The sequence below is a fragment of the Schistocerca americana genome, chromosome 9 (assembly GCF_021461395.2).
Source record: "Schistocerca americana isolate TAMUIC-IGC-003095 chromosome 9, iqSchAmer2.1, whole genome shotgun sequence".
Lineage (NCBI taxonomy): Eukaryota > Metazoa > Arthropoda > Insecta > Orthoptera > Acrididae > Schistocerca > Schistocerca americana.
The window spans coordinates 10,153,856-10,369,166 of record NC_060127.1 but is presented as its reverse complement, the minus strand read 5'-3'; the positions used below and the strand labels follow the sequence as shown (position 1 = coordinate 10,369,166).

General features: G+C 44.4%; 1 protein-coding gene across 1 annotated transcript; it reads right to left on the bottom strand.

Annotated features, from left to right (window-relative positions):
* Positions 1-100,447: 100,447 nt before the first annotated feature.
* LOC124551133 (4-coumarate--CoA ligase 3-like) lies at positions 100,448-204,798 on the bottom strand. Its single transcript, XM_047126095.1, has 10 exons — positions 204,662-204,798; positions 166,812-167,057; positions 164,917-165,124; positions 158,570-158,956; positions 146,578-146,741; positions 140,217-140,391; positions 129,570-129,742; positions 122,256-122,411; positions 112,243-112,419; positions 100,448-100,778 (listed from the first exon to the last, which is right to left on the bottom strand). Exons 2-10 carry the CDS (start codon positions 167,052-167,054, stop codon positions 100,671-100,673), a joined length of 1,791 nt encoding a protein of 596 aa, XP_046982051.1. The 5' UTR covers positions 167,055-167,057; positions 204,662-204,798; the 3' UTR covers positions 100,448-100,670.
* Between the last annotated feature and the right edge of the window lie 10,513 nt (positions 204,799-215,311).

Genomic DNA, 215,311 nt, shown 5'->3' with positions numbered 1-215,311 from the left:
AATTTATGTTTCAGAAAACCAGATGGTAAATTAGCCCTAACAAACCAGGAAAACTGTCAAGTATTGGCTCAATATTTTTCTAACCTACTAAATTGCCCAGAACCTAGTTTAAGGTTTCTCAAAGAAATCAGTGCCAACGCTCAACCGGATTCATTACCACCAACACAGGAAGAAATCAAATGTCACATTAAAAACTTAAAAAATAATAGAACATCTGGCGAAGATGGCATTGTTGCAGAGCTATTAAAAAACCTAGGACCAAAGACGTTGCAAGAGCTCACAAAAATAATAACAAAAATATGGGAAACAGAAAAATTACCAGAGGATTGGAAATGTGCCCTTATTCACCCGTTACATAAAAAAGGAGACAGAACAAATGTCAATAACTACAGGGGAATCTCACTTTTACAAGTCACCTACAAAATTCTCTCAACATGCCTGCTGAAAAGAACACAAGAGCAGCTGGAACGCCAAATTGGTGATTATCAAGCAGGCTTCCGCCCCGGTCGCTCATGCATAGAACAAATACTTAATTTAAAGACAATATTAAAACACAAAGCAATTAGAAATGCCCCCATAATTTGTACATTTGTAGATTTTAAGAAAGCCTATGACTCAATTGACCGGCAATCTTTGTTTAACATTTTAGAGGAACTTGGACTTGACTCCAAAACACTAAGGCTTATCAAAGAATCACTGACAGACACTGTATCTAAAGTTAAATTCAGGGGAGAAATCTCTGAACCTTTTCTCATAAAAACTGGAGTACGTCAAGGTGACGGGCTATCTCCACTTCTGTTTAATATAGTCCTGGATAAAGTCATGAATGAATGGGAAAAAGAATTAAAAAATCAATCCTACTGGAAACCAATCCATCTTGGTAGAACCAAAGACAACGTGGAGATATCTTGTTTAGCATTCGCGGACGACTTGGCCATACTTGCAGATGATGAAGAAATCGCCACCAAACAAATAGAGATCCTTAAGGAATGCGCGGATAAAGTAGGTTTACAAATTTCGTTTCAAAAGACAGAATTTTTCTGTACGAAATTCCATATACACAGTTTGAACACAAAATATGGAAAAATAAATAGAGTAAAACATTTTAAATACCTAGGTGAAATTTTGGAGCCAACCGGAGGAGAGAAAGTTGCACAGAAGATCAGACAACAGAAAATGAAGAGAACATATGGTATGACACATGAAATATACAATAAAAAATGCATCTCCTCGAACACAAAAATCAGACACTACTGCGCAGTAATTAAGCCAGCAGCACTATATGCTAGTGAAACGCTCACACTCCACACAAAATGTGATTTAGAAAAAATACTAAAAGAAGAACGCAAAATTATGAGAAAGATTTTAGGTTCAAAATTAACAGAAGAAGGATACCGGATACAATCAAGAAGAACCACAGAAACTATATCAAACGTGGCAGCAGACATAAGAAGGCGAAGATTAAAATTTTATGGACATGTCACTAGACTTCCCCCCACACGACTCACCAACAGAATTCTCACTTACATAGAAAAAGTCAAATCAACAACACCATGGATTAGCCAAGTAAAATTAGATTTACAAAAAGCAAATATTGAACTTAAAGATGTCAAAGATAGAAAAACTTTTAGAAATAAGGTGGAAAAGTGGATTGTATTGTCGGAGAAGGAAGCACTAAAGAGACCAGGAACAAAATGGACAGAAGAAAGAAAAAGAAAACATGGAGAACGAATGAAAGAAGTATGGAAGAAACGACGTTAGAAAGCTTTGCGTGATCCTTCTGGGTTCATTCGCGATAAGTAAGTGTATATATATATATATATATATATATATATATATATATATATATATATATATCCAGTCTTACAAATTTCAAAACTCCGCCATTTCTCTGCCCACATCCACCACTGCTGGCGGCTCACCTCCAACTGCGCAACGCTACGCGCTGTTCACATCCAACTGCCGCTGCCCAACACTACAATGGCAGACAACAATGCAAACTACCCACAGACTGCGCACAGCACAGCCAGTGATTTTTCATACAGAGCGTTACGTGGCGTTACCAATAAGAAAACCTAAACAGCCTACTTACATAGCCCCCATGCTCCCCACAAAAAATTTTACAAATTGTTTTGGGAAGTGGCCAATGTGTTGGATGTGGGGAGAGAAATGACTGAGTTTTGAAATTTGTAAGACTGGATGTCATGAACTGCTATATATATTATGACTTTTGATGACTATTAAGGTAAATACATTGTTTGTTCTCTATTAAAATCTTTCATTTGCTAACTATGCCTATCAGTAGTTAGTGCCTTCCGTAGTTTGAATCTTTTATTTAGCTGGCAGTAGTGGCGCTCGCTGTATTGCAGTAGTTCGAGTAACGAAGATTTTTGGTGAGGTAAGTGATTTGTGAAAGGTATAGGTTAATGTTAGTCAGGGCCATTCTTTTGTAGGGATTTTTGAAAGTCAGATTGCGTTGTGCTAAAAATATTGTGTGTCAGTTTAAGCACAGTCATGTATAATTTTTCTAAGGGGACGTTTCACCTATTGTCTGAGGGGCATAGAAAACCTTCAAAATGTTACTTATCCTGTTGGATGTTTTCTCTATAAAAGGTAATCTGAACAATTTCTTTTCCAGTTTTTCTGTGTTTTTCATTGGGGACAGTAGGGACTTGCGCTTGCTTCTTCATCTTTTTACCTAGAATTTTGCCAATGATGTTAGGGCCAAATACATTATTTATCACTATTGTTTTTACTGTATTAAGTTCCTTGTCAAAGTCTTCTTGGGACATAGGGATAGAAAGGATGACTATATTTGCCTTATCATCATCTTTATCTTTGCATTATCATCTCTCGAGTCAGTACTGTACTTGAAAATGCGTTTATAATCCGAATTCTAGGCTGCGCAGTAACCGTAAGAAAATGTCTGAAACACGGCCAAAAATCAGTGTTTGTTTAGTTAATTTATGAAATTGCTAGTATTTTTCCAGGCTTTCACAGGCGTATTACCGTAAAATGTTGAAGGGCTGTCGATTACTTTTTGCTCATTTTTTACGCAGGTGGAATTAAAAGTTTACTCAGGAATTGAGATGAAACTGCAGGGCGAAGTTCGTCACTGATACGGATGAAACGTGTGTAGAAATATGTGTAGAAATGTGTATGAAGTACACGTGAAGTATACTGAAGCTCCAAAGAAACCGATATAGGCATGCGTAGTCAAATACAGAGATGTGTAAACAGGCCGAATACGGCGCTTATGTCAGCAACACCTATAGAAGACGACAAGTTCAGATGGTTCTGATGGCTCTAAGCACTATGGGACTTAACATCTGACTGGACTCGCATTCAGGAGGACGACGGTTCAATCCCGTCTCCGGCCATCCTGATTTAGGTTTTCCGTGATTTCCCTAAATCGCTTCAGGCAAATGCCGGGATGGTTCCTTTGAAAGGGCACGGCCGATTTCCTTCCCACTCCTTCCCTAACCCGAGCTTGCGCTCCGTCTCTAATGACCTCGTTGTCGACGGCACGTTAAACACTAACCACCACCACCACCACTTAACATCTGAGGTCATCAGTCCCCTAGACTTAGAACTACTTAAACCTAACTAACCTAAGGACATCACACACATCCATGCCCGAGGCAGGATTCGAACCTGCGACCGTAGCAGCAGCGCGGTTCCAGAGTGAAGCGCCTAGAATCGCTCGGCCACAGCAGTCGGCAGACGACAAGTGTGTGGCGCAGTTTTCAGATCGGTTACTGCTGCTACAACGGCAAGTTATCAAGATTCAAGTGAGTTTGAACGTGATGTTACAGTCGGCGCACGAGCGATAGGACACAGCATCTCCGAGGTGGCAATCATGTGGGGATTTTCACGTACGACCATTTCACGAGTGTACCGTGAATATTGGAAATCCGGTAAAACATCAAATCTCCGAAATCGCTGCAGCGGGAAAAGATCCTGCAATAATGTCACCAACGACGACTGAAGAGAATCGTTCAACGTGACAGATTGCTACAGATTTCAATGCTGGGCTTTCAACAAGTGTCTCCGTGCGAATCACTCAATGAAACGTCATCGATATTGTCTTTCGGAGCCGAAGACCCACCCGTGTACCCTTGATGACTGCACGACACAAAGCCTTACCCCTCGCCTTTGTCGACATTGGACTGTTGATGAATGGGAACATGTTAACTGATCGGATGCGACTCTTTCAAATTGGAGTCAACCTCATGGAGCAATGGACCCTGCATGTCAGCAGGGGACTGTTCAAGCTGGTAATGGTGTGGGGTGTGTGTAGTTGGGGTGATATGGGACCCCTGATACGTCTAGATACGACTCTGACAGGTGACACGTTCGTGAGCATCCTGTCTGATCACCTGGAACTATACGTGTCCAAAGTGTATTCCGACGGACTAGGGCAATTCCAGCAGAACAATGCGACACCCCCCACGTCCAGAGTTTCTAGATAGTGGCTCCAGAATTCTGTTGTGAGTTTAAACACTTCCGCTAGCCATCGAACTCAGCAAACATGAATATTATTGAGAATATCTGGGATGTCTTGCAACGTGCTGTTCAGACGAGATCTCCATCCCCTCGTACTCTTACGGATTTAAGGACAGACCGGCAGGATTCAGTTCCCTCCAGCACTACTTCAGACATTAGTCGAGTCCATGCCACGCTGTGTATCGGCACTTCTGCGTGCTCTCGGGGGCCCTACACCATATCAGGCAAGTGTATCAGTTTCTTTGGCTCTTCAGTGCATATGAATGTGGGCGAAGTCGCGGGTAAAGAGTTAGTAGCTATTAAGCCTCGTGTTTCCTTCCTCAGGCCGAGAAGTATACCAAAAGCCACACTGTGTGCTGCAACGGAGCCAGCAGCTGGTCTGGGACTGGCGCTCAGCTGTGACGTGACTCCGTGAAGTGGGAACCGGACGCTGCAGGTGGGTGTTTCCTGTGGAGGAGAAGGAGCAACTGGTTTTGTCAGTACCGCGCCGTCAGGCGCCGTTTCCGACGGGAAAAACTCTTTAGCGGCCTGCAGCCAGCACCGCAATGCTTACGTAACCCTGAGGGCGGACATGGCTGTATACCACCCACCGGTCCCACACCTGAAGTGTGCTGCGGACGGATAACTCCCCAGCTCCTCTTAGCGGCGGCCAGCGCGTGCGCATTCCGCGTTTCCTTCTTTTATTTGTTCCTTGCGTGAGACGTACGGTGAGGACGTCCTCGTCTCGTACACTGCTCTCAGCACCGGAGTGCAGTAGCACACGGGCACCGTCCTATACTGGAAGTGGTATGTGCGTCACTCCGTTTGTCCTTTGAGCTGATTGACCCAGCCAGCTGTAGGGGGAGCCACGGTGTAGCCCTTTCCCATTCCTAACGTTTTACCCACCGTCTTTTCCACAGGTATGCAGCGTTTAGAATTGCAGTTTCAAAACGTTGTAGAAAGAGAACCAATGATCAGAATGACGTCATATTTGAACAGCATACACTGAAGAGCCACAGAAACTGGTACGCCTGCCTAATATCGTTTGGGGCCCCCGTGAGCACGCAGAAGTGACGCAACGCGACGTGGCATTGACTCGACTAATATCTTAAATAGTGCCGGAAGGAACAGACATCATGAATCCTGCAGGGCTGTCCATAGCTCCATGAGAGTATGTGGGGTGGAGATGTCTTCTGAAAAGCGCGTTGCAACGCATCCCAGCTATGCTCAACATTCTTCATGTCTGGTGAGTTTGGTGGCCAGAGGAAATGTTTAAAGTCAGAAGAGTGTTCCTGAAGCCACTCTGTAGCAACTCTGGACCTGTGGGGTGTCGCATTGTCCTGCTGGAGTTGCCCAAGTCCGCCGGAATGCAAATTGGACATAACTGGATGCAGATGATCAGATATACCTACGTACGTCTCATCTGTCAGAGCCGTATCTAGACGTATCAGGGGTCCCATATCACTCCAACTGCACACGCCCCACACCATTGCATGTTGTACCACCATACAGCGAGACCTTCAGAGGTGGTGGTCCAGATTGCTGTACACACTGGAACCTCTAATACCCAGTAAACGTCCTCTTACATTGACGCTTGCCTCTATTTGTCGTGGCATAGTATCCACAAGTTCATTAAGGCCCTAGTGGTCCAGGTTGATCCACTCCTCAACGGCGATTCCCTCAGAGCGGTTGGTGGGTCACGTCGTCCATAAACAGCCCTTTTCAATCTATCCCAGGCGTGTTCGATAGGGTTCATGTCTGGAGAACACGCTGACCACTCTAGTAAAGCGATGTCGTTATACTGAAAGAACTCATTTACAAGACGTGCACCATGGTGACGCGAATTGTCGTCCATGAATGCGAATGCTTCGCCAATTTGCTGCCGATATGGCTGCACTATCTGTCGGAGAAAGGCATTCACGTATCGTACAGTCGTTACGGCTCCTTCCATGACCACCAGCGGCGTTCGTCGGCCCCACATATTGCCACCCCAAAACAGCGCTGAACTTCCAGCTTGCTGCTCTCGCGGAGCAGTGTGTCTAAGGCGTTCAGCCTGACAGGGTTGCCTCCAAACATGTCTCCGACGATTATCTGGTTGAAGGCATATGCGACACACATCGGTGAAGAGAACGTGATGCCAATCCTGAGCGGTCCATTTGGCATGTTGTTGGCCCCATCTGTACCGCGCTGCATGGTGTCGTGGTTGCAAAGATGGACCTCGCCATAGATGTCGGGAGTGAAGTTGTGCATCATGCAGCCTATTGTGGACAGTTTGAGTCGTAACACGACGTCCTGTGGGTGCACGAAAAGCATCATTCAACATGGTGGCTTTGCTGTGAGAGTTCCCCCGAGCCATAGTCCGTAGGTAGCGGTCATCCACTGCAGTAGTAGCCCTTGGGCGGCCTGAGCGAGGCATGTCATCGACAGTTCCTGTCTCTCTGTATTTCCCCATGTCTGAAAACATCGCTTCGGTTCACTCCGATACGCCTGGACGCTTCCCTTCTTGAGAGTGCTTCCTGGCACGAAGCAACAATGCGGACGCGATCGAACCGCGGTATTGACCGTGTAGGCATGGTTGAACTACTGACAACACGAGCCGTGTACCTCCTTCCTGGTGGAATGACTCGAACTGATTGGCTGTCGGACGCTGTCCGTCTAATAGGCGCTGCTCATGCACGGTTGTTTCCATCTTTGGGCGGGTTGAGAGAGATCTCTCAACTGTCAAACGGACTGTGTCTTTGAAACAATATCCACAGTCAACGTCTATCTTCAGGAGTTCTGGGAACCGGAGTGATGCAAAACTTTTTTTGATGTGTGTATATTCCGACATAATTGTCATAAAGGACTGTGACTATAATATAAATTAAATGAAGTTTAATATTTCCTTCACACTACAAGAGTCGCAGTACGTAAAATATTTCATTCTTTCCTTTTTTTTTTAAAAAAAAAGCTGTTACATTACCTGTTTAAACGAACTACGTCTTCATTTTCAAATGAAACCGGTAATGTAAGAAAAATTTTCAAATGATGACGTAGTTTCTTGAAACCAGTAATGTTACCCCATTTTTTTTTTAAAAAATAACATAATATGTACTGTGACTATGGCTTCACTATTGTAGTGTCGAACATTTAACAGTCCGATCTGTTGTGGAGCATCCCGTTTTTAGATTTTAGTTTCTGGCTGGAAACGGTTGACATTGTATTGAACATGTCTTTCATAGTCTCACGACAATTAGAAACCTTCGTTATTTCGCTTTTTATGCGGTTTCTGGCCTCAGGACAATTAAAAAGCGATTTTTCCCATTCAGTGTGGTACGACCTTGCCGTGGTGTATGGGGTTACCAAAGTAACAGTGGTGGAACTGCTAACTGCCGAACTTGTGTCGTCTTGTACCTCCAACAATACGGATGGTGTAATAGTCACTGTATTGCGATTCATCTGTCATCTGTAGCCGACACCATTTACGTTAAGACGCCTACAACGCCATTTATTGGTGACATTTTCAGTTTGTTTCTTTCTTGTTCCACGACGTTTCTCCATGCGTGATTAATATACAGTTCAAATTTTCTGCCATTCTCTTTGTCAAACGCTCTTTCTACAGCGTTTTGAAACTGGAACTTTAATTATGCACACGTTGCACAAAAGCTGCGTCTGTACAAGAATCTGAGAAATATGCGACCAGTATTTGTGTAAACAAACTGCCTACTAAGTGTGTTGTGCATACTGTAAGACCTTCCGTACACACACCATCAGATTATTTGACTTGTCGCTAGCTAACGAAGTAGGCGGGCGAGTGTCAGCAATATGTCTCGTGGTCTTATCGTGGCGTGTTTATCTTCTGCCGTTAGGTCAGACGATAGAAATGCCACTTGCACGCTTAGAGTAGCAGATTGACGGTGACCAACTTTAAACAGAACTTGATTAATTTTCACACACATTTATTAAAATAATAAAAATCATAGACATTACTTAACTTGATTCTGAAGTTCCTTTGGTCTTGGTACGTTAATATTATTCTCACATGTCTCTGATACTTGACAAAGTGTCTATACATTTATCTTCATGGCTGTGTACAGGAATATGATAATCTTATTAGGCGCAGACTGAAACTTGACTATAGACTGGTACAGACTAACGCAGACTGGTACAGACTAAAGCAGATTAATGCAGACTGACTAATCGGAGGTCTGTACACTCGTTATAATACCTCGAGCGTTCAGGAATCACTGCGCGGTGTTTAAGTAGTTCCAAGTACTAGGGGACTGATGACGTCGGATGTTAAGTCCCATAGAGCTCAGAGCCATTTGAACCATTTGTTCCCCTATCATGCTGTAAACACACTTCCATACGACTCCACTTCTTCTTGACGTATTTTTGATCATGTAAGGCGTCACAGTGGGAAGTGCATGCTCAACAGCAGTGCGCAGGGCTTCGTTCGTAGCGTAACGACGTGACCAGTACACGCGTCTTTACGGCTGACTCCCCTCACCGAGTTGCCAAGTGCTAGCTAGCCTCACTTCATGGTGGGCGTTTCAAGGGAGCTGTCGTTGCTGACGAACCATGACCTTTCCACCGTCCTGGAGAGCGTCTATTTAGTAACTCGCGCAGTGTAAGAGGGTCCGGGGGCATTCCGTCTTCCTGCAACCGTATGCGTCCTGTGGGTCCCCTTTCCTCAAGCTGAGGTATTAACCACATTTTCAACACTTGTAAAAAATTTGTTAGATGACTATCAGTTTGGCTTTAGCAAAGCTGAAGTACCAGAGAGGCAATACTGACGTTGGGGTTGCTAATGGAAGCAATACTAAATAGAAATCAAGACACGTTAGTAGGATTTGTCGACCTCGAAAAAGCGTTCGACAATATAAAATGGTGCAAGATGTTAGAAATTCTGAGAAAAGTAGAGGTAAGCTGTAGGGAAAGACGGGTATAAGAGCCAAGGGGGAATAATAATAGTGTACGATCAAGAACGAAGTGCTCGCATTAAAAAGAGTGTAAGACAGGGATGTAGTCTTTCGCCACTGCTGCTCAAAATGTACATCAAAGAAGCAATGATGGAAATAAAAGAAAGGTTCAAGAGCGGAAATAAAATTCAAGGTCAAGGGATATCAATGATACGATTCGCTGATGACATTGCTATCGTGAGTGAAAGTGAAGAAGAATTACGGGATCGAATGAGTGGAATGAGTACATAATATGGATTGAGAGTAAATCGAAGAAATGCAAAGTAATGAGAAGTAGCATAAATAAGAACAGTGAGAAAGTCAACATCTGGGTTGCTGGTCACGAAGTAGATGAAGTTAAGGAATTCTGCTACCTAGGCAGCAAAACAATCAATGACGGGTGGAACAAGCAGACTAGCACTGGCAGAAAGGGCATTCCTGGACAAGAGGAGTCTGCTGGTATCAAACACAGGCTTTAATTTGAGGAAGACGTTTCTGAGAACGTACGTTTGGAACACAGCATTGTATGGTAGTGAAACATGGACTGTGGGAAAACCGGAAGGGAAGAGAATCGAAGCATTTGAGAGGTGGTGTTGCAGACGGCTGTTGAAAATTAGTTGGACTGATAAGGTAAGTAATGAGGAAGTTCGGCGCAGAATCGGAGAGGAAAGGAATATGTGGAAAACATTCACAAGGAGAAGGGACATCTGTTAAGATGGTTGGTTGGTTTGGGGAAGGAGACCAGACAGCGTGGTCATCGGTCTCATCGGATTAGGGAAGGATTGGGAAGGAAGTCGGCCGTGCCCTTTCAGAGGAACCATCCCGGCATTTGCCTGGAGTGATTTAGAGAAATCACGGAAAACCTAAATCAGGATGGCCGGACGCGGGATTGAACCGTCGTCCTCCCGAATGCGAGTCCAGTATCTAACCACTGCGCCATCCCGCTCGGTATCTGTTAAGACATCAGGGAATAAATTCCATGGTACTAGACGGAGCTGCAGAGGGCAAAAACTGTAGAGGAAGACAGAAATTGGAATACAGTCAGCAAGTAATTGAAAACGTAGGTCGCAAGTGCTACTCTGAGATGAAGAGGTTGGCACAGGAGAGGAATTCGTGGCGGGACGCATTAGACGAGTCAGAAGACTGATGAACCAAATAAATAAATAAATAAATAAGTGCTCTACTCATAGTCCCATGAAAAAGAGTACGGTCCAGAGGTTGTGTCAACGCTGCCCATATCATTCCGTGAGGCGGGTTCTTTCCTAACTCGACTGTGTATTGAGGATTCTCTTTGACCTAAACAACAATAAATGGCAGATTCATCTGAGAACATAACCTTGGCTCGCCTAACTGCATTTCGAAATCGAGTTAACAAAGTACGAAACGCTAAAACGCCCCCATTCTGGTCTGTATCCTAAAACTAGTTTACAAACATCGGTCGAAAATGTCGGACCTTAAGTTCTTTTTTCGTGTGATCCGGCACTCCGTGTACCGAAGCACGCTCACGTGTCGACATCATAAGAGAGAGTGCGGCACGTATTTCTCCTCGTGTCTGCTTTTTTCCACTCCGTGGCCTGCAGCAGCAAAGGCACGTCTTTCCGAATCCAGAAGTGTTGCCTTTCGCGGTCGAGCGTTATTAAATCTTTCCTGGAAATGTTCAATAATCTGTCTCACTGCCTGCCCTGCGTGTTTCGTGCTCTGAAACACTTGTCACTAAGCGCGCAAATAGCGTAACTGTGACCGCTCATGTCTACCATGGCTCCAAATTAAACTCCTGCGACCGCGAAAACATGTAATAATGAATTACAACAATTGATTCCGAGACCCGATAAGAAGTAAGATAGCTACAATTCTGCTAAACGTGTTTCACCTCATATAGAACGCTGGTGCAACCTATTCTCGAGTAATGCTCGAGTGTTTGGGATCCGTAGCAGGTCGGATTGATCAAAGACATCGAAGCAATTCAGAGCCCGGCTGGCAGATTTGTTACCGGTATGTTCGGTCAGCATGCAAGTGTTGCGGATGTGCTTCTGGAGCTCCAATGGGTATCCCTGCAGAGAAGGCGACGTTCTTTTAGAGGAAGGCTTATGACAAAATTTAGAGAACCGGCTTTTAAAGCTGAGCGCAGTACATTACGCGTAAGGACAACGAAGAAAAGATACGATAGATTAGGGATGATACAGAGGCGTACAGACGTTTTTCCCTCGCTGTGTTTGCGAGTGGAACAGGAAGGGGAATGGCAAGTAATGGTTTAGGGTACCCTCCGCCACGCATCATATGGTGGCTTGTAGAGTATCTGTGTGGATGCAGATGTAGATGTAGAATGGGTGCGGGAACTTCTCGCCCACCATGTACATCACGTGCGCCATATGCTCATCACCAGGTGTGGACCATATTTTATTTTGTATTTATTTTAAAGTACCGGTATGGTTTGTCAAACAGTGGAAAGTTCAGGATGGAATACCAACAACACGGAAAGGACAGATTGCTGCTCATTAGATAGAGGAGGTGTTGAATAACAGACGATGTGGAACTTCCTGCCACATTAAAACTGCGTGTCGGATCGGCACTCGAACCTGGGACTTAAGTTTGGAAGGTAGGAGATTAGGTACTAGCGCAAGTAAAGCTGCGAGAACGGGTAGAGATCTTGCCTGCAAAAGGCAGGGGTCCTGGCTACGAATCCCAGTCCGGCACACAGTTTTAATCTGCCAAGAAGTTTCAGTGCTAGAGATGTTCCAGTTCTTAAGTTTCAATGCTATAGATGTTCCAGTTCTTCAGAATTGGAAAACACACACAAATGCGTAAAAGCACAACACACACACACACAAATGGCCGCCGTCACCAAGCAGTAGGGCCCTTAGCCCATTGAGACAGTGGCGATGCGTATGTGAGTTGTGCTTGTACGAATTTGTGTAACGTAAGTAGTAATGTATCCATTCCATATTGTTTGAAGAAGAGATACGATTTTTAAATTTCTTGTTTGCAAGTTGGTTTTCATGTTTTCCATTGGAGTTTCTGAAGATCCGGTCCTAAGCAAAAATTTGTGCAATTGCGTCCGACAGAACGTAAAATAAATTACGATGCCTTTTTGACTAAAAAATTACATTTATTGCTATTTTGTCGAAAACCGACATTCTTAGCCCGTGGCTGTGTACAAAATACAGATTGACTCTTACAGAGAAGACAGCAACAACCAGCCACTTTTTTGCAATGTTATTTATTTAAATAGCGCCGTTACCGGTTTCGAACCGCGAGGTTCATCTTCAGACGGCTAGTTTACGTTAACATACATTTTACATTAGTTTTCACTTTTTGCTTTCCCAAATAATGAAATTTCGTTTGGTGGTGGTGGTGTCCTGCAACGAAAACAAGATGTGAGACAATGTCTTTTCGACTGTGATTGTTGCTCAGAACGATTTTAAATTATGTAAACGAATTATTCTAGTGGAGATATCCACTTCCTTACGTCACCAAAACATCTCCACTAGAATAATTCGTTTACATCATTTAAAATCGTTCTGAGCAACAATCACAGTCGAAAAGACATTGTCTCATATCTTATTTTGGTTGTAGGACACCGCCACCAAAAGAAATTTCATCATTTGGGAAGACAAAAAGTGAAAGCTAATGTAAAATGTATCTTAGCGTGAGCTAACCGGTAGCAGCGCTGTTGAAATAAATAAACAGCATTGTAAGAAGTGGGTGATTGACGTTCTTCTCTGTAAGAGTCAGCCTGTATTATGTTACATTTACTGTTCGAGCATCTGCTGTCCTGTCCATCAGTACACAACTTAAGTGCCCTCGGCTCCTCTAGCTGTCGGGCAAGTTGGAGTGTTCGAACACGGGATTAGCGGAGCTTGTCTCGACGTTCGGAGGGCTCAAATTCCACTGGGCGCAGTTGACGAGGCACCCTTCCAATGCCGCGTATCGCCGCGTCCATCCCGATAATGGCCCAAATTTAGGGCGGAATAGAGGCTACAAGTTTCTTCAGGTCTACCAAAGCCAGCTCAGGCCACTCACTGGTAACTGGACACCCCTGAGCTGCCAAAATGCGCTGACCTTGGCTGGTACGCTTCACCAGCCGTCCAAAATTGTCACCCATATTTTGGATGGGATTTAGATCGGTTGATTTCGCAGTCCAGTCGATGTGCAGACAGGGTGCCCGAGAATCCGTCAAACCGGCAACGTACGCTTGCAGGCTGGTGGACGCGGCTGTCATCATCCTGGAAGACGAGACTCTCCAGAGCAAACTCACCTCGGAGACAACGAAGCAACAGCAACACTCGGACACCGAAAATACTGGAATAAACAGATCGGTTCACGTTCGCGGTAAGCTAAATGAGAGGGCCAAAGTCTCAGTACGAAAAATATGAACTGCATTCGCAGTTACGAATATGGACAACCGTCAGCTGCCTAATGGAATGACGACAATGGAAGTTTGTGCCGGACCGGGACTGGAACCCGGATTTCCTGCTACCACCAGGCTACCCGAGCACCACTCACCGCCACACCCAGACTCCCGTATGTCGTCAGCCGTGTTTCTTCACCCTGTATTATGTATATTCCCGTACAGAGGAGACGTTTTAATTGTCCTTTTGTTTCAGAAACCACTGTAACAATGGACGTCATAATTTTATAGAACATTACATGTTAATTGTTAGTGTGTTAGATTGAGATCATTACATTTCGGCCAGAGTTTTGTATAATATTTATACTTTTTCCAAAGTAGTTTTAACTATACCAAACATTTTTGTATTGTAGTTCGGTAGGCTCAGTATATGTACTCGCATGTTGTAACTTTCTGAGAGAGCACTGAAAGACCTAAGTAGAAACAAGGCCATGGCAGAACCTTCCGTTAGAACTACTGATAGCCTTGGGAGAGCCAGCTATGGCCAAACTCGTCCATCTGTTGAACAAGATGTATGAGACAGGCGAAATACTCCCACACTTGAAGAAGAATATAATAATCCCGATTCCAAAGAAGACAGCTGCTGACAGGTGTGAAAATTACTGAACTATCAGTTTAATGAGTCATGGCTGCAAAATACTAACACAAATTATTTACAGAAGAATGGAAAAACTAGTGGAAGCCGACTTCGGGGAAGATCAGTTTGCATTCCGTAGGAACACGCGAGGAAATACTGATCTTATGACTTATCTTAGAAGCTAGGTTAACAAAAGGCAAACCTACGTTTATAGCATTTGTAGACGTAGCCGCGCGGGATTAGCCGAGCGGTCTCTGAGGCTGCAATCATGGACTGTGCGGCTAGTCCCGACGGAGGTTCGAGTCCTCTCTCGGGCATGGGTGTGTGTGTTTGTACTTAGGATAATTTAGGTTAAGTAGTGTGTAACCTTAGGAACTGATGACCTTAGCAGTTAAGTCCCGTAAGATTTCACACACATTTGACCATTTTTTGTAGACGTAGAGAAAGCTTTTGACAATGTTGAGTGGAATACTCTCTTTCAAATTCTGAAGGTGGCAGGGGTAAAATACAGGGAGCGAAAGGCTATTTACAATTTGTACAGAAACCAGATGGCAGTTATAAGAGTCGAGGGGCAAGAAAGGGAAGCAGTGGTTGGGAAGGGAATGAGACAGGGTTGTAGCCTCTCCCCGATGTTATTCAATCTGTATATTGAGCCACCAGTAAAGGAAACAAAAGAAAAATTTGGAGTAGGAATTAAAATCCAGGGAGAACAAACAAAAACCTTGAGGTTTGCCAATGACATTGTAATTCTGTCAGAGACAGCAAAGGATTTGGAAGAACAGTTGTACGGAATGGACAGCGTCTTGAAAGGAGGATATGAGATGAACATCAACAAAAGCAAAACGAGGATAATGGAATGTAGTCGATTTAAATCAGGTGATACTCATCGAGTTACTGTAGGAAATGAGACACTTAAAGTAGTAGATGAGTTTTGCTATTTGGGCAGCAAAATAACTGAGGATGCCCGAAGTAGAGAGAATATAAACTGTCGACTGGCAATGGCAAGGAAAGCATTTTTGAAGAAGAGAAATTTGTTAACATCGAGTATAGATTTAAGTGTCAGGAAGTCGTTTCTGAAAGTATTTGCATGGAGCGTAGCCATGTATGAAAGTGAAAAATGGACGATAGATAGTTTGGACAAGAAGAGAATAGAAGCTTTCGAAATGTGGTGCTACGGAAGAATGCTGAAGATTAGATGGGTAGATCACATAACTAATGAGGAGGTACTGGACAGAATTGAGGAGAACAGACATTTGTGGCATAATTTGACTATAAGAAGGGATCGGTTGGTAGGACATGTTCTGAGGCATCAAGGGATCACCAATTTTGTATTGGAGGAAAGCGTCGAGGGTAAAAGGCGTAGAGGGACACCAAGAAATGAATACACTACGCAGATTCAGAAGGATGCAGGTTGCAGTAGGTACTCGGAGATGAAGAGGCTTGCAGAGCATAGAGTAGCATTGAGAGCTGCGTCAAACCAATATTTGGACTGTAGACCACAGCAACAACAACAACTCTCTGAAAGTATGAATATTCTACTCTAAGTGATTCCTCAGATTCAGAAAAATGGAACTGACAATGTAAGTTTTGAGAAACATGTTTCATTTTGTTACTCACTCAGAAACATCACACTCTGTATCGTCTTGATCATTTTCTATGGATCTCTTTCTTTTCTCCCTTGAGGACTCCATAGTGGCCATTTCTGCCGCATACACTGCTGCTGGTCCATCCCTTGAAGCTCTCTGAAGGATTAATTCCCATACCAGTGTTGCCACCACTGAAAGCAATAACAACATGACCACCCCCCCCCCCCCCCCCCCATTTTATTGTCTTGCTTTCAGTAAATACAGTTTTGGTACGCGAGTTCATATGATTGCCGAAGAACTCATTTGGGTTCTGAGTCTGCCCATGTAGCCATGTAGACACTTCCTCAGTAACGAAGGATGCGTAAAGTGTCCGTAAACGGGCATTACGTCTTCCATGGCTGCTGCTGGGATCGAGTGTTCGAGTACTGGGAGTTGCGACAATTGTACCGTAAATCTGGTCCGGAAGGACTAGGTTGGCGTATTGGCTTACGAGCTGTTGACAGTTTGTTGGCGAAGGTATGTGGCCCATTTCTCCTCGCTTCAATCTGAACAAATTATGTGTTATTTCTAATGGCCATTCCATAGTATTGTTATAGTTCATCACTAACTTCGTCTGTCAGCCTTTTCCGTTATCGTTTTACCATCTGAAAAATTCCTGTTTCTGAAACTTGGTTTCAACTTCATGGTGCCAGTCCTCTTCTGGACATAACCGACACATTCCAGTTTTGTGATAATATTGTCACCGTAAGGCTCAGCTGCTACTATACTGTTGTCTGCTTTTAAGACCTCATCAGGACGAACACACGTTTCGTTCACGGATCGACTGAAGATTTCAGTAGCTGCAGAGGCATCCATTCCACCAGTTGTTTCTTTATGGTTCCTGTCGCAGGTGTGTTCTGCTTCGTGCCCTGATTTACATTCATAGCGATCTTTCGTTAGAATCTCGAAGTCCATTACCATTCCAGTATTCACACTTAGTTAACACTTCTACAGACAACATGTGTTTATATTACGAAAGGGTACGATATTATTTTCGACAGTACTACCAATAGAAACAAAGTAATTTCGCCTTTGTAATGGTGCAATGCACTGTCTTCTATACAAATACTTAACGAATTTATTTGATCTTGAAGCAATGCATGTAAGGTTTTTAACATTTTAAACTGGCGCAGACGATATTTTTTTTAAAGAAAAAAATATTTCCAAGGTGAGTTTATAAGTGATTTATATACCATATTAATTAGAAAATTGAAAATTTTGTGATGAGGTAAAGTTCAAATCAATCGGTTTTCCTTTCCAACTACCGTTAAGACAAAATTTCAAATCAGTTGTGGCAGAGCATCAACAAAATGTAACCAAGTTCTAGATTTTAAGAACACACACGTGATATACAGAGAAACTGATATTTATGAAACGATCGTCCGTGAAACAGTCAAAACATCAAAGAATAACTGCAATTTCAATAGAGAAGACGTCTACAGACTTCCGTCTTCACGGTTACTCACTATAACGGAAGTAAACATCCAGCCACAGTGAGCGAGGATCATAAAGAGCGACCAGGAAGCAACCGTGGTGGCACAACAACAACAACAACATTTTGGATTCCCCACATCCCCCCCCCCCCCCCGTTACACCGTTTGACGATGCCACTATGACTCCAGTATATTAGTATATGTTTTTATAAAACACATCTGAAGATGGTCATTATAGACGGAAACCGGTAGTCTGATGATAAAAAAATCTGTGACCATAGAAGTAAAGGAAATTTGTCCAGTTGAGTACTTTCCGTTGGTCTAGAATTGTGAAATTTGTCAATAAGAATGGCTTCACAGTACAAGTAAAGGAAAACAAATCTGAAAATTGATGATTTATAATTATATCACATGACAAAAATATTTCTTTTATCGTTTGTTATCGCCGGCCGGAGTGGCCGTGCGGTTCTAAACGCTACAGTCTAGAACTGAGCGACCGTTCCGGTCGCAGGTACGAAATCTGCCTCGGGCATGGATCTGTGGGATGTCCTTCGGTTAGTTAGGTTTAATTAGTTCTAAGTTCTAGGCGACTCATGACCTCAGAAGTTAAGTCGCATAGTGCTCAGAGCCATCGTTTGTTATCCGACTTCTCGAAAGTCTTGGAATCCGAGGGACCGATTATGTCGATAACAGGCAGGGATTGTCGAGATCATAGATGGCGGTATAATGAAGGTTAACTCCTACGTCGATGAAATCAAAAGATACGGCCATTTACGTCACATATTTTGATGCTCGCAAACTTACTCGTTGAAACGTATTAGCGGTCCAGAATCATAAAATTTGGCAAGAAGATCAGAGTACAAATAAAGGGAGAAAAGTCAGGAAATTGCGTAGCTTATTATTTTGTCACGCGAAAAAAATATTTCTTTCATCCGTATTTACCCGACTACCAACTTGAAATTTAAACATTCTCGAAACCCTTGGGAACCCGGGGACCGATGTATTGCCAGTCTCAGCATTGACAACGGGGAAACATCGTCGAGGTCCTCATTTCGGGGATGTATGAAATGTCTGTGTACGTAATTATGTCTGTACGGAACCTTCAGTAAGAGAGTCCTATTCGCACCTGGACAACAATTTTTCTTTTTTTTTATTTCACTAGGGGCAAGATAGATACTGCCTACAGGAAATTAAAGAGACCTTTGGAGACAAGAGAGCCACTTGTATGAATATCAAAAGCTCAGATGGAATCCCAGTTCTAAGCAAAGAAGGGAAAGCAGAAAGGTGCAAGGAGTATATAGAGGGTCTATACAAGGGCGATGTACTTGAGGACAGTATTATAGAAATGGAAGAGGATGTAGATGAAGATGAAATGGGAGATACGATACCGCGTGAAGAGTTTGACAGAGCACTGAAAGACCTGAGCCGAAACAAGGCCCCGGGAGTAGACAACATTCCATTAGAACTACTGACGGCCTGGGAGAGCCAGTCCTGACAAAACTCTACCATCTGGTGAGGAAGATGTGTGAGACAGGCGAAATACCCTCAGACTTCAAGAAGAATTTAATAATTCCAATCCCAAAGAAAGTAGGTGTTGACAGATGTGAAAATTACCGAACAACCAGTTTAATAAGTCACAGCTGCAAAATACTAACGCGAATTCTTTACAGACGAATGGAAAAACTGGAAAAAGTCGACCTCGGGGAAGATCAGTTTGAATTCCGTAGAAATGTTGGAACACGTGAGGCAATACTGACCCTACGACTTATCTTGGAAGAAAAGGAAAGGCAAACCTACGTTTCTAGCATTTGTAGACTTAGAGGAAGCTTTTGACAATGTTGCCTGAAATACTCTCTTTCAAATTCTGAAGGTGGCAGGGGTAAAATACAGGGAGCGAAAGGTTATTTACAATTTGTACAAAAACCAGATGGCAGTTATAAGAGTGGAGGGGCACGAAAGGGAAGCAGTGGTTGAGAAGGGAGTGAGACAGGGTTGTAGCCTCTCCCCGATGTTATTCAATCTGTATATTGAACAGGCAGTGAAGGAAACAAAAGAAAAATTGGGAGCAGGTATTAAAATACATGGAGAAGAAATAAAAACTTTGAGGTTTGCCGATGACATTGTAATTCTGTCAGAGACAGCAAAGGACTAGGGAGAGCAGCTGAACGGAATGGACAGTGTCTTGAAAGGAGGGTGTAATATGAGCATCAACATAAGCGAAACGAGGATAATGGAATGTAGTCGAATTAAGTCAGGTGATGCTGAGGGAATTAGATTAGGAAATGAGACACTTAAAGTAGTAAAGGAGTTTTGCTATTTGGGGAGCAAAATAACTGATGATGGTCGAAGTAGAGAGGATATAAAATGTAGACTGGCAATGGCAAGGAAAGGGTTTCTGAAGAAGAGAAATTTGTTAATATCGAGTATAGATTTAAATGTCAGGAATTCGTTTCTGAAAGTATTTGTATGGAGTTGTAGCCATGTATGGAAGTGAAATGGGAAGATAAATAGTTTGTACAAGAAGAGAATAGAAGCTTTCGAAACGTGGTGCTACAGAAGAATGCTGAAGATTAGATGGGTAGATCACATAACTAATGAGGAGGTATTGAATGGAATTGGAGAGAAGGGGAGTCTGTGGCGCACTTGACAAGAAGAAGGTACCGGTTGGTAGGACATGTTCTGAGGCATCAGGGCATGACAAATTTAGCACTGGAGGGCAGCGTGGAGGGTAAAAATAGTAGAGGGAGACCAAGAGATGAATACACTAAGCAGATTCAGAAGGATGCAGGCTGCAGTAGGTACTGGGAGATGAAGAAGCTTGCACAGGGTAGAGCAGCATGGAGAGCTGCATCAAACCAGTCTCGGGACTGAAGACCACAACAACAACAACATCCTCGAAGAGAGTTTCCGTAGTTATAAAACTCATTAGACAGTGAGGTAAATAGAACTCCGCTAAACACGCGAGGCGAACATAGATACAAACGACGCCAACCCTCTTGCCAAAACTGACGTCAAACAATATTTCTCTCAAACTCGCCCCGCGTTTGACAAGCGCGCCAAGCAGCAGTGAAATATTGGACAGCCCCGATTGTTTGCGCGGCCGGACCACGCACCTGTGTGGCGTCACTGCAGTCCCGCCGCGGCTGCTATCCAGTGAGCGCGCTGCCTCCGCATCCTCTGTCATCCGCCGACTGCCGGCTCTCGCCGCTGCAGCGCGGCTAACCCGCTCCTTCCCCCACCACCGCGGGCGGCGGCCTCTGACGCACGGTGGGGCCTCCAGGCGTTGACCAAGGCAGCGGTGCTTCACCGGCCCTCTCACTTCTCGGACTAACCGCTCCCCAGTGCGTCACTGAAAACCCGCAACGCATCGGCATCACCAACCGACTTCGGAAGAGCAGATAGCTCTTCATAAACACTGGCAAGATGTTCCACGAGGAGTAGTAAATACACTGAAGAGCGAAACAAACCGGTACAGCTGCCTAATGTCGGTAGATGTTGCGGCACTTGCGAAACCCTACATTTCAGCAGGATAATGCACGACCGCATGTTGCAGGTCGCGGGCCTTTCTGGATACAGAAAATGTTCGACTGCTGCCCTAGTCAGCACATTCTCCAGATCTCTCACCAATTGAAAACGCCTGGTCAATGGTGGCCGAGCAACTGGCTCGTCACATTTCGCTTGCCACTACTCTTGATGAACTATGGTATCGTGTTGAAGCTGCATGGGCAGCTGTACCTGTACACGCCATTCAAGCTCTGTTTGACTCAATGCGCAGGCGTATCAAGGCCGTTATTACGGCCAGAGGTGGTTGTTCTGGGAACTGATTTCTCAGGATCTATGCACCCAAACTGCGTGAAAATGTGCCGCAACATCTTGGGGCATGGACTCGACTAATGTCTGAAGTAGTGCTGGAGGGAACTGACACCATGAATCCTGCAGTGCTGTCCAGAAATTCGTAGGAGTACGAGGGGGTGGAGATCTCTTCTGAACAGCATGTTGGAAGGCATCCCCGATATGCTCAATAATGTTGATGTCTGGGGAGTTTGGTGGCCAGCGGAAGTGTTTAAACTCAGAATAGTGTTCCTGGAGCCACTCTGTAGCAAATTCTGGACGTGTGGGGTGTCGCACTGTCCTGCTCGAAGTGCCCAAGTCCGTCGGAATGCACAATGGACACGAATGGATGCAGGTGATCAGACAGGATGCTTACGTACGTGTCACCTGTCAGAGTCGTATCTAGACGTATCAGGGCTCCCATATCACTCCAACTGCACACGCCCCACATCATTACAGAGCCTCCATCAGTTTGAACAGCCCCCTGCTGATAAGTAGGATCCACGGATTCGTGAGGTTGTCTCAATACCCGTACACATCCATCCGCTCGATACAATTTGAAACGAGACTCGTCCTACCAGGCAACATACCGGGTTATCAAAAATTCAGTATAAATTTGAAAACTGAATAAATCACGGAATAATGTAGATAGAGAGGTACAAATTGACACACATGCTTGGAATGGCATGGGGTTTTATTAGAACCAAAAAAATGCAAAAGTTCAAAAATGTCCGACAGATGGCGCTTCATCTGGTCGGAATAGCAATAATTGGCATAACAAAGTGAGACAAAGCAAAGATGATGTTCTTTACAGGAAATGCTCAATATGTCCACCATCATTCCTCAACAATACCTGTAGTCGAGGAATTATGTTGTGAACAGCACTGTTTATGGTGAGGCATTGGCGTCGGATGTGGTCTTTCAGCATCCCTAGAGATGTTGGTCTACCACGATACACTTGCGACTTCAGGTAACCCCAAAGCCAATAATCGCACGGACTGAGGTCTGGGACCTGGGAGGCCAAGCATGACGAAAGTGGCGGCTGAGCACACGATCATCACCAAACGACGCGCGCAAGAGGTCTTTCACGCGTCTAGAAATATCAGGTGGGGCGCCATCCTGCATAAACATCGTACGTTCCAGCAGGTGTTTATCCGCCAGGCTGGGGATGATGCGGTTCTGTAACATATCGGCGTACCTCTCACTCGTCATGGTAGCAGTTACTGATGTTTTGCTGTCCAGCGCCATCTGTAGGACATTTTGTGAACTTTGTTGCTCTAAAAAAATCCCATGTCATTCCAAGCATGTGTGTCAATTTTTACCTCTCTATCTACATTATTCCGTGGTTTATTAAGTTTTCAAATCTATACTGACTTTTTGATCACCCGGTATTTCCCATCAGCAGTCCAATGTCGGTGTTGACGGGCCCAGGTGAGGTGTAATGCTTTGTGACGTGTAATCATGAAGGGTATACGAGTGGTTCTTCGGTTCCAAAAGCCCACATCGATTATATTTCGTTGAACGGTTCACACGCTGAAATTTGTTGATGGCCCGTCATTGAAATCTGCTGCAATTCGCGGAAGGTTGCACTTCTGTCGCGTTGAACGATCTTTAGTCGTCGTTGGTCCCGTTCTTGCAGGATCCTTCTCCGGCCGCAGCGATGTCCGAGATTTGATATTTTACCGGACTCATAACACTCACGATACACTCGTGAAATGGTCGTGCGGAAAATCCGCACTTCATCGCTACATCGGAGATGCTGTGTGCCGTCGCACGTGTGCCGACTGTAACACCACATTCAATCTCACATTGTAGCAGCAGTGACCGATCTAAGAACTGCGCCAGACACTTATATAGGCATTGCCGACCGTAGCGTCGTGTTCTGCCTCTTTACATATGTATGTACACTACTGGCCATTAAAATTGCTACACCACGAAGATGACGTGCTACAGAAGAGAAATTTAACCAACAGGAAGAAGATACTGTGATATGCAAATGATTAGCTTTGCAGGACATTCACACAAGGTTGGCGCCGGTGGCGACACCTACAACGTGCTGACATGAGGAAAGTTTCCAACCGATCTCTCACACACAAACAGCAGCTGACCGGCGTTGCCTGGTGAAACGTTGTTGTGAAGCCTCGCGTAAGGAGGAGAAATGCGTACCATCACGTTTCCGACTTTGAAAAAGGTCGGATTGTAGCCTATCGCGATTGCGATTTATCGTATCGCGATTGCGATTTATCGTATCGCGACATTGCTGTTCGCGTTGGTCGATATCCAATGACTGTTAGCAGAATATGGAATCGGTGGGTTCAGGAGGGTAATGCGGAACGCCGTGCTGGATCCCAACGACCTCATATCACTAGCAGTCGAGATGACAGGCATCTTATCCGCATGGCTGTAACGGATCGTGCGGCCACGTCTCGATCCCTGAGTCAACAGATGGGGAAGTTTGCAAGACAACAACCTTCTGCACGAACAGTTCGACGACGTTTGCAGCAGCATGGGCTATCATCTCGGAGACCGTGGCTGCGGTTATTCTTGACGGTGCATCACAGACAGGAGCGCCTGCGATGGTGTACTCGACGACGAACCTGGGTGCACGAATGGCAAAACGTCATTTTTTTCGGATGAATCCAGATTATGTTTACAGCATCACGATGGACGCATCTGTGTTTGGCGACATCGCGGAGAATGCACATTGGAAGCGTGTATTCGTCATCGCCATACTGGCGTATGACCCGGCGTGATGATATGGGGTGCCATTGGTTACACGTCTCAGCCACCTCTTGTTCGCACTGACGGCACTTTGAACAGTGGACGTTACATTTCAGATGTGTTACGACCCGTGGCTCTACCCTTCATTCGATCCCTGCGTAACCCTACATTTCAGCAGGATAATGCACGACCGCGTATTGCAGGTCCCTTACGGGCCTTTCTGGGTACAGAAAATGTTCGACTGCTGCCCTGGCCAGCATATTCTCCAGATCTCTCACCAATCGAAAACGTCTGATCAATGGTGGCCGAGCAACTGGCTCGTCACAATACGCCAGTCACTACTCTTGAAGAACTGTGGTATCGTGTTGAAGCTGCATGGGGAGCTGCACCTGTACACGCCATCCAAGGTCTGTTTGACTCAATGCCCAGGAGTATCAAGGCCGTTATTAAGGCCAGAGGTGGTTGTTCTGGGTACTGATTTCTCAGGATTTATGCACCCAAATTGCGCGAAAATGTAATCAATGTCAGTTCTAGTATAATATATTTGTGCAATGAATACCCGTTTATCATCTGCATTTCTTCTTGGTGTAGCAATTTTAATGGCCAGTAGTGTATTTGAGTACGCATGCCTGTACCAGTTTCTCTGGCGCTTCAGTGTATCTTCGTTGCATCTAGGAGGAATGTCAAAGGAAGTGGAATTTCGAACTGGGGTACGACGACATGGCGCGTTGACACCCATATCATTCAACCTTGTCCTCGAAACAGTGGTACGCTGTAAGTTTTGTAGATTATTTTCGGTTTTCCTGAAAAATGATGTCCGCTCTATTTTCATGGGATGTGTTATATTCCACATGTGTACAGGATGTTAGTTTTTGGATAGTCGTTTGTTACGCCACAGCGGTTCTGAGTAGAATTACTTTGGTTGCTGCTAGCATTGTCGTTGCAAATGTCAGATATTCACATCGGTACCAAATGTTCTGTGTCGATAGAGTATGAACCTAAACACCGGTTTAATTAAAAAAAATGGTTCAAATGGCTCTGAGCACTATGGGACTTAACATCTATGGTCATCCGTCCCCTAGAACTTAGAACTACTTAAACCTAACTAACCTAAGGACAGCACACAACACCCAGTCATCACGAGGCAGAGAAAATCCCTGACCCCACCGATTTAATCGTACTGCGTGCTGTCGTCCAGTAGAACATGCTTAAACGGTTACTAAAAAGTAACGCCAGAGCTACTTATACAGGAACAGTGTATCTGTGAGTAACTACATTATTGATCGCCCGTGGGTGGCAATGTAGAGCCAATGGTCCAGCATTCAAATCTCTCGGACTGCAATTTTTTCAGCTGTTTAAGGCTTGAAACTGTTATATGGGAGAACAAAAATATGGAAATGAGGCTATGGCATCGTTGGCCGGGAGCCCCCATCCGAGGAGCGAGAGCAGACTGGCAAGAGAACATTGCTGTAAATTCCAAACGGCTGTATTACATGTCATAAACACGTTGCCCCATATGTGGGTGGCAATGTAGAGCCAATGGTCCAGCATTCAAATCTCTCGGACTGCAATTTTTTCAACTGTTTAAGGCTTGAAACTGTTATATGGGAGAACAAAAATATGGAAATGAGGCTATGGCATCGTTGGCCGGGAGCCCCCATCCGAGGAGCGAGAGCAGACTGGCAAGAGAACATTGCTGTAAATTCCAAACGGCTGTATTACATGTCATAAACACGTTGCCCCATATACCGCTTTCACGCATAACACAGTAAAAAAATGGTTGTCATTGTGTTTTGCCCCCAGGCCCCTCGATACAGAAGATCTAATGCTCTACCAACTACCGCACGGAAGTAACATACGGTAGTTACTGTTTTGCTTTTGATGTGCTCCGTATTTCTAGTTTTGTTACTTTTAATTGCCGTTTACGCATGTTCTGCAGGACTACAGCACATAGAACGAGCTAAATCGGACTTTTGGCTGATGCTCTATCGACACACGATATCTGGCATCTGAAGGTTTGGGGTCAGAGCAGCTAATTAGAAAGTGGTGTGTTGTCCATGCTACTGAGCGGATTGGCACCACAGAGATAAGCAATGGGTTATGAATTATGATTTTGGCGAGAGTAATTGGACAAGTGAAGATTTTGAGATAAAGTGTTTGCTTGCGCATAACAATGCAGTTTATGACTAACGGATGGTTTTAGTGGAATCTCTCTTTATTGGTTTGGGCTAGTTGGTTTCATTGTTCAGATTAGAATAAGTTAAGTTTATTATTCACATGGCTTTCACTCAGAGGCTATAGACATTGTTTCACCTTTACCATTTTTAATAATCAATCTTGGCAGAGTAAAATTTGTTATAAGGTACAAGTTTTGTTAAGACGATTGTTATAGATAGACAACGACTTTGTTTTACAATACAGTTTCTTACAGGTCACTTTCCCTTCAACCATGTAACGAGTTCAAATTCCGGCACCGTCTCCTCACGAAAGAATTTTGTTTTCTGACTGCGTGTGTTGCCGCATTGCAGTCTGCGGAATGCAGGGACTAAGAGCAAAGCGCGATCTGTTCAGAACAGCTGCACTGCCCAAGGCCTTCTCTTATTTAGCCTACTTGCTCCTGCGCTGCATATTTTATGTTCATCTCTTGAAGAAGTACCGTATTTTCGTTGCCAGAGATAAACTATACGAAATTTGTTGGGGCCAGTTTTACAGCACAATTAAATTACAGTAAGACCATTCAGTTAGCTTGTTTCCAAAATGAATTATCAACCAGTTTAGGCAAAATTCAGCTCACATTACATTTCACATGCAAACAGTTTTTATTTCCACAGTGAAATGTTACATTTGCGTGTGCATTATTCAGTGTTTGGAATTTTGATTATTCGGATTGTATACGTAAATTCACAGGGAAACATTTTGGCGATTCATTCTTTCAAAATTGAATGAGTAATTTTATGTAGCATTTTCATTCTGTTAGCTTCGTTTTTTTGGAATTGCAAATGACGTATTGTGACGTCACGCATTGTAGCACTGCTCACTCCCGCAGAATACGTAGTTTCACAAGATAGCTCATTTAGTTTACAATTTTGGCCTTCTAATAACTTCGGTAAACTTAATTAAAAATGCAATTATACGGTTTCAGTTCTGGCGACTCGTTTTTACCAGATAGCATTTCTGTAATTACTGCAAAGACAGGAACACGAATATGAAGTATAAACAGTTCAGTTTACCCCAGATTCAGTTCAGGAAAATTGACGCCGTAGAGAATCTAGAATATGAGGCGAGAAGAGTAGGAAAGGGCATCGACTTGTGCAGATACTAGCATACGCAGACGATACTACAGCTGTATCAGAGTTGACAGAAGAAATGATAAAAACAGTGGAGGACTGGAGAAGTAGAACAGGAAATGTGGGCTTGAGAATAAACCCACAAAAGGCAGAAATGACAGGACTAACAAGGGACCTAGTAGATAGTGTCGGAAGTTCCATGCGGCTTTTCGCGGATGATGCTGTAGTATACAGAGAAGTTGCAGCATTACAGAATTGCAGCAAAATGCAGGAAAATCTGTAGAGGAAAGGCACTTGGTGCAGGGAGTGGCAACTGACCCTTAATATAGACAATTGTATTGTATTGCGAATACATAGAAAGAAGGATCCTTTATTGTATGATTATTTGATAGCGGAACAAACACTGGTAGCAGTTACTTCTGTAAAATATCTGGGAGTATGCGTGCGGAACGATCTGAAGTGGAATGACCATATAAAATTAATTGTTGGTAAGGCGGGTGCCAGGTTGAAATTCATTGGGAGAGTTCTTAGAAAATGTAGTCCATCAACAAAGGAGGTGGCTTACAAAACACTCGTTCGACCTATACTTGAGTATTGCTCATCAGTGTGGGATCCGTACCAGGTCGGGTTGACAGAGGAGATGGAGAAGTTCCAAAGAAGAGCGGCGCGTTTCGTCACAGGGTTATTTGATAAGCTTGATAGCGTTACGGAGATGTTTAGCAAACTCAGGTGGCAGACTCTGCAAGAGAGGCGCTCTGCATCGCGGTGTAGCTTGCTGTCCAGGTTTCGAGATGGTGCGTTTCTGGATGAGGTATCGAATATATTGCTTCCCCGTACTTATACCTCCCGAGGAGATCGCGAATGTAAAATTAGAGAGATTCGAGCGCGCACGGAGGCTTTCCGGCAGTCGTTCGTCCCGCTGACCATAAGCGACCGGAACAGGAAAGGGAGGTAATGACAGTGGCACGTAAAGTGTCCTCCGCCGCGTTGGGTGGCTTGCGGAGTATAAACGTAGATGTAGATGTAGGAAACTCACCATCACAACCCCTCCCCCCCCCCCCCCCCTCGAATTTAGTGGGAAGAGGACCCAGTAGCACTCCGTTAAAAACTGAACACAGGTCAAGCGTGAAAACAGGGAGAATGTATACTGGACTGTGAAAGAAAAAGCAAAATAGAAGCAGTGAACGGTCCAAGCTTAGGAAGTGCAACATTGGCTGATGTAGAAAAAACAAGACGTCACGGTGTTGGATTGTGAAGCGTGCGATCTATGTTCAAAGCTCCCTCCTTCGGATTTTTCTTTTACGCTGTTCGCTTTATTGAAATTTGTGTTTGTGTCGCGGTGTAACATCGGTTTGCAGCAGCGAGGTGTAAGGAACCAACCTATAATGAAAGTTGATTCTGCAAAACTACTCTATTAGCAACCGGAAGGAAGTGGTTTTCGAATGAGACCCGCAAATGTTTGACGGCGAGCCGACTTGTCAACCGAATCCTCCACGTCTGGTATGTCATACACGGCATTAGTGACGGTACGTGTGTCATATAATAGGAATCCCTTACCGATGCACCTAATTTGTACGCCTGGTGAGTGAGTGAGATATGCCCCCTTGCGCGATCTAGGTGTTCGTATGAATGTGAATGTGATCACTACCAAGCAAATGATGAAAACATAATAAGTTTGTCATAAGCTGCAGCAAATGAATGCAACAGTTTCACAGCCACACAGTTTCTCTGTGCTCTTTCAAAACATATGTTTTTACAGAGCGAGGTGGCGCAGTGGTTAACACACTGGACTCGCATTCGGGAGGACGACGGTTCAATCCCGTCTCCGGCCATCCTGATTTAGGTTTTCCGTGATTTCCCTAAATCGCTTCAGGCAAATGCCGGGATGGTTCCTTTGAAAGGGCACGGCCGATTTCCTTTCCAATCCTTCCCTAACCCGAGCTTGCGCTCCGTCTCTAATGACCTCGTTGTCGACGGGACGTTAAACACTAACCACCACCACCACCATATGTTTTTAACACTTTTGAAGTTGCGTTCCGTTTTGGAAGTCTTGACTCTTGAATTTCTTTGTTGTAACATAGTTCACACCCGTTTATTTGTTGTTTTCATTTCTGTTAGAGGCCTATGTGGTATATCGCCTTCTCTCGAAAATCATCACATTTACTTTCGACGGTAACGTATTCTTACCACATGATGTATGTTCTGTAACCAATTCATACTATGACAGCTGCCATGACTACAGAAAGAGAACAGGCATTTCAATGACCGGACGGAAAGTCCATAACGTTGTGAAAAAAAAAAAAAAAAAAAATAGCACGAGGGAGTTCTGAACACGAATCGCCCGCACCATAACCACTTACTCACGTCGCCATGGCTGTTTCAGGCTGCTCTTTATTGCACTTATTGTTCTTAGACAGTTCACTGTTTCAATTTAGCTTCGTTTTTCACACTCCGGTACAGCTTCTTCCTGTTTTCATGCTTGATTTCAGTTTTTGACGAGTTATCCAGTGGGCCATGTTACCACTAAATCGGTGTGGAGGGGGGGAGGGGAGGGGAGGGGGGTGCCATGCGATAGGGAGTTTCCCGTGTAGTAAGAGAATAATGTACTTGGGGATATACACGTGGGATGGATGAAGCTGAAGGTAGCTCACAACTTAAAATGCTGGGACCATGCTTACAAAAGAACAGAAAAACTGGCAGAAGGCGACCCTGCACAAATGTAGGTACACACGGGGATGTACTAGCCCTACGAGTTGTCTTAGAAGATACGTTAAGAAAAGACAACACTATGTTTATAGGCCTTTTATATTATAGCCCTCTTAGATTTTAGATGTCGGTGGGAATACACCCGTTGAAATTCTGAAGCTACAGGGGCAAATACAGGGTTCGGTGGTTATATACATCCTGTTCAGAATCCAGACGGCAGTTGTAAGAGTGTAAGGGCATGAAAGGAAAGCAGCGGTTGAGAAGGGAGTGAGACATGGTTGTAGCCGGTCACCGATTTCATTCAATCTGTACAGTGAGCAAGTAATAAAGGAAGCCAAAGAAATATTAGGGGAAGGAATTAAAGTTCAGGGAGATGAAATAAAATCCTTGAGGTCTCCCGATGATATTGTTGTCTTGAAAGGAGGATGAACATCAAGGAAAGCGAGACGAAGATTATCGAATGTAGTCCAATCAAACCAGGTAATGTTCAGGGAAAAACATTACGAAATGAGAGACTAAAAGTAGTAGGTGGGTTTCGGGCATCAAAATGAGTTATGTTGGCCGAAGTAGAGAATATGGAAAACTGGATAAGAAAAATGCTTAAACACCGAATATAAATTTAATTGTTAGAATTTATTTTATGAATTTTTGATTTCTAAAAGCATTTGACTCAGTACCGCACCTACGCTTACTGTCAAAAGTACGGTCATATGAGGTATCAAGTGAAATTTGTGACTGGACTGAGAAGTTTTTGGTAGGGAGGACACAGCTTGTCATCTTGGACTGAGAGTCATCGTCAGATGTAGAAGTAACTGCAGGTGTGCGACAGGGAAGTGTGTTGCGTCCGTTGCTGTTCGTGTTGTATATTAATGATCTTGCACACTATATTAACTGTAAAACCACGATTTTCGGACATGATGTATTTATCTATAACGAAGTACTATCTGAGAAAAGCTGCATAAATATTCAGTCAGATCTTGATAAGATTTCAACATGGTGCAGAGATTGGAAACTTACTCGATATGCTGAGAAATGTAAAATCGTGCACTTCACAAAACGAAAAAACATGGTATCCTATGACTATAATATCAATGAGTCACTGTTTGAATCGGCCAACTAGTACAAATACCTGGGTGTAACACTTTGTAGGGATATGAAATACAGTGATCACATAGATTCAGTCGTGGGTAAAGCGGGTGGTAGACTTCGGTTTGTTGGTAGAATACTGGGGAAGTACCGTCAGTCTACAAAAGAGATCGCTTACAAATCACTCGTGTGACCCATCCTAGCATATTGCTCGAATATGTGGGACCCGTTCCAGAAAGGACTAACAGGGGATATTGAAGGCATACAAAAAAAAGCAGGACGAATGGTCACAGGTTTGTTTAATCCATGCCAGAGTGTCACAGAGATACTGAAGGAACTTAAAAGGCAGTCTCTTGAAGGCAAACGTAAACTATCCCGAGAAAGTCTATTAGCAAAGTTTTAAGAACCGGGTTTAAATGATTACTCTAGATATATACTACAACCCACTACGTATCGCTCGCACAGGGATCTTGAGGATAGGATTAGAATAATGACTGTGCGGGCAGAGTCATTGTAAAAGTCATTCTTCTCATGCTCCATACGTGAATGGAACAGGAAGAAACCCTAATGACTGGTACAAAGGGACGTACCCTCTGCCATGCACCTCACGGTGCTTTGCATAATGTAGACGAAGATGTATGTGTATTTATGTGGAGTGTAGGCCTGTGTGGAAGTGAAGCGTGGATGATAGATAATGCAAACGACGCGAGACAGAAACAACTGTTGGAATGTGGTGCTACGGAAGAGTACTGGAGATGGATGGCTTCACCAATGAGAAGATAGCGAACAGACTACAGTAAGCAGGTTCAAATGTACGCAGGTTGCGGTAGTTGCAGCGGAATGAAGAAGTTCGCACACAACAGAGTAGCATGGAGATTTGCATCAGAGAGGCCTTCGGACTGAGGAACGCAGCAACGGTGACTGTTCTCAGCTCATCGTTCTGAGGTGCGTGGCTCAGGGTGCTTGTCGTGGCCGACCTCCGACTGCTGCGTAGGTGTTGGAGACGCAGCGTGTGCTGCAGCCGTCTCAACGTTCCAGGCTGCCTTTCCTACAACACCGCCTTGATTACAGTGTGTAGCTGGCTGGGGTTTGTCTACGTCATCTACATCATACTCGGCAAACCACCTAATGTCTGTAGGTGTGTGAACTCGCGCTACCTGCTCCCTTCTGAGTGCAGCGTCTACATCCCTACTCTGATAGCCGCTGTCAAGTGCATGGCAGAGGGTACGTAACTTTGTACCTAGATTGCATTTGTCGCGAATCTGCGGCCAACGCAAGCTACCAAGCGACTGGAAAAAGAGCGTAGGAGGCTCCTGTGTATATGGAGGACAAACCAACGGACACTCAAACTTACAGACCGATGTCCCTAACATGTATTTTCATTTCGAATATAATAAACTTTCTCGCTATGGCAAAAAGGGCATTTCTGGCCAAGAGAAGTCTACTAATATCAAATACCGGCCTTAATTTGAGGAAGAAATTTCTGAGGATGTACGTCTGGAGTACAGCATTGTATGGTAGTGAAACATGGACTGTGGGAAAACCGGAACAGAAGAGAATCGAAGCATTTGAGATGTGGTGCTATAAACGAGTGTTGAAAATTAGGTGGACTGATAAGGTAAGGAATGAGGAGGTTCTGCGCAGAATCGGAGAGGAAAGGAATATGTGGAAAACACTGATAAGGAGAAGGGACAGGATGATAGGACATCTGCTAAGACATGAGGGAAGGGAATGACTTTCATGGCACTAGAGGGAGCTGTAGAGGGCAAAAACTGTAGAGGAAGACAGAGATTGGAATACGTCAAGCAAATAATTGGTTGCAAGTGCTACTCTGAGATGAAGAGGAATTCGTGGAGGGTCGCATCAAACCAGTCGGTAGACTGACGACAAAAAAAAAAAAAAAAAAAAAAAAAAAAAAAAAAAAAAAAAAAAAAAAAACAGAGAAGCTCATGTTCACGACTGAGCTGAGCGTGCTTTTAGAAAGCATTACTTGCCATTTTCTCATTCATACGATACAACGCGAACTGTGGAGGAAGTAACAGGCAGACTGCGTATTTCTAGATTTCCAGAAAGCATTTGACATGGTGCTCCATCACAGATTGTTAACGAAGATACGAGATTGTGGAATGGCTTCCAAGGAATGCGAGTGGCTCAAGGACTTGTTAAGTATCAGAACCCAGTATGTTACTCTCCACGTCAACTGTTCATCAGCGACAGGGATATCGTCAGGAGCGCCCCAGAGAAGTGTGACAGGACCGCCGTTACTTTCTGTATACATAAACGATCTCGCGGACGGAAAGGGTAGCTGATGATGTTGCGGCGTACGGGAAGACATCGAAGATAAGTTGAGCGTAGGTCAACACAAGATGACCTAGGCAAAATTTCTACTTGCTATGATGAATGGCATCTAGCTTTAAATGTAGAAAAATGTAAATTAAAGCGGATGAGTAGGAAAACAAAACCCCTAATGTTCTGATAGATCGTCAGTAGCGTCCTGCTTCACAAGGTCACGTCGTTTAAATATCCGGGCGTAATACTGCAAAGACATATGAAATGGGACGACCATGTAAGGATTGTCGTAGGGATGGCGAATGATCGACTCCGGTTTATCGGGAAAATTTTGGGACTGTGTGGCTCATACAGGGTGATAAATTAGTTACAAACACTTTATTCAACATGTATACGTTACTACAGATAACAAGTTTCCAAAAAAATATCGCGAAGTGGACTGTTTAATAGTCTAAAACTAACAAAAACGATATCGTTATAGATCCCACTGAAGATGCCTTAGAACAGGAGAAGGCGGAACGCGTGTGGGATAAATAAAGTAACCAGCAGCAGGAAAAGACAGTTTTATTTACAAAACAGTTACTACAGACATTCGGAGGTAGGTTACGACATGTGCGATATGACTGCCACCATGTGGCGCAGACGAATGGTAAAATTCTACCCGACCCGCTGAAGTGTCGGATCATCGATGCTGTCGATGACCTACTGAATGTCTGTTTTCAGCTCAGCAATGGTTTTGGGGTTATTGCTGCACACCTTGTCTTTAATATAGCCGCACAAAAAGGAGTCGCATGTGTTCAGATCCGGAGAATATGGCGGCCAATCGAGGCCCAAGGCAGTGGCCTCTGGGTACCCCAGAGCCAGAATGCGCTCCCGAAAGTGCTCCTCCATGACGCCAAACACTCGCCTGCTTCGATGGGGTTGAACTCCGTCGTAAGTCGGGTCACGTTGGATAATGGGGATGAAGTCACCTTCCAAAACCTTCTTATACCGTTCGATAGCTACCGTGCCATCGAGAAATACCGCACCGATTATTCCGTGATTGGACGTTGCACACCGCACAGTCACCCGTCGAGGGTGAAGAGACTTCTCGGTTGCGAAATGCGGGTTCTCAGTCCCCCGAAATGTGCCAGTTTTGCTCATTGACGAACGCACACAAATGAATGTGGGCTTTGTCGCTAAAACAAACCATGCGTGTGGATACTAATTCCTAACATGCGCCCCGGCCAACCGTGCAGTTTGAAAGTCCTAATGCAAACCGTTCAGAAGTCATGACGATTTTATTTCATGTAGTTCAATAACTGTGACTCTGGTCGTAACGAAGACAGCACACAGGACGCTGGTGCGACCTGATCTTGAGTACTGCGTCAGTGTTTGCGATTCGTACCAAGTCGTATTAAAGGAAGACATTGAAGCAATTCAGAGGCGTGCTGCTACATTTGTCACCGGTAGATTCTAACAACACGCAAGTGTTACGGAGATGCTTCGGGAACTCAAGTGGGAATCCCTGAACGGAATGCGAGGTTCTTTTCGAGAAACACTACTGGGAAAAATTGGGGAACTGGAATTTGAAGCTGACCGCTGAACGATTCTACTGCCGACAACATATATTTCGCACCACGAAGAGAAGATACGAGTAACTCGATCTCATACGGTGGCATATAGATAGTCGCTTTACCCTCGCTCTGTTTGAAAGTGGAACACGAAAGGAAATGTCTAATTGTGGTACAGGGCACCCTCCGCCACGCAAGGCGGCTTGCGGGGTATGTATGTAGAAGTAGATGTAGGTGCATTTGGGCTTTTCCCAGCTCTATTGACTGTGGTGTCATAAGGAGAATGACTACTTAACACGTTGGTGCCGGGTCCCGGAGATCTTGGTCACTATGCGATCATGACAGCTGGGAAATCTGCACGTATACGCGAGCCAGGAGTCAACGCAGAAGATGGCTCGCCATTGGCAAAGTGCTTTACGCGACGATGAAATGTTTCATGATTTATACGCAGATTCATTATCGGACGTACCAAGTGTGATAGACAATGACTTGGGAAACAGTACTAGCGATGGAGTCAGTGAGTTTGGGCCCCCTACGTCAACTAAACGACGGAAACAGCCGCGTGTGTCTGTGAGTGGCAGTGATGCTATTAGTGATAACGAGGCAGACTTTTGCCACCGTGGAACAGACACGAGCAATGGCGATACTAAAGACAATTCAGTCACACATTTCGAACCTTTTCAACTTCAGCCAGGCCGTACATCTGTTCCCGATGATCCATGTTGTATTTCATAGGTTGTAACTCGCTTTTTTTGGTGAGGAGTTATTTGGTATTTCCGTAACACAATCTAACTTGTATTGCAATCACAATTTACATAAGTATAAAGCACCAGCCAAGACACTAAACCGGACTGACATTTAAGGTTTTGAAATTAGATGATTTTTAGCGATCATAATTGCGATGGGACAAGTTAGAAAGGACAGTATCTGGAGCACAGACCCGTAGACTGAAACTCCCATCGTCAGAAAGCTGATGAGTCGCAATCGACGAGAACTAGTATGGAATGCTTGGCACTTTAACGACAGTTCACTACAGGATGATCCAGCAGATAGGCTCTATAAGGTCTTACCGGTGCTACAGATTTTTGTGGACAGTTTTCAGACCATATATAAATCAACAAAACAGATATCACTTGATGAGGTCACGATACATTGGAGAGGCCGCCTATCGTTTGGGACCTACAATCCCGGAACTCCGGTGAAATATGGCCTGCTTGTACAAATGGTTTATGAGGCCACAATAGTTACATAAGTAACATGGAAATATCTACTGTGAAAGGGGAAAGACTAGGACGAAACCATTTCTTCTGTATTGGCACCGCAATTAGGTATCTGGCATCATGTCTATCGGGAAAACTACTATAAAAATCTGACAGCTGCAGATAACCTGATAGCACGGAAGACTATATGATCAGTAGGGACAGTAAGGGCCAATAGGAGACTCCAGCTGCTGTTGAAAAGTCTCGAGAAAGGGAAAAGCTTATACTGGCAAAAGGGAGACGTCGTTTTACGAGGTTGGAAGGACAAACAGGTGGTGCGAATGGTTAGCACTATACGTCCAGCTACGATAAAGAGTGTAGAAAGCAAGAGAGATGTTTGAAGACGCCTGACTATATCTTTCAGTACTGTACATACATGAAGGGTCGGGACAGAGCAGACCAGTATTTGTCGAACCACTCAATCGTGAGAAAGACTGTCAAATGGAGCAAGAAGGTAGTCCTTTGGTTGACCAACTGTGCCCCATTCGATGCCTTCATAGTGTATAGAACACAACCGTGAAAAGATGATGTAGTACAAGTCAGTCCTGTTGGAGACAACCAGATACTGGATAACTCAGCAGCCAGAAGTGACTGATCTAGGGGACAATGGAGGAGAAGACGAAGACCCCAGGAAAATACCCACATTTTGAACACTTAAAGAGCACCATCCTCACAGACTATCAGGGGATATGTGGAAACACAAACTGGGGGAAACTGTCCGATCGGGGACCAAGAAATACCCTTCCAAGCTCTGCAAAGTTAGCAGCGCACGCAAGTTGAGGGAGGAAACCTGCAACATCTGCTCGTTCTGCGAGGCACCTCTTCACAAGAGTGCTTCGAGAAGTACCACACACTATAGACCCACTAGACTGTGTGAACTGCAATTCCATTTTTGAACGTAATATGATCAATAGAATAGTAATTACACTCTAAATTCGTCCGTTCCACAGACTGGGTGACTAATACATCTGACTGGGGAATTATGATGGTTATAAGTGCTTGAAATTAACAATTAAATCAAAGTTGTAGTTTATAAAAGCTGGTAATTTTCTACACGCATTAAAAATTGTTTCATAATGCGCCGAAACGATTTCTATTCAAATACTAACAGAGTAAAATAAAAACACGCGAAGTTGATGAAATGTAAACTGGTCTACGGGTGGGTGCAAAAAACAACTAGCAGAAAAAATGCTGCTATAATTATGTAGACAACTGACGGTAACGAAAGGTGATTAGAGGACCTGCAAGACAGGTATGTTGTGCGGGCTGCGTGCAAGACAGGCGCGATACATATCTGGCCACTGTGCTAAGTTGGAAGAAAACTGATTCTTAATGTGTTATACGCCTCTGCAAGCGTTGCAATTGGTCTTCACGATTCGTACCGGAGCGATAGGTAGGGGGCTGTAGTATGTCCGTACGTTGCTCACTCAGTTCTCATACTGCAAACTTTCGAAGTAGACTTTCAGATGACAGTTTGCGTCTGTGTTCAAGAGTTCTTCATCATCTTCGTGACAAACCTTTGACCATTCGCACTTGCCTTCTTTGTGTACGTTCAGTGTTACTGTTAGTTCTATTCACAATGGGCCGGACAAACATGGGAAATATTCTGGGATGAGTCGCACGAGTACCTTACAGGCAGTCTCGGTTGTAGACTGACTGCATTTTTCCAGTACCCCGCCAACAAACGGCATTCTGTCGCCTGCTTTACCTACGACTTAGCCTATGTGATCTCTCCGTTTCATATTACAGTAAAATGTTACTCCTAGGTATTTGTATGAGTCGAGTGATTCCATCTCAGACTCATTGATATTGTAGTCAAAGGACACTACGTTTTTTTTTTTATTTTATGAAGTGCACAAGTTAACGTTTCTGAACATTAAAAGTATGTAACCTGTTCCTGCGCCACCTTGAACTCCTATCAAAATATGACTGAATATTGGTGAACCTTTGTTCAGACAGCATCTCGTTGTAGATAACTGCATCACATAAGTACATATGAGGTAAGTATTACTACTGTGGGCCATGTCATTAATACACAGGTTGATTCTCAGTAGCGTTTCAAAACCTCCGGAGCGACGTAGATGGCCCTGGAAGAAGCAATTTAATACAAGAGACAGGGGCCTGCAGATGTCGGTAGATACCCCAAAAGCGGATGAGGAATGTTGAACACGTGACGTCACCAGATGACGCACCTCACCGCACTTAGAGCAACTGGGCCTAACGGTGTGCCACACCTGGTCATCCCATCTCTGGTCAAGTACTGACGCCGGCGCGGTTCCGAGCGCGTGGGGACTGGGGTTCGAGTCTTGATTCTGCCAGGCAGTACTTTTTTTCTTGTATCAGACAATTATGTGTTTACACTGAGATAAGATTTATTATTCTACTTACCAGTCTGGTAGTCTCTGCTGCTTTACAGCAAACTACAGTACAAGACTTACCTTATTGCGTCCCAAGTAAAATGAGTATAAGCTTTCGAACTGCGTTGTTACCATTAAATGAGCTAAGTTTTCTTTACTAAATAATGTCTATATAACAAAAGAAGGATCAAAAGGAAAGAAACCCAAAATAAGAACAGCTTTTCCTCGGTTACAGCGAGGACAATAATATTGTAACTTCTATGTTTACAACAGATCACGTTTACAAAAGGTATTCGAAATCTGCACCGTTTGTCCGAATGCAAGTATTGCTTTGCTCAATCATACCTTCACGCCCAAGCCCAGCCGCAGCACGAGAAAGTGCGTCATCTGCTGATGCTCAACATTTCTCGTGCACTTTTGGGTTATTTCCCGACTATTACGGCCCCATGCATCTTGCTACTAAATTACTTCTCTGAGAGACCTCTTTGTTGCTTCGGAGGATTTTAAACGTTAATGAGGAACACCCTGCACAACACGATTAGCAAAGGTGGCGACGCACTTCCTCTGGAGACACCCAAAGGTACTTCTTCATCTGTCAATAAATCTTCACCCAAGATAACATGCCGCGTCCTCCCTACCAACAAATCCTCAATCCTCACACAGATTTACTCTGAATACTTTCAATGATAAGCATTAGTGTGCGGCTGAGTCAATTGCTCATGGTATATCAAGAAATGCAACATCCACCTCAATGCCTTCATCCATGGCTTTCAGTACATCATGTGAGAAAAGCAACAATTGGATTTCGCAAGACCAGTCTTTCCGGAATCATCCATATTGCTTGGCATGGAGGAAGCGGTTCTGCTGCAGATACCTCATTACGTCTGAACGCAGAATATGTCTTGCGATTCTGCGAGGGCTATTCGAAAAATAAGGTGCGATCGACAGCGGAATGGAAGCCAGAGTGACATCCTGATGAAGCTCTCGGTAGATATGTTGGACGATGCCTCTAGTATGGCTGTCGATCACGTCACGTCACTTTTTTCAGTCATCAGCGGACAGCGACCACGTAAAGATGCCTAGAACAATAGTGTCTCCCGCCAAGTACAGTACGCGTTCCTGTGAAAGATTTCGCCTGATGTCATACAGCCCACACAACGTAACTGTCACGCGTTTCCCCCTTGATGACCTTGGTCGCACTCTGCAGCGGCAGTGCGGGCATTGCTGCAGCGTTTTCGATGGGAAGTGTTTGGTCACGCACCGTAACTGGCTCCCTCTGATGTCCAGGTCTGCTCACATGAACCGCTGGCTGTGAAGACAACATTATGCCCCAGACAATGACCTGTAGACGAGCGTATAGAATTGGCAGAGAACACAGGCGGCTGCATTCTATGACGAGGGTATTGGAAAGTTGGTACAAAGCTACGACAAACGTCGCAGTCGGATCAGCGACTGTGTAGGGAAGTGTCTGGAAGGTGTAGCTAACTGCTGCAAATAAAAGCGGTTTGATTTTCACTGGGACCGATCGGATCTTACTTTCCGAAGAGGCCTCGTGCGTCAGAAGTATGCGTCTGTACTGTAGACGTACTAACATTCACAGCCGTGTTTCCGACCTGTTCACGCATTAAATCTTCCCCATTTAAGTTATTCAGAGAAGCGTTTATGGACTTTACTGCTGCTGTCTGCTGTCGATGTTTTGTAGTTCTCTTTATGTGTGTGATGTGTCCTACACTATTGTCACCGGTATATTGATTTCTTCATTGCGTGCTAACTACATTTTATCTACATAATAGTGTATATTCCGCGAGCCATTTTACTGTGTGTGTGGCAGAAGGTACAGGGTGGCAGTCATTGAACAATATCGAATAAAATGGTTATAGCTGCTGAACGGTTTGCGTTAGGACTATCAAACTGCATGGTTGGCCATGGGGCATGATGGGAATTAGTATGTGCTGGACGGTGTGGTTTAGGGACGAAGCCCACTTTCATTTGTACGGTTTCGTCAATAAGCAAAATGGGCGCATTTGGGGGACTGAGAGATAGAAACGTCTCTTGAACCACAAGGGTAGCCGCGGGCGCTAACGCGCTGCTTCCTGGACTCCGGTAGGCGCGCCGGCCCCGGATCGAATCCGCCCGGCAGATTAACGGCGAGGGCTGGTGTGCTGGCCAGCCTGGATGTGGTTTTTATGCGGTTTTCCACATCCCGCTAGGTGAATACCGGGCTGGTCCCCACGTTCCGCCTCAGTTACACGCGTCGCAGACATTTGCAACACGTCTGCACTATTTCACGATTTACACTAGACACAGACAATTGGGGTACACTGATTCTGTCCTTGGGGGGTGACGGCAGGAAGGGCATCCGGCCACCCCTCCAACTAACACTGCCAATTCCGTTGTAACCACGCCGACCCTGCGGTCGCTGCGGGACTATGGCGTAAGCGAAAGAAAGAAGGAAAGAGCTCGAGAAGTCTCTCCACCCTCAACGGGTGACTTGTGGTGTGCAGTGCCCAGTCGTGGAATAATCGGTGCGGCATTCCTTGACGGCACAGTGACTACCGAATGGTACGTGAAGGTTTTGGAAGATGATTACATCCCTACTACCCAACGTGACCCTGATTTCGACAAGATGTTGTTTATGAGAGACGGAGCTTGAACCCATCGAAGCAGGAGAGTGTTTGAAGCCCTGGATGAGCACTTTCCGGACCGCATTCTGGCTCTGGGGTATGCAGAGGCTACTGGCATGCGCCTCGACTGGCCGCCGTGTTCTACGGATCTGAAAACATGCAACTGGTTTTTATGAGGCTATATTAAGGTCATCGATGTACCGACATTTGAGTGGGTCATGCATAATTCCGCTATTTGTCTGCGCCACATCATCGCCAATGATGGCAGGCATGTCGAAGACATCATAACATAAATCCGAATATCTGTAGTGACTTTCGAGCTGGCAGCTGTGGTCAAGTGGTTCTAGGCGCTTCAGTCCAGAACCACGCGGCTGCTACGGTCACAGGTTTGAATCCAGCCTCGGGCATGGATGTGTGTGATGTCCTTAGATTAGTCAGGCTTAAGTAGTTCTAAGTCTAGGGGACTGATAACCTCAGATGTTAAGTCCTATAGCGCTTAGAGCCATCTGAACCTCAGGGTACCACAGAGCCAGAATACGGTCCCCAGAGTGCTCCTCCAGGACATTAAACACTCTCCAACTTCGATGGGTTCGAGTTCCGTCTTGCTTGAACCACATCTTATCGAAATCAGGGTAACTTCGGATAGTGAGGATGAAATCAACTTCCAAAATCTTCATTCACTGAAACTTCCAGGCAGATTAAAACTGTGTGCCGGACCGAGTCTCGAACTCGGGACCTTTGCCTTTCGCGGGCAAGTGCTTCGGCGACTGAGCTACCCAAGCACGACTCACGCCCCGTCCTCACAGCTTTACTTCTGCCAGTACCTCGGTCTCCTTCATGCACTGTTCGCTAGTCACCGTGCCATCAAGGAAAATCGCACCAATTATTCCGTGACTGGACACTGCACACCACACAGTCACCCGTTAAGGGTGAAGAGACTTCTCCATCGCGAAATGTGGATTCTCAGTCCCTTAAAAGTGCTTATTGACGGGCCCATCCAAATGAAAGTGGGCTTCGTCGCCAAAGCAAACTATGCATCCGCATTGTAATTACCGCCATGCCCCACGGCCAACCGAGCAGTTTGAACGTCCTAACGCAAACCGTTCGGAAGTTACGACGATTTTATTTCATATAGTTCAATAATTGTCACTCTGTGATGGGTTCGGCGGCTACAAATGATAGATGAATCGCACGCCGGCTGTGGTCTGAATTGCACTTTACACCGTCCGTACTGTTCAACGCACATCAGTGCACCAGTTCGGCATTCAACAGTTGGGGCACAGTTAGTTGCGTAAGCCTACACACCATATAAAAATCGCACCAAATCGGATGGGAAAAAGCGGTTTTTAATTGTCTTGGGCTCAAAAACCGCATAACAAGCAAAACGATATGGTGTTTAATTATCCTGGGGCACAAGAAGCGGATAAAAAGCAAACCGACATCGATTTCTAATAGTCGTGAGACTGGCGCAAGACGCGTTCAATATGCTGTTTACCGTTTCTGCCACAAGTTGAAATCGAGAAACATCATGTTCCACAAGAGATCGGAGTAACGTTCACAATGCATTGTACAATGCGTGCCTTCAATACAGCTACGTTCGTAACTGGAGCACTGAACACATGTTTCAGGTAACGTGTCAGCCAGAAGCCACACAGATTAAGATCAGGACGGAGGCTGCAGGGAAATGGTGACATAATTTCTAGCATTTGCGAATGCCTCTGCGACAGCCACTTCTCTGGCTGTGCTGTGTGCAGGGGAACGCCATGTTGCTTAAAAATGTTCCTAGCCATATGTACACGCTGTTATAGGGTTGGAATGACGTTGGTGTGTAAAAGAGACTGGTGGCGTTTACCAGTGACGGTACAGGTAACAGAACCAGCAGGACCCATCTCCTCAAATGAACGCGGCTGTACGATAAATGATGTCGTAAACCCGCACCATACAGGCACCTTTGCAGAAGGAAGTGGTACCGGTTGATGTGTGAGCCGTGCTGCGGCTCGCGCTGGTGCTGTTTGTAGGTTTCCGCCCTCTGTTGGAGGCCAGATGGTATCGTTTAGTTGGCATGGTTGCGGTCGTGTTGACTGGGGCCACTCGGTTTCGCTAGCGCTGCCTGTCCGCTAGTGGCAGCAGCGGCGGTTATCGATATGTAGTAACTATTGCTCTATCTATGGGGCGACGTCGTTGTTTTTCCGGGTCGTGTGAGTGGGCCAGTTCGGTTGCGGACTCAGGAGGAGCCAGGAACACGCAGTGCGTGAACACGCCGGGACCGCAGGTGGCACGCATGGACTGCCGGGTGGAAGGGCAGTGGTCACGAGGGTGGGCGACCTCGTCGTAAGCCGGATCCAGCAAGCCTTATGGTGAGTGCATTTCAATCCGAGTAGAGAAACCTCCACCGTTGTCACATCTCGCGATTCTCCAGTGACTTGGGTTCGTGTTGCTGCTTGTAGTGTCGCCGAGGCGAAGAGCAGCGAGTGGAGTGGTTTCGGGCACTCTAAACACAGTATTCTGTGGACGTAGTGCACACCGCCGGTTCCGGCTATGGCGTATTGTTCCATCTTTGCATTTAGTTTATCGGACGCCAGGTAGCTTCAGCAAGATTATCATTAGTCATTCGTTAGGCTGCCACTGGTCTGAGTTACCATCTTGTTAAGTTAATGCAACTCTTGGCTGCCTATCTCATCGCTCGCGAATGTGTTACCAGACCTTCTCAGAGGTCGATTCCTGGAGCACTTTCTGGATCAGTTGCTTGCTTTTTTAATTATCTCTTGCTGTTGTATTCGCTTTTTTACAGCAGGTTTCTAAATTTTTTTATCTGTAATTGCCATTCCTGGCGTGTAAGGCCTTCAGCCGTGATTGTGGTCAATTGCTTTAAAATTCTAATTGGTATTTGTATTTTAGCAGTAAGCCTTAAAACCTTATTTACTGCCATTCCTGGCGTCTGATGCCTTCTGCTGTGTTTGTGGCGACTTACCTTGAGAGGCACCCACTTGCCTTGCTCATACTGTGGCATCAAGCAGTCAGGCCTGCAAGATGAGTGGTCTGCCAAGCGAGTGGACTCATTCTTATTTATCGAGTAACATGAACTCTCGTACTCACACTTAAGTTACAAGTTATCCTCCTATATGATTAATACGCAACGGAAACACGCATCTGACTTTCAGTAATTTACAGAACTCTGACTGTACACTACGCTCTGGCAATACCACATTTTCTTTCTGTCTTTTATTTAACGGCTTTTATCGACACGTGACCACCGCACTGAATATGAATGGCGCACACATTATAAATTCAGGACATTATGACAACATACAATTCGAAGGAAAAGTCCACCAATCTTTTTCTTTTCACTATCTTATTTATTCCGATAAATTCTCTAACCTAAACACACAAATTCTATAACCTACAACAATAACACATGAGAAATTCCGCCCAGTGGGCATGGCTTTACATTGGTGAATCTCTATATTATGGTCTCGTAATTATCTAACGCTACAGTGCACTTTCTGGATAGGATGGTGGATCTTTTATTATTTCTCACACTTCGACTCTCACAATCATCATCACGAAACTATCCTCCAGACCGAGCAGTACAAAAGGAACAAGCATAACCCACTAATCTTTTGAAACTACCTTGCTACTTTCCCATGCAAACCACACATACCCAAATTACATGACATACACCACACTACAATATGAAGTACTACACAGGGAATAGTCACAACATTATCACTTTCAGCTTTCCCACTTCAATTAGTATTTATCCCAGTTTCACACGACACTGCCCCACTCTGTAATTCTACTTTCCTACTATAAACTCTGGAGATATATGCACGCCTTCCTGTGCAATGCAAGCCAAGTGGCGTTGCTGGATAGACGGCCGACTCACCTTGATTCTCTCTCAGAGTCTGAATCTAGCGTCACACGGAATCATATCACGCAAAGTAATATTAAGAACGTATTCATCACACACGCGAGTCCTCAACTGATACCATGGACGAGTACTTCTCTTTATCCTTTGTCTCATACACAGATTGAGACTCACACACTACTCACCACGTGGAAGTACTCGTCTCTAATTTCAAGTCCTGCACACGCCATATCTTAAATATTTCAACTTATGGTACACACGCTGTTTCTTAAATATTTCAACTTATAGTACACACGCTAGTAATTCAGCTTAACTTAAGCACACGGAAGTACAGTATTTCAACTTATTGCTACACATGGTTTCATTGTGACCGTTGGTCACTTCCGAAGATTACTGCAATCCCATTAATATTACCTGCCTGACATTTAATTCTCCCCACAAAAGTTCCTGAAATAGAGAAATTATTATTTCAAACTACTCTTAAATATCCCACATGCATACCATGTCTCCACTCTTTCGTCATTACGGAGCACAACTAAAACAGGTCTTAACAGCACAAGATCCAGCGGCAGAGTGCTGAAACATGGCCGTTCTTGAGGTCCTCTCGCACCTCTGCTGAAGTGGGGGAGCACCTTGCTACCGCATTGGTCAGCCACATTTCAGGCGCTCAAAGCTCAGGTAAATTTCATCTGTTTGGTCCCACCAAAGGTGGCCAAAGGATCGTCTCAAACATGATCATATATTCACATTCACTATCTGAGGTTAGCAGACGACCATGCATTCATTCATTTCACAGATCTCACCAAACTGGATGTAGGGATTTACTTTGTGGGAGTGCACATGTTATCAATTAAATAAATAAATTGTCATTCTTTCCCACACTGGTATCCAGCTTCGCTGTATTAATTGAAATTGAGTTATTTTACAGAAAAAAAAGTGTTGTTCTGACAAAAATAATGAAGTATGTTGTACCTATTTTCAATGTCGGGCGGTACTATACCCTCTCAACCTTAATATTTCAATACCTGTGAGGCGCGCGCGGCTCGTTTTTCATGCCGTTTATTGCTTGTCATCTTGTCTTTACGGAACTGTCGCCTCGTGTCTTATTCGATTTACTGGCTTAACCAAGTTGCTGGCTTGCCTGCCCGTGAGTGGCAGCCGCAGCGTGTATCGATAAGAGCACTGTACTATTATCTTTGAAGCGACCGCTAGTAGGGTAGGATTCATTTCACGCTAGGTGAGGAGAGCTCTACGTCATAGTGACGTAACGCTACGTCATCATGGCGTAAATAAACCTAAATTGACTTCATGCGTACGTATACCGATCTTTGCAGTTGTACCACAGAGGTTGCACGGTAACGTGAAAGCTAAATGTAAATACACGTGTACAAACGAAATGACAACCGTTGTGTAGTATGCTCATCCCAGTAGAATTACTTATTAAGCTGCAATCTCAAACAGTTTTCCATGTTATTGTGTGTTTCTTGATGTAATGAATGTCTGAACGAAGGAACCAAAACAATAACAAAAGTGAAAAATAGCATCTAGTCATTTAAAAAAAGTCCGATTAATTGTGCATAAATCATGCGGATAGAAACGTGAAATAGAGAGAAATTAAAGTGTTTCGTATTTTTATAAAAGCCAATACATTGTACATAATTCTTCTGGGCAGAAACGATAAACTGAGAAATTAATGTGGTTCCAAAGATAATTCCGAATGTTGCTGGAATTTTAATTTTACCTTCATGCCGTAGATCAGCACAGACGCTTTTGCTCTTCAGAAATAAGTTATTGCTGATGAATATAATGTACTGACCTGTTATAACACGTCATTATTTTTCTTCATATGTTGTAAGCTGTGAAAAAACAATGACATGCAAGTCACATTTACCAGAATTTTAAGCAACTGAAAGCAGTGAGTGCTGTTGCCATTTTCAGCTACTTTTTGTATGAGTCTTAGGCAATATGGAAATAGCTACAGTAATCATGCCAAACGCCCCCAAAGTTAATACCATGTCTATTGAGAGAATAAACGAACATAGAATTCCACCATCGCATATGAAACATCGCTTAGTGCTGCTAAAACTGTGGGCTGTTGTGGCTATTTTGTCAAGTAGCTCACCCATTGTGACAGCCAGTGTTCCAACAGCATTTGGCAACTACTAGGAGACTTATGTTTATTATAGTTGACACTGCTTACATATTAAAATGTGAGTAACAATTATAGACGAAATATCATTGTTTTTTCACAGTATACAGCATATAAAGAATGAAGGCAAAATTAAAACTCCAGCAAGATTCCAAATTATTTTTGGAACCACATTAATTTTTCGATTTAACGTTTCTGCCCAGAAGAATTATGTGCAATCCATTGGCTTATATAAAAATACGAAACAATTTAATTTCTCCCTATTTCACGTGTCTGTCCACATGATTTATGCAGAATTAATCGGATTTTTTTTTAATGACTACTCGCTTTTTTTAATTTTCGTTGTGGTTATGGTTCCTTCGTTCAGATATTCGCTATATTGATGTAACACACAATAACATCACACAGTCTTGGGATTAGAGCTTAATAATTAATAATTTCACGTTTCTGTCGACACAATCATGCACGATTCATGGGATTTTCCAAAAATGACTACAAGCTTTTTTTGACTTTCGTTATATTCATGAATATATTCAATAACATCCAAAATTCTTTGGATTACAGCTTAATAATTAATTATTTCGCGTTTCTTCCACACGATTTCACGGACGATTCACGGATTTAAAAAAATGACTGCAAGCGTTTCTTTTTTTCTTTCGTTGTGGTTCCTTCGTTCAGACATTCATTATGTTCAAGAAACACACAATAACATCCAAAACTGTTGGGATTCCAGCTTCATAAGTAATTCAACTGTGCTGAACATACCACATTTAGCTTTCACGTTGCCGTGCAACCTCTCGGTCGGTCGCCTCATCGGACGACGTGTACTTGGTCGCCGACCGCTTGTGGAAGCTCTGCGTGTGTCCACTTGTGATTCGTCCTTGCTTATATTTTTGAGTGGTTATTGTTCCTTGGCTGTATTTAGACGCCAATTTTGAAGACGTAGTATCTTCGTCCTCGGCTCATAATTTCCGTTGTCGTGCCGTTGGTCGGCGGAAGGGAATTGATTAGGTTGTGGGTGGGGTTGTCATCCGATTATTTTATCTTACTTTTGGCTGCCGTCTCACCTAGCTACCTCCTCAGGCCGACCCTCGCAACACTTCTGAGCACCACAGTTCTGCTGGTTTTAGACTGTGATTTTCTTTTAGTCTGAAGTACTGTGCGAGGCCTTCAGCCGTCTATTAGTTTTGTTGTTGCTGTGGTCTTCAGTCCTGAGAGTGGTTTTATGCAGCTCTCCATGCTACTCTATCCTGTGCAAGCTTCTTCATCTCCCAGTACCTACTGCAACCTACATCTTTCTGAATCTGCTTAGTGTGTTCATCTCTTGGTCTCCCCCTATGATTTTTACCCTCCACGCTGCCCTCCAATACTAAATTGGTGATCCCTTGATGCCTCAGAACATGTCCTACCAACCGATCCCTTCTTCTGGTCAAGTTGTGCCACAAACTTCTCTTCTCCCCAATCCTATTCAACACTTCCTCATTAGTTATGTGATCTACCCATCTAATCTTCAGCATTCTTCTGTAGCACCACATTTCGAAAGCTTCTATTCTCTTCTTGTCCAAACTATTTACCGTCCATGTTTCACTTCCATACATGGCTACACTCCATACAAATACTTTCAGAAATGACTTCCTGACACTTAAATCTATACTCGATGTTAACAAATTTCTCTTCTTCAGAAACGCTTTCCTTGCCATTGCCAGTCTACATTTTATATCTTCTCTACTTCGACCATCATCAGTTATTTTGCTCCCCAAATAGCAAAACTCCTTTACTACTTTAAGTGTCTCATTTCCTAATCTGATACCCTCAACATCACCCGACTTAATTCGACTACATTCCATTATCCTCGTTTTGCTTTTGTTGATGTTCATCTTATATCCTCCCTTCAAGACACTATCCATTCCGTTCAACTGCTCTTCCAAGTCCTTTGCTGTCTCTGACAGAACTACAATGTCATCGGCGAACCTCAACGTTTTTATTTTTTCTCCATGGATTTTAATATCTACTCCGAATTTTTCTTTTGTTTCCTTTACTGCTTGCTCAATATACAGATTGAATAGCATCGGGGGGAGGCTACAACCCTGTCTCACTCCCTTCCCAACCACCGCTTCTCTTTCATGCCCCTCGACTCTTATAACTGCCATCTGGTTTCTATACAAATTGTAAATAGCCTTTCGCTCCCTGTATTTTACCCCTGCCACCTTTACAATTTAAAAGAGAGTATTCCAGTCAACATTGTCAAAAGCTTTCTCTAAGTCTACAAATGCTAGAAACGTAGCTTTGCCTTTCCTTAATCTTTCTTCTAAGATAAGTCGTAAGGTCAGTGTTGCCTCACGTGATCCAGTATTTCTACGGAATCCAAACTGATCTTCCCCGAGGTCGGCTTCTACTAGTTTTTCCATTCGTCTGTAAAGAATTCGTGTTAGTATTTCGCAGCTGTGGCTTATTAAACTGATTGTTCGGTAATTTTCACATCTGTCCACACCTGCTTTCTTTGGGATTGGAATTATTATATTCTTCTTGAAGTCTGAGGGTATTTCGCCTGTTTCATACATCTTGCTCACCAGATGGTAGAGTTTTGTCAGGACTGGCTCTCCCAAGGCCGTCAGTAGTTCCAATGGAATGTTGTCTACTCCGGGGGCCTTGTTTCGACTCAGGTCTTTCAGTGCTCTGTCAAACTCTTCACGCAGTATCGTATCTCCCATTTCATCTCCATCTACATCCTCTTCCATTTCCATAATATTGTCCTCAAGTGCATCGCCCTTGTATAGACCCTCTATATACTCCTTCCACCTTTCTGCTTTCCCTTCTTTGCTTGGAACTGGGCTTTCATCTGAGCTCTTGATGTTCATACAAGTCGTTCTCTTATCTCCAAAGGCCTCTTTAATTTTCCTGTAAGCAGTATCTATCTTACCCCTAGTGAGATAAGCCTCCACATCCTTACATTTGTCCTCTAGCCATGCCTGCTTAGCCATTTTGCACTTCCTGTCGATCTCATTTTTGAGACCTTTGTATTCCTTTTGGCCTGCTTCACTTACTGCATTTTTATATTCTCTCCTTTCATCAATTAAATTCAATATTTCTTCTGTTACCCAAGGATTTCTACTAGCCCTCTTCTTTTTACCTACTTGATCCTCTGCTGCCTTCACTACTTCATCCCTCAAAGCTACCCATTCTTCTTCTACTGTATTTCTTTCCCCCATTCCTGTCAATTGTTCCCTTATGCTCTCCCTGAAACTCTGTACAACCTCTGGTTCTTTCAGTTTATCCAGGTCCCATCTCCTTAAATTCCCACCTTTTTGCAGTTTCTTCAGTTTTAATCTACAGGTCATAACCAATAAATTGTGGTCAGAGTCCACATCTGCCCCTGGAAATGTCTTACAATTTAAAACCTGGTTCCTAAATCTCTGTCTTACCATTATATAATCTATCTGATACCTTTTAGTATCTCCAGGGTTCTTCCATGTATACAACCTTCTATCATGCTTCTTAAACCAAGTGTTAGCTATGATTAAGTTGTGCTCTGTGCAAAATTCTACCAGGCGGCTTCCTCTTTCATTTCTGTCCCCCAATCCATATTCACCTACTATGTTTCCTTCTCTCCCTTTTCCTACACTCGAATTCCAGTCACCCATCACTATTAAATTTTCGTCTCCCTTCACTATCTGAATAATTTCTGTTATTTCATCATACATTTCTTCAATTTCTTCGTCATCTGCAGAGCTAGTTGGCATATAAACTTGTACTACTGTAGTAGGTGTGGGCTTCGTATCTATCTTGGCCACAATGAGACGTTCACTATCCTGTTTGTAGTAGCTTACCCGCATTCCTATTTTCCTATTCATTATTAAACCTACTCCTTCATTACCCCTATTTGACTTTGTGTTTATAACCCTGTAGTCACCTGACCAGAAGTCTTGTTCCTCCTGCCACCGAACTTCACTAATTCCCACTATATCTAACTTTAACCTATCCATTTCCCTTTTTAAATTTTCTAACCTACCTGCCCGATTAAGGGATCTGACATTCCACGCTCTGATCCGTAGAACGCCAGTTTTCTTTCTCCTGATAACGACATCCTCTTGAGTAGTCCCCGCCCGGAGATCCGAATGGGGGACTATTTTACCTCCAGAATATTTTACCCAAGAGGACGGCATCATCATTTAATCATACAGTAAAGCTGCATGCCCTCGGGAAAAATTACGGCCGTAGTTTCCCCTTACTTTCAGCCATTCGCAGTACCAGCACAGCAAGGCCGTTTTGGTTATTGTTACAAGGCCAGATCAGTCAATCATCCAGACTGTTGCCCTTGCAACTACTGAAAAGCCTGCTGCCCCTCTTCAGGAACCACACGTTTGTCTGGCCTCTCAACAGATACCCCTCCGTTGTGGTTGCACCTATGCTACGGCTATCTGTATCGCTGAGGCACACAAGCCTCCCCACCAACGACAAGGTCCATGGTTCATGGGGTGGGGGATATTAGTTTAGTTTGTTTTAATTAGTTTAGTTTGTTTTAATTTTAAAATAACGCCTTCAGCCGACTTAAACTAAGCTTTCACGTTTCATTTGTTTAAAACAATTTAAAAAAGATATTTGGCTCCATTTGAAATCTTTGTTATCCAGGCCTTAAGCCTTGATTTGTTCATTGTTCAGTATGTGGCCTTTAGCCGAGCTTTTACGTGAAATATTTTTAAGTAAAGCCTTCAGGCGTGTGTATTCCTTAAAGCAATTTTAATAACTTGTGTTCGTGCTTGCAGGTGACTACCGCAGTAGCGAATAGGAGAACAGCGTTCTAGGGGGGGAGGGGGGGGGGTACGTCATGAAGGACCGCAGCGCCCCTAGTGGGAAAATGTGAAATTTGTCAGTTTTCCATTGAATATCGAAGTGGTAGATTAAAATTGAAATGGAATTAAGTACTTGGGTAATTCATACGTTAGATGTGCGACATGGGTGTTAGAATATTTACGATATATTATGTCCAGAGCGTGTATGGAGGGAGCGTTCGGCCGCTCGCGGGTCTGTGACGTCTGGCGATGACTCAAGATCGCCAGCTTTCTCTCTCGCGCTGCGTCACGGTGGCAACCTCTTATGGCACGGATATGAACTAAGTCAGTTGCAGTTCAGACTCAGAGGCGAACACACATGCTTGAAACTGGTTAAATAATAAAGACAAGTCCATTTTTCACGTCATTTTCCTATATGTGACACATTATCATCTTGGAATTTGAACTTCCCACCATTTTTCTGGGCGAGGGGGGCGTGACACTTTCCCGCCGAAATCGGCCATCTTGAATGACGTCACGGCCGCCATTTTTGGATGACGTCATCGCCGCCATCTTGGATAACGGTACTTTGCGCTAGAACGCAGGTTGTTCCAATACTAGTGTTGTCCAAGTTGAGTGCGCCGCTGAAGCTGTTGCCCCGAATTATTGCTAAGCTGATGTATGCGTAACGCACAGCACAAAACATACCCTTATCATCGTACTTGACAATACTCGAGACAGCTTGGCTGCAGTCCCACATGAAACGGCAATCCCATGAGGTTCCAGCAAATGCGGAGGAATACGTAGTGCAATATGTATATCAGGTTTATTATTATTATGAACCGATTATAGCTTTTCCTCATGTTGTTGTTGTCATCAGTCCTGAGACTGGTTTGATGCAGCTCTCCGTGCTACTCTATCCTGTGCAAGCTTCTTCATCTCCCAGTACCTACTGCAACCTACATCCTTCTGAATCTACTTAGTGTATTCATCTCTGGGTCTCCGATTTTTACCCTCCACGCTGCCCTCCAATACTAAATTGATGATCCCTCAATGTCTCACAATATGTCCTACTAACCGATCCCTTCTAGTGAAGTTGTGCCACAAGCTCCTCTTCTCCCCAGTTCTATTCAATACCTTCACATTAATAGTTACGTGATCTACCCATCTAATCCTCAGCATTCTTCTATAGCACCACTGTTTCAAAGCACCACATTTCGTAGCACCACGTAGCATTGATATTTATGTGTAACCGCGCAAGTGATTTATGTGGCTCAAAGACTTTTTAAGACTGCGAGAGGCATATTATCTTTGACTCGTGATATACAAGGGTTGGAACTTAAACAGTGGCAACTATTTATTCACAACAGTTACAAAAGAGTTACATGTTTGCACCTGTTACTGTCCTTCAAAGTAGTCACCAGGGATGTGTAGAACCCTTTGCCAGCGATGTGGAAGGCGTAGTATACCGTTAGCAGAGCCTGTTCTGTTGATGGTGCACATGGAGTGGTCTATTGGTGATTCTCGTGTACGTCTGTGATGGTGTTATCCTAACGCATTACGTTCCTCCACGGCAGACCGTCAATGCGCAATATTACTGTTCTTTTTCGGAGCATCACCTGCGACCAGCTTTGCGAAAGAAGCGGCGACACTTCCTGCGCAACTCACCCATGATTTTGCACGACAATACGCGGGCGCATATAGTGTAAGCTGTGGCTGATCTGTTCGGTCGATGGGGCTGGAAAGTACTGTACCATTCACCATACTCCCCGGACAAGTCCTTGTGACTTTGCTTTGATTCCGAAGATGAAGGAACCAGTTCGTGGCATTCGCTTCAGAACTGCTCCAGACATTCGACAGGCAGTAGACCGCTCCATTTGCACCATCAACAGAACAGGCTCTGCTAAGGGTATACTACTCCTTCTACATGGCTGGCAATGGGTTCTACACAACGCTGGTGACAACTTTGAAGGACAGTAACAGGTGCAAACATGTAATTCTTTTGTAACTGTTGTGAATAAATAGTTGCCACTGTTTAAGTTCCAACCCTTGTATATCACGAGTCAAAGATAATATGCCTCTCGCAGTCTTAAGAAGTCTTTGAGCCATATAAATCACTTGCGCGGTTATACATGAATACCTGTATTACGTGGGTGTTGGGGTGGCCGAGCAGTTTCAGGCGCTACAGTCTGGAACCGGCGACCGCCACGGCCGCAGGCTCAAATCCTGCCTCGGGCATGGATGTCTGTGATGTCCTTGGGTTTGTCGAAGTTATGTAGTTTTAAGTTCTAGGGGACTGATGACTTCAGAAGTTGAAGCCCCATAGTGCTCAGAGCCATTTGAACCACTACTTTGATGGACAGTAACAGGTGCAAACATGTAACTCTTTTGTATCGGGTGTGAATACATAGTTGCAACTATTTAACGTCCAACCCTCGTAAAAGCTCTTTGGATAGAATGAGGAATGGACCTACTTAGGTCCGATTTAGAGATACGGACAGTAGGGTCGCAGTGGAACTGTAATTATTTGGAATACTGAATGTAACTGGAGTAATTATGCTAACGTTTCATCTCATACAAGAGGATGATGTATCCTGAGATATAGCTAAAAAGATCATTTATGGAAAAATATAATTTCATGAATAGAAAAGGTGCGTTCAATTGTTTGGTTACTTTAACTCCTCCCCTTGTCTGTGGCTCGGGCCATTATTTGGTGTATCGCTACTCGTAGGGAACTTAGTATCCTGGGGAATTAGTAGAGCCTGCACCAAGGTTGTTTATGCTCTATTTTCATAGATTAAATTCTAGAGTTTTATCGAAATTAATAGACAACTTTGACACTGATTCCCATGCTGCCGAGTGAGAACGTCGTTGCACCTAAAAAAGGCTTCCCCACGGCGTACGATTGTGCCTCCGGTTATTTTAAAAATTTTCAGAGTCGAAGATCGCCGGAATTCTGCAGAGCCACAGACATTTCATTCCAGGCGCTGACTCAGACAGGGAGAGGCAGACAGAGTATGATTATGAACCGTAACTACCTAATCATTTTGTTTCACACACTTGAGAATTCAATTAATAATTAAATTTATACTTGGGAGTCTGAGAGATAACTGTGTTAAAACACTGGGCAAGCAACTTCTCTCGGCAGCAAGTTTCAATTCAAGTAACTACAATGAAGCGCCAAAGAAACTGGTGTAAGCTTGCGTATTCAAATACAGAGATATGTAAACAGGCAGAACGTGGTAGTACAGTTGGCGCAACAGCGATGGGACACAGCATCCCCGAGGTAACGATGAAGTGCAGACTTTCCCGTACGACCATTTCCCAAGTGCACTTTCAATATCAGGAATCCGGTAAAACATCAAATCTGCGACATCGCTGCGGCCGGGAAAAGATCCTTGCAAGAACGGGACCAACGACGACTGAAGAGAACCGTTCAACGTGACAGAAGTGCAACCCTTAGCGTGCGAAACATTCGCCATAACATCTTCGATAAGGTCTTTCGGAGCCGAAGGGCCACTCGTGTACCGTCGATGACTGCACAACACAAAGCTTTATGCCTCACCTGGGCCTGTCAACACCGACATCGAACTGTTGATGACTGTAAACATGTTGCCTGGTCGGACGAGTCTCGTTTCAAACTGTATCGAGCGGACGGACGTGTACGGGTATGGAGACAACTCGTGAATCCATGGACCCTGCATGTCAGCAGGGGACTGTTCAAGCTGGTGGAGGCTCTGTAATGGTGCGGGGCGTGTGCAGTTGGAGTTATATGGGACCCCTGATACGTCTAGATACGACTCTGACAGGTGACAGGTACGTAAGCGTCCTGTCTGATCACCTGCATCCATCATGTCCGTTGTGCATTCCGGTGGACTTTTTTTTTTTTGGCAATTCCAGCAAGACAATGCGACACGCCACACGTCCAAAACTGCTACATTGTGGCCCCAGGAACACTATTCTGCGTTTAAACACTTCCGCTGGCCACCAGACTCCCAAGACGTAAACCTTATTGTGCATATCTGGGATGATTTGCAACGTGTTGTTCAGAAGATATCTGCAGCCCCTCGTACTCTTACGGATTTATCGGCAACCCTGCAAGATTCACGGTGTCTGTTCCCTCCAGCACTACTTGAGATATTAGTCGAGGCCATGCCACGTCGTGTTGCGGCACTTCTCCGTGCGCGCGGGGGCTCTACACGAGATTAGCCATGTGAACCAGTTTCTTTGGCTCTTCGGTGTAGATGTTATTCAGTCGTAATAATTTAACTTCATATTAATGGGAAGGGAAGTTAAATCACGGTATGGTCTACTGTTAAAGTTGAAAGAACGTACGTCCGTAGAAGATGAGTCAACCAGTATATAGCCTTCTCCTACGTACATCTCGCGAAAAGACCGTGAAGGAAAAAACAGGGAGATTTGAACCCACATCGTGGCTTACGAACAATGTCTCTTCCCGTGAATCATTAGATACCGGAATGGGGGTGAGGGGGAGGGGCGAGGGAGTGGAACTCACGGTGGAAGACAAAGACACACACTACCTTTGCCGCTCACCGTAAGATGGCTTGCGGAGTATAGCTGAAGATCTAGAGCAATGAGGTGCTGAATAGCTGCAGCATATTTAGGGGCGTTCGGTCGTAAGATGTAGAACTTTGTGAGCCAATTGGAAGTGCATACCTTGTTCGGACTAGAGCCGGGTTGGTTTCGTAGGCTTAGGGCCGAGAGGTGATGCTGTACAAACGTAAGTTTTTCGTTTATAAACCTTTAAGTCCGTAAAGCAGCTAGGAAGGAAACACGTCGTAGACAGCCGGTTGCCGGGACAAAAGAGTGTTTGCGGTTTTGGACGGCGCTCGTGCGCTGCGGTCAGCAGTCAGCGGTCAGCACGTGACTGCCCTCCCATGATCCCTACTCACGACATTCGACGGGGAATCACAGAAGGGATGGCGGTCATCGCTGAAACGATCTGTTTTCGGTTATATCGTTTTTTTTATGTCAGTTTAACCTGACTCTTATAACCGCTCAAAATGATCGGTTTCTGCAATAACCGGTTTTGGTTCTTTTTATTCTTATTATTTCATGTAATAAACGTAGAAATCGGACGAAGATTAAAGAATTTAAAGATTGAAAATATTGACCCCCACAGTTTCAAGATACGTATAAACAATATATTAAATTGAATAGGCAAATACCAGGTGATGAGAAAGTCAGTATAATTTTGAAAACTGAATAAATCACGGAATAATGTAGATAGAGAGGTACAAATTGACACACATGCTTGGAATGACATGGGGTTTTATTAGAACCAAAAAAATACAAAAGTTAAAAAAATGTCCGACAGATGGCGCTTCATCTGATCAGAATGGCAATAATTAGCATAACAAAGTAAGACAAAGCAAAGATGATGTTCTTTACAGGAAATGCTCAATATGTCCACCATCATTCCTCAACAGTAGCTGTAGTCGAGGAATAATGTTGTGAACCGCACTGTAAAGCATGTCCGGAGTTATGGCGAGGCATTCAGCATCCCTAGAGATGTCGGTCGATCACGATACACTTGCGACTTCAGGTAACCCCAAAGCCAATAATCGCACGGACTGATGTCTGCGGACCAGGGGGGCCAAGCATGACGAAAGTGGCGGCTGAACACACGATCATCACCAAATGACGCGCGCAAGAGATCTTTCACGCGTCTAGCAGTATGCGGTGGAGCTCCAGGTTCTAATAAAACGCCATGTCATTCCAAGCATGTGTGTCAATTTTTACCTCTCTATCTACATTATTTTACTGATTACATGATGATGGCGTCCTCTTGGGTAAAATATTCCGGAGGTAAAATAGTCCCCCATTCGGATCTCCGGGCGGGGACTACTCAAGAGGATGTCGTTATCAGGAGAAAGAAAACTGGCGTTCTACGGATCGGAGCGTGGAATGTCAGATCCCTTAATCGGGCAGGTAGGTTAGAAAATTTAAAAAGGGAAATCGATAGGTTGAAGTTAGATATAGTGGGAATTAGTGAAGTTCGGTGGCAGGAGGAACAAGACTTCTGGTCAGGTGACTACAGGGTTATAAACACAAAATCAAATAGGGGTAATGCTGGAGTAGGTTTAATAATGAATAGGAAAATAGGAATGCGGGTAAGCTACTACAAACAGCATAGTGAACGCATTATTGTGGCCAAGATAGATACGAAGCCCACGCCTACTACAGTAGTACAAGTTTATATGCCAACTAGCTCTGCAGATGACGAAGAAATTGAAGAAATGTATGATGAAATAAAAGAAATTATTCAGATTGTGAAGGGAGACGAAAATTTAATAGTCATGGGTGACTGGAATTCGAGTGTAGGAAAAGGGAGAGAAGGAAACATAGTAGGTGAATATGGATTGGGGGACAGAAATGAAAGAGGAAGCCGCCTGGTCGAATTTTGCACAGAGCACAACATAATCATAACTAACACTTGGTTTAAGAATCATGAAAGAAGGTTGTATACATGGAAGAACCCTGGAGATACTAAAAGGTATCAGATAGATTATATAATTGTAAGACAGAGATTTAGGAACCAGGTTTTAAATTGTAAGACATTTCCAGGGGCAGATGTGGACTCTGACCACAATCTATTGGTTATGACTTGTAGATTAAAACTGAAGAAACTGCAAAAAGGTGGGAATTTAAGGAGATGGGACCTGGATAAACTAAAAGAACCAGAGGTTGTACAGAGATTCAGGGAGAGCATAAGGGAACAATTGACAGGAATGGGGGAAAGAAATACAGTAGAAGAAGAATGGGTAGCTTTGAGGGATGAAGTAGTGAAGGCAGCATAGGATCAAGTAGGTAAAAAGACGAGGGCTAGTAGAAATCCTTGGGTAACAGAAGAAATATTGAATTTAATTGATGAAAGGAGAAAATATAAAAATGCAGTAAGTGAAACAGGCAAAAAGGAATACAAACGTCTCAAAAATGAGATCGACAGGAAGTGCAAAATGGCTAAGCAGGGATGGCTAGAGGACAAATGTAAGGATGTAGAGGCCTATCTCACTAGGGGTAAGATAGATACCGCCTACAGGAAAATTAAAGAGACCTTTGGAGAAAAGAGAACGACTTGTATGAATATCAAGAGCTCAGATGGAAACCCAGTTCTAAGCAAAGAAGGGAAAGCAGAAAGGTGGAAGGAGTATATAGAGGGTCTATATAAGGGCGATGTACTTGAGGACAATATTATGGAAATGGAAGAGGATGTAGATGAAGATGAAATGGGAGATATGATACTGCGTGAAGAGTTTGACAGAGCACTGAAAGACCTGAGTCGAAACAAGGCCCCCGGAGTAGACAATATTCCATTGGAACTACTGACGGCCGTGGGAGAGCCAGTCCTGACAAAACTGTACCATCTGGTGAGCAAGATATATGAAACAGGCGAAATACCCTCAGACTTCAAGAAGAATATAATAATTCCAATCCCAAAGAAAGCAGGTGTTGACAGATGTGAAAATTACCGAACTATCAGCTTAATAAGTCACAGCTGCAAAATACTAACACGAATTCTTTACAGACGAGTGGAAAAACTAGTAGAAGCCAACCTCGGGGAAGATCAGTTTGGTTTCCGTAGAAACACTGGAACACGTGAGGCAATACTGACCTTACGACTTATCTTAGAAGAAAGATTAAAGAAAGGCAAACCTACGTTTCTAGCATTTGTGGACTTAGAGAAAGCTTTTGACAATGTTGACTGGAATACTCTCTTTCAAATTCTAAAGGTGGCAGGGGTAAAATACAGGGAGCGAAAGGCTATTTACAATTTGTACAGAAACCAGATGGCAGTTATAAGAGTCGAGGGACATGAAAGGGAAGCAGTGGTTGGGAAGGGAGTAAGACAGGGTTGTAGCCTCTCCCCGATGTTGTTCAGTCTGTATATTGAGCAAGCAGTAAAGGAAACAAAAGAAAAATTCGGAGTAGGTATTAAAATTCATGGAGAAGAAATAAAAACTTTGAGGTTCGCCGATGACATTGTAATTCTGTCAGAGACAGCAAAGGACTTGGAAGAGCAGTTGAATGGAATGGACAGTGTCTTGAAAGAAGGATATAAGATGAACATCAACAAAAGCAAAACAAGGATAATGGAATGTAGTCTAATTAAGTCGGGTGATGCTGATTGAATTAGATTAGGAAATGAGGCACTTAAAGTAGTAAAGGAGTTTTGCTATTTGGGGAGCAAAATAACTGATGATGGTCGAAGTAGACAGGATATAAAATGTAGACTGGCAATGGCAAGGAAAGCGTTTCTGAAGAAGAGAAATTTGTTAACATCCAGTATAGATTTAAGTGTCAGGAAGTCATTTCTGAAAGTATTCGTATGGAGTGTAGCCATGTATGGAAGTGAAACATGGACGATAAATAGTTTGGACAAGAAGAGAATAGAAGCTTTCGAAATGTGGTGCTACAGAAGAATGCTGAAGATTAGATGGGTAGATCACATAACTAATGAGGAAGTATTGAATAGGATTGGGGAGAAGAGAAGTTTGTGGCACAACTTGACCAGAAGAAGGGATCGGTTGGTAGGACATGTTCTGAGGCATCAAGGGATCACCAATTTAGTATTGGAGGGCAGCGTGGAGGGTAAAAATCGTAGAGGGAGAGCAAGAGATGAATACACTAAGCAGATTCAGAAGGATGTAGGTTGCAGTAGGTACTGGGAGATGAAGAAGCTTGCACAGGATAGAGTAGCATGGAGAGCTGCATCAAACCAGTCTCAGGACTGAAGACCACAACAACAACAACAACATCTACATTATTCCGTGGTTTAGTAAGTTTTCAAATTTATACTGACTTTTTGATCACCCGGTACACTGGTGTCCAAAATTAAAGCAACAAACCGCTATTTGCCCGTTCTGTGTCTAATTCATGAGACAATCATACAAACCGTCAACAAATGTCCGTATTATCGTGTTCTGCGCGAAAACTGACGTTTCTTTCAAAGGTATACCACGCCAACGATGACGTCAGGTCACCTGTGAAACGGGGTAGTGTTTGCTGGGTAGTCCCACATCCACAGTCGCTGTGTGCACAGACGATGCCTACCGGGCTCTCCGCGGTGGAGGACCATGGGAAGAATGGAAACAGGACAGTGGCAGACTGATGTGGCCCGATGGCTTAACGTGAGTCGATCTGTTGTTTCTCGGATGTGGAGACGGTTTGTAGAGATCGAAACTGTACCCCGGAGACCATGGCAGGGCCGACCACGTGTGACATCAGAGAGATAAGACCGTTGTTTGGCCGTGAGGACACGACAGCCAGCGCAGCAACTGGCATCTAACCTTGGAGGATCCACTGGACGTGTTGTGTCTGGATGGAAGGCTTCGGCAGAGTGGCCTTTACTGTCGGAGACCTGCAGTGTGTGTGTGTACGTCTGCCGCGCCTTTACAAAAGGAAACGGCTAGAGTGGAGTGGTCAACGTGCCACCTGGACAGTCGAAGAATGGGCCATTGTTCACAGATGAATCCCAATTTGGTGCAGAGAGTGATTCTCGACGGATTCGCATCTGAAGGCGATGGGGAACACGATTTAGAGACCAGAACACTGTGGGAAAAGACCGATATCGAGGATGATTGCCAATGGTGTGAGCAGGGATTACGTTGAGCACTCGAACACCTCTTCATGAAATTGTACGGGTGAATCGGAAAGATGAAAAAATGTTCCTATGGGACCATCTGCTGAGGTCATCGGTCCCTAGGCTTATACACTCCTTAATATAACTTAAACTAACTTACACTAAGGACAACACACACACACACACACACACACACAGTCATGCCCGAGGGAGGACTCGATCCTCCGGCGGAGGGAGCCACGCGAACCGTGACAAGGCGCCCCACACCGCGCGGCTGACTACCCCGCGCGTCTTCGGAAAGTTTTAATTGAGGGGAGACCTTGGGAACTCATGTGCGGTGATCTGTGCAACCAGACTTCGTACTGATAGACGATAAGGCTTACCTCACACCGCATGAGTGGTTGATATTTTCTTGGAAGATATTGCACGCACGGCCTGGCCTGCTCGCTCTCCCTATTTGAATCTCATTGAGCATATGTGGGATGCACTGGGGAGACGGGTTGCTTCAGTCAGCGTCCACCAACCACTGCCCAAGACTCGCGAGCAGTGCTGCAGCAAGAATGGGCTTTACTGCCTCAACCGCAGAGGGCAGACGATGCACATTTCGCCATTCACGGGAACAAACAACTGCTGCTCAAGCGGCCATCTTACGCGGCCCATGGCCTCTATGAACAACACTTGAACGACACAAGAGAGTCTTATCTTAACGGAACATTCGAGATAGGTTGCTATGTAAAAACTAATACGGATGTAGAACAGAATTATCAACATAATTTTGTATTTAATTGTCCTGATAGCGAAGTTCTTGAAACAGAATAACCGACTTCGACTATACAGTAACTATTTTTATCAAAATTTAGAACACAAGCAAAAGAAAAAGTAAAGAATGGACATGCGCGAATGCGACTCGCGCAGTGGATTCGGTACAAACTTAATTATGTGTATATGTTACAGTCAAAACCCGTTTTTAGTTAGAACGCATTCTTACTAGTTAAAACTAGTTTTTATTGAGCCACTTCGTTAAAAAGCTTTTTGCCAAGTTACTTTCGCTTTTGACCAGCAGTAAATTCTAGTTGTAACTAAGGCTATCACTATCAACTAGTTTCAACTAGTAGGAACGCGTTCTAACTAAACTAGGCAGAACTAGTTTTCACTAAATGTATTTAGGGGCGAATATTAAAATTAAGAGCAACTACGTATTGATTGAAATAAAAAACAGCATTTTTATATTGTGCAGTGCAATATTTATTGGAATATTGATCATACATCCAAACACATTCTTACTAGTTGAAACTAGTTGATACTGATAGCCTTAGTTACAACTAGAATTTACTGCTGGTCAAAAGCGAAAGTCAGTTAAAACTAGTTTTAAGTAGGCAAAACACGTTTTGATGAAGTGGCTCAGTATAAAGTAGTTTTAACTAGTAAGAACGCGTTCTAACTAAAAACGGGTTTTGACTGTAACATATATATATAGCTGATCCAATCCGGGAATCGACGTTATCGAACGATTTTTGCTTCTTGTTGGCATCGATACCAAGATATCGGTGCCAGGGATTCCAAGACTTTTGACAATGTTTTAATTCCAAGTGTGAAGACGGATAACAAATGACAAAAGAAATATTTTTCTTGTGATAGAATTACAAATTAACAATTTTCTGATCCTTTTGTACCGCGATTCCTTTCTTCTTGCCAAATGTAATGTTTACAAACAACGGGGAGTACTGTACGTTTTGATGAGTAAGTTTGCTAGTAAAAAAAATGTGACATAAATCCAAGTATCTTTTAATTGCGCTGCCTTAGAAACTAACGTTTATTATACCGCCAAGGGACCACAGACCTCGGTATGCGACACACATTTCAACTTGACACGTCTATTCATTCCTGACGAAAAATGATTTTGAACAACCGGACGGACAAACAGACACGGGTTCTGTTGTTACATACTGAGGGGCAGAAGCCTAAAAGACATTAGTAGCCACTAAATTACAAACATATGACAGAAATTGTAGTACAAACACGATAAACGTCTCATTCTGCTGCATTGAAACACACCAGAACCACATAAAATAACGTAAGACGAAACATGTCATGCATGCTTCAAACGATTATACACGGGATTTTTCCGTAAGAGCGTGCAAGAGTTTAACAGGACTTAGAGGATGCTCCATTGAACGATTTGAGGTAAAGAACCTGTGGTCGGAGAAGCCAACTTAAGGAGATAATAGGAATAAAATCACATTACTGTGTACTCTGTTATATACATTAGTACAAGTTAACAGCAGATACCTTCATAGATACAATGAACGTACCATTTGTACTGTATCTTACAAAATGTGCTGAAACTGACGACCATCAACGTCAATGAAAGCATGACATGGGCGAACAAGATTCTGACGCACCCTGACAAATATCCATAGTGTGTTTCGAATCACATCGCAGACAGCTACAATTCTGAAACAAATCCCACCTCCGTATTCACTGTGGTCTCACACACAAGTGACTTTAGATATACCTGCAGGAAATAATCAGGGGATTCAGGCCAGATCACCTCGCGGCCATGGAATAGGACCTCCTCTTCCAACCCAGCGACCAGGAGACACAGCACTGGGGTGGTTGCGAACATCCACACTGAAGTGAGACAGTGCTTCTGACACGCCCTGCTAAATCCGCACGACAGGACAGGTAGTTTAAGTTGTGGAAAAGCGCCAAAATAAGCGGCTGTCTGTTACACTCGAACATACATGACTGGCCATTAAAATTCCTAACCAAGAAGAAATGCAGATGATAAACGGGTATTCATTGGACAAATATATTATACTAGAACTGACATGTCATTACCTTTTCAGGCAATTTGGGTGCATAGATCCTGAGAAATCAGTACTCAAAACAACCACCTCTGGCCGTAATAACGGCCTTCATACGCCTGGGCATTGTCAAATAGAGCTTGGATGGCGTGTACAGGTACACCTGCCCATGCAACTTCAACACGATACCACAGTTCACCAAGAGTAATGACTGGCCTATTGTGACAAGACAGTTGCTCGGCCACCATTGACCAGACGTTTTCAAGTGGTGAGAGATCTGGAGAATGTGCTGGCCAGGGCAGCAGTCGAACATTTTCTGTATCCAGAAAGACCCGTACAGGATCTGCAACATGCGGTCGTGCATTATCCTGCTGAAATGTAGGGTTTCGCAGGGATCGAATGAAGGGTAGAGCCACGGGTCGTAACACATCTGAAATGTGACGTCCACTGTTCAAAGTGCCGTCAATGCGAACAAGACGTGACCGAGAGGTGTAACCAATGGCACCCCATACCATCACGCCGGGTGATACGCCAGTTTGGCAAAGACGAATACACACTTCCAATGTGCGTTCACCGCGATGTCGCCAAACACAGATGCGACCATCATGATGCTGTAAACAGAACCCGGATTCATCCGAAAACATGACGTTTTGCCATTCGTGCACCCAGGTTCGTCGTTGAGTACACCATCGCAAGCGCTCCTGTCTGTGATGCAGTGTCGAGGGTAACCGCAGCCATGGTCTCCGAGCTGATAGTCCGTGCTGCTGCAAATGTCGTCGAACTGTTCGTGCAGATGGTTGTTGTCTTGCAAACGTCCCCATCTGTTGACTCAGGGATCGAGGCGTGGCTGCACGATCCGTTACAGCCATGCGGATAAGATGCCTGTAATCTCGACTGCTAGTGATACGAGGCCGTTGGGATACAGCACGGCGTTGCGTGTTACCCTCCTGAACCCAGCGATTCCATATTCTGCTAACAGTCATTGGATCTCGACCAACGCGAGCAGCAATGTCGCGATACGATAAACCGCAATCGCGATAGGCTACCATACGACCTTTATCAAAGTCGGAAACGTGATGGTACGCAATTCTCCTCCTTACACGAGGCATGACAACAACGTTTCACCAGGCAACGCCGGTCAACTCCTGTTTGTGTATGAGAAATCGGTTGGGAACTTCCCTCATGTCAGCACGTTGTAGGTGTCGCCACCGGCGCCAACCTTGTTTGAATGCTCTGAAAAGCTGATAATTTGCATATCACTGCATCTTCTTCCTGTCGGTTAACTTTTGCGTCTGTAGCACGTGACTTTCATGGTGCAGCAATTTTAATGACCAGTAGTGTACAACCTTTTATTTGATCAAACATTACAAGAGGTGAGAAAAATTAAAAAAAGCACAGCTTTAGTTTTGGAACTTAATTAGCGGCTGAATGCGCCGTAGAATCTCATGCCTTAAGGGCAAGCCCACTTTAATTTAAAAACGGCTGAAAGCCAATAACTTAAAGCTCAACCAAAATCAGAAATTTAAAAGGCAAAGCCTTATTTTAAAACAGTTCCTTAATTAGTCTGAAGGCCCAAAGAATCTGACCCTTTAAGAGCAAACAACTTAAATTCAAAACCGGTTGAAGGCCCACCACTTAAGACTCAATAACATTAACTTTAAAAATGCCAAAGGCTTTACATAAAACAGTTCTTAAATTAGGCTGAAGGCTCAAACCATCTGACGCCTTAAGGGCAAACAACCTTAATCTAAAAATCGGCTAGGAGCCATACAAGTACAAAGAACAAGAACAAACAGAATAAGGCAGTACACCCAACGGCGTTCAGAAGTTCCGAGAGTCGGTCTGGAATTCAAACACTAACTCTCGCTTAGGTGAGACAGGCAGTCAGCCCAACCATTCTCCATTCGGCAACAACCCAAACGACAGACAGTCAACGGGCCCACCGACAAGATAACCTCCGCTTCACCCGACCAGCACACAACAGGGAGTTCAATGGATCAACGTAGAAGGTATTGGCGCCCACAACCAATTATACATTGAGTTGTCAAACTACGCACCGTGCTGGACAGCGACAACACGATGAGGAAAATACACTGCCTGAATTTACGTCAACGGCCAGGGCAGGTAACCGGAACATTAACGGCCACAAGGCAGAAGAGTCCGCTGGTGCACTACAGTTCAAATAACCAAGTACAGTTAAACTCCAACGGAGGGTGGCTAAAATTTGCCAACTTGAAAACACACGTTGTTGGTCGTGCGAATATCGCAACAGCCGACAACGACCTCCAAACAACACAGTGTGAACAGTCGTGACTTGCTGGTAGATTAAGTCAAAACTCAACTTTCGATGTCCAGGATCGGTGAGCCACGAACCACGTAGCAATGGGACCAGCACCACACACTCTGACACTGCATAGACGCCGTCAGCGGGCCCGGCCAAACATCGCGCCGCCGAGATTTCCTCGCTGCTCCACGCCAACCGACCAACTGCCCGCACACAGCCCAGCCGCAAACTATAAGCGCCAGGCCAAAGATAGTCCAAGGTGCGAATATCGATGCACACCGCTGCTGCCACGCGCGGAAGAGAGGCTAAGAGCATAATCGCAATAACTGCGGGAGACTAAACACAGGATAGCAACCGAGGTTTAATCCAACGCATAGCATGAGCCAGCCACGGCTCAGCACCATCATGTTATATCCAAATCCCCTCTCGAACAGTCAGGGGTATGTTCTCCAACAACTCAGGTATAATTCTTTGCATGAACCTCAAGTAAACGAAACGTGCATCATGATTTCCTTGTAATCAGGCTCGTCCTCCTTGTTTCCTTGCAGAAAATAAAGTATGTGCATGTAAATAAACGGCACAGTACGCATAAACTTGTACGCATGTTAGCTGTAAATGAGCTGGAAAACAGTAAGGCTGGACAAAGCTGTAGACAAGTTTACGTCCATATGTCCTTACATGGCTTCTCTGACCCCAAGTACCCTATCTCAAACTGTTCGGTGGAACACTCTGTGTCGTGTTAAATTTTTGCACACTCTTACGAAACACCTTGTACACGGAGTAAAGCTATCCCAGAGAGCAATTAAAAGAAGGTTCATTTAAAGCACAGTTCTTTCAGTTATTTTCAATGTTATGTAAGTAAGCAAAAAATTTTTATTTAATCGCTTGAAAAATGTCTTTGTCTGCTGACAGTTTAAGCTGATAAGAATTTAACGAAATTTTCAAGAAATGAAGAGAACATGTGTCTAGGCCTGTTTCTCATATTTCAATTTTTATAGCGATTATAACCATAAGGAATAAAAATGTAATACAAAGGCAACGGTTATGAAGTAAGAGAAAAGAAGCAAACTAATACCGAATTTCAATAAATAAAATATATTGAAGTAGCATAATATGTAATCGGAAGTTTGCGAAGTGCAGCGGTCTTTGCTATCTGGCATCAGCTACTCGAAGTTCCGTGTTACTTTTGTTGGCTGCAGTTATTGTTGAGGTGTTCATCGAGATACTCGTAGGTGTTCTCGAAGTTTATTCTATCTTTTTCCTTTATAGCACTAATTCTAGAGCCATCAAAGCATATTCATTCTTAGAACTATTTCTGCAATCAATTTTTATTTCATGAACATTTCGTTAGATTCAGATCTGCCTTAAACAGTCAGAAGACAAACAGATTTATCATACGGTCCAGTAAAAGATTTTTGCTCTCTTACATTCAGTTGAGAGTACCTCGAAGATCTGCGTTTTAAATGATTGTACTTGATGCATGCACCAACGACCTATACGATAGCTTTACATCCCATATGCATTCGGGTGAAGCATGCACAGCAGTTTTTTGTCTTACGTTATTTTGTGTGGTTATATTACGATCAGAGTGTAAAATTCATCTGTCGTAGCACAAAAAAGGCGAATACGGCAAAGCTAGGGATGCAAATGATAGGGACTATCTTCGCGAATTATCTCGCACCTTCAAAGACACTTATAATCGCGCTTTTTTACTTCCAATTCATGTAAAATAAAGCATCGTGTCAAGTAAAGTAACATGATACATGACGTCGCATCGTGTAACATGACATACACCATTATGCCACCCAGCATGGCATTTGTCATGTTGTACGTGTCATTGAGGTTTGGGATGCGTGCATCCCCACTCTGGAGTACTTCCTATTGTAGATGCACCCCCACTCTCCGATTGTTGCTATCGTAGACGCATCCCTCTCTCTAGAAGCAGACAAATTTGTGTCTACTGATCTTACGGCCCTCACCATACAGGTAACAGGGGGTGGGGCTGTGGCAGCAGTGGTCACCTCGGGGAAAAAAATCAACTCCCCGTCCCCTCCAAAGAACTCAAAAAATTATTTTAACATCCCCTCAGGAACAAATTCAACGGCATAAATTCCTTCCCCACAGAAAAATGTTTCTAGCTATTACATGTATGATCTTCAGCTATATGATATCATATTGTTGTTGTTGTTGTGGTCTTCAGTCCTGAGACTGGTTTGATGCAGCTCTCCACGCTATTCTATCCTGTGCAAGCTTCTTCATCTCCCAGTACGTACTGCAGCCTACATCCCTCTGAATCTGCTTAGTGTATTCATCTCTTGGTCTCCCTCTACGATTTTTACCCTCCACGCTGCCCTCCAATACTAAATTGGTGATCCCTTGATGCCTCAGAACATGTCCTACCAACCGATCCCTTTTTCTAGTCAAGTTGTGCCACAAACTCCTCTTCTCCCCAATTCTATTCAATACCTCCTCATTAGTTATGTGATCTACCCATCTAATCTTCAGCATTCTTCTGTAGCTTCGAAAGCTTCTATTCTCTTCTTGTCCAAACTATTTATCGTCCATGTTTCACTTCCATACATGGCTATACTCCATACAAATACTTTCAGAAACGACTTCCTGACAATTAAACCTATACTCGATGTTAACAAATTTCTCTTCTTCAGAAACGCTTTTCTTACCATTGCCAGTCTACATTTTGTACCCTCCCTACTTCGACCATCATCACTTATTTTGCTCCCCAAATAGCAAAAGTCCATTACTATTTTAAGTGTGTCATTTCCTAATCTAATTTCCTCCGCATCAACCGACTACATTCCATTATCCTCGTTTTGCTTTTGTTGATGTTCATCTTATATCCTCCTTTCAAGACACTGTCCGTTCAACTGCTCTTCCAAGTCCTTTGCTGTCTCTGACAGAATTACAATGTCATCGGCGAACCTCAAAGTTTTTATTTGTTCTCCATGGAATTTAATACCCACTCCGAATTTTTCTTTTGTTTCCTTTATTGTTTGCTCAGTGTACAGATCGAATAACATCGGGGAGAGGCTACAACACTGTATCACTCCCTTCCCAACCGCTGATTCCCTTTCATGCCCCTCGACTCTTATAACTGCCATCTGGTTTCTGTAGAAATTGTAAATAGCCTTTCTCTCCCTGTGTTTTACCCCTGCCGCCTTCAGAATTATCAAAAGCTTTCTCTAAGTCTACAAATGCTAGAAACGTAGGTTTGCCTTTTCATAATCTAGCTTCTAAAATAATATTGCTGGCGAATCTTCTAGGTTTTGGGTACAGTATCAGGGACTGTAGTCTATAAATTGCAAGATGCAGGTGTGCCAACGCCATTTAGCTAAGATAGCTCATTGTGCTGGGAGAGTAATTCAGTCGTACAAAGAGCTCGAACATGTGAAGATGTTTTGGTTTAAATGTTTTCGAATCTGCCAGATAAGCCGAAAAGTGGTGAGGTGACAAAAGTAGTGGGATAGTGATGTGCTCATACACAGATTGCAGTAGTATCGCGCACAAAAGGCATGAAAGGGCAGCGCAATGGAGAAGCAAGCTGTCATGTGTATTCAGTCGATTCATTTGAAAAGGTGTATGACGTTGTTTTTAAAACGCCATGGTAACTGGTTAGAGATCCTTAGGCAGTTCAATATTCGGAGATCTGCAGTGTCAAGAGTGTGCCGAGAATACCAAATTTCAGGTGGCTCGTTGCCTGCGGTGTTGGGCGACAATCCCTCAACAGTAGATTTAGTTTTCCGTTTCATTCCTGACGGTTTTTTTTATCGTATCATCTAAGGGTGGGCGTCTGGCCTTCTCTCGAGGCCTCCATCTTCCGTCCGATTTAACTCATTCTTTCTTTGCATTTTGTTTTCCTTGTTGTTCGTCTTTTCCCTTTGTGTTCATCTCGCCTTGTCTTTTTAGACTGGACAATTCAGTGTGTTGCAAAATGGTTCAAATGGGTCTGAGCACTATGGGACTTAACATCTGTGGTCATCAGTCCCCTAGAACTTAGAACTACTTAAACCTAACTAACCTAAGGACATCACACACATCCATGCCCGAGGCAGGATTCGAACCTGCGACCCTAGAGGTCTCGCGGTTCCAGACTGAAGCGCTTAGAACCGCTCGGCCACAACGGTTGGCAGTGTGTTGCACAATGGCTAGCTCACCCTCTTTTATCCTTGTGGTCAGCCAGCCCAGACCGTCTGCTCTATGGTTTTAATACGTTCCTCTACTTTTCCTTGTGGTGTGCGTGCCCCCCTCCCCCCCCCCCCCCCCCCCCCCCCCCCCCCCCACTGAGCCGGCCGGTGTAGCCGAGCGGTTCTAGGCGCTTCAGTCTGGAACCGCGCGACCGCTACGGTCGCAGGTTCGAATCCTGCCTCGGGCATGGATGTGTGTGGTGTCCTTAGGTTAGTTAGGTTTAAGTAGTTCTAAGTTCTAGGGGACTGATGACCTAAGATGTTAAGTCCCATAGTGCTCAGAGCCATTTGAACCATTTTTTGATAGATCAGTTCGTGCACAAAATATTGCACCGGCAACACTTTCGCAGTTATAGATGTGTGTACAAGCAGCGTGTCTCAGTATTTGTGCACGGGACTTGCAGCGGCTTGTTGAGTCCATGCTGCGTCGAGTAGCTGCACTACAACGGGAAAAGGAGGTCCGACGTGATATTAGGCCGTATTCCGTGACTTTTATCATCTCAATGTATACCCTTAAAGACAAGGTAAGGAAAGCATTTTAAATTCAGTCTGTAAATGTACGAAATACTGAAAATCAAAAATTTTGTTGCTGTTATATCAGCAACACGTAACTGCGACCAGGTACCATGAACTGGGTTTGCCACTTCTGAATATAGATGTGTGCTGTCTGAATCGAACTGCGTAGTTCCAGTCCGTCTGGCCAGCATGAAATGTAATACAAAAATGGTTCAAATGGCTCTGAGCAGTATCGGACTCAACTTCTGAGGTCATCAGTCCCCTAGAACTTAGAACTACTTAAACCTAACTAACCTAAGGACATCACACACATCCATGCCCGAGGCAGCATTCGAACCTACGACCGTAGCGGTCTCGCGATTCCAGACTGTAGCGCCTAGAACCGCTCGACCACTCCAGCCGGCAAAATGTATTACAGACTTGACAGTTTGTTTTACAAACTCGCGTATCCATGAATTTACTACGTTTACCGCCGTTTTTATGGTATAGTCTAGCTCCCAAACTTCCTCTAGTGGGAGCGCTTAGTTCAGCTGTCGCGTATTGACAACTATGAGTGATTCGCTACGAATGAGCACCACTGTAAGTCACTGCTACACTTTTTTTTCTTATCGCGAACACCCTTTCTACAGTCGTCATTTTCCTGTTTTCCCCTCAGTATGCTAGCTAATTTTCTTCACATTGTTCTCCTTATATCCGTGTTCCCCCGCCACTTGCATGCTTATGCTGACTTCTTTCTCGATTTTGGTATTTTTTAGTGGAAGTTTTGGGTCACTAAGAATCGCTGATCTAAAACACACTACCACGAAGATGACGTGCTACAGACTCGAAATTTAACCGACAGGAAGAAGATGCTGTGATATGCAAATGATTAGCTTTTCAGAGCATTCACACAACGTTGGCGCCGGTGGCGACACCTACAACGTGTTGACACGAGGAAAGTTTCCAACCGATCTCTCATACACAAACAGCAATTGACCGACGTTGCCTGGTGACACGTTGTTGTGATGCCTCGTGTAAGGAGGAGAAATGCGTACCATCATGTTTCCGACTTTGATAAAGGTCGGATTGTAGCCTATCGCGATTGCGGTTAATCGTATCGCGACATTGCTGCTCGCGTTGGTCGCGATCCAATGAATGTTAGCAGAATATGGAATCGGTGGTTTCAGGAGGGTAATACGGAATGCCGTGCTGGATCCCAACGGCATCGTATCACTAGTAGACGACAGGCATCTTATCCGCATGACTGTAACGGATCGTGCAGCCACGCCTCGATCCCTACGTCAACAGATGGGAACGTTTGCAAGACAACAACCATTTGCACGAACAGTGCGACGACGTTTGCAGCAGTATGGACTATCAGCTCGGAGTTCATGGCTGCGGTTACCCTTGACGCTGCATCACAGACAGGAGCGCCTGCGATGGTGTAGTCAACGACGAACCTGGGTGCACGAATGGCAAAACGTCATTTTTTCGGATGAATCCAGGTTCTGTTTACAGCACACGATGGTCGGATCCGTGTTTGGCGATATCACGGTGAACGCACATTGGAAGCGTGTATTCGATATCGCCATACTGGCCTATCACCCGGCGTGATGGTATGGGGTGCCATTGGTTACACGTCTCGGACACCTCTTGTTCGCATTGACGGCACTTTGAACAGTGGACGTTACATTTCAGATGTGTTACGATCCGTGGCTCTACCCTTCATTCGATCCCTGCGAAACCCTACATTTCAGCACGATAATGCACGACCGCATGTTGCAGGTCCTGTACGGGCCTTTCTGGATACAGAAGATGTTCGACTGCTGCCCTGGCCAGCACATTCTCCAGATCTCTCACCAATTGAAAACGTCTGGTAAATGGTGGCCGAGCAACTGGCTTGTCAGAATACGCCAGTCACTACTCTTGATGAACTGTGGTATCGTGTTGAAGCTGCATGGGCAGCTGTACCTGTAGACGCCATCCAAGCTCTGTTTGATTCAATGCCCAGGCGTATCAAGGCCGTTATTACCGCCAGAGGTGGTTGTTTTGAGTACTGATTTCTCAGGATGTATGCACCCAAATTGCGTGAGAATGTAATCACAGGTCAGTTCTAGTATAATATATTTGTGCAATGAATACCCGTTTATCATCTGCATTTCTTCTTGGTGTAGCAGTTTTAATCGCCAGTAGTGTAGGTTTCCTCGCACCTAGTTGGACGGCTAAAGTAGACTTCTATTGTGGTACCTGTGTCCGTCGGTTTTTTTGAACACTTGAGGTAAATAGTTGCAATCGTTTTTGATCACTGTTGGGTCGAGGAAATCTATGATTTCCTCTTTTTCGAGCTCTACCGTAAATTTAATCTCTGTTTGAACTGTGCACTTTTTTTCAGCTGTACAGCGAACTTCGTATTTATGACCTTTGGAGATCAGTATGACATTGTCGAAATGTGTGTTATAGTAAATAGCTGTTTGTCCAGTAGCGTGTCGCCTCGACACAACTGCGCCAGTGTTGTGTGCGAAACAGTTCCGCAAATAAATAATCCAAGTACCGTAACTGTATTCCTTGTAACACTCAAACATAGCACAGGACCCTGGTGGGACTGAACGCAAATGTCCACTGTCCGAGGTATCAGAAAGATTGTCGAATATAACTTTGGGCCCACTCGTGCCCATACCAGGGTCAGTTTCCTGATACATTTACCCTTCTCCACTATCCCTGAACGTCAGTCATATCATCACGAAATCACCATTTATATCGTTTCCTCCGGGGCATTTCAATTACACGTATATACAGGGTGGCGCACGAAATGTGTTACCAAGTGTTTCTTTCACAATTTACGACGCACATTAAATATCCCGCTGGGCTTTCTATAGCAGTACAAGCAGAGCTTGGAAAAACAAATGAGTTACGAAATGACGTGTAATTCACGATACTGCCACTAGGAGACTAGTAAGCAGCAATGGCTGACAATGGAAGACTGACGACACAGCAACGATCGGCAATTGTGTTACTTTTTCATGAAGCGAAAAGCCTTGTTGTGACTCAGAGGCGTTTTGGACAACAGTTTAACACACGATGTGTCCCTTGCAAGAAGACCATCCACAGGATTTAAGATAAATTTGTACAGGAAGGAACAGTATTGGAAACGAAGCGACCTCGGCCTAAGCCTGTTCGTTCGCCGGAGAATATTGAAGCGGTACGAGTTGCTGTACAGAGAAGTCCCGGGAAATCGTGTAGAAAGGCAGCAGTGCAACTGGGAATATCCAGACGCTCCGTTCAACGCAGTCTTAAAAGTGACCTCCATATGTACCGATACATGATGACCTGTTCACAGAAGCTCTCTGAAGAACACAAGCAGCAGAGACTACTGTTTGCTCAGTGGGCGGAGGATAGGAAAGAAACTCTCAACAACGTTTGGTTTTCAGACGAGGCGCATTTTCATTTAGACGGCGTGGTTAACAAACAAAATGTACGCTTTTGGGCCACTGAAAACCCACAAGCGCTTCATGAACGACAACATTATGCTCCGAGGATTACAGCGTAGGCAGCAATTTCCAGTCACGGACTTATTGGACCCTTTTCCTTTGAAGAAACTGTGAACAGCGAGCGTTATTTGAGCATGCTTCGCAATAGTTTCATTCCACAGCTTCTTGCTACTGCCTTGGCCTTCAACACGCAGTGGTTCATGCAAGATGGAGCAAGGCCACATACTGCAAACACTGTGTTGGAGTTTCTGCACGAGCATTTCGACATGCGGATCATTTCACTCAGGTTTCCAGGTCGCTTCAATGACGGACAAAATTGGCCCCCCAATAGTCCAGACCTCAATCCGTGTGACTTTTTTCTTTGGGGGTACCTAAAGGAAAAAATTTTCCCGAAACGTCCACGTGATTTAATGGAGCTCAGAAGACTGATTCTTCAAGCTTGCAGTGAAATTACGGAAGACATGAGCCGTAGGGTAATCACTAACTTCAGTGTTTGTTTGAAGAAAGTTAAGAAACGAAATGGTGGACATATTGAGCATGTGCTGAGTTAGAACAAATCTCCATGGACGGCTCTTCATTGTAGTATATGTTCCTTTCAGATTGTTTTGACTATAAAATTTATATTCAAAAACAAAATGGTAACACATTTCGTGCGCCACCCTGTATTTGATACACATTCTGTATGACATTTGCACTGAGTTTAATGACGTGCCTTGTAACGAGGATGGCTCTCTGCTGTACAAAACACCAAACAAAAAGTGAAGAAAAGAATATACACAAAGTCGACTTCAGATCTCAAGACGTCATAATCGAAAAACGTAGGTCTTAAATTTTTTTCTTGTTTTTGAAAAGAGGAAAATAATCTTGCAACTCAACTTCATGTCGATCTGTTACTTTTTCGTTTTTGTATTTGGGAAAAATGCAGTACCTGTAACGTGTCGGTTACCGGTCTTGTGAGGGGAACCACAGCTTAAGGGCGAGGCGAAAGAAAACCGGCTGCCTTTGTCGACTATACTTGGTTTCCCCATGACGTCAGCGGAAGGCTTCTGGCATGTAAGCGGTTAATAATGAATCCCGTGACAATGGAAGGCGAAGAGGGAAGTGAGTACGTAATTCAAAGATCTTCTCTCTCTCTCTCTCTCTCTCTCCTCTCCTCTCCTCTCCTACTATTCAACCTACGTATCGAAAAAAGCAATGAAAGGTACAAAAGAAAGTTTTAGAAACGGGATTAAACTCCCGGGTGAAGCGCTATCAGTAATAAGATTAATGGATGAAAGTGCTCATCCTCACTCAAAGTGAAATAGCACTGTAGGAGCTGTATCGTCTGCGCTGCTTACCGTCCAGGTTTGACTTCCATACGTGGCTACATTCCAGACAAGTACCTTCAGAAAAGACTTCTTAACACTTGAATCTGTGCTCGATGTTTACAATTTTCTCCTCTTCAGAGACGCTTTTCTTCTCATTGTCAGTCTACATTTTATATTCTCTCTGCTTCGCCAATCATCTTTCACTGCCCAAATAGCAAAATCCTTATACCCTTTTTTATGTTCATCTTATCTTCTGTTCTGAGGTATCAAGGGATCACATATTTAGCATTGGAGGGCAGCGTGGAGGGTAAAAATCGTAGAGGGAGACCAAGAGATGAATACACTAAGCAGATTCAGAAGGATGTAGGTTGCAGTAAGTACTGGGAGATGAAGAAGCTTGCACAGGATAGAGTAGCATGGAGAGCTGCATCAAACCAGTCTCAGGACTGAAGACCACAACAACAACAACACCTTCTCCTTTGAAGACACAGTCCATTTCCTTCAACTGCTCTTCCGAGTCCTTTGTTGTTGTCATCGGCAAACCTCAAAGTTTTTATTTCTCCTCCCTAAACGAGACTGAATAACGTCGGGGATAGGCTAAAGTCCTTTATAACTCCCTTCTGAACCACTGCTTCACTGTCATGCCCCTCGACTCTTGTAACTGCCGTCTGACTTCTGTATTGTAAACAACCTTCGCTCCCTATATTTTACCCCTGCTACGTTGAGAATTCAATGTATTCCAGTCAACATTGTCGAAAGCTTTCACTAAGTCTAGAAATGCTATAAAATTAGGTTTGTCTTTCATTAACTTATGTTCTAAGAGATGTGGCAGTGTCGCATGTCCCTACACTTCTCCAGAACCCCAACTGATTTTCCCCAAGGTCGTCTCCAACTAGTTTTTTCCATTCTTCTGTAAATAATTCGTGTTAGTACTTTGCAACCATGACTTATTAAACTGATAGCTCGGTAGTATTCGTACCTGTCAGCAAGTGCATTTTTGGAAGTTGGTATTATTACACTGTTCTTGAAGGCTGAGGGTATTTCGCCAGTCACATAAATCCTGCATACCAGACGGAAAATTTTAATATGGCTGCCTCTCCCAAAGCCGTCACCAGTTCTGGCGGAATGCCGTCTACTTTGCTGGCCTTGTTTCGACTTAGGTCTTTCAGTGCCCTGTCAAATTCTTTTCAACTCCAGTAATCTCCACTCTAACTAATTCAATCTATCCATGTCCATTTTTAAATTTTCTAACTTATCTATCCGATGAAGGCACCGAACATTGAACGCTTTGACCGTAGAACGCCAGTATTGTTCTTTGACTGTAGAATGCCAGTGTTGTTTCTCCTGATAACGACATCCTCTTAAGGGGCCCGGAGAAGCGAATGAGGACTATTTTACCTCCAGAATATTTTACCCAAGAGGACGCCATCATCATTTAATCATACAGTAAAGCTGCATGTCCTCGGGAAAAATTACGGCTGTAGTTTCCCCATGCTTTCAGCCGTTCGCAGTACCAGCACAGCAAGGCCGTTTTGGTTAATGTTACAAGGCCAGATCAGTCAATCATCCAGACTGTTGCCCCTGCAACTACTGGAATGGCTGCAGCCCCTCTTCAGGAGCCACACGTTTGTCTGGCCTCTCAACAGATACCCCTCCTTTGTGGGTTGCACCTACAGTATGGCTGTCTGTATCTTTGAGGCACATAAACCATCCCACCGACGGCAGGGTCAAGGGTTCGGGATTGTGTGGAGGTGGGGGGGGGGGGGGGGAGGAGGGAGGGGGAGATGCTCAAGTTGACTGATAGGATGAGGAGCAGTGCAGAGTAAAGACTGTACGGTATGACACGGATTGGAAAATATCCAACAAAAATTCCTTACGAGAATAAATTTTCGCTCTGAAGTGGACTGTGAGTTCCACAAGTTGCGACATTATCGCGAATAAAACAGTGTCCCGTATACACAATAAGTTTCCTTTAATTTACGTCTATGGTCACAAACTTTTTGTTAACAGATTACCGGTTTCGGTCTATAATGACCATCATCAGATCTGTTTTATAAAAACAAAGTACATTAGGACTTTGTTTTTATAAAACAGATCTGATGATGGTAATTATAGACCGAAACCGGTAATCTGTTAACAAAAAGTTTGTGACCATAGACGTAAATTAAAGGAAACGGACTGTGAGTTGATGTGAAAAATCCTGGCAGATTAAAACCCTATACCGAACTGGGATTCGAACCTGGAACCAATACTTTCGTGGACCATTGCTCTACCGACATTTCTTTCTGTCTTCTCTGTTTAGCCAACCAAACACTAGCAAAGAGCCCTCCACAGGACCAAATTACTAAAAAACCAGGAACCTTCAGTCTTTCTTAGCCTAGTAAACAAAGAGCGAATTAGCCGAGCTAAAAGTCATTGTTAGTCAAAATTTTCTTTAATTAATACTACTTACGTGCTTTTAATCCAGGAAACCCATGCGTGGGACGAAGACGATCTTCGTGAATGAGGAAAGGTATACCGCTATCAGCATATTGGCGCAGCTTACCGCAACGTTTATGGTGTTGCTTCTTACTTACTTTTAGCAAATACAGCTGATGAAAATGGTAATGTTTTAATAAATCTCGAAGAGCTCACGATCCATTATATAAGGTGCGTTCAAAAAGAAACGAGCCGGAATCTGGAATGCACAAACCGGTGACAGGAGGGAAATATCGTGGCGTGTGGTTCCGAGCAGAGCGTCGACGTTCACAGCCCTTCGCTAGAAGGTACGCGTGCACGTCACGTGACTATAAAGAGCCCGTAGCAGCATGCATCAATCGTCCAACGTTGCCAGTCGCATTGCAAAAAGTGACACGGAGGCGTCAACAGAAGAGCAAAGATGTTATTGTTGTTGTGGTCTTCAGTCCTGAGACTGGTTTGATGCAGCTCTCCATGCTACTCTATCCTGTGCAAGCTTCTTCATCTCCCAGTACCTACTGCAGCCTACATCCTTCTGAGTCTGCTTAGTGTATTCATCTCTTGGTCTCCCTCTATGATTTTACCCTCCACGCTGCCCTCCAATACTAAATTGGTGATCCCTCGATGCCTCAGAACATGTCCTACCAACTGATCCCTTCTTCTAGTCAAGTTGTGCCACAAACTCCTCTTCTCCCCAATTCTATTCAATACCTCCTCACTAGTTATGTGATCTACCCATCTAATCTTCAGAATTCTTCTGTAGCAAAGAGGTGTTGTTCGTTTTCTGACCGCAAAAGGAGCAGCAGGAACTGACATTCATCGACGAATGTCACAAGTGTACGGCGAACACTGCAAGGGTCAAGGGGTGGCACAAGTGTTTCAGGGATGGACGGGTGTCGTTAGCCGATGATGCACGGTCTGGAGTATCACGTTGCATTACCGGTGACATCGTCCAGCTAGTGGATGCCCTCATTACCCAGGACCGCCAAGGGACAGTGAAAGCCATTGCCGCCTTGGTCGGATTGAGCGTCGGGAGTGTTCACACCATCATGAAGGAACGACTGCACAAAGTGTGTGCCCAGTGGGTGCCCCACAGTCTCCAACCACACCAGGAAGCATGTCGAATGGCCCACTGTCTCACTCACCTGCAGCGCTATGCTCGGGAAGGGAATGCCTTCCTGGCGCGAGTGGTGGCTGCAGATGAGTCACAGTGTCATCCCTTCGAACCAGAATCAAAACGAACTTTAGAATACTGCTAATGTTATTTATATGTTTTTTAGGAGGGCCTACCTTGGTAGAGTAAATACTTGTTATATGGCTTGAAGTGTAGTTGGCCAGCTCCGCCAGTAAAACTTTACTCGATGATTACCACTGCCCGCCAAGCGTGTCTTCGTTACGTTCTTATTTTATTTATTTTTATATTTTACAGACATATTTGTGTGTGAAGCCAGAACGCTTGTGTTTTTTGGTATCATAGTAACATGGTTTGTCATTATTCCCCTTTCGGTGAGGTCCATGTGCCATGCCGATGGGAGCGTACGTGGAGTCACTCTGCATCTTCGTCCGAGTGTCATTTTCCCCCCTGTTCCTGTGCCCTTCGGTTTGCTTCTGACATGGCACTCCTTAATTCCATGTGCCTATGCAGGTTTTCGTAGTTGATTCGTACCTTGCTCGTAACGAATGTATGGATGGTGAGAGACTTTATAGCAAGTTAATACGTTCTTTTTTAGCGCTTACAATATCTAAGACCATCGTGCCTAGACAGGTAAAGCCCAGCATACAGGTTTTAATCGCTCGTCACATTGTACCTAAGTCGTGTTATGAACAGCTTTCTGTGTGCATATTCCTGACGTCCTTACCTGAATAAAGGAAAATTATAATATGTAGCTTTGTAAGGCGCTAATGGATAATGTCTGTGCCTCAGATGCTTTTACTTTGTAATTGACGTACTTTATAGTGATTATAGTATGTACAGGCAATGTATGCGGAAATATGGGCTTTGCATAGGTATGCGACAAGCAGTTATAGTAAAGCTGTGTTTCAGTAGTAATGAGTGGTTATACCGTGGGACTGTGTGTGCGCTGCTTGGACAGTTCAATCTGGTGTCCGGTTGTGAACCGCTATAATCACAGCAGGTAAGCCTGCGGGCAATAGGGCAGTGATTATGCCGACCGGTGTTAGGCGAGCAGTGGTAGTTTCATCTGGTGACTTCAGTTTTATATTTTGTGGAAAGAACGACCACGAGAGCAGTTTTTTATTATTTTTTATTGGTTGTGACAATGGTTTTATCAGATGGTCTGCCTCATATGCCATGATGTCCATATGGTTTTATAAATGTTAATCCACGTTTCAGGTATGTGGTTCTGTAATAATTGTAATGTATATAGTTAACTCATGTAAGCCCTCCCTCAAAGCTGTTATGTTATACCTTCACAGATCCGATGATGGCACCTTCAGAGCGCTGAAACCGGTCATCTAGTAAACGATATTGAACCGATCGCGACTTTTCAATTATTTCAAAACGACGAAGTCTCCAGTGGAAGCATCCAGGGTCACCACCACCAAAAAAACCCAAGGCCATCCACACTAGTGCAGGAAAGGTTATGCTCACGCTCTTATTTGACCAAGATGACCCCTTTCTGATTCACTTCTTGCAACACTGGACAACAGTGAATGACCACCCATTGCCAAGCGATCAAATCGAAACGACCAGGCAGTCTCACTCGTGGGATCATTCTGATCCACGACAATGGAAAGCCTCATACGGCCAACACAGTCGCGGCACTCCTACAGAAATTCAAATGGGAGGTTCTCGGCCACCCTCCGTGCAGTCTGGACCTCTCTCCCTGTGATTGCGCCATCTTCGGTCCCCTTAAAAAGGCACTGAGGGATTACGATTCACCTTGGATGACGACGTCCAGCTGTACGTGCGGAACTGGTTCGCATCGTGGCCCCGGGAATTTTATGAGACAGCCATTCACCGCCTTGGGTCACAGTGGGACAAGTGTCTCAACAGCCAAGGTCAATACTTCTAACGTACAGGTACTGGTTTCTGTAATTGTGCCTCCGGCTCGTTTCTTTTTGAACGCCCCTTATATCTACAAATACCCTGATTTAGAGAGGTCGCTAGATGCTGTAGCAATTACTGTCCATCCATCAATACCCACTGTTGACTGGCCTGAAGATAAAAACCTCTTCCTAGTTTTTGAGGCCAAAGACTTGGATACATTTAGAACAGCTACATGGCAGAGAGGCTGTAAGCCTGCCATCTGTTTTGTCTCCCTTGATCGTGAAGACCAACCAGTTTCTGCACCAAGAAAAATCTTGCCTACTTCCCACAGAACCTACACAGACCTGTTATTCTCAATATTGGCTTATACATTCCACTGGTTAAGTCATTACCACGATCTAAGCGGAAGTTTAGAAACACAAAGAGCTCCAGCCGTGTAGTTGGAGCTGTTCTTGCATCTGCTAAAAAACATATTGCCCGTAGGTATAGGAGAGGATATATGCCAGGGTGGGATGAGAGATGTGAACACGTATATGAACATCCTGGCAGATTAAAACTGTGTGCCGGACCGAAACTCGAACTCGAGACCTTTGTCTTTCGCGGGCAATTGCTCTACCAACTGAGATACCCAAGCACGACTCACGTCCCGTCCTCACAGCTTTAATTCCGCCAGTACCTCGTCTCCTACCTTCCAAACTTCACAGAAGCTCTCCTGCGAACCTCTCAGAACTAGCACTCCTGAAAGAAAGGATATAGCGGAGACATGGCTTAGCCACAGCCTGGGGGATGTTTCTAGAATGAAATTTTCACTCTATAGCGGAGTGTGCGCTGATATGAAACTTCCTGGCAGATTAAAACAGTGTGCCCGACCGAGACTCGAACTCGGGACCTTTGCCTTTCGCGGGCAATTGCTCTACCAATTCCATTTCTTTCTTCTGGAGAGCTTCTGTGAAGTTTGGAAGGTAGGAGACGAGGTACTGGCGGAATTAAAGCTGTGAGGACGGGCCGTGAGTCGTGCTTGGGTAGCTCAGTTGGTAGAGCAATTACCCGCGAAAGGCAAAGGTTCGGAGTTCGAGTCTCGGTCCGGCACACAGTTTTAAGCTGCCAGGAAGTTTGGTATCAGCGCATACTCCGCTGTAGAATGAAAATTTCATTCTACGTATATGATTTGACAGATAGGGAGACAGTGACATTGCAGATGAACTTCTTCACAGTCTCGGTATTGCAAGGAAAGTGCGTTGGTGTGAGACGGTAGAAAACTCGAATTTCAGGCATTCAAATAGGAAGGCTTGGTTCTTGCTCCGTAGATTGGGTGCCTCCTTTAAAACGTGTGATCAGAAACCTGGTACTGAGAACGTCCAGATCGTCCAGGAATAAACGGCATACATCCATCGTCAAAAAAGAGATAATAGATCTAAACGCTCAATCTCCAAGTGATCCAAAATTCTCTTCGCCATTAACCCTAGACGAAATAGAGGTAGCCTTAGCAGAGGTTAAAAGTGGCGAGGCCTCGGGGTCTGATATTATACATCCAGAATTTTTATGCCAAACACTGACTGACTCGATTCTTCTCTGTTATTTTGAAGACAGGAACACTTCCAAAGGAACTGAAAAATACAAAAATTGTGAAAATCTTAAAACCTAACAGATCACCGGATGTCACCCAGAACTTTCGGCCAGTTTCCCTGCTTAGTTGCTCATATAAGCTCTTCGAGAGACTTATTTACAATACAATTAGTGGCTGTATTTTAGAATACATTCCAAAAAAACAAACGGTATTCAGGCGTCACCGAATCTGCAACGACCAGGTACTTGCGCTGACAGTTTTCCTCCAGGAGGAACTAAAAACATCCGTGGCCTTTATCGACCTTACAGCAGCATATCAACTATCTGGAGGGAAGGGATGGTTTACAAATTACTGAAAATAATTATACGCCGAACAACAGCATTAGAAGTAATCGATACTTTCAGGTTTGCTTGAGTGAGAAAAGAAACTCAATAGGGAAACTAAGCAATGGCCTGCCACAGGGCTCAGTCCCTGGTCCTATCCAGTTGAGCCTCTACATTTCTGACCTTCCAAAAACATCTTGAAGGAAATTGTGCTATCCAGACGATATCGTTGTGGGTTGTCAATGAAATGAACTTAGTCAAAGTGAACACTAGCGAAGGACTTAGTGGCCCTTTCCTTGTACACTGACGAGCCAAAGAAACTGGTACTCCTGCTGCCCCCTTGAGCACGCAGAGGTGAGCAATAGGGCGTGGCATGGACTCTACAAATGTCTGAAGTAGTGTTGCAGGCCTGTCCATAAATCAATAAGAGTACGAGGAGGGGGGGGGTGGAGTTCTCTTCTGAACAGAACATTGCAAGGCATCCCACATATGCTCAATGATGTTCATATCTGAGGAGTTTGGTGGCCAGCGGAAGTGTGCCTGGAGCCGCTCTGCAGCAGTTCTGGACGTGTGGGGTGCCGCATTGTCCTGCTGGAATTGCCCAAGTCCGTCGGAATGCACAATGGAGATGAATGGATGCAGGTGATCAGACAGGATTGTTACGTACGTGTCACCTGTCAGATTCGTATCTAGAAGTATCAGGGGTGCCATTGCACTCCACCTGCACCGCAGACATGCGGGGTAGATGGATTCATGAGGTTGTCTCCATACCCATTCACGTCCATCCGCTTGATACAATCTGAGACGAGACTCGTCCGACCAGGCAACATGTTTCCAGCCATCAACAGTCCAATGTCGGTGTCGTGGAGTCAGCAATGGTACACGAGTGGGCCTTAGGTTCCGAAAGCCCATATCGATTCTGTTTCGTTGAATGGTTCGCATACTGACACTTGTTGATGGCCCAGCATTGAAATCTGCAGCAACTCGCGAAGGGTTGCACTTTTGTCACGTTGAATGATTCTCTTCAGTCGTCTTTGGTCCCATTCTTGCAGGATCTTTTTCCGGCCGCAGCAATGTCGGAGATTTGATATTTACCGGATTCCTGATATTCACGGTACACTAGTGAAATGGTCGTACTGGAAAATCCCCAGTTCATCGCTACCTCTGAGATGCCGTGCCCCATCGCTCGTGCCCATACGCATTCAAACCTTGATAACCTGCCACTGTAGCAGCAGTGACCGATCTGACAAACTGCGCCACACACTTGCAGTCTTATACAGGCGTTGCCGACCGCAGCGCAGTACCCTGCCTGTCAACGTGTCTCTGTATTTGAATACGCATGTCTATACCAGTTTCTTTGGCGCTTCTGTGCATGACTGTGATACTGAGGGTGTCGACATGAAACTGTGGGTCAAATTAAATAGAATCCGCACTGGATGTGGTCGTTGCTCTGACACTATAAATGAGTTATTGTGGGTTCTCCGATTTGTGTCTGTGGTGCACTGAAACAATCTTTCATACATATGAGACAGGAGTGCATCCTAAGATGCTATAAGGGCACGTGAATAGATTTTATGAATTCCTATACCGCAGCTGTGGAATGGATTGAAAACTTAGATATTAACATTTAGTCGATTTATTTTTGTTTTACGCAATGTCATTCGTTACATATTATAAATGTACTGCATGTGTGTGCCATAGGAATGATGATGATGATGTTTCGATCTGTTTCTTCGTCGTTTTTTCGTCGGTCATTCTGAGTGGATATCGCATGACCTCTTTAAAATTCAATCGATGAGAACTTCACTCAGTACTCAAGCACGACCCACGACCTGCACTCGCAGCTTCATTGACAAGGATCCCAAGTTCGTGTCCCGGTCAGCCACACAGTTTTAATCTCCCAGGAAGTTTCACATAAATTTCCTCATTTCCAATCAGCGTCTCATCAATAGTTATGCGATCTGCCCAGCTAATCTCCACCATTATTCTCTAGCACCACGTTTCAAAAACTTCTATTCTCTACTTGTCTGAAGTGTTTGTCGTCCATGTGTCAATCCCACACAAGACTACACTCCGGGCGAATACCTTCGGAAACGACCTCCTAACACTTAAATCTACATTCGATGTCAACATATTTCTTTCTCAGAAATGCAGTTCTTGCTATTGCCTCTCAGCGTTTTATCCCTTCCCTACTTTAGTGTCTCATTTCCTGATCTAATTTCCTTCTTATCGCCTGATTTAATTTTTTATTGCATTACCTTTACCTTGTTTAACTTTTCTTCATGCTGAGCATGTAACAGCTTTCCAAGGTAGTATTCATTCCGTTCAACTGATCTTCCAACTCTTTTGCCACCTCTGACAAAATAACAATGTCGTTGACAGTTCTCAAAATGTTTATTTGTTCTCCCTGAAATTTAATTCCCTTTCCAAATTTCTTCTGGGTTGCTTAACTGCATGCTCAGTATGCTGATTCGGTAGCTTGGGGGACAGCCTACAACCTCGTGTAATATCACACGCAACTCCACCATGAGTGGGAGTAATAGATTCCCTAGTATTTTATTATTATTATTTTCATGTCGGTTGAATATAACTAACTATCGTTGACAGTTATTTCATTCAATACATTATCTGTGTAATTTTTAATCCGCGGGAATTATTTTCGCTGGCTTTCTCTGATGAAACAAACGATAAATATTCGATAGTGCACTTCTTCTTCTTTTGTTAACGAGATGCCAACAAGTCTTATACTCCGGGAACAATATATGACAAGCGATAACGATAAACCAATGTTTATAAAAGAAAAATCATAGTAACCAAAGGGTGATTTCAAAACCTTTGTCTCAGCTATTCATGGCCGACTAATCATCTAATTTTATGTTTAAGATTCCACTCACCTATTATCGGCGATATAACGTATTTTTAGAAGGAAATTTTGTTCTCATACGAAATATGTTATACCAGCACAGTCGCTTCTCAACTACGGCTTCCCTTTCACGCCTTTCGACTCTTGTACTGCCAACTGGTTTCTTCACAACTTGTAAGTAACCTTCCGCTCCACCTAGTACATCCCTGGTATCTTCAAAATTTCGAAGAGTGTAGTCCAGTCAACATTGTTCAAAACTTTCTCTAAATCTACAAATGCTATAAACGTAGGATTGTCTTCATTTCACCCATCTTCAAAGATAAATCGTAGGTTCAGTATTACCTCGCGTGTTCCTACATTTCTCCGGAGCCCAAACTCAACTTCTCCAAGATCAGTTTCTACCAGTCTTCCGTAAATAATTCCTGTTAGCATTTTGGAATCATGACTTATTAAATTGATAGTTCGATTATATTCACACCTGACAGCGCTTGCTTTTTTGGAAATTGAAATTATTACATTCTTCTTGAAGTCTGAGGGTATTTCGCCTGTGTCATACATCTTGCATACCACATGGACGTGTTTTGTCATGGCTGCTCCCTCAGAGCTGTCAGTAGTTCTGACGGAATGCCGTGTACTTTGGGGGCCTTGTTTCGACTTAGGTCTTTCAGAGCTTAGTCAAATTTTTTTCGCAATATCGCATCTCCCATTACATGTACAACAATTTTCTTTCTTTCTTGTTTTCTTTACTTATTTATTTTTTGAATCAATGCCCTTCTGACTGTTTTGATGCGCCCGCCACGAATTCTTCTCCGGTGCCGAACTTTCCATCTCACTTGCGACCTATGTCCTCCATTATTTTCCGGTTGTATTCCAATCTGTGCCTTCCTCTACAGCTTTTATCCAGTACAGCTTCCTCAAGTACCATGTCTTAACTGATATCCTGTCATCCTGTCCCTTCTCTTTGTCATTGTTTTCCACATATTCGTATCGTCGCTGATTCTGCAGAGAATCTCCTCATTCCTTACCTTATCAGTCCACCTAATCTTCAACATTCTTCTGTAGCATAGCATCTTAAATGCTTCGATTCTCTTCCGTTCCGTTTTTGCGACAGTCCATAATTGGGTACCATACAATGCTGTGCTTCAATGTACACTACTGGCCATTAAATTTGCTACACAACGAAGATGACGTGCTACAGACGTGAAATTTAACCGACAGGAAGAAGATGCTGTGATATGCAAATGATTAGCTTTTCACAGCATTCAAACAAGGTTGGCGCCGCTGGCGACAACGCGCTGACATGAGGAAAGTTTCCAACCGATTTCTCACACACAAACAGCAGTTGACCGGCGTTGCCTGGTGAAAAGTTGTTGTGATGCCTCATGTAAGGAGGAGAAATGCGTACCATCACGTTTCCGACTTTGATAAAGGTCGCATTGTAGCCTATCGCGATTGCGGTTTATCGCATCGCGACATTGCTGCTCGCGTTGGTCGAGATCCAATGACTGTTAGCACAATATGGAATCGGTGGGTTCAAGAGGGTAACACGGAACGTCGTGCTGGATCCCAACGGCCTCGTATCACTAGCAGTCGAGATGACAGCCATCTTATCCGCATGGCTGTTACGGATCGTGCAGCCACGTCTCGATTCCTGACTCAACAGATGGGGATGTTTGCAAGACAACAACCATCTGCACGAACAGTTCGACGACGTTTGCAGTAGCATGGACAATCAGCTCGGAGAACGTGGCTGCGGTTACTCATGACGCTACATCACAGACAGGAGCGCCTGGGATGATGTACTCAACAACCTGGGTGCACGAATGGCAAAAAGAAGTCATTTTTTCGGATGAATCCAGGTTCTGTTTACAGCATTATGATGGTCGGATCCGTTTTTGGCGACATCGCGGTGAACGCACATTGGAAGCGTGTATTCGTCATCGCCATACTGGCGTATCACCCGGCGTGATGGCATGAGGTGCCATTGATTACACGTCTCGGTCACCTCTTGTTCGCATTGACGGCAGTTTGAACAGTGGACGTTACATTTCAGATGTGTTACGACCCGTGGCTCTACCCTTCATTCGATCCCTGCGGAACCCTACATTTCAGCAGGCTAATGCACGACTGCATGTTGCAGGTCCTGTACGGTCCTTTCTGGATACAGAAAGTGTTAGACTGCTGCCCTGGGCAGCACATTCTCCAGATCTCTCACCAATTGAAAACGTCTGGTCAATGGCGGCCGAGCAACTGGCTCATCACAATACGCCAGTCACTACTGTTGATGAACTGTGGTATCGCGTTATGAAGCTGCATGGGCAGCTGTACCTGTACACGTCATCCAAGCTCTGTTTGACTCAATGCCCAGGCGTATCAAGGCCATTATTACGGCCAGAGGTGGTTGTTCTGGGTATTAATTTCCCAGGATCTATGCACCCAAATTGCGTGAAAATCTAATCACATGTCAGTTCTAGTATAATATATTTGTCCAATGAATACCCGTTTATCATCTGCATTTCTTCTCGGTATAGCAATTTTAATGGCCAGTAGTATATGTTATCAGAAATTTCTTCCTCTTATGAAGGCCTGTGTTTGATAGTAATAGCCTTCTTTTGGGCAGGAATGACGCTTCTGCCTGTGCTGAGCTGCTTTATATATCATCCACGCTTCGTCCGTCATGGGTTATTTTGTTTGCAAGGTATCAGAATTCCGTAACTTTGTCTACCTCATGATCACTAACTTTGATGTTAAATTTCTGCTACTTCTCATTATGTTCGTCTCTCTTCAGTTTACTCTCAATTCATATTCTGTATTAATGTGACTGTTATTGGAATTCAACAAATACTGTAATCCTCCTTCACATCCACTGACGACAGCAGTGTCATCAACAAATCTTATCGTTGATATCCTTTCACCCGAATTTTAATCCTACTCTCGAGCCTTTCTCTTATTCCCGTCGTTACTTCTTAAATGCCTTGACTGAACAACAAAACCATACTCTGTTGTAATTCATTTCCAGTGAGCTGACAGACCAGCTAGCATAGAAAGGTACTTCAGCAGAACAGACGAAACTTCCAATACTGCCGTCCTGCTCTGTAAGGAAACTAATACACGAAAATTAGCGAAGAGATCGCACGGAATACACTGCCGCTCATTAATTTCAATACACCCTGGTATTTTAAATTCACAACACAAATCAAACGTTATTTCTCATAAAATATAATGATATTAACTTCCACATACATAATAAAATCATAATCATTGTATTTTACTTTCATCAAAGTATCCTCCTTTGTATTTAATGACTGTCTCACAAACTCGAGGCATGCGGTCAATCAGTTTTTGTAGGTATCGTGAATCTATATGATTCCACACATTCTTAACAATGTTCCAGAGATGTTCCTTGCCGGCTATATTAACTTCCCTGACACGTCTGTCCACTTCATCCCAGACCATTTCAATCGGATTACAATCGGGGCTTTGAGACGGGCATACCATATCATTCAGCACTTTCTGTTTTTCCTTTGATGCGATGTAGTTCGTACAGTATGCCGACCGATGTTTTGGGTCATTATCCTGTTGTAAGGCGAACCCTTTCCCTATTAAGCATGCATTATTCGTATTGCATGATACTGAAGTATGCGATGGTACTGCTTCTGATCCATACATCCTTGTATTATCACAATGTCACCAACTCTATCTCAGGCAAAACATCACCAAACCATACTAGAACCTCCACCGTGTTTAACTGTAGGCAGAACACACTGCTGGACTACCTTTTCCCGTACGAATCGGCGAACAAATATTCTCCTTCTGGTTCCAAAAATCACGAACTTCGATTCATCCACTCTTCCGATGTCCAATTACGATGTTTTCTAGTCCATTCAAGTCTCTTGTGTTTATTTATGGGCTTTAGAAGGGGTTTTCTTGCGGTGACACATCCTTTCAAGCCGGTTTCCTTTCTACCAATTCTGCACGAATTTGGGGCGCTCTATTGAATCTATTTCGCTCACTGGTAATTCTGATGTATTTATCGTCACTTTTAGTTGTTTTACGAGGTCGCCCTGCTCGTGTTATGTCCTTATTACTACCTGTTGTCTTCTGGCGGTGAAGGGTGTTTGCACTCCCCCTGTAGACACTTTGGCGAATAGATAAACCTGCTTGGCTAAGTGGTACAATTGCAGCACGTTTTTCTATGGCTGTCTCAACTCGTGGAGCCATAGTAGCGATGTACACACTTCAGTGTCACAAAGGAATTGACGTGCAGGAACCACATGTTATGTGTCGTAGCAATGCTTGCCGTTCGCTACGGACGTCACATCACTACAGCGAACAACACAGGTGCATCAAATGCAGCGTCCGTAGGCAAGTAGGTAAACGAACATATCAGATAGATACATAACGTTTAGGTACACAACATTGTTTGTTGGATGCTATTGTATTTCGATGACGACAAACAAAAATCATGACATGTTGTAGTACTATTCCTTTACTTCGTCACCTTACCCACCGTATTAAACCGTATCTGCAGAGAACTAGATGTCAGCTATTGGGTGTGTTGAAATTATGAGCAGTAGTGTAGCTTACACAGCAAAGTGAAAATAAGAAGTGGCAAGATTTGTTACACTGCAGAGAAGTTGCCACAGATAGCTCACCAAATAAAACGGTAGCAACACTACAACTAACCAACTACACGCCATGACTGGCTTGCAGAACACTTACATGAAATTGCTGTGTATTCCCGTCCAAATGATGTACAGTAATGCTTTTTTTTTATAGAGAAAACACTTTTATGTGGAGTCACCGTACGTTAACTTGTGTAAAATTACAACACAGGGAGAGGTCTTCAACTGGGACATCGTATTATGTATTTGTTGAATTATAGCCTGTAATCTATAATTCAAAAACAGACTGTGTTCATTCTTACTCATGTTATTACCAGCAACAGCTAGTTTTGTTTTTGTATACAGCGGCAACTAACGACATAAGATGCACCTTTACAGCATTGTACTGGGAAATACGGAAACAAATTGTTACGCAACGACATTGGCAGCACAAGACAAAAGTAAACGAACAGAGATAAGAAATTATTGTCATTCGCCGCCGCCTTTTCGCCGTGCTGATGCTACAGCTAGGCTGAGTTTGAGTTTCTCGGCATCAGTCGAGCATTACACACTGGGGTGACAAGTCATGGAATACCTCTTAATATCGTGTCCAACATTCCCATGCCCTCCACGAGGCATGCACTCGACAAGTGGTTGCAAGTCCCCTGTAGAAATATTGAACCATAGCCGTCCACGATTGCGAAAGTGCCGGAATGGCAGGATTTTGTGAAAGAATTGAACTGTCGATTATGTCCCATAAATTTTAAACAGGATTCATGTCGGACGATCTGAGTGTCCAAATCATTCTTTCGAATTGTCCAGAATATTCTTCAAACCAATCGCAAACAATAATCCGTAAAAATTCCATCGTGGTTTGGGAGGACGAAGTTGAAGCCAAACATTACCATTTCCAGTCGATGATCAGTTCAGTTGGACAGCCCACGCCATTACGGCGCTCAAATGGTTCAAATGGCTCTGAGCACTATGGGACTTAACATCTGTGGTCATTAGTCCCCTATAACTTAGAACTACTTAAACCTAACTAACCTAAGGACATCACAGACATCCATGCCCGAGGCAGGATTCGAACCTGCGACCGTAGCGGTCGTGCGGTTCCAGACTGAAGCACCTAGAACCGCTCGGCCACAACGGCCAGCCATTACGGAGCCACTACCTGTTCGTACAGTCTCTTGTTGGCAGCTCGGGTCTGCGGCTTCGTAAAGGTCTTCGCCACACTCGGACCCTACCATCAGCCCTTCCCAACCGAAATCGGGACATGTAAGGAGGCCAAGGTTTTCCAATAGCCTAGGGTCCAACCGATGTGGTCGCGAGCGCAGGAGAGGCGCTGCAGGCGATGTCGCGCTGTTAGCAAAGGCACTCGCGTCGGTCGTCTGTTGCCACAGCCCATTAACGCCAAATTTCGCAGCACAGTCCTATCGGATACGTTCATCGTACGTCCCAAATTGATTTCACGGCGTTGCTTGTCTGGTAGCACTGACAACTCTACGCAAACGCCGCTGCTCTCCATCGTTAAGTGAAGGCAGTCGGCCACTGCGTTGTCCGTGGTGAGAAGTAACGCCTGACATTCCGTATTCTCGGCATACCCTTGACACTGTCGATCTCGGAATATTGGATTTCCCTAACGATTTCCGAAATGGAATGTGATATGCGCCTAACTCCAACTGCTATTCTGCGTTCAAACTCTGTCAATTCCCGCCCTGAGTCCAAAGGCACGTAGGACAAATTTTCACAGAATCACTTGATTACATGTGACAGCTCCGCCAATTCACCGCCCTTTTATACCTCGCCACACTACCGCCATCTGTACATGTGGATATCGCTGTTGCACGACTTTTGTCACCTCAGTGTATATAGTTGTTGTGTACATAGTTCCGCGTAGTCAGCGCGCACACAACTTTCCCACTAGAGCGCGCCCCGCTAAGCACAACAGCGCAGGCGCAGCGCTCGTCCGTCTCCGCTCTACGAGATGGCGCTGCCATAGAGACGGACCAATTTCTGCTTCCGTCGATCCGTGTATTAATATGTAACGCAGCCAATGAGATTGCTGCTAACGTAGAACCTTTTCTCCTCGCGGATCACACTCGCGCAGTGATACCTGAACGCGTGAGGTATTATAACGAGTGTACAGACCTCCGATTGGTCAGTCTGCATTTGTCTGCAACAGTCTGTACGAGTTCTACATTTGTCTGTACCAGTCTATAGTCAAGTTTCAGTCTGCGCCTAATAAGATTACCATATTCCTGTACATAGGCACGAAGATAAATGTTTAGACCCTTTTGTCAAGTATCAGAGATATATGTGAGAATAAGATTAACGTACCAATACCAAAGGAACTTCAGATTGTCAATTGTAAATAGCATCCAGAACCAAGTTAAGTAATTTGTATGCTCCTTATTATTTTAATAAATGTGTGTGAAAATTAATCAAGTTCTGTTTAAAGTTGTTCACCGTCAATCTGCTACTCTAAGCGTGCCAGTGGCATTTCTATCGTCTGACCTAACGGCAGAAGATAAACACGCCACGATAAGACCACGAGACATATTGCTGACACTTGCCTACTTCGTTAGAGCGACAAGTCAAATAATCTGACGGTGTATGTACTGTAGGTCTTACAGTACGCACACCACAGTAGTACTGGAGAGATTTCTTCCGCGATCCCCGCCTCTTGTCCCGCGTAATCGCAGGAAATGGACAGACGTTCAGCAGGTGAGTGGCTCGTCCATCCCCTCCCCCCCCCCCCCCCCCCCTTGCACATGGTCTTTTGCCAACGGCGTTGTCCCGATACAGTAGACGACGAGGCAAAAACAAATTCCGATCGCCTCCTAACGGAACACTCCGCCCAACTGTGTCCCCTTTGGCAGTTGTAGAAGCTGGCATTTGTAACGAGGGAATAATTAGTAGGGACACGCAATGCAGACGGAGAATGTAAGTTACTGGACTGTATCTAAAAAAATATCGCCATCGTCTCGTAAACAAAAACTAGGCGCAGACTGAGTGTTGTTTTTGTTGTTGTTGTTGTCGTCTCGCGTCCGAAGACTGGTCTGATACAGCTCTCTACACCACTCTATCCTGTGCGAGCGTCTTCGTCTCTGTATTACAGCTGCAATCTACATTCATCTGAACCTGATTACTGTAGTCAAGTGTTTTTACCCACCAACAATTTCTGACCATATCTTAATGCCTCAGTATGTACCCTGTAAAACCGGTTCCTTCTTTTAGTCATTTTGTGCCATAAATTTCTTTTCCACCCAGTTCGAAGCAGTACCTCGTCATTAACTACATTACCTACCCACGTTTCCGAAGCTTCTATTCTGTTATTGCCTATACTGCTGTCTTACACGTAGTTCAGTTGTTATTTTTTCGTTACGAATATATGAAGAGCAGTACGTCTTTCTTACAAGGGAACCTCCCCATCGCACCCCCCTCAGATTTAGTTATAAGTTGGCACAGTGGATAGGCCTTGATAAACTGAACACAGATCAATTGAGAAAACAGGAAGAAGTTGTGTGGAACTGTGAAAAAATAAGCAAAATATACAAACTCAGTAGTGCATGGGCCACATAGGCAACATCAAGAAGAACATGAGCTCAGGCGCTCCGTGGTCCCGTGGTAGCGTGAGCAGTTGCAGAAGGAGAGGTCCTTGGTTCAAGTTTTCCCTCGAGTGAAAATTTTACTTTCTTTATTTTTGCATAGTTATTATCTGTCCGTTCGTTCATTGACGTCTCTGTTCACTGTAATAAGTTTAGTGTCTGTGTTTTGCGATCGCATCGCAAAACCGTGCGATTAGTAGACGGAAGGACGTGCCTCTCCAATGGGAACCGAAAACATTGGATCGCAAGGTCATAGGTCAGCCAATTCCTCCACAGGAAAACACATCTTATGTATTCTATACGACACTGGTGACGGCATGTGCGTCACATAACAGGAATATGATGTCGACCCACCTAACTTGTACACTTGGCGAATGGGTAAAAAGATTCTTCTACCATGCCCGATTTAGGTTTTCTTGTGGATGTGATAATCACTCCCAAAAAAGTGATGAAAACATATGAGTTTGTCACATAAACTGAAAATAAAAAATTAAACACTTCACTCGATGGAAGATTCGAACCAAGGACCTTTCGTTCCGCAGCTGCTCACGTTACCACGAGACCACGGCGCTCCTGCGTGCCAAGTGTCCTTGATGTTGCATATCTTCGCATGAACTACTCAGTTTGTATATTTTGCTTATTTTTTCACAGTTCCACACAACTTCTTCCTGTTTTCTCGATTGATCTGTGTTCAGTTTTTCAAGGCCTATCCACTGTGCCAACTTATAACTAAATCTGAGGGGGGTGCGATGGGGAGGTTCCCTTGTTAGAGAGCACCCTGTATTTTTTATTCGGTAACCCACTTCCTCTCGTCAAAAAGTGCGCGGAAACGCATCACAGTGCACCACTAATGCAAATATGACTTTATTAAAACGTAACACTAAATTGAATCGAACAATAAATTGACTTGAACATCGAACATGTCATAACCTAAATCCGAACATCTATAGTTACGTTTAGATGTTGATAAAGTGTGTGCACGCCGTAGTTTGTAACTAATTTACGTTTTCTTCAAATAGTTCAATGATTGTCACTTTGTAAACACTGTCAATTGCTTTCCCCGTGCTGCTGTACCACGGTACACCACTAGCTGTTGTAACAAAACGAATATGATCAAAGGCATCCTGACACCTGTTAGTGGAGATTAATATGGAGTGTGTCCACCCTCCATCTTTATGACGGTTTGATCTCTGCTGCAGATATTTTCAGTGAGACGTCTCATTGTCTGTGGAGGAAAGGCAATCCATTCTTCCTCAACAGCCGACACCGCGGAAGGTAGTAACGTCTGACGCCGTCGTCTGGAGCAAATTCGGCGGTCCGACTTGTCTGAAAGGAATTCCATTGGGTTTAGGTCGGGAGCTTGGGCAGCCAAGTCCATTTCAAGGATGTTATTGTCCACAAGTCACAGGTGCCCCTTTATGACAGGGTGGACTGTCACGCTGATCCGATCAATCATCGCCTCTGAACGGCTCCTCTACTGTACACACTACACAGTGCCGTAGAACGCGTCCATACCTATCCTGCATTTAGCCTTCCCTTAATCATTCCAAAGAGACCACACCCAAACACAGAAAACACCCTTCAGAGTACGCTGATGCATTAGCTCCATACTTAACAAACATATACAACAGTTTGCTCGAAGAAAGACCCGTACCCAAAGACTGGAAAGTTGCACAGGTCACACCAATACTCAAGAAAGGTAATAGGAAGTATCTACTTATTTACAGGCCCATATCGTTAACGGCCTCTCCCCAATGTTATTCAATTTGTATATTGAGCAAGCAGTAAAGGAAACAACAGAAAAATTCGGAGTAGGTATTAAAATCCATGGAGAAGAAATAAAAACTTTGAGGTTCGCCGATGACATTGTAACTCTGTCAGAGACAGCAAAGGACTTGGAAGAGCAGTTGAACGGAATGAAAGTGTCTTGAAAGGAGGGTATAAGATGAACATCAACAAAAGCAAAACGAGGATAATGGAATTCTGAGGGAATTAGATTAGGAAATGAGACACTTAAAGTAGTAAAGGAGTTTTGCTATTTGGGGAGCAAAATAACTGATGATGGTCGAAGTAGAGAGGATATAAAATGTAGACTGGCAATGGGAAGGAAAGCGTTTCTGAAGAAGAGAAATTTGTTAATATCGAGTATAGATTTAAGTGTCAGTAAGTCGTTTCTGAAAGTATTTGTATGGAGTGTAGCCATGTATGGAAGTGAAACATGGACGATAAATAGTTTGGACAAGAAGAGAATAGAAGCTTTCGAAATGTGGTGCTACAGAAGAATGCTGAAGATTAGATGGGTAGATAACATAACTAATGAGGAGGTACTGAATAGGATTGGGGAGGAGTTTGTGGCATAACTTGACTAGAAAAAGGGATCGGTTGGTAGGACATGTTCTGAGGCATCAAGGGATCTCCAATTTAGTATTGGAGGGCAGCGTGGAGGGTAAAAATCGTAGAGGGAGACCAAGAGATGAATACACCAAGCAGATTCAGAAGGATGTAGGTTGCAGTAGGTACTGGGAGATGAAGAAGCTTGCACAGGATAGAGTAGCATGGAGAGCTGCATCAAACCAGTCTCAGGACTGAAGACCACAACAACAACAACACATCGTTAACGTCGATATGCAGCAAAATTTTGGAACATGTATTGTGTTCGAACATTATGAATTACCTCGAAGAAAACGGTCTATTGACACACAGTCAACGTGGGTTTAGAAACATCGTTTTTGTGAAATCCAACTAGCTCTTTACTCGCATGAAGTGTTGAGTGCTATTGACAAAGCATTTCATATTGATTCCGTATTTCTGGATTTGCGGCTTGTAGTGAAGTTGCGTGCTTATGGAATATCGTCTCAGTTATGTGACTGGATTTGCGATTTCCTGTCAGAGAGGCCACACTTCGTGGTAAATGACGGAAAGTCATCGAGTAAAACGGAAGTGATTTGTGGCGTTCCCCAAGGTAGTGTTATAGGCCCTTTGCTGTCCCTTATCTATGTAAGCGATTTGGGAGACAATCTCAGCAGCCGTCTTCGGTGGTTTGAAGATGACGCTGTCGTTTATCGACTAATAAAGTCATCAGAAGATCAAAACAAATTGCAAAACGATTTAGAAAAGATACCTGAATGGTGCGAAAGTTGGCAGTTGACCCTAAATAACGAAAAGTGTGAGGTCATCCACATGAGTGCTAAAAGGAACTCGTTAAACTTTGGTTACACTATACACGAGTCTAATCTAAAAGCCGTAAAGTCAACTAAATACCCGGGAGTTACAATTACGAACAACTTAAATTGGAAGGAACACATAGGAAATGTATTGGGGAGGGCTAACCAGAGACTGCGTTTTACTGGCAGGACACTTAGAAAATGTTACAGACCTACTAAGGAGACTGCCTACACTACGCTTGTCCATCCTGGCATCCGTCGCAGATAGGATTGACGGAGTACATCGAAAAAGTTCAAAGAAGGGCAGCACGTTTTGTATTATCGCGAAATATGGGAGAGAATGTCACTTCAAATGGTTCAAATGGCTCTGGCCCTAGAACTTAGAACTATTTAAGCCAAACTAACCTAAGGACATCACACACACCCATGCCCGAGGCAGGATTCGAACCTGCGACCGTAGCAGTCGTGCGGTTCCGGACTGAAGCGCCTAGAACCGCGCGGCCACCACGGCCGGCAGTCTGTCACTGAAATGATACAGGATCTGGGGTGGGCATCGTTAAAACAAAGGCGTTTTTCGTTGCGGGGGAATCATCTCACGAAATTCCAATCACCAACTTTCTCCTCCGAATGAGAAAATATTTTGTTGACGCTTATCTACTTAGGGAGGAACGATCACCACGATAAAATAAAGGAAATCAGAGCTCGTACGGAAGGATATAGGTGTTCATTCTTTCCGCACGCTATACGAGATTGGAATAATAGAGAATTGTGAAGGTGGTTCCATGGAACCTCTGCCAGGCACTTAAATGTGATTTGCAGAGTATCCATGTAGATGCATATGAACCATTACAAGACTACCTTCTTGCCCCACGGTTGGTACTGCATACGATCACAGATACCGTTCTCCAGGAACTCCTCAAATCCACGTCTTCCATCGGATTGTGATTGTCGTACCGCGTGATTCATCACTCGTTTCGAGCCATTCATTCCTACGAGTGTCGTGGTTTCCTGTAGATCTACTTTTACTTAATTAACGTGTATAGTAGGCAATTTAGGCACACGGATACAATGATGGCAGTGAGACCTGTTTCTTCTACTTTGACGCAGTCGTTCTGTGGTGTTCATGTTCACCGTCTTGGTGGGTGAGATGGGCATGAATGGTTACAAGTTAATGGCTGAGACTTATGCTAAGTCTGTCATATGTGCGTGGTTGTCCAATGCACTTATATCTAATTTTTATGGTTCCCTACCGAAATTTTGTACACTGGTGGAGATGAGGTCCACGCTGTTTACATTGTTTGTATGGTTTTGCGATCACTCTTGCTGGTTTGGTACTGAGATGAGAGTGACTGGTGACAAAAAAAAATGGCTCTGAGCACTATGGGACTTAACATCTGAGGTCATCAGTCCCCTAGAACTTAGAACTACTTAAACCTAACTAACCTAAGGACATCACACACATCCATGCCCGAGGCAGGATTCGAACCTACGACCGTAGCAGTTGCGCGGGACTGGTGACATTTCGGATAATTGCTGGCTATATATCATAACATGAACGAGTATATATACGTTAAGGATCTGAACTAGTTCTTGTTGTGAAGACTGGTGTACTGGCACCGTTTTCTGGTCTTAGCAGATCGGAGCACCTGGTGTTTGGGTTTCTGTGGGTCCCTGTCCCAAGTACCCGGATCTGCGGATTCACTGAACGTCTGGGTACGTAGTAAAAGGCGAGACAGAACAACGAACTACAGAACAGGGTAACATCAATATTAATGTAAATGGAAGAGCTATAAAATGATAAGCCGCGGGTAGCAGATACGTTTAACAATCATTTCCAAATGTACTGGAAAATATGTATCCCCAAGACGCTAACTTTGACCACCTACATTTTTCCATTACTTCCTCTGCATTTAAGGAACTGTATTGCAGTAGTTCGTATGTAATTCTTTCACACAAGTCCCTACGTTCACTAACATAAAGAGAACAGAAGTTAAACAACAGTCACGATAATCACATCTGAATCTGAAGATCGGTCGAAGTGGCCGAGTTTATGGTTCTCCTTTCTTTTTTCGTGTTCAGTAGATTGGATCAAGCAAAAGAACCTCAGGGATATGGAGCAAATCAAGGTATAAATTCCGCTTCCCTCCTCCCCCCTCCGCCCCCCTAAAAGTAGAACATCGTAATCCCAGTTCCAAACAAGACGGATGCTACCACTCATCTGTTGTTGCCTGGTGATGGGTTAGTAAGACGAAAACTGGTTCATAACATATGATACTAGCGGAAGAATAAAAACACAATTTCTTTGTCGCTTACCGTTAAATGTGCAATTATTTTACAGAGAAACGATTTGTTTATTTAATCGTATGGTGATTTTATACAATAAACAGTTGATATAATGCAGATGATTTTATACAATATGCATATGATATTAGACAAGATTAAACCTTCAAGTCCGTGTTTTTCAACCAGTTAATTAAGCTGGGTGTGAGAGTGAACACGTCATCGGGAATTCCAGGGTATGAATGAAGTGGACAGCGTCGGACTAAATGTTCAATTGTCTGCTCTTCTTGATTACATTCACACACTGGTGAACTGATCCAGCCCCATTTGTACCTGAAGTAGCTACAGCAACCATGTCCAGTCCTTAACCTATTGAGGCGGCACCAAAGGTTAGAGGAACAATAAAAGAATTCATTAATATAGGCAAGAAAGCATTTGGCGTTTATTTTCTGTATGCTCGTACAGACGGAAAGTTATTTACAATTCCCGTAGGCTGGAAGGTGAACAATCGCGTACAAATACACAAGTCCCACTTGTGAAACCCTGCGTGACCTCTGGAGAGAGCTGCCGTGCGCCCGTTCCGCCGCCATAGCGGTTGTTTCGTGGTGTGGCTGCCATCGTCTGCCCGTCTCGCAGTTCACTGCGCCTGCTGCCTCAGAACTCGCCGCAGCAGCTTCCCGGAGGGATTCTTGGGAATGGCGTCCACAAACTCCACGCCACCCGCCAGCCTCTTGTACTCCACAACCTGCAACAGCACACGGGAGCTTTGAAAATCATACACGCCGACGTATTTCAGAGTTTGGTCAGTGATACCTACGTAGGGTGTCCAGCAAGTACTGCAACACGTTTTATCCGAAAGCAGTTTGGCTTTATTCGAGATTCCAGTGCACCACGTTATTCCACAGTCTTCAGCCCACAACACCACAATTTCCAACATTGTCTCCGCTCAGTGCGACGGCCTTACGCCACCTGACTGGGATGGCCTGGTACCACTCCACTGGTCGACGTCGGGGCCGACGTGTCGCTGCATCAGTAGCCTCCCCATCATACAGGTACCTCTTTCCGAGGAGTGCATCCTCGATTGGACCAAACAGATGGAATTTGCGAGATCCGGGCTGTAGGGTGGACGAGGGAGAACAGTCCAACGAAGTTTTTTGAGCTCGTCTGGGGCCCGCAGACTTGTATGAGGCTTCGCATTGTCATGGAGATGAAGTTCGTTTGCATTTTTGTGGTGCACAATGCTTAAGGAAGTGTTATGCAAGTGCAAATCCCTTTTTTTTCTGTCACAGTCAATAAAATTCTTCTGGGTTTGAGGCCTCATTGTCATCTGTAAAATTCCGACGTTTCGGCGACTGTTGCACGGCGCCTTCCTCGGGGTGTATTGCTAACTGCTGAATGAGCACTAGTTTGGATACTTGTATACTATGGAGGGGTGCTGTCATTGGATGTGAGGGTGAGGAGGAAGGGTATTAGGAGTTCGTTTTATTGGTCATTGGTCATTGGTGTTGTCATTGGCGGAAATGGGTGTTTTCCACTGGAGTTTCCTTTAGTGCTTGCCATTGGAGGAGATCGGCGAATAGGAGACTGAGCGGCGACTACAGCGTAGCGTTGTTTACTAACTGCCCAGTATCGACCAGGCGGCGTCAGCGCTCTGTGTACCCCCCACCGCTGTGGCCTATCGCGCACCTGTTGCTCTGCGAGAGCTGTCCTTCCGCAAAGTTGTCACAGCTGGCAACCATGACGCTGGAAGTCGGTACCCGTCTTCTCTATTCATGTAAACCAGAAGAATTTTATTGCCTGTGACAACGACCGCGGAAGCCTACGTTTACATCTAACGAGCCTGTATGGGAAGGAGATCTACAGCCGGCCGAAGTGGCCGTGCGGTTAAAGGCGCTGCAGTCTGGAACCGCAAGACCGCTACGGTCGCAGGTTCGAATCCTGCCTCGGGCATGGATGTTTGTGATGTCCTTAGGTTAGTTAGGTTTAACTAGTTCTAAGTTCTAGGGGACTAATAACCTCAGCACTTGAGTCCCATAGTGCTCAGAGCCATTTGAACCATTTTTTTTTTTTTTGAGATCTACACGAACATCGGGCAGCTCGAATCACTGAGACTTAAAAGAGATAAACTGCTGAATGAACTTGCGTTCCTGAAGAGATGCAGGGATGCCAATGTAGTACCAACATTTTTACCGCTGACGTCCCACATAAAACCGTACAAGGCCAGGAATACCTGTGCACAGGCTAGCATAGCTTTGTTGCGGGAAAGGATCCGCTAAATTCTTGGTAGTCTCGACGAGAACAACATAAAACTGTGTCAACTCCACCTCTTTCTGAGTGGGAAACTCGATGGGGATGACTGGCAGAAGGTCGACAGGTTAGCCTTCCAACAAGCCACAAGGTCAAGTGAAAGTATCATTAGTCGCCAGGTGACGAAGTTCGACAAATTGCGACGGAAAACAACAGATGAAGGACTGATTCTGGACACGCGACGAACAGTGGTTAACCTCTCCAGCCACACCTCGAGCGGTGCAGCCACAAAACTTTTGGCCAAAGGGATCGCACCAAAACTAGTACCGAAAGAAGACATTATCGAATCAGTGGAGGCCTCGGTTCGTCATCTACCACAACCAGAAGCAGAGAAGATCCGACAAGAAACAGTCTTGGCTCAAGCAAAGCCTCCGAAGCAAAACATCAGTAAGGAGGAACGTCATGCCATCGAGGAGCTGAAGAACAACCTCAGATAGTGGTAATACAGGCGGACAAGGGAAATGCCACCGTAATGTTGGACACAGTAGATTACGACAAGTGTATGGAGGATCTTTTGAAACAACCCATTTGCCATAAACTTAAGGCAGATTCGACGGCCAAGATAATGAAACCGACGCAAGCGCTGCTGAAGCAAACCAGGATAAATTTTGACACGACCCGAAGACTCATTCCACAAGTGCCACAGGCACCAAGAATATATGGTGTACCAAAGATCCATAAAGAAGCCTTTCCTTTAAGGCCGATAGTGAGTAGTACTAACTCTCCGACCTACAAATTAGCGAAAGAATTGGCTCCGAAGCTTAGACGTTTAGTGAGACACGCAGATTCATACGTCAAGGACTCCACCCATTTTATAGCACTTTTGAAAGAAAAGCGTGTATCGGATACGGATCAGACGGTCGGTTTTGACGTGAATGTTCAGGAATGTACCCGTGGCGGGCCACCATGAGCGTCGTAGAGGAACGCATGGCACCTGATCTCTGCGAGCTACTCCGTCACTGTTTGACGACCACCTATTTCAGGTGGAAAGGGGATTTTTATGAGCCGACGGACGGTGTAGCTATGGGTTCCCCTCTTTCGCCGGCCGCAGCAGACATTTTTATGCAACCATTCGACGAAACAGCACTCCAGTACGCACCATTACGGCCAGAATGCTGGCTACGATATGTTGATGACACCTTTGTTATCTGGTCACACGGAGAAGAAGAGCTTCGGAACTTTCAAGAACATCTCAACCAGCAGCACTGCAAAATTCACTTCGTCATGGAGATAGAAAAGACCGGGGTATTGCCTTTTCTCGACACAGAAGTTGACTGTAAGCCAGAGGGGAAGCTTGGACACAGAGTTTATAAGAAGCCCACCAATACGGACAGGTACCTGCATGCATCCCCCCACCACCATCCTACGCAAAAGAATTCGGCCCTGCAACCTTTAACTAAGAGAGTCTACAGGATCATTGATGAACAGAATCTAGAAGCTGAACTACGGAACCTCGGGTCCATTTTTGGAGCTAATGGCTACGACATGATGATGATACACAAAACCATGGCGCCGAAGGAGGTGTAACACCCCATCCGTCACTTATCTGGTTTTGGCGTGTGTTCACTCCAGACTAATTGACTAACAGATCAACAGAGAGTGCAAAACTGCCGCAATGTCAGATAACGCAAAGAAAGTAAAAAGGCCTTGTGACTCCTGATTGAACTGCGGTGGCAGTGTTGACATTAATTGGTTCACAATTGATCCCTTTTAATTAAAAAGGGGTACACATTGATGTTATATTCAGCTATTGAACACGAGATGCAAATGTTGAACATAAAATTAATTAAGAAAGTGACTTGGGATTTCAACTGCTTGATTGAAAACAGATGCAGTCGACTAGCACAAATTTAACTCCCAACCTTCCATCATCACATTACATGACTCTCCTAACAGGCAGTGGTAATAAATTGCGTTTGCGTGGAGTAAAGCGCGATAAATCAAAAGTAATTCCAACGATTGACCCAGGCGTAATGCGAAGTGCGAGAAGAATTCTACAATACGCGGCCTATGAAACCCTCGTGGAATCTTTGCCGACGTGATCCAACAAATTAATCAGTGGCCGGAGCGGGCGCAATATCACTGAGTACAGCGTGGCAGGGCGTCGTCGTTGTGCGGACGTCGGCCGACCTCATGGTGCTGCAAGGCTGCGCTCATCTATTGACTCCTAGCTATCTTGCTCAATACATAACTGAACCAAAACTTCCTATCTCCAAGCTCAATCGTTCCATTTGCTGTCCTAAACTGCAGAGATGCTCACTCTTTCTCAGGCAAGCTGAGTAAAGAACGCCACGTCCGCACTCTAGGCAAGCTGGGAACAGAAAACCTCTACGGAGACTTCTCACAGTCCACTCTTCGCCTCGGTTTCCCCTCCAGCAAAATCACTTACGTCAATTGCAGCACAAGTCACGTTAATTATGAGTCGCTTCCCAGCGCCGACCAATGCCTGTTCTGGGAAGTGAACAAATTCCCACAAAATTTCCCTTCCTCTCAACTTCTGCTATTTAGCTCCTGCCAGGCCACCCATCAAGGTTAGCATCTGCACAAACACCAATTTTTCTGGAATTCTGACTCCCAGGAGAGTACTTCAAATTCCTTGGTCCTACATTCCCATCGGAGGCCAGCGTATTTCATTCTGTCGCTCTTCACCTGATTTACTTCAACCTCTGCGGACCGTGAATTCAGCGTGAAGTTGCTATAGTCACGAACATGCATATTTTCACCTTTGTTGACCTCTCCACTGTAGCTTTGCGTGGCTTTCTCTCATGTTTCACTGAAAATGGGATGACAGACATTTATCAACAGGCATACAAGTTCTCTGTCTGCTCCCCGGTACAGCAGCATGGGATCAACCACCAACTCACAGTCACTCATCTTAAGGCAGCTGGAGGCCGCGCCTCGTTACCACTTTATCAGAGCTTGAGCCACCCTAAGCTGCCTATTGTCGCTTCCCTCCGCTGTTCCCCAGCCGGTCACGTTCAACTCTAAATACTTCCCTGGGGTAAACTAGCATCCAGTAAATCGACTCGTTTCCACAAAGTTTTCATGTCGTGTGAATTACTTTAAAACCATCACCCGACATTAATTATTCCAATACGTCCATACTATACCCTCTACAAGATGCATTGTGCCTTGTCAGTCATTTTTGTTCAGCCCTACTGTTCGCTCAACGTGAGTTAGGTGATCCTTAATCACTTCATGTAAGGGGCATAGTTCTTGCCATCCTACAGAGGAGGGCAACGGGGAAATGCAGAACGAAGCACAGAACACCGTCATGCTGCCATATATACAAGGGGTTACCGAACGTCTGGGAAAAATTCTCTGTCGGGCAGGCATTAAGACGATTTTTCGTAGCAACAACAAAATAAAAGACATTCACGGCTCAGCGAAAGATACAATTGACAAGTTTCACGCCGCCGGAGGTTATGAAATTGGGTGCGAATGTCGACTGGTGTATGCAGGTGAGACTGGGCGTCCAATAAGCACAAGGTTAACTGAACACGAGAGATGTATCCGCCTCAAACAATACAACAAATCAGCGATGGCAGAACATCAGGAACAGCGCAGAATGAAGATCGAATTTCGAGAGGCCCGCGTACTGGCGTAACAGCCGTTTAGAGTGAGGAGGAAGATTAGAGAGGCTGTAGAAATAGCCAAGCGACCCGGCAACATGAACAGAGAAGACGGGTACCGACTTCCAGCGTCGTGTCTGTCAGCTGTGACAGCTTTGCGGAAGGACAGCTCTCGCAGAGCAACAGGCGCGCGATAGGCCACAGCGGTGGGGGGGGGGGGGGGGGGGTACACAGAGCGCTGACGCCGCCTGGTCGATACTGGGCAGTTAGTAAACAACGCTACGTCGCTCAGTCTCCTATTTGCCGATTTCCACCAACGGCAAGCACTAAAGGAAACTCCAGTGGAAAACGCCCATTTCCGCCAATGACAACACGCAATGCAAAGACCAATAAAACGAACTCCTAATACCCTTCCTCCTCGCCCTCACATCCAGTGACAGCACTCCTCCATAGTATATAAGTATCCAAACTAGTGCTCATTCAGCAGTTGGCAATACACCCTGAGGAAGGCGCCTTGCAACAGTCGCCGAAACGTCGGAATTTTACAGATGACAATGCAGCCTCAAACCCAGAAGAATTTTATTGACTGTGACAACGGCCGTGGAAGCCTACGTTTACACTTTTATTTCGTGTCTGGTGTTCACTGAATGAATGTCGGAGTTTCTTCTGAGCTAGTCAGTATTGCCAATAACAAATCGCGGGACGAGGTATGTGTGCAGGGAAGGTAAGATAGAATCCCGAGACACCTGAACAGATATGACACAGTAAGAGATGGTGGAATGGAAATAAGCAAAGTGAAAAAGTGTTGAGCTGCGGCGTCAGAGACGGTGGAGAAGCATTCAGTTTCTGCGCAATATCCAAAAGCTCCCGAAATATATTAATTAAAGCGATTACATGTTACCTAGATGTTATTTTGCACCGTGACCTGCACAATAGTCCCTGTGGGGACGCATATACAGGCCTCAACGCTCCTGCCATTTCTCAAATGCATTCCGGAAGCCTTTCTTCGTCTCGGTGTTAAGTGATTTCTGCGGTTTCACTTGAGTCTCCTTCACTGCGTGAAATATTTGCTCATTTCCCTTGGGGAAGAGGAAAATGCAACATGGAGTCAAGTTCAAAAATGGTTCAAATGGCTCTAAGCACTATGGGACTTAACACTTGTGGTCATCAGTCCCCTAGAACTTAGAACTACTTAAACCTAACTAACCTAAGGACAGCACACACATACATGCCCGAAGCAAGATCCGAACCTGCAACCGTAGCGGTCGCGCGGTTCCACACTGAAGCTCCTAGAACCGCTCGACAACACCGGCCGGCTTGGAGTCAAGTATCGTGAGTACGGTCGGTGGGGAAGTCGGAGGGGAATGACTGTCATCTTCATTCAGTATAATTCTTCTGGGTCTCTGACCGCATTTTCTGTGTGTTTCCAACGTTTCGGCCACTATTGCAAGTGTCCTTCCTCAGGTTGTCTTATTGCTAACTACTGAACGAGAAAAGTTTGGTTCTTATTTACTGGCGAAAGAGACTGATGTCGAACTCTATTGAAGGTGAGAAGGACAGGTGTTTGCTTTATTGCATGCCACTGGTAGAAATGGGCGAACGGGAAACGGGTGGAAGTTGTGACGTAGCGCTGTTTACTTGCTTCCCAGAGCCGTCTGAGTCGTTCGAGTACTCCAGGTACCAAAGGCCCCTAATGTCTCCCGCGCGCCTGTGTGGGTTGCTTCGTATGAACTGCCATATGCAGCGTTGATTCCCTTGGAAGGGCACAGTCGATTTCGTTCCCCGCCCTTGACATAACCCGAGTCTGTGCTCCGTCTCTAATGACCTCGATGTCGACGGAAAGTTAAAGCCAGCCTTCCGTCCTTCCTCTGAGCTGCGGTTGCGTAGCGCTCTTCCTGCTGGCAGCCAAGACGCCAGAAGTCTGTACCCGTCCTCTTTATTGACGTTGGCGGGTCGCTTAGCTGCCCAAAGTGACCCATCTATACAAACAGGGAAGACTGAACATACACTACTTTCTTCAGATTATTCCGCAAGAAAGCGTCCAGTGGGTTGGTGACGGAGGCGGTCAACTTAAGGGCCACCTTAACCAATCCAGCAATACTCAATCATCTGTCCGATTCTGGAAGATAGATTGGTGTTAGTGCCCCATTTGGCTGGAACCACGTATTCGACGGACTGCAAGTGCCACCTCTTCCAGTAAATCCGGCAGCACTTGTCATTACGCAGCTATCGCCTGTAAGCCGAGGATGGAGCATGTATGGGCCAAACACGCAATCATGTATCTCGCTAGCCAAATGCTTTTCTCGACGACCTCGCTGTTGGGTGGCGTGGAGGTTCTCTTCCGTCCGAATACGTCAACTGCGAGCGTTTAACACGCCATCATGGTTGAGGGACGCCTCATCTATGAACGAAACATGCGCAGTGTAATGAGGCTTTGTATCCCAGTGCTGCAAACACCACTGCCAGAACTCCATATGTGGAGCAAAATCCTGGGCTGTCAGCGCCTGTGGATTCTGAAAATGGAGTGGATGCCTTCTCTCCTCGTGCATCACACTCCAAACGGCTATGTGTCTGCCACAGCGCAACTGCTTGTCGACGGGTATGTGTTGAACCTCTCTAATACATTCTCTGCAAATCGTAGCGTGTGTACGCCTTCTATGCGATCACCACCATTTGGACGTCATTCTCAAGTTAAAAGCATAGGTGCACGGGAAAGGAAAAGTGGCCAAAACGGAAAGAACAATACCAGCGCAATACCCCCCAATAAAGGAGTTTGCGTCGGTAAAAGCAGTTTTAACAGGGAATTTTTAATTAGGCCCCTGAAAAGCGTTGCCTCACCCAAGCTGAATGATGTATACAACATTACACTGGAGTTATGACGTTAGTGCCTGGAATAAGGGCTATATCTCCAGCGATATTCATAAGCACCTCCAGAGTTTCAGAAGCTGACCAACAAACACTACAAGACATATAGACATTAGGCACATATCGGTGCATAGCGCATCTCTCCAAGTATTTAGTTCACTTTATAGGTATGTGCACTCAGCCTCGTGATTCCAATTGAGGAGCTACTCGACCGAATAGTAGCTGCTTCGGTCAAGAATACCATCATAACGACCGGGAGAGCACTGTGCTGACCACACGGCCCTCCTATCCGCATCCTGCGCTGAGGATGACACGGCGGTCGGATGGTCCCGATGGGCCACTTGTGTGTGTATGTATTGAACTGCGGATCTAGAAAAGTCGGAGAGGTTTCGTCCCTGCCGTAGCCCTCAGTAATTCACAACCCCACAACAGGCTACAGCAGTCCACTCACCCCACCGCCGCCCCACACCGAACCCAGGGTTATTGTGCGGTTCGGACCCCAGCCCCCTCCCCCCCCCCCCCCCCAATTCCCGGGAACGTCTCAGTCCAGACGAGTGTAACCCCAACGTCTGCATGGTAGAGTAATTATGGTGTATGCGTATATGGAGACGGTGTTGGCACAGCAATAGCCGACATAGTGTAACTCAGGCGGAATCAGGGGAACCAACCCGCACTCGCTAAGGTAGATGGAAAACCGCCTTAATAACCATCCACAGGCTGGCCTGCATACCGGACCTCGACACTACTCCGCCGGGCGGATTCGTGCCGCGGACCGGCACCCCATCCCACTCGGGAAGCAGTGCGTTAGGCTCCACGGCTAGCCGGGCTGGCCACGTTGTAGTTACTCATATGCGTACTGTTTGTCATGAGGAAAACCTCAATACGATAGTAAAACTAATGCCACACTCGTTCCAACACGTTATGGTCAAAATCAGTCCCTTCATCAATTATCCTTTCTCGCAACTCTTCCAAATTAAGTAGCACACGATCTTTGACGTAATCTCATGAGGAGATATCACATAGAGTTACGAGTAAGTCAGCTGACTGTGTAGGCCAGTGAACAGGACACGAATGTCTCATACAAAATGTGGTGCAGCATTGTCTTGTTACAAAATTAAGTCTCCACGATCTTTCTTTAACTGTGGCATAAGACATTGCCGTAGCATGTCCAGGTACACAAAAGCAGTCACAGTTTTCTCTGCAAAGAAACATGGTCCATTAATACTTGAAGAGAACGTGGCACAAAATACAGACATCAAAAACGGTTTTGCATCACCTCGGTTCCGAGACTTTTGGAACCTGTACAGAAAATTAGAGCAGAGATCAACATAAACATCATTTCCGCTCTTTTTATTGCTCATCAAATCCACACATTGCATGTTGCACCACCATACAGCCAGACCTTCGGAGGTTGTGGTCCAGATTGCTGTACACACCAGTACCTCTAATACCGAGTAGCACGTCCTATTGCATTGTTGCGTGCCTGTATTCGTCGTGAATACTATCCACAAGTTCATCAAGGCATTGTTGGTCCAGATTGTCCCACTCCTCAAAGTCGATTCGGCGTAGATCCCTCAGAGTGGTTGGTGAGTCACGTCGTCCATAAACAGCCCTCTTCAGTCTATCCCAGGCATGTGTGGAGAACAAGCTGGCCACTCTAGTCGAGCGATGTCATTATTCTGAAGGACGTCATTCACAAGATGTGCACGATGGGGGCGCGAATTGTTATCCATGAAGACGAATGCCTCACCAGTATGCTGCCGATATGGTTGCATTATCAGTCAGAGGATGGCATTCATGTATTGTACAGCCGTTACGGCACCTTCCACGACCACCAGCGGCGTACGTCGGCGCCACATAATGCCACCCCAAAACATCAGGGAACCTCCACCTTGCTGCACTCGCTGGACAGTGTGCTTAAGGCGTTCAGCCTGACCGGGTTGCCTCCGAACACGTCTCCGACGATTGTCCGGTTGAAGGCATATGCGACTCTCATCGGTGAAGAAAACGTGACGCCAATCTTGAGCGGTCCATTCGGCATGGTGTTGGGCCCATCTGTACCGCGCTGCATGTTGTTGTGATTGCAAAGATGGACCTCGCCATGGACGTCGGGAGTGAAGTTACGCATCATGCAGGCTATTGCGGCACAGTTTGAGTTGTAACACGACGTCCTGTGGCTGCACGGAAAGCATTATTCAAATCTTGGCGTTACTTTCAGGGTTCCTCCGAGCCATAATCCGTAGGTAGAAGTCATATAATGCAGTAGAAGCCTTTAGGTGGCCGAGCGAGGCATGTTATCGACAGTTCGTGTCTCTCTGTATCTCCTCCATGTCCGAACAACATGGCTTTGGTTCACTGCGAGACGCCTAGACACTTTCCTTGTTGAGAGCCCTTCCTGGCACGAAGTAACAATGCGGACGCGATCCAACCGCGGTATTGAGCTTCTAGGCATGGTTCCTGGTGGAATGACTGGAACTAATCGGCTGTCGGGCCCCCTCCGTCTAATAGGTGCTGCTCGTGCACAGTTGTTTACGTCTTTGGGTGGGTCTAGTGACATCTGTGAACAGTCAAAGGGACTGTGTCTGTGATGCAATATCCACAGTCAGTCTATCTTCAGGAGTTCTGGGAACCGGGGAGATGCAAAACTTTTTTTTGATGTGTCTGTACACTATAGATGATTCACGATTGTCTTCCACAGTCTTGTGTGAACATTCTGCTCCTCAAAGACACGTTATGACGATTCACTTTTTACTATCATGTGAATAGAGACTTTACGTCTGAAAACCAACCTCTGTGAAAAACAGTTTTCTTCCAGTGTGCAATTCATTGCAAAAGTAACACTGGAGCTTATTCTTCCGCATAGTCAGTGCCTGTAACAGCAGCAGCCGGTACCGCTCTACACGCAGACTAGAAGGTGCCACTCAGGAGGGGATCGTTCTATGAAGTGAAATGAAATGCTGCCACAGATCATCTCTCCTGGTTGTCAGGCTGTACGGCAGGTGACAGTCGGGTTGGTAACCCACTGCTGTCCGGAGTATCAGCAGTTCTCTGCTCGCACGTGTCGTCGGATTCTTCAAGGATCCTGACGAATGTTTCCTGGACATGCTCCATCATACTTACTGACCGTCCCACCTGGCTTGCTTTCTTTGCACCACTTGAGCAGCCAGTCTCGCAGGATGTGTTGTATCATCCTTGGAGTGTTCTGCCTTTGGAACTTCCGCCTGGTATTTGGTACGAAATCGTGGCTGAACCATCACAACTCGCGCACACATGACTCCACTACCTGCCACGTTGTGTCACGCCTGCCCCCTGCAATTACAGTGTGGTGCGTATTACAAAGCTAAACTTGGAGAGTTGCTACGTGCACTGGTTTGGGTCTGTTCCCTGCACGCCTGTTAGATTTCCCACGATCGTGCTCTGTAACCCTGGAGGTACTCACACTGAGAGAGACCGGCAGGTGCCTACCTTGCCGTCGACGAACTGCAGGACGTCCTCCGGCCGGAGGCTGCCCTGCGCGCCCTTCTTGGGCACCACGAACGCCTTGGGCGCCTCTCCGAACTTGTCGTGCCGGACGCCGACCACCGCCGCCTCCTCTATGGAGGGGTGGCTGCGCAGGATCTCCTCCAGTTCCGCCGGGGCAACCTGCAGGTAAGCGCTGCCAGTAATGCAGAGTACTACATTTAAATGCGAACATTTTAGGTTAGGTTTTACTGTGACTGTTATCGATATCAGATGAAAGAACAAGTTTTCTGTAGACAATCACTGTTTATTTATATCCACGAGGCGTTTCAAATATGTAAACCTCCATCATCAGGTGGATTAGATTAGATTAGATTAGATTTACTTTCATTCCAATCGATCCGTAGTGAAAAGGTCCTCCATGATGTAGAACATGTCAAAAAACAACAATACAAGACAAATATTTACAACTCAAAGAAATAAGCTAATGTACCATTCCACAGGTCCCAAGTGGAATGATCGTCATTTTTTAATGAACGCTATATGAAAGAGTCATTTTACAAATAATAATGCACTGAATTTAAAATAAAAAAGTTTTTTTATTTATTTATAAGGTAATAAACGTGTAATACAACTACTATAATACTTATTTACAATGGACACATTACTGCACTTAAATGGTGCAGAAGTGACTTTAAATCCTTATGAAGATTATTCTTATTTCTAGTATTTATTCCATGAATTGAGCTGTTGGTTTGAAAAAGTGATATATTTTTAATAACAAATTTCATTAAGGAATAAATATACTGGGAAGCAGTAGTTAGTAGCCCTAGTTCCCTAAACAGGCTTCTGCAGGACGTTCTTGAGTTCAAACCACATACAACTCTTACTGCACGTTTTTGTGCCCGGAAAACTTTAGCTTGGCTTGATGAATTACCCCAAAAAATAACCCCATATGACATTATGGAATGAAAGTAAGCATAGTATGCCAGCTTTTTCATTTTTATATCACCTATGTTTGACACAATCCGCATTGCAAATAGAGATTTGTTAAGACGCTTCAGCAGTTCTGTGGTGTGCTCCTCCAAGTTGAATTTATTATGAAGCTGTAATCCCAAGAATTTAACACTGTCCACTTCTTCTATCTGCTTGTCATCGTATGTTAGGCATATACTCGTGGGACACCCCTTACAAGTTCTGAACTGCATGTAGTGTGTTTTTTCAAAGTTTAGTGACAAGTAATTGGCTAGGAACCAGTGATTAATGTCCACGAATATTTTATTAACTGATCTTTCTAAGACTACACTTGATTTGCTATTTATTGCAATTGTTGTATCATCGGCAATTCGACGTGTTTGTGTGTTGTAATATGTCTTCTCTATTACTATCTACAACAAGTTAGCACCATATGCAGAGGAGATTCTGGGAGAGTATTAATGTGGATTTCGGTCTAATAGGTCAACAACAGACCAGATATTTGTGTTGAGGTAAATACATGAAAAGGTATATGAGTACAACACTGAGCTACATAACCTCTATGTACACTTCATGCAGGCCTTTGATAGTGCAGACAGAGCACAAATGCTAATTGATTTGCTACTTGGTATACCATCGAAGTATGACTCACTTATTCAAACAACATAGGCTGGTTCCAAGGCTGCAGTCCGCGTGGATGGAGAACTCAGCAATTTGTTTAGCATTAGTAAAGGAGTCACACAAGGGGACGCACTCTCTAGAATACTTTTGAAGCATGTGGAAGCTTCAGATATCTGGTTACATAGGCACAAGGTCGACTCAGATAGGCGCATATGCTGGTGGTGTAGCATTTATTAATAGAAGAAGGGTATCACTAGAGAGGACAGTAAGTCAGCTGAAAGGACCCACAGGACCTAGAGACCTTTCTATAAACGAAACGAAGACTAAGTACATGGATTCCACCAGGAAGGAAAATAATAAATTGGATAGACCATCAGCAGAAGGTTTCAATTTTGAACATGTGCAGAACTTTGACTATTTGGGCTCTAATATGAACAACACAAATTCCATGTCAACGGAAATAAAACGGCGCATCCTAAGTGATAGCAGATGCTTCCACACGTTTAAGTAATTGTTGGCCCCTTGATTATTAAATAGGCAGCTGAGGCTGCAACTATAGAGGGGGAAGAAGAAGTGTTTTGTGATATGGCTTAAGCGTAACCTGTGGCACTGTCTAGTGGAGAAACAAAACACTATTTCACAACGTGGCTCTGTGGCGGTCTTTGACTAAAAGCTAAAAGTAAATGTAGATGTGCAAATAAAACAACAAAAATGTATTACCTTCAATGGTCACAGGCTCCTTTCTCTGCGTAATACGGCACATCACATTACAAACTGTCACACTTTGTAAACAAAGATGGTGTCTGGAAACTGCTAGGTGCAAAGAACATATAGCAAAACAGAAATACTATTTCAAAATACAGATAACTTCTAGCGAAACAGCACCATTAGTTCAGAGTATATCTTAAAGCGTTGTGGACATATTTGGTTGAGTTGTCGAAAGTATACTTTGGAGTAAATATTTCAAGTGGTATACAGACACTTCCCTGTCAAATTTACATATATCTTTAATTTCGTACTATTTTATGTAATCTTATGACATGTTGAAAGTCTTAAGTGCAATAATTATGTTGCCAACAGCAGCAAAATTACAGACAAATAACAGTTTTGGCTGGGACTCAGAGATAAAGGATGGAAGGAGTGAGAAAATGAGAGAAAAGTTTTCGATGTGCTAGAGCTGTAGGTTCGTTAAACTTATATTTGCTTTCTTATGTGTTATAACTAAGTAAATGTTGGAGTAATACTCTGTTACCGAATTAAGGACATACAAATAGAAATACCCTTAATAATAGTACTACATGATATTAACAGGTCATGAAATATCAGGCTGACATGGTGTTCAAACTGTTGGTTTTATTTGTTTGAGTCTATTGAGTTTTGTAAGTTAGGCAGGTCAGCTGTTCATCTGGAAAATATCAAGGAAAACGTGCAAATAACTAAATTGGTTCATGGTAAATATGAGAAAGAGGAGAGAGAGGAGAAGAGAGAGAGAGAGAGAGAGAGAGAGAGAGAGAGAGAGAGAGAGAGATGGTGAAAGGACTGACTGAATGAGAGCAAAGTCTTCCAGAGCTGTAGCTTCTTAACGTTACATCCGGTTCATGTTATAACTAAGTAAAGGCAGGAGTAAAACACTGATTATGCTTTAAGATACACTCTAAATACAAAAAAAACGACGCACCAAAGGGACGTAAATCGGTAGATGTCATGTACATGAGCAAATAAATGATTACCATTTCAGAAAAATTGGACGATTTAGTGAAGTGAGAGGGCTTCGGCTGAAATCTCGTTGACTGAAGTAGAATTGTCCTCAGTGATGGGTCCCACTTCGAACTAAGCCCCGATGACCAGCAAAGACATGACTGGAGGCGTCCCAGACATCAGTCGGTTGCCAATTCGACAACCACACTCTGTACAGCCTGACGAACAGGAGTGATGCTCTCTGGTGCCGTTCCACCTCATAGAGTGGCAGCCTTACAGCGCAGCAGTACGTCGACGATATTCCATGTCCCATTTTGTTGCCCTTCATGCAAAGCCATCCTGGGCTTACATATCAGCAATATAATGCCGGCCCGCCCACGGCGAGAGTTTCTGCTGCTTGCCTTCGTGCTTGCCAGACGGTAGCTTGGCCAGCAAGATGGCCGGATCGCTCCCCAGTTGCGAGCGTTTCGAACTTTATGGGAAGGCCCTCCAACCAGATCGGGATTTCGACGATCTAACGCGCCAATTGGACAGAATTTGGCACGATGTCCCTCAAGGCGACATCCAACAACCCTGTCAATCAATGGCAAACCGATTAACTGCTTCCACATGGGCCAGAGGGGGACCAACACGTTACTGACTCGCTTAATTTGTGAAGCTCTTTTCACTTGAATAAATCATCCCGTCCCATTCGGATAAATTCTTCGTTGTGCGTCATTTTTTGTGTTAGAGTGCACTATTTGTTCTCAAGCTGACAGATGATACAAGCTGTTGGTGTGTTGGTATATTTGTGAATGAGGCCTGGCTGAATGAATTTAGAAAATGTCACAGTAACAGCACTACTTTCATGGTAAATATGAATGTGACATGTGTGTGTGTGTGTGTGTGTGTGTGTGTGTGTGTGTGTGTGTGCAACGAAAGTTTAATAATGTACGCCGCTGTTAAAAGCAGAGATAATGCTACTGTAACTGTTGTCATTTTTGTCCTTTAAGATGGATTCAGGTTGTTTTCTATGATGTTTGTATATTCGGTGTGTTTCGAGGATGTCTAGTTTTTTTGCTTTAGGTTGGTTATGTAGGATGTTGATACTTGTGTTGTTAGCATGGTGTTTTGTTTCATGCAGCTGAGTGGCTATTGCTGTTGTGTGGTACTTTTTGTTTTTCAGTGGTGCCACGTGCTCTTTGAAGCTAATGTCAAGTCTTCTACGTGTCTGGGCCAAATATTAAATTTTGTACACACCCGTATGGTGAAGCGGATTTCTTGGGTTGGTGTTATTAAGTAACTGTTGCTCAATCTTGTTGTCGGTGGTAAAATATATGTTTATGCCTTTTCGTTTGAAGGCACTGACAGTGTGATATGAAATATTACCGAGAAGTGGGACTGTATGGAAGATCTTATTTTCTATTTGTTTTTTGTGCTGTGATTATTTTGCAGTTATTGAGTGTTTTACATATGGAGTTGTTATAGTCATTTTGAATGGCTGTTTTATTGTTTGAATTTCTTGTTAATTTATCTTCAGAGAGTGGTGGCTGGATTGCCCTGCTGATCATACAGTGGAATGTAGCCATCTTGTAGCCTGTGGGGCCACAGGAGGAGCTGTGAATGGCAGTGTGCTGTGGTGAGCTTCTGATAAATTCTTCATTCTAATAGTAGGATTTAAGAAGTTTGTGCTGTTATCTGCTTGATGTTCAACTGTCAACTTAGTTTTCAGGAGCTGTTGAACAATCGGTTCCATTCATTGATACAATCTTTTGTGCCATTGATTAAAGTGACAGTATCATCTACATATAAATAGGAGTAGATGACATTTTGGAGAGGTGATGGTTAGTTTCAGATCTTTGTTTTGTAAATTGTTTATAAATATTTGAGTTAACAATCCATAAAGGTTTGATACCGTTGCTAGACTATCTGTTTGTAGAGTTTATTGTTGAATGTGAAATAGTTGTGTGAGAGTGAGGATTCCAGTGCGAGTGGAAGGAATTTTTTGTGTTTGTGTAGTTTGGCATAAATATCCGTGATTTTGGATCTGTTGGTATAGAGGAATAATGTCAAATTAGGCAAATGTGACTTCATCAGGAACTTTTTATGTTTTTGACGTGTTGTGTAAATTCTGCTATGTTTCTGAGTGTTCTATTACTATTGAATGTGTGTGCCTCTTTATGACTTTTGAAGAGCTTTTTGCTGAGTTTGAATGTCAGTTCTTACAACTATAGCATTAAGACACAAGCGAATTACAGATATTGTCTGTGAGCGGCATTTGATTTAAATCAGTGGGGAAAGGTCAAAATTTATGCAGCACCGGGATTTCAACATGGCTCTCCTGCTTACGAAGTAGATGCGCTGACCACTGCCCCATCTGGACACAGCAGTCACTGCAGTTGCACCGACTACCCTAGCACGCCTCCTGTCAGAGCCAAATTCTCAACTTAGACCACACACTATTAACGTAGTGCCTCTTGCCCATTATCCTCATTACTCGCGGCATTTCGCCAATTCCCGAGCCTGGTGTGCATCTGCTGTGAAGAAATCATTGACTATCTTCTCCTGAATTGTACATACGTGGTGTATGAAACTTCCTGGCAGATTAAAACTGTGTGCCAGACCGAGACTCGAACTCGGGACCTTTGTCCTTTCGCGGACAAGTGCTCTACCAACTGAGCTACCCAAGCACGACTCACGCCCCGTCCTCACAGCTTTACTTCCGCCAGTACCTCTCGTCTCCTACCTTCCAAACTTTGCCCGCGAAAGGCAAAGGTCCCGAGTTCGAGTCTCGGTCGGGCACACAGTTTTAATCTGCCAGGAAGCTTCATATCACCGCACACTCCGCTGCAGAGTGAAAATCTCATTCTGGATACGTGGTGTATGTTCTTTTAGTCATGTCTGAAAGATCAACCACCACAAACACACACACACACACACACACACACACACACACACACACACACAAAATTCGAAACTGCAAATACATTCAAAGTAATATACATAGAGAAAACTTTGGACTTCCTCCAAGTCAGCCCAACATTCATGGTAAACAGAAAGGTCTCAAAATTCTTAAAGAAACGTACACATTCAATAGCAATATAACACCAAGAAACACAACTGAGTAAAGGGGTAACTGGAAACAGAAAACTTGTTGTTGCATTCAAAATGTTACACTTTGACTGAACGCTACCAAACAGGTAGCGACATCTTGATTAAAATTTCATTCTTATACAAACTTATTTTCAGTACAGAGAAAGCCATTCCTACAGGTGAAGAATGGTGTGAGTACACGACGAATAGCAGGTGTACCTAACGCTACCGAAACTTTCTCAGGCGATGATCGCAAGAGATCATGGCCATCTTTCGCATTATGAGAGAGGTCCAGCCATTGCAGTGACAGTGATAAGAGCATTATTCTGACAGATCGCGCAGGCAGTCGGTTGCTGGGCAACAACTGCGGAATGAGTGGTAATGGGGTTGACTCAAGCCAACAATGTGCCGAAACAGAGTGGGCGCGGGTTTTTCCAGAAGTGCTGTGCCAGGAGAAGGGCCTAGAGCTGTTCGACTCTCTCTGCCGAATAGGCAGATGGCAGCAGCTGAAATACAGGCAGGTTGTCACCACGAACTGTAGGCAACACATTAGTGGTTGAGTTGTGGAGCTGCCATGAATCGTTCACTGCTGATATCACACCTCAGACAACTGCGTGGTGTGGAGACTGAGTCAACTGGGACATCGAGTGGAATTCTTTGGTGTTCAGCAATGAGTTTCGTTTCCCTCTGTCGCAGTCAGATCCACTCCAACGTGTCGCAGACCACTCGCCAAAAGGTAATAAGAAGCAGCGCCCTCGAGTCCCACACCTCTGCAACTCCTGGAATCGTGGTGTGGGGATCTATTGAAGAAGACAATATGTGTGATTCGGTAATTGTTAATTGGAGGCTGAGTGCTCGCCAGTATGTGGCAAGAATGGAAAATCTTGTTATCATTTCCTTCATAACAAACGTACCAAATGGCATTCCGAACAGGATTACCCGAGACCTCTCAAGGCAGTTTACACCATGGACTCCTTAGGAATGCTCGAATCGTTGACTGGTTTGCCCGGTCCCCAAATATCTCACACGTAGAGCATGTTTAAGATGTGATGGGAAGCCGTATACTTTCATACCAATCCTCATCCAGCAATCTTCGTTAAGTGATGCGGCATATATTTTGGGAATTCCAAGAAATTTCTACATACGTTTTGAGGACGATCTCTTGCAAGCATTAATAAACACATAAGTAGGGTATATACCACTACAATAAAAACGATGATAATTTGTGAGGCCTCAGTGTGGTGGAACAAAGTAGGACACTGCTGGGATGGAGACCATGCTGGTCATGCAGTGCTTAGCACAGTGGACTCTCATTCAGAAGAACAGCAGAACAAACTTGCATCTGGCCATCCTGATTTAGATTTTCTGTCATTTCCCTAATTTGCTTCAGGCAAATGCCAGGATGGTTCCTTTAAAAGAGTACGGCCGACTTCCTTCTCCATCCTTCCCTAATCTGTAATGTGATGGGACTGACGACCCTGGTGTTTGATCCCCTTGCCCAAATCAACCAACCAACCAGCATGCCCCCATTACACATTGGGCTAAAATGGAGGCAACCGTGGGACCATACAGGCAAAAACTGGAAACAATTGGATACCCATTGATTATCCAGAATCCCACACAATATAGGAAATGAGGCAAATACGTTAGTTGTCGGGGGAAATGCTGAGTGACTACACAATAACTTCCCGCTACTTTTATAAAAAGAATTGGTGGTAACAATTGGACGAACAACGACACCATGCTAGGACATGACCTGGAAACAGACGAAGGCGCTGGGGCCGGAATATACGAGGTACAGCCTACACTAGGTCTCTCTAAAGAAGCTGGCCACGATATTCGATGAGGAAATATCCGCTATCAGGATGTGCAAGGAGGAGAATCTACGTAGGTGGAACATGGATCGTATCATCTCCATTTATTCAGAGATCCAAGCAGCTCTGAACTCTTTATCAGCCCCAAAACAAGATCAAGGATCCTTGCAGGCTGCAACAAAGCCCTTTTGAGAGTAAGGGAAAGTAACAGGGTAAACATGAATCAGATGGTTCAAATGGTTCTGAGCACTATGGGACTTAACTTCTAAGGTCATCAGAGCCCTAGAACTTAGAACTACTTAAACCTAACTAATCTAAGGACATCACACACATCCATGCCCGAGGCAGGATTCGAACCTGCGACCGTAGTGGTCGCGTGGTTCCAGACTGTAGCGCCTAGAACCGCTCGGCCACCCTGGCCGGCGGGTAAACGTGCTGTTGGTGCTTGGTCACTCAGGAATTAGTGGCAATGATCAAACTGATAGGCTCGCCAGGACAGGTGCGATGACTCCATTTATTAGATTGGAACAGTCCTAACCATTACTAAAGCGATGGTTAAATCAAAGCTGGTTCCGAATTCAGCACATACAATACTGAACTATGATCCCAAAACATAAACATTCGAAGCTAATGCTGTGAAGGCATATTTTAATATAAGTTCGGTAACCCTATGCGTGGAAAGGTGGCAGAATAAACTTATAGTAGGACGAGAGACTTTAAGAAACACCTGCAAACGGTGGGTATAGGGACAAAGCCCCTAAGTGTGGGCTGTGTGGTGAGGGTGATGAAGCCACACCACACCTAACGTTCCAATACAAAGTGTCGGAGATTAAAAGACAGAGTATTCGATGATCATCAAGTTCTGAAGAAATTTTGTCTAATAAAGAACTAGTAAAGGACCTCCTACTACTTTTTAAGCGTATTGGTTCGCAAAGATAGAATCGCAGGGAGTTAAACAGCGCAATAAACCGTGTTTTGTTGCGATCAGTAGTGATCTATGACCACTGTTGTTTTTGTTTCCCTGTTCAAATCGAAACCAATCCTTCCAAAGCATCTACTAGCAAGCACTCCCTTCTCAATGAGTGTCCCAACCAGTTCTTCTTCCTTTTTCTTACAACCTTCAGCAGACATCGTCTCTCACCAAACATTTCCAATACTCTTTCATTACTCACTCTTTCCATCCAGCTAATTCTCTCCATTCTCCTCCACATCCACTTCTCAAATGCTTCTAACCTTTTTTCATCCTCTCGTCTCAGTGTCCATGTTTCTGCCCCGTACAGTGCCACACTACAGACAAAACATTTGCCAAGCCTTTTCCTTAGTCCTTTATCTAATTTGCCACATAAGAGTCTCCTCTTTCTGTTGAATGCCTCCTTCGCTGTGGCAATTCGACTTTTCACCTCCTGGTGACATCTCAGGTCTTCAGTTATTGTACTTCATTTGTGGAAGAAGACTAAGAGGAAGAAGGAGATACAAGATGATAGACGACATAAAGGGAAGACGAAATTATGCAGACCTGAAGAGGATGGCAGAAGATCGGACAGCCTGGAGAACTACCATGTGAAAACCTGCCTTTAGGCAGAACACTGTTGATGATGATGATAATGATGATGTTCAAAGCAAATCAAATGAAATCAGTCCATGAGTATATTCGTACCTCTAGGATTCATACCTTATACTGGTGCTAAAAATGAACATAATCATTTCATATCCGTTATGATATGGATATCTCGACAAAGTTTGACAGATATCGGACTGGTGCTTTATGGTGTAACACTTGCCACTGCCGTCACTGTTTTAGTACACTGGTAGTGTCACATTCGAGAGAACAATACGTACCGAAAAGCCCTTGACTTTGATGAGCTCCTTCAGCCTGTCCACGATGTAGAAGTTGGAGTCTGCATCGTAGTAGCCGATGTCTCCTGTGTGTATCCAGCCGTCACCTCTGATGGTCTCCGCTGTCGCTTTGGGGTTATTGTAGTACCCCAGCATCACCTGTCGCATTTTTAGGCACATAATCATTCGGATTCCAAAGAATCAGCATAAGTTATGGTTGCAAAAATGAGCATACGAATTATTAACACAAGAGTGGAAAAAATAGCAGAAGCTGACATCACGGAAGATCTGTCTGGCCATAGGCAAAATGTGAGAACACGCGAGGCAGTACTTGCCTCAGAAGACGGACTGAGCGACTGCAAATCTATATTTGTAGCATTTGTAGATTTGGAGAAAGCTTTTGCCACTGTTGACTGGACTACACGCTTTCGAATCACGAAGGTAGATGGAACAAAATACAGGGAGCGAAAGGTTGTTGTGTGAGAAGTGGCAGTTTTGTCTGAGATATTGACCACAGATAACACTTTTTCTGAGCGCATGTATGAAGGAGATTCTCTGGATTCCAAAGATTATGCAGTTGTTAAGTAGTCAGTCCACAGGAAACAGGGGCACGACGCTGTCAGGCGTACTTGGAAGCAGATGTGTGACCTGGTAGGGAGGTCTGATTTAGGAATTCTGTCACTGTAATTTTGAGGATGTTTAAAAATGTAATTTTCCATATGAGCTAGCTTTGCAGAAAATGGGACATCGCATTTAGGGAACATTTTCAGTTTTGGTTTATAAATTTTCATAATTTGCATTGTTTGACTTTTAAGGTGCCTTTGTTTCATTATCTAGCAAATACATGGCTTCAGATAAGGAACACATCACTCTTTACCTCTTTTCATTTTCAAGTGCTGCATATAAATTTTATTTAAACAATTAAATTTTGTGAGAGTTTTATCGAAGAGCTAACTTTGTAAACTTACTACTTTTTTCCAAACTATAACAATTTGCCGGCAATAATGTCCAATGATGTACGTATGTATGTTCACATTTCCTAATTTAGTTAACGAATATATTCGACATTAAGCTTCCACATCCCACTTGCTGTCCAAGGGTTCCAGAAATTTCTGTCGCACTCCTGGCTCTTCAGTCGGCATTAAGATGCACTCCAGATCTGATCCCAGTGTCGAACACGCTCTCGCATCTTCCACATTTTTTTGTATGTTTTTTGTATCAAACTGGGTGACTGTTATTTATTTCACAGCATATGTCAATAAATGAATGGTAATCGTATCCCGAAATGTTATTTAAAGTGGATTAGCTCCCATAAAACAGATCACAGCCACACAGTTGGACCGTTTGCATCTCTGAACGATTCCAATATGCTATGAGATTTGCTACAAGGGACTATATCTGTGAGAACATTGCACAGAACATGTGGGAGGAAGTTTTACGCGCCGATCCACTGAGGTAACCGAGAGTTATCTTAAAACTTGCAGTTTCCAGTGAATAATATCGACCAGTCATACTGCAAGATGTCTATATCACCTAATGCAAACTCGTAGCTACACCAAGAAATATTTGTGGAGGTTTAGTACCACCAGAGGATCTTGCAAGTTTGCAGGATGTGTGTACATGATTAGTGTTAACATTAATGAACAGGTCATTTTTTGGTCCTACTCATGCCCTCATGCAACTAGACGTAAAAACTAGTTCTTTTTAAGTAAACATTAACACTTTAGATGGGTGGTTTAGCATTGTAGTGATGTTGTTAACCTTGTAGAATTTACAGAAGCTGTTATTTTGTGAGAAAGACTTACTTTACTGGTGTGATTCTCAGCAATTCATTAGCTAATGTAAATATGTTTTTCTCTTTTATGTTCCTATATGAGTGGATCTCTTTCCATCCAATTCCAAGTTCCATACATTGTCTAGAAAGTGTATGCTCTAGAAATCTGTAGATCAAGAATTAAAATAAAAAAGAAAGATGTGCACTGTTGAAGCTTCCTAGTACATATTAAAAAGAATAATAATAGCCAAATATTGAACATCTTTTTTGTTTTTAAGTAGTTTGTACTGAAGTTGCTTGTAGATAAGAATAATTGTTATTGTGTTGAGTTCTTTGGATAAAGGTATGTGGTGCTTGATAATGAAACTAAAGTCCTCAATCTACAGACTACACTAACAACTAATGTCAATAAAGAGTCACGCCAAAAGTGCTACTATAAAATCAAAATGACTGAAAACAAAATATTTGTAATAAAATAAGTACTTATTATTATAACATTTCTCTATGTCTTAAACAATGAAATGTAAAGTCTTTGATTAAAAATTAAAAATAAAAATCTGGCGCAAAACATGAGTAACAGTTATTCTCACATACAAGATAAACAGCATTGAATTAGTAACAAAGTGCAAATGTTATCAATTTAATCAGTACTGAAACCAAAAGATACGCAACATTGCAAGTACAGGACATTTCAAAATGAATATAGCGATGAAATACGGCTATGGCTATTTAATGCATAGCGATCCATCGGTAAGAATTGCAGAGAATGTGAAAGCAAGTTCAAAATTTAATTGAATATTACCTTGTCTCACCGAAAGGTAATGATTTCTGTTCCGATGTCAGCACAAAACTTATACTGTCCGTTTTTCTTCACTAAGCTAAGTGTTTCAACAAAAATTTGCTGGAAATGTTTGATTAATGGCCAACGCCATAGCCTGGTAAAGAATTCAAGGACGTAATTCTTCAGTAAGATGGAGCACCACTAAGTGGGGCTATGGAGGTTTGCACATTTTCAACCAACATCTTCGAAACCACTAGATCGGTTATACCAAATATGATGATACTGTGTTCTGTTCTCGGCACCTGACACCAACTGATTTTTCGTTAGAGAGAGAGAACGTAAGAGAATGTTAAAAAAGTACTTTCTTTAAACGTGCTGTATATGACCCTATGACATCTAAGCGGCAATCTGTTTTACACCATACATTCTGAAAAATACGTGGAGTCATCGAATCGAGGACATCAGAAATGTGTTTTCAGCTTTAGAATTGTTTTTGGTGAAGGAGGCACATACACAAGGTTTTTCACATAAATTGATAAAAAGAAATCCATAGGTTTCAGGTACGGATATGTAGGTGACCAACAGCAGAATACAGCATCGTCGTATCCACAAAGACCGATCCAACAGTTTGAAGCTGTTGTTTTAAAAATTTGCGAACCTGTGTACTTCAAAGTGGAGAGTGCTCTATCTTGCTGAAAGATGTAATCCGTGGAATCCGCACCAATATGTTGGATCAGCCATTGCTCAAGTATGTTACTGAAGTACATGATTCCCGGCGGGGTCAGGGATTTTCTCTGCCTCGTGATGGCTGGGTGTTGTGTGCTGTCCTTAGGTTAGTTAGGTTTAAGTAGTTCTAAGTTCTAGGGGACTGATGACCATAGCTGTTAAGTCCCATAGTGCTCAGAGCCATTTGAACCATTTTTTTTGAAGTACATGACTGAGTAAACAAGAGGGACTGTACAATTTTTATGCTGACATCGCACAGAGCACATTAAGTTTCTGTGAGTCACCCTGACGTTTAGTTACACACGAAGACTTTTCTGTGCCCCCTACTCGAATGTTGTCACTTCTATGGAAGGATGTCTCACCACTAAAAATGAGACATGCAGCAAATGCTATTTCCTTCACAATTTCCAACATTTTCATAGCGTAAACTATCCCAATAAAACTTATAAAGTTTCAAGATTCGGCTTTATCCCATTCCTGCCTTGTGGGAATTTGATGAATTTATGCACTGTCATCCTTTTGGAACGTCTATGTACCTCTGCTGTAGAACAGGAAATTCCTTGGTTATGGTAGTCCAGTATCTCTGCCATGTAAGAAGGAAAAAATTCGACAGTCTGTCGTATTGTTGCGTTGCTCCCTTCGACCATAAATATAATAGACTGGCCCTGACGTCATTTTCGTGGCTCCAACATCTCTGGGCTAAAGTCACGTGAATGTTGGCAAAACATGGTTGTTTCGTGTTGCGCTTATGGCTGTACTTAGCGTTTTGTCGGGGGAAATGGCATTACATTTCACGTGTAAGTGTTCCTACGACAGTGCAGATGCGTTTATTGAAATCTGCTGACGTGACTTTTATATTTTTTTTACACTTGAAATAGAGTATCACGTAAATTAAAGTGTTGAAAGTGATGCCTGTAAAGTCAGACTCATATTACATTTTGGAAAGTATCTGTGATACTTCGGTTACAGAAGTAAGTATAGCTGTTTCTCGTTCCTACTCATAGGTTCCCTATGGATGAAAACCGAAGGCAGCTTTGGTGGATACAGGCCCTGAAACGCATAAACATTAAGCCATCTGCACATACGCGCCTTTTTGTATATACAAGTGAAATTATAAGAAGGTAAGAGCACCTATAGTCAACACATGAAGAGAATTTTTTTCTACCTTCTAATACTATTAAATAAATGTAGGCTCCAAAATTATTTTCTGAAACTTCAAAGTCTCACCTTTCATCTAAAATATCATTTTTTTTTAAACTGATAGTTTAAACTTTTGTAAAAATAGTAGGAACTGAACCTTTGAAGTGCACCTAAAATTGATACTCTAAAATAGACCTGCTCCTAATTTTGGCACCTATAGTTGAAATGTGTCCCATATCCCATTTTCTTTTATAAGTGACTAGAGCTCAAAACGCGGCGAATCCAATGTTTAAAGTTTTGACACGAGCCCACTATTACTGTTTAAAAGAATTTTAATGACATTTTACTTTAATTGATAGTTTATAGTAATTTCGCCCCACTGCCCACCAGAGCGGCGTTCGATGTATTTGTTAGATTTTATAAATGGTACTGTGAACAAATCCAGGTCAAATGTAGTTCTGACATAATTTTTCGCAAATAAAAAAGTAATTTTTGTTGGAAGCGTTTGGCAGTCAACTGAGAAATGTGTGTAAAATACGATACAAACATAGGATGGCAGACCGCTGGTTTGAAATCCCGCCACGTTTTGCCAACAGTCACGTGGTTTATGTTGGTGCCACACCAGCCCTATAGCTTCTGCACAGCAAGGCCAGTCTACTAGTATCTATGGTCGAAGGTTGCTCCATAGCGTAGACATATCTCTGGAGTGAGCATTCAGATGCGCAGAATAGATTTTGTGTTGTCTACATACATTGCCACCGTCGATAGTGTAGGTTTATGTGTAAAGCATCCTGTAAATTTTGAATGTCATCATATCGCTAGTACAGACAGATTCCCTTCGTAAGTGCTGTGGATTTGGTATAAGCGTCCTGCAGACACTATAATAATTTGCACTTGATAGCTGAAATAAAGTGGGCTCTTATCTTTGAAGAACAAAATGAATGGGCATCACGTAACAGCACCGTCAGGTTAGCACGCATTTACACTGTCCGTCAAGTCACGTCATTTCGCTTAGCCCAGTACCGTACGTTGAAAATGGGGTTATAAATCACCATCTGTGGCACAAAAAGTTGGAGTATAGTAGAATTGAGAAAGTAACAACGAGAACGTTTCATAATGGCCAAACCAAACTTCGTAAGATATGATAAAGAGCTCAGAAGTGAAAGAACGTTTCATAATATCGACATTTATTTACTGGAAAAACGATATACATACAAAAATCTCAAACAATAGCTACAAAGAAATAAATAGAGCCTGTTTATCTCTTCTATTTTTCTTACGTAAGTAATAGCGTCATAAAAAACTGTATTTTTCTCCTTCGTTATAGCTGACCTTTTGACTTAAATGCTATTAAAATGAAATTGCTTTGTTAGTTATGTTCTTAATTATTATATGCTTTGTGAGAGTCAGCTCCATTTTGTTATTGTAAAACCTAAGTAATTTTTCGCTTTCAGATATCTGATCTTGCGTAATAATAAATTGAAGATAAATAAATAAATTGAAGATTAAGACGACTCAAAAGCACAAAATCTGGTACTATAACATGAGAAAGTGGCGAAAATAGGTTAACTTACGTTGTTGGAAGACGACAATACCGTCAAAACTTTCTACCCGAGATGTGATGTGACAGTCCGTGATGGCCTTTGTGAATGCCGCCATTTGAAATGCATTGTGAAATATTTTTACGTGACATGAATTAACGTGACGTGACAGCCAATGTGAATTGGTCATCAACAACATCGTCCTGAGATCACGTGACAAGTCCTGCTTAATGTCGATAACGTGCACAGAACGCATTGCTCACTCCAGGGATATTTCTACTTTGTGGTGTTCATTTCGTCATAAGAGTTTACACACATACAGAACCTGCTAAACGTGAGTGTTGTCAGTTTTGAAGTTCGTAATATGGTTTTGTATCGTTTCAGTTAATGTAAAATGATATTTCTAATGCAGTAAGTAAATAACACGGTTAGATACGATTATTGCACCGTGACTGGACTCAGCGTTGCCACTTTCGTTTTGTACATAAATTAAAACAATTAAATGTATTACTGTGAATTACTCTATTTTTAGTTGCTATGGTATTATTCTCTCAAATATTACATCTTTTAGTACCATTTTTCACAGTTCGGGTAGGAAAGGGTTAAATGATGTCCCCTCCACCATGTACTTCACAGTGATTTACAGAGTATAGGCGTAAATGTAGAAATTCATACATTCGCCGTAACCTTCTTGTTTCAATTGCTATCAAATTTGAGTTACGCAGAGTTTAACTTTGGGTTTCATTTTGAGAACACGCCAAACCGCTGTTTGTGGCATCTTTAGCTCCATACTGGCTTCGTAGGTCAATTTCCATGGATTATTTTCAATGGAAGGCGAGTTCTTTCAACTTTTGTGCAGGTACACGTGGGCTTCCCACAAGCATCCTGTTTCTTCAGACTGCTGATGCCATCTGCGAATGTTGTTAGCATTTGGAGGTGGTCAACTACAACGTAGACGAAATCTTCTGTTCATTATGATGACAGAACGACAATTGTTAAATTCTAACACGCAGAATGCCATTTGTATGGGAGCCACCTTTTTTCTATATGAAATGCAACTTTCTATTTACGCATCACCACGTATGCGCGAGCTTCGGATTCACTGCGCTTGCGCAATGATCTTTATTTTGAACATTTTTTAGATTCTCTGTAATTCTTATCGATGTTTCGCTACGGATATTTCTAGCCGTTTGTAATCACGATATTCATTTTGAATTGCCTTGTATTACTCTTTTACTTCATAAACATACGTTTCACGCCTGTTTTAAAAACTCTACATTGTTATTGACAACTTAGCTCAGAGACGTTGACTCTAATCATTTTATAGGGTATTGCGTTTCATGTCTGTAACATACCTGTGGCCCTTTCACAACAATTTCTCCAGGTTGGTTGGGTCCGAGAACTTCGGAGGTGTCAGTACTTACGACTTTGATCAAAGTGTTTGGTACTGGTTTGCCTACTGTGGTATAGCTCTCGACGTCTCTGTCCGGCAGAATCGTGGTCGGTGAAGTTTCCGTCATACCGTAAGCTGTTAAAAAATGCGGGATTGCGTGAGCCCCTCACTTACACAGTAAAACCATTTCGTGAAATACTATTGTAACTTCACAACTCTAATGAAAACACACACACACACACACACACACACACACACGTGCAGGTAAACATTGAATAAACCCTAATTATGTAGATATAGATCCTGAAATTAGGAAACAGAAAGAATAGCTGCTAACAGAATACGTGAGGTGTCTATTTAAAAAAAAAAAATCGGACTTATATTGGGCTATAAAAGTGGTCGGGAAATTTCAAAGTCAATTTTCTCGAGATGTTTTGAGAGCGAGTGGCGAAGTGTTTGGAATTGTAAGGTGGTCGCTTTGAACATCTTCTCTAATATGAAAGTTGCTCGTACGTGCATGTATCAGCTCTGTGAAGATAAGCGTGGACGTCAAGTGTACACAATTACTGTGCATAGCATAATGTTCACTCTAGTGTAGCCGACATATTATGTTTCTTGTACCTCACTGGATACAGACGATTTTACTGTATCCACCACTATTTTCTATTGGCTTCGTTTGTGTCATGGAGGGAAGACAACTAACCGTTTACGTTTGTAAGAAATTTATGTAATGTTTTAATGTTTAAATGAAGGTAATAGTATCAGAAATAAATACACAAGATGCCGCATTTTGCAGGACTAAATTGGTTACAATTTGATGCTTTAACTGAAAAAAAAAGTTTGGCGTGAATGCTACTCGAATATCTGCGAGCCTCCACGTCCGTTACCCCAGGTACTGTCTCGTCTCACGGAGATAATGGGGCAACTCCGAGGCATCGCATACTTCATGCTGCCTGTTCGTAGCTGAAGAGCAGTTACAGCGTTGGCAGAGCATCGTTTTTTAAATCATATTTCTATTAAACCTACTGACGACACTAGGTTTTGCTAGATACACTTTTGTCTCGAATTGGGATGAGGGATCGCATGCCGACCGCCAAGTGCGGTATTTTTTCTTCACTCAGCATGTTCTGTAAAATAACCTAGAGCTCCTAAGAAGAGTTTTTCGAAACGAGTTTAATAAATTAAAATTTCCGTTTTTATGAACTTATTTTTTTGCAAGTGTTTTTGAGGGTACGGAGATAAACTGCGATTGCTGCTAAACAAAGCAATTCATTTTCCGTAATAGAACTTCTCGACGCAGCGGCGCAATACTGGTTGGAGCTGCTTGGCAAACGAGTGACCGATTGCATCAATAACGCATGCAACGGATCGCTGCGATCCGCCGCTCGTGTATGGGGACCCAAAGTACATACAGCAACTTCGTGTACCAGCTGTACACATAACCATGGGAGTTCCATATCGGTATGAAGATGGTGTTTCTACGAGGGTGAGTCAAATTAAAACCTTACATTTGTAATGACAAATCGAAATTTCGCGCCGTTATCCTGTAAGTTGGTAAGCGTGCTACAAACAGCGTGCAGAATTGCCTGTAGGTGGCAGCATAGTGCAGATGTACACATACCGTCGCAGCATCAGTATAAAGATGACTGCCCCACTTGCGACTTGCACCATGGAAGAACAGCCTTCTGTTATTCGGTTTTTGCGTAGTGAAATCGACGAATGAAGGTTCAGTATGGTGCTGCATGTTTGTCACAGCAGCAAGTCTACGAATGGAGTAGGAATTTCGCAAATGGTGTGACTTCAGTGGAAGACGCTCCTCGTCCAGGTCAGGCACAACGAGTTGTGACTTCACAGAACATTGCAGCAGTTGAAGCCATAGTGAAGGAAAACCGCCGAGTGACACTGAATGACACTGCAGCATGTTTACAGATTAGTCATGGGTCAGCACACCACAGTGTGCATGATGTGCTCCAGTTTCACGAAGTAGACGGGTGCTACGGCAGCTGACTCCTGAAGTGAGAGAATGACGTGTTGATGCTTGTAAAGAACTTCATCGGCTCTTTGAACGAGAAGGTGATGGCTTCCTTGCAAAAATCGTTACTGGGGACGAAACCTGGGTTCACCTCCACCAACCGGAAACGAAGAGAGCGAGCAAGGAATGGCGCCATTCCTCATCACCAAAACCAAAGAAGTTTCGAACTGAACCATCAGCAGGGAAGGTTATGCTGACTCTCTTTTGGGACGAAAAAGGCGTCATTTTGGAGCATTACATGCCTAGAGGGACCAGGGACCACTGTCACCAGTGCATCATACACAGATCTCCTAAAAAATCATCTGCGGCCTGCAATCAAATCAAAGCGACGTGGATTGCTGTCAGCAGGTGTCCTTTTGCAACATGACAATGCAAGGCCCCACACTGCCCGTACAACAGTTTCAACAATCGCAGACCTGCATTTTGAGTGTCTTCCTCATCCACCATACTCACCAGACCTTGCCCCAAGTGATTTCCAAATGTTGGGACCACTCAAAGACGCTATGTAAGGAAAGAAGTTCCGTTCTGATGAAGAGGTACGCCATGCGGTGCATGAGTGGTTGCGCGGACTACCAAAAGAATTTTTTTCTAAAGGAATTTATGCACTTTGTAAGCGCTGGAGGACTTGCATTGATTGTGGGGGAGATTATGTTGAAAAGTTATACGGTTTTGTATCATTTCTGCACAATAAATAATATTTAAAAAAATGTTTAAGGTTTTCATTTGACTCACCCTCGTATAACAGAAACTAGTTACCAGAAAAATTACGATTGGTTGCGATCTAGACTGACCGTTTATGTCAGTAAAATTTTTCAGTATATGTGACGGCATTCTCAGTATAGAGTGTAATGGATAATAAGTGCAGATATTTCTACTAACGACTGAGGACAGTGTACTGAACAACATTACACCAGTATTTACGTCAATTACAGACTCATAATTATGATACAAGTTGTGCGTTTTTTGGCTTGGTTAGTACGTTCATTAATGCTTATTTTTACCTGGGCAACAGGTCAGGTATTGCCCCGGGCTGCGGGTCAGGTGTCGAAGTGTAGATGCGTGGACGCACAACGGTTAGTCTATACTGACAGGCGTAGTCCACTTAGAGGTGCAGTCACGACCATGCAGAAAACGTCACGTCGGAAGGTTTGTGACGTGTTTGTGGAAATCGACGCAAAGAAACAACGACGTCAGAGAATTTTATACAGGGTGTTCATAATTAAAGTTCCAGTTTCAAGACAGCGGAGGAAGAGAACCACTGGTCCGAATAATGTCAAATTACAACAGCATATTATTGACTGTTGGGGAAACCTCATGGAACAAAAAAAGAGAAACTAAAATATGACCAGTGGATGGCGCTGTAAGCGGAGCACACGGCTATTCCCCAGTTTGCATTCGAGACGCCCTGAGTGTCTGCCACCCTGCAGGGTCGCTTGCTGCTGGTAAAGCTCTTTTACAAGAACGGTAACTGTACGCCAGTAGCCCTGCAGACGTTCCGGACACTCAGGTGTACGAAAAAAGGCATTGTCCGACATTTGCTAAGGGTTTGGAGAACATGATTACAAAATTCGAAAGAGACAGGCTCTTGTCAAATGCCGTATGACGGAGGGAGGAAAGCAGTTCCGTTCGACGTCTATCGAAGATGTGGGCACTGAATTACAGGAGGGGTCGAGCGGAGGTGTGCAAACAAGCAGTGCACGGGAAGTTGTCCGAACGTTGGAGATGCCTATGAGCACTGTGCACACAATCCTATGAAACATCCGGCATTGCTGTCCATACGAAATCACCCATGTTCAGCAGTTGGTTCCTGCTTGCTTCCCAGAAAGACAAACTGTGGTGTGCGTACTGTAAGACCTTCGGTACACATGCCATCAGATTATTTGACTTGTCGCTCAAACGAAGTAGGCGAGTGTCAGCAATATGTCTCGTGGTCTTATCGTGGCGTGTTTATCTTCTGCCGTTAGGTCAGACGATAGAAATGCCACTTGCACACCTAGAGTAGCAGATTGACGGTGACCAACTTTAAACAGAACTAGATTAATTTCCACACACATTTATTAAAATAACAACAAGCATAAACATTACGTAACCTTATTCTGGATGCTATTTACAATTGACAATCTTAAGTTCCTTTGGTCTTGGTACGTTAATCTTATTCTCACATATCTCTGATACTTGACAAAGTGTCTATACATTTATCTTCATGGCTATGTACCGGAATATGATAATCTTATTAGGCGCAGACTGAAACTTGAGTATAGACTGGTACAGACTAATGCAGACTCGTACAGACAGGTGCAGATAAATGCAGACTGACTAATCGGAGGTCTGTACACTCGTTATAATACCTCGTGCGTTCAGGTATCACTGCGCAAGTGTGATCTGCGAGGAGAAAAGGTTCTACGTTAGTAGAAATCTCATTGGCTGCGTTACATATTAATACACGGATCGGCGGAAGCAGAATTTGGTCCGTCTCTATGGTAGCGCCATGTCGTAGTGCGGAGATGGACGAGCGCTGCGCCTGCGCTGTTGTGCTTAGTGCGGCGCGCTCTAGTGGGAAAGTTGTGTACGCGCTGACTATGCGGAACTATGTACACAACACAAACGTTCGTTCTGGAACTTCTTGTCCACATAGAAGTGGACAATTAATGGCAATTAAACATTCTATGGACAGACAAAGCCCATTCCCATGTCCAAGAACATGTCACTATGCTGAATTGCAGAGTACGGGCAACGGAAAATCCGCACGCACATCAATCGACAAGTACCAGTTTCATTGTCCAAAGGTTGTGCGGGTTGACCCCATCATTTATAGCAGGACGGTATTCTTTCGAGGAGATGAGTCCTGCAGGTCCCATTACCTGTGCTATGAGAGTCTTTAGTGCAGCAATATCATTCCAAGCCTTCAACACCATGCATATGTGAATAGGATCATTTTTATGCAAGACGGCGCCCCTCCTCACACTGCATAGCCATTGACGTGGCTGCTGCAGAGGCAGTTCGGTCATGCTGGAACTATCAGCCGTCATTTCCCTACATCTTGGCCGTCCAGATCTTCTGATCTTCATCCGTGGAACTTTTGGCTGTGGGGTTATATGAAAGATGTGTTCAGTGCTCTAATTACGAACGCAGCCGAATCGAAGGCATGCTTTGTGCAGCGCGTCCCGACCGTGACCTCAGCGACACTCCGATCTGTTGTGGAACATGCTTTACCTCGATTTCAACTTGTGGCAGAAAACATTGGACAGCATGTTGAGCATGTCTTGCTCCAGTCTCATGACAATTGGAAACCGCTGTCACTTTGCTTTTTATGTAGTTTTTGACTACAGGACTATTAGAAAGCGAAGTCAGTTTGCTCTTTATGCGGTTTTTGAGTTGAGGACAATTAAAAGCCGATCTTTCCGAACCAGTGTGGTACCACCTAGCCCTGGTGGATTGGCTTACCTAACTAACATCGCCACAACTGTTGACTGCCGAACTTCAGCAGTCATGGACATCAAACAGTACGGATGTCGTAAAAAGGGCAGCAGTCATGGACATCAAACAGTACGGATGTCGTAATGAGGTATCTCAAACCATATGTAATGCATACACACATTCCCTTCACGTGTTTAAGCCAAGTATTATGGAGATTTATGCGATCAGGAATGCTCAGTAGCAGCCAGGCTACACGAACATTTATCAACTAAGCGTCAGGAAGGAGCATTAGAGATGAAATCATAGGAGGCAGTGTTGTGCAGCCTTAGTAGGGACAAGATCCGACAATTCGGGAGTAGGATCTTACAATCTGAGACAGTGTTCCGAGACAAACTTCCGTCACAATGTCCGCAAACGTGACGTCAGATCCGCCTAGCAACAGCGATCTGAACGCCCACCGCCCATTGGCTGAAACGAGAGAAGTGTTCTTATTGGCTGATGGAGAAAGGGGGGGGGGTCTCTCTTGTTTTCGGAAAGACAGGGCGAGCTAGTCACGAGGAACCACTGAAAACGCACGGTCGAGTAACCGGGGCGGCTCTAAAAGAACGGTCGCGAGTACATATTTCAGCAGTTAAACAAGCTAGAAAGCGAAGCTATTAGTTATCAGAACGCCACGTGTCGTGGGCAGCGTCTATCATGATGTAAAGTCAGAAATCGGTGTTAAACTGTGTAAAGGGTCGCCTTATTGCAAATGCTGATTCTGTGACGTGTGTGACAAAGCAGTTTCTGTATTAAACGAAGTATAGTACAAACGTTGTTGAGAATTAACAACTGGCATCCTTAAACATCCAATTCAGCAGGATCACCACCTACATGGAACCTGGCGACTGAGCGCTACTACTGTGCGACGAGGGACTTACCGAAGGCGCCGGCCGGTGTGGCCGACCGGTTCTAGGTGCTTCAGTCTGGAACCGCGCAATCGCTACGGTCGCAGGTTCGAATCCTGCCTCGGGCATGGATGTGTGTGATGCCCTTAGGTTAGTTAGGTTCTAGGGGACTGATGACCTCAGCTGTTAAGTTCCATAGTGCTCAGAGCCATTTGAACCATTTTTGAACTTACCGAAGCAGCAAGACACCAGGTTAGTGATACCACCCAGAGAAGTACTTCCTTCTCGCTACAATGCCACTGAGGGTGTTGTACACAGCCATTGTACTGCCATTCATCTGCCATTCATAGCCGACGCCATTTACGTTAAGACACTTACAGCGCCGTCTATTGATAAAATTTTCGTTAATTTTTTTTGTTTGTTCCGTGACTTTCCCCTGGGTCAATAACATACTGTTCAAATTTGACGTCATTCTAAGCAGTGTTTCTCTTTGTACGGTGTTTATGGATAGCCTGTATATTGACATTGCGGTCACGTACACTGAAAACTTTTATTGAGAATGAGAACGACCGCGGAAGCCTACGCTTAAGGTTGTCTGAGTGTTTTGTTAGAAAAAGATCAATAATGAAAGAGACGGATAATTTCTAGCAATTTCATGTAGTGGTCGTAAGTTTCTGTTACGTTACATCAGAACCAGATTTCATGACCTTGCGTAGTAGTTTTCGTCTGAAGTATTTGTTACGGGATAGGAGGGGTCGAAATCGATATCGGATGTATAGAGGGAACGGCGAGTTCAGTAGAATTACACTGATCAGCTAGAACGCTACGTCCGCCGACCTACCATCGATATAAAGCCGTCCACGCAATGGCAGCGTCACCCGGCAAGGAATCATTGCTAATCAGACACACGCTCTGTTAATGTAGTAGCACTGAGGGTGCTGCCCGCATGTAGAAGGGGCAAGGCGTGTGATACATCTGAGTTTTACCAAGGGCAGATTGTGATGGCCTGGGTGTTTGTCACGAGCAGTTCTGAAACTGCACGACTTGCCGGGTGTTCGAGAAGTGCTGTGTTGTGTATCTTCAACACGTGGCGAAGCCGAGAGGAAACGACATCCAGACGCTGTAGCGTTGGGTAGTCACCCACCGTGAAGGATGTCAGACATCGTAGGCTGGGCAGATTGGTAAAACAGGATAGGCGGCGGACTGTGGCGGTACTAACATAGATATTAATGCTGGGCGGAATACAAGTGTGTCTGAACACGGGGTGCACCGAACACCCCTAATGACAGGCCCCCGCAGCCGACGACCCATGCATGTGCCAGAGTTAACACCACGACATCGGCAAGTACGACTGAAATAGGCACGCGACCATCGGCGCTGCACTTCGGCGCAGTGGCAGAGTGTTGCATGGACTGATGAGTTCCCATACCTTCTTCAACATGCCAATGGGAGGGCGCGAATTCTTCGTTTTAAAGGGGAACAGCCCGTTAACACCTGTACTGCGGGACGGACAAAAGCTGGCGGCGGATCCATTTTGTTCTGGGGAACATTCACGTGGGCATCAATGGGTCCAGCTCTAATATTTTTTTTTTGCGGTATTCAAAAAATTTAAAAACCTCTCTCACACCGGCCTGATTTAGCTTCACTGATCAGGATAGTAAAAATATGCGTATGTTAAGGGAATTTTCATTCACAAAGCAGGCTTGTCACATTCACACAGTTCAGTACTGTTCTATCCTGATTAAATTGAGCTTAACTTAAATTCCTTAAGGCAGTGAAGCAATTTCGAAGTCTCGGTGCGACGAAAATTGTCAGTCGATCTCCTGAAAACATTTGTAATAATTATTAACTTTCGGTGATCACATGGGGAAGACCGGAGATCTGCTGGTAAGACCGTGTATTTTATTGAAGTAACTGGATATCTTGAGCATACAAAACGGCAGGTTCTTCCAGTGTACGAGGTGTGGCTAGAAAAAAACCGGACCAGTACAGGTGAAACAATAAAACGAATGCAATAAGGCTGAAAGTCGCGTGGCCTGTCACGTGACTCTCGCTCCGCCTACTGCTCGAGTTTCATCTGCCTCCTGCACTCAGTCTGCCCGTGGCGTCCGTTTTAAGTAGTTGACGTTTTGTCTGTGCGTCGGAAAATGTTGAGTGTACAGAAAGAACAGCGTGTTAACATCAAATTTTGTTTCAAACTAGGAAAATCTGCAAGTGAAACGTTTGTAATGTTACAACAAGTGTACGGCGATGATTGTTTATCGCGAACACAAGTGTTTGAGTGGTTTAAACGATTTAAAGATGGCCGCGAAGACACCAGTGATGACACTCGCACTGGCAGACCATTGTCAGCAAAAACTGATGCAAACATTGAAAAAATCGGTAAACTTGTTCGACAAGATCGCCGTTTAACAATCAGAGCAGTGTCTGAGTTAACAGGAGTTGACAAGGAAAGTGTTAGGCAGATTCTTCATGAAAGTTTCAACATGAACAAAGTGTGTTCAAAAATGGTTCCAAAGTGTCTCACAATTGAACAGAAGGAACGCCGAAGAATGATTTGCTCTGACATCCTGGAAAACATTGAAAGTGATCCCACCTTCTTACAAAATGTTATTACTTGCGATGAATCGTGGTTTTTTACTTACGATCCCGAAAGTAAACGCCCATCGATGCATTGGAATACTCCTGGTTCTCCACGACAAAAAAAAGCACGAATGTCAAAATCGAAATTCAAGGCAATGATGATTGTTTTTTTGACATCAAAGGGATTGTGCACATTGATTGGGTACCAGAGGGACAAACAGTGAATCAGCATTACTACATTAGCGTCCTGGCTACCCTACGTGAGCGAGTACGGAGAAAACGGAACGATTTGTGGAGAAAAAAGTCATGGATCCTTCACCAAGACAATGCCCCAGCTCACAGTGCGTTGTCAGTGAAGACGTTTTTGGCAAAACACAACATTCCCATCTTAGATCATCCACCCTACTCACCTGATTTGGCCCCCTGTGACTTTTCTTTTCCCTAAAGTCAAATCAGCTTTGAAAGGAACTAGATTTGAGACTATTGAAGCAGTAAAAGAAAAAGCGACGGAAGTAATGTATGGACTTACCGAAAATGATCTGCAGCATTGCTATGAACAGTGGAAAATTCGTATGGAGCGGTGTAGAGACCGAGGAGGAGAGTACATTGAAGGAGATAAAATGAAATTGTAAATAATTGTAAATAAATGTTTTTTCCAGCATCAGTCCGGTTTTTTTCTAGCCGCACCTCGTAAATCAGACGTTCCCCACTGATCCCGTGCAACACAGCGTAGTAAGCAGACACTATCAATAATAATCAGTTAAATAATACGCGAACACTCTTACTTTAGTGTAGTTCATGTATTAAATTCCTTCTCATACAGAATCTCATCAAGATGGCGACTAGCTCAACAATACATACATATACATCCTCCTTCTTTCACGGCAAATCGGCAAGAAATTCCTTCATTCTTTTCATAAGAGAAAACAGATAGCAGAGAAGCTATTCCATGGAGTAAATGGACGCTCCAAGGAATAATAGGGCTTGAAACTACTTTGCATTGATAATCACCGTATATTTAAGTTTAGGAATCAGTTAGATAAGAAGAGATATTTCGAGATGTGTACTAAGGTATATGCTTTATAAAATTTCTGAAAATATCGCGGAGAGACCGCTGCAAGAGACATTACACAGTGGAGTTCGTGCGAGGCACCATGACGGTCAAAGGGTATCGGTTGGTTGACCACGTACACTCCTTCATGACGGTCATGTATGCAGACGGCAGTGGAATTTTTCAACAAGATAATGCACCGTGTAACAAGACCAAGAATGTGATGGGGTGATTCGACAAACACAGTGGCGAGTTCCAATTGATGTGTTGCTCCCACAAGTAGCTATATCTGAACCCGATCGAGCACGTCTGGGATGTGACTGGACGTGGCATCAGAGCTCACTGATCCCCTACCAGGAATTTACGGGGATTAGGTGACTTTTGTATGCAGATGTGGTGCCAGATCCGTCCAGTGACCTACCAAAGCCTCAGTGCTTCCACGCCTCGACGCGTCGCCGCTGTTATCTGTGGCCGATGTGGACATACCGGCTATTAGGTAGGAGGTCCTAATGATCTGGCTGGTCAGTGTGTATGACGTGTCACCTGTAGGTCACAAATGAAGTTCATACGCGAGTAACTCGTGAAGCTGCCTACGCGCAGACGTGGAGTACTGGTGTCCTAGAGTAGCTTGTGGCTCACTTTGGAAGAACTTGAGGTTGGCGGGCGCCCTCTCGAAGAACCGAGCGATGTCCTTCTCCCCCACTGGGGCGGCGGACGAGATGGCGCGCCGTACCGTCTCCAGGTGGCTCTTCTTTACAGACGGGTTGCCGGCCAGGAACAGCACCATGGGAGGCACCAGGTAGAGCAGCGTCGCCTGCGGAACACACCCAGACAGTGGCCGACGTGTCACAAGTCACAGCGACCGAGAAGTAGCAGTTCCCACAATAACGCCTTTGGCAGCAACTGAAAGTGGCAACCACTCCGGTGGGATTTTTTCGCGCAACGACCTCATTGGTTAAGTTTAATGCTAATTAACTAGGAAACTGCCCGAGGTTTCCAGTTTTTGTCTTAACAGTTATTTCTTAGCGCAGCTACCCTGCAACACTCATTCAAGCTTTACAGACCGTTTCTGACGACCCTGAAAAACTACACTACTGGCCATTAAAATTGCTACACCAAGAAGAAAAGCAGATGATAAATGGGTATTCATTAGACAAATACATTATACTAGAACTGACATGTGATAACATTTTCACGGAATTTGGGTGCATAGATCCTGAGAAATCAGTACCCAGAACAACCACCTCTGGCCGTAATGATAGGCTTTGATACGCCTGGGCATTGAGTCAAACAGAGCTTGGATGGCGTGTACAGGTACAGCTGCCCATGCAGCCTCAACACGATACCACAGTACGTCAAGAGTAGTGACTGGCGTATTGTGACGAGCCAGTTGCTCGGCCACCATTGGCCAGACGTTTTCAATTGGTGAGAGAGCTGGAGAATGTGCTGGCCAGAGCAGCAGTCGAACATTTTATGTATCCAGAAGGACCCGTACGGGACCTGCAACATGCGGTCGTGCATTATCCTGCTGAAATGTAGGGTTTCGCAGAGACCGAATGAAGGGTAGAGCCATGGTTCGTAACACACCTGAAATGTAACGTCCACTGTTCAAAGTGCCGTCAATGCGAACAAGAGGTGACCGAGACGTGTCACCAATGGCACCCCATACCATCACGCCAGGTGATACGCCAGTATGGCGATGACGAATACAAGTTTCCAACGTGCGTTCACCGCGATGTCGCCAAACATGGATGCGACTATCATGATGCTGTAAACAGAACCTGGCTTCATCCGAAAAAATGACGTTTTGCCATTCGTGCACCCAGGTTCGTCGTTGAGTACAGCACCGCAGGCGCTCCTCTCTGTGGTGCAGCGTCAAGGGTAATAGCAGCCACGGTCTCCGAGCTGATAGTCCGTGCTGCTGCAAACGTCGTCGAACTGTTCGTGCAGATGATTGTTGTCTTGCAAACGTCCCCATCTGTTGACTCAGGGATCGAGATGTGGCTGCACGATCCGTTACAGCCATGCGGATAAGATGGCTGTCATCTCGACTGCTAGTGATACGATGCCCTTGGGATCGAGCACGGCGTTCCGTATTATCCTCCTGAACCCAACGATTCCATATTCTGCTAACAGTCATTGGATCTCGACCAACGTGAGCAGCAATGTTGCGACACGGTAAACCGCAATCACGATAGGCTGCAATCCGACCTTTATCAAAGTCGGAAACATGATGGTACCCATTTCTCCTCCTTAGACGAGGCATCACAACAACGTTTCACCAGGCAACGTCGATCAACTGCTGTTTGTGTATGAGAGATGGTTGGAAACTTTCCTCCTGTCAGCACGTTGTAGGTGTCGCCACCGGCGCCAACCTTGCGTGAATGCTCTGAAAAGCTAATCATTTGCATATCACAGCATCTTCTTCCTGTCAATTAAGTTTCGTGTCTGTAGCACGTCATCTTCGTGGTGCAGCAATTTTAATAGCCAGTAGTGTTTATTTTGAATAGGAACGGTCCTACGACACTCCCCTGCGGCACACCTGAAGTCACTCTTACTTTGGAAGACTTCTCTCCATTGAGAATGACATGCTGCGTTACCTAGGAACTCTTCAATCCAATCACACACTATAATGGCGACCTCATGACCGCTTTACACGACTTTCACCCGCTACCTTGTTTTTCTTTCTCTCTCTTCTACAAATTAATGTGAGTAGCACTTATAGTATCTGAACAAATGTATCAGAACGGGCGAACGACTATTAGTGGACATAACTGTGACGTGTTCACACGCTTCGCCTTTATGAAGGCTTGATCTCTGCTGGGGACACCTTCGGCGAGGTGTCTAAATGTCTGTGGAGGGATGGCAGCCCATTTTTCGTGAAGATCAGAAACCAGAGGATGAAGTTGGGCACTGGGGTCTGGAGCCAAGTCGACGTTCTGACTCATCCCAGAGATATTGGGTTCAGGTTGGGACTCTGGGCAGGCCAGTCTATTTCAGAGGTGTTATTGTCCACAGAGAATTGCCTCAGAAATGCTTCTCTATGACAGGTGTGGTGTCACCGCCAGACACCACACTTGCTAGGTGGTAGCTTTTAAATCGGCCGCGGTCCGCTAGTATACGTCGGATCCGCGTGTCGCCACTATCAGTGATAGCAGACCGAGCGCCGCCACACGGCAGGTCTAGAGAGACTGACTAGCACTCGCCCCAGTTGTACAGCCGACGTTGCTAGCCATGGTTCACTGAGAATTACGCTCTCAATTGCCGAGACGATAGTTAGCATAGCCTTCAGCTAAGTCAATTGCTACGACCTAGCAAGGCGCCAATTATCCTTTGCTGTGTATCTAATGAAGCATGTACAGTAACAAGACCAATGTTCACTAATTGTGGATTAAAGTTAAGTATTCCAGCAGCTACGTACTTTTCTTTATAGCATTCATTACGTATCCTGTTTCAGACCTCACGCCAGCCTGCGTGAGTTTAAGCGCGTGCCTTTCGGTTGCCCGTCCCTGTGGACTGGCTGTCTTGTCAGTCCACTACAACAGGTTTCATTGTCGTACTGATACAAACATTCATCATCTCCAGGATGTTCCTCTTCTTTATGCAGTACCTAACGCCGTAACATGTGTTCGTGTCCTTCCGCATTTTGGGTTTCCTTAAGCGCAATAAGAAGATCACACCCTAACCACGAAAAACGCCTCCCAAAATTATAACGCCTCCTCCTCCGTGCTTCACTGTTGGCACTTCACATGGTGCAGGTGACGTTCCCTAGGCATTCGACAAACCCAAACCCTTCCATTGGTTTGCCGCAGGGCATAGCGCGTTTCATCGCTCCAAATCACTCGTTTCCCGCCATCCACTGTCCAGCAGTGCCGCTCTCTGCATCACCTCAAGCGTCGGTTAGTACCGACTACAGAAATACGTGACTCAAGAGGAACTGCTCGACCGTTCTACCCCATTCCTTTGTGGCCCTGTCATCAATGGCTGTAAATGGTCTCCCAAGTGGCTGCACATAACCACTTCCTGCCAATGAACGGTTCAGTTGGACGTGAGTATCCAGTCCGGTAAATGGTCTCCAAGTGGCTGCACATAACCACTTCCTGCCAATGAACGGTTCAGTTGGACGTGAGTATCCAGTCCGTTACATGTAAACACATCCCAGACCATTATGGAACCACCATCATCTTGCACAGTGCCTTGTTGACGACTTGTCTCCATCCCCTCGTGGTGTCTGCGCCACACACGAACCCCACCATCAGCTCTTACCAACTGAAATCGGGACTCGTCAGACGAGGCCACCGTTTTCCAGAGTCCAGCCGATATGCTAACGAGCCTAGGAGAGGTGGCTGCAGGCGATGTAGCGATGTTAGCAAAGGCACTCACGTCGATCTTCTGCTGCCATAGCCCACTGACGCCAAATTTCGCCGCGCTGTGCTAATGGATACGTTCGACGTACGTCCCACATTGATCTCTGCGGTTATTTTAAGCAGTTTCTTGTCTCTTAGCACAGGAAACTCTACGCAAACACCGCTGCTCTCGGTCGTTAAGTGAAAGCCGTCGGCCACTGCATTGTCTGTGGTGAGGGGTGAGGCCTGAAATTTGGGATCCTCGGCACACTCTTGACACTATGGATCTCGGAATATCGAATTCCCTACCGATTTACGAAATGGAATATCCTATAGATCTAGCTCCAACTACCATTCCGCATTCAAAATCTGTTGATTGCAATCGTGCAGCAACAGTCACATCGGAAACCTTTTCACATCAATCATCTGAGTGCAAATGGCATCTCTGCCAATGCACTGACCTTTTATACCTTGTGTACATGATATAACAGCCATCTCTATACACAAAGTAAATGTTATTGATATAGAGAAAGAAAAGCAATGGATCAAGGATTGAACCCTGGGGGTAGTTCTGAGATAAAGCATTTCCATGATGAGTTCTTTGATCAATAAACAGCTCGTTTACGTCTATTTTTCAGGTAACTGTCAAAGTACAGTATAGCGCTGTTTGAAAAAATTCTGCTGTTTCATTTTTTAATTAGTATTCAGAAATCAACAGAATCGTTACTGAATTTAAGCAATCTGAAAATGATGTATCCACAACAGTCCATCAAATATATATCAAGTCGTCACTGAGTTTAATAATGCATTTGCTGCACTATGGCGTTTTTAAAAACTGAATTCCCATTTACGTATTATGGATGTCATAAGTAAATGAATAATTTTGTCCCATGCAGCTGTGGCCTATGAAACACCTAACTGCCAGGCTGATAAAGCTATACTCACCTTTAGAAAATTTTGTCAAAAGAAACGGCCCTGATCTCTGATTACACACTGACGTGACAAAAGTTATGGGATAGGGATGAGTATATATATAGATGGCGGTGCGATCGCATAAACAAAGTATAGAAGGGCACTGCACTGGTGGTACTGTCATTAACGCGAATTAACAGACTTTGAACACGAATTGGTAGTTGCATCTACAAGCATGGTCAATTTCGGAAATAGTTAGGGCATCCAACATTCCGAGATCCACAGTGTCAACAGTGCGCTCAAATTTCAAATTTCAGGCATTTCCTCTTCACCACGGACAATGCATCTGACGACCGAGAGCAGCGGCTTTTGCGTAGAGTTGTCAGTGCTGACAGACAAGCACCACTACGTTAAATAACAACAGAAATCAATGTGGGACGTACGGCGAACGTATCGGTTAAGGCAGTGCGGCGAAATTTGGCGTTAACGGGGTGTGATAGCAGACGACCGGCGCGAGTGTCTTTGCTAAAAGCACGACATCGCCTGCAGCGCCCCTCCTGGGCTCGTGACCGTCTAGGTTGAATCCTAGACGACTGGAAAACAGTGGCCTCGTCAGATGAGCCCCCTTTTCGGTTGGTAAGAGCTGATGGTAGGGTTCGAGTGTGGCACATGGGCCCAAGATGTCAACCAGGCACGGTGCAAGGTGTTGGCGGCTCCATAATGGTGCCGTCGGTGTTCACATGGAATGGACTCGTCCCTGATTATGTCCGGCTACTTGAATACCATTTGCAAACATTCGTGGACTTCCTGTTCCCAAACAACTACGGAATTTTATGGATAACAACGCACCATGTCACTGGGCCAGAACTGTTTGTGGTTGGTTTGAAGAACTTCTCAACTATTCGAGGGATTGATTTGGCCACCCAGACCTCCCAACATCAATCCTATTGAACTCTCATGTGGCTGGTCCCGGCGGAGGTTCGAGTCCTCCCTCGGGCATCGGCGTGTGTGTTTGTCCTTAGGATAATGTAGGTTAAGTAGTGTGTAAGCTTAGGGACTGATGACCTTAGCAGTTAAGTCCCATAAAATTTCACGCACATTTTGAACTTTCAAGGGACATCATCGAGAGGTCAGTTCGTGCACAAAATCCTGCACCGGAAACAGTTTCACAGTTACGAACGGTTAGAGAGGCAGTATGGCCCATGAGTCCATGCCATGTTCGGCTGCGGCACTAAGTCAGGCAACACGTAACCAATGGCACCCCATACCATCACGCCAGGCGATACGCCAGTATGGCGATGACGAATACAAGTTTCCAACGTGCGTTCGCCGCGATGTCGCCAAACATGGATGCGACCATCATGATGCTGTAAACAGGAGAAGTCCTGTGACTTTAGTCACTTCAGTGTAAGGCATTAGTGACTATGAACGAGAGAACCAGGCCAGTTTTTTCGCTCTTTCATGTTCAAAGTGATTCCTTAGGGTTTAGTTTACGACTCAGGTTTTGTATCTATCAAGACACTAAATAAAGCTCATCTTCATGTTCTTTGGGCCACTTAGACACTGGTAGGTATTTTCAGCACATAAATCGCATAAAAACATTGCAACGCAAAGAAAATTATGGAAATTATGAAAATCACTGGACTATGGACTGAACTGTGTGGACATTTCTAAGAAATAGGATACCGAGACTTCTCTAATCGCTAAACAGATGCTGTTGGTGTGAGAACGACGCGACTCACCTTGTGCTTGGCCAAAACGTCGAGGAAGAGAGCGGGCTCGAACTTGGGCATGCAGACCATGGTGGCTCCGGCGCACACCTTCTGCAGCATGATGAGCGCCAGCGCGTACAGGTGGTACATCGGCAGCACCACCGGCACCACGTTTCCCGGCTCGCACACCCCGCCTGCAAAGTGGTGGCGAGTCACTGCTGGGAAAGCCACAACTACTGCAGGCTCTAAAGAGCGCACTTTCTCTCATACTCGAACTACACTACTGGCCATTAAAATTGCTGCACCAATAAGAAATAGAGATGATAAACGGGTATTCATTGGACAAATATATTATACTAGAACTGACATGTGACTACATTTTCACGCAATTTGGGTGCATAGATCCTGAGAAATCCGTACCCAGAACAACCACATCTGGCCGTAATAACGGCCTTGATACGCCTGGGAATTGAGTCAGACAGAGCTCGGATGGCGTGTACAGGTACAGCTGCCGATGCAGCTTCAACACGATACCACAGTTCATCAAGAGTAGTGACTGGCGTATTGTGACGAGCCAGTTGCTCGGCCACCATTGAACAGACGTTTTCAATTGGTGAGAGATCTGGAGAATGTGCTAGCCAGGCAGCAGCCGAACATTTTCTGTATCCAGAAGGGCCCGTACAGGACCTGCAACATGCGGTCGTGCATTATCCTACCGAAATGTAGGGTTTCGCAAGGACCGAATGAAGGGTAGAGCCACGGGTCGTACCACATCTGAAATGTAACGTCCACTGTTCAAAGTGCCGTCAATGCGAACAAGAGGTGACCGGGACGTGTAACCAATGGCACCCCATACCATCACGCCGAGTGATACGCCAGTATGGCGATGACGAATACACGCTTCCAATCTGCGTTCACCGCGATGTCGCGAAACACGGATGCGACCATCACGATGCTGTAAACAGAACCTGGATTCATCCGAAAAAATGACTTTTGCCTTTCGTGCACCCAGATTCCTCGTTGAATACACCATCGCAGGCGCTCATGTCTGTGATGCAGCGTCAAGGGTAACCGCAGCCATGGTCTCCGAGATGATAGTCCATGCTGCTGCAAACGTCGTCGAACTGTTCGTGCAGATGGTTGTTGTCTTGCAAACGTCCCCATCTGTTGACTCAGGGATCGAGACGTGGCTGCACGATTCGTTACAGCCATGCGGATAAGATGCCTGTCATCTCGACTGCTAGTGATACGAGGCCGTTGGGATCCGGCGCGGCGTTCTGCGTTACCCCCCTGAACCCACCGATTCTGCAAACAGTTGGATCTCGACAGACGCGAGCAGCAAAGTCGCGATACGATAAACCGCAATCGCGACAGACTACAATCCGACTTTTATCAAAGTCTGAAACGTGATGGTACGCATTTCTCCTCCTTACACGAGGCACCACAACAACGTTTCACCAGGCAACGTCGGTCCACTGCTGTTTGTGTATGAGAAATCGGTTGGAAACTTTCCTCACGTCAGCACGTTGTAGGTGTCGCCACCGGCGCCAACCTTGTGTGAATGCTGTGAAAAGCTAATCATTTGCATATCACAGCATCTTCTTCCTGTCGGTTAAATTTCGCGTCTGTAGCACGTCATCTTCGTGGTGTAGCAATTTTAATGGCCAGTAGTGTATTTTGCTTGGCATGCTGTAGCCGGTGAGACTCAGCTTCCTTCCTGTTTGAGAACATTACGAGGTGTGTGGGAAAAGTAATGAGACTGACAGCACTCTGAGCGATCTGGCAACGGTGTGTTGTTCTACCTGTGTAGACTGGGGTGTTCATCTCTTCCAGCTGCTCAGTCCAAGTTTCAGATCCGTACAGCCATCATGTGATTTTTGAGAGCGCCATCAGTGAAATTTTTTGTTGTTGTGAGGTATGAAACTGAAACAACGGAATTTAGAGCGACTTCATTCCATGAAGGTTTGTGTTAAACTTGGGGAATCCTCGAGTGTGACCTTTGAAAAGTTGAAACAGGCCTATGGAGAACATTGTTTATCATAAACACTGACACGCCAGAGAAACTGGAATAGGCGTGCATATTCAAGTACAGAGCTATGTAAACAGGCAGAATGCGGCGCTGCGGTCAGCAACGCGTATATAATATAACAAGTGTCTGGCGCAGCTATTAGATCGGTTACTGCTTGCTAGAATGGCAGATTACCAAGATTTAGGTGAGTCTGAACGTGGTGTAATAACTGGCACACGAGCGATGAGACACAACATCTCCGAGGCAGCGATGAAGCAGGGATTTTCCCATACCACCATTTCACAGGTGTACAGTGAATATCAGGAATCTGGTGAAACATCAAATCTCCGACATCGTTGTTGCCGGAAAAAGCTCCTGCCAGAACGGGACCAACGAAAACTGAAGAGATCGTTCACATCTAGATCTACATCTACGTGATTACTCTGCTATTCACAATAAAGTGCCTGGTAGAGGGTTCAATGAACCACCTTCAAGCTGTCTTTCTACCGTTCCACTCTCGAACGGCACGCGGGAAAAACGAGCACTTAAATTTTTCTGTGCGAACCTTATTTCTCTCATTTTATCGTGATGATCATTTCTCCCTATGTAGGCGGGTGCCAACAGAATGTTTTCGCAATCGGAGGAGAAAACTGATGATTGAAATTTCATGAGAAGATCCCGTCGCAACGAAAAACGCCTTTTTTTTTTTTTTTTTTTTTAGTTATTGCCACCCCAGTTCACGTATCACGTCTGTGACACTATCTCCCCTACTTCGCTAAAATACGAAACGAGCTGCCCTTCTCCATACTTTTTTGAAGTCATCCGTCAGTCCCACCTGCTGCGGATCCCACACCGCACAGCCGTACTCCTGAATAGGGCGGACAAGCGTGGTGTAAGCAGTCTCCTTAGTAGGCCTGTTGCACCTTCTAAGTGTTCTGCCAATAAATCGGAGTCTTTTGTTTGCTCTATCCACAACATTATCTATGTAATCTTTCCAAATTAGGTTATTTGTAATTGCAACCCCCAAGTAAGCCTTCAGATTTGTGTGACTTATCGCGTAAACTAAATTTAGCTGATTTCTTTTAGTACTCATGTGAATAGCTTCACACTTTTCCTTATTCAGGGTAAATTGCCACTTTTCGCACCATACAGATATCTTATGTAAATCATTTTGCAAGTCGTTTTGATCATATGAGTTTACAAGACGGTAAATGACGGCATCATCTGCAAATAATCTAAGACGGCTACTCAGATTGTCTCCTATGTCGTTAACATAGATCAGGAACAATAGAGGGCCTATAACACTTCCTTGGGGAACGCCTGATATTACTTCTGATTTACTCGATGACTTTCCGTCTCTTACTACGAACTGTGACCTTTCTGACAGGAAATCACGAATCCAGTCGCTCACCTGAGGCGATACTCCGTAGGCACGCAGTTTGGTTAGAAGACGCTTGTGAGGAACGGTGTCGAAAGTCTTCTGGAAATCTAAAAATATGGAATCAATTTGACATCCCCTGTCAATAGCACTTATTACTTCACGAGTATAAAGAGCTAGTTGTGTTTCATAAGAACGATATTTTCTGAAACCGTGACAGAAGTGCAACCCTTCCGCAAATTGCTGCAGATTTCAATGCTGGGCCATTAACAAGTGTGAGCGTGTGGAACATTCAACGAAACATCAGCGATATGGGCTTTCGGAGCCGAACGTCCACGCGTGTCCCTTGATGACTGCATGACAGAAAGCTTTACGCCTCGCCTGGGCCCGTCAACACCGACATCGGACTGTTAATGACTGGAAACGTGTTGCTTAGTCGGACGAGTCTCGATTCAAATTGCATCGAGTGGATGGACGGAATTCATGGACCCTGCATGTCAGCAGGGACTGTTCAAGCTGGCGGAGGCTCTGTGATGGCGTGGGGCGTGTGCTGTTGGAGTGATATGGGGCCCCTGATACATGTAGATACGACTCTGAAAGGTGAAACATACGTAAGCACCCTATCTGATCACCTGCATTGATTCATTTCCATTGTGCATTCGGACGGGCTTGGGCAATTCCAGCAGGACAATGTGACACCCCATACGTCCAGAATTGCTACAGAGTGGCTCGAGATACGCTCTTCTTAGTCCGCTGGCCACAAAACTGCCCAGACATGAACATTATTGAGCATGTCAGGGATGCCTTTCAACGTGCTGCTCAGAAGAGATCTGTAACCTCTCGTGCTCTTACGGGTTTATGGCCAGCCCTGCAGGATTCATGGCTCAGTTCCCTCCAGCACTACTTCAAACATTAGTCGACTCCACGCCACGTCGGGTTGCTGCAGTTGTGCGTGCTCGCGCGGGCCCTATACGGTACCAGCTTCTTTGACTCTTCAGTGTTTATTGGCCACCACGTCTTGGTACATGCAGCATCTGTTTGGTTATGAGTTACATTTTTTCACATGGCTTATGAAGCCTTCGCAGCATGACACGTCTTGCTGCATTTGTCGCAAGTACATCTAGCTGCTGAGGCTGGGGCAGCGGTAGCACTGCGAAACTTTTCTGCCTTAATGTATCTAACAAGCGTCCATCATACTTCGACTTTGCAGATGGTATATCATTACGTTACTCTGATCTCAGGCTAGCCCGAGCCTCCCACCTGTCGGTGTTGATGCCAAAGCTCTCCATAACTCATTTACAGGAGTCCTTGGACTTCAATACAGGACATTCCAAGAGTCTTTTGGCTGTAGAAATCTCTCCAAGCATCACACCACGTGGTAATCTCTCAGGACCCATACGGTAGACGTGACCCAGCCAGCAGAGTCGTCTGTGCTTCAAGGCAGCTGAAATGCTGCTGCAGTTAGTTTTAGGCAGTATTGCCCGATATCAAGAGCACACGTTTTTTGCTGGGACAAGTCATTTTTGGAAGGCGGAGAATACGTTAACGATGAACCTCGCTCAGGGAAACCTTCAACTTCAAAAACCGACGACAATGTCTAACGTGAGCGTGCTGTTGTTGAGGTTGTTCCACCAGGGCAAACTGTGAGTCAAGTGTTTCACAAGGCTGAGGAAAACGCTGACTCCAGTGAGACACGACGATTGCATCTAGACAATGCCCCATGTCACACAGACAGTTCCGCCATGGAATTTCTGGCCCCACAAGGCATTCCTCTTTACCCACAGCCCCCCTCCCCCGCTGTTTGGAGCAACGTCGCTATAGTTCTATTTGGTAAGCACGTTTCTGTAATTGTTGTTGTTGTTGTGGTCTTCAGTCCTGAGACTGGTTTGATGCAGCTCTCCATGCTACTCTATCCTGTGCAAGTTTTTTCATCTCCCAGTACCTACTGCAACCTACATCCTTCTGAATCTGCTTAGTGTATTCATCTCTTGGTCTCCCTCTACGATTTTTACCCTCCACGCTGCCCTCCAATACTAAATTGGTGATCCCTTGATGCCGCAGAACATGTCCTACCAACCGATCCCTTCTTCTGGTCAAGTTGTGCCACAAACTTCTCTTCTCCCCAATCCTATTCAATACTTCCTCATTAGTTAGATTTTAGAATATGTAATAATTCTTGAACAATGGTTCGTCATGCAGTCAAACACACTGAGTTACATAGACTATAATCTGCCAAACCTGAACGTTAGCGGGAAACTGAAATAACGTTAGCGGCTTGTTTGTGTAGTAGAGAATATTGCTATTGGGTGGTACGTTTTACAAAAGTCTTGTAAATACCTGGATTGGACAAAGAGGTCGTTGAGCTGGGTGCTCCACCTCAACTTGGAAGTACTGACATACACTACTGGCCATTAAAATTGCTACACCACGAAGATGACGTGCTACAGACGCGAAATTTAACCGACAGGAAGAAGATGCTGTGATATGCAAATGATTAGCTTTTCAGAGCATTCACACAAGGCTGGTGCCGGTGGCGACACCTACAACGTGCTGACGTGAGGAAAGTTTCCAACCGATTTCTCATACACAAACAGCAGCTGATTGGCGTTGCCTGGTAAAACGTTGTTGTGATGCCTCGTGCAAGGAGGAGAAATGCATACCATCACGTTTCCGACTTTGATAAAGGTCGGATTGTAGCCTATCGCGATTGCGGTTTATCGTATCGCGACATTGCTGCTCGCGTCGGTCCAGATCCAATGACTGTTAGAAGAATATGGAATCGGTGGGTTCAGGAGGGTAATACGGAACGCCGCGCCGGATCCCAACGGCCTCGTATCACTAGGAGTTGAGATGACAGGCATCTTATCCGCATGGATGTAACGGATCGTGCAGCCACGTCTCGATCCCTGACTCAACAGATGGGGACGTTTGCAAGACAAAAACCGTCTGCACGAACAGTTCGACGACGTTTGCAGCAGCATAGTCTATCAGCTCGGAGACCGTGGCTGCGGTTACCCTTGACGCTGCATCACAGACAGGAGCGCCCGCGATGGTGTTCTCAACGACGAACCTGGGTGCACGAATGGCAAAACGACATAATTTCGGATGAATCCAGGTTCTCTTTACAGCAACATGATGGTCGCATCCGTGTTTGGCGACATCGTGGTGAACGCACATTGGAAGCGTGTATTCGTCATCTCCATACTGGCATGTCACCCGGCGTGATGGTGTGGGGTGCCATTGGTTACACGTCTCGGTCACCACTTGTTGGCAATGACGGCACTTTGAACAGTCGACGTTACATTTCAGATGTGTTACGACCCGTGGTTCTACCCTTCATTCGATCCCTGCGAAACTATACATTTCAGCAGGATAATGCACGACCGCATGTTGCAGGTCCTGTACGGGTCTTTCTGGATACAGAAAATGTTCGACTGCTGCCCTGGCCAGCACATTCTCCAGATCTCTCACCAATTGATAACGTCTGGTCAATGGTGGCCGAGCAACTGGCTCGTCACAATACACCAGTCACTACTCTCGATGAACTGTGGTATCGTGTTGAAGCTGCATGGGCACGCCATCCAAGCTCTGTTTGACTCAATGCCCAGGCGTATCAAGGCCGTTATTACAGCCAGATGTGGTTGTTCTGGACACTGATTTCTCAGCATATATGCACCCAAATTGCGTGAGAATATAATGACGTGTCAGTTCTAGTATAATATATTTGTCCAATAAATACCCGTTTATCATCTGCATTCCTTCTTGGTTTAGCAATTTTAATGACGAGTAGTGTAACACAGCCTGATGAAAGTTAGAATGTACACAGAAAGAACTGCTACAGTATAGTACAGACGGTAACTGGAACAGATACGCAATGAGAGGAAGAGAAATGACGCTTTTATTCAAAGACAATGGCACTGAAGCCACTGCGATTCGTGATTGTCCCCTCAACATTAGAAAAGGCGCGATACGGTTGTTAGTAGGGTGTGTGACCACCGCAGACGGCAGCGCGAGCTCTGCAAAGTGCTCCCATGCTGGCCACGAGGGTTGGTAAGGACTTCTTGTGGTAGGCCGTTCCATTGCTCCACCAGCGGGGTTGAAAAATGCTGGATGGACGTTGGTGCATAAAGAAATAAACGAATAACAAGGTGTTTTGCCTCAAGGCGGACTCCATTTCTGATATTGTTGTTTTTCGATGCAAACACAAACCAAATGGAAGAGTTCCGAGACCAAATTATTGTGGTCGTTGCTACAATACGTCTCTCCAGCATATGCCACACGTGCTCGATAGGGTTTAAGTCGGGGTAATGGGCAGCCCAGTCCATTCACTAAATATCTTCTCCTTCTGGAAGCTCTTCCACATGCGCTGTTCGGTGCGGTCACGAATTTTTATGCATGAAAATGAAGTCAGGGCCATATGCACTGCTGAAAACGCGCACTTGGGGAGGCAGTACAGTGTCCAGTGACGTTGTCCAGTCCGTGAACCGTGTTCAGTATCTTACATTCAACATTATATCTCTGCACATCATAACACCTGGACCACCAAATCGATCACGTTCGACAATTTTTCTGGCTGCATTATGTGCTCCTACCTCTCGCCTAATCTGAATCTGCTGTTAGCTGAGAAGAGCAAGCGACCCCACGTCTCTCTGCCCAGTCCCTTATGCTGTTGACACTATCGCAAATCTTTGACCACGGTACACTCACTGATCAATATTATTGTGACACTCTGCGTCTTTTCAGGGTTGCAATCGCATCACACATTTTGTGGATGACAATGTGCCAAATGTTCAAATGTGTGTGAATTCCTGTGGGACCAAACTGCTGAGGTCATCAGTCCCTGGACTTACACAGTACTTACACTAACTTAATGCTAAGAACAAAACACACACACACACACACACACACACACACACACACACACACACACACACACACGCATGCCCGAGGGAGAACTCAACCCTCCAGCAGAAGGGGCCGCGCAGTCCGTGGCGTGGCGCCTCAAACTGTGTGGGCACTCTGCGCAGCTGTGCCACCATGCATGACAGCACAGATGGAGGACCTCTCAGATCGGGAGCGTATTCGATGAATGAACTGCACTGCCCGTGGCCCTGATTTACATTCCATCGAGCTTGTGTGGAATGTGGTGGGGACACATATTGCAGCACACACACATGCACCAGCTGTACTGGCATAAGCCGTCGCCAACACGCTGGTCGGCAAAGATCTATAGTAGGCGCTGGATCAAGTGCACCTATCAGGAGAGAGGCCAAAGATACACTTGCAAGCAACATGCCGCCAACGCCCTCTCCACCGACAGTATTTAGGCCACCGCTGCTGATCGGAGGGTCAGCCACTAGCACATTCTCCAGTTTGGTGTCCGTCATTAATTGCAGTGCAGTTACTGTCCACATCTCAGGCTACAACAGTACTTAGCATCCGACTGTAGCAAGATTGGTATTGTCTGCAAGGATGAGCTTGTACCACAACATATGGACTCTATTAAAGTTAAGTAGTAGCTATCTGTTCACGTAAATAAAGAACCGTGTTCATCTACGTGAGCATTTGTGTTGCAGAGAAAGGACACCAGCCACCCATAACAGCATCCCGTCCCTTCCTTCCTTAAGGTACAAGACACTACACCAACAACCAGCGAACATTTAGCTGCACTGCTGAAGGAATGGAACGCCCTAGCACAACAACTCCTTACCAACCTTGTGGTCAACATGGGAGCGTATTTCAGAGCACACAGTACCATCCATGCCTATCACACTGCCTTCCGTAATGTCCAGGTGACCACCGTAAAACACGATGATGTCACTGTAATTATTGTCTTTGATTACAAGTGTCATTTATGTTCGTCTCATCGTGTATTTTTTCAGTTATCTTCTTTACTGCAGCAGTTTTTTTATATTCATGGTCGACATGGAGCTCTGTTACTTGGCACGACACATCACGCGAAAGTTACTCTCATCCTTACTTTTTGCGTACCAGTGTCGTTAGCCAGTAAGTTACTTTGCGGTCATGACTGAATACACGTTTGCAAATACGGGATGAGGGATAATAAAGAGCAATTTTAAAGGCTGTCAAGTAAAAACACTTCGTTAAATTTTCTTATTTCATAATCTTAAAATACGTGAAAAGCATTTCCTGGAATAGTAAAACTTCGATTATTTTTTGAAGATAACTCCGGTAAGATGGCGTCCGTTTCGACGCACACTTTCCTCCAGGCGGATCTTGAAGTGACTCGTGGCACTGTGCAGGATTGACAGTGGGATTTGAACAACTTCCTGTCCGATCCGCTCTTTTAGGGCTTCAAATATTCAAGGAGGGTTACCTTGGTAAACATTGCTTTTCGGATAATCCTACAAGAAAAAGTCACACGATGTGAGGCACAGTGAACTCGAGGGTCATGCAATATCGCCGTTTCTAGAGATCACATGATTTGGAAACAAACGGTTGACAATATTCATAATTACTCGAGCAGTGTGGAAGGGTGCTCCACCTGCTGGAAAAACGTCTCATCGTTCACTTCGCAGTGTGCAAGTTGTGGAGTGAAAAGTTTTCTAACATGTCTGTGTAGCTCTGCGAAGTCACTGTTACAGTATTGCCAAGGCCATCTTCAAAACAATATGGTCCTATGATCCCTAATGAAGACATGGCGCACCACACAGTAACTTTTCCGGAGTGCAATAGTTGCTGATGCAATTCTCTAGGATTAACGCCACTCCAGAATCGAAAGTTCTGCTCGTTGACCTAACTGGAGGGATGGAAGTAGGCTTCATTACTCATCCAGAAACGGTTTACAATGTCCTCACATGATTCATCATGTCCAAAAATTCTAAGCAGGACCGCGTTCGGCTCACATAATCTGTTTCCTTAAGGGCCTGAACCATATGGATTTTGTAGGGGTGAAAGTGCAAATCTTTGTGTAAAATTCTTTTTACCAATCTTTTTGAAATCCCAAGCGTAGCGCTTCCCTCAATGGCAACTCTTACACGTTTGATGTTTTCAGGTGTGCCCACAGTTTTTGGTCTCCCAGTTTTCCTCCTCCTTGTTGACGCCACCTTCTCAAAGTTCTCAACCCACTTTTTAATAACACAGGCACCGGCCGATTCCGATTAATGTTGAAGTGGTCGCAGAATGCATGACGTGCTAACAGGTATGAACTAACGTTCTGATAAAATGCTCTGACAGTGTACGTACGATGCCGTGGGGTCCAACGCTCCATTATGGCTAAATGCTATTTAACGCCAAACGTAACTGACGCTGTTGTTGTTGTGGTCTTCGGTCGTGAGACTGGTTTCATGCAGCTCTCCATGCTACTCTATCCTGTGCAAGCTTCTTCATCTCCCAGTACCTACTGCAACCTACATCCTTCTGAATCTGCTCAGTGAATTCATCTCTTGGTCTCCCTCTACGATTTTTACCTTCCACGCTGCCCTCCAATACTAAATTGGTGATCCCTTGATGCCTCAGAACATGTCCTACCAACTGGTGGCTGCTTGTTGCAAAGTTGTGCCACAAACTCGTCCCCAATTCTGTTCAATACCTCCTCGTTAGTTATGTGATCTACCCATCTAATCTTCTACATCTACATCTACATTTATACTCCGCAAGCCACCCAACGGTGTGTGGCGGAGGGCACTTTACGTGCCAAAGTCATTACCTCCCTTTTCTGTTCCAGTCGCGTATGGTTCGCGGGAAGAACGACTGTCTGAAAGCCTCCGTGCGCGCTCGAATCTCTCTAATTTTACATTCGTGATCTCCTCTGGAGGTATAAGTAGAGGGAAGCAATATATTCGATACCTCATCCAGAAACGCACCCTCTCGAAACCTGGACAGCAAGCTACACCGCGATGTAGAGCGCCTCTCTTGCAGAGTCTGCCACTTGAGTTTATTAAACATCTCCGTAACGCTATCACGCTCACCAAATAACCCTGTGACGAAACGCGCCGCTCTTCTTTGGATCTTCTCTATCTCCTCCGTCAACCCGATCTGGTACGGATCCCACACTGATGAGCAATACTCGAGTATAGGTCGAACAAGTTCAGCATTCTTCTGTAGCACCACATTTCGAAAGCTTCTATTCTCTTCTTGTCTAAACTATTTATCGTCCATGTTTCACTTCCATACATGGCTACACTCCATACAAATACTTTCAGAAACGACTTCCTGACACTTAAATATATACTCAATGTTAACAAATTTCTCTCCTTCAGAAACGCTTTCCTTGCCATTGCCAATCTACATTTTATATCCTCTCTACTTCGACCATCATCAGTTATTTCGCTCCCCAAATAGCAAAACTTCTTTATTACTTTAAGTGTCTCATTTCCTAATCTAATTCCCTCAGCATCACCCGACTTAATTCGACTACATTCCACTATCCTCGTTTTGGTTTTGTTGATGTTCATCTTATATCCCCCTTTCAAGACACTGTCCATTCCGTTCAGCTGCTCTTCCAAGTCCTTTGCTGTCTCTGATAACTGAAGCTATTCCCTCCAAATCTCTGCGACGCAGCTCGATTCGCGCGCTTTATAAACTCGCTCGATATTAAGCCTCACCGTGTATTGTAATGAGCGGAATGTAAACACTGTTATGAAAAATTTGATGCAGACTGAAGGTGGACTCACTGGCGTCGACGTCGAGCACCTGCACGCGGGGGTATGCCGTCTGCTGCACGTTGGCGACCAGGTTGCGGTTGGACAGCATGACGCCCTTGGGCAGCCCCGTGGTGCCGCTGGAGTAGGGCAGCAGGAAGAGGTGGTCGGGTCCCGTGCGCTCCGGCCTCAGGGCCCCGTCCAGGCTGGCGTCCCCCACCAGCTGGCCGAAGTCCGCCGCCCCCTCTGGAGTGGCTCCTGAGGTAGGCTGGGTGCTGGAGTAGGCCACCCCCACGGTGACCAGCAGCTGTGGCGGTTCCAGGCGCGCCTCCTGGAAGGCGCTGGACAGCGACGGGGCGAGCTCTGGGGTCGTCACAGCCGCAGAGGGCCGGCAGTCCCTCAGTTGGCGGCTCACCTCCCCTGTGGGGCACCGGCATTAGGTCAGCGTGCATGCTGAGACATGTACAGCTGGCAGCAATAACGTGGCAACAGCTCGTGTGATTTGGGAGAGCGAGCACTGCATCTAGTGCTGAAGCTGTGTCAACGGCTATCACTCCACACAATTGCCTTCATACAGGCTGTCCAGAAAAGAGCTCCCTGATTTCAAAACTAAATATCTCGAAAACAAAGATCGATAGAGGAATGCAGTAAACGGTATGTTTATTGTGAAAGCTGTAAGAAGTTTATACAGCAGTTTGAAATAATGGTTACAAAAGCTGCTAACAGATGGCGCTGTACGCTGTACAGCTCATATCAGCATACATAAGTGAAATAATCGTATGAAAACACTCGTTGCAAACAGTCACATTACAATAGTCAAAATATCCACGGGTGTGCTGCCGGTCTATAGTGTCCAACGGGCACAATATTTCGGCGATCATACATATCGCCATCATCAGGTGAACTGACGGACTGAGCTCCTGTGAACGTGCCGGCACGGAGATCCGTACGCTATGGCTGCTCAGAGGGAACTGGGTTCGGTCGCGACGGCGGCCGATTTAAATACCCTCCGCCCGCGGCGCGCTCCCTCCGCCGTCCGCGCCCCGCGCCACGGTAGCGCGGTGGAGCAGATTGCGACGGCGTCTGAGATGACGTCGGTGTGATGGCTCTGTCCGCCGTGGTCGTCACAACTATACGTTTGCTCGATTTACTCTTGATTAACCCAATTGCTGGTTCCCAAGCCTTGCTAAGATTATAGCCACAGTCACGGTTTATGAGGTCGTTCACAGGCACGTTCACAGGAGCTCAGTCCGTCAGTTCACCTGATGATGGCGACATGTATGATCGCCGAAATATTGTGCCCGTTGGACACTATAGACCGGCAGCACACCCGTGGATATTTTGACTATCCAATACGCCGGGAGAAACTCAAGAATCAAATCACATTACAATGTTTTCAAAATGTTCACCATTGGCACTACAGAGGTGGCGCAAACGAAGAATGAAATTCGCCATCACATTTCGTAGTGTCTCAACCGAAATGGATTCACATGCCACAGAGATCGCCGAATCGAGCTCGTCCAGCGTGGCGGGATGCTTCGGGTAGACCATGTCTTTCACCGTGTTCCACAAAAAAAAGTCACAGGGAGTCAAATCCGGCGAATATGGAGGCCAATCCACGCCTGTACCAGTAAATTTGGGATATTCCAAAGCAATGACTCGATTCCCGAAGTATTCCTCAAGAAAGCGAAACACTTGTTCGGTACGATGTGGTCGGGCTCCATCTTGCATAAACCATTCAGTACCTGGTCGATCCTCTAACGCTTGCTGTGTGGCGGCAAATTGTTCCAAAATTGCAACGTAACAAGCACCAGTGACCGTTTCTCGAATGAAAAAAGGGCCAATAATGCCTCTGCTGCATACTGCAACCCACACAGTAACTTTAGGAGAATACAGGGGTTTCGCTTCGCACCAATATGGCTTTTCGGAACCCCAAAATCGCCAGTTCTGCTTATTCACGTATACATTCAGGTGGAAGTGTGCTTCATTTGTAAACCAGATGCACCCAACATCAAATCCTTCACTATCAATCATTGTGAGCATCTCATTAGCAAAGGCAACCCTTTGTTGCACAGCTCGTACGGGTATGGCCTGGTGCGTTTGAATTTTGAATGGAAACATGTGTAGGCTCTTTCTCAGTATTTTCTGCGTGCTGGAACGCTTCAAACCAGTCTCAGATGCAATTCGACGGACGGATGACAGTGGATTTCACTGAATAATTCCAGAAACTGTGGCGATATTTTCAGGCGTAACTGCGGTTTGCTTGCGGCCAACATGCCCCACTAGATCATCAGTTACGCTGCCTGTTCGTTGAAATTTTGCGAAGAGCGTACGAGTGGTTTTCCCATCGGGTGCTTTTGGAACATTAAATCGTGCTTTAAAACTTCGCCTTGTTGCCGTGGGACTCTCTTCTAATCTGTGGTACACTAGCACCAGAAAAACGCGTTGTTCAATGGAGTACATGGTTTTTAACTCTTCCTTCGGTACGCTAACCTCCTTTCACGTTTCAATGGCTCTGGGCTTCGATTCTCTATTTATACTATGCATTACGTATGGCGATTACAGCGCCATCTGTTAGCAGCTTTTGTAACTATTATTTCAAACTGCTGTATAAACTTCTTTTAGCTTTCACAATAAACATACCGTTTACTGCATTCCTCTGTCGATCTTTGTTTTCGAGATATTTAATTTTGAAATCAGGGAGTCCTTTTCTGGACACCCTGTATGAGGCTTTACTCAGATGTGGGTCCCGGGTTTGGGTTTGAGGGGGGTCACAGTTTGTTGCCATCTCTCCCCTGGTCCATGTATTACTTTACATCATTCCCACTTTTAACGTCGCCCAGATGCCTATGACTTTAACAGTAACATAAAACATGTAAAATGTTTCTAATATGATAGCAACAATTTATTTACATCAGTGGATATGGATAGCTCAAATCAGTGGGGTAGATGGGGTTCCAGGTGGTGATGGGGGCTATAGACATTTCTGGGAATGTAAGGTACAGTTGCAAGTGGTGATGGAGAGTGGAGGTCTTACTGGAGATGAAGGTGGAGTTGCAGGTGGTGAGGCAGACTTGAGCACATGCTGATGGTGTAAGTGAAGCAGCAGGGGATAAACGAGAGTAGAGCTCATGAGGGTGGTTTAGGCATGATTGCTAGTGGTGATGGGGAGTAGAACCCATACTGGCGCTGTAGGTGGAGTTGCAGATGGTGTGGGAAGTAGAGCCCTCATGGGTGCTGTAGGCACAGTTCAAAAAGTGTTCAAATGTGTGTGAAATCTTATGGGATTTAACTGCTAAGGTCACCAGTCCCTAAGCTTACACACTACTTAACCTAAATTACCCTAAGGACAAACACACACACCCATGCTCGAGGGAGGACTCGAACCTCCGCCAGGACCATGACTGCAGCGCCTCAGACCGCTCAGCGAATCCCGCGCGGCAGGCACAGTTCTACATCTACATTTCGTTCATTGAACCACCTTCACAATAATTCTCTATTATTCCAATCCCGAACAGCGTCCAGAGAAAATGAACACCTATATCTTTCCGTGCGAGCTCTGATTCCATTATTTCATTACGATGATCGTTTCTTGTTATGTAGATCGGCGTCAACAAAATATTTTCGCATTCGGGGGAGAAAGTTGGTGATAGAAATTTTGTGAGAAGATCCCTCTGCAACGAGAAACTCCTTTGTTTTAATGATGTCCACACCAAGTCCTGCATCATTTATGTGATGTTCTCTGCCGTATTTCTCGATCATGCAAAACATGCCGCTCATCTTTGAACTTTCTCGATGTACTCTGTTAATCGTATCTGGTGAGGGTCCCACATTGCGCAGCAATACTCCAAAAGAGGACGGACATGCGAAATGTAGATATGTTGCATCTTCTAAGTGTTCTGCCAATAAGATGCAGTCTTTGGTTCGAATTCCTCACAACATTTTTTATGTGTTCTTTCCAACTGAAGTTGTTCAGAATTGTAATTTTTAGATATTTACTTGAATTTACGGCGTTTGGATTCGATTGACTTATCGCGCAACTGAAATATAACGGATTCCCTTTAGCACTCATGTGGATGACCTCACACTTATTATTATTGAATGTGAATTACCAATTTTCGCACCATATGCATATCTTTTCTAAATCATTTTGCAGTTTGTTTTGATCTTCTGATGACTTTACCAGACGATAAACGACAGCCATATTTGCAAACAGTCTAACACGGCTGCTCATATTGTCTCCTGAATCGTTTATATAGATAAGGAGAGCAGAAGCTTATAACACTACCTTGTAGAACGGCAGAAATGACTTCCGTTTTACTCAATTTTCCGTTGGTTACTGCGAACTGTGACCTCTCTGTCAACGAATCACCAATCCAATCGCGTAACTGTGACGATATTCCATAAGCACACAATTTGATTAGAAGTACCTTGTGAGGTACTGTCGAAAGCCTCCTGGAAATCTAAAAATACGGAATCGATTTGAAATTCCTTGTCAATAGCACTCAGCACTTCGTGTAAGTAAACAAATGGTTCAAATGGCTCTGAGCACTATGGGACCTAACATCTGTGCTCATCAGTCCCCTAGAACTTACAACTACTTAAACCTAACTAACCTAAGGACATCACACACATCCATGACCGAGGCAGGATTCGAACCTGCGACCGTAGCAATCGCGCGGTTCCGGACTGAGCGCCTAGAACCGCTCGGCCACCGCGGCCGGCGTGAGTAAACAGTTTTCACAAGAACGATGTTTCCTATATCCGTGTTGACTGTGCGTCAACAGACCGTTCTCTTCGAGGTAATTCACAATGTTCGAACACAATATATGTTCCAAAACCCTGCTGCATACCGACGTTAATGATATGTGCCTGTAATTTAGTGGATTACTCCTAGCACCTTTCTTGAATATTAGTGCGACCTGTGCAACTTTTCAGACTTTGTTCGAGGAGAGCGATAGTATATGATTATTAATTACGGAGGCATTGCGTCAGCACACTCTGAAAGGAACCTAAGTGGTGTACAGTCTGGCCCGGAAGACTTGCATCTATTAAGTGATTTAGAATGCTTCACCTCTCCGAGGATATCCATTTCTAATTTAGTTCTAGATTCGAATTCTGAGATCGGAAGGTCGTGTTTAGTAACTCTGCTTTAGCAGCATTGTCATCGATAGTTTCCATTGCAGTTGCACAGAGAAAGCACTGATTGCGTCTCGCCGCTAGCGTACTTTACATACGACCAGAATATCTTTGGATTTTCTGCGATGTTTCGAGCCAAACTTTCATTGTGGAAACTATTATAAGCATTGAAGTTCACGTTGAATTCCGAGCTTCTGTAAAAGATCGTCAATCTTGGGTATTTTGCGTTTATTTAAATTTGGCACCTTTTTTTTGTTGTTTCTGCAACAGTGTTCTGACATGTTTTGTGCAGCAAAGGGGTCAGCTCCGTCGTTTGTTAATTTATTTGTGAGAACTGTGTCTATAAAATATTAAATTAACACATAGAAATTCAAAAACTAAACTATCAGTGCACACAGATGAAACTATACAATTAGCTGCTGGTTAGGAACTCGTAATCTTCTTACTTCTTGGCTCTACAGCTCATGATGAGCCTTGGCCTCTTCTACAATTTCCTTCCATCTCTCTCGCACCTTTGCCAGTACTCTTCAGTTTCTATAGCCCATCTTCCTAAGATCTTCGATTACTCCATCTTCGCACCTGGCTCTTGGTCGACCACGTCCTCTCTGCCCTCCTGGCTTTCCTTGTAATATTCTTTTTGCTACTTCTGTGTCATTCATGAGAGCCACGTGTCCCGCCCACCTCAGTCAGGACGATTTCACTATCCTTCTGATGGGTTGGTCTTTGTATATTGTATACAACTCATGGTTGTATCTCCTCCTCCATCTTCCTCTTTCACAGATTCGGCCGATAATTCGTCTAAGTACCTTTCTTTCAAGTGCATCCAGTGTTTCAATATCTGATGAAGAATAGAGGCTTTACTCGAAATGCAGATGGAGTTGCAGGTGGTGGTGGAGAGTAGAGTCCTTACTGGTGTTGAGGCTGGAGCAGTGGAGTCCTTACTGGTGGTGCAGGTGATGATGGAGAGTGCACTACTTTTTGAGGGAGTAGGCTTGATTGCATGTTGTGATGGAGGGTTGAGCCCTTACAGGGGGAAGAAGTTGTGAAGTTGTAGGTGGCAATGGAGACTAGGCCTCATATAAGTAGTACAGGTAGGATTACAGGTAACGACATAGAGCCCATACCTGTTGTGTAGGGTTAGTTGCATATCTTACTGGTCATGTAGGCTGGGTAGCAGGCAGTAGAGCCTGTATTGGCAGTGTGGGCTCATTACACAAAGTGATGGAGACTGGAGTCCTTACCAGTGGTGTAGGCAGGGTTGCAGGTGGCGATGGACACGCCCGCCTCGTTGGCACCGAGGATGATGGCCAGGAATTCGGGGCAGTTGGGGAGCAGCGCGAAAAGCACGTGGCCCGGACCCAGACCGGCCTTCTGGAGGGCTGCCGCGAACCTCCGGGAGGCCGTTCTCAGCTGGGAGTAGGTGTAGCGGCGGCCCGTCACTGCGCACTCCTGTGTACACGCAGCATCGACAAAAGCAAACGAGTTCGACCACAGGCTGCCAGACGGAAATTTCATACAGTGAGATAGGGCTAGAAATTTAGCGTAGAGGCCAGTGTAAATCAAAAATTACCCAACACATGGAAATTATGTGTGCATCCCATCACAACCAGTTTGCCAATTTAGCCAAATATAGAGTTTTCTCCTCGCTTGTCTGCTTCTCTCGTGAAGCACAGAAACCTTGAGAAGTACCTCCAACAATGCCTCTACTATATTCTCTTGTTGTTGTTGTTGTGGTCTTCAAAATGGCTCTGAGCACTATGGGACTTAACATCTATGGTCATCAGTCCCCTAGAATATAGAACTACTTAAACCGAACTAACCTAAGGACATCACACAACACCCAGTCATCACGAGGCAGAGAAAATCCCTGACCCCGCTGGGAATCGAACCCGGGAACCCGGTGTTGTGGTCTTCAGTCCAGAGACTGGTTTGATGCAGCTCTTCATGCTACTCTATCCTGTGCAAGCTTTTTTATCTCCCAGTACCTATTGCAACCTACATCCTTCTGAATCTGCGTAGTGTATTCATCTCGTGGTCTCCCTCTACGATTTTTACCCTCCACGCTGCCCTCCAATACTAAATTGGAGATCCCTTGATGCCTCAGAATATGTCCTACCAACCGATCCCTTCTTCTAGTCAAGTTGTGCCACAAACTTCTCTTCTCCGCAATCCTATTCAATACCTCCTCATTAGTTATCTGATCTACCCATCTAATCTTCAGCATTCTTCTGTAGCACCACATTTCGAAAGCTTCTATTCTCTTCTTGTCCAAACTATTTATCGTCCATGTTTCACTTCCATACATGGCTACACTCCATACAAATACTTTCAGAAACGACTTTCTGACACTTAAATCTATACTCGATGTTAACAAATTTCTCTTCTTCAGAAACGCTTTCCTTGCCATTGCCGGTCTACATTTTATATCCTCTCTACTTCGACCATCATCAGTTATTTTGCTCCCCAAATAGCAAAACTCCTTTACTACTTTAAGTGTCTCATTTCCTAATCTAATTCCCTCAGCATCATCCGACTTTATTCGACTACATTGCATTATCCTCGTTTTGCTTTTGTTGATGTTCATCTTATATCGTCCTTTCAAGACACTATCAATTCCGTTCAACTGCTCTTCCAAGTCCTTTGCTGTCTCTGACAGAATTACAATGTCATCGGCAAACCTCAAAGTTTTTATTACTTCTCCATGAATTTTAATACCTACTCCGAATTTTACTTTGTTTCCTTCACTGCTTTCTCAATATACAGATTGAATAAGATCGGGGATAGGCTACAACCCTGTCTCACTCCCTTCCCTTATTCTCTTAATCTTTTTTAAGTAGATTATTGCTTCATGATTTACCCCTTCTGGCATAAATGTAAAGGCATTGCGAATAATCTCACATATCTGGTTGTGTAATTTCCCTGTACCTAAGGTGCAGTGACATGCCATATAGTACAGAGACAGCGTAAACAGGTCGGCAGGTAACAACAAAGCAATAGACTCGCCCAGTGCTCAGAACGAGAATTACTTGGCACATGCTCTAACAGTGTGCAGAGATGTGCCTGAGTTATTTTCTGCCACAGCCTGTCTGGTAATACAGGTATTGTGCCAGCCAGCAGCGAGCAGAGGTCGTCTTACCATGGCAACCCTGTCAGGATATCGGTCGAGGTGCATCCAGGCGTACTCGTAGAACGGCACGTCGGGAATGTGGACGTCTGGGTAGGGCGACCTCAGCACCCCGGGTGCGGCGGCGGCGGCGGTGGTGGGGGTAGCCAGGCTTCTGGAGACCGAGAGGGCAGCCGCGGGCGTCGCCCTCGTCCTCACAGGTGGGGTGCACCCCAGAAAGCGGCACAGTCCACGGGCCAGCATGGCGGCCGACATGTCCTGCAGCGAGACACGACTCTGGTCACTCACTCAGTCACTCATTCACCCGTGTCATTCAGTCACTCATACACCGATCTCCGTAAATCTCATCACAATGGAGTGCCTCCAGGGACACGGATCGAACCAAGTTGTACGGGGTGTTTCAGATAAGGGTTTTCACTGTAATCTGAAAATAATTAGTGAAAGGAAAATTTATTTAGATAGCTGGAAGTAAGAAACGTTACTCTTTCTGTGGAGCTATGACCATACTTTACTTGCCATAGCGTTACAGCAACGAGTTATAATTTTCTAACAGAACTGTGGACGGTGTCGCCATGGGGAGCCCTCTTTCTCCTGGGGTGGTCAATTATTTTATGGAGGACTTTGAAGATAAAGCACTACAGTCAGACACTCTCAAACCCTCTTGTTTTCTGCAGTTTGTGGGGTGGCCACACGGACTGGATACTCTACCTATGTTTCTTCAACATTTAATTTCGCTCCATCCAAATATTAACTTCACAATGGAAGTGGAAAAAGATGGCACTTTACCTTTTCTTGATGTTTTGGTACGAAGAAAAGCAGATGGAACCTTGGGACACAGCGTATACCGCAAGCCAGCGCATACAGATCTATATCTGGAGGCCACAAGCTGCCATCATCCAGCACAATGCCGTAGTGCATTACGTACGCTAGTTCATAGAGCGCGTGTGGTATCTGACTCTGAAAAGCCTGCCGAGTGAGATGCAACATTTGAAGACAGTCTTCCGTCAAAACGGTTATTCTGAGAGACAGATACGTAATGCATTCAGGCCCAAGCGAGTTCAATCTATGGAGCAGAATGAAGATACGAAGACACCCACCACCCTGGCCTTCTTGCCGTACTTTGGTGCCATGTCGTCAATAATCGGAAGAGTTCTGGAAAGATATGACACCAAGTGTGTTTTCCGACCATCAGCAAAACTGAGGAACCTGTTGGGTTGGGTTAAGGATGATCTCGGCCTGAGGAAACGCGGTGTGTACAAGATTCCTTGTCAGTGTGGGGCGGCATATACAGGTCAGAAATGTCGCACAGTACGAGAACGTTGCGATGAACATCAGCGTCATACACGCCTACGCCAACCGGAGAAGTCGGCAATTGCAGAACACTGTCTGAACACAGGACATCACATGATTTATGAAAAGACGGAAGTTTTATTCCCAGCATCCCTTTTCTGGGATTGCGTCATTAAGGAAGCAATACATATCCGTACATCTGATAACCTTATTAACAGGGATGCGGGATTTCAATTGAGTACAGCCTGGAACCCTGCATTGGCTGGTGTCAAATCACGACGAGAAAGAAAAGAGCTTTCTATAACGGACCCGTCACAACTTTGGCAGCATGTTAGTAAACACAGCGTCAGCGCACGCGCAGAATGGCCGCCCTGCGTTTCCCGGCAGAGGGCGTTTGAATTTGGCGCAATCTATCTGCAAATTTTTGCACATACGTGGTTCCCGCGCATGCGTGGTTCCCGCGCCTGCGCAATCTTCACGCGCGTGCTCCATATACAGCGGCGTCAACATGCGGATCTTGTCAGTCGTACCTAGCCACCAGCGAGGTTCAACCACCGGATGATGTCGGACAGTTGCTCCGAGGAAATATTGTGTCATCCGGCGGCATACCCGCGAAGACTATTTACAACATATCCGCCGGGAAAGCCTGAAGAGTCACATCCAGAATTGTACATACAATGTAAACTTTCACGGCCGGTATTGTCTTCACTTAAAACTTCCGGGCTGATAGGCCGTGGTCGAAGTATAAAACTCTCCCCTGACGTTTCCTCTCCGACTGCGGGAGACATCCTCGGAGGTAAAGCGGCGAACTGCCAGTTCGCCGCTTTACCTCCGAGGATTTCTCCCGCAGTCGGAGAGGAAACGTCAGGGGAGAGTTTTATACTTCGACCACGGCCTATCAGCCCGGACGTTTTAAGTGAAGACAGAACTGTACAGTTTCCTACAATGTAGCAGAAGTATTTATCCAGATATGTTGAAATCAATTCAAATCGAATTTCTATCAGTTGTGATTAGCGAGCTAGAAACATTAGAAGTTTCAGTGGTGGATGCATCACGGTGTACATAATTCGCTGTATTCCGGTGCATATTTTGGCGGGACAGCATTCGTTTAAGTGAGGTGTCCAAACGAATGCCCATTCCTCTGTACGTAGCACTCACTGAGCCTTCTAAACGACCTGCAGACGAGACGTGATGATTTCACTGGTGTCTCAGAGCGACGAGCTCCCGTGATAGAATGGAAGGTACTTGCTGTGTGAGGTAAGGCATGACTCCTGATACAGAAGAGACCGTGTTACGTACTATTGGTGACAACTGTATCACTGGTAGTTGGTGTGTCGCATTATCTCTGAACCAGACCAAACAAGTGTTTTGGGCATTTTGCAGGGACAAAGAGTTATACCCTTATCACACATAGAGAGTTAATTCTCTGCTGGCAGTGTACTTCTCATGCGTATTCGAGATTGCAAATGTGCAGGAGGCTGATTTTTCGCTGCTTTCGTGTTTTTTTTACAGACGAGACTATTTTTAAAGGGAGTGCTTGATGGACAGAAGGAATGGATGGTTCTGGGATGAGAAAACCAGCATGCAGTGGTGTGTCTATCCTATCAGTACAACTTGGCTGTGATTATCAGAGGCGGTACTGTAAGTGATTACGTGATTGTCCTTGCGTTCTTCTCAATAAATCGAACAGAGCTGTCTGCAAAACTTTCAAAATGTCCTCCGACAGTTACAACAAGATGTGCTGCCGAGAAATGAATATCACAGGCTGTTTCACTGTTCCGGAAATATTTTCATAGAAGTAAACGTAATCGGGGTGACAAACCTAATTATCCATGTTTATGTATAGGCTACACGATTATTCGTAAGTACCTGCAGGGTTTCCGAAGACCACTGCACGAATACTACGAGACACACTGAAAATTAAACGTATCAGTGGACAGACCACCCCTCCAAGTTTTGATTCGTAATACATGCCATGATACAGTCGCAGAAAGACCGGTTGGGTACTGCATTCAGCGTCTCATTTCATAATTTAATTTCCACAGCATCGCCTGATTTAATTCGGCTATATTCCAGTATCCTCTTGTTTTAGTTTCGTTGACGTTCAACTTATAACACCTTTTCAAGACACTATCAGTTCCGTTCAACTGCTCTTCTAACAAAGAACTCCTTGAGTGCGGTGTCGTAAATTCAATCCTAAGTAAGGCTCATTAGTATTGTGTTAACAATTGCGTCAGGAAAAATATCAGCTGCTAATGACTCACTATGTGCATCTGGAGGGCGACAGAAAATGAGTCTCCGGGAGGTGCAGAGATCAACCTTTTATGAGATGTACGTATTACACTTCTAAAATGGACACCGTCGACATTCAAGAAATGTTGAAAACAAACCATTAACTTGCACCGTGAACACCGAATGAAAATAGGCAGGCCACAATGATCACAAAGGTTCGCACCATCGAAATCGAAGACGAACTCCTTGCGAGCAACAAACCGTGCAGGGCGTTCGGCTAGGTACCCGCTCTTAAAGAATCCTTACAGAATCGTATTGATGTAACGGGGCCAGGAGATCTGATAGAATGTGATGGCATGCAAGCGAATGCCCAACAGTCTGTCGCGGACGTAACTGTGAAACTAGCTGTCCTTTAAGGCGCAACTGCAGATAGTGCGATGATATGTTTTATAGGCACAGAAAAAACAAACATCCAGAAACTAAGTTGGTTCATTGGTTACAGATGGTATCAACTGCAATGTCACACCTTTTCAGGAGGGATAGTTTGATCTAAAGGAGTATGACTTTTATACGCAGACCAGGAACCAAGCAAATGCAAGTTATTTTGACCAAATACTGGCCAAAAGCGGTGCACATACCATAGTTGTAGTTCTACTGCACCCCGTTTCCCACTATTGCTTGCTTTGACGTAAATATTCCCCACTGCCCTTGCAAGATCACGCACACGAGAAAGAATCGTAGGGGGCAAAGCACGTCCAACTTCTCGCAGCACAATAAATAACTGCCCATTCAATTTACCAAACAGATTAGTAGTTGGCATAGTTGAATACGAATGCGTTAAGGCATTGATGTTAATTCACCTTGACACAACTCTCTAAGTACTTCTAATTTTCAGGGTTGCTTTCATGTGCATTTACTCTTCAAATTCCGATTGTTCGAAGTCCCGATCAGGCTATGAAGGCCCAACGGTTCCGACCGGCCGCCGTGTCATCCTCAGCCCACAGGCGTCACCAGATGCGGATATGCAGGGGCACGTGGTCAGCACACCGCTCTCCCGGCCGTATGTCAGTTTCCGAGACCGGAGCCGCTACTTCTCAGTCAATTAGCTCCTCAGTTTGCCTCACAAGGGCTGAGTGCGCCCCGCTTGCCAACAGCTCTCGGCGGACCGGATGGTCACCCATCCTAGCACTAGCCCAGCCCGGCAGCGCTTAGCATATATGATCTGACGGGAAGCGGTGTTACCAGCGCGGCAAGGCCGTTGGCCAATACCATATACATCCTGTAAATTAAATCGAGCAGTTTCAAACTTGCAAACACCAGTTTTTGTAGCAAGTGAGCTTTGTCCTCCCTCGAATATCCATATTTTTTCTTATACACTATACGGTCATAGGGCTGCATACTTCTTCGAAATCGGTTCATAATTGTTTTTTTTTTAGTATGCCACGGACGATCTTCTTGTACGTAATTATGTTTAGTATTAGCTCCTTGGACAACGATTGCCCTTTACTGCGTTTCACTGGAGACGGGATTTGTGACCCCCTGTCCGACAAGGATGATGAACTACTTGTCTAGACACGTGTTTCAATTTCACTTTCACTTTTAATCACGTATCGTCATCACTGTACTCCTCATGCATATTGTGCTCACAGACGAGCGTATACGACACCATACACTACTGGGCATTAAAACTGCTTCACCACGAAGATGACGTGCTACAGACGCGAAATTTAACCGACAGGAAGAAAATGCTGCGATATGCAAATGATTAGCTTTTCAGAGCATTCACACAAGGTTGGCGTCGGTGGCGACAACTACAACATACTGACATGAGGTAAGTTTCCAACCTATTTATCACACACAAACAGCAGTTGACCGGCGTTGCCTGGTGAAACGTCGTTGTAATGCCTCCGGTAAGGAGGAGAAATGCGTACTATCACGTTTCCGACTTTGATGTAGGTAGCCTATCGCGATTTCGGTTTATCGTATGGTGACATTGCTGCTGGCATTGGTCGAGATCCAATGACAGAAGAATATGGAATCGGTGGGTTCAGGAGGGTAATACGGAACACCGTGCTGGATCCCAACGGCCCCGTATCACTAGCAGTCCAGATGATAGGCATCTTGTCCGTACGGCTGTAACGGATCGTGCAGCCACGTCTCGATCGCTGAGTCAATACATGGGGACATTTGCAAGACAACAACCATCTCCACGAACAGTTCGACGACGTTTGCTGCAGCACGGACAATCATCTCGGAGACCATGGCTGCAGTTACCCTTGATGCTGCATCACAGAGAGGAGCGCCTGCGATGGTGTACTCAACGACGAACCTGGGTGCACGAATGGCAAAACGTCATTTTTTCGGATGAATGCAGGTTCTGTTTACAGCATCATGATGGTCGCATCCGTGTTTGGCGACCTCGCGGTGAACGCAGATTGGAAGCGTATATTCGTCATCGCCATACTGGCGTATCATCCGGCGTGATGGTATGGGGTGCCATTGCTTACATATCTCGGTCACCCCTTGTTCGCATTGACGGCACTTTGAACAGTGGACGCTACATTTCAGATGACCAGTGGCTCTACACTTCATTTGATCCCTGCGAAATCCTACATTTCAGCAGGATAATGCACGACCGCATGTTGCAGGTCCTGTACGGGCCTTCCTGGATACAGAAAATGTTCGACTGGTGCCCTGGCCAGCACATTCTCCAGATGTCTCACCAATTGAAAACGTCTGGTCAATGGTGGCCGAGCAACTGGCTCGTCACAATACGCCAGTTACTACTTTTGATGAACTGTGGTATCTTGTTGAAGCTGCATGGGCATGTGTACCTGTACAAGCCATCCAAGCTCTGACTCAATGCCAAGGAGTATCAAGGCAGTTATTACGGCCAGAGGTGGTTGTTCTGGGTACTGATTTCTCTTGATCTATGCACCCAAATTGCGTGAAAATGTAATCACATGTCAGTTCTAGTATAATATATTTGTCCAATGAATATTCGTTTATCATCTGCATATCTTCTTGGTGTAGCAATTTTAATCGCCAAGAGTGTATATTGCACTGACTCATGTAGCAGAAACGCTAATATTTCACCTGGCACTTCTTTCTCACTCTGCGAAATTCCTCGGATTCCGTTCTGACGAAATGTCAACTTGGGCAACTGCTGCTGAAGCTATAGCGCAAAGTGTGCTTCCTATCAGCACCACCAGCACTGTGGCACTGCCGTGAGCTGCTCGTCCACTAAGCACTCCCTCAACGCTCTCCAGCCTCGTGCTCTGAACACCCTTGGATACCTCCAATCCCGCCCATGTTGCCGTTAGCAGCCAATATTTTGGTTGCATGGTAGACAAAAATGGCTCTGAGCACTATGGGACTTAACTTCTGAGGTCAGCAGTCCCCTAGAACTTAGAACTACTTAAACCTAACTAACCTAAGGACATCGCACACATCCATGCCCGAGGCAGGATTGGAACCTGCGACCGTAGTGGTCGCGCGGTTGCAGACTGTAGCGCCGAGAACCGCTCGGTCACCTCGGCCGGCTATGGTAGACAATTGTGGGGCATCGAATGCTGTAAACATCATTGGCGTTTTGCGATCTCACACTCGAGGGGTTCCTTCTAAGTCCCTGACTGTAGCTGAGAAAATTATAATGTCACTGGCAAAGTTGAAACTTCAATACTCGAACCAAATTTCTCCTTGAGTTTCTTTACTGCTTGCTCAATGTAGAGATTGAATAACATCGGGTGTAGGCAACAACCCTGACTCACTCCCCTCTCAACTTTGGCTTCGCTTTAATATCCTACAACTCATACACTGAAGCACCAAAGAAACTGGTATAGTAATGCGTATTGCCGGCCGGTGTGGCTATGCGGTTCTAGGCGCTTTAGGTTTAAGTAGTTCTAAGTTCTAGGGGACTGATGACCACATATGTTAAGTCCCATAGTAAAAAAAAAAAATTTAAAAAAAATAAAAAAAGAGAGAGAGAGAGAAAATTATGCGTATTCAAATACAAAGACATGTGAACAGGCAGAACGGCACTGCGGTCGGCAACGCCTATATAAAACAGAAAGTGTCTGGCGCAGTTGTTAGATCGGTTACTGCTGCTACAATGGCAGGTTATCAAGATTTAAGTGAGTTTGAACGTGGTGCTATAGTTGGCGCACGATCCATGGGACATAGCATCTCTGAGGTAGCGATGAAGTGGGGATTTTCCTGTACGACTATTTCACGAGTGTACCGTGAATATCAGGAATCCGGTAAAACATCAAATCTCCGACATAGCTGTGGGCAAAAAGATCCTCCAGGAACGGGACCAACGACGATTAATGAGAATCGTTCAGACAGAAGTGCAACCCTTCCGCAGATTGCTGCAGATTTCAATGCTGGGCCATCAAGAAGTGTCAGCGTGTGAACTTTTCAACGAAACTCGTCGGTATGGGCTTTCAGAACCGGGTCAACACCGACATTGGACTGTTGATGACTGGAAATATGTTGCCTGGTCGGACGAGTCTCGTTTCAAATTGCATGGAATGGATGGACGTGTACGGGTAGGGAGACAACCTCATGAATCCATGGACCTTGTATGTCAACAGGGGACTGTTCAAGCTAGTGTAGACTCTGTAATGGTGTGGGGCGTGTGCAGCTGGAGTGATATGGGACCCGTGATACGTCTAGATACGACTCTGACAGGTGACACGTACGTAAGCATCCTATCTGATGACCTGCGTCCATTCATGTCCATTGTGCCTTCCGACGGACTTGGGCAATTCCAGTAGGACAATGCGACAATCCAGACTTCCAGAATTTCTACAGAGTGGCTCCAGGAACACTTCCTCTGACCACCAAACTCCCCAGACATGAACATTATTGATCATATCTGCGATGCCTTTCAACGTGCTGTTCAGAAGAGACCTCCACCCCCTCGTACTCTTCCGGATTTACGGAGAGTCCTGCCGGATTCCCTCCTGCACTACTTTATACATTAGTCGAGTCCATGCCATGCCATGCTCTTGGGAGCCCTACACGATCTTAGACAGGTGTACCAGTCTCTTTGGCTCTTCAGAGTATAACTGCATTCTGGTTTCTGTAAAAGTCGTAAATAACCTTTGTTCCTCGTATTTTACCACAGCTGCCTTCATAATTCCAGTCAACATTTTCGAAAGCTGTCCCTAAATTCTACAAGTGCTGGAAATGTGGGTTTGCTTTTCTTCAACCTATCTTGTAAGGGGGGAGCAAGAGGAGCATACGTCTCTTGATGTGGTCTGGGATAAGGACTTTTTATTTATTACAGGATTCTCTCGAATTTCTTGCAATGATTGTCGGTGAAGCTGCTAAACTGTAAATTAACACTGCCGTGCATGATGGGAAATACTGTGACCTTAGCGATGGCTACGAGTCTTGTGTGCTTTTTTTTTCGTATTCACGCCGTTAACGAGGAATTATGCTGACTCTTTGACGTTCTCGCTGTTTCGGCGTTAAGAGCGTGTGGACCTTTATAGAACATCACTAAAATAGTGCCCTCAATCTTTTCTCTGTCCCATCTCCACACAGCCCACAAGGAACCGGTCCAGCATGCTGACGTGGTAGCAGTATATCGTGCCCATCACGTGTCCTCAAGGACGCCCCCCGTCTTGCTGCAGAATGGAATCTCAACAGTAGTCGACCGATTGTCTGTAGAGGAGAAGACCCATAGTGGCTTACAAATTCTACTTTCAGTTTTACACTGCAGGACTACTGCAGTAGACTCTAATGAGCACAGGTGTCTCTAAGTTATCTGTGAGTCGAAATGCTTCAGTCGAAGTAGAAAATATCATTTTATGCCTACAATGGCCGGAAAAAAGTGTGAAATTTCAAAGTCACAAAGGTGTCCACTCCAGCAGATGGAACCCTCTCAACTGCATGAAATGTAACACAGCACCACTTGCAGTCGTAGACCTGCGAATTCGGCAGTCGAGTTGGCGTGGTTGCTGAATAACGTGATCAAGTGGGAAGGTAAGGATTGACTTGGTTCAGTCCTGGGCTGTTAAAAGTGGATTCTACCGGCTCGTTTGAGAGTGATCGTAGAAGATTTCTCATGTTCCTCTGGCAGGTGAAGTGGTTTCTTCTGTATAAACTGATTAATTTTCCAGATCATATCATAAAGTCTGGTACAAAAGGATCCAATCCGAAGGTGATAAAAGAGGGAGAGTGCAATTATTCTCATTTGTAACTGAAACTGTTCTGAATGCTGATTAATTTACTTTAAACGAAGTGGTATTCATTTATTTTGGTAGAATGAATAAAAATGAGCTTCAGGCGAAAAATTCGTTGTTGGCTAATGACGCTTTTGGTGACGAATGACCGTTTATGTAGTTAATGTCCATATAAAAGAAACTAATTTCTAAAACGTTAACCCCATTTTGCATTGAGATGTAGGCTAGATTTTTAAGAATAATAAAATAACTAAGGATAAGCACATATAGTGCTCGATCATTGCATCACCAAACTCATCGCTTCCAGCTTAATATAAATGGCTAGAATTTACTTGAATTGTTTAATTGAAACAAGAGAACTTAGAGGATTGTCGTTTTGCAAAAGAAAGAAGATATTATTTTTCCAAGACTTTGCCTTTTCATGCGTGGAACAGTTGTTTGCTGTTCCTTGAATAGAACTACATCATTTCACAAACACTTTGACTGAGGTAAATGTTACATGGAAGCCCACAGGTAGGAATAGCATGCCCCTTCGGGACTTTTCAATCAGATTCAGAAGTTCACCCATGTGTCTTTATCAAAAGACATTTTTATTGCTCACAGACCCTAGGATACACTTTACGTATTCAAGCCAATTTTCAAAACACAGTTTCTTTAATTTGAGTTATGGTAGACAACATCAAAAAATAGAAATTGTGTAAGTGATGAAATAAATCCACTAACTTCGTCAGACGTGCTTTGTAAGCAAAGGAAGTGTTGTGGATGACGCTAACTCTAACAAGCCTTCCTCTGAAAGTTTGCAATGTGTTCCTCCACTTCGAGGAGTATTAATGTCCCTTATTTTTGTTGTATGCAACAGCGTTTTTTAAATTGTTCTCACTTTTCACAGTTTCAGGTTTTTAAGTTTAGTTTCAGGTCGCACTATGTGACCACAAATAACATTTTTATAAATGTCTTCTAGCATTATTTCATAGCCCATTGGATACACTAGATTTAATAGCACGAGCATGAAATTTTAAATCGTTGAATCAAGATGGTGCTGTTATGATCATATTGAAAACACAAAAAAATGTACTTTGCATGCACAAATGAACATGCTTACTGTTTGGTTATGGAAGTTATCGATTTTAAGAATATTAACTGGATAACTATCAACGGTTTGAGGTACAGTAAGTTTTGTGTAATTATTGATAAATTTAGTTCCTGGAGCATGACATGATTTCAAAACTCATCGAATTGGCCACATAAGAAATTACAGTATCAGAATTTGGCTGGAAAAATTTCTGCGGCGCCCATGGTGGTAAGACAAGTCATAGGGTGCTGTAGCTTATTGCAGGGATTCTCAAATTTTTTCCATCGCGTCCCCCTTCTGAAACATAGGCGGCCATAGGAGGTATTTAGAAGAATGTTCCTGGAGCCACTCTGTACAAAATTCTTCATGTGTGGCGTTCGCATTACCCTGCTGGAATTGACCAGGTCCGTCGGAATGCACATGGACATGAATGGATGCAGGTGAACAGACAGGATGCTTACGTACGTGTCACCTGTCAGAGTCGTATCTAGACGTATTAGGGGTCCCATACCACTCCACCTGCACACGGCCCACACCATTACAGAGCCTCCAACAGCTTCTACATTCCCCTGCTGACATACAGGCTCCAGGTATTCATGAGGTTGTCTCCATACCCGTACACGTCCATCAGCTCAATACAATTTGAAACGAGACTCGTCCGACCAGGCAACATGTTTCCAGTCATCAACAGGCGAGGTATAAAGCTTTGTGTCGTGCAGTCGTCAAGGGTAGACGAGTGGGCCTTTGGCTCTGAAAGCCCATACCGATGAGTTTCGTTGAAAAGTTCGCACGCTGACACTTCTTGATGGCCCAGCATTGAAATCTGCAGCAATCTGCGGAAGGATTGCACTTCTGTCTGAACGATTCTCTTCAGTCGTCGTTGGTCCCGTTCTTGGAGGATCTTTTTGCCCACAGCTATGTCGGAGATTTGATGTTTTGCCGGATTCCTGATATTCACGGTACACACGTGAAATGGCCGTACGGGAAAATCCCCACTTCATCGCTTCCTCGGAGATGCTGTGTCCCATCGCTCGTGCGCCGACTATAATACCTCATTCAATCTTATTTAAATCTTGATAATCTGCCATTGTAGCAGCAGTAACCGATCTAACAAATGCCTCAGACACTTTTTGTTTTATACAGGCTTTACCGACCGCAGCGCCGTATTCTGCCTGTTTACATATCCTTGTATTTGAATACGCATGCCTATACAAGTTTATTTGGCGGTTCAATGTATTACTCGCGACTTTTAATAGAAATGAGAATCAGACGCTAGCAATTTGTTTCTGAGAAGTCTTTTTCTTATTAACCGCTGCCCCCCTCCCCCCCCCCTCCCGCCCCCAGGACGTCTGCCCTAGTGGGTTGAAGCTGATGAAGTGGGGAGTGGGGAGACAGCCTCACAGAACCAGGCCAGAGACGTCCACCACGCTGGCCAGCATTGCACTGTAGAGCCAGCGCGCGTCCCGTGCGAGGGGAACCAGCCGACTGTCGAGTGCGCAGAGTTGAGGAAGACCCCAGCCGAGAGCGTGTTGAGTGGCCACGACCCCATCTGGCGGTGTGCCTTACTCGTCGGCGGCAATGATCAGGTGTGGCCACGCCGATCAAGAGGAAGTCGACAAACGTGCCGCAGCCTCAGTTTACCTTTAGAGCTGTCTAGTTGCAGCCGTCTGAGCGGCTCGCGTTATCTCTGTGTGTTGTTTCTCGGCTGGTGCATTTTAATTGCTCGCGTATCTGGCTTTTTATCTCCGTAGAGATTTCCCTTGCGTTATCTGCGGCACGTGCGCTGTTGCTATCTTCTCCTGATTGTTTTGGTGCTTCGCTGTTACCCGCTGATCAGTATTTCATAACATTAGGTTCTCTAGCACCTGACCACTACGGACGTTACCAGGTGGTACCCAGAAAAAAACCGGAATTATTTTTTAAAGGCTATACAGGGTGATCCATTCATCGTACGCGGCTCACGAAATAAACATCAAACCAAAATACTACAAAGAACGAAACTTCTCTAGCTTGAAGCGGGAAACCAGATGGCGCTATGGTTAGCCCGCTAGATGGCGCTGCCATAGGTCAAACGGATATCAACTGCATCTTTTAAATAGGAACCCCCATTTTTTTTATTACATGTTCGTGTAGTACGTAAAGAAATATGAATGTTTTAGTTGGACCACTTTTTTCGCTTTGTGATAGATGGCGTTGTAATAGTCACAAACACATGGCTCACAATTTTAGACGAACAGTTGGTGACAGGTAGGTTTTTTAAATTAAAATACAGAACGTAGGTACGTCTGAACATTTTATTTCGGTTCTTCCAATGTGATAAATGTAACTTTGCGAACTTATCATTTCTGAGAACGCATGCTGTTACAGCGTGATTACCTGTAAATACCACATTAATGCAATAAATGGTCAAAATGATGTCCGTCAACCTCAATGCATTTGGCAATAAACGACATTCCTCTGAACAGCGAGTAGTTCGCCTTCCGTAATGTTCGCACATGCATTGACAATGCGCTGACGCATGTTGTCAGGCGTTGTCGGTGGATCACGATAGCAAATATCCTTCAACTTTCGCCACAAAAAAGAAATCCGGGGACGTCAGATCCGGTGAACGTGCGGGCCATGCTATGGTGCTTCGACGACCAATCCGCCTGTCATGAAATATGCTATTCAATACCGAGCTATGTGCCGGACATCCATCATGTTGGAAGTACATCGCCATTCTGTCATGCAGTGAAACATCTTGTAGTAACATCGGTAGAAAATTACTTAGAAAATCAGCATACATTGCACCATTTAGACTGCCATCGATAAAATGGGGGACAATTCTCCTCCCATAATGCTGCACCATACATTAACCCGCCAAGGTCGCTCATGTTCCACTTGTCATCGTGGATTTTCCATTGCCCAATAGCGCATATTAAGCCGGTTTACGTTACCAAATTGGTGAATGACGCTTCGTCGCTAAGTAGAACAATTTCAAAGTCGTCGCCATCCAATTCCTGGTGCATAGAAATATGGTACGGATGGAATCAATATTGATGTAGCATTCTCAACACCGACGTTTTTGAGATTACCGATTCTCGCTTAGTTTGTCTGCTACTGATGTGCGGATTAGCCGCGACAGCAGCTAAAACGCCTACTTGGGCATCATCATTTGTTGTAGGTCGTGGTTGACGTTTCACACATGCCTGAACACTTCCTGTTTCATTAAATAACGTAACTATACGGCGAACGGTCCGGACACTTGGATGATGTTGTCCAGGACACCGAGAAACATACACAGCACACGTCCGTTGGGCATTTTGATCACAATAGCCATACATCAACACGATGTCGACATTTTCCGCAATTGGTAAAAGGTCTATTTTAACACGGGTAATGTATCACGAAGCAAGTACCGTCCGCACTGTCGGAATGTTACGTGATACCACGTACTTATACGTTTGTGACTATTACAGCGCCATCTGTTACAAAGTGAAAAAAGTGGTCCAACTAAAACATTCATATTTCTTTACGCATTACACGAATATGTAATAAAAAATGGGGGTTCCTTTTGGAAAAAAACGCAGTCGATATCCGTTTGACCTATGGCAGCGCCATCTAGCGGGCCAAACATACCGCCATCTAGTTGCCCCCTTCAAGCTAGACGAGTTCCGTTCTTTGTAGTTTTTTCGCCCGATCACTATCAATGGACCACCCTGTATATTTTCAAACTGTTTACAAAACAACCTTATGCCCTTCAAAATACTCTCCATTGCAACTAATACATTTGTCCCACCGGTGCTTTCACTGTTGGAAACAAAAAACTGTCCAACAGAGAGGTCTGTGAATGCAGGTGCGCTGTCGTGGGGGGGGGGGGGGGGGAGAACTAGTCTTCTGTCTGCCACAAATCGGGTCTTTTTTGACGGCCGCTGTTGCGCAATCTTCTTAAAACTTCTTAAAACAGTCTGTGAGCACAAGCTATCGAATTTTTTCAATATTTTCGTCGATTCGGGCAGTTGATGGACGTCGAGAACGATGTTTGTCATCTATCGGCTGGTCGCCATTTCTAAATCGAGCAATCCCCTCGACAACACAGGCGGCACTGAGCTGGCACTGAGCTGCGCTGTACTCGCCTAGCGGCAGAAATGCGTACTACACAAGCTCCGTCCACGGCAGTGTCATTCCGGTTTGTCTTTTTGGGTAACCACTCGCATTCTGGAAGCTATTTTGTTGATTACACACCATGATTATGATGCCTCCATCGTAAAAGAAATCTATTCTTGTCATAAATAGGGTCAGACAAAATTTTAAGCGCTTCACTGCGTTCTATATTTATGGCTTTCTGGAAACGTACGATTGCCGTGGGTTTTGCATATATGAAAGTCGATTTACAGATTCTGTAGAAAAACGTACAGTGATATTAACATTTTTTTTTCAAAAAACTAGATTTTTACTCCTTTGGAAAACGAATTTGTTTCTAATTTTGCATAGCGCTCATCCCAGAACAGAAAATATCCAGTTAACCTCATCTGCAATAGAAGTAGTTCATTTTTCAGTGAATTGTAAAGCTTTTAAATGTACAGGCCTCTTACATGGATGTTGTTACTGTTGTATTATTTTTATCTGTATTTTACCAAAATTTTTATCCAGTACTGACAGGATTTCATTTCATACATATGACTGATGGTTACCCCACTGTTACACGAAATAATTAATTTCTTACTGTGTTTGTCTGCACGGCCATTGTCCGCAGCAGCTGTTAGGTATCATTACTACTAATTTTTCCAACTAAAACTTATTGCAATTTAAGCACTTTTTCACAGACGTGTTCCGATTTTATTTATGAAGCATCTTCAGTGGTCAGTCTGAAAATATGCAAAACGTTACACACACATCAAAAAAAAGTTTTCCATCACCTCGGTGCCTGAATCTCTACAGAAAATTGGAATAGAGATCAAGATAAACATCATTTCCGCCCTTTTTATTGCTCATGAAAACCACACATTGCGTGTCGTACCACCATACAGCGAGACATTCAGAGGTGGTGGTCCAGACTGCTGTACACACTGGTACCTCTGATACCCAGCAGCACGTCCTCTCGCATTGATGCATGCCTGTATTCGTCGTGACATACTATCCACAAGTCGATCAAGGCACTCCCACTCCTCAACGGCGAATCGGCGTACATCCCTCAAAGTGGTTGGTGGGTCACGTCGTCCATAAACAGCCTAGCTGCACTCGCTGGACAGTGTGTCTAAGGCGTTCAGCCTGACCGGGTTGCCTCGAAAAACGTCTCCGACGATTGTCTGGTTGAAGACGTATGCGACACTCATCGGTGAAGAGAACGTGATGCCAATCCGGAGGGGTCCATTCGGCATGTTGTTGGGCCCATCTGTACCACGCTGCACGGTGTCGTGGTTGCAAAGATCGACCTCGCCATGGACGTCGGGAGCGAATTTGCTCATCATGCAGCCCACTGCGCACAGTTTGAGTCGTAACACGACGTCCTGTGGCTGCACGAAAAGCATTAATTCAACTTGGTAGCGTTGTTGTCAGGGATCCTCCGAGCCATAATCCGTAAGTAGCGGTCGTCGACTGCCGTAGTAGCCCTTGGGCAGCCTGAGCGAGGTATGTCATCGACAGTTCCTGTCTCTCTATATCTCCTCCGTGTCCGAACAACATCGCTTTGGTTCACTCTGAGGCACCTTGTTGAGAGCCCTTCCTGGCACAAAGTAACAATACAGACGCGATCGAATCGCGGTATTGACCGTCTAGGCATGGTTGAACTACAGACAACAATAGCCGTGTACCTCCTTCCTGGTGGAATGACGGGAACTGATCGGCTGTCGGACACCCTCCGTCTAATAGGCGCTGCTCATGCATGTTTATTTGCATCTTTGGGCGGGTTTAGTGACATCTCTGAACAGTCAAAGGGACTGTGTCTGTGATTCAGTATCCATAGTCAACGTCTATCTTCAAGAGTTCTGGAAACAGAGGCGATGCAAATTATTTTTTGATGAAATACTATTTTTAATCTACAAACACAAAAATGTAGAGACACTGAGGTGACAGAAGTCATGGGATAGCGATACAGACATATACAGATGGCGGTAATATCTCGTAGACAAGGTATGAAATGACACTTCACTGGCGGGGCTGTCATTTATACACAGGTGATTCATGTGAATAGGAATCCGGCTTGATTATGGCCAGACGACGGCAATTAACACACTTTGAGGAAAGAATGGTTGTTGGTGCTAGATACATGGCACATTCCATTTCGGAAATCGTTAGAGAATTCAATACTGCGAGATCCACAGCGTCAAGACTGTGCCGATAATACAAAATGTCAGGCGTTATCTCTCACCATGGACAATGCAATGGCCGACAGGCTTCGCTTAACGAAAGAGAGCAGCGGCGTTTGCATAGAGTTGTCAGTGCTAACAGACAAGCAACACTGTGTCAAATAACCGCAGAAATCAACGTGATACGTGCGAGGAACGTATCCGTTTTGATAGTGAGGCGATATTTAGCGTTATTTCAAGTAAACAAAATTACAATAGGAGAACAGGAAATCAAAATTGTTGATAAATTTAAATATTTAGGCCAAATAATAACATACAATCTAAATGAGAAGCCATCATGGCAAAATAGAATAAAAAAACTGAACTATGCAAATTACATTACCAAAACTACATACAACAAAAAAAAGCCTATCTATAGATGCAAAATTAAAACACTATAAAACAGTTGCACAACCAGAAATAACGTATGCAGCTGACACTATCTTCAAAACAACTAATACAGTAGAAATTGACAGAATACTAAAAATAGAAAGAAGAATAATTAGGACATGCATAAATAAACAGTATAAAATAAATGGACATTGGAGAATAGCATCAAATGAAACAGTATATAAGAAAATAGAACCAGTCATGAGCACAATCAGGAAGAAACGCATCTCATTCTTTGGACATCTGATGAGAACTCCAGAAAACAGAATTAGTAAAAAAATAATACAAAAATTGTGGAATAGCAAGAGCGATATTAAATGGATCACAGAAATTAAGGAAGATATAAAAGAACTTCAAATTACAGTAGATGACCTAAAAAACAAGACAGAGAAAACCAGAATACTGCAAGACCCGCAAACCAGGCTACAAAAGAAAATCAGTAAAAGGAGTACAGGAAGAGTTGTCTCAGATGAAGAAAGAAAGAAAATATCTGAAAGAATGAAGAAATATTGGGCAGACAGAAGAGCAAAACACCTTTCATATAAGAATAGCCTCTAATAATTATATTACCTAAATATATTAAGTTATTGTCGAACCAAATTGTATCCATGTGTAACAACTTGTTTAGAACTTTGTATTTTTGACTACAGTGGTCCAATGAAGGCCATACAATAAATAATAATAAAATAATAATAATAAAAACACCAAGGAATTGCAATTACCGATAACTTAAATTGGAATGAACAAAGTAATGCAATTACCGATAACTTAAATTGGAATGAACAAAGTAAACCAAAAACTCCATTTTACTGCTACATCACTAAGAAGATGCAATGAGACTACTATAAGGACTGCCTATACTGCGCTTATCCGTCCTCTTCTGCAGTACTGCTCCACAGTGTGGGATCTGTATCAGGCAGAGTTGACGACGAACGTCGAAAAACGTCAGAGACGAGCAGCTCGTAATGCATTGTCGTGAAACAGGGCTGATAGTGTCACGGGTGTGATACGAGACTTGTGGAGCCAGTCAGTAGGACAAAGGCATTTTTCGTTGCGGCGAGATGTTTCCTGAAATTTAAATCGCCAGCTTTCCCCTCTGGATGCGAAAATATTTTGTTGACGGCAACCCCAACGGAGAAATGATCATCGTTGTAAAATAAGAGAAGTCAGAGCTTGGGCGAAAAGATTTCGTACTGATTTTTCCCGACCGCTCTTCAAGAGTCTGAAATTAGTCTGGAATTAGGCAGCTAAGTTCGATTTGCAGAGCAGCCATGTAGACACAGATGTACTTTTCCGTGAAATAACGTGTTTTAACTGCTATTTCACTGAAAAGCTACAGGTCCCTCATAATTTTTGATGTAATATGTGTGAAGATGTACACCGTATACACGCAGGCAACAAGTGGCTGTGTAAAATTACAAAGGTATGCTAAACATTTCGTAGAGATAGAGAACCAAAATCAGCTGACAGTATCAGACATGGAAGAAGCCTGGAGATACTAGAAGGTATCAGATAGATTATATAATGGTCAGACAGAGATTTAGGAACCAGGTTTTAAATTGTAAGACGTTTCCAGGGGCAGACCACAATCTATTGATTACGAACTGCAGATTAAAACTGAAGAAACTGCGAAAAGTGGGAATTTGAGGTGGCGCAACCTGGATAAATTGGAAGAACCAGAGGTTGTAGAGACCTTCAGGGAAGGCATTAGGGAACGACTGACAAGAATGGGGGAAAGAAATACAGCAGAAGAAGAATGGGTAGCTTTGAGAGACGAAATAGTGAAGGTAGCAGAGGATCAAGTAGGTAAAAAGACGAGGGCTAATAGAAATACTTGGGTAACAGAAGAGATGTTGAATTTAATTGATGAAACGAGAAAATATAAAAATGCAATAAATGAAGCAAAAAAAAAAAAAAAAAAAAAATACAAACGTCTCAAAAATGAGATCGACAGGAAGTGCAAAATGGCTAAGCAGGGATGGCTAGAGGACAAATGTAAGGATGTAGAGGCTTATCTCATTAGCTGTAAGATAGATACTGCCTACAGGAAAATTAAAGAGACCTTTGGAGAAAATAAAACCACTTACATGAATATCAAGAGTTCAGATGGAAACTCCGTTCGAAGCAAACAAGGGAAAGCAGTAAGTTGGAACAGTATATAGAGGGTCTATACAAGGGCGATGTTCTTAAGGACAATATTATAGAAATGGAAGACAATGTAGATGAAGATGAAATGGGAGATACGATACTGCGTGAAGAGTTTGACAGAGCTCTGAAAGACCTGAGTCGAAACAAGGCCCCCGGAGTAGACAACATTCCATTAGAACTAATGACAGCCTTCGGAGAGCCAGTCCTGACAAAACTCTACCATCTGGTGAGCAAGATGTATGAGACAGGCGAAATACCCTCAGACTTCAAGAAGAATATAATAATTCCAATCCCAAAGAAAGCAGGTGTTGACAGATGTGAAAATTACCGAACTATCAGTTTAATAAGTCACAGCTGCAAAATACTACAGCAAATTCTTTACAGACGAATGGAAAAACTGGTAGAAGCCGACCTCAGGGAAGATCGCTTTGGATTCCGTAGAAATATTGGAACACGTGAGGCAATACTGACCCTACGACTTATCTTAGAAGAAAGATTAAGGAAAGGCAAATCTACGTTTCTAGCGTTTGTAGACTTAGAGAAAGCTTGTGACAATGTTGACTGGAATACTCTCTTTCAAATTCTGAAGGTGGCAGGGGTAAAATACAGGGAGCGAAAGGCTATTTTCAATTTGTACAGGGAGCAGATGGCAGTTATAAGAGTCGAGGGACATGAAAGGGAAGCAGTGGTTGGGAAGGGAGTGAGACAGGGTTGTAGCCTCTCCCCGATGTTATTCAATCTGTATATTGAGCAAGCAGTAAAGGAAACAAAAGAAAAATTCGGAGTAGTAATTAAAATCCATGGAGAAGAAATAAAAACTTTGAGGTTCGTCGATGACATTGTAATTCTGTCAGAGACAGCAAAGGACCTGGAAGAGCAGCTGACGGAATGGACAGTGTCTTGAAAGGAGGATATAAGATGAACATGAACAAAAGCAAAACGAGGGTAATGGAATGTAGTCGAATTAAATCGGGTGGTGCTGCGGGAATTAGATTAGGAAATGAGACGCTGAAAGTAGTAAATGAGTTTTGACATTTGGGGAGCAAAATAACTGATGATGGTCGAAGTAGAGAGGATATAAAATGTAGACTGGCAATGGCAAGGAAACCGTTTCTGAAGAGGAGAATTTGTTAGCATCGAGTATAGATTTAAGTGTCAGGAAGTTGTTTCTGAAAGTATTTGTATGGAGTGTAGCCATGTATGGAAGTGAAACATGGACGAAAAATAGTTTGGACAAGAAGAGAATAGAAGCTTTCGAAATGTGGTGCTACAGAAGAATGCTGAAGATTAGGAGTGTAGATCGCATAACTAATGAGGATGTATTGAATAGAATTGGAGAGAAGAGAAATTTGTGGCACAACTTGACTAGAAGAAGGGATCAGTTGGTAGGACATGTTCTGAGGCATCAATGGATCACCAATTTAGTATTGGAAGTCAGCGTGGAGGGTAAAAATCGTAGAGGGAGACCACGAGATGAATACACTAAGCAGATTCAGAAGGATGTAGGTTGCAGTAGGTACTCGGAGATGAAGAAGCTTGCACAGGATAGAGTTGCATGGAGAGCTGCATCAAACCATTCTCTGGACTGAAGACCACAATAACAACAATATCAAAATATATTACTATTATCGTAATACAGCAAAGGTAGAAATGGAATCGTCTTTCAGCTTTGTATATGAGCAGCATAAGGCATAAGCACCTGTGCAATGAGGTGATAAAAGTCATTTTGGGACACCTCCTAATATCGTGTCCGACCCTCTCTTGCCCGGCGCAGTGGAGCAACTGGACGTGGAATGGACTCAAGTCGTTGGAGGTCCCCAGCGGAAATGTTGAGCCATGCTGCCTCTGTAGGAGTCCATAATTGCAGAATTGTTGCCAGCGCGGGATGTTTTCCACGAACTGACCTCTCGATTACGTCCCATATATGTTCGACGGGATTCTGGTCGGGATCTGGGTTGCCAAATGACTGTCCAGAATGTTCTTCAAATCAATCACGAAGACCTGTGGCCCGGTGACATGGCGCATTGTCGTCCATAAAAGTCTCGTCGTTTTTTGGGAACATGAAGTCCATGAACGGCTGATAATGGTTTCCAAGTATCCGAATATAATCATATCCAGTCAATGACCAGCTCAGTTGGGACCAGCGGATCCAGTCCAGTCCATTTCAGCACATGCCACACCATTATAGAGCCACCACCAGCTTACACAGTGCCTTGTTGACGAGTTGGGTCCATGGCTTTGTGGGGTCTGCCCCACAGTCGAACCTTATCCGAATATAATCATTTTCAGTTAATGATCAGCTCAGTTGGACCAGCCGATCCAGTCCAGTCCATTTAAGCACATCCCACACCATTATGGAGTCACCACCAGCTTACACAGTGCCTTGTTGACGAGTTGGGTCCATGGCTTTGTGGGTTCTGCCCCACAGTCGAACCTTATCCGAATATAATCATTTTCAGTTAATGATCAGCTCAGTTGGACCAGCGGATGCAGTCCAGTCCATTTAAGCACATCCCACACCATTATGGAGTCACCACCAGCTTACACAGTGCCTTGTTGACGAGTTGGGTCAATGGCTTTGTGGGGTCTGCCCCACAGTCGAACCTTATCCGAATATAATCATTTTCAGTTAATGATCAGCTCAGTTGGACCAGCCGATCCAGTCCAGTCCATTTAAGCACATCCCACACCATTATGGAGTCACCACCAGCTTACACAGTGCCTTGTTGACGAGTTGAGTCCATGGCTTTGTGGGTTCTGCCCCACAGTCGAACCTTACCCGAATATGATCATTTTCAGTTAATGATCAGCTCAGTTGGACCATCGGATCCAGTCCAGTCCATTTAAGCGCATCCCACACCATTATGGAGCCACCACCACCTTACTCAGTGCCTTGTTGACGAGTTGGGTCTATGGCTTCGAGGGGTCTGCCCCACACTCGAACCTTACCAGCAGCTCTTGCCGACGGAAACTGGGGCTCATCTGACCAGCTCATGTTTTTCCAGTAGTTTAGGATCCAACTGACATGGTCACGAGCAGAGGAGAGGCGCCGTAGCAACACCGACTCAAAGGAAGGCCTCGGCGCTTGTTCGTGACGTCACGTCAGCTAGGCACGGCGAACGCCAGGCCTGTTGCAGGCATAGTCGTAATGGTGGTGTCTCCCTCTCTCTGACACAGGAAAATGTGAAACTATTGGCGGTAGTTGACCAACACACATTGTTCTGAGAGATTTCTGCAATCAATTAATTGTGCAATTCATTACACTTCGTAACAAATAGTGTACCCCTGAACTTCCTGTTTTAAGGATTGACATACAAAAACATCTTCATGGTCCAGCAGGAACAGAACTCGTGCTTCTTAACCTTATTTGTAAATCTGAGGAAGTTACGTTTGTACTGGGTTGCTTTTACAAGAAACTATGAACATGTTGGTGCTCTTCTTTAGGTATCTTGGTTGACTATGGGGTGAGGAGCACTGAATGTTAATGAAATATCTTGCGATTGTACACGTTGGGGGAGGGGGTGGGGGACATAAGAAGAGGCAAAAGAGAGATACTTGTTTTATCAAATAAAATTTTTTTATCTTACAAAGTTGCTCCTTTCATTTGCAAGAGGGGAATATTTATCTTTTCTAACGTGCATGTTTAAAAAAAGTTTAAGCTCTTCAGTATTTTCGATGTATGAAGCGATTTTGTTTCCTGTTTATAATTCCTTTCGTTGAAAACGACTGTAATCTTATGACTGGCAACAGATGGACATTTAGACATGTAAATTAAATCACATTTCCAGTGACGATGTCAAACGAAAATAAATAAATAAATAAAAGAAATGAGTTAATTATAAGGGGGTTGGGGTAAGTTTCGATAACAAAATAGATCAAGTAAATATAGTTACTTGAATGTAAAATTTTCGAAGCTTGCAATGGGGCTAAGCTTCTGCTCATATTGATCTACGTTTGTTTCGACAGGATTCAGTAATACAGAACTATGACCTTCATTTGTAGTTTTACGATAGTAAGAAAATCTTTCTTCTAAATAAAACTGCAGAATCCAAAACAATACCAAACAGTTTGTACAAAAATAAGAGACTTATAGTGAGTGATAAGCACGCCCAGGCGTTTCTGCCTGCAACAGACCTGACGTTCGCCGTGCCTAACCGACGTGACGGCAGCAACAAGCGCCGAGGCCTTCGTCTGAGTCCGTGTTGGCAGTAGGCGATGCCGTACTGTGAGCGAAGGCACTCGCATTTGTCGTCTGTTGCCATTGCCCATTAACTCCATATTTTGCCGCACTGTCCTAAAGGATACGTTCGTCGTCGCCTCACATTGGCTCCTGCGATTATTTCGGGCAGCTTCGCCGTCTGTTACCAGTGACAACTCTACGCGAACGACGCTGCTCTCGGTCGTTAAGTGAAGGCCGTCGACACTGCGTTGTCCGTGGTGAGAGATAACACTTGAAATTTGTTATTCTCGGCAGATTCTTGACGCTCTGGATCTCAGGTACTGAATCCCCAAACGATTTCCGAATGCTATATCCCGTGCGTCCAGCTGCAACTACCATTCCCCGTGCAAAATCTGTTACACTACTGGCCATTAAAATTGCTACATCACGAAAACAACGTGCTACAGATGCGAAATTTAACCGACAGGAAGAAGATGCTGCGATATGCAAATGATTAGCTTTTCAGAGCATTCACACAAGGGTGACGCCGGTGGCGACACCTACAACGTGCTGACATGAGGAAAGTTTCCAACCGATTTCCCATACACAGACAGGAGTTGACTGGCGTTGCCTGGTGAAACGTTGTTGTGATGCCTCGTGTAAGGAGGAGAAATACGTACCATCACGTTTCCGACTTTGATAAATGTCGGATTGTAGCCTATCGCGATTGCGGTTTATCGTATCGCGACATTGCTGCTCGCGTTGGTCGAGATCCAATGGCTGTTAGCAGAATATGGAATCGGTGGGTTCAGAAGGGTAATACGGAACGCCGTGCTGGATCCCAACGGCTTCGTATCACTAGCAGTCGAGATGACAGGCATCTTATCCGCATGGCTGTAAAGAATCGTGCGGCCACGTCTCGATCCCCGAGTCAACAGATGGGGACGTTTGCAAGACGACAACCACCTGCATGAACAGTTCGACGATGTTTGCAGCAGCATGGACCATCAGCTCGGATACCATGCTGCGGTTACCCTTGGGGCTGCATCACAGGAGCGCCTGCGATGGTGTACTCAACGACGAATGAACCTGGGTGCACGAATGGCAAAACGCCATTTTTCGGATGAATCCAGGTTCTGTTTACAGCATCATGATGGTCGCATCCGTGTTTCGCGACATCGCGGTGAACGCATATTGAAAGCATGTATTCGTCATCGCCATATTGGTGCATCACCCGGTGTGATAGTATGGGGTGCCATTGGTTACACGTCTCGGTCATCTCTTGCTCGCATTGACGGCACTTTGAACACTGGACGTTACAATTCAGATGTGTTACGACCCGTGGCTCTACTCTTCATTCGATCCCTGCGAAACCCTACATTTCAGCAGGATAATGCATGACCGCATGTTGCCGGTCCTGTACGGGCCTTTCTGGATACAGAAAATGTTCGACTGCTCCCCTGGCCAGCACATTCTCCAGATCTCTCACCAATTGAAAACGTCTGGTCAATGGTGGCCGAGCAACTGGCTCGTCACAATACGCCAGTCACTACTCTTGTTGAACAGTGGTATCGTGTTGAAGTTGGATGGGCAGCTGTACCTGTACACGCCATCCAAGCTCTTTTTGACTCGATGCCCGGGCGTATTAAGGCCGTTATTACGGCCAGAGCTGGTTGTTCTGGGTACTGATTTCTCAGGATCTATGCACCCAAATTGCGTGAAAATGTAATCACATGTCAGTTCTAGTATAATATATTTGTCCAATGAATACCCGTTTATCATCTGCATTTCATCTTGGTGTAACAATTTTAATGGCCAGTAACGTAATTCGTGTCGTGCAGTCGTAACCGCGTCGGAAACCTTTTCACACGAATCACCCGAGTACAAATGACAGGTCCGCCAACCCACTGCCCTTTTACACCTTACGTACCTTACGATACCACCACCATTTGTAAACGTGCTTCTCGTTACACCACGCCTTTTGTCGCCCCAGTGTATTTGTTCGTGTCTGCCTTACCGCCTTTTATAAGCCGTGCGTGCATCGAAGCACATTTCCAGTCCCGTGGCACCGTTCCACCCTCCCGGATTTTTATGATCACGCGCGTGTATTGTGCAGGTGTCGGGTTCGGACTCTGTACGTTTTTCTCTTTGCCTGACTCGGCACGCCCAGCTACTGAAGCGCCGCCATTGGGAGAGGCCGAGCCTTTTATCTGCCCGTCCGTCTTACGTAAGACGGGTCACGACCGTGGCTGCTGTATTTTTGCGATAACAAACTGACAAAACGGGCGGTGTGAGCCGCCGGCAAGATTACTGTCTCTGTGCTCACAAAGTGCCGGGTTCCAGTCCGTGTACAGGCGACCCAGGTGGATCCCGCCTTGTATCCTGGTCCGTACTCTGTGATCTTCCGTAAAACGCGTGGGGAAAGCTACCTTTTGTTCTGCCACTTAAGGTGCAAAATGAAGATAACACGGACGCTAGTGAACCCGACATGGCTTCGCAATGTTCTTCTTTTCCGTACATAAAAGGCAATATCCTGATTGACTGACTCACTGGCTGATCATAGCCACTGTGCGGCTGGTCCCGGCGGAGGTTCGAGTCCTCTCTCGGGCATGAGTGTGCGTTTGTCCTGAGGATGATTTAGGTTAAGTAGTGTGTAAGATTAGGGACTGATGACCTTAGCAGTTAAGTCCCATACGATTTCACACACATTTGAACATTTTTATCATCGCCCAGCCTAGACCGCTAAGGATAGATGCTTGAAATTTGGAGAAGGCGTAGATCTTATACAGGAGATGTCGTTTAAGAAGCGATTTTTCGGAATTTCAATCCTTAGGGCGTGAAACAGGGAATGAAGCGTTTTTTTTAAAAAAGCTCGCTACTGAGACGATTTTAAAGCTAGACCTACGAAAATTGGTATTTGGTTTCTCGGTCAGAAATAAAGAAATACGCGTTGCAGCATTTTTGGAAATTTAATGTTATGCGAGTGAAATGATAGGTGAAAGCTCTTTCTTTCTAATAAATCATTATTATAGAACTACTAATGTGTTTTAAAAGCTACATCTGTGAACGCTGGTATTTGACTTTTCTGTTGCAACCAAAAAAATACGTGTTTGAGTGGTTTTTGGAAACTGAGACCCCACGTGGGTGAAATAGGGGATGAGATTTTTTATGAAAATATTTTATTATGAAAGCATTTGTAAAGCTAAATTATGAAAATTTAAATTTGGCATCACAACTACAAGTAAAAAAAATTGTGTGTTTCACTGTTTTTTGAAATTGAATCCTTGTGGGAGTGAAACGGGGATGAAAGTTCTTTTGGAAGTATTTCACTTGTTGTGGAAATGTCTCCACAAGAGCGTAAAAAACATGATTAACAAAAACTTTGCACTCTAGCTACCAGAATCTCTTTTTGGTCAGAAGTACATTTCGAAAAGATCGCGCTTCTATTGCCTTAATTAGCGTGAAAAGCTTATTTGTTGCAGTTTGTGAACCACATAAAAATTCATTTAAATACAAGCAAAATAACCTCTGCACGCCATACAGTTCATGCGACACAAGCAGCGGACCCTAAGCTTGTTGTTAGCTGGACGAACTTCCTAATTCCTTCTCCCCCTCTAACTGTCCACTCAGCTCTGCCCCCTCTCTCTATCCATCATCTCCTCCTCCTGTTTCTCTTCTTTGCGTCTACCTCTTCCTCCTCCTCCTCCTCTCTCTCCCTCTTCCTCTCTCTCTTTCTCTCTCCCTCCCCATATCCTCCTCCTCCTCCTCCTCCTCTCTGTCCATCTCCTCTTACCCACTGTCTCCGACCTTGAGTCTTGTTCCTTGGTATTGCAAACGAGACCTTGATTCAGTACTGTAGTCGCTTAAAATGAATGGGTAAATTCGTTGGGATCATTGGAACAAAGAGTACGATAAAGACCTTTCCAGCTGCTGGATCTGTGTGGATAGAGGTTTCAGTGGTAGTATTCCTCATAGTTTTGATCTGCGAGTGGATAGGATTACAAGGTTCCGAACGATTCAGATTCCGTAATAATATTCCAATCATAAGCTCCATTAATGCAACTTTCATCTTTGCTTTTCAAGCAGACTGCAAGGTGCAAAACGAAAGAGCACATTGTTTTCTACGCCAGTTTTGCGTAAAATTATATATAACGAAGAAAATGTAGTGGGAGAAACAGTTAGTCTAATCGTTTAAATTCGTTTCTTTTGTAGTTAAAACTCACTGTGAGAAAGAATACGAACCAGCACATTTTCACAGCACACCATTTTCTTTCTCACAATCGGTTTTAAAAGAAAGCCTGTAGGTTATAGATTAAAAAATATCAATTTCCGAAAGTTTGTACGAAAACATTGTTAGCCAAAATTTCCAAAAGTTAGTGACCGATAGCCTTTAAATTATTACTCGATACTCTAATAAATATTCATATGTATACAGACTTTATATATATAAAGGTGTCAGGCAAGTCCAACACCTTCCATGAAAACCCTGACATAGCAAATCCGGCAATAGGTCACATAGCTCCGAATAAATCCTGACATTAAATTAAGCAAATCAATACAATCAATGAGTGAGCAAATGGAATACCACAGACTAACACAAGAATGCCTAAATGCGTGTCATTCTTCCCACCGTGAAACAGACCCAGTTCCGAGGGAGAAACGAGAACAGAAGCCGAGAGCAGAGCCGTGTAGGCTAGAAGGCCCTACGATAAGGGACGGACACCCATAACGCCGGCCGACCGCCAAAACCACCCACCAGCCCATGTTAAAAGATAGAGCCCTCCAGAAGAACAGTATAGATCTTACGATAATACTAAAAGGGCCACGCCAGCTGCAAGTTTTAGCGTGAGACTATATGCGTCTCTGTTACGTAGGAAACATTAAAAACATTGCCCCACCACGAAAAGTATGTTTCTCATTGGATAGACAGAATTTTTGTAGGTAGAGCTTAAGGTTAACATTGAGACGCTGATTGGTCAGTTGAAAACACAGCCAGATACCTTTTTCTTAAACCAACTTCGGTAAACAGTAGCAAGGATAAGTTCGAGAGAGATGCTACCGAGACGGCGAGGTGTGTGGAGCTGCGCTGCCAGCCGCCCCCTGACACTGACTAAACAACAACAAGGTAATGAACGCACGCGATGCCGCATAAGAGCGCATAAGGCTTCACTCAGAACTGCAGATGTCTCATCTGTTGCATCTCCTTTTTACGTAATACTAGTGTCGATCGTCAATTAAACTTCGTGGTATTCACATTTGCTACTTGAAGTTAAAATGTGAAACGCGATTATTTTTCTGTTATATAATTATTGAGACGCCACATCAGCCACTGTAATTTACGACAAGTTAAATAACTAATTAAAGATAATTGAGGGTCACTGTAGACCATTTTTGATATTTTTCTCTTTTATGAAACTTAATTTGAACCTAGATTATAGATGTGATATGGCATAGGTCATCCTTGGATCCATTATAGAATTTGGAAACTCATTCAGGGAATATTCGTTCACATTTTTGTTGAACGAAGTTGGTTTTTATCATCCTGTATTAACATATTTCCTTTTATCAATAGTGCAATTTATAAACAATGTTTTGTGAGTAGAATAAAATTTCCAATGGTAAACTTAACTCCTTTTTCGACGTTATTTTACCAGCTAACTAAAAATAGGAAAGCTTTGAACCCCTTCCACTAAATTTAGTTAGTATTAAGATTCTCTTACAGGGAGTGCAGTGGAGCTGACGCTGAAATCATTAAGTGTGTGTGTGTGAAATCTTATGGGATTAACTGCTAAAGTCATCAGTCCCTAAGCTTACACACTATTTAACCTAAATTATCCTAAGGACAAACACACACACTCATGCCAGAGGGAGGACTAGAACCTCCGTCAGGACCAGCCCCACAGTCCATGACTGCAGCGCCCTAGACCGCTCGGCTAATCCCACGTGGCTGAAATCATTAAGTATTTGATTATATTATCGCTTGTCTCACTGAACTCTTCTGAACTCTACATGTCATGTGTGGTCTGGCGTCTCCTTACCAGCAACAGGTCCCATGTTCAAACTAGTCAATTCCCTAAAAAACACGCTCAGAGCGTCGTTGCACGAAAGCGATAGGGAGACACGACTTAGAACAGACACCATGCAGAAAATATATATATATATATATATATATATATATATATATATATATATATATAAATTTTTCATGATACTCTACTGAAAGTTCGGACGGACAAAGAATATATATATATATATATATATATATATATATATATATATATATATATATATATATATGCTTGATTTTTTTTAAAAAAAGATATTCTGTTACTGTGACCTTCCAGGGGGTGTTTTTTCGAAATTGAAACGTCTTGAAACGTTATTTTAACGCTTTTTTTCGGCAGAGACCCCGGCATGTATCGCCATAAAGGAAGATAGACTGCTGCTTACCGTTATGAAGACGCGTCATGTTGCACACAGGCGGGGTAGCCGCGCAGTCCAGTGCGGTATTGTCCTTAGCGTAAATTAGTTTAAGTTAGATTAAGTAGTGTGTAAGCTTAGGGACCGGTGACCTCAGCAGTCTGGTCCCATGGGAACCTACCACACATTTTTGTAGCATCTCGGCCCGCCAAACTTGGCGTTTGCACCGCGATGCTGAAGTCATCGTCCTTCATTTCGTGATTATATTCGAGTGACAGCTGTTCCTTGGTTGCTTTAGTCGGATACGTCGCTGATGTTCCTCGCATATCTCTTCGCCTCAGATTTTTATTTTCCAGTGGGAACCGATCCCCATTTTTTTTTGTTGCAGATTCGGATTCTACGCCAAAAATTACCTAGGTTTTATCTGAAACAAATTTTTTTTTCATTCGTCGTAGACGGCGCGCTAATCCGCGCGAAACGAAGAGAGGACGGAAGAAGACACCGGAACCTGTTGGCCCATTGGAGAGATTCGAGGGGACTCGTGGAACTGAAGCTTCCTGATCTGGAGTCTTGCCAAAATCAACGCACAAAGGAACGGGAAACTACAGTATGCTAAATGTAGCGTATTTGGGAGGCTTTTAAACGTCTGAACGTAAAATTTTTCCTACAAAAACAAATTTGTAAAGCTAATTTAAATTCATAAGGATAATATCAACTGGTCAGAACATGAAAGTTTACATTTTTTATCGAAAATATAAAGTAGAAGAGCTAAGTCGATTCGTAATTGCAAAAACCGGAAAAAAATTAATTTTTACGATTACAGCGCTATTACCGCGAATGGAAAAATGTCTTTCGTAAACCCTAGGTATTTTTGGCTTAGAATCCGAAATTGCAATAAAAATGGAGAGTTCCTAATAGAAAGTTGATCCCCACATGGGGTGGATGGGGGGGGCGGGGGGCTCAGTTTTAGGACCACCGGACGCCCCCGTGAAAGTAGCTTTTCATCTGTAATTTTTTTTTTTTCGTGCGATGCTTATTTTTCGGAATGTTTATTTGTTCCAAGTTAAAAGAAACACCGTGTATGTATACACTGTTTGTATGTGATCTACATGTAACAGGCACATCGCTCCCGCATGAGGTGTCCGTAAAGGTTTTTATCCTTAACTTCCTGAAGGTTAACATTCACGGTTGTTTCGACTGCTTCGTATGCAACACGTTGACGGTGGAATCTGATTTGCAACACAATTTCATCATATTCCTAGTGGAGGTAAGTTTTCATAACTGTTAGCCTTGACCACGTCCTTGTATAAACAATTACATTATTTTTGTTTATGTTATGTTTACAAGAATGTTTCTGCTGATATTTGTAAGTTCTTGATGGGCGATTACACTCTAACCGATTTAGCTGACATGCATCTCATTTATGGGAATGCAAAGTGTGACGGTCGAGCATCAAGGCAGCTGTAATGCAGAACGATTTGCAGAATACGAGGTTATCAAATCACGTCACATTTCGAAGTCTTGATGGCCGGCTTCGTGAAACAGGATCCATCGGAGCAGGCCGACACGAAACAGGTAGATCTCGCAGTGTTTCAAGGTAGGAGGGATAAACTGCAGGGACTGGAAGGCTGCTTACAACTTGTACAGAACGACACGGCAGTTGTAAGAGTCGAGGGGCGTGAAAAAGAAGCAGTTGTTGAGAAGGGAGAGAGACAGGGTTGCAGCCTATTCCCGACGTTGTTCTATCTGTACATTGAACAAGCAAGAAAGGATACCAAAGAAAAATTTGGAGTAAGAATAAAAGTTCAGGGAGGAGAAATAAAAACTCTGAGGATTTGACGATGTCATTGCTACTGTGTCTGAGACACCAAAGGACTTGGAAGAGGAGTTCAGAGGGATAAACAGTGTCTTGAAAGGAGGATATCGGATGAGCATCAAGAAAAGCGAAACAAGGATAATGGAATGTAGCAGAATTAAGTCAGGTGATGCTGAGGGAATTAGATTAGGAAACGACACAAAGTAGTAGATGAGTTTTGTTATTTGGGGCAGCAAAGTAACTGCTGACGGCCTAAGTAGAGAGGATATAAATTGTAGACTGGTAATGAAAAGGAAAGCGTTTCTAAAGAAGAGAAATTTGTTACCGTCGAATACAGATTTAAGTATCAGGAAATTTTTTCTGAAAATGTTTGTATGGAATGTAGCCAAGTATGGAATTGAAACATGGACGACAAACATTTTGGACAAGAAGAGAATAGAGCCTTTTGAAATGTTGTGCTACAGAAGAATGCTGAAGATTAGATGGGTAGATCATGTAACTAATGAGGAGGTACCAAATAGAATCTACATCTACAACTGTATCTACATTTATACTCCGCAAGCCACCCAACGGTGTGTGGCGGAGGGCACTTTACGTGCCACTGTTATTACCTCCCTTTTCTGTTCCAGTCGCGTATAGTTCGCGGGAAGAACGACTGCCGGAAAGCCTCCGTGCGCGCTCGAATCTCTCTAATTTTACATTCGTGATCTCCTCGGGAGGTATAAGTAGGGGGAAGCAATATATTTGATACCTCATCCAGAAACGCACCCTCTCGAAACCTGGACAGCAAGCTACACCGCGATGCAGAGCGCCTCTCTTGCAGAGTCTGCCACTTGAGTTTGCTAAACATCTCTGTAACGCTATCACGCTTACCAAATAGCCCTGTGACGAAACGCGCCGCTCTTATTTGGATCTTCTATCTCCTCCGTCAACCCGATCTGGTACGGATCCCACACTGATGAGCAATACTCAAGTGTAGGTCGAACGAGTGTTTTGTAAGCCACCTCCTTTGTTGATGGACTACATTTTCTAAGGACTCTCCCAATCAATCTTAACCTGGTACCCGCCTTACCAACAATTAATTTTATATGATCATTCCACTTCGAATCGTTCCGTACGCATACTCCCAGATATATTACAGAAGTAACTGCTACCAGTGTTTGTTCCGCTATCATATAATCATACAATAAAGGATCTTTCTTTCTATGTATTCGCAAGCATTACATTTGTTTATGTTAAGGGTCAGTTGCCACTCCCTGCACCAAGTGCCTATCGCTACAGATCTTCCTGCATTTTCTAATGCTGCAACTTCTCTGTATACTACAGCATCATCCGCGAAAAGCCGCACGGAACTTGCGACACTATCTACTAGGCCATTTATATATATTGTGAAAAGCAATGGTTCCATAACACTCCCTTGTCGCACGCCAGAGGTTTCTTTAACCTCTGTAGACGTCTCTCCATTGAGAACAACATGCAGTGTTCTGTTTGCTAAAAACTCTTCAGTCCAACCACACAGCTGGTCTGGTATTCCGTACGCTCTTACTTTGTTTATCAGGCGATAGTGCGGATCTGTATCGAACGCCTTCCGGAAGTCAAGGAAAATGGCATCTACCTGGAAGCCTGTATCTAATATTTTCTGGGTCTCATGAACAAATAAAGCGAGGTGGGTCTCACACTATCGCTGTTTCCGGAATCCATGTTGATTCCTACAGAGTAGATTGTGGGTTTCCAGAAATGACATGATACGCGAGCGAAAAAACGCGTTCTAAAATTCTACAACAGATCGATGTCAGAGATATAGGCCTATAGTTTTGCGCATCTGCTCGACGACCCTTCTTGAAGACTGGGACTACCTGTGCTCTTTTCCAATCATTTGGAACCTTCCGCTCCTCTAGAGACTTGTGGTACATGGGACTTGCGGTACGCGGCTGTTAGAAGGTGGGCAAGTTCTTTCGCGTACTCTGTGTAGGATCGAATTGGTATCCCGAGAATAGAAGAGAAAAGAAATCTGTGGCACGACTTGGCTAGAGAGGGGATTGGTTGATTGGTTACGTTCTGAGACATGAAGAGTTCACCAGTTTAGTATTGGAGGGAAGTGGGCGGATGAAGTGGACGATTAGAGTGGCTGTTTTGGCCACCCAAATGGCCCGACATGAGTCCCATGGAACATTTATGGCACATAATCGAGAGCTCAGTTCGTGCAGAACATCCTGCAGCGCCAAAATCGCAATTACGGACGGCTATAGAGGTAGCATGAGTGAATATTTCTGCAGGGGGCTTGCAACGACTTCTCGAGTCCACGCAAGCTCGAGCTGCTGCACCAGGCAGTTATTTCAGCTTCTACGGATTGAACATTTGTGTTGCTATCTTTATTAGTAAACTGCTATACCGGAACCCGATACCAGTTGCCGGCTGCCTACTTAACACCTTCCAAGCACTCCGTCTTCAGGCCACGAGTGGCCTACCGGGACCCTCCGACCGCCGTGTCATCCTCAGTGGAGGATGTGGATAACAGGGGCGTGGGGCCAGCACACGCTACTATTCGGTCGAGTAGCTCCTCAATTGGCATCACGAGGCTGAGTGCACCCCGAAAAATGACAACAGCACATGGCGGCCTGGATGGTCAGCCATCCAAGTGCCGACCACGACCGACAGCGCTTAACTTCGGTGATCTCACGGGAACCGGTGTAACCACTGCCCTAACACCTTCGAATGGCAGCAAAAATTATATTTCCAATATTTCGCTTGATTATAGACAGATTTTAAAAATTTAAGAAGCTGTCGTAATCTAGTCATTAGGAGGTAAAATCGTATATTAAAAATTTAGCCCAATAATATACGTGTTACAGTTAAACATTGTGTGTTCGTCTTGAGGCAGCCTCAGTGAAGGCGCTCATATTCCCGAACTTGATTCATCCAGTATTTAACAATGAGCGCATTTAGCAATTTCCAACAAACTTCACGTATAACTTCAGTCATTTAAGAAACTTTTTCACACCGACATGCCCCCCTCCACTTCCTCCAGAAAATGTGGAAACAAAAGATCGTAGAGGGTGTAACAACCGTACCACAACAAAGGTCAGCATTTAATAACGATTGTGGTGTTGCTAACGCTGCTAAATACTGCATTTAAGGGCAACAACAAAGTTATTATGTGGCATGTGTCATTAGAGCACAGTTAATAAAGTCATTTCATGAAATAATGAATAAACTAGGCACTCATCTTTTCGCGTTTCCCACGCTGGTTTCGTTGAAAAATCATGGCTCAATCGTCGAAAATCTAGGTGGTGATGATTCCAAGCTCGGATGCAAAGAGGCCTAGGTTTTATTCTGCTGAATTCAAAAGTTTTATAGATGTGTTTCACAAACCATTCTTGAAGATTAGACCTTTGAAAGTTAGCACAATGGTGATGTAAAAAATAATCAGCACTCCGAATTTAAGTTACACTTCTTTTTTATTGCTTTTGTTGCAATATCGCGTAACATACAAAACATCACTTCACAATACAAAACATACTTGAAAACATCTTCCTCACTGTTAAAGTTCACATTTCATAAGCTGACTACAATATGCGTCTTTCCAACATGACGTCCAAGACTTGACCTTCTCAAGGTCCGACTCTCTAACTAACTAATCGCTTACGCGCCCAAAAATCAGAGTTACAAGTACGTCAAAGATCATAGTGACAAAAGAAAGAATACACATAAGAATAATATCATTGTAACATAAACATATCGATGTATCAAAGTATCTCCACATTAATGAAATCAAATCTGAATGTTGTCTCAGAAACATGTTAACTACTTTACAGAAACACAATAGAATATTGCTGGTATCGAGAGGTTCAGGTGAGCTGCCGTAATGGTTACGTAATTCAAGTACCATTACAAGGGAGACCAAGAGACGAACACAGTAAGCAGATTGCAGTAATTATTCGACGACGAAGAGGCTTGCAGAGGACAGAGTGTCATGGAGAGCTGCATCAGACCAGTCTTCCAACTGAAGACAAAAACTGCAGAAACAACAATATTTTCTGAGTATTTTGGTATAAGACAGCCGTGTCGTCAGATGGCTCGTTACAGAGTAATAACGTAATTACGATTCATTCGCTTTGCTGCCCGCATTACCTTACGGTTCTTTGAAAATACCTTCGCAACAGTCAAAAGATCTATAATACGAATTCCGCAAAATATACAACACACGACAGCAGTATGACGCTTCTTGCTGCTCTCGCGCTGCATTCAGTGAACCCACAAGCGACGTGAAAATCGGCCAGCTGATGAGCAGTAAATTTGCCCACACTGCTGTGTGTCACTCTTTCCGGACAATTGACGTTGGTACAGAACCGAGCAGTTCTGGACGCGAGCCTGAGGGCGAACAGTATTGTGAGCTTTGCTGTTCTCAACATCCAAGAACCGTGAGCGGATGCAAAAAGATTGTTTCGAGACAAGACGCACAACGCACACCATTGAGATGTGTGCCGCTGTTGCAGGCATTTTCAGTGCAATATACATTGACAGAAGTCGCGAAATGGCGATTTTCTCATTCACAGATGGCGGTAGTAGAGGTATAAGTTGGCAGTGCATTAGCGGAGGTCTCATTTGTACTCTGGTGATTCCCGTGAAAAGATCACCGATGTGGTTACTGCCGCAAGACGAAAATTTACAGAATTTGAATGTGGAATGGTAGTTGGAACTAGATGCGTGGGACATTCCATTTCAGAAATCGTCAGGGAATTCAATAATCCGAGACACACAGCGTCAAGAGTGAGTCGAGAACAGCACATTTCAGAGGTCAGCTTTTACCGCGCATAACGCAGTTGTTGTCGGCCTTCACTTAACGACCGAGAGCAGCAACGCTTCCGAAGAGTTGTCAGTGCTGACAGACAAGCAACGCTGCTCGAAATAACTGCAGAAATCGATGTGGGACGTACGAGGAACGTATACTTAGTGAGGCGAAATTTCACATTAATGGGCTGTGGCAGCAGACGAGCTAAGCGAGTAGCTTTGCTAACAGCACAACATCGCCTGCAGCGCCTCTCCTGCCCTCGTGATCATTTCGGTTGAACCCTAGACGGCTGGAAAACGGTGGCCTGGTCAGATGGGCCCCGGTATTAGCTCATGGCAGGGTTCGAATGTGGCGTAGACCCCACGGCACCACGGAGCCAGGTTGTCAACAAGCCACTGTGCAAGCTGGTGGTGGTTTCATAATGGTGTGGGCTATGTTTACATGGAATGGGCTTGGTTATCTTGTTTAGCTGAAGCCATCATTGACTACTTGTAGACCATTTGCAGCCATTCGTGGACTTCATGTTCCCAAACAACTATGAAATTTTTATGGGTGACAGTGCGGTGTGTCACTGGGTCACAGTTGTTCGTGATTGATTTGAAGAACATTCTGGACAGTTAGAGCAAATCATTTGGCCACCAAGATCGGCTGACCAGAATCCTATGGAACATTTATGGGACGTAATGGAGAGGTCTGTTCGCCCACATAATCCTGTACCAGCAACACTTTTTAGCAGTTATGGACGGCTGTTGAGACAGCATGGTTCAGTGTTTCTGCAGGGACTTCAGTCCATGCCACACAGAGTTGCTGCAAAACGCTGGGCCAAATGACGTCCAACACGATCAGTGTAAATACAAAAATCAAGTGGGACGAAGAACTCAAACGAAACGTAGTTATACTGTATCGAGCTAGCGGAGACCACGACTGGCCTAATGCGAAACTCTCAGAAAATACCCCCGGTCACCCTCCGCAATATTGCCTGTGTAACCAGGTCCGCTCTGCTGATGAAAGAGACAGACTTACGCGACTCGCGAGTTCTTCGAACCCGCGACCCGGCAGTGAGCAGCGAGGCAGTGGCAGCTGTCAGGAGCCTTCCCCGCTGCCGCCGGCTGTTGACACGCGCAAACGCCAACTGACTGTGGACCATCTGGTAAACACTGTGCGAGCCGCTACACGCTTTATCAAGTCCAAGGCCAGGGGCGATATCTCTTCGCAGTCACAAACAAACTTCTCGTGACTCTACAGAATCCTCTCTCCCTCCCTCCCTCCCCCTCTCCTTCCCTCCATCTCTCTCTCTCTCTTTCTCTCTCTCTCTCTCTCTCTCTCTCTCCCCTAGCATTATCTCGTCGTACTGGCACAGCTGTCGTTCCCTTTTATTTTAAGCAGGATGGGTATAGATGATCGTTCTTGCGGAAACTACGTCACCTAAATGTAAAGAGTCCCACGAAAGCGGCCATTCTACTTTTTCTTTCCTTTCCTTTTACTTTCCAACGGATTTCTCATACACAAACAGCAGTTGACCGGCGTTGCCCGGTGAAACGTTGTTGTGATGCCACGTGTAAGGAGGAGAAATGCGTACCATCACGTTTCCGACTTTGATAAAGGTCGAATTGTAACCTATCGCGATTGCGGTTTATCGTATCGCGACATTGCTGCGTACTCGCGTTGGTCGAGATCCAATGACTGTTAGCAGAATATGGAATCGGTGGGTTCAGGAGGGTAATACGGAACACCGAGCTGGATCCCAACGGCTTCGTATCACTAGCAGTCGAGATGACAGGCATCTTATCCGTACGGCTGTAACGGATCGTGCAAACACGTCTCGATCCCTGAGTCAACAGATGGGGACGTTTGCAAGACAACAACCATCTCCTCGAACAGTTCGATGACGTTTGCAGCAGCATAGCCTATCAGCTCGGAGACCGTGGCTGCGGTTACCCTTGACGCTGCATCACAGACAGGCCGCCTGTGATGGTGTACTCAGCGACGAACCTGCGTGCACGAATGGCAAAAAGTCATTTTTCGGATGAATCCAGGTTCTATTTACAGCATCATGATCGTCGCATCCGTGTTTGGCGACATCGCGGTGAACGCACATTGGAAGCGTGTATTCGTATCCCCATACTGGCGTATCACTCGGCGTGATGGTGTGGGATGCCATTGGTTACACGTCTCGGTCACCTCTTTTTCGCATTGACGGCACTTTGAACAGTGGACGTTACATTTCAGATGTGTTACGACCCGTGGCTCTACGCTTCATTCGATCCCTGCGAAACCCTACATTTCAGCAGGATAATGCACGACCGCATGTTGCAGGTTCTGTACGGGCCTTTATCGATACAGAAAATGTTCGACTGCTGCCCTGGCCAGAACACTCCAGATCTCTCAGAAATTGAAAACGTCTGGTGAATGGTGTCCGAGCAACTGGCTCGTCACACTACGCCGGTCACTACTCTTGATGAAGTGTGGTATCGTGCGTGGGCAGGTGTAACTGTACACGCCATCCCAAGCTCTGTTTGACTCAATGCCCGGGCGTATCAAGGCCGTTATTACGGCCAGAGGTGGTTGTTCTCGGTACTGATTTCTCAGGATCTATGCACTCAAATTGCGTGAAAATGTAATCACATGTCAGTTCTAGTATAATATATTTGTCCAATGAATACCCGTTTATCATCTGCATTTGTTCTTTGTGTAGCAATTTTAATGGCCAATAGTGTATTTTAAGCAGGATGGGTATAGACGATCGTTCTTGCAACAATTACGTCACCTAAAAGTAAAGAGTCCCACGAAAACGGCCATTCTACATTTTTTTTGAGTAATCACGCTTATAATAAACTGCCTCTTAAATTTTTACAAGCTCCCAAAATATCTTTGTAGTCATAACGCAGAAGGCAGCTATGTCAACAGTCGTTTCATGTCAATATACACCGAGGAACCAAAGCCTTGCGATACCCCCTAATAACGTGTCGAACCTCTTCTTGGCCGGCGTAGTACAGCATGGACTCAACAAGTCGTTGTTAAGTCCCCTGCAGAAATACCGAGATATGCTGCCTCAACAGCCGACCATAATTGCGAAAGCGTCGGCGTTGCAGGATTTTGCGTCGCAATTTTGTTACATCAAAGATTTTAAATTAGGGTCATTTCAGGTGTAAATCCGGTGTAAATTTATCTAAGATAAAATATGTGGCACATTACTGGTAACTAATGAACTATACAAATATTACAACAGTTGTTCATAAAGGAAAATAAATTAAACAATGAACTTCGGTGACATGTTTCCAATGTGTGGCTGAACAAAATAATCTTTTTTAAACAGGTCTTAAATTACAAACAGATAAGATGTACTAGTGAGATTAAGCAGGTAAGTAAAGCAACAGTATTACAAAGAAATCTTTAACATAACAAGAGAAAATATAGTAACGACAACAAAGGAAATCGGAGCATGGGATTAAGAAGGGTAGTTTACATTCATCATCCCAAGCTTATAACTGTTCCCTTACTCGCCACTTCTAACAGCATTACTGCTCATAATCCCATCCAGCCCATGTTGTAAATCATCCCTCTTACTCACGTGTCCCATTTTCCTTTATTTCCTTTACAATAATTTCTCTTATTGTGTTAAACATTTTGCTTTGTATAATCACAGCTGCTTCACTTACCTGCTTAATCTAACTAGTATATGTTATCTGTTTGTAATTTAGGACTTGCTAAAGACAAGATTATTTTGTTCAGCCACACAATTGGAACATGTCACGAAAGTTCATTGCTGAATCTATTGTCTTCTATGAACAAATGTTGTAATTTGTGTATAGTTCATTAGTTACCAGTAATGTGTCACATATTTTACATAGGTTAAACAACCTTACGTCGCATTTATACCTGAAATAACCACTCTTGTTTTATTCCTAATCCTAACATTAACATTTTAATCTTTGGTAATGGAGATATTCTGTAGATGTACTAGTTTATAATCTTCGATCCAACAACATTTCTGTGCACCACATGCTTATCTTTGTACCTCATGATGGCATAAAAGGCGAAAGCCGATTTGTTAAGTAAATAATAAATATCGTAGAATATTACACCAGTATTGTGTGTGTTTCCATTCGTAATTTATAAAATACTCTACCAAGAATCGACGGAACAGTCAACCAATGTAAATAAATTCTGCAAATCACGAGAAAATTTCCGAAAAAATATCGTCCACGCAGTCCCGAAGATAGCAAGGGGAGATATGAACTATCGCACAATCAAGTTAACAGCTCATGCATCCAAGTTGTTGACAACAAAAATATACCGATGAATGAAAAACTAGATGCTAAGTTCGGCTTTACGAAAGGTGAACGCACTAGCCAGGCAGTTTTGACGTTGCACCTGATAATGGAAGCTAGAGAAGAAGAAAATCAAGGCACACCATAGGACTTGTTGATATAGAAAACGCCTTAGATGGTGCGTGTGTGAACAGCATTGCAGGGTTGGTTTTCCAAGAGGATAACGCTCGCCCACATACCGCTGTTGTAACCCAACACGCTCTACAGAGTGTCGGCATGTTGCCTTGGCCTGCTCGATCACCAGATCCGTCTCCATTTGGGCATGTATGGGACTTCATTGGACGAAAACTCTAGCGTGATCCACATCAGCGAGTGTAACAGACATGGAACTTCATCCCACAAATTGACATCCGGCAACTGTACAACAAAATGCATACAAACAAACAGCATTAGCTGTTTCTGTATTTACTGACCAAGTGCAATAGGTATGGAACATGAGCCTACAAACTGACATCTGGAAATTTTGGAAATTTGTGGTAAGATCCTATGGACCAAACTGCTGAGGTCATCGGTCCCAAAGGTTACAAACCACTTAATGTAACTTAAACTAACTTACGCTAATCACAACACACACTCCCATGCCCAAGGGAGCATTCGAATCTCCAGCGGGAGTCTAACATCCGGCACCTGTGCAACACAATGCATATACATTTGCATGTTACAGTCAACATTCTGCTCGTTACACCTGTTATTAATGTGCCGACATTTCACGTTTGCAGTGCCTTATCTAGCGCTTACATTAACCTGTGGAGTTGCAACGTTAATCACTTAAATATTTTATCCAGAAAACTGTACAGCCGCGCGGGGTTAGCCGAGCGGTCTGAGGCGCTGCAGTCATGGACTGTGTGGCTGGTCCCGGCGGAGGTTAGAGTCCTCACTCGGGCATGGGTGTGTGTGTGTGTGTTTGTCCTTAGGATAATTTAGGTTAAGTAGTGTGTAAGCTTAGGGACTGATGATCTTAGCATTTAAGTCCCATAAGATTTCACACACATTTGAACGTTTTTGATTTTTGAAAACCGTACTCTGAAAATTTCATTAGTTTACATTAATTTTTTTTTGGCCTTGGGATTTTTCCCATGGGTGTAGGATTTTAAATGTACGTCTTTTGGCTGTCATTATTTATGAACAAAATAAAATTGTTCTTGTTACAGATTAAAAGAAGAACACAGAGTAAATAAATTTAAATAGTATATTCTTCTTTCTTGGCGTGTCTTCGACTGCACCATCGCATTAGATTGTTTATATCGTCTTCCGGAGTAGGGAGATGATAAACACAAAAATTTTTAGAACTTTTTTTGTGTATCGCTCATTGCTTGTTCCGCGTCTAAATGCACGTTTACACGGTACCGTGTCTACATGCCAGTAAGATGTTTCGCCCCTCGTGCACAAAACCTGTTGGTGAGACCTGTCTCCAAGACTCCGACTACCTCCACATGCTCCGCATCATTGGAGCAGGCAAGCTACACGGTTGCGACCTTGTGGCAGACTTTCGCGTATGTGTGTCCTGCCATACTGCACTTTGGCGGAAATCGTCTCTCGGCTTGCATTTAAGTCGTTAAGGAGAATCAGAAATAATAATTTTCTATCCAAATTTCCGCAGCAGGTGTCTGTAGCAAGACGAACCTTTCTAGAGGCTATAATGTTTGAGAAGAACAATCTTCTGCAGCTTGAAGGAAATGTCTCTCCTGCCTGCACTCAATCTAAAAGTGTAGAATGATGTTCCCATGTCAGACGAAACAAAAATCTTTTACCACCTTTCCTGCAAAATAGTGGGAAGTTCTGGTAATGATGATGGAGCTACACAGCGATCACGCACCCTTCTCTCCAAAGTAGACCACGAATGCTCAACAACACTGAGGTCTGGTGGGCAGGGACATGTGACAGTTCATCCTCTTGCTCGCAGGACCAGTCCCGACGATCAGCACTGTGTGATCAGGTGCCCTGTCGTCTTGCAAACGCAGCATCATCACTGGGGAACAAACGTTGTACCATACGATGGCTCCTATCAGCCAAAATGGTCGTATAATCCTCCAGAGTAACCGTGACGCTCTTGGCACGCGTGGGGCATTGGCTGCACAAATCACGACCGAACCCCCGCCGTGTTTCACTCTCCGGACGTAAACTCGACCAGCTTGTGGAACAGTGTGAAAGAATACAATTGCGTAGGCTTCCGCGGCCAGAGTCAGTCGACATAAAAGTTTTCTGGGTTTGCTACCGCGCCATAATGTAAAAAACTGGGGCACAGAGTATATCGCAAGCCTACACATACAAACAGGTATCTGCACGCCCAATCCTACCACCACACAGCGCAGAAGAACTCTGTCATCCGCTCTTTGTCAATGCGTGCGCAGCGCCCAAGTGATGCTCAAAACATCACACCTGAGCTTAAAAGGCTACGCACAACGTTTCTAGCCAATGGCTACAGCCGTAAGTCGATAAACACAGCCTTGTCGACGAACACAAGCAAGAAAGACAAGCAGGAAATAGACAAACTGCAGCCAACAGTGCGCTTACTCTTTGTAAAAAACGTTACTCACCGAATAGGCAAACACCTTCGCCGCGTTGGGGTGCAGCCTGTCTTCTTTAGTGGTCGTAGGATCCAGGACGTGCCAGGCTCCAACAAGGACAAGGTGGATGCATTACACACTGCAGGCGTTTACAAGGTGGAATGCGAATGTGGAGAGGCATACATCGGCGAGACTGGTAGGCCAATAGCAACCCGCATTCTGGAACACGAGCGTTGTATTCGTCTAGGGCAACACAACAAATCCGCAGTGGCAGAACATCACCAAGACTGCAGAGAAGAAATAAAATTCAGCGTAGCCTGTGTGTTGGCCAAGCAGCCAATTATGACGAAACGCAAAATCAGAGAGGCCATCAAATACTTAAACACCCTAACAACATGAACAGGGAGGATGGACTCAGGGTTGCCCCATCTTGGCTGCCGGCAATCAGAGCCCAACAGACCGCACTGTCAACTCGAGGCGCGACCATTACCGGCGAGTAACTGCCGCCGCGCGGCCGACGTCCAGCAGTTGGTAAAGAGCAGCAAACGTCTTAGTCGACGGTGGCCACCAATCGTGGTACATAACACAAGAGCCAATAGACAACAGAGGTCACGTTCTCCCTCCACCGCAATAACCTATTAAAATCAGTGTGCGATTTGCAGGGGGGGGGGGGGGATAGGGGGGATCCCCCCCCCCCCCCCCCCCCCCCCCCTCTGCATCAGACCATCCCCTCCTCTGGTTTTAGTTTATGCATCCCAACATGGGATGTTTATTTCCCACGCACTGGAGTAAAACTTTACATATAATGTAAATTTGTAGAGCCGAACACTGAAAGTTTTTAATGAGTCTTACTATTAACACTATTAATATGTTTCAGTTTCCTATCATCAGAATAAGTACAACTTTTCACAAATGTGCCTCAACGTTTTGAATTCCCCTCGTATATCTGTATCCGTATGTAGATGATTTTGTAAATAAGCTTTACCTGTAATGTACTTTTAAAGATATAACAAGGGATGGCTTTTCTGATAGTGCATACGCGTCAATAGTGAGTTTCGGCATTAACATCTATTTATAAATAGCTGTTTACCCATGCGTAACGCGACGGTCCAAGTTGGTAACATATATAATTCTACTAACCCCCAAAGACATCCCCTCCCCCCCCTCCCCCCTCTGGTAGAAGCACAAATCGCACCCTGATTAAAATAAAGTTCCTTCTCCTTCTTCCTTATGTGACCAATGAAACAACTACCTTTTTAAAATTATGACGTAATGGCATGCGCAGTGAACACTAACAACAAAATATAAAGGACACCGCATAGCTAGAACGCGCCTTTAGACCCAGAAGAAAGCCGCTGCAATCGTGGCCGAAGCGTTGGTTTTTCTGCAGCAGCAGTACGTACGCGGTACCAAACCCAGAAAACTTTTATGTCGAGTGTGAAAGAAGACTCGTCCGACCAAATGACTTTCTTCCATTGCATCACAGTCCAGGTTTTATGGCTTCGGCACGACATTTTCCAGTTATGCGAAATTGCGTCACTGGTGAGTGGTTTTGGAATACCATGTCGCCCTGCAGTTCCCTGTTTCTGGAGCTGGCTTGGTGTTATTTTGGCACTGACAGGGTTCACGAATGTGACATCCAGTTCAGCGGTGAATCTTGCTGCTGGCGTCCTCTTATTTTTCGCCACAATCCTGTTCAGTTACCTTCTATCACGGTCACTCAACACACACTTTCGTCTGCATTATGGCGTAGCGGATCACATGTTACCCCTTTCCCCGTGTGCGATTAATCTTTGACAGGGTGCCTCTTGAAATACGAAAGCCTTCTGCTACCTCGGTTACGGAAGTACCCACCATACGAGCCCAGATGATTGGCCGACGTTCGAAGTCACTTGGCTCTGACACGATGCACCCACAACTGCACAAAACACTGTACTGGCCACGACTGTGAGGTAACGGGCGAGCTGTGGCGCCCTGCAAATATTGTGGCGGCCACGTGGTGCCGGATGTTAGCTGCGGTCCACCGGCCGCGGGGCTGGGAATTCCATGGTGACACTGTGTCGACGAGAGGAGACTCGCCGGCAGTGCCAAAGATGGCGGACTTTGTGGAACCTTAATGGCAGACATTTCACAGTTCATATAGAAATTAATAACTCGAAGGTTATTGACCTTTCCAAAACAAAAGTAATATCCAACAACTGGGTCCCAGCTGGAGATGTGAAAGTCAAGGACAGTCTACTAGAAGAGGTCAGTGAATATGTCTACCTTGGCCAGATTATAAATATGAAGGGAGACATAAGACCAGAAACCTATCGACGCATCGAGCTTGGCTGGCAAGCATTTGGGAAGAATTCAAAAGTATTCAGATCAAAAATGCCAGTAAATCTGAAGAAAGCAGTATTTGATCAATGCATTCTTCCTGTGATGACGTACGGCTGCAAGACATGGACACTGAACTCATTCACAAAAGGAAAACTCAGGACAGCACAGAGAGCCATGGAGAGATCAATGCTGGGCTATACAAGAAAGGACAGGAAAAGGGCAGATGACATCCGGTCTGTGACGAAGGTTAATGACATCTTAGAGAGAGTAGGTTCCTTGAAATGGCAGTGGGCTGGCCACGTCGCAAGAAGAAAAGACGACAGATGGACGAAGCTAGTACTGGAGTGGAGTCCGAGAGAGCACAGAAGGCCTAGAGGAAGACCACCAGACAGATGGGACAAAGGCATCAAGAAGATCGCTGGTAACACTTGGCAGAGAACTGCCCGAGACCGTCCCACTTGGAGAAGACTTCTGAAAGCCTACCTGAATCCACGACTCGAAGAGGCCACATCATCTAATGATTGAATTGGCTGATGATGATGATGATGATGATAGAAATTAATATTAGCCAGATGAACCATGATACCTCAAAAAGAAACATACACATTACCATTATTTGCACGACGATTTCCAAAGTCTGAACTGTTCATCCGATTTCGACGATCAACATGTCTTTAGAAAGCTATTAGTGTAAACCTAAATTGGTATAAATTACAGGCATGTAACTTGAATGGTACATGAGTTATTGGAGGACAAAGTAGCCGATTACTATCGATCGCGTCAGGCCGTAAGTACTCCACAGTTACACGAAAAAACGGTAGCAGCATGCTTATAAATATATTTATTCATCTATGTCTCTTTTTATATCCCATATATGCTATTCATGAAGAAATCGGTCAATTATTTACTGTGTTTTAGAAACCACAGAGACATTACGTTACTGGCCTACTTTTGCTTGCTATTTCTTTGCTATATGTTTATTTGATTTGTTTATGTATTTAATAATGTGTGTTAGAGCGTGTTTGTGGTCCAGCCGTAGGAATATTTATTTAATTTCAAGTTATTTAAATGTAAATCCAGTATTTCGAATGTGTTTCATTATGTTTGTGTGGATACGTTGGCTTGGAGACATGGAGGGAGCACTCTAGCCAATCACAGCGCTCGTTACTAAGAGAGACGCATGGAGGTTGGGGAGGGGCATCGTTTTCGAGAGAGGACAGGGAGATCAGAATAGTGCGGCGCGAGGGACGGTCACACTCACACAGGACCTGGAGAGAGCCCTGGAGTATGGCGCGACGGACACACGGTCGCAGGAAGGACTTGAGTATGGAGCAGTTTTCGCGTGGTCGCGGCGTACTTTGGAGTGCCGACCTGTGCTCTTGTGAGATTTCCATGGCTTCTACAGTGAAGACGTAGCGTACGTTTAGAAGTGAATGTCTTGCAAGCTATGTTGTTGTACATAACTAATTACGTGCAGTAGAAATCTATTGTTTACCTGTTATTCAACTTATGTTTTATTTAATTTCTGGACCATCGACACCAATAAGTGTTTTGCAGAAATATACCACATTCTCAAAAGTACTTCTACTATCGTACTCATCATTTAAAGTCGTTAAGATTTTTCTCATATCAATCTTTCATTTATAAATTTCTACGTTACATTCCCAATTGCCGAGTGATAGGAACCTTCGACCATTCGATTCATGTGTATATTCATACTGTATATAGACTCATCAGTGTTTGGCTTGTAATGTGACAACTACGTATCCCAGCCCCTAGATAACGAAACCAGCCAAAACTTTTAATATTTCAACTCTGAGTCGGAGGGTACGTAGTTGAGGGCCATAACACCACATCACATTTATTATTGTGAATGTCCACATGACTGACACTTAAAATGTATTGAAGACATTGCACAGATGTCGGCCGTGCCCAAATACAACAAAACAACGTGCAGGTTTTGCAAGCATCTGCATTTGTGTTCAAGCATGCATTTCTCGAGTTTTCCTATGTTTTTTCCCAACACCTGTGCAAAGAGTATTTTAAAACAGCCCTTCATTCTTAGAGCAGATAGATGAGTGTTTTCCACTAATAAACTGGAAATATGCTAGGATAGGTTAGGAACACTGAAACAGTATAACTAAAAAGTAAGCTTTTCTTTACAAAATACTGATACTTTGAGAACTAATTTTCTTATTTATATATAAAGACAGCGAATACAAATAATTTGTAGCATAAAAGCAGGAATGTGTGGTTTATAGCTACGAGGTATATGCCAATTATCATGTCAATAAAAAACTCCATTCTTCACCTAAAATTACTCCTATCTAAATAAAGTTTTCTGTGTACATAGACCATAAAGCTGTGTTTTATAAGACCATTGTTCGTCAATTCTTTGTAATAACTCATTTTTACTATATGTGACATGATGCATCAAGATTAATTGTCAGAGCTACAGTAATGCAGAAGGAATTTCTAGGCAACTGGCGAGTATGTGGAGTGTGTGCCCCCCT

Bases quoted from the DNA above. Each gene is read 5' to 3' on its own strand.
- LOC124551133 (XM_047126095.1), bottom strand. From the start codon at position 167,054: ATGTCGGCCGCCATGCTGGCCCGTGGACTGTGCCGCTTTCTGGGGTGC. The intron at 140,392-146,577 runs GTGAGTCGCGTC...TGTGTTCCGCAG, and splicing joins ACGTTTTGGCCAAGCACAAG to GCGACGCTGCTCTACCTGGT. The intron at 112,420-122,255 runs GTACGTATTGTT...GCTTACCTGCAG, and splicing joins TCAAAGTCAAGGGCTTTTCG to GTTGCCCCGGCGGAACTGGA.